Here is a 207,387-nt window from a genome sequence, read left to right as displayed (position 1 = left end):
CCACACCATGCCACACCCAGACCCTCCCCTCTTTCCACACCCTGCCTTGAACCCGGCTGTGGCCCTGTCACCCCTCCAAGACTGTTGATTGGCTGTGAACTGGAAAGAGGCAGATCAGGTGGAGGCCAGACATACTAGTCACTGGCCTCATTGCCCTCAAGGGAGGCCCTGGGATCTGTCGCTCCAAATCCTTTCCTCAAACATGACCAGCTTGGAACAACCAAAGCCGGAGTCCCGCCGGGACACCCCCTCCCCACCGCCCCGCACCGTCAGGGCTCTGCAAAGGGCACGGTCATCATCACTGGTGGCCATGTCTGTGAGAGGCGGAGTGTTGCCAGTAATTCAGGGTCGCCATGGGATCAGGAAGATTCAGGTTTCCTCCCCTGCAACCCCTGTTCAGAGCGTCCTTGTGTTGGCTTCTGGGGCCTCACTTTCCAGAAGAGATCCTTTCCTAGAGAAGCCACAAGGAGGCGCCAAAGAGCTTGCTTCAGGCCTCTGCGGGCCTGGACTCAGAGGGGCTGGATTTACAATAAGGCAACTACCCAAAGACACAAGTGAGGCTGGTGGGCTTCCCCTGAGAAAGTGCTCGGCTGAGTGCAGAGAGCAAGCGTGGCAAAGGTAGGGGAAAGAGACAAGGGATTTCTGACTCACCTTGCACATCTCGATCCTGCAGACAACTCCTGGTAAAGCTGGAGTCCTTTCCCGCAGTGGGAGAGGAGCACCCCTGCAGGGTCCTGAGCTCTGCAGTTTGGAGATCTTTCCTTGCAAATGATTCTTCAGGCAACTGTTTGTTAGGAACTCTGCCGGGAGGCCCTTCGCATAGACTTCCTCAAGCCTGCGAGGCGTCCGCCTTCATTCATTCATTCATTCATTCAACAGATAACCTATTGGCCACTTACTACTGGGCATGGTTCTAGGCATGAAAGATATAGTTCTGAAGAAAATAGGTTTTTTTTTTTTTTTAAGATTTTATTTATTTATCAGAGAGAGAGAGGGGGAGAGACTGAGCACAGGCAGACAGAATGGCAGGCAGAGGGAGAAGCAGGCTCCCCGCCGAGCAAGGAGCCCGATGTGGGACTCGATCCCAGGATGCTGGGATCATGACCTGAGCCGAAGGCAGTTGCTCAACCAACTGAGCCACCCAGGCGTCCCGAAAATTGGTTTTTTTTTTTTTAAAGATTTTATTTATTTATTTGACAGAGAGAAATCACAAGTAGATGGAGAGGCAGGCAGAGAGAGAGAGGGAAGCAGGCTCCCTGCTGAGCAGAGAGCCCGATGTGGGGCTCGATCCCAGGACCCTGGGATCACGACCCGAGCCGAAGGCAGCAGCTTAACCCACTGAGCCACCCAGGCGCCCCCCGAAAATAGGTTTTTTTAAGTGCTTTCATGGAGTCCACATTCCTTTGAGGGGAAAAAGACAAGAAATGAAAAATGAATACAATACACTGGATTTTAGAGGGTAAAAGATACCATGGAGAAACATGCGTTTCAAGAGGGTACGGCACCAGAATAAAGGGGTTACTGTTTAAAATAGGTCACATCAGGCCTCACTGAGGTGACAGTGGAGTAGTCTTGAGGTGAGATGCGAGCCGTGGGGTAAGACAGCATGCTGGGCAAGGGAACAGCCAAGGTGGGAGCATGCCTGCCAAACTCAGGTTCCAGCAAGTCTCCAGTGTGGCTGGTACCAGGTGAAGGAAGGGGATAGAAGGAGTGATGAGGGAGAGGTGAGGGGGAGAGATCAGCGCCCTGCAGGCCACTGGAAGGACTTCTTTTTCACGCTGAAGGAACAGCAGCCATGTTTATTTTTTTTATTTTTTAAAGATTTTATTTATTTATTTGACAGAGGTCACAAGTAGGCAGAGAGGCAGGCAGAGAGAGAGGAAGGGAAGCAGGCTCCCTGCTGAGCAGAGAGCCCGATGCGGGGCTCCATCCCAGGACCCTGGGATCATGACCTGAGCCGAAGGCAGTGGCTTAACCCACTGAGCCACCCAGGTGCCCCAGCCATGTTTATTTTGAATGAAATGGGAACCACTGCAGAATTGGGAGCAAACGAGTGACATGATCTGAGCCACACTTCAAGGGCATTGCTCTGGTACACCTGAAACTCATATAACATTGTGCATCCACTATACTTCATTTCGGGGAAAAAAAGCAGACGGGGCGGGGTGACAAAAGCATCGCTCTGGTTACCAGGACAAGAACAGTGATGGAGGCTGGGAGGGGGAAGTAGGGAGACCAGCTGGAAGCTATTACAATTCCCACCCCATTCCAGAAAGCTTAGTAAGGGAGCTCAAGTGCCCTCCCCTCAGTAAGCCCCTCCTCATCCTCCCTAAGACCCCCTTTATTTGGGCAGTTGCCTTCACAGAGCTTGCTCTCCCAGCACAGAGGGCTGTGGACACAGAAACCATGTGAGACCCTCCCTGAGGAATGAGTGATCCCGCTCCTCTACAGTTGTTCGGCCTTCTCTTACCTCAGAGGCTTCTTCTGGGCTGTGGTTCTGCCCGGAGAGCCACAGCTTTGTGTTAAATGCTTTACCACTATAACAGCCCTAATCCGGTGTGTCCGCCACACTTCACAGTCCCTTAGTAGTGCCATGCTTCCAAGACACATTTGTCACTGCCCTGCTAAGGCGGGCTCTCAGAACTGGCAGGAAACACATACAAAACATTGTTTGCCAAAGCCATTGGCCTCTCTGGAGGCTTCTGGGAGCAAATTAAATGAGTAATTATTTATTGAGTCCTTACACATTTATCGAGCAGCTACTGTGGGGCTGTGCTCTACACTAGGCAGTGAGAGTATCAAAGTGAATAAAACAAGCTTCCAAGGATCTTACTAAGAACACAGGGTACAGACCATATGCAAAGCACTGGCATGCTCAAATAAATAGGATTAAGTCCTTGTACTGCACCAGGGATTTGCCGTCCACTCATCTGTCTGTCACTCATTCAGCAATCACTCAGGGTACTGCCCGGAGTCCCGATGTGTGATGATGACCTCGAGACAAAATCCCTCTTCACACTCCAGAGTGGAGACAGAGGAGTAAATAGTGAGGAGCTGGCAGATAGAACAAACACAATTCGGGGCAAGTGATCCAGTAGTACAGGTACAGAGTAAAATGGAGAACAGGGGAAGGAGATGTTCTTTGCAGTGAAGGTCTGGAAAGGCCTTCAGGGCTAAGAGGGATTTCAAAAGAACATTGAAGGATAGGTAGAACTACCACGGCGGGGGTGGGGGGGGCAGGAGTAGGGGAACCAAGGAGAATCCAAGGGAACAGAACACTGTAAGCCTCCTTAGACCATGTTTATGGGCCTGAAAGTGGTCCCTGGGGCTGTGGTTCACTGGGTAGAAGCCAGGTGTTATAGGAGCTAAGCTAGCCTGGGATTGAGATTGGATGGGCTTGATGATTTTCAAGGCAAGGAGTGGTAGTTCCAGATCTGTGCTTTTGAGAGGCAGCCGCAGCAATGTGGAGACATTACACAGTGGCTGCAGGGAAACCCAATTAGGGGAGCAGCTACGAAGGTTTCAACCCAAGTGGTATAAAAACCAGCTTTGATTGGATTTACTCATTTGTGCCCTTAATTATTCACAGATATATCTATTATGTGCAAGACCTTGTATTGATTGAAGATAGGGATGGAGCAGACAGAGAGGAAACAAAGAAAACTAAAACCAAGTTTATGTCAAGGATATTATAATGAAGTAAGAGGCACCATGAAAATGCTTCCACATTCTTCCCTTGAATTCTGTTCTGTGATATTTGGTTTCTCTCCCATGTTCCTTATACTCCTGTGGCTCCTCTAGAAGCTCACTGTCTTCTGTTGCCATAGCTGTGGGTTGCTCCAGTACCTGGACTCTCTCCTTTCCTCATGCCATAGGATGTCCCCAAATGACTTCATCTTCCCTATGGCTTTGAACATCAGGTATATGATCATGATTCCCAAATTATCCATAATTCCAGTCTCTCTCCTGAGTCCTAGAGCTGTGTATCCAAACACCCACCTGAATGTGTCAACTGGTTGCCCGCTAGCACCTCTAGCTCAAGTCATCCAAATAAAACTCATTTTTCCTTCCCACTCAGACCAACTTCTCCACTGGCACACCCTATCTCAAAGTATAACCACCACTCTCCATCTACCACCAAAGCTGAAGACCGGCCTATCATCAGGGGCTCATCTCCTGCGCCTCTACACCCAGTCCATCCCCAAGCTCTATCCAGTCTATATTTTATGTCTTGTCTTTGGTGACCACCCTAGTTAAGGCCACTGGCTGACCTCCCTGTCTGTAGTTCTACTCTTAAATCTATGTTCCATACTAGGCCAGAGAGATCTTTCTCAAATCCAGAATATAATACCCCTGCATAGAAATTCTTTAATGGCTTTTCATGAGTTTAATCATGGCCTACAAAGATGTTTGTGACAGCTCTTCAGCCTGGTTCTAAGATACACCATTGTATGGATGGGCCATAACTTTGTTGTTGTTGTTGAAGATTTTATTTATTTGACAGAGAGTACAAGTGGGTAGGCAGAGGGAGAGTAGTAGGCAGAGGGAGAGGGAGAAGCAGCCCCCCCACCACCACCACCAAGCAGAGTGCCCAACGTGGGACTCAATCCCAGGACCCTGGGATCATGACCTGAGCAAAGTCAGAGCTTAACCCACTGAGCCACCCAGGTGCCTCAAGGCCATCCTTATTTAACTAGCCTTCTAGTGATAGATGTTTGAGTTGTTTGTAAACTTTCGCTACTCTAAACAATGCTATAGTTGATTAACTTTGTACATACTTCATCTTGTATGTGTGCAAATATAGTGGATCAGAAATTTTATGCATTTTTAATTTTGACAAGTATCAACAACTTACAGTTACACCTAAGAGGGCCTATTTCCCCACAACCATGCCAGAGATGTATAATTAAATGTTTGGATTCTTTGCCAGTCTGTAGCTTAAAAATGATATCTAAATGTAGTTTCAATTTTCTTGTGAGGTTGACTATTTTTTCATATGTCTAAGAGCCATTTATCTTTCCTTTTATGTTAACCATCTGATTTTCTTATTGGATTTTTGTTCTTTTCATATCGATTTGCAGAGATTTTGAATATATAAAGCAAATGATTCCCTTTGTCTGTGATAGGATTTGCAGATACTTCCCCTGCATACCATTTATCTTTGTTTATGGTGGTTTTTGCTCTGCAGAAATTATGGATTTTCATGTTGACAGAATTTGTCTTTTTTCTTATGCTTTGGGAAATTTTGTGCTATTCTGACAAATGCTTTCTTCACTGTATTATACATCTATGGTTGTATCCTTTTCCATTTATTTAAACACAATTGATTCATATGGATTTATTTTAGTGTAAAAACCAAGGCAAAGATACATTATTTTGGTTTCAGGCAGTTACATAATTGTTTCAATACCACTTATTGTATAATCTATTTTTCCCTGCCGATAGACAATGCCATCTTTATCAGACACTAACATTTTAAATGTCTTGAGTCTATTTCTGGATTCTCTGTTTGGTTCTCTGGATCAAATTGCCCACATATGTGCTGGTGTCCTGTGGATTTTACTATTTTAATTATTGTAGCTTTTAATAGTTTTATATCTGATAGAACTATTTCTCTCACTAACCTTCTTTTTCAGAATGTTCATAGCTACTCATGATGCAGAAATTTCCTTGTGAACTTTATATTCAGATTATGTAGTCTGTTGGTATTTTTATTAGATTGTGTTAAATTTATAGATTAATTTATAGAGAGTTGACATCTTTATGGTAGTGAGTCTTTCCACCCCAAAATAGAATATGCCTTTCCATTTATTCAAGCCTTCTTTTGTGTTCTTTGTTAGCATTTTAGTATTGGGGAAGGATCTAGCACCTTTATTAAGATTACTCTTGGTTAGTTTACTTTATTGCTGCTACTGTAAAGGATATATTTTATTCCCCTATATTTTCTTTTCTTTTTTTTTTTTTTTTTTTTTACAGATTTTATTTATTTATTTGACAGACAGAGATCACAAGTAGGCAGAGAGGCAGGCAGAGAGAGAGAGAGGAGGAAGCAGGCTCCCCGCTGAGCAGAGAGCCCGATGCGGGACTCGATCCCAGGACCCTGAGATCATGACCTGAGCCGAAGGCAGAGGCTCAACCCACTGAGCCATCCAGGCGCCCCCCCCCTATATTTTCTAATTGGCTATTGTTCACTGGATTTTTGTATATTAACTTGTACCTACTTTGCTAAAATGTCTTATTTGTATCAGTTTTGCAGTTGATGTCCTTGGATTTTCCAGGTAGGCTATTATTTCATAAATAAATAATATTTTTTACCTCTTTTCCATTTTTTTTTACCTCATTCCTTTTTCTTCTGTAATTAAGTTGGCTAGTACTTCCAAAGCAATATTAAATAAAAATCGTCACAGGGGCTCTCCTTGTGGCCTATCTAACTTTAATGGGAATAATTTAGGTACTCATTAAGTGTGACTCTGGCTTTTGGACTGTGATGGGTAAACCCTGTCATGTTCGAGAAGCTGGGTATTTCACAGTGTCTGTGGTTCTCTGCCCTGGGAACTGCTGTTTCAGGAGGTATGTGTGTAAGGTTTTTTGTTGGCAGATGGTTTCTCTTCCCTTGGGGAAAAAAGAGTGTACAGATATCAAGTATATGTTGACTTATTATGAATCCAAAGGTAACTTTTTGCTAGTCAACAGTTTTATTAAACTTGACTTCCTAAGACTGTATAGTTGAGCCAACAGCAGATCCTTTGGTCCTCTGAGTGCTCAAGAGGTAGTGGCTTCAGATGAGAGGGAAACTGGACCTTCTCTAGTGGACAGAACGGGGACAGGCTATGCTATCACAATTTGGGTCCTATACTGATGACCTGGCAGGTGACAGTAAGACCTAAGCCCTAAGAACAGTACCAACCACTAACATTTTCAAACATTTGCTATATGCTGCTTGTTTAAATAGTAATTTACTCCTCAGAACCCTCCTATGAAGTGGGGACTATCATTTCCCCAGAAATGATGAAACTGAGACAAAGAGATGTAACTTGTTCAAGGTCACAAGCCGGCAGATGATAAAACCACCAGGTTTTAATGAGATTTAAAATGAAGTTTAAAATAGACAGTTTGAGGGACGCCTGGGTGGCTCAGTTGGTTAAGCGGCTGCCTTCGGCTCAGGTCATGATCCCAGCGTCCTGGGATCGAGTCCCACATCGGGCTCCTTGCTCTGCAGGGAGCCTGCTTCTCCCTCTGACTCTTCCTTCCACTCTGTCTGCCTGTGCTTGCTCTCATTCACTCTCTCTCTGACAAATAAATAAATAAAATCTTTAAAAAAAAAAAAAATAAATAAATAAATAAAATAAAATAAAATAAAATAAAATAAAATAGACAGTTTGACTCCAGGGCCTGTGTTCTTAGCCACCATTTTCTAATCCCCAGGGGGAGCAAGCAGCTTGGGGCCCTGAGTGGCTGAACAAAGATCCAGGGGAAATTAGGAAATCTCTGCAGTGTATTCAATCAACTTTTATCTCTTCTGTTCTGCCTTGGGTGAATCCCTTTCTCCACCTGTGCCACCCTCTGGCTTCCACTTGATGGGTTGCCCCAAATTCATGGGGTAGGGAAGAGCCATCTGATTGGAGAGACAACACACTCCTTGTAAAGGTCAAGAAGTTAACGATTTCTTTGGAGTCTTCTAGCACAATAGATAACATCTAGGGAGTGACTGGGCGGGATGTCATGAACACTTTGGAAGACCACTGACTGACTCATTAAAACCCCTAGCTCCAGGGCATAAGCAACTTTTGGAAGACACCTAAACACTTGGCTTTGTTCCTGGATGCAGGAATACCAGACCACCACCCCTAATAAAAATCCCAAACCCCAAGTAAGAAGATTCACTCTTTGCTGACTCCCCTGGATGCTATGTCCATATCTACACTATATATCTTTAATAAACCGCTCTCACGTCCTCTCTGCTGTGTTTGATTTCACCCAAGGATCCTCTTGGCTCGTCCTGCCAAGAGATCCTCTGGGTCTTCAGGCCCAGCCATCCGGCCTCAAGAGGTCTTGGGTCAGGAGAGAGTGGACCAATGAGATAGGGCCAGATTCTGGATTCTGAATGTAAGACCTAGGTCCTATCCTTGGAAGGGAAGGGAGGGAGAATCCCCTTCCCTCATATCCCATATCCACTCCATCAGCAAGTCCTTGTGGTTCTAGCTCCAAAAAATAATCAAAGCCACTATTTCTGTCCATCTCCCCTGCCCCCACAACCCAGCGGGACCTACCTCTCACCTGGATTGCTACAAGGTAGCCTCTTATCTGATCTTCCTCTTTTACAATTCTTCCCCCAAAACAGCCAGAGGGATCATCTTAAAAATTAAATCATATCACAGCAAGGATGCCTTCACTTGTTATCCTTTAAGAGCTTTCTAAAACATTAGAAAGAAAGGTCCAAATCCATAGCATGAACTACAAGGGCTAATATGATCTGGCCCTGATGACCTCTGTTCTCATCTCCTTCCCTCTTTTTCTTTTCCTTTTTTTTTTCTTTTATGATTTTATTTATTTATTTGACAGACAGAGATCACAAGTAGGCAGAGAGGCTTTAACCCTCTTAGCCACCCAGGCGCCCCACTTCCCTCTTTTTCTTGATCATCCTTCTCCAGCCGTACTGGGCTCCTTCCTGTTCCTCAAACTCACCAAAGTCATTTCTGCTTTGCAACTATCTTGTTCCCCCTTACTAGTTCATCATAACCAAGCTCTTTGCATGACTGACTGCCTATCAATTGTCAAATCTCAGCTCAACTGTCCTCTTCTTAGAAATTTCCATGGTAACTCTCATCTGGGATAGATACCATATGATATCTTGAAGTCTCCCATAGTCTACACACCTCTTATCAGAAAACAGTCTTTCAGGTTAGACAAAATAGGTTATTACTCATTAAGTAAGATCACAGGCCAGTAAATGAGGTGGGTACTTTTGAAGCAGAGAGCTATCATACACTGTCAGAGCCAGAAGGGCTGGCCTCCCCTCTGACACTAGCATCCACTGGCAATGTCCCCGTGACATGTGGTTGACACCTACACTGAAAGCGCCACTAACTCCTGGACAGCTTTGGAATTGGGATTTTCCCTATTCTGAGCTGCGATATGATTCCCTGAAGCTACTAAACTTCTGTGCCCTTCCAAGGAGAGGTAAAACAAATAGGAACCCTCTTGAGAGGTCTGTTTGGTTTCTTATCCCCAGACTTTGCCTGTAGGCTTGTCCTCCCACCCCAAGCTTCCCTCCAGGGCAATCTCCTCTGCACTTACCCACCGGGATCCACAACTGCCTCCAGTAGTCCTTGTGGGATCTGGCTGACCCTGGCCTTCCTCAGGGCCTCTACCCTCTAGGAACCAGGCCCACGACCCTCCATCCGTTCCTGAGACATCAACCTCCCCGACTTGGGTACGCCAAACCTCTTGGCTGGAGCGAGTTCCACATCGTCTCTCTCCTTGTGTTGTGCCTAGCACAGAGCCCCACACAGAGTAGTTTCGCTAAAATCGCTGGGCGCAGCAAACAATGCACAATCGCCCCCAAACTAACAGATTCTTACATCCTGTGGGAATTCAGAAGCCGAAATAGAGTTCCCGGCCCAGCCCTACCCCAGACCCGCCCCTCGCCTATCCCGCCCCGTCTCGGCTTTCCCTTTAATCTCTCTCTCCAAGCGAGTGATCTTTCTGGGACCCGGAATCCCTAACGCTTCCTCCTATGTTGTCCCAACTGGGAAAACCTTTAATTTCGATTATAAGCAAAACTGTGACTCAGTCCCCGCTGTGACCACGCCCCCTTCGTCACGTTCCCGGAGAGAACCGGAAGGGATCGCGCCGCCCCTAGTTCTCAGACCCGGAAGTAGATGTGACTCACGGAAGCCGGGTTTGGCCCTGCGGCTGCTGCCGTCGCCGCGGAGAAATTGTTGGAGCTGGCAGCCTAGGAATGGTGAGACTTCGCGGTTCGCTTCCGAGGGTTCTGAACAGAGTTTGGGCGAAATGGAGTTTTCCAGAGTGCTCCGGGGAAAGACCCCCCACAATGTTTGGGGCCCCGCCCCAGTAGCGCCCCGAAAATCTGCGCATGCGTGGGCCGGACCGGACCAGAATCTGGTCCGAGATGTTACGCATGCGCAAAGGTGGCAAGCCGAAGGTGGGGTGAGACTTGGCCTGGGAGTTACTCTCCCTCCCTCGCCACCAGCCCGTGGGGCTTAAACCACGGCTGCGAAAGCATCGGGGTGCACTCGGTGCTTTGCTTTTGAGTTGCAGGGCTGACTTCACCTCTGTCGTCCCGAGCTCTAAAAACAGACCTGCACTAATCCCCCACCTTGGGTGTGCACTCGGTGGAGAACGGGGGCGGAAGAAAATAGGGGGTGGAGACCTAGCCTCAGTCAGCCCGTGGAATCAGTTCCTTCACCTGCTCCCCAGGTGTCAAGATATCAGCGGTATTCTGCTGAGCGGAGCGATTCGACTAACGCACCTGGGGGCAGGGCGGGAAAGCTGTGCGGAGTGCCGCCAGGGTCTGAAGGGGCGGGGCCCGCAAGCGCCACGCCCCAGAGAGTCCCCAGTACCAGAGTTCTCCCGGGGTTAGGACCAGGCGCCCCAGGGCGGTTGATAACTTAATCAGTTCCCAAACCGCGTTTTTTAGCTTCCACGCGGTACCACCCACTGAATCTTCAGCCAGAGCTGTGGGGGATGGGGGGCGAAAAGAGCGAGATGAGCTAATCGGAGTTCTATCTCCGTTTCCCTGCTTTGGCTTGGGAGGGTAAGGGGGTGCTGCTGAACTGAGTGGGCAGCGACAATGAGAAGTGAACCAGTAATCCCTTGTTTCGTGTTGGTTTATAGTCGAGGCCCTTTACCTTGCAACTCTGAGTAGAATCATAGAGGTCCATGGACCCACTAACATGCTATGTGTACATTTTTTTGGGAGGGCGTAGCTTTTATATTCTCAGAGATGCTGGTGACTCTTAGAAAGCTGTTGGTTTATCAGCATCATACTGGCGAAATAGAGCCTCGTGTCTCTTCTTGTGTCTTCCCTAGCTTGTGGGATCCTGGGGGAGCCTTTCCAGTATAAGGAGGTGAGGCTGGCCCATTGGAAACCTGTGCCTCAGGGAGCCTCATTTCTCCTTTGCAGAATCTCCTCTCAGCCTCTAAGCTTACCTGGTCAGAATCCTTGGATGAGCCTGTGGGACCCTTCCTCCTAGCCCTGTGGTTTGGAACCAGTGGCTTTGGGACTGTAAGAGGATGGACAAAGGTAGTATGAGGCCAGGCCAGCTCCCCAAACGCTCAGGCGCCAAGCATCTGCTGATTCTACCCCGTGCCTGGCACGTATGTCTTTTCATCCTGGCTGGGCATTGCCACCTCCCCCTGGGCCAGCACCACCCACGTACCTCTCGGCAGAGGCCGCAGTTGACTGACTTGCTGTTGAGCTGCCGCTCTTTGGCCTGGCTGCATTTTGATGGCAGAGGGAGCAGTTATGCCCAGAGCCCGGTGTGTCGGCATCACCAGTCTGACCTGAGCACCATGTGCTGCACGACATGACACGTGGCACCGGGAGAACTGCCCAGCGAGGAAGGTCTGGGCCAGGTCTGAGCCCAGATGGGATCTGGATGGCCAACGAACTCCCATCAGAAAACTTCAAATGTCAAGAAAGCAGGGGAAGGGTCAGGAGGGCTGGTAGAGGGTCGGGGGAAGAGGGGCAGAGGAGGGGTCCCGTGTTCGGAGGCTAAGGGCTCTGCTAGGCACTTAGGAGACCTGAATTCACCGCTTCTTGTTTTCTAGATTCTCAGGGTCTGCTAGATTCATCTCTGATGGCATCAGGCACTGCCAGCCGCTCAGAGGATGAGGAGTCGCTGGCAGGGCAGAAGCGGGCTTCCTCTCAGGCCTTGGGCACCATCCCAAAACGGAGGAGCTCCTCCAGGTAGTAAGGGTTCAGAGGGCCAGGGTCTGGGCAAGGGCATTAGGTGCTGTGTGCCTTTACCTCTGTTGGGAATGGTTGCTTGAGCCCCTATGGGGCCTGGGTATTGGCAGAGCTTTGTGCTTTTCCTGCCAGGTCCCTCTCTGTGGGATGTGGGCAAGGGAGGGAGATCTTAGGTCTTTGACGTGAAATCTGTGGTGCGGTACCCTGTCATCTCAGCGGCAAGGAATAGAGCAGTTCTGTGCCCCGTCCAGGGCGCTAGAGCAGTTCGCACCCAGCCGGGACCCGCGCCGTTTCAGGGGCTGGGTGTGTGTGAATGGGTACAAGGGGAAGGGGTAAGGGGTGCTCAGAGGAGGACCCTCCACAGGTTCATCAAGAGGAAGAAGTTTGATGATGAGCTGGTGGAGAGCAGCTTGGCCAAGTCCTCTACCCGGGCAAAGGGGGCCAGTGGTGTGGAACCAGGCCGCTGTTCAGGGAGTGAACCTTCCTCCAGCGAGAAGAAGAAGGTGAGAGATTGTGAGATGCGGGGGCAGGAGCCAGATTTTGTGTTTCCCTATCACCTTTGCCAGCGGGCAGGAGCCGTGCAGAGGAGACTTGGGAGAAAATCTGGTGGCCCCAGCCCCAACCTCAGCTGCCTCCCTTCTGGGAGCCCTCACTTCTCCCTATTCCCCCTTTCTTCCCGCACCCGCCCCCCCCTACACACACACACACACACACTCACACGCTGTCAGTGCGTCCTGTATCACATTCTGTGTGGGAGGCATAGAGCATGCATCTATTCTGGGAGCAGACAGCCTGTTCCCAGCATTGCTGGGTGTAAAAATAACCCCCAGGTGGCATCGCTCTGGCCCTAGACACCGTACCAGGCAGAGTGGGTTCCTGGTATGCTCCCCGGCCGCCCTCCACTCTGGGGTTGAGGGTGCCACCAGCAAAGAGAAGACCCCGTAAGCTTAAGGACCATGTGGAAGTATTTCGGGCATGGAGGGAGCTAGAAGGCTGAGCTCCTGCCTGTGGTGCTTATGGTCGGGTGGGACTGGGGCTGCCATGCACAGTACAGGAAGCTCAAGGCCTGAAGCCCGAGCTGCCCCGATGCTGGCTTTGAGCTTGTTCTCTTCCCGTTCCCTGCCCAGGTGTCCAAGGCCCCTAGCACTCCTGTGCCGCCCAGCCCCGCCCCAGCCCCTGGGCTCACCAAGCGTGTGAAGAAGAGCAAACAGCCACTTCAGGTGACCAAGGATTTGGGCCGCTGGAAGCCTGCGGACGATCTCCTGCTCATCAACGCTGTGCTACAGGTAGTGCTTCCCACCGTGGGTTGCACGGTCGACCCTCCTTCCCCCAGCCTGCAGTCCCCAGGCCCCACACTAGCCCAGCAGCACCCTAGGGGTGGCAAGTGAAGGGTTCTTGCCAGCTCTCAGGCTGAGGCGAACCCATCTGGGGCATTGCAGACCAATGACCTGACATCGGTCCACCTGGGCGTGAAGTTCAGCTGCCGCTTCACCCTTCGGGAGGTCCAGGAGCGCTGGTACGCCCTGCTCTACGATCCTGTCATCTCCAAGTGAGTGAGGCTGGCTCCAGCAGCAGGGAGGTACAGGGAGCACCAGAATTTGGCAATTGGAACAGACAGAATTATACAAGGGCCCAAGGGAGGGGTCCAAGAGGCAGGGCTCTTGGGACCTTGCATCCCCTGGGATGATATTGAAACCAGCCAGGCTTGGGAGGGAAACTTCTTCCTGCTACCGACCCTACTGGTCCTGGCTTGATGCCAGCAGCAAGGGCATCTGGAAGCTGAAAAGGCAGCATGGTAGGAAACACCACAATGAACACAAGGAGCCCTGGTTCCACCACTGTGTGCATTGTGGTTTAGGGCAGGTCACTTCCCAACCTTTCCACACTGACCTCCCATAATTTCTTTTTCCATAAAAGGGAACTGGAACAAAAGAACACAAAGGCCCCTAAAAGTCTTAAGTTCCAAGTAAACCCGGATGCCCATGTAGCGCGCGCTCTTCCTCCTCACCCACGTCGCTTATTGTTATCAGAGGTGGTCGGGTCCTTAGCACCCATCTTCTGCTCCACCATCCCTGTACACCTTAAGCTGTAGCCTGGGCCTTGATAGGCCAGGAAGTGGACGGGGCTCAGTTTTGGGAAGAGGATGTGCTGGGCAGTGGGTGGCAGCTTTGTCCATGTAAAGAGGAAGGTCTTGGGGCAGGAGCAGCAGCTGGGGCAGGAGCAGCAGCCCTCATCTGGCCTCTGGGGGCTGTGCCTTTGAGTCTCTTGAAGGGGTAAACACCGGAAACTCGGTTGACTGAGTAGCCTGGGTTATGCTCTCAGTAAACCCATGAAGCCCCAGGTGCTGTGCTAAGCCTTGGGCTCTTCCTGTTGAGGGCCTGGCCTCTAGTTCTGGATATCAAAGGTCTCCAGGAACCCCAGATTGCTTGACACCCGCCCTTCACCCTGCCTTCTTTCTTACCCCCGCACTCCTTAGGCTGGCCTGCCAAGCCATGAGACAGCTGCACCCAGAAGCCATTGCTGCCATCCAGAGCAAGGCCTTGTTTAGCAAGGCTGAGGAACAGCTGCTGAGCAAAGTGGGATCGGTGAGGCTGAGGGGTAGGGTGGAGGCCTGCCCACGGGGGAAACTACTGATACGGGAGGCCCCTTTGCCTGAGAACTTTCCCTGCTGGTGCTTGTGTACCTGCGGGGGCTTTTGTGGTTGGGGTCTCAGAAAGAGAGTCAACACTGGCTCCCTCTTCTGGCTCCTGATGGGGACCAGGGGTGTGGTTGGCAGACACAAGAATGAGAAAACCTAGGTGCTGAGAACAGGCTCTTACCCTCCAGACCAGTCAGCCCACCTTGGAGACGTTCCAGGACCTGCTGCACAGACACCCTGATGCCTTCTACCTGGCCCGTACGGCCAAGGCTCTGCAGGCCCACTGGCAGCTCATGAAGCAGTATTACCTGCTGGAGGACCAGACAGGTAACTGGCTCCGGGAGCTGACAGGGTGGGTGAATGAGCCGGTCTGGGCACAGCTGCTCGCAGGTGCCCAGAAACAGATCCCTTAGTGGCCACTGGTGTCTTGCACCTCTCTTTGCAGCAAAACCACTGCCTTCCAGAAGGAAGGAAAGTGGTTAGAATGATATTCAGGAGCATGGTAAGGGTATCTTTCCCTGGAATCCTGAATGGGATTCCCAGTGGCAGAGTTGTATCCCACTTCTTGTTTTGTCATTTTTGACATAGTTTACATTACGTAAATAATGTATTTTTCATGAGTGACATTGAAACATGAGTAAAATGTGAAAGTTCCCTTCTTGGCTTACCCTGCCTCATTTTCCTCCCTAGAGATGCTATTGTCCTAGAGATGGTACTTTTTCTAAGTCTTTCTGCCTCTTCCCTCTGTGCACATTCCTTCTTGTTTCCTTTGGCTGCTTTGGAGCCATTCAGAAATCCCCACTGGGCCTTCATATCCAGGCCCTCTGCCTTCCTCCTCTCCCATGGGCACAAAGGCCCTCTGCTTCCCCTCCCTCACCCGCAGGCTCTCACTCCAAATGACAGGTACTGGCAAGGTTAGCTGACTAAACTGCAGGCTATTCATCAGTTCTGCTTGGGCCCTGGGGTCAGCCTTTCATTGTACATCATGGTACAGACACTCTCTGCTCTCACTTCTGGACAGTATTGCCCATCAGCATCTTCTCCAGAGTTGTTCATACTGTTCTGGAAACTAGGCTGTGCCTGTGCCCTCCACCTACTCCCAGGGTCCTACTGCTTCCGGTTATTAAGAGATACTCCTGCAGGAGTATTTTAGGAAATCTTGTCAGGGAGAGCTGTGTCTTCTCTTCCTGAGGTTCTCTGCATTTAGTGGGCATCTCTCTTTATTCTTGCAACTTTCATATCTCTGCTTCTGCCTCAGGCTCAGGTGTCATTGAATTCCTACAGAGATTGGACACTGGGTAGATTCTATTTTTGCTGCTAGAGCTAACTTCTTTGAAAGTTAATTTGTGTAACTTTGGGATTTAATTTTTCTCTTCATGAGTCTTGGCTGTGGGGATTTGATTTCTCCTTGGCTGGCTAGTGCTGGGAGGTCCTGAGAACAGGGCTATGCGCTGCTTAGCTCTCGAGTCGGCTGACTTTAGGTTAGTGAGATTGTAGGCCGCTGTGGCGGGGGGGCGGGGGGGAGGGGAGCTGGTGGGGGTGAACACCCCAGTCCCTTGTCTCCCACATGGTCTGACCTCAGGGAGTTGGGGGGGGCTGGAGAATTTGTGGCTCCTGTGTAGACCCCCCTCGCTTCCCTGGTGGGCAGCGATGACTCCCCCTACCCCCGGGTTTGACAAACTCCTCAACCAGCAATATCCTGGCCACTAGGTTGCTGCCACTGAATGACACACAGTCATGGAAGCAGCTGGCAGTAGTTGTCAGAGTTTGAGGCCGCGGTCCCTTTGTAGTTTGATCAGAGAAAAACCTGAAAAACTTTTATGAAACTATTCTCAGTATATGTGATGGACTCTTAATATTCTATTCCGTTTCACATTTTTGCAAAAAATGAGAACTTATCTTGTGACCCGTAAGACGTCCTGGCAGCAGTTTGAAAGTGCCCTGCAGGGGGCGTGGCGGCTCTTCTGGCACCTCTGTGGAGTTGGGGGAGCAAGCTGTACCCCTGCCTCCAGCCCAGTGTGGCAGAAACTGTCCCGGGGAGCGGGTGATGTGGTAGAGGAACAGTTTGGATTTGGAATCAGGAGAGCAGAGCTTGAATCCTGGGTCTGTCCTAAATCCGAGTCCCGTCACGAGCCCTCATTATGGAGGCCTCTTGTCACATGTGCAGGGGAGCTAACAGCAGCGCCTTCCCCCCTTTTTTTCATGCCTATGGGAGAGCCTTTGCGCTCTGAAAAACCCACCCAGGAGGTCAACTTTAATTCTCTGCCCTTAGTTCATGTCAGGAATCCTTTGTGCCAAGCTAGCTGGCGGCCTAATCTGGCTTGTGCTCTGTTACCTGTTGCTCTCCCTGCAGAACTGTCTCCACAGGCTCCGCCTTCCCAGTTGGTCCCCTTAGTTTAGTCATTGTCCACAGCATAATGTGGAGGAGGAGCAGCGGCGCTGACCTTCTCTCCGTGCTTTGTTCAGTGCAGCCGCTGCCCAAGGGGGACCAAGTGCTCAACTTTTCCGACGCAGAGGACCTGATTGATGACAGTAAGCTCAAGTGAGTGGCTAGGGCCCCAAGCAGGTTATAGAGTGGGGTGTCTCCCAGGGACAGAGCACTCCGGGCTACCTGGCCCTGCCTCCTGCCTGCAGAGAACTGAGGCCAGCCCACACTGAGTTTGTTGCTTGGTCTCCTTGCTGAGCTGCCCTGTCCCTGCCCCACCCTAGGGGGTGGAGGTTAGTCCAAGGCCAGAGGAGCAGCCTCCTGGGTTCCTCAGCTGAGGGACTGAGGGCTCCCAAATGAACTGAGTAGCCCCTACTGGTAATGGCAGGTGAGCCGGAGGTGGATCCTGATTTGTCCTTCTCCTCCCACAGGGACATGCGAGATGAGGTCCTAGAACATGGTGAGTGTACCCCAGGGGGGAACAGTTAGGGGATAGAAGCTCATGCCGGCACAGAGGACCAGTACAGGGTGCTGTTGGCCGCAGAGTGTCCCTCCTTGCCGCCCCCCTCACCCCAGAGCTGACCGTGGCTGACCGGCGCCAGAAGCGAGAGATCCGCCAGCTGGAGCAGGAGCTGCATAAGTGGCAGGTGCTGGTTGACAGCATCACAGGTGAGGAAGCCGGGGCCAGCAGGGCTGTGCCTCTGCTCTCTCCGCTCCTGTGGCCCCATCCTGAGCCCCTGTGCTTCTGGGGTGGGGACCCCCCTCCTTTCCCCAGCCCCTGGATCCTTGCCCTCTGCCCCGTGTCCCTGAGGGGTGGGCTCTGCCTGATTCAGTGCCTTCCTCCGTCACAGGCATGAGCTCTCCGGACTTCGACAGCCAGACACTGGCGGTGCTGCGGGGCCGGATGGTGCGGTACCTGATGCGTTCTCGGGAGGTAAGGCGGCCCAGCCCATCAACTCCCCTCCCGCAGGCGGCTCCCCTCCCGAAAGCAGCCCTCCGCCGCCAGCCCTGTGCCCACTGACCTTTCCGTGTCTGGTCCCTGATGTTTCATCTTTCCCTTGGCTTGCGTAGACCCATTCCTCAGGTCCCAGCCCTCACCTGCCCCATTTCCGCAGATCACCCTGGGCAGAGCCACCAAGGATAACCAGATTGACGTGGACCTGTCTCTGGAGGGGCCGGCCTGGAAGATCTCCCGGAAGCAAGGTACTGGCAGGAAGCGATGCGAGGATGTCCCTCCCAGCCTCAGGCCACGCTCTGGCCCTGTGGCTTGGTCTCCCTGGGAACCCTCCTGGAGCAGCTGGGGCAGAGCAGCTGGCATTTCAGGATCTCCAGATTGAGAGTCAAGGGTGCCTGCAGGCCCTCTTCTGGCCTTCCCTGTCTCCTCATCTGCCTTCATGTCTCCATCCCCACAGGTGTCATCAAGCTGAAAAATAACGGTGACTTCTTCATTGCCAATGAGGGCCGGCGGCCCATCTACATCGATGGACGGCCTGTGCTGTGTGGCTCCAAATGGCGCCTCAGCAACAACTCCGTGGTGGAGGTGAGCTGGGAGGGAGGCGGAGGGAGGTGGAGGGGATGGGATGAGAGCAGGGGCATGGGGAGCCGTGAGGGGGGCCTGGCCCCCAATCCCACCTGTCCTCAAGCCACTCTTCTCTCCTGCCCATAGATTGCCAGCCTGAGATTCGTCTTCCTCATCAACCAGGACCTCATTGCTCTTATTCGGGCCGAGGCTGCCAAGATCACACCACAGTGAGGAGTGGTGGCAGAACCCATGTGCTCTCTCTGGCCTCAGTTTCCCCTGCCATTCCAGCCCCTCGGAGCTGGGAACTCAGGCTCCTGGAAAAACCATAGTGGGCAGGAGGAGACCCAACTGCTGGCCCATTGATCGGAGCCTCTCTGGGAAAGTAGGGCTGATCCTTGGGAAGCCCCTCGAGGCTGGGACCCTCCGGCTTCCTTGGAGCCAGAGCCCCTCCCCTTCTCTCTCTGCAGGCCGCCATTCTCTTCCCCTCAGATTCCCACCTTTGTCCCTTTGTCTCCAGCAGATTAGCTCCAGACTTTTCCTTTATTATTTTTCTTTTGTAAATAAAAAGCACCAAGTTCCAAAGTAGCTCTTTTTATTTTATTATTATTTTTTTTAATATAAAAAATGGGACTGGTGAGGCAGGGACACATGCAAGGGATGGATAACCAAATCCCTCTCTGGCCTCAGGCCTCTGTCTCCCATCCTGCAGAGGGAAACAGGAGTAGGCTGAGGAGGGGCCCAGAGAGTCCCAGCCTGGGGCCTGCCCCTTAGGCTCCAGCCCACTGAAAGTCGGGCTGGGCCCTGAGCCAGTGGGCAGCACAGAGTCCAGGGGTGGCTGCCACCCTCCCTCTGCCCCGAGGCCAGGCAGGGCAGTAGATGGCAGCATGTCTGGCAACACTGAGTTCCTGGGCCAGCAGTCAGACCCCTGTGCCCTCTTCTTGGGTCCACTGGACTGTGCCAGAGCCATGACAGCCGATAAGCACCATCTCCAGGCTATGGGGTTCCCAAGGCAAGGCCAGGCCCCCGGACCCTGGCGGGGGCTCTCCAGTGCTAGCAGCCTCGGCCTGGTGCGTGGGCTCTGGGGGCCCAGTCCTAGCCCCTTCCTCAGCAGGTGGGGAGCCAGGGGTGCTAGGCTCGGGGCAGAGTTCTCCTGAGCCCGGGGGCTCTGAGTCGGAGGTGGAGGTCCAGAAAGCTGTGGCCCGAGGCCAAGGGGAGCTCTGAGATGCCGGGGGGCCCCAGGGCCAGGCAGCCACAAGGGGCGGGGGCCCTGGGCGAGGGTGAGGCCAGGTCCCACTCAAGACAGAGCTAGCTGGGGGCTGCAGGCAGTAGGAGGATGTCCCGGTGTCCACACACAGAGGCTGCAAGAGCCCAGAGGCACTGGACAGGCATGGCCCCTCTCCCGAAGCCCGAGGGCAAGGGCCCTCCCCATGGGGCGCCAGGACCTGCTGCACAGCCTGTCGAAGGGACTGCAGGCCCTCCCGCATCTGCAGCACCTGCTCAGACAGCTCTGTCACCTTTGGGGGTTGAGGGAGGAAGAAAGCACATACAGTTAAAGGAGATTGGCCCTCCCACAGCCTGCAGTGCCCACCCCTCTCCACTCCTGCCCCCAGCTCGCCCCTCACCCACCGCTTGCCGCAGCTTATCCAGCGTGTCTGTGTTCCTTGCCTCACCGGGTCCCAGGGGGACAGCGAGCAGGCCATTCTCTGCAAACAGGAGGACGGGGTTACTAGCCGGCGCTGGGAGGAGGAGATGGTATGGGGTCCAGGCCTCGGCCCCAGTTAGTACAGACCTCACTGGCCTGGCAGGACTGGCCTGGCCTTCCAGCCTTGCCCCATTTGGGGAATTCTGCCCAAACTGCCAGGGGATGCAGGGCATGCTGCCCTGCGCTTCCCCCAACAGGAAGCTGCTCTTGGTGCCTGTCCAGCCACGCGACCACTCCGGGGAGCTCATTCCTTGGTCCACTCTCAGGGCTGCAGGGCCTGGCTGGGGGCCACTTCCACAACCCTGCTTTCCCCACAGCCCTCTGTCCTCCCCAGGGTCCCAGCAGCAGCATCTGATTCAACACACACATCCACCATATTACAGGCTGGAAGCTGGGCAAGAACCAAGATCCCGCTGCCGGAGAGCCGGCCGCTGGGATCCAAATCCCGTCTCCGTCCACCTTCCGACAGCAAGGTGTGGGTCTTCACCCCCAAACTGTCCCTGCCAACCATGTAGATTGAGAAGGGCAAGAGGGCAAGAAGTCTGGACCCTGCTGCCTTCTTAGAGGTTCACAGGGCCAAGAGGCAGCCCTGCCGACCTCCCCCTGCCCCCTCTGGGACCCGGTCCCCAGTACCTGGCCCCGGGGAGGGGCTACTGCTGCACTCTGGACCCGACTGCCCCACACGGAAGGAGAACTTGGGCTGGTCAGAGCCACAGCCGTCCTCAATGCCATCTACTACCCTGCGGACACGGGGGCCAGGGCAACAGATCAGTCCACAGGCAGCCACTGCAGGGCCCAGCAGCCACACACACATGCTGCAGGAGCCTGGCGCTCAGGGCCTGGGACAGGTAACATAGTTGGGCCCTTTCCCTAGGGGCTTGCAGTTTCACTAGGGATTTAAACTTGAGCAAGTGACACAGCGGGAACTCTAGGCAGTGAATGGCCAGGCACCAAATGGTGGGGTGAGGGGTCACAGGAAGGTGGGGCCCAAGACGGTTTCCTGGAGGAGGCAGGGATGGGTTAGGATAGAAGGATGGGCACCTGAGGGAGGAATGTGTCCGGTCGGGGCCCCAGCCCCATCCCCACCATCTCTGCCAGAGTACATCGGCCCAGGGCCTGCTTACCTGGGGCTCAGATCCGGGGGCATGTTCCATGGCACAGAGGGCAGCTGCAGACCCTCTAAGCTTCGAGGGTGGACAGAGGGGCCAGCCTCAGCCTGTGAAGCCCCTGCCCTGCCCGGCCGTCCTCTGCCCCGCAGCCTGGGCCGGGGCGCCGTTCGACGCGGGGACAGCAGCTTAGCCGCTGAGGAGGAGGAAGTGCAGCCAGGGGACAGCAAGGGGCTGGAAGGCTCATCAGCCGGGGCTGGGGAGACTGTGGGGCCCTGCTCCCCGTCCGTCTCTTTCTCCTCCAGCGTGGACATAAGGGTGTTGTCGCCACTCAGGGAGCTGGTGTCTGCCTGCGGATCATGGGGGACAGGGAAACGGTATGGATAGCCCCTCCTGTGCCCCCCTCACCTGCCCCACCCCAACCTCATCTCTCTATAAGGAACCATCTTTGTTAAGCTGGATGCCTGCTATCTCCCACCCGCAGAGGCTCAGAGGCTCAGGTGTGTATGTGTGTTGGGGGTGGGGGACAGCTTTTCTGCCACCACGAAGCCACCGAGCCTTGAAGGAATTTGCTGCCCAGCCAAGTGTGGATACACCACATATCGACTCAGTCCCTCAGGCTCACCTACCTATCCAGGAGAACACCATACTAAAGACAAGTTTGGAATTAGTGGATAGAAGCCAGGAAAATTCAAAGCCCCTCAGAGCAGTTCTCCCTCATGGGGAAGAAGCAGGGGAGCCACAGGGCTCTTCAGAGGCAGCCTGGAGGACTAGTGCCTGGACCTGCTCAGGCGTCCCATCCTTCATGTGTGGCCCTCAGTCTCTACCACTGAAGACTTCACTGTGGACCAGGCCAGGCCGTCTCAGATGGGCCAGGGAGAGCACAGCAGGGCTGGGAGCTAAAGGACAGTGTGGGTGTGAAGGGACAGGAGATGGGAGAGTGTAGACCCACACACACACAAAGTGTAGGGGTGGTAGCACCAGGCCGGATGTCGCCGCCTCAGGCCCCTGGTGCCCCAGCCCCTTGCACACATTCCCAGCGCCCTCACCTCTGCAGGGCCTCCACCGGCACCCAGGTTGTAGCTGAGCTCCCCTCGAAGGCCCCGGCTGAAGCGTGGGGCAAACTCGGGGTACAGTGCAAGGCTCTCGTGCAGCCCAGCAAGCTGTAGACACTGTAGGACGCAGTAGGTCAGCCCCTTTACATCAGCATTGGCCTTGACCACCTGCTCCCGCCGAGGCAGCTCGCAGCCAATCAGATCACCCTTCCCTGGGAAGTGGAAGCACAAGTCAGCGAGCCCTGCCCCTCAGCCTGTGGACATGGGAGTCGAGCAGAGGCAGCTGAGCTTTCCCTGCGAGTTCAGTGGGGCCTTGAGAGCCAGCAGAGAGGAGCAGAGGGGCTCAGGCCCCAGCAGACCCATGCTGCCTGCCTCCGGCTCCTCAGTGAAATGCACGGACACCCCGGGACTCAATGCACATCTGGGATCAAAGCCACCATGCTGGACCCATTTGAATTTTAGCCCTGAGACAACTGGGCAGTCACCAGTTCTCATGGTTCCCCAGTTGTCCATAGCTCCAAAACCCTTACAAATGTTAAGCCAATCATTCCTAAGCCCCATCTCTACCTACGGAATCATAGTACCTATAGGAGACCCCACAGTCTGACACTTCGAGCCTCACAGGTGATTCAGGTGCGGCTTGTCCAGAAACCCGGAGGTTAGGGCCCTGTGGGGCATAGTGATATCCAACAGCCGCATGACTTCATCTCCTGGAGCCCAGGTGCTTGCAGGACAGATTTTGTGTTGAACTGAGTCGTGGTGCTTTCTGGATCTTACCAGAAGGTGTCAATGGAGGGTTTTCCCACCAGCCAGCTGAGGCTGCCACCTGGCTGACAGCATTGTAAAGTGGCATCAGAGTCTGCGTCCTAATCTCAGAGATGTTAAATTGTAGGGGGAAAATGTGCATCTTAGAATCAATGAACTAGGGTGTCTCCAATAAGGGACACGTGAAGATTCAATGAGTTCATGTAGGTAAAGTGCCTGACCCAGAGACAAGCAATCAAAGCTCATTTCCTTCCTCACCCTCTGGACTAGAGTTCCCTGTAGATGACTCCCAGCTGGTGCGCTGTGGGCGCTGCAGCAGCGCTCACCACCCTCACAACACAGCTCAGTCCACAGTCAGAGTTCACAAGACTGGAAAGCCTTTCCTCACGGATCACGGCCACCAACCCCCACCCACCCCATCCCCACCCCCAGCCACGGGCTGCCTCCTGCCGCCAACATAACTGAGCTTAGCTGCCTCTTGTAAATGTTCGTGGACTTTTGCTCAGACTTAAGTGTAGAAGGCACTGCTGTTAGATCATATTTTGGTTTGGGGCCATCCTTCTGGTTCCTTCTGAGAGCTGTTTGGATCTTAGTGTGCTCCTCTGATGAATGAGCGCTCTCTCCTCGTGTGTGTCATCTGGAAATAGGAGAAGTGTGTATTTTTGGTCTTCATCCAAAAGGTGAGACAGAATCGAAAAACATGACAGGACCGATGACAGAGCTCCATGCCACTGGTCTTAGACCAGAGCCCGCTCTCCAGGCTGGCCTCCTGGCTGGGACCTCTAGCTCAGCTCTCCAGCCCCCTCGGGTCTTCCTGGCGTGGGCCACCAATCTGCCTCTCTTCTCTTGCCTCCTGCCCCGACAGCCAACTGTGTGTGCCGAGCTGTCAGTCCATACACGGAGGTCAGGGCGAAAGTAGACACTGCTCAAGGCACCATGAGCCTCTGTGGCCGCAACAGGCGAGAAGCTGTCCCCCACCCCGCCCCGCCCAAAGTTCAGATAAGGAGGCAGGTGGGGGTGGTCTGAAGGCAGAGCATGAAACCAGCGGGTGGGGAACCAGGCTTTCACCAGTGTCCAGACCCATCAAGTCCACAGCTGAAAGTTCATCTGGAACATATGGACAGGGACAGGATGGATCCAAAGGGGCAAAATCCTGGTGCCAGGTAAATAGGCAGTGAGGCAAAGGCCTGGGAGGCAGGTGGTGGACACTCTCGGGACTCTGTCTTCATAGTGAACAGGATTCTTCTGCAACCTGGAGCCTGGCATCCATGAAGAGCCACTCTTGCAGGAAGAACGCCAGCTCCCAGCCTCACTGCTGCCTCAGCTCTGAGCTGAAAACCATCTGTTTAATAGTCTGGTCGACAGTCTTGACCAGTCTGCGATTGTCAAAATCTGTTTGCTCTTCTGAATCTCTCCAGTTCTCCATCACTTCTTAAGGCCTGCCAGCCCTGTGTGAGTGGCCGCAATTTCACCTGCTCAGAGTCCTGGCATAAGAGGCATCTAAGTCCAGAAGCCAAAGTCACAAAAGACTCAAAGTGAAAGGTGGGACAGCCTCTGGCCTCTCTTACCTCTAAGACCCTCTTGAGGGTATTTTTCCTGTCAGAAGATCACCCTCCTCAAGACAGAGAGGAGGAACACCCAGTAGCTACTGGGTGTCTGGTCTTAATTCTCCAGGTGAGTGACGAACTTCAGGCCCCCCGGGACTCAGTCATCTCCACAGTGAGTCTCTGAGCCCTTGGCTGAGGATTCACCTCCCTTTCATCCCCCAGGAGAGGTCCTCCAGGACCCAAGCAGATCAGAGAGTTCCAACCTGCTGGGGCCACTGTTGGGAGCCCATGCAGCCCTGTCTCCCAAGCATTGCGTATTCATTTCTAGAGCCTAGAGTGTGCATCCGGCCACCCTGAAATCATGCCCTTTCTTTGGGACACAGCTCTCCCTCGAGCAAAGCACCTGAGAGCACAGTGAATGAAGCCCGAGGTTGATGGCCTAGGTTCTAATTCCTCCTGCCCATTCATAAACCTCTCCAAGCCTCCCACTCCTTCCACACAAAACAGGCACAACACCAGTGCCTCTGCGGTGGGTTTTGTGAGGTCTGTATGTGCCGAAGCACCCAAGGGCCAGGTCAGCTGTGAGACTCAGTATCAGCACTGTTTGGATGTCCATTCCACAACTGCGACCTCTAATTCCTTGTCCAGGGACTTGACCCATCTCGGCCTCCTTTTGCCACGAAGGAAGTACACAGGCAGAGCCTGAGCCCTGCTGTCATGCATTGGAGCCCTGGGCCTGCTCTGTGACAGGCCCTCTGGCCTGAGCTGGTTGGTGCACGAGCCACCAGGAGAGCGCTCACGGCCCCCTCCCTCACAGTAGTCACTTTCACCAGCGCTGCCGTCCCACTTGAGGGGTAAATGCTGATCCCCACTCAGGGAGCCTTGCACACCTGCAGGCTAATTTCCTCCTCCTTGTGTTGCCACCTGGTGGTCACTGGGCATGCTATGCGCTCTGCCTGGGGCTCCAGGGCTCCGAGGCTCCTCCCGACCCCATCCCCCGCTGTCTCTCAAGACGTTCCTTGGGTGGCCTTGCCTGCGTCCTCTTTCCGTGTTTCTGCTGAGGGGCCCCCTGGTCCCACCCGCCTCCCACAAAGGCCTGCTTCCCCTCCTGCCCACACACACCTAGGATTGCCAGCACAGTGCCGCCCTTGAGCACCTCCATGGAGCCGGAGCAGACAAAGTAGAGGGCCTGGAGAGCGTCCCCTTGGTGGATGAGGTACTCGCCGGGCGTGCAGAAGGCAGGCCTCAGGGCCAGGGACAGTGCTCGCAGGCAGCCACGGCTCGCTGCCTCAAATAGGGGCAGCTGCAGAACCTCCTTGTGCAGGTGCATGGCGATGTCTGCACGGAGCTCGTCGGGGAGGCTCTGCAGCAGCTGGGGGGTAGGGGACGTGGGGAGGTCAGTGGTGGCAGAATGGACCGCAAGCCTTGGGAGCAAAGCGAAGGTTCGGGAGGGATCTGAGGCTTCACAAAGGGGACAATCAGTGAGAGGGACTGTCTCTGCCTTTTTCCCAATCACTTCAACCCGGGGCCAGCAGCTCTGCTTTCCTCCTGCAGGCCTCCAGCTGGAGGTCCGTGAGCAGAGCCTGCGGGCCTAACAAGGGTGCAGAAAGGCCTCCAAGTCTTCTTGAGAGCCCTCTGCCCCAAACTACGGTCCCCCCAGTGGAGCACGGAAGCCAGAATTCCGCATTCCTTGCCCCCCAGCCCCCTGCTGGGGGTTTGAGGCCAAGCACGCACTCCTCCAGGGAGCCAAGTCCGGAAGGGCCCCGCCCAGAGACCCGCGCGCGCACCTCGGTGGTGTCGATGCCGTTGTTCACAGCCCAGGTGGCCTGGAAGTACTCGAGCATGCGCTGCTTGAGCGGCTTGGGGATGCGGTGGATGCGGATGTAGTCGCGCAGGTCACGGGTGCGGCTGTGGTACAGAAAGCGGCGGGCGTACATGCGCTGGATGATGGCCGTCACGTTCCCAAACACCACCGCGTGCATCAGGGCTGGGGAGGGCGGCGAGACGGGGTCACTCCAGGCCGGCCTGACGCCGCGCTGGGCGCATGGGTCCTCTGTCCCCGCCCCCACAGGTGTCTGGGCCGGGCACGGAGTCCTGCAGCCACGTGGGCTCCCCTGGCCCTAGTTCTGTGTTCCTCCAGCCGCGTCCCCCAAAGCACAAGAAACTCTAGGAAGGACTTTGGGCCCCTGGGGCAGGCGGGGAGCCAGGCCTGCCTGGGGCCAGAGGGGAGCGGGCCTCACCGCCAATGAGCATGGTGCAGATGGAGAAGATCTTCTCCGTGTCTGTGTTGGCGGACACATTGCCAAAGCCCACGCTGGTTAGGCTGCTGAGCGCGAAGTAGAGGGAGGTGATGTAGGCGCTTCGAAGAGAGGGGCCGCCCAGGAGCTCCAGTCCAGTCCCATTGGCCTCCCCGCTGATGCTGCTACAGTTGTCACTGCGGCCCGAGCTGTTCCTCGCAGCTGGGCTCTGGCCCACTAGGTAGTAGGGCGTCTCCAGGCGGCGGGCCAGCTCCTGCAGCCAGCCTGGGGGTAGGGATGGGCGCACCTAAGCGGGGGCGCAAGGCCTACCCTGTAGGCCCAGGTGGGGGCCCCCTCCGGCCTCTGTGGGGGACACGTGGATGCAGATCCACCCCCCAGGTTTCTCTGCCACTTGCCTCCACTGCTGTCCAGCACAACCCAGTCTACACCCCTGCCCCTGACCAGGACAAGCACGGGAGGACGAGGCTATCCTCTCCCCAGCTGGGGTCTGGTGGTGCCAAGCAAGGAGCACCAGCCCCTCTTCCCTGTGGCTGCCACAACTCCCAGGAAGCAGGCTCAGCTGGAGGCTGCCTCCTCTACCCTATACCCCCAGACTCCTCTCCTCCTGCTCTCTCTCAGCTCACCTGCTCTGAAAGCCGCTTCACCCTCACCTATCCTCACAACCACACAGACCACGCAGCCCCACGTACGCGTTCTCAGGCATGCTGACGTGGACGCGTGCATATGCACTATTAAGGCCACAGTCAGGCTCCGCCCAGGCAAGAGGATGAGGACACACACGTGTGAGCACACTCACAGATGCACAGCCGCAGCCACTCATACGGAAAAAGCCTGCGCACACTTGGGAGAGACAAGGGCACACAGGGGCTGGCACTCGGACACCTGGGTAGGAGAGGCGACCACAAGCACACAGGTGAGCACACTCAAAGGCCACAGGGAGGCAGGCCCCTGGACATACACTGAGGCTCTTGAGCACATGTGTGGACACGGGCCAGCCTGGGACACTGGCAGAAGCTGGACACTGCTCCAGTCTCCATCAACCCCACGTTCTCTGTCTGGCCTGGGCAGGAAGTGGGCCTGTGTACTGGTCTCTCAGGAGCTTTGGCTACTCCAAGTGACTCGGGAGCCTAGATGGAAGGTTGTGGGAGTTGTTGGGTATTGGACGGGGATTCCTGGGGTCCACGGGGGCCTCAGGGGTCCTGGCAGAGCTGGGAGTCAGAGGAGCAGGGGAGGGAGGGCAGATCTAGAGCAGAGACACGGAGGGCAAGTGCAGAGGAGGCTAGGGAGCTTGCCTCTGCCTCTCTGTGTGCACTCAGCCCCTTCCTCCTGGACATACTCAGCCTCCCTGAACCACAATCTCCCTAACCCCTTACACACGCTGCTCCCGGAGATTGCCACATCTCCCCCTCATGCTGGGAGCCGTTCATTCAGCAGTTGCACAGACATGGGCCTCCTGCACAACACCCGCAGGCCACGTGCTGGGGCTCAAGCCAACACACAGTGGGTTAGGGCCAGAGGCTTTCCTGAAAGAGGTGATACTGGTGTTTGGTCTCAGCGGATTATTAGTGTTTTTGAATCAAAGAAGCTGAGAAAAGGTTGTTCCTGATCTAGGGAAAGGCCATAGTGAGTCAATGCTAGAGATGGAGACAAGTGCAAGCAAATAGCTGGAAATTAGCTAGAACGTGGGGTCTGCACTGGGGGTGTCAAATTCTTGCCTAAGGAATTTGGGAAGATATGTTAAGGCCTGAGCCAAGGCGAGGACTCGCCCTCCTGCTCAAAACTCCTCAGCTGCTATTCAGTTGGGCCTCTGCCCTGAAGCCAGTTGTCAGGTAAGGAGGGTGGGGGTCAAGGGTGAGAAGCAGAAGGATGAGGGAAGGCGGCTGGGGGGCCTGTCCTCTGTTCTGGCTATGGGGCCCCGGCAGCTGCCGGAGCTGGTGATGTGGGCAGGCTGCTCTGGAGGCTGGTGGAGGAATGCCCTGAGTGATCTCCCTCAGTATCTCACACCATCTTTTGAAAATTGGGCCCATTGCTACTGGGCTGATGGGAATCAGAGGAAGGGACTCTGTGTCTACACCATGCCCACAGGAGCCCCAGAACCAAGGCAGGGAAGCCAGACAAGGCACCTCCCACCAGAGCTGGACCAGGAGGGGGCGCCACTCCCCCCCTCCAGACATCTCTTCTGAGGCTGGGCTCTGGGAGGTCCCGGGTGTGGCTCTGACCCATCTGGGGAGTCCTTTCTCTGCAGAAAGGAGGAGCGGATGATGTGAAGGACTTGGAAACTCCCCTAATGTGAGCTAGAACCAGCCCACAATAGAAGGAAATTACTTGAAAGCTTGGGGTCAAGGGTGCTAGATTTAACAGGCAGGCAAAACAGCCTGCCTCCCACTTGCCCGTGTTCTTCACGGTGAGATCCCAGCCCCTCCTGGAGCCAAAGATACTCTTCATGTCAGCTGAGCGCCCCCTGTCAGGGTGTCAGAACAAAGGAGCCATTTGATGCATGACTTGGAGCATCTGGGTCCTGTGTGGGAGTGAACTGACCCAGGGACTGGGTGTCTGAGCCCACCTCGGGATCAGGGTTATCTACCTTCCAGCCCACTGACTATGTTTGCTGGGTGGCCGTCTGGCCCCCGGAGCCGCCTCCACCACAGCCTCCCTCTGGGAAGGGCAGGTGCCAAGGAGCCGACACTGCCTGGAGTATCCCGGTTCCATGTCCTCGGCAACTAGAGCTTTGGGGAATACCCGCGTGGGCCTCTGGGCCACGCACCAGTCTCCATGGGTTTGGCAGTGGAGAGAGGGTTTGCAGGAGCCTCCTCGTCCCTGGGAACCGATCAGAGCATGTTTCTAAGGCCCACCTGCCCTCCTGCTGATCCCACCAAGGAGCAGATGGCCAGGCCAGGTGAGCCCCTGGCCTGTTGCCCACTGACTAGAACAGGCACTACAGGCCAGTTCCTGGGAAGCCACCAGAAGGCTGGAGAGCATGGGAGGAAGGAGGTGTGTTCGGTTTGGGGGCCTCAGGGTATGAAGAATTAGAACAGGTGGGCACGGAATGGTTTGGAGTTAGGGGAAGGAGAGAAGTTGAGATGGTGTTGTGGCGCCCATGGGATCACACAGCATGAGGTGAGAGGAAGAGATAGGCCAGCCCAAAGGAGGCTGGTGAGGACCGTGTTGCTCAGGGCGGAGAGGCAGAGCGGTTCAAAGGAGTGTGGTCAGCAGGGTTGGGTGCCAAGGGACACCAAGGAGATTTGGCCCCAGAAGGTCCCGGTGACCTGCCAGCTGTCATTCTGGGTGGAGAGGTGGGGGTGGGAGCCTTGCTGGCAGAAGTGAAGATGTGAGTGGGAGGTGAAGAGGGGGAGGAGTGGAAATGGAGGTGAAGTGAAGGAGAGTGAAGGCACCCGCCGCGCAGAGAAAGGCTGCATTTTAGGCCTGGGGGAGGGAGGAGCCGCAGCTGAGAGAGCCGGGGCAAGAGGTAACTGGAGTGGGGAAGGGCTCGGCAGGCCAGGTACTTGGGGAGATTTCGAGAGGGCGATGGGATGGCACCAGGCCTCAGAGGTACCCAGGAGGGCAGCGGCTCCCTGCAAATCTTCTCCTGAGAGGGGTGTGGTTCTCGGCTGAGCAAGGGCCTGGAGAAGGTGACAAAAGCTAAGGCCACAAGGAGGTTGTGACGGGTGAAGAGGACTCCCCTGGGCAGCCCATGGAGCTCTCACAGCTGTGCCTGACTGCTAAAGAGCAGGCCTGCCTCAGAGTGGTGGCTCTGTCACACTCCTCCATGCACACACTCATGCCAGCACCCACATTCTCCTCACACACACACACACCCACTTGCCCAAACCCCCCAAATACCCTTGCCGAGGCCGACTTGCACGCACATCCCTAACTCCTCATGTCAGCTCAGAAACACACACCGGGACTCCCGTTTCCCTGATACACACACACACACACACACACACACACACACACACGTAGACACGCTCCTCTGGCACACACAGGGACACTCGCCCCCGCCCTCCAGGAGCCTCCAGTACCAATCTCTGGCAGCTCTGAGGCACTGCTCTCGATCTCCCGCTGGCCGATGTAGAACCAGACGCAGGCCACCCAGTGGGCGAGCAGAGCGAACACGGCCATGAGCAGGGTGAGCACCACGGCGCTGTACTGGGAGTAGCGGTCTAGCCGCGGGAGCAGCCGCAGCAGCCGCAGCAGCCGCACGGTCTTCAGCAGGTGGGCCCCAAAGTACTGGGGGATGGGGAGAGACAGGGAGGTCATCCTGGGCCCAGGCCTACCCACCCGGTCCCAAAGCCCACCCAGCCCGGCTGCACTGACCACATTGACCTTGAAGGCATGTAGCAGGTCGAAGGGCAGCGCAGCGATGACATCCAGCAGGAACCAGGTGGTGACGTAGTGGAGGCAGATGGACTTTGGGGCAAACACCACCTGGCCCGACTTGGACACGAACGTGGTACGGAAGTTCAGCACGATGTCTGCAGGAAGTCCGGGTGGGACTCAGCGCCAGGTTCCAGAGGACACCCTGCTTCCTGGGCTCCTGCTCAGTATCTGACAGTGGCCTGGGCCCCCGACCATCTTACTTTGCACAGAACTCTAAAGGGTGGACACTGTTGTGCATCTTTGATGGAGGGAAAAACTGAGGCGCGGAGAGGCAACGATTGGCTCAGGGTCCCATAACCCATTAGCAGTAGAGGCATGTTTGGAATCTAGGTTTGCTTTCAAAGCCCACAGGTCACAAACAGGGGGGCGGCATGGGGGACATTTGTCAGCAGGCACAGAAGTCACACAGACTTTCCCCATCAGACCCTGAGGGGTGCCCGGCAAAGGTTGGGTGGGAAGCACAGGGCACACGTACCAAGAATGAAGAGGACCTCCACAGCCAGATCACAGATGCTGGGGGCACTGCGGGCAGCACTGGGCTCCCGGGCTGTGCTCACACACACGCTGTAGGGCACGGTGACAGCCACGTAGAGGGTCGCAAGCAGGATGAAGCCGTCCCAAGTGGCCCTCAGTGCCCCACAGTGCAGCAGGATGAAAGGCGACTTTCGGATGGCGGCTACTTTGTACTCGGGCAAGTTTGGCTTCTCCCCGAATACCCCCTGAGTGCGGCAGGTCAGGTCAGGCCAGAAGGACAGGAAATTGGCAGAGGCTGAGTTTGGATGGGGTGTGGGGCAGGCATGAACCTCCTTTCTCTCCCTGCATACTCAAAGCTACCCCGACACAGGCATTGGAGTCCCCATGTTACAGATCAGAACACTGAGGATCAGAGAGGCCACTGACTTAGCTGAGGTCACACCACTGCTTGGGAGAGGAGCCAATATTGATCTTGGCCCTGAGGAGCCAGGGCCAAGATTGTATCTTTGATGTATCAGATATCTGACATTCCTTCCCTCCCTCTGCCCCCACCCCCAAAGTGCTGTTGGGGCCTGGGTCATCCCCTGGACATCCTCTCTCTGGTGGGCTTAGTTCCTCTCCTCCATCTCCTCAGCTTGCCCCTACCCTGCCCCCCAAACACACACCCTTGTGCACAATCCACCTTATTGAGCTTGTGCTTGCCCTTGGGCTGTTTCTGCAGGTGCCCGGACAGGTGGTAGAGCACAGCTCGGCTCCGCCGCCGGTTGGCATTGAAGCCTTTGGCTCTTCCCCGGCCATATCGGCGCCGGCCACCACCTGCGAAAGAGGAACCCATGAGGCTGATGGGGGGAGTGCCTGCACACCCCAGCCAGGGTTTTGAGTGTAGGACACCGGTTGCTGGCCCACGAGCTGGACTGACTCAGGGACCAGTTAGTCTGTTTAGAGCTGGAGGGCTCCAGCTTCCTCATCTCAAGGGGCACTCGCCAGTGCCAGCAATGGGCAGTCCTGTGGGTGCTTCTAGACATGGCTCCCCATGCCTGCTTCCAGCAGAAGGAGGTCTGGATCAAGGAACAGGCAGGAGAGGATCTCCATAGGGAAAGGCCTGAGAAAGGAGTATGGAGGTGCATCCCAGGGCTGGGTGGGGGGAGTGGGGAATGGACAGTACCCCCGGCATCCCCAGGGGTAAAGCCAGCTTCTGATGACAGCTTTCTGAGCTGGTCAAAGGCCTCCATCAGCTCTTGGGCTCCCAGTCAGGTCAGTGGGAGGGAGAGGAACCAGGTGGGTCTGTGCTCAGCCTCACTAATTGGTCAGGAAATGGTACTTCACCAGCACTAGGGGCATCTGCTTGCTTTCAATTTCTTAGTAAAGTGGACTTTAAATCTTCAACTTTGTCTCAAGGCGTCTGTTTAGAAACAAGCTTTCCATACCTGGGCATGTGGAAATGAGAGCAGCACAGGCCTCTCACCCAGCAAAGGAGTTAATGAATGCAAGAGGGTGGGGGGACCCACGAATGCAAGCTGAGTGCGAACACCCCTGCCCAGGCCTGAGGTATCCAATACACCAGCCAGCTGTGGCTACTAAATCAGCAGCCCCACAGGCACCCACCTCTCTCCTTCCAGTTGTCAGGACCCCCTCGGTTCTTGGTGTCGCTGATATCCTTGTGAGAGACCAGGAAGAGGGCCACCTCCCCTTTCTCATTCTTTATGGGTATGACATCCAGGAGACACCAGAACGGGAGCCCTGGGCACAAAGACAGACTCAGCCCAGCTCCTATTCGCCACCTTGCCCGAGGTGACAGAGGTCCTACTGCCAGCCCTGGCCAAGACACAGGCAGGATCAGGGCTTTCCTGGGAGGGGAGGGGCAGCCTGGCTCCATTCAGGACAGGGCTTGACGGACAGGGTCGGGGAAGGCAAGGGAGAGCAGAGATGGCCATCAGACATATGTGCTCATAGCTCTGTCCTGCTGAGATGGGGACATTTTTCTGCTCGGGTGAAAAACCAAAGATTAGAAATTGAGGAGAGGCTGAGGTGAGGAAGGAAGAGAGAAGCCAGGCGCTGTGGATGGGGTGGAGAAGGAAGCGGGTAAGTGGGAAGATGGGGCGAGATGGGGAGATGGAGATGATGGGGATGGAACACTGGGACAGTAGATGGAGTGGGTGCCAGGCTGGGTGAGACCTCCAGAGTGAGGCGGGCTGGCCAGGCGGGCCCTCACCGCTCTTCCGGTACAGGATCAGCTCAGCCTTGAACTCCTTGTGCTCATCCAGGGCCTTGCGGATCTGTTGGCGGACAAGCTCACTGGTGTCTGGCCCATAGAGGAAGGAGCAGGCGCAGCCCCGCTGCATGACCTCGGCCCGGGAGAAACCCGTGAGGTCGCAGAAGCCATCAGAGCAGTAGACCACGGGGAAGAGCCCCGTCACCTGGGCATTGCCCAGCACGAAGTTACTGTCTGCAAGAGAGCACCTCTCAGAGGAAGCATGCTGTGAAGGGGCCCAGGGACTGCCAACCCCCTTTCCTAAATGCCTGCAACCAAAGGGTGGGTGTCACAAAGCCCAAGACCCGTGTGTGTGTGTGTGTGTGTGTGTCCAGGGGTTAGGGCAGGCACTGTTTATAAACAGGAGTCAGTGTGTCACTTACGGACAGAGATCACTCCTAGCAGTGGAATCAACCCATGTGAACACAGTGTTGGTGAATGAAGCCCTGTGTGGGAACTGTGTCCTCTGCACTGTGTCCTAAGCAGCTTGGGGTAAGGCTAGGGTTGGGGATGTCCAAGGGGGGACTGCACAACCAGCTCTAGGCAGCCTCAGCCCTACTCCTACCTCTGCCAGGTTCACTCACCAGCTAGGTACCCAGGGTGGCTATGGGGCTCCTCTCACGGGGACTCACCTGGATGGGAGGCAGTCCAGGCCACCACCCATTCTGCTCTCCCTGTGTGAGTCCCAGCTGCTGGACCTGGCTCAGGAATTAGTGAGTGTGATCGAGAATGGGGGTGTAAGGATGGTAGCTGAACAGCACAGCCTGGAGCCAGGAACGTATTGGGGAGTGGGGGGCACTGAATCAGCAGGCTGCGGGAGCCAAGAGCAGGGCAAAGCAGATGGAGAAGCCAGTGTGTGTGTGTGTGTGTGTGCGCGCGCGCACACGTGTGTGTAGGGGGGTGCTCAGTGATGGGTTCCCACCCCCTATAAGGAACTGCAAGACCGTGGAGGATGATAGGCAGAGAGCTGGTAAGCCCCACTGGGTGTGAGTGTGAAGGAGGAGAAGGAGGGAGGGGGTTTGCATCACTTTCCCTGTGTTCAGAGCCCTGGGAACCCAGGATCCAGAAGCTCTGGTCACCTACTGCAAACTTCCGCAGTCTTGGTAGGAGTATCCAAACCTAGCTTTTTGGGTCTAGAGGGGCTCTGCAGGTTTAGGCTGAGGAGTTTAGGCGATGAGGTGAGCTTGGACTAACAGTGCAATCCTAATCCCACATACTCTATCTCCTTTTGCAAACCTCTTTTCTAAATCGGGCTTTTGAACCCTCTGGGTTCCCTGAGCACTGCTCCTCTGCCTCACCCCCCACTGGCCACTTCCATGGTAGTAGGTAGGACAGCGCCAGACACAGGGATGGGGTGAGTTTGACTAGGTCGGGGTGCACGCCCTCGCCAACAAATGGCATCCTGGGCCCTAAACCTGGAGACTTTTGGCCGTTTAGCCCAACCTGGGCAGACTGCACCCTGAACCTTTGAGCAACGGCGTCTGGAAGGAGATGGTGGTCCAGGCTGAAAGCCGGCGTTGGGGAGGGAAGTTGAGAACAGAGAGGGCACCAAGCCGAGATGCCGGGGTGCGGGACCTGCGGGAACCCTGGCAGGAATTGGCTTCCCTGGGAGCCAGTGGGGCGGAGGTCAGACTCACGCGTGCCGTCGAAGCGCGTGGCGATGGTGTCCAGGAAGGTGTTCTGCGGCGCCAGGAGTCCCCGCATGGCCGGCATCTTAGGCGGCTGTAGCCGCCCGCCCCATCCCTCCGGGGCGCGGGGGCTCAGCACCGGGGGAGGGCGCCCAGCTCGGCCGCCCCCCGCCGGGCCCCGCGCCCCCTAGCGCAGCCGTCGGAGGCCGAAGCCCACCCCGGGTTGGCAGGCCCGGCCAGCAGCCGGTGCGCGAGGGGGCGTCCCCGCCGTCGGGGCCCGGAGCATGGCGCGCGGCCTCTCGCGTCCTGGCCGCCCACGAATCCCGGGCCCCCGGCTCGGCGCCTGCTGCGCTCTCCGCACCTTCCGCTCGCGGCGGCGGCTGCGGCGGCAGCAGTGTCTCCCGTTTCGGCCGCGGGTCGGCTCCCGCTCGGGCTCCGTTTGGCGCCGGGTTCCCGCAGCTCCCTCCGTCTGTCGGGGAGAGGCGGCAGCCTCCCTCCCTCCGGCGCCCGCCGCCTGCACCGGGGTAACCATGGAGACGGGCACACCCAGGCAGGGCCGCCTCCTTAAAGGGACAGGCCTCCCGCCTAGGGATCCCCTCCCCTCGGGACCTCGGTGGGGGCAGGGGGAGGCGGTGGCCCCTCTATCCCCCGCCGCGGCGGCCGCCCGAGCCGCCCCAAGCCGCCCCGCCCGCCCCTCGGAGGAGACCGGCGAGCGCCTGGTCCCGCTAGGGCTGAGTCAGCGCAGGGGCGAGGCGTCTTTCTCTGCAGCATGGGGGTTCGCACAGAGCCTCGCAGACTCTCCTCCCCCGGAGGGACCAGAGGAGAGCTCCGGCGGGGGGTGAGCGGCGGGGCGGGGGCTGTTTTAGAAGACGTTTTCCCCGAGGAAAAATGTAGTGGGAAAGGGGACTGGGCATCTGGGCGGAGGTGGGGGAAGGCCGGGAGTTGGTGGAGGTCGCGGGCCCTAGAGGGACCCCGACTGTACAGGAAAGTCTAAAAGGAGATGGGGAGGGTGGTGTCTAAACACAGCCTCTGGGCATCCAGGCCTTTCTCTGCCTCAACTTGACCCTCATCCCTGAGAGGTGCAGCTGCTGGCGGGAGCTGTCAGGAAACTGGAGGGTGGGTAGCCCTGGAAGTAAGGGTGAGAAACTCTCGGCGAGTACCAGTGTGTGTGTGTGTGTGTGTGTGTGTGTGTAAAGGGTGTCCGAGGGAGGGGAGTAACCCTAGGTCCTTCTTCCCGCCCCTATATTTCTATTATTTGTCGCCTTCGGCCCCTCAGGCTGCCCCAGAGGGTCAGGTTGCAAATTCAGCGGACGGGTAGGACGTCAGACACTGGGAGAACTTCCAAACCCGGTGCGTGTAGGTCCTTGCGAGCGGGGAAGGAGTAGGACCCAGCCTCCGGGCGGCAGCACCATCTCCAGTCCCGGGGAACTGGTCTCCGCGCTGTCGGTGGCCGCAGGGACCCCCTCCCGTGAGGGGGTGGGGGGGCGGGGGCCCGGGCGGGGCGGAGTGGATTGGGGCCGGGGCTGCAGTCTGTAGCTTGTCTTCGCGCTGCCTCGGTCCCCCCAGGCTCGCTCTGCCAGCGCCGCTCCTCCTCCCTCCCACGATTTGCCAGCGAGCGCGGCTACCGCCCGCGCCCACAGGAGCCGCCGGGGCCAAAACAGCAATTTGTTCCCCGAGTGAAGCGGGAGGCCCAGCACCTCCACCACTCTAAGAGACATATCCACAGCCGCGGGCGTCGGAAAGAAAGGAGTGTCGCCTGCCCCACCCACCCCTCCGTCAGCAACAAGATCCAAAGCCCCAGACACCTGTATTTAAATGAGCTGGTGCTTTGGGAGAAAAGGGAGGAAGGGCCCTTCTCCGCCAAGTCCTCTGAATCCTGGAATCCCGCTCCCAGAACGAATGACCCCAAGGAACCTGCAGATCATGCTCCCCACGCCCACCTCCACAAGCAAAGTCAGCCCTCCCCCAAGCCCATGAACGTGCCCTCCACTCTACTCAAACATTCTGCTAGGACAGGGTGCAGTTCAGCAGTCAGCATCCTTGGAGACAAGACTGTGGTTGAAACCCTGCACTTGGTCTGACAATAGTCCAGCCACTTGCTGTCTGTGTGATTTTCCTTCTGGGACCCCATCTTCTCCTTCCTGAAATGGGGATGATAATACATGCTAACTACCCCAGAGGCTTGTCAGGAAGATTACATGAGCAAAGGAGTTAGAACAACGTGTGGCATTTGCATCATGTAAATGTTTGCCATCTGACTTTGAAATTCATAGGGTTCCTGGGAAACAAGCAAGGTAGATACTATTTACACTTCATTCACAAATGAAGAAACAGAGGCAGAGGCAGAGGCAGAGAGAGAGAGAGAGAGAGAGAGAATGGGCAAGGGGGAGGGACTTGCTCAAGGTAATCAGGTTGGTAATTGGCAGAACCAGGGTTCCAAGCCTGACAGCCGGTCCAGAGTCGCCCCTCCCCACTTCCTCACCCTTGGCCCAACCCTTAGCCCAGCCATCTCCCAGCAGGGGCCCAGAAAGCAGCTCAGACTAGCTGTGTGGACACTCACAAGGACTGGTTACCCAGGACTGTGTAAGCAGATCCTGGTGACCCTCCTGTCACCCATTTAAGCCCCAAGTGTTCAGATTTTCAGGCTTCCAGCTCATCAGCCTAGGCTGATTTGGCTTATTAAAGACACTGGTTTAGATATTAAGACAAACCCAAAGCAGATATCTCGGGTCAGGGTGAGCAGGGGGTAGATGGAATGCAGGGTGCTACAAAGAATTATAGGTTACGTTTCCGGAGCATTAACTTTGTGCCAAGCAGGAGGAGTGGGGTTGGGGACACTGCCCAAGTCCTTCAGTCTGATTTATGGCGCCCTTTCGGCCCAGAAGCAAGTAAGTGTTCAGGCATAGGGTCTCCTGCTCTCTTCCCTCTTCCACCTTACCTAGTCTCTCAGGTCTTCCTGCCAGACTTGGCCTATAGGCCCCCTTGGCTAACAGTAAGAGATTCCTTGCCTCCTCCTTCCATGCCTCCCCTCCCCCACCATATAATTATGTGGGGGTGGAGACAGATGGGGTGGGGGAGGAGCTGAGAAGGAGGTCAGGGAGCACAGTAAGCCCCTTTCCTCTTCCATCCCTCCAACTCTTAAGTCATTGGGTCATGGTGGGGAGTCACAGGGAGGGGAAGGTCGAGGGAGCCCTGTTCAGAGACAGCTCAAAGCCATTATCAAGAAGAAGAAACTCAGGAGGCTGCATTTTGGAGCTGCCGTGGGAGGCCCGTGGGAGTATTATCTACAAAAGGAACTAGGAGAGAGAGAAGGGAAGAGCAAAGCAAGGGAAAAACCGCTCAAGACACAAAAGATGGAAGAAGCACCCCACCCCCCAAAGCGTAGGCGGAGTCAGTCACTGTGTGCAGGGGGTAAGAGCAGGTGGCTGTCGAGGAACAGAGCCCAGGGGCCCTCCCGTCTCCTCCCCTCTTCCCACCCTCTCCCTCCTTCCTGTAGGTCCCCAGGTCTGTTTCCAGCCCCGCTCTCTCAGCCTGTGGCCAGGCTCTGCTTCCAAGCCTGTGCTGAGTGGTGGGAAAATCTCAGGTTTCCAAGTCAGGGGAGTCTGGATTTGAATTGTAGCTCTGCCACTGATGACCTTGGTGGGGTTGGGGGGAAGGAGTGAGGTGGGTGTGAATCTCCAAGAGCATCAGTTCCTTCATTTGTGAATTGATCTTTCTTCAAAGGACTGTTGAGATGAGCTTAGTAGGTGGTTGGGATTGTTATCAAAGTCCCCGTAAGTGCTTGTCCTCGCCATGGGGTCTGGGAACACAGAAATGAGCTGAGGAGCAAGCCTCCCAGAAGGCTCCCCAACTCCACCAAAACAAACATTTGGGGGAAATTTTTGAGGCCTCCAGTACTTGGCCACTCCTTGGCTATCTCATTCTAAGTGATTCCTTTTCTGTTTGTGGAGGATCCCAACTAGTGTGAGTAAATCATCATACATTTTCAAAGGAGGGAATCCTGGAAGATGGATGGTTTTATGTACAGATGTGGAAAATGCTGTGTATTATATGGCTAGTAAGTGGAGGAACCAGGCCTGAATCGAGATTTGACTAGGCTGACAGTTTGTGACGCGCCATCGTGCTGGTGTGCTTTCTCCTACCCTTTGGTTAACAGCCTATTCAAAGGGGACAGCACGGCCCTTTTGATGAGTATGCAGATAGTGACCTGTCCTGAGTGCCCAGCAACCCAGCCCCCAAACTATGGGGAGCTACTATAGGGGACTGCTGGCTCCCTAGCCCCGTGGGGAGGGGACTCTACCGGGGTCCGGCCTGTGGCAGCAAGGGAGTGAGTCTGAGCGATTTCAATGTCAATCTGTGTGTTCTAGCAACACCAGAAAATGGATTTGTTTGAAAGTAAGGTATAGAGAAAGCCTAACTGGGTTAAGTTGAAGAGAGACATAAAAAGGAGACCTGACTTTTTCCTTGAGGAATCAGAGTGGGTGGTATTTGTTCCTGCTGTTTTGACGGCAGTGAAGGGGCGGGCGGGCTGGGGAACAGTTGTGCTGGTGGTAGTGATGGTGGGTGGGTTTCCTTACCCAGGAACATCTGTCATATAGCGTCTCCCCCTGGGTGAGGAGCAGGGCAGGTAACAAAGCAGCCTCGGCACCTGGACTGAAGGAACGTTCCCCCGCTTTCCCCTGGGTACGCTGCTGTGCAACTGTTCACCCAGGCCAGCCCCATCAGCCTCTGGCCTGCCCCCTGCCCACACCCCCCGTCCCCACCAAGAGCTCAGAAATGGGGGGTGGCAGTGGGCTTCTCAGACAGTGTGTCAGACAGACAAGAGAGGTCCAGAGCGCACTGTGCTGGGGGGATAGGCATGCTGGAGAAAAACTACAGAAGGGACAGGATAATGAAGTCATTCTTTTTTTAACCTTTTTTAACAGGTCGGTCTGGCTGGAGATAGGGGAAGTCTTTCAGACACTTTTGAACAGGGCAAGAGAGAGAGAAGCAAAGACGTTCTGGTGAGTAAATGTTCAGTTTGTCACTGGTTAGCTCAGACACCAGGGTCTGAGTTAGCAGCTCCTGGTTAGCTATCCACCCCCTACCCCGTCTGGGAAATAGTTACCATTGGGTCCACTTACAGTTCAGGAAGAGGCTCACAGATGGGACGTAATTTGCCCAAGGCTAGTCGGTCACAGAGCTAGCAGGCTGGGAAACCAGAATTAAAATCCAAGTAGGTGTCTCCAAAGTCCTGGGTCTTCCCACTCCGCTGCATAGCCACCAGACACGGCTTCCAAGAGTTTAAAGAGCTAAGAGCTCTGTTTCCCTCCACCTGCAAAGTGGCTGAGGAAAGAGCTGGAACGATTTATCTTTGCCTCAAAACTCAACATGGTGGCCAGCACACAGTAGGTGCCTGTGTTTGAAGGAATATGCTCCCATGGCTACCAGAAGTGGAGTTTGACCGATGGAAGGGTTCTGGCTATGAGGATTTGCTCTGCTACTCTGAACTGGCCGAAACAGTGACAAAACAGCTTCTTGGTGGGTGACCTCCGATTATGTGATCTGAACAACTGTTTCTTCCATGAAGTGTGCTACTTTGTGGATCTAATCCCCACCAGGTGGGACAAGAAGGTGGGTTGAACCGTATGCATCAGGCAAACCAGATCCTCATTTTGTTAGGTGAGGTGGCAGAATTTCTAGGGGGCAACATAACATTACTTCGCTGATCTCCAAAAGTACAGGTTCATTCCTGGACTGGAGAGGATGACTGCTGGCTGGCTTTTCCAGGTCACGCCCAATCCAAAAGAGCTTGTTTTGCTTTTCCTCATACATGCTTTGAACGCTCATGAGTGTACCCTGGCTGGGGATTCTGAAATAGGAAGGCACTGTTTCTATAAGCCACTGAACAAAGGCCTGAGCATTCCTTGGTGTAGTCCTATTGTAAGCGCATGTCCCAGCCCTCAGTGTGGTATGTCCTCTGCTGTCCTCACACCAGATTGAGGGGGGGGGGTTCTTTCATGTAATGCTACCACCTCCTAGCATTTTATTCATTGTGTCAGTTCCCCCAACTAGGGTATCAGCCCCTTGAGGGTCTGTAGTTCACTTACCTTCACCTCTCTTAGCTTCTAGCTTAGCAACTGTACAAAGCACCCCCAAAGGTTGTTGATGAGAGTGTGAATCCATGTATCTTTAAGAGGGCTTTTTCTTTTTCCTTTTTCTTGCTTTTTTTTTTTTTTTTTTAAGATTTTAAAAAATTTATTTGACAGAGAGAGACACAGCGGAGAGGGAACGCAAGCAGGGGGAGTGGGAGAAGGAGGAGGAGGCTTCCTGTGGAGCAGGAAGTCCGATGTGGGCTCGATCCCAGGACCCAGAGATCATGACCCGAGCAGAAGGCAGATGCTTAACTGACTGAGCCACTCAGGCGCCCCTAAAAGGGCTTTTTAAATCACTATGTGGCCCAGCAATTCCATCCTAGGAATCTGCCCTGCAGATACACGCTCACAAGTAAAAATTATATATGTATTACAAGATGTTCATTTCAGCAATACTTACAACAAAAAACTGAAAACCATCATTAGCATTAGGAACTGGTTGATTATGTTCAGTTTATATAATGTGATATTATGCAGCCATAGAAAGAACAAGGTATACTTAGGCATACTGACATGGAAAGAGATCTAAGTTGTATACTTTTTTTTTTTTTAAAGATTTACTTACTTTTTTGAGGGAGAGAGAGAGAGAGAGAGTGGGGGGAGGCGCCGAGGGAGAGAATGCCCAAGCAGACTACCCGCTGAGGAGCCCAAATCAGGCCTGATCCCACAACCGATGAGATCATGACCTGACCTTCAGTGAAACCGAGTCAGAGGAGGCCCAACCAACTTAGCCATGCAGGCCCCACAACCCTGAGATTGAGTTACACACTCTACTGACTGAGCCAGCTCGGCACTCTCTTCAAAGTGGTTTTGACAAACATGTGGCCTCCCATTTGCCTAGGAGGTTAAATACAGTCTCACCAGGATACAGGGATAGACCTCATAATCCTTCAAGGTCACTTCAGTCTCTGGATTTTCTATCAAGTATAGGGGAGCAGTTAATCAGAAAAGGAGGGCTTCTCCCTGACCCCCAGCAGGCTGGTGGTGGTGTTGGATAAATGCCCCGAAATGAGGTGATCAGCCCTTTAGAAAATGGCTTCCCAATATTCCTTGACTACTGTTTTCTTTACTGAAAGACACACACACACACACATGCTCGCTCCCTCTCTCTTTCTCCCTCTCTCAATCTGTTCATCCAACCTGAACCCCGGCAGCCAAGCTGCAGCCGAAGAGCCAAGGGAAGCCCCAAGGCGGCTAAGTTCTGCACCACTGCCGCTCATGGTTCGGCCTGCAGACTCTGGAGGAGAAAGCTCTGCTGTCATTCGATCACAGATGCTGGGGGTGGTGTAGGGTGGAGGGGCCTGGCCCCTGAGCCACCTGCTACACGCAGGTGCTCAATTACACTGTCACATTCACCATGCCTGTCAAGGGACAGGGAGCGGAGGGGAGGGCTTGCCCGGGAGAGCTGCTGGCAGCTGTGGTTTTTCTCAACTGGTGAGCTCCCTTTGGAAAGTCACCGTTCCCTGTACTACGAATCTGCTCCCACAAGGAACAGCTGCATTTGCTCATGCTGGCCTTCCTGTTTTCACCGGGTGCCGCTTGGCCGACAGATGACTTAGGAATCAGCTACCCTCATTTAAGCCCCGAACAAGCTGCCCGACTGACTCCCACCCCATGAGGCCCAAACAAAACCGGATAATGAAATGAAGGCATTTGTTGCCTTGAAACAAAGGTGGGAACATTCACGCAGTTGTTTTTATTTATTCAACTATAAAGACCGCGGCAATTTTTTGATGGGTAACACCTTAGATCAACACTAATTATATTGCTATAAATGTGGTTGAGGATCAGAAGAGGATTCGGGGGAAAAAAGGGAGAACAGTAACAACAAAAGTCTTCAAACACTGAAACAAAGAAATACTTTTTTTCCCCTTTAATTAAACGCTACTCTCCTGTAGGCTTCTCTAGACTGCTCTGCAGTCTAAAAAGAGAGGAAAACAAGACTCTGGGCATTCTGAAGCGACCACAGGTTAAGCTACGATGCCAAGCAGGAGACTGAAACCCTGATCTGGGGGTCTATCTCAGGCACGCTCTGGGAGCACAGGCAGATTCTCATGTTTTCTAGTGTTCCTTCCTTTTTGCCAATTCAATATCCCCTTCTCTGGCTAATTCAGAGAATTAATATCCCCTCCCTGCCTTTCCTGGTTATACTGTCGTGTAGAGGGCACCTGATAGCAATGTGCAGCTTCTGCTGAGCCTGGAGAAGCAGCCGGACTAGCTCTGACCCACCTCCTCCTCCTCCTCCTGAGAGCCTGAATGGGAGGGTGGTGCTGAGGAAGGCCTCCTGGGCAATTGAAAGGTCTGGTGCACCAGGAAGGGCACTGCTGACCCTGGGGAAACCTGGGCATCAGTGGCCTGTGAGTCCCGGTGGAAATGACCAATCAGAATCAATCCATATCATTGGGAAAGGTCAAGGGGGAAAAAACAGCTTCCCCTTCAAAAACAGTAAAGGGGAAATGAGGAGAGAAGAAACCAAAAATATTTAGAATGGCATAAAAAGTGATATGCATAAACTTCTTTTTGTTATTACATCTAACTATAAGTTTCCTAATAAGTCCAGTTACCAAGTTGAATTGTGTGGAATAGAGGAGAGAGGCCAAGCAGAACTGCCCTCAAGAGTTCACAGCCCCAAGCTGAGAGGTCCTAGGTTTGCGCTGGGGGAGCCCCTTCTTGAATGAGGGCTTGGGTGGGCTGGGCTCCATGCTGGCTCCAGTTCCATTGGTCCCTGCAGAGGGGGCCTGGCTCCGTTCGCTAACGTTTCCTGATGCCTGGGATGTAGCACTCTGGTACCTGGAACCAGATGAATACCAGGAACTATTTCTGTAATGACCCACACTGTCATGTCGCCCTTGGTTCATGGCATCATTGGACTTTTGGCCTTGTGGCCTGTAGCCTTGTCCTCCTCGTCTGTTCCCCGGCAATACCTGAGGATAAAAGAATACAATGTTTAAAGCACTGTGGCATTATGGCACCCTGTTCCAGTTCAGCTTACAGGAATATTCTGAAAGCCTAAATTGTGGTATCCCACGCTCGGGACTCCGTTATCTCTCAAGACTCCCAGAATTGTGTCAGCCGATCCGACCTAGTGCCTACCCCAGAATTAAGAAGTCCTTCGCTACTTCTGTCCCACCTTCCACCCCTAGGCTCTCCACTGGAGAGGAGTTCACTTTTCTTTAGCTAGGCACAAGAAGAAAGCTAAGAAGGAGGAAAGAACATTCTCTGGGCTGTTCCAACCCTCAATTGGGCAAGCATCTTATCACATGACTGAACTTTGTGGATCACAAGCCATTTGTAAAGATAACAAACATCTGGAAAAATAAAATAAACATCACTGTAATCTGCTTTGCTATGTATCATCAGCCATAGATTAAATCCCGCCGCTGTGACATTCAGGCCATCTTTCACGTTACAACCCAGAAGGCTTGCGGCATGGGGTTTTATTTTTGTCCTCCTCTTCCAACATAATCCCAGTTCTGCACAGCACTGTCTTGGATGGCTCTGGTGTACATTCTTCAAACCAGGAAAAGACACTACGGATCACGCTTCAGCTTCCTGGTGCTGGGCCCCTATGCCACCAGGTTCATGCCATCTCCCCAAGCTACTCCACACGGGGGCTTCTAGAAAGCTGCAAAAGGCGCCCTCCGCTGAGCCTGCCACTATGCCGTGCCTCCACCTCGAGATGGGGGCATGGGTCCCAGTGACTAATTACCAGGCAATCCTACCTACAAAAGCTAGGACGGCCGCCAACTTCCGAAAGTCAGCTATCTTGGCAACAGGAGATCTAAGCTAGCTGGTGGTTTGGAACAGACGTACCAAATGCTTTCTCTGGAACTAAATGGGGCTGGAGGGATTCAAAATAGGTGTGGAATGGGCATCAAGAGAGGAAGGTAATGGACTGAGCTATCAGCATTCGAACGGCGGCAATCCGGTAATGTTGAATGAGGACTTGGGTGGGCTGGGCTCTGCGGGGCTGCTGGGTTACCTCTCTATGAGGCTGGTAGGGCCGGCCGCCGGAGCTGACGGGGGCTGCGGGAGTCTCTCCTGGTGCCGAGTTTTTCTTGTTAGCGCTTGTAAGGCTGGAAGCAGAGGCACAGGTGGAAGAGGAAGCAGCAGAGGCATCACACGGGCCACTCAAGGACACAGATGTCACTGAGCTACACCGGGATCTGGTTGAATAGCTGTTCTTTGGGTGGGACACTGAATGAAAACACGAGAAGTATGTCGTCATATGACGGAAGAGCATGATGGGTAAGGTTTTCCCTATTTCACAATAAGCAACTTAAGATAAAGAACTGTCTACCTGAGCAGTTGTAAAGGTAAGCTTATAAAATCGGTAACAGGAAGCAAAATGTCCCTTCTGCTCTCTTCTTCCACTCCTTCCAAATCCCCATTGCTTTGGTTTTTTTTTTTTTTTTTTCAAGTTTTTATTTAAATTCCAGTTAGTGAATACCCACTGCTTTGTAAAGGAACTCGCAGAGACAAGAGAACAGTGTAAAAGCAGAGTAATCGTTCCCCCACCAACTAATGACTTCTCAGCGTTTCCTACAAAACTCCTGGCTACGGCTCCAGCAGCTGACTAAGCCCAGGAACAATAGTATGGGCCATATGTTCAGTTTCCTATGCAGGAACATTCTCAAGTACTGACTTCATAAAGAAAGAAAAAAGGTAAATAGAAAGCTAAATCCTTTTTTAAAAAAATTTTGTATGATGCAAGATATAATCAAGATTAGTTAAACATGAACAGAACTAGTCTTTATAACAAAAATGTATCATCCCAAGGTTCTTTCTACAAAAATAACCCCAAATTCAAAATACCAATGTATCTGAGATATATGAACATTTTCACTTCAAATTCTGTCAGAATTCAATGACTTAAATCTACCTCTTACATTTTTTTGTCTTGGTTTTTATCCCAGATTGATGCTTAGTTCACAATCACAGCTCTAGGTTCAACCTTTCACTTTATTCTGACGCAGAAAGAACAAAGCAGCTGAGTTCAGTGTTTGACTGATGTGTCCCTATAAGCTCTCAAGTTAGGGGAGGGCACCCCATCCCCTTACAGCCATTATTTAAGCACCTATTATCTCCATTTGGGAGAGGAGTGAAATGATGCCTTAGAGGTTAATGTAAAGGCAATGATTCAAATTTGGTCTGACTCCAGAGCCCGAAAACACTGCAAATTTAGGGAGCTGGAAAACACCCATCTTCTGAGTCAAAGACTCTGCATCTGGTGATTTCAGAATTACTTTTCCCAAAAACAAGCAAACAAAAACACAAGAGGCACTAAAGACGAATCAGTGGAGAAGCCACAACTTCAGTCTCCATTGCCAGCGCCCAGAATCCCGCACCCTCTTACCTTGTCCAAATGACTCAATGTCCTTCTTTAGGGTCTCTACATCACAGGTGAACCGGGCTACTCGTCCCAGATCCTCATCGTATTTGCGCTCACTGACAAAGTGCTGGAGAAAGGACAAAGGAAAGCCTCCAGGTGAGACAAGCGGAAACCGCAGCTTGTCATATAGAGATGAAACAGAATTATTTCCCGCTGCCTTCTTTTTACTGCTTCAAATTTTTGCAAAATGGCCATCATGTTACCTATGCTGGGTGACTGATGAAATCCAGTCACTTTCTTAAGGTCCAAAGAGAAATCTATTCTTTATGAAATGCTCTGTGATGGCCAAAGCCCATTAGATATAATCAAGAGAAATAAATTGTAAAGCTAGAAGAAAAAGTTCATAGTGGAGAGGGCCATCTTTCCACTGCTGGCTACTCTCCACACTGTTCCATTTTATACAGAAGTGGAGACAGCAGATATACTCCTAAGTTACAACAGGGATCCCCGTGTAAATAGATGGCTTGGTATTCTGTAATAGGAACTTCCTTAGGAAACCCACCTCAGCCCTTTATGAAGTAGAATTTGTTATAGTCCTCAAAATGGGGACAACTTCCTGAGACAGAAAATCACTCATGTAAAAAGACAACCCTGCAAATGAGAAGGGTTTGTGCTGCAAGTAATTTAATCCTTTAAAGCAGTCGAAGCTGAGAAGTAACCAAGCCCTTGGATCAAAACTAACCAGAGACTGTGCGACTAGAAACATGTCAGGAGTAAAGTGCTTCCAGGGTTACCCTTCAGTAAATAATCTCCAAAGTAGCCTGGGATCTTCCCCGCTCCCCCAGATGAAAAGAAAGCCAAAAAGACAAGTTAAGGGCCTAGATATAATTTACAAGAACTGAACTCCTCAGAGCAGCCCTCTAGCAGGTGGTCTAATTCAATTTTGGAAAGAAGACATCAAAATTCCCTCTGAGCCTTGAAGTCCTCAGGCTTCAGAGGACACTGTGGCTTAGAAAAAAACCATGAACCTCTGACATAAAGCCTTCAGACATGTAATATCAGTCGGAGAGTAATTTCTGAAACAAATTCTAGGGTTTGTTGAGCCAGAGACATAACAGGAATGACGGAAATAAAATGATCTGGAAATAAGACATTTAAATTGCACAGCACCCACTTCGGTACACTGAAAACGTGGAGTGAAACAGATCCTTAGTCAGCCTGCAGAAATATTTCTAGCAGCTTTTTAACCACGTGGGAAGGAGAACAGATGAAGCCTGTGAGAGCCAGAACTCTCATCTAATTCCAAAGGGGTTTCCGGCTTCTCCCAGATAGTTGAATGAGACTGACTGGCATCAATGTGAAGATGACTTTTTATAATTTTTAGTAATATAGTTCTAGTTAATCAGAAACGGTAATTTCATCTGGGTATCGTTTTGTTATTTTACCCCAATAGAGTCTAAGGGGGAAGGAGTGAAAGACTGGGTCAGGGTGGTGACAAGGACACCTGGAAGGACTTAGAGGATCTTCCACCTGTTATTACTTTACAAAGAAGTGAAACAGCCTCTGCAGCAAGTCCTCCTTGTAAAGATGGCAGGAAATCTCATGGGTTCCGAGCAGAGGTGAAGGGCTCAGGAGGAGGGATAGCCAATTCCCTTTGTTCCCACAGCTCACAGGTTATGAGCAATCATTTAGAATGCCAGTGTCTACGACTCCCCACGAACACCTCAACCTCTTGCAGGTTTCTACCCTTAGTCTCAGAAACACTGTTCTTTGTATAAGAATTTAAAATGTATGATTGCTGAACCTAGGTCATTGTTCTAAACAGATTACAATAAAAGCAACATCTCAAACTGCTCACTTTGCTCTTATAAAATCAGAATTAACCAACCATTTAAATATTTATTGAATACCTACTATGTGCCAATGCACTATGCTAGGCACTAGAGACGCGCCAGTTCCTGCCATTGTAAAGTTTGCCATTTGGCTGCGGAGACAGATCAGTCAAATGAACACTAAATGGTAACTACGCTAGGATGACACAAAAGAGGGGATATGACAGGGAAGTCAGGAAGCATGAGTGGGTCATGAGTTATCTGTGTGCTGGGAGTGGGTAGGGTGTGTGTCTTGTACAGGTCAAAAAGCACATGCAGTAGTCCTCTAGCAGGAGGAAACGGAGTATGTTTGTGGGAAGGAGAAGCTAAGATGGCCAGAGTATAGAGAACAAGGCAGGGTATGGTGTGAAATGAGATGGTGCAGAGCCAGACCCTGCAGAGCCCAATGGCCATGTTAAGGATTACAGTCTCTATCCTAAAAGCAATGGAAGGTTTGAAGCAGGTTACTAAGGTGCAGGAGGGCTGGGGAAGGTGGGGGGCAGTGGCAAAGTGAAGGGTGAATCAGTTAAGAGGCCATGACAGAAGTCCAAATGAGAGATAACAGTGGCTTGACCATGAAGGTGGTGGTGGAGATGAGGAGAAAAGGTCAGAGCTGAGATTTAGTAGGAGGTCAAACGGACAGCGTCTGTTGATAGATTTAATGTGGGAAAGGAGAAATATCCTAAGGTTTTCAGCTTGGACATCTAGATAGATGACAGAACCGCTTTCAGAGAAAGGGAACATGGAAGAGGGCCAGGTTTGAGAAGGGAAGATCTTGAGTTCAATAGATTAGATATGGCCATGAATTATGGAGATCTGCTGCTTCAGTCCCTGAGGGTAAGAAGAAAGGCAGAAAAGAGAAGGAAGTTTTACCTTGATATCAGCTCTGAGCTCAACCAATTGCTCCTCTGACATTCGAACAGCCACATCAGTCATCTTCTTTAGAAGTTCGGCTTTCTTTTGTCGGCTGAGCAAAATTTCCACTGTGGAGAAGAAGAGAGTAGGACTCTTATGTTCTGCTAAATAGGATAAAGAAGAATTGGAAATATGGGCCTTGCAGTATGTATTTGGACAGCCAAAGGCTTAGCTGCCCACCCATCCAGAAAATGAAAATACCAAAGGTCCAGTTCCCACCTTCTTGAGAGACTCTGAAGGCAGTTAAATGGTAAACACTTTTTATGAATCATAAAGACTCATAAATCATTTGTCATTTCTCTTTCTCTTCTTCCCAGTTGAAAAAATATTCTTTTTATCAAGAAACGTATGAATTAAAACAGAAATATGTACCCAGAGTAAAAAATTTCACTAGAATAAATGGGTACAAGATGAAAAGTAAAAAGGTCCTTCCTATTTCTGACTTTGTAGTTCCCTCCCCAATAGAAAGCAGTGTTAACAATCTCTTGGCATCTTTCCAAAGGTATTCTGTGCACACACAGCAAATCTCTCTCCCTTTCTCCTCTCTTCACTAATGGGAGTACACATACACATGACCCTCTCCTCTACCTTAGCTATTTTTACTTAACGTATCGCAAAGTTCATTAGCTATTAATACACTGGATCTCCATCCCTGGTTACCAGCCACACTGCAGTCTCCTCTGTGGCTACCCTATCATTATTGTTTTTTAAAGATTTTATTTATATATTTGACAGAGATCACAAGTAGGCAAAGAGAGGAGGAAGCAGGCTCCCTGATGAGCAGAGAGCCCAATGTGGGCTCTCTGGGATCACTGGGATCCCAGTGTGGGACCCTGGGATCACTACCTGAGCCGAAGGCAGAGGCTTTAACCCACTGAGCCACTCAGGCGCCCTTACACTATCATTATTCACCAAGTCCCCTGATGGTGGATATTTGGATTGTCTACAGCCTTTTAAGAAGTATATTCTTCGGCATGATCCCAGATATAGAACTCAGATATGGCCATGGAAGATGAGAGACAATATGGGTGAAAATCTCTCAGAATAGAGAACCAGGGGCTACAGAGGACGTGAGCCAAAGAAATCCTCCAAGGAAGCAGAAGTAGGTGCTGCCATATGAACCAAGGAACTTTCCCTGTTAGAAGGGCAGGCGCTCTACTATTCCTGCCTGGTAAGATTAGATCACTGCTTTATCAGGTGGGAATGTTCTACTATAATTATCCTCTTTTTTCTCTATCTGTAGAACATTGGAGGAGGGGGCATTTAACTTCTAACTTATGGGACCCCAGACCACAGCATGCCATATCCAGACCAGCTGAAAGTCCAGCAGTTCTGGACTTTCAACTGAATATATGAACTAGATGAATCTTTGGATGTGTTGCCATTGAGGATGAAGGGAGGGTGTTCCAATTTTTTAAAAAGAAGGATGTCAGGCTGCTGAGGGGTGGACTGTAGCAAAGACTGTTAGCCACTGCACTCTCCTCTTCTTCCTACAGGAAGTCCGGTGTTTGGGGTACCTATCTGCTTAAGTAAAAATCTACCTTTCTTGGCTTTGCTACAGGTAAGATAGTCATGTTATCCCATGACTCGGTTATGCTATCACACGGTTTGGTCACTGAGCTCTAAGCGGAAGTCACAGGGCGGGGTTTATAGGACAGCTCTTTGAAGGAGTCTTAGCCAGCAGGTAACATTTGGCCTCTCCTCAGCTAGAGCCTTAGGAGGTATCTCGAAAGATGATTGGGTACAAAGACAAAGAAGCCTGGGTCCCTTGTGTCATTTTGAAAATGTCCTGCCAGCCCTGATCCCTTACCTCCGGACCTTTCATTTCATGAAAGAAAAATAAACTCACATTTATTTAGGCCACTTTGTTGCGTGCTGTCAAACTCAGTTCCTAACTGTTAAACATAGAATCCTGCAACCTACTTAGAAATTAGTCAGATTTGCGTTAGAAAGTAAACAGAATTTTCCAAGAGCTACACCAGGTATTCCAGAGAGCTAAATGTCTTTTTTTTTTTTTTTTAAAGATTTTATTTATTTATTTGACAGAAAGAGATCACAGTAGAAGAGAGGCAGGCAGAGAGAGAGGGAAGCAGGCTCCCTGCCGAGCAGAGAGCCCGATGTGGGACTCGATCCCAGGACTCCGAGATTATGACCCGAGCCGAAGGCAGCAGCTTAACCCACTGAGCCACCCAGGCGCCCCAGAGAGCTGAATGTCTTGAGCAATTTTACTGAGTCTAACTGCCGCTGTATGCCACCCACGGGGCGCCCCTATCCACTGCAGGTGAACCAAGAACATACTTTCCCAGGAAGTGAGGAATGTGCCTATAAGAGTTTCTTGACACCAAGGCCCAACAGTTACAAATGATCTACTTGATCTGGCTTCCAAGATAAAACCCCTCTGCCAGATTCACTTGCTTCTCAGGTCCCGGCACTCTAGGATTCTAAGACAAAAGCACAGATCTCAACATGAAGGAAATGTGTCAAGTCAAGATCTCCACATATATCAGAGGACCCAGCTACATAACTCAGGACCAGTCAGTTTTTCCAAAGGACTAGTTTCTTTATTTACTAAATGAAAACAAAAATAGGAAAACCTAATTACCTCATAAGGTTAATGTGAAGATCATAGATGAATGAGAGAAAATCTCTAAACTGTGAAGTACTGTGAACATGCAAATTAATAAAACTATTATATGTAAAAAAGAAAATGAAGCACCTCCTTGATAGTATCAGTAAATAATTACATTTAGTGACACTGAGAACCAGGGTTTTCAGCATGAGAGAAAGGAGATATAAATGTACAACCAATGAAATTAAGTAAAACTCTGTAGCTCTTAATTTGATAAGATTGGTCAAGAATTGATGATAACAGGGGCACCTGTGTGGCTCAATGGGTTGGGTGGCTGCCTTTGGCTCGGGTCATGATCCTGGGGTCCTGGAATCAAGCCCCGCATTGGGCTCCCCTCTTAGTAGGGAGCCTGCTTCTCCCTCTTCCTCTGCTGCTCCCCCTGCTTGTGTTCCCTTTCTTGCTGTGTCTCTTCAAATAAATAAATAAAATCTTAAAAAAAAAAAAAGAGAGAGAGAGAGAGAGAGAGAATTGATGATAATTACTTGAAACTGGATGATGGCAGTTAATTAGCCTATTTGAAATATGTTTGGAATTTTCTATAAAAGTTCTGTTTTTAAAAAGCACCTTCTCAAAAGTAAGGACTATGTCCTTTTTCTAGTTTTATTTTATCTGAAACTTCATCTTCAAAATAGAACACCTAGGTACATGAATGGACCAAAATGGTCACATTTAGACATTTCAGGATATACCATTCAATTTAAATGAAATCTCACCTTGAAAAACAGTGGAGAGTACCTGTTCAACATTTCAGGTCAAAATGGAACTCAGCTCCATGCCTCCCCTGGCCCATGATCATAAACACAAATGGTTTAATTGTGAGTCATCATCTCAACCTATTTCCATTCTTACCAGTTTGAGAGCAGGTTAAAAGAAACAACCCTGCTAATTACAAATCTAGCATTCAACCCATGAAGATAAAACCGGCTGCTGAAAAGCCTGGAATCAATGCCATTATAGAAGCTGAAATTGACATTCCTTTCTTTCTATACAGCTGTGTATCTTTTACCTAACCTTTCAGAAATGACAAAAAAAAAACCAGGTCACCTGGTTCTTTGCTACAACCCCCCCACAAATTACCCAAGTTAGACTCCACTCTTCCAGAATCTTTTAGTAGGCTTTCAAGGAACCCTAGTCATGGTATCCTACAACCTCCTTCCATTGAATTCCCTGACCTAGTGACCACAGACGCTGAGTGAAGACTGTTCGAAAACTGAGAAAACAAATTTCAGAGATCAGCAACCACACTAACATGTAGGGAACCTCTGATGATGCCAAACATTTTTTGCCAAGTAGAAAAAAACCCCATAATCACTGGAAGCTAAAAACAAAATAAAACAAAGCCCAGGCACCTGCGAGGATACTTTTATTTTCCAAACTGAGGCTGTGGTGGCAAAACTATGAAGCAGTCCCCCAAACACTGCGGTTTACATTAAAATGCTGACATTCAAAAATATTAAAAAACAGTTTCTTGTAAAGTTGTTTCACCTGAAAGGATTGACATGACAGGGCAGTACAAGTGCTCGAGATAGTTTAAATACATACATAAACTCTTCTAGTGGCAATTAGATCGAGCTTTTATTAAGAGAGTTGAAAGGCAGATGCCTACTAACTGGTAACAGCTTAAACTACAGATCAGTCTTACTTGCTTCGGCTTTCACTTTGTCCATTTCAGCAAGCAATGCCACTTCTCGATCCATTAAACTAGGAAAAGATGACAAAGGGAAAAAATGTTGGTCAGAAACTCAAACAGAAGCAGCACACTGTTAACAGTGGAGTGAGACTTAAGACTTTGTTCACTAAAAGCATACGACAAAGTAAACCCTGTGTGGACCGCATAAAAATTCTGTCTCACCCTCAGCAAAGAATATTTTAAGGATTCCAATAAACAGACCTAATTTCCTTTTATTTCTATGGATTACAGTAAACCAGGAGGTAAAGGCCAAGAACGGAGAACCAGTAGGTGGCAGTAGCAAGCTACAGAACAATTCCCACTAAATTTGTGCTAGGCAGAAGTCCTTATGGAAGGAAGTTCCGTATTTCCACATTCATGCTCAAATCTTTCTTATTTTGGTCTGTAAAATTGGACAGTTTTGCTTCTAATACATTTTACAAGGAAATACCCCTTAGAGGGCATAGTAAATTTATTCACAATAAGGATCTGCATATTCCAACATTCTACCACCATCAAGTCACTGGCACTTTCGTCTTTTTTTTTTTTTTTTTAAGTTTTTATTTAAATTCTAGTGAGTTAACCTATAGTGCAATATTTTTTTTAAACTCAATTTTTTTTAAAATTTTATTTATTTATTTGATAGAGAGAGTTCACAGGCAGGCAGAGAGATAGACAGAGAGTCAGGCAGACGGGGAGGGGGAAGCAGGCTCCCTGTTGAGCAGAGAGCCCAATGTGGGGCTCGATCCCAGGACCCTGAGATCATGACCTGAGCCAAAGGCAGAGGCTTTAACCCACTGAGCCACCCAGGCGCCCCCATACAGTGTAATATTAATTGCAGGTGTACAATATAGTGATTCACACTTCCATACATTGGCATGCACTCACCACAAGTACTCTCCTTCATCCCCATCACCCACTGAGCTCCCTCCTCCCCCCACCTCCCCTCTGGTAACCATCAGTTTGTCCTCTAACAGTTAACAGTCTGTCTTTTGGTTTGCCTCTTTCTTGCTCTATTTTTTCCCTCTGCTCAGTTGTTTTGTTTCTGGCGCTTTAGTCGTCAGAAGACAAAGTAATTAAAAGATCATATATAGGGGCGCCTGGCTGGCTCAGTGGGTTAAGCCTCTGACTTCGGCTCGGGTCATGATCTCAGGGTCCTGGGATCGGGCCCCGCATCAGGCTCTTTGCTCCACTGGGAGCCTGCTTCCTCCTCTCTCTCTGCCTGCCTCTCTGCCTACCTGTGATCTCTGTCAAAAAAATAAATAAAATCTTAAAAAAAAAAAAAAAAGATCATATATATATGTTGTTGGCATCAGGTAAACATTTAAGAGTAATCCAGAAGAGAGGAAATTAAAAGTTTCTGGTAGGCTTTTTACAGAAAAAGAATATTAAATGGGTAATTTGTATCTTCTCCATTGCAAATATAAATGGTCTGCAGGCACATAAAGCTTCCTGTGTCCTTATAAAAGAGCCAACCACTTTCAACGTACAGAGAGGCAACAGGTCTGCCCTAGTCTTCAACCTCCTGATACCAAGTAATTTCTCTTACCATATTGGTTTATCAGTGGTGAAAATAAAATCTAAAATTTTAATATCTATGTAGACATGAAATTTTCCAACTCTCTTTAAATTTGGTATTCATACTGATTTCCCCTTTTGGTGGTTTTTAAAAAATATTTATTTATTTATTTATTTATTTATTTGACAGACAGAGATCACAAGTAGGCAGAGAGGCAGGCAGAGAGAGAGAGAGGAGGAGACAGGCTCCTTGCTGAGCAGAGCGCCCCAATATTCGGGGCTTGGGATGTGACCTGAACCAAATGCAGAGGCTTTAACCCACTGAGCCACCCAGGAGCCCCTGATTTCCCCTTTTGAATAGGACTGTATCTATAGGGTTAATAAAAGTCGTACTCTTCTGATTGTGAAATTAATCACATACATACATAAACACATACACATATAAACGTATACATATATATGAATACTGATTCAATTTAGTTCAGTATGTAGTGACATTAGCACAAAGTAGTTAATACAGAGACTACAGTGTGAGGAATCCAAAAAAGGACAAGGTGCCGCCATCCCTCAAGGAGCAAAATCCTTTATAGTGAAGTGCCAGAGAATGTAGGTCTGATCACCATTACATGTGATGTTAATAAACAGACTTGTAATGAAATAAATTTGGTTGGCATATTAATCCAAAAGCCCCAGACTGGAGAGTAGATGCAACCATTGTAGGGCAGCAGTACTCTGCTAAGAAAGCATTTCCCACACCTTGGCGGTGTCTTGCTCCAAGAGCCCTAGCAGCATTGGGAATACCTAAAAGCAAAACAAAAGCACCACGGACAGGAGCTGCCAGGCCTCAGTTTTGATACCACCTCTTTTCTGTTGCTGAATCACCTTAAGATGCAGACACTGTGTCCACCAGATGACAAATCTGTCTCTGGCAAAGCTTGTAAAATATTTATTAAAAGACTTCAGCAAACAAGTAAGCTTTTTGCAGCTTACAATCGTTATTATGAAAAAGCAGAATATCATGTGATGCGTTTAGCAGGAAAAAAGTTCTGCACCGTAACAGTCAGAATTTCTGTGGTAGTAGGAGCTAGGAAGTACATTGTGTGGGCTTTCTTTTTTTCCCTTGCAGGAATGACGAGTATCCATTTAAATAAACTCTGTTTTCCAACTGACTCACTGATGATTGTAAGAAATTCAGAGGCAGTTGCATGGACAGCCATCCAAACTCATCATTAAAAAAAAAGTTTAACTTTTTCATGCCAGAAGCCCCCCTCACTGAAAAGCAGTGGGCGCTGCTATTCCTTGTTTGTCGTTTGTAGTGTCTCGCCATCTACTGATCACATGTACTGAGAGGTCCTGCGATGGCAGCCGAGAATCAGACAGAGGAATCTATTCATTCATTGAAGCTGCTGGGACCCTGTCTCAGAAAAAAGCCTGATACAAATTCCAAGTTTCCTTACATTTTCCACTAGTCTTTAAGATATAAAAATGAACAGGGGCGCCTGGGTTGCTCAGTGGGTTAAGCCGCTGCCTTCGGCTCAGGTCATGATCTCAGGGTCCTGAGATCGAGTACCACGTCGGGCTCTCTGCTTGGCGGGGAGCCTGCTTCCCTCTCTCTCTCTCTGCCTGCCTCTCTGCCTACTTGTGATCTCTGTCTGTCAAATAAACAAATAAAATCTTAAAAAAAAAAAGATATAAAAATGAACAAATGTGAAAATATAAATGCCCGACAGTTAGCTTTTCTGATTATAACGTAAGTGCCTGAACTTAAGCTTTTGAGACTCCATGGCAAAGACATCTCAAATAAACAAGACTGCCAGCTACATACAACATCCAGGCTGCCCCACACAGGAAGTCTCTCTTTTAGAAAGCCCCGAGGGACCCTACTTTTCCCTTCCCACCCTTTAATTCTTGCTCTTACGTTTTCAGTTCACCAAGAGTGAACCCACAAAAACCTTAGGCAGCCTACTGTTAACCCCAATCTGTGCCCTGTTGAAGCACCCCTTGTTGTGGCCTGGGGCGTGTTGTGTACCCTCTAGGGCATGTAAGTGATAAACCTTGGGTTTTTTCAAAGTTCCCTGATGGCTGTTGCTGAGGTGTGTCTTGCGATCATAACCACCAGGGCTGATCCAGTCACAGTATGAGCTCAAATACAGGCTCATCACAAGTAATGTGGGACCGAGGTGAGTGCACCCCCCCAGGCGCTCCCAGCTGATAGCATCACCACAGACAGACTGAGACGGATACAAGACAACATAATAACATCTTTCTTGTTAAAAGGACATCCACATGATGTACTGCAGTACTGTACTGTAGAATGACCACGTGTTTAGGTCACCTATGCTAAAGCATTTAGAGGTGACATGTCATGATGCCTGCAACTTCCAGGAGTTTCCACCAAAACACAACACACACACACACACACACACGCAGTACTATCCTTTTATCTTTTTTGTATCTTTGAAAGTTTTCATAATAAAAAGTTGGGGAGGGGGTGCCTGGGTGGCTCAGTTGGGTAGGCAGCTGCCTTCGACTTAGGTCATGATCCCAGGGTCCTGGGATTGAGCCCCTGTAGACAACCTGCTCTATGGGAAGCCTGCTTCTCTCTCTGCCTCTGTGGCTCCCCCTGCTTGTGCTTTCTCACTTGCACTCTCTTTCAAATAAATAAATAAAATCTTTTTTTTTTTAAGATTTTTATTTATTTATTTGACAGAGAGAGATCACAAGTAGGCAGAGATGCAGGCAGAGAGAGAGGAGGAAGCAGGCTCCCTGCTGAACAGAGAGAGCCCAATGCGGGACTCGATCCCAGGACCCTGGGATCATAACCTGAGCCAAAGGGAGAGGCTTAACCCACTGAGCCACCCAGGTGCCCCAAATAAAATCTTAAAAAAAAAAAAAAAATGTTGGAGAAATATGTGTATCACCAAACAGAGAAGGTGGGAAGAGCCCAAAAGTGGAAAGTATGTTAAGCATAAAGATAAATGGCAGAGGCTTTTTTTTTTTTTTACAATTAACTATACAGCTTCCTAACAATGTGAAAACTTAACCTCAAGCTTTTCATCTGTTCTTAAGCTAAACGGTAGTCCCTGGATAGCTCTGTAGCCAAGAATTCAAAAGTCCCTGTGGTTTGAGGGAATAGTTTAGAGGCCTTACTGCAAGCGATGAGTCCTCTCAGAGACTGCTGAAAGGCTCATCCAGAAGGCCAGACTTTGTTACCTTGCTCCTGCCAATACAGGAGGGCACTGAGTTTGCAACTGTTCTCTCAAGGTTCTCTTGAATGTTAACACCCCAAAATAAGCATCAGATACACTCGATTCTGAAAATGCTAACAAAACTCAGCTGAATACGGCTGGAACTTTGTTTAGAAAGACAGTAGGTCTTATTAAGCCTGAGCCTCCTAACAGTGTAGAGAGCTTCCATGTCTTCTTCAATCACGAAAAATGGTTTTAGATGACTTGTCACTGTCACTAAAGGAAAAGACTGGTGAATGTCTGAAGTTCTGTATCTCCTTCCCTCCTTAGCAAGACTTTCACTATCTTCCCATTTGCTCAATTTATTCTAAATATTCTAAGGCTTTTATGTAATTTCTTTAGTTGCTCAGAATAGTTTTTCCTGTAGTATTGCCATTCATACCTCTCACATATATTGTATGCCCATCATCTGAAGCAAGCTCTTTGGTTAATATATCTAACATGTAGATTACTGATTCTAGCTACTGCCTTTGATATTCCTTGGTACTAAAAAAATGTTAAATATCATTTGCTTATGGTTGTTACGTTAGAAAACAATGTTATAACGAAACACATTTCTGGCAATTCCATAGCTAATCATTTTAAGGAACAATACTCTAAACCACTCAGTAATGTTAGAAAATATTTGTACTTGACTACATTTGCTGAAAACCTAGAACTTGTTTATTCTCACTCCACCAGCCAATCAAGGCAGAAACCTAAGCAAAGTCAAAGCAAACATCTTTATTTCTCCAAAGACACTTCCTTCTCATAAAAACAATCAAGAGAGTTTTTATTAGCAGAAAATCAATTATGTTTCATAGGTTTTGGAGAGCCCCATATTCCCAAGCACCATATGTGAGCTCAGAACGAAACAAAAAGCCCCAGTTAGGTAGCCAGGTCATCCCACTGGGTTGAATGAAAGAGGTTAAAATTAATTGAAAGAACTAGCTTACTAAATCAAATTTGGTGTGTTCCTCTTTGCCAGGAGTCCTTTACAAAGCAAGTAGACATGAGATTTCATATTTCAACAGTCTGAAGTGGCTTTTAAGAAGTCAGGATATGGGGCGCCTGGGTGGCTCAGTGGGTTAAAGCCTCTGCCTTTGGCTCAGGTCAAGATCTCAGGGTCCTGGGATGGAGCCCCACATCTGGCTCTCTGCTCAGCAGGGAGCCTGCTTCCTCCTCTCTCTCTGCCTACTTGTGATTTCTGTCAAATAAATAAATAAAATCTTAAAAAAAAAAAAAAAAGAAGTCAGGATGTGAATATAAGCTGTTTGTCTGTAACAGGATCTCAAAGGGTAATTTTTCTTCCTGCTCCTTTCCAGTGGTAAAAAGTATCTCAATTCTAAAGTAGTAAGTACAGACCATATAACTCGATGATACTCTACAATATATTTAGGAAAAAAGAACCAGTAGCAAACTAGATTAGTGACTACTAGTTTACTGTTCATGTTTCTGGTTGGTAAGGAAGAATGTTAGGGTGTTAAGCCATCTAGCTAGTAGCTGACTAAATCCTCATGTGAAACAGTATGGTTGTCGTTTTTTTTTTTAAATCCTCTCTCTCAAATTATGATAGCAATGTCTAAAGGGAGACAGGTATAGCCTAGGACAGCAAAGGCTGAAAAATAAAAGCAAACAGAGAAACCTGGTGAGACACAGAATAAGGAAGCAGGGTATAGTAGAAAAGTGTCACTTAGGGTGCCTGGGTGGCTCAGTGGTTGAGCCGCTGCCTTCGGCTCAGGTCATGATCTCAGGGTCCTGGGATCGAGTCCCGCATCGGGCTCTCTGCTCGGCAGGGAGCCTGCTTCCCTCTCTCTCTCTCTCTGCCTGCCTCTCCGTCTACTTGTGATTTCTCTCTGTCAAATAAATAAATAAATAAAATCTTAAAAAAAAAAAAAAAGTGTCACTTAATACCAAGTATGACTTCGGGCAGATTATATTTTTCTGTGCCCAACCTTTCTCATCTATAAAATGTGCATAATACTCCAAGTGATATTATTATACAGATTAGGGATATATGCATAAAAGCTTCTGACATACAATAACGGCTCAATAAATGGCAGCAGCAATTATTATTCTAATTTCTGTACTCATCTTGATTCCTTGGTTTCAGCAGAATATCTCCCCCCTTAGCAAAATGCTTTCATATTAACTTTGGTAGATCCCTATTCTTTCCAGATCCATTGTTCGAAATTCTTAAATGAACACACGTATACACTAGCATAGCGTAGGCAGTTATAGAGATGTGAATCAAAGATAACTTTAAGTGAAAAGAATGTTACAAAATTATGCTCACATGATTACAATTATTAAGATTATGTATACGTGTAAATGGGCAACACAAGGGAACACAGAAAATAAATTAATTATGTCTTAAGTTGGTAGAGTTATAGGACTTTTACTTCTATTTTTAAAAACTGTTATAATGATGGGATATACAGTAAACTAAGAAAGAATCACGGAAGGGGCGCCTGGGTGGCTCAGTGGGTTAAGCCTCTGCCTTTGGCTCAGGTCACGATCTCAAGGTCCTGGGGTCAAGCCCCGCATTGGGCTCTTTGTTCCGCAGGGAACCTGCTTCCCCCTCTCCCTCTGCCTGCCTCTCTGCCTACTTCTGATCTCTATCCGTCAAAAAAATAAGTAAGATCTTAAAAAAGAAAAAAAAAAGGAATCATGGAAGTTTAAAGAAAAAAAAGAAACACAAAATTCAGATTCCTTCATCAAATGCTCTCATTTTACCTTGGTCTCTGAATTCATCCCTTATTACTTTCAACTACTGCCCCCTGAGCTGTAGCTACAAGATAGTCTCTACATGTCCCTTCTGTGCCTCTGCTTAGATCAGGCTTCCTAAATGCAGTGTTCTAGTCCCTTCCTTTCTGCCAGTCTAAATCCTATCTGAGGGCGCCTGGGTGGCTCAGTAAGTTAAGCATCTGCCTTCAGCTCAGGTCATGATCCCAGGGTCCTGGGATTGAGCCCCACCCCACATCAGGCTGCCTGCTCAATGAGCAGTCTGCTTCTCCCTCTCCCTCTGCTCCCCCGACACGTACTCTCTCTCAAATAAATAAAATCTTAAAAAAAAACCCTATCTGTCATTCAAAGCTTGATAATGATTCACTTCCTTTTAGAAATCTTTTCTAATTAACCCTACTCCATAGTTACCTTTCCTTGAATCTTCATATTTTCCCCACAACTAGGATCCGAACTGAAGGATATGTGAATCACAAGTCATTCCATTTGGTGACTTAAGAAGAGTGATTTAGGACTTCTGAATTACAAAGTAATATTTGGATGGAATATTCTCATAGATTTATTTTATTTAACTGAAAAAATACTTAAAAAGGCTTTAACAGGCTCAGTCAAAATCTTGGTCTTCCTCATTCGAACCCTATTCCATAATGACGGAATTTCTTAGTCCCTAAGTTTCCTCTATCACATAGTCTTTATAAAAGCTGAGAAGGGCGGGCGCCTGGGTGGCTCAGCGGGTTAAAGCCTCTGCCTTTGGCTCAGGTCATGATCTCAAGGTCCTGGGATCGAGCCCCACATCGGGTTCTCTGCTCAGAGCCTGCTTCCTCCTCTGTCTCTGCCTGCCTCTCTGCCCACTTGGGATCTGTCTATCAAATAAATAAATAAAATCTTAAAAAAAAAAGCTGAGAAGGAAATAATATATGTGATAAGTATCAAGTCTCTAGCATTCTTCCCAAGCTTTAGTGAGAAGTGGACTATCAGTGGTAGATGGGATGATAATCACAGGTTACTGGGAGTCAGAATACAGAGATCCGAACACTGAGTCTGCAACTTATGATGTCAAGTTAGACAAACTGCTTAACCTAAGATTCAAATCCCTTATAAACAGCAGGTTGAATTTAAAATTTCTACTTTGCAGGATAGAAATCCAGATAAATAAATCATATATGACTGAATATGTTTGGTAAACTATAATTTTCATATGTGACTAGTTATTTTCACAGATGGTTAAAGAGTTAAAATTTTAAATTAAAGAACATCGAAAACCATGCAGGCCAAGTACTCGTAGAAATAAGCTACCAATGTACTAAACATGCAAAAACTGAAGAATAATTTAAACTTATGGAGTGGTATGGACATCTTTTTGGTAACACATTATTACATTAGCCCATTCCTTTATTTCTATGCTTTTTAGACATTTTTGAAAATGGTTTGGTTCATAAAATGATACCTAAGTTTCCACCATCTTAAATGGACTTTAGATTTAAGCATCTAAAAGCCTTAGGTAAGACTACTGGAAGATTAATATGAGAGGAGAAAGGAAGTTCAAATAAAAGCAAGTAATTTTTCTAAGATGAATGAGGAATCAGCTAGTCCCATCTTAAGCAAAAACTTACAATGACTTGAGGAGTTATAAAATTTTAAATTTCTTATGCATTTTCTCCTTTTAGATGAGTATGTTTTGATTTTTAATAAAATAGAAGTTTTCATTTAAAAGACAAGTTGAGTGGGTCTCCTGTTGGCATTTTCACCTACACATTATATGACAACTGTCCAAAAGAATTTATCCACTTTAGCTTCATGTTCCATTCCATATCCTATTCCTAAATAGCCATAAACTTAAGTCAACTATCAGCTCCAACAATGTAAGTCAGACATATTTTATGAATGAACAAGAAAAGTAAACTTGAGTCTAGAGATGATTTTAAGTTTTACATACTAGAAAGCCTCTGACTTTACCTTCCTACAGGTATGTGTCAGCTTTCATTTGGCCCCAAAATGAAAGCAGTTATCTATATAATTCCCTCAGTGTCCCTTCAGGGGTAATGTAATCTTACTGTTGCAAATTTGCTAAAATACTTTGCTTTTCTTTTATACTATAACCAACACACAAAAAAATGACTCTTCCTAAGTGACATTAACTCCAAGCTCTGGTTTGGTGCCAAATGGAGTTAGCTCACCTGCCAATTATGTCTTGAAGTCATAACTACAAGGGGCACTGAAATAAGGTAGTACTATAAAACCCAATCAGCCAGAGAGAAGGGCACCAGCAGGAAAGGGCAGATAAATCTCTTTCCTCAAGTTAAATTGACCTGGTTGCCACGTCTGCTAATCAATCCTAAATACACAGTTCCCAGGCAGGAAACCATTTCATTTGTCACTTATTGAAGGAGGCTCCCCCTGGCTGGGTTCCAAGTCAACAGGAACTCACAAATCTCTCTCCCGGAACTGTGTTTCCTGGTTCAGGCTGTTCCTGAATAGAATCAGATCCTGTGGCTAAGCAATCAGTAAGCTAACAATCATGGAGACCAGAATCTTATCAAGGCAAAGTTGTGATGACCTACTCTTAGTTCTTTATTCATTTCAAAATGAGTCAATAAAATCCGATATGATAATAATCCAGGGCAAAGGACATGATGCTTCCTCCCAGAAGGATCAGAAAGAGTAGAAACCAATTACCTAGAAATATTTCCAGAAGAAGTTAGAGCTAAATTTAAGTTTGAGAGAACTGGTTAGATTGAGAGAAGTATGAAGATATAGAAGAACATATTAGGATAGAAAAGTGGCATTAACAATTATACGGAAGAGGAAATGTGAATGTTAAGTCTTGAGACAAGTAATTTGGCTGAAATAAACATGTACGTAAAAAGAAAAACAGAAGATATGGCATTAAGTTTCTAGCTATAAAGCCTGAAAGGGAAAACTCAGGATTCGGGACAAAGGATGGGTAGACTAGCAGATGAATTATCTATCTTGAAGGACTTTATGATGATTTATTTAGTGGACCATTCTACATTTTTCATATGATAAAAGTAGGTGTCAGCAACTTTACGGAGGCTTATCTTCATTAATTCACCCCCTCTTCAATCCCACAGGAGGACTGAGGCTAGCTCCACTCCACCTATCTCTTGTTTCCTGTGGCACGAAACTAAGTTTATGAACAGAGACATGGCTGACTACTACCACAGAAAAAGAAAAAATGGAGGGTTGGGAGGAAGAGGGGGGTAGGTTCTCTGTACTCACGAACCCTTCCTCTCACATTTCAGATCTAGGTGGGTTTTACAAAGCAGCAGAGCAGACAGTCTTAAAACTCCAAACATCAACCTAGCTGCTTGTCTTTCCACTGCTTTACTGAATTTGGTCCTCAGGGCTTTTCTATTTTCTCTTTCTTTCTTTCTTTCTTTCTTTCTTTCTTTCTTTCTTTCTTTCTTTCTTTTAAGAGATTTCACTTAACCTATTTGACAGAGAGAGAAATCACAAGTAGGCAGAGAGAGGAGGAAGCAGGCTCCCCACTGAGCAGAGAGCCCGACGTGGGACTTGATCCCAGGACCCTGAGATCACGATCTGAGCCAAAGGCAGAGGTTCAACTTACTGAGCCATGCAGGCATCCCAGGGCTTTTCTATTTTCAAAAAAGTTCCTTATAAAATACAAATACTGGGAAGGAGTTAGGGTTTCAGTATTAGTTAACACCTTACTATATGATAGTTAAAACAGCTTCAGTATTCAAAAACATTAGAATACACTTCTACCCCTCAAAGATTCTATACGCAAATACACTTGGGAAACGGCACGATATATAGCTTCCTCTTGTAGATTTGCAGTGCACATCAGCATTGGAAAAGCACTGAAGAAGTCCATTAGTCAGGGGCGCCTGGGTGGCTCAGTGGGTTAAGCCTCTACCTTCAGCTCAGGTCATGATCTCAGGGTCCTGGAATCAAGCCCCACATCAGGTTCTCAGGGGGGGAGCCTGCTTCCCACCCCCCACCCCCGCCTGCCTCTCTGCCTACTTGTGGTCTCTGTCTGTCAAATAAATAAATAAAATCTTAAAAAGAAAGAAAGAAAGAAAGGGGCGCCTGGGTGGCTCAGTGGGTTAAAGCCTCTGCCTTTGGCTCAGGTCATGATCCCAGGGGACTGGGATGGAGCCCCGCATCAGGCTTTCTGCTCAGCAGGGGCCCTGCTTCCTTCTCTTCCTCTCCTTCTGCTTACCTCTCTGCCTATCAAATGAATAAAATTAAAAAAACAAACAAACAAACAAACAAACAAACAAACAAAAAAAGTCCAGAGTCAAATGTTTTAAAAAGTACTTTAAAATCTCTTTAGCTACCAAACCCTATTTCCCCTACAAAAGCATATTAATATATTTTAAGATATGACTATTTTTTAGAACACAGCTTGAAAAGCACAAAATTAAAACAAGTCAATGACTAGTAATAAGGCACGGAAGAGACAATTTGGACAGGCTGCATTAGGAAGGATGACAGGAGGAAGGAAAGCAAAAACAGATCTTCTCTACTTTGTAACTTTGTTCAAAAACATCATGTCATTGGGGCGCCTCGGTGGCTCAGTGGGTTAGGCCTCTGCCTTCAGCTCAGGTTATGATCTCAGAGTCCTGGGATTGAGCCCCGCATCAGGCTCTCTATTCAGTGGGGAGCCTGCTTCCCTCTCTCTCTGCCTGCCTCTCTGCCTACTTGTGATCTCTCTGTTGTATAAATGAGTAAAATCTTTAAAAACCCAAAACCAAAAAACAAATAAACAAACAAGAAAAAACATCATGCCATTTGTTGCAGGTTCCTGCAACAAGAGACAGACCCTAAAGTTAGGACACATGATCTATTCTATAACTATTTGTCCCTTTCTGAACACTATCAACCTCAGGTCCATTCCTAGAACATGAGTTCTCTGTACCACCCATTCTCGCACTGTGACCCAAAGGAGCTGAATGAAGCCCAAAGCTAAATATACCACAGGACTTCTAAGTTCCTCCCTACTATCTAGAACAGTTAAGAGTCAGGAATTAAAGAACCTGGCGAGTGGCTGAGCATCTTCATAAGTGACCTTTTTTGTGCCATTGTGATCAAAGGCAACTTAACTTACCAGCTCTGCAACTCGGCAAAAGCTTGTTTCATTTTCTTAATGGAAGCATCCATTTCTTCTTTAACTACAACTCGATACCGTGCAAGAGATACTGTGCAGCGCTGGAGGTCTTTCACAGATTTTTCAATATTGGAACCTTGGGGAAAAAACCCCCAAGAATTAATACAAAAAAGGAGCACAGGTAACTTGAAAGATGAATATGGACACCCATGCATGTAACATAGCAAATGTCGGTGGACTAAGAATATTCCCTAAGGGGCCACACTCCTCGACAAAAAAATTGATGTTTTCATAGATTAAAAACAAAAAACCAAAAAAAAAAGACCAAAACAGTATCCTGGCCAAGATGGAGTAATAGGAGTTGGGTTTATCCTCCTGTCTTAAACAACTAAACATATACACACAGTAAAAAACATATGAAACTTGGTTCTCATAAAACAGACATTAGGAAGTACTTTTTCCCTGAGAAAACAGAAACGTGAGGACTCTGGTTGCCCCAGCTTACTGCCACAAGAGTTTCCAGGCTGCAGCGCAAGGAGGAGAAATCCTAATACTGAATTGAGGGGGGAGAGTGGAGAACTGGGGAGGCCAAGGTGGGGAGAATTTCTAAGGGCAGAATACTGGGGAGGAGAAAGGTACACAAAGATGAGAAAACTGTAGAGATCTACAGAGGATTCTGAATGCATCAGTGTGAGAAAACTACTGAGACAGGAAAAAGAACCAAAGGAAAGGAATAGGTAGAACAATCCCCAGACCTTGCCCAGATCACAAATAGTTCTTGTTTACACCCACCAGAATGGGGGACCAGTCGAGCACTTGGAAGGCTACTGCCTTTGTAATGAGGAAAAATTATCTCTAAAGGCTACTCTAGTTCTACCTAACAAAGCTTAAAAGCAAGCCTCAGACTGTTACCAAATAATAGTCTCAAAACAAATCATAAGAATAATTAAATAGGGCTCCTGGCTGGCTCTGCCTGCTAAACGTCTGACTTCGGTTCAGGTCATGATCCCAGGGTCCTGGGATGGAGCCTGAAGTCCGGCTCCCTGCTCAGTGGGGAACGTGCTTCTCCTTCTCTCTTTGCCTCCTCCCCCTACTTGTGCTCTCTCTCTTAAATAAATAAAATCTTAAAAAAAAAAAAAAAGAATACTTAGATAAAACACAAAAATATCTAGCAATCAAAAAGAAAAATTCACATGTCTGGCATCCAAGAAAAGGTTACTAGGCATACAAAGAGGGGGACAAATATGACCCAGAGCGAAGAGAAAAATCAAAGAACAGAAGCATATGCAGAGATGTCACAGATATAGAATCAAGTAAATATGGACATCGAAACAGCTAATGTAATCAGATACCATACAGTGGAGAAGATAGAGGAAAACATAAACATGTTAAGGAGAGACACGGATGATACTTTAAAAAACCCCAATTTGAATCTTTAGAGATGAAGAAAAGACAATGTCCAAGATGAAAAATACACTGGATGGAACTAACAGCAGATTAGAAACTGTTAAAAAAAAAAAAAGATTAATGGATTTGAAGATAGCAACTTCAAAAACTATCCAAAATGAAATCAAACAAAGTAAGAAAAAACGCTAAAAAAAATTTGTATTTGAATATGTACCAAAGTTTCAAAACTAAGTGACAGGACTCAGTAGAATATAATTCACCATGTAGACACTGTAGAATTAATAAAATTCTCTCTGTGTAGTACAATTTGAAACATTATATGTAGATAAGCCGACTTTGTAGATAAAGATGAAATATATTTACCTACTCAACACATTCCAACCAGTTTCTAAGAGTTCTACTGACCTTTCTACATTCACCAATGTCAAAGTTATGTGTATAATTGATAGGTGGAATCATGGATCTAAGTTTTTAATGTGCCAAGATACAGATTTTCCATTTTGTATTTAAATTCCTCTTGATTTCTTTCCAAATCTACTTAAAAGCTTTCAAGCCTCATCCTTTTCTTTTTGTTTGACTGAATACTTTTTGATGTGCTTTTTCTGCACCAAGCTGAAGGTTATACTAGATTCAAAAAGAAAGCTTCACTAATTAAATTTAGCTCATGTGGAATAAATAATTCAATGAACAGCTACAGGTTACAAGTGTCTTTTACATTTCTGTTTCTTTGTGGAGTAGACCACCTTCCTTGCTTAGATGTGTGACACTCAGAGAGGCTGTCATCTCTACCTGTTTAATTAACTGCCTGATTATTTAAATGATTATTACAGTTAAAAAAAGAAAAAAAGCAAAGAGCTACCACCAGTCAATGCTGAGTACTTACTTAAGAGAAAATGATCTTGTTTAAAGCTTGAGTCTGACAGATATTACCAAGAGTGCGAAGTTGTGAAGAGAAATGAAAATATATTTTTAAAATGTCATATCAGAGATGGCAGAGCTTTTTACTGTTAAGTCAACCAGGAGATAAAAAAGAAGGAAACAGTACAAAAATGCTGCAGTAAAGCAAATAAACAAGTTAATGTTACCAGAAAAGTCATTCCTGACCAGTAGAGTTTGACTTTCATTCACTAAAAGGATCCCCATCATTGTAACAAGACTGCACAACATCTAAAATACTATCAAACTCCAACTGTGCACACAGAGTTAGACAGGGGTAGTTACTGCCTAAAAAACAGAAAACGTATTACCTGCTACCATTTTGAGACCTTATCTGTGGGAAGAAGGAGATGATCTGCCCTCACTAGCCAAAACTAGATTTTTTTGTTTTGTTTTTTCTCAAAGGTAGGCTTCTGATTTACCTAGCTTTTTGTTGGTGGAGGAGAGCGGAACATCTTCCATCCCCAGATTTGCAAACTGAGGTGTTGTGGTTAGTCGTGAAAGAGTTCTGGCAGCATTCTTATTTTGAGAATTCTGGGTAGACTGCATAGCCAAAGACTTGGGCTCAAAATCAGAGATGCCATTCTCCAGCATGGACCCTGTCAAAGAAAGAGGCCAGTAGTTTAGAGTAAAATTTAGGGGTATATCAATCAAGCAGTCTTAAGTATAAACAAACAAGAAAGGTAAAAATGTTCCAGGCAGAACTATGCCTCTTAAAGGCCGTGAATGAAAACGACTGACAAAATAGAACAAAGAGCAGAAGCAGTTGGAGCGTCTGGCTCAGCCCTAAGCTGTGTCCTGAATGAAGACAAGTCTGTGTTAACCCATTGCGAGATAAGCTAGCTTGTTCCCTGTATCTTGGTAGCTCTGGGCACAAGGAAGTGCAGAGAGTCAATAGCACTAATAATTTCTGATAGCTTCTGTAAGTTATGTTAAGGAAAAAAGAGTTTTACACTGTTCCAGGGAACAAAGAATTTTAAAAGTTTTAGGAATAGGACAAAGAGGAAATAAGAGAAGAGCCAGCTCAGGAAAAAAAAAAGGAAGCCACTGACTGTTTTTGCTTTGTTTGACGTCAGCATAGGTGCTATATCTTTCTCTAAGTCTCTGTGCGTGAGCAAACTCCTCAATAAAAGAACATCAAAGAAGTACAGGATAATTCTTAAATCGTCATTACATTAATAAGGTTAGCAGCAACAGAGCAAGGGGAAATGGATTAACAAACAAGTAATTAAAAAACCAATTTTAAAAGAGATTTTCTTGGGCACTTGGGTGGCGCAGTTAGTTAAGCATCTGGCTCTAGGTTTCGGCTCAGAGCCTGATATCAGGGTGAGGAGCTTGAGCCCCATGTTGGGCTCCACGCGCAGCACAGAGTCTGCTTAGCTGTCTCTTTCCCGCTCCCTCTGCCCCTCTTCTAAGTGTGCATTCCCTCTCTCTCTCAAATAAATAAATCTTTAAAAAAAAATTTAAAAAGATATTCCCAATATCTTCCCAATATTCATCAAAATGGTTAATAAAATATGTGCAAGATATGTGAATTTACAATACTAATCTTAAATCTTTACTAGAAAACAAATGTGGGGCTATAAAAGCCGACAGTCTACTTTTCATGAAAGCCATTGGATTACAGTTATTATTATATATTCCTCACTGTGTTGTCTTAGAATAACACCACTGACATCAACTCATCATTTTCTTAGTAACTACACAATTAAAAAAAATCAAGGTCACCTTTTGTAATCTCTAATTACTAAGGGATTATTATATTGGAAGTCTTCCACAAGACTGACTTAAACTGGGGGCACCTGGGTGGCTCAGTGGGTTAAGCCTCTGCCTTCGGCTCAGGTCATGATCCCAGGGTCCTGGGATCGAGCCCCACATCGGGCTTTCTGCTCTGCAGGGAGCCTGCTTCCTCCTCTCTCTCTGCCTGCCTCTCTGCCTACTTGTGATCTGTCAGATAAATTAAAAAAAAAAAAAAAAAAAAAAAAAAAAAAAAGACTGACTTAAACTGGGCACCTGGGTGGTAGCTCAGTTGGTTAAGCGACTGCCTTTGGCTCAGGTCATGATCCTGGAATCCCGGGATCAAGTCCAGCATCAGGTCCCCTGCTTGGCAGGAAGTCTGCTTCTCCCTCTGACCTTTCCCCCTCTCATGCTTTCTCTCTCTTCCAGATGGACGAATAAAATCTTAAAAAAAAAAAAAAAAAGGCGGGGGGGTGGCGCATGGGTGGCTCAGTGGGTTGGAGCCTCTGCCTTTGGCTCAGGTCATGGTCCCAGGGTCCTAGGATCGAGCCCAGCATCGGGCTCTCTGCTCAGCAGGGAGCCTGCTTCCCTTTCTCTCTCTCTGCCTGTCTCTCTGCCTACTTGTGATCTCTGTCTGTCAAATAAATAAAATAGAAGTCTTAAAAAAAAAAAGACTGACTTAAACTAAAATTAAAATACGAGACAATGGAATAAAAATTGTATTTTTCTTTGCCTTTGATAATTACAGTTGACCCTTAAACAATGTGGGCATTGAGGTACTAACCCCCACCATTCCCTGCAGTTGAAAATCTTTAAAACTTCAACTTTCTCAAAACTTAATGGACTACTGATGTTGACCAGAAGCCTTACCAATAACATAAACAGTTGATAAACACATATTTTATGCTTTATATGTATTATATCCTGTATTCTTAAAATAAAGTAAGCTAGAGAAAAGAAGATGTTATTAAGAAAATCATTAGGGCACATACTACATGGAGCACTGGGTGTGGTGCAAAAACAATGAATTCTGGTACACCGAAAAGAAATTTAAAAAATTAAAAATTTTTTAAAAAAAGGAAAAATCATTAGGAAGAGAAAATATATTTACAGTACTGTATTGTATTTTTTTGAAAAAAAAATCCACATATAAGTGAACTCACACACCCATGTTGTTCAACAATCAGCTGTACAAAATGTGACTCTTTCATATAAAAGGCAACAAAAACTAAATAGTAAAAAGCTAAAATTGAATGTAATTTGACTGCTTTCTCAACCAGGAAGCCCTTGTATTTTTCAACAGAATGTAACTTTTCAAAGACCTGTTAATAAACTCACCTGTTCTATCCAGCATATCTGGTGTGGCAGACTCAGGATCTTCCAATTCTCTGGCATCTATTGAAAGTATCTCCATACCCTCACTGAGAGAGTCCACAGACTCAGTATCATTGATGGCACCGTTGACATGGTAACCATTAATACCACCTTTCTCTGAAGAAGCCACAGACTGTTCCTCTTGAATGGAAACCGATTTACTGGAATCTGGGATACTGTTACTTGGTTCTGCTGAAGGCTTGGGTTTGCTTTTCTTCTTTTTGTTCTAATGATTATTAAAAATTTGGAAAAAAGAAAAGAAAAAGAAGACACCCCCCCCAACAATCCAGAGTGGTAACTCTAGTTACCAAAGATAGCCAATGTTACCAAATTCTCATATGCTCTTCCAGAAACTGAACATATTTTTGTCTATCTTGAGCTACTGACTAAAATAACTATGTAAAATGCCTTGGATGAACTCAAACACATAAATATAAAAAATTTATGTATGGTAAAACCTACCATAAGTAAAATCAAAACATAAATTTAAAAATGTGAAGTCCATGTCCAATGTATATACAAAACATTAAATGTACACAGAGGTCTAACAAAAACCAAAGAAAACAATAACCCAATAGAAAAAACTGGTATAGGACAGAAACTTACGTAATGAAGTGGAACCTCAGTCTAATAAGAGACAGAAATTAAAACTGCACTGGAGAGGACTCTGGGAAGATGACAGAGGAGGAAGCACCAGTGATCTGTCTTGTTAGACAACAATTATACGGTAGAATCTGTCTGATATAACTATTTTGGAACTCTGGAGTCTATTGAAGGCTTGCAATTTGCAGGTGAAGACCTGGACAGTAAATTGTGGTTAATTTCAGTTAGTGTCGGCTCCTACTATAGAAGCAGTTCCCCTAGGGGACAGGCAGCTGTGCACCTGTTCTTGGAGCAGCTTGCACAAATTATGGGAGCCAGGGTAGACAAAGAGAACCCTGTCCTCCAAATACTGGGGATCTGTGCTCTAATCACTGATTGCTGCTTTTGATCACAGAAGTGCAGACAAAGAGGCAGGCATCATTGCTGTCGCACCTCCTCCCATTGTTCCAAGCCCCACCCTCTTTGGCTGAGTGACTTCCAGGGCAATAGAAAGAGCAGTGCCCCAGGAAACTAACAATAACAAAAAATAAGCAAACCCTGAGGAAGGGGGAGAATCTGATTTCCAAAGTTACCACACTGTTAGATTCAAAGGTCCAGTTTTCAAAAAAAAATCCCAAGGCACAAAAACCACACAAAAAACAAGTATGGTCTATTTAAAGGAAAAACCAAAACCAAAACCAAAAAACAATCAACAGAAACTGCCCCCTGAAAAAGATCTCTTGGCAGATACTTTAAAGACTAAAATAACTGTCTTCCTCTTAACTATAGAGAACAAACTGCTGGTCACCAGCAGGGAGGGGGGAGGGGGATGGGTGAAATGGGTGATGTGGATGAAGGAGGGCCCTTGTGATGAGCATGAGTGTTGTATGGAGTGTTGCATCACTATATGTACACCTGAAAATAATATTACACTGCATGTTAACTAACTGGAATTTAAATAAAAACTTAAAATAAAAATGAAATAATTCTCTTAAAGTTGCTAAAAAAAACTATAAGATGTAGAGAAAAATCAAGAAAACAAAGTATGAACAAAATGAAGAATCAATAAAGAGATAGGAAACCTAAAAGAAATTAATGAAGAAATACTGGAGCTGAAAAGTAGAGTAACTGAAATCTTAAAATTCACTAAAAAGAGTCAAAGGCAGATTTCAGCAGACACAAGAAAAAAAACCGGTGAACCTGAAAATGGGAGAATGGAAATTGTTGAGTCTGAGGAACAGAAAGAAAAAATACTGAAGAAAAGTGAACAGAGGGACGCCTGGCTGGCTCAGTCTTCAGAGCATGTGACTCTATCTCAGGGTCATGAGTTCAAGCCTTAAATCATGTGGAAGAGACTGTGTGGTACTCTACATACACAACTGTGTTTCAGTGTCACCCAAGACTTTTTAAACCAGAGGAAGTGAAGTTGCATATGTAAATCTTTTCTTTCAAATATTTTTGCAGGGCCTAAATTTTTTTAATAATACAAGTGCCAATATTAAGGTCTTAAATTTAATTCATTTTTACCTTTTTCTTGCCTGTTACTGTCCATTCTTTGAGTACTTCACTGGCACTACCTGTAAAAGAAACCAATTAACAGATTTTTCTCTCCTACCACATGCCTGGTCAACCAGGAATTAGTGTCCCTGCATTTTGTAATTGCTGGACAATTTCCAAAGTTCCTAATAGGGAAAGGTTAAGGTTCAAGTCTCTGAGCTAATGTAGTAAGACTATCACATTATACTTATGTAATATCTCTTCATTTAGATCCCCCTTCTCCACGTAATTTCCTTAGTAAGTTCTTCTAAGAAGGTAGTAATGTAGCCTGAACATTTTGAAGATACTTTTATTTATAAAGTGTAGACCAAACACAAAGATAACTGGTTTTAGCCCAAATATGCTATGCCCTCCCCTCTAGAAGATCATGTACCACCTTGGCTATGTTGTTTTATTTTAGTTTTACTATTATCTTTTATTTATTAAGATTTTATTTATTTATTTGACGGAAAGAGACACAGCGAGAGAGGGAACACAAATAGGAGGAGTGGGAGAGGGAGAAGCAGGTTTCCCGCTGAGCAGAAAGCCTGGTGGGGCTCCATCCCAGGACCCTGGGACCACGACCCAAGCTCAAGGCAGATGCCTAAAGACTGAGCCACCCAGGCACACCAAGGCTATGTTGTTTTAGACAGAGCTATACACCACCCTAGACCCAAATACCAACAATATAATGAAAACAGATGATGATAAAGAAAAACCTTACTGTATTTGGGTCTGTTTCTTATACACTGAAAAATCCAGAAGAATATAAACGGGAAGACCTAACTTGGCCCTGCTGTTCAATGAAGCAATAGTTGCAGGCCAAGTTTTTCTCAAACAAGTCATGTAGAAAGTTTATAAAACACTCGTCAACTCTGTAAACTGAAAGCTGAGCTAAACACACCATTCTTCTGTATGTTCGATAAGGAAACTGGGGCTCCTGGGTGGCTCAGTCGGTTAAGCACCTGCCTTCGGCTCAGGTCGACATCCCAGGGTGCTGGGACTGAGCCCCGCGTCAGGCTCTCTGCTGGTCAGGAGCCTGCTTCTCCCTCTCCCTGCCCCTCCCCTGCTACTTATACTCTCTCTGTCAAATAAATAAATAAAATCTTGAACACACACACACACACACACACACACACACACACACCTCTTCAGATAAGAAAACTGAAACCCTTATATTTGAATCACTTGCAGGAACCAAACTAAACAGTCTAGAAACCTGGAAGAGAATGTCGAATCCCTGAATTTTTCATCTGTCGCTGGACTGCTGAGTCACTGGTTTGTCACTAGGAGTTTCTTAAATTCGTATTCAACCCAGTTCCAGTCAAGTCTCTTATACCACTAGCCACACAATTTGTTCTTAAAATTAACAGAAAACATTTTGAGTAAAATGAGCTTTCTTAGCTTGTGTCCTATTCTAAGATATCATACAGCTTATGAATGAATTACTTCTAGGGCTGAAAGAGGTATCTTCAAGAGGTATCTTTAAATATTATCGTGGGGTCTGCTGTATCAACTATGAAACACCAGACTGCCGAATGAATGTTACAGAAGTCTGAAGCAACTTCTATTTGAACAAATATAAACTGAGTTAAAAACTGAACAAGGATTACCTTCCATGAACGCTTGCACTGTTTTGTCCACACAATTATCAAAGTGCTGCAAAACCAGGATGATTTCATTATTGCTCTTATTGGGAACTATTGCACGCACTGCATTTATCTGGAAAAGACAACAGGATCATTTAATTCTAGCATCAGTTCATCAGTTGGCAACTGACGCCTATTACAGAGAGTAATGGAAAAAATGGTATGTATTGCTCTTTAATGTCAGTGAGAGTACATACAACCATCTCACTGGAAATGACTAATAGATGAGTGATAACAGCTATAAGAAGTTAATCTCAAAACTCAGAAAAGAAGAACATTTCTAGAAATAGAAGATATGTGCTAGATTTTATTTCAAGAAAGGGTGGTTTAATTGGATACCAGGTATTAACTTAGCATCAATATTTCCTCATCTTAGCCTACCACGGAGAAAGGTAGAAAGCTGAATGTAAGTAACAACTTACATTTTTCAGTAGTATTTTTAAAAAAAAATTACTTCAAAAAAGAATTTTTTTACTTCATAACACTGCATTGTATAGTAACACTATAATTTATTATAAACTGTTTCAGGCATACAAAATATAATGAACACTCACTACATGACAGTTTGTTTAATACAGTAAAGCAGATGGGCATTGAAGTCCCCATGAAGTCCCACATAAAACTTATCCCCCTCCTCTTCACAGAGATCTCTGCCTTGAATTTGGTATTATCTTGATACAGGTTTTTGCACTATTATGATGTATATATCCATAGGTAATATATACTATCGTTTTGCCTGACATAAATATATCGTACATTTCTATCTTCAATTTGCTTTTTTCACATAACATTTTTTTTAGATTGTTTTGTGTGTAGATAAATGCATTTCTTATTTAACTGCTACATAACATTTCTGTTGTATGAATATAGCCAGTTTATTCATTCTCCTGTTGATGGCCACTTACATTGTTTCCAATGTTTGGCTATTATGAAAAAATGCTGGAATGAACATTCCTTTGCTTATTTGCTGCTGAATCTTCAGTGCTTTTAACAATGTTTATCACATTGTAAGCAATTAAAGAAGAAAAAAAATCACATCGGTGAAGAGTGCGAGAATGTCTCTATTGTGTATAATCACTAGAATTCTTGATTAGGGCATCTACAGATTCGTTATATAACACCAAGTTGTTCTCTAAAATAGATATGCCAAGGAGCGCCTGGATGGCTCAGTTGGTTGAGTTGGAGGACTCCTGATTTCAGCTGGGGCTATGGTCTCAGGTCATGGGATCTAGCCCCTCCCAGTAGGCTTCTTGCTCAGTGGGGAGACTGCTGGAGGTTCTCTTTCTCCCTCTCACTATATCCTTCCAACTGTTTGTGCATGCTCTCTCTAAAACAAAATAAATCTTTAAAAAATTTTTTTAAATAAAATAAAAAAGAAATGCCAATTTTGTTGATTTATTCCTAAGGCTTTCTTTTTAACTCAAGTATAATTAACATACAGTGTTGTATTAGTTACAATATAATGATTCAACAATTCTATACATTTCTTTATTTTTTAAGATTTTATTTATTTATTTGTTGGCAGAGATCACAAGTAAGCAGAGAGGCAGGCAGAGAGGAGTGGGCGGGGTGGGGGAGGAAGCAGGCTCCATGCCTAGCAGAGAGCTAGGTCCCAGCACCCTTGGATCATGACCTGAGCTGAAGGCAAAGGCTTTAACCCACTGAGCCACCCAGGCGCCCCTCTATACATTTCTTAGTGCTCATCAAGATAAGTGTACTCTTAATACCTTTTATCTATTTCACCCATTCTCTCCCCCTGCCACCTCTGTTCTGGGAGCTTTGAGAATAACTGCATATTTTTTTCATTTTTGTGTATCAATTTTATTTATTTATTTATTTATTTATTTATTTATTTAAGAGAGACACAGTAAGAGAGGGAACACAAGCAGGGGGAGTTGGAGAGGGAGAAGCAGGTTTCCTGCTGAGCAGGGAGCCTGATGTGGGGCTCAATCCCAGGACCCTGGGATCATGACCTAAGCCAAAGGCAGGCGCTTAAAGACTGAGCCACCCAGGCACCCTTGTATATCAATTTAATATCCAGCAACTTTGATGAATTCTTGTAATGGCTCTTTTTGGTTGGGAATAGTACTTAGAAACAAGATCTAAGAGCTGGGTATGTCCATTGTTACTGGGGAGTCATTATTTCTAGGTTTTTTTCAGAGGACAGAACTAGGAGATGTTGTTTTTTACAACAAGAGTTCATAATAACATCTTCAATTCAAATATGAGTTCATAAAAACATCTTCAATGCAAATATAACATTAAAGGGCTTTTTCTTACATAATTTTTTCTTATATAATTTTATATATGCATCTCTTTTCTATCCACTAAATGTTTTTACTCATTTGCTTTATTCTATAATATTCAAAAAATATTACTAATAAACTACAACATAATATTACTAATGCTAAAACACTGAATACAATTAAAGATCTGCAATTCTTTTTGTCTTTTAAAATATCCCTCTAAATACATACAGATGAATACTGTGTTCACAAGTCAGTTGGAAGATTTGTTCTAGTTCACCCTTTCCCTGAAGGTGAAATATTTTTAGGATCTCAACTTTATATAAGACCTTAGCCCCAAATCCTAACCCAGGACAACCCTTGGGCTTCAGGGCCCTGTGTGGTAAAATCCAATTTTTACTGAGTTTGCCAACAGTGGCCTAAAGGACAAGGCACTGGCCTCCTATTGAGACTGGCAAAACACATCAGAGTTACCTAGCTCAGGCTTACCACTCTGGTTTTTAGTGTCCTCTATATCTTTGGTCCCTAGGGATATCCTTTATTTTTTGTGTTATGGTATACATTTTAAATGATGAACGTTATTTTTCATTCTGCATTTCTAGGTATTTTATAATAGGAATGTTTCTAGGTTCTTTAGTCAGCCATACTGCTTAAAAAGGAAGTACTTTTATATATGAAGAGAAATAAAGTATCTTGTCTAATTAATAATCAGAGTCTGCACTAGAACCTAAGTCTTCTTTAGTATAATTGCTTTTATATCATTCTACCCTTTTTTTGTTTCAGGCTTACCTGAACAATGATAAGGTTTAAAACCACACAAAGTAGGAAGGTATATAACGTATAATCCAAAGAGCGCTAATATACATTTTTAAAAAGATTTTATTTATTTATTTGCCAGAGAGAGAGAGAGAGAGAGCGAGAACAGGCAGGCAGGGTGGCAGCAGAGACAGAGAGAGAAGCAGGCTCCCTGCCGAGCAAGGAGCCCAGTGTGGAACTGGATCCCAGGATGCTGGGATCATGACCTGAGCAGAAGGCAGCCGCTTAACCAACTGAGCCACACAGGTGTCCCTGTAATATACATTTTTGAGACGAGCAAAAAACTTAGTACTGATCACTACAAAATGGACTGTAGGCAAAACTTACAGATTCAGTGATAAAAGATCCTGTTAACTTAAAATGTGAAAGTGTTTATATTAGTCAACCAATATAGTATATCTGTAACTCCATAATCAATAATATACCTTTTTTTTTTTAAAGATTTTATTTATTTATTTGACAGACAGAGATCACAAGTAGGCAGAGAGGCAGGCAGAGAGAGGGAGGAAGCAGGCTTCCTGCTGAGCAGAGAGCCCGCCGATGCGGCGCTCGATCCCAAGACCCTGAGATCATGACCTCAGCCAAAGGCAGAGGCTCAGCCTACTGAGCCACCCAGGCGCCCCAACAATATACTTTTTTTAATAAAATAGAGAAAGCACATAGAGCGTTTATGTTTTTCTCAATAAAACTCATTAAGGGTTATATTACTAAAATCACCTGTTTTTCTTCCAGAGGATTACTACTTGGAAGGTCTATTTCTCTTCTTGTTCTGAACTCTCCAAATGTATGGAAAGATCCTACTCAGGTTATTCCTTAAAGAACACTGCCAAATGAGATACATACTTAGCCATCTATTATATATTATGTTATAATATTAACTAATATTTATCATATTAATCATACAAAATCATACTTTACTTTTTAATTTTATTTATTTATTTGACAGAGAGAGATCACAAGTAGGCAGAGAGGCAGGCAGAGAGAGAGAGAGGAGGAAGCAGGCTCCCTGCTGAGCAGAGATGCGGGACTCGATCCTAGGACCCTGAGCCGAAGGCAGCGGCTTAACCCACTGAGCCACCCAGGCGCCCCCATACCTTACTTTCTTAATGAGTTTGTGTAGGCACTGATTGTATTAGCATCTAAATTTTACTGACATTCAAGTTTATTATCCATAGTAACTAGTCATACCTTCTCTTTCATGTTCTCAAAAGCTCCTCCCTGGGCCAATACAGTATTGGACTGCAAATCAAAAATGAATCCTGATGTATCTGCAAGAATAAGAATGAAAAAATATATTCAACAAGATCCAAAACTAACATGTGATCCATCCCCCAAATGGAAGGGCCATTCCAGCTGCTTTCCTCTCATTAACAGTTAACAATTTAGTTGCTATTTTGTACATTCTATTCTATATATAACTGATAACTACACTGGAGTTAAAATTACAACATTTGACTTTAATAGAAACTGTCAAGAGCTACAAAAAGACACTAAATACATCAACTATATAAGACTGTCCAGCAAACCTTGACATCTTTGTTAACTTCCTAAATATAAAAGGCCCTTTAGAAATGTTGCAAGTGAATAGTTCCCAAGGTGAAATTTAACACAAATGAATCTGAGAATGTGAATATGAGAGCTTCTATACCATTATTAACAACACAAGAAACTAATTTCCATCTTCTGGACTGCACCACACACTTTTTTTTGACTAAAAAATCCCTCAATACATTCATGTTTGTATCCCCAACATATTGCTTAACAAAGCAATGTACCTGAGCTTACACTATGAGCACAAAATGGAAAAACAGTGCAATGTGACTGATTACAAAAAGTTTGGCTTCCTTGCGCTTATAAAGAAAAGGTTATCTGCAAATTTAATCAATTTCTTTACCTTGGCTATGTGATCCATAAATTACCTCAGCTTTAACACTTGGCAACCTTGTTTTAATCTAATGAGATGCAATGGCGGGACATGGTTAGAGTACTTCTCAAGTTCTGATGTGGATACTTATCATCTGGGGAATCTCAGGTTAAAATGCAGGTTCTGATTTGGTAGTTTGGCTTGTGGCCTAAGATTAGTACTTGGCAGTATCAACACTGCCGATCCATGCGCCGTACTTGGGAATAGCTTGGGAGTTAGAATTTCAACAAAGTAAGCAAAAGGAGAAATTTTAAGAAAAGAGGTTGCTGTGGTTTAAGTGTTTGTGTGCCCACCCCCTACTCCCAGCTGCTACCACCCAGCACTAAATTCGTATGTTGAAATCCTTAAGTGTTAGTGTTATATAACGGTATTAGCAGTAGGACCTTTGAGAGATGAATAGGTCCTGAGATGGAGTCCTCATAATGGGATTAGTGCTTTTATGAAAGAGACCCCACAGAGCTCTCCAGCCCTGAGCCCTGTGGTGGAAGCTCGCAATGAGAAGCCGGCTGCAGCCCAGAAGAGGACCCTCACCCTACTATGATCTTAGACTTCCAGCCTTGCAAACTGTGAGAAATAAATTTCTGTTGTTTCTAAGCTACCCAGTCGGTTATGGCAGCTAGAACAAAATAAAAAGAGGGGTATAAAAAAGAGGGGTATAAAAAATATAGTAATATTCTAGTACAGTTTCCAAGTTCTTTTGCTATCATTATAAATGTGTTTTAATTAAAGCCTCTTTTCAGGGATGAAAGGCACAGCATAGGGAATACAGTCAGTGGTACTGTAATAACGTTGCATGGTGACAGGAGCTACACTTGTGGTGAGCACAGCATAATGTATGAACTTGTCAAATCACGATGTTATATACCTGAAACTAATGTAACACTGTGTGTCAGCGATACTTCAATTAAAAATAATAAATATTCATTTACAATTTAATCCTGGTTTTCAAATACTTCCTGGTTCCTATGAAGACTGGTAATTCATAAGTTAGAAATGTAACAGCATCTTGGTACTAAAAGTGGAAAAGAGGACATGAATAGAGTCGATGTTATTCCAAGAAAAACTATGACTGCCAATTGCCAATATAACAGTGAATTATTTTTTTTAAAGATTTTATTTATTTTCGAGAAAGCACAGATTGAGAGAGATCACAAGCAGGGGGAGGGGCAGAGGGAAAAGCAGACTCCACAATGAGCGAGAAGCCGGTTACAGGACTCAATAGAATACCTGGACTCTGGGATCATGACCTGAACCAAAGGCAGACACTTAACTGACAGAGCCACCCAGGTGTCCCAAAACCATGAGTTAATTTATATTTAACATCTGTAATACTGGCAGTTTTCAGACTGTTGCCTAAATTAAAAATTAGGTTGTACTTCAGGCAAACTCAGTATTTAAGTCTGAGTTTTCCAGATGACTATATAACATGGTTAACTCTCAATTATCTTTATTAACTGAGAAAAGTTTTTGAAAATCCTGTATCGTCAAAATACTATCCAGTAACCTACTCAATTGCTACAGGTTAGCCAAATGATTTAACTTGGATGTTATAAGTTCTCTCCCCTAAAGACAAATTAATGAGCAATGAGATGATTCAAAGAATGTCAACAATCTTATTAAAGAATCAAACCATCAAACTCTTTTAAGGTGGAAGCAAAAGAGCATTTTGGCGCCTGTATTTAAATGAACTATTAGTATTACTAGCTTCTTACACATCATCTAACACTTTATTTTTATCCTTTAACAACACATTAGATTAGACAAAGTACAAAATTAGCATAAGTATTATTAGGGTTTATCTGGCATACATACCGGTTAAGGGTAACGATTAAAAATACATAAAGCGGTCAGGATCGCAGTAGGAAACAAATGGCACACTCAACTTGGGAAATCTGAGCAGAGTTTAATAAAGGGAAAAAATTTTTTTTAATTTTATTTATTTATTTGACAGAGATCACAAGTAGGCAGAGAGGCAGGCAGAGAGAGAGGAGGAAGCAGGCTCCCCGAGGAGCAGAGAGGAGCCCGATGTAGGGCTCGATCCCAGCACTCCGGGATCATGACCTGAGCCGAAGGCAGAGGCTTTAACCCACTGAGCCACCCAGGCGCCCCAAAGGGAACATTTTCAAAGGTGCTAGTAAGGAAGAGGGAAAGCAAAAGATACAGTGCAGTATCCTTGGCTAGTAATAGCAATGTGCCTGGCTACCCTGAAGTTATAAAGAGATGTGGGAAACAAGCAATTCCTGGAACCCAGAGACTCAGGCTCTTTCATCTGTTTCATCCGGTATGGAGAGGGCCACAGGCCCATAGCTATGACCTTTGGTCAAAGGACAGTGACCTCCCTCAGGGAAAGACTGGGAAATAAAACCACCACCTCACTCTCCTCCCTGTCTCTGATCTCCTGCCTCAGGTGCCTGCCTAATGGCCAAACCCAACTAGAAGTCAAGAGCAAGAAAGCCACTGAGATAGTGCATACAGATCAGCCTCTCACGGCACAAATGCGAATTTCATATTTATACTCTGAATCAGAAGTTCACCAAAAAGGTAAAGCAGTAATTCAACATCTTAACTTGCCTACTCACCTGCTAACACTGCCTCATTTAACTTAAACCAACAACTCAAGTAGATTAAAAACCTTGCTTCGGGGGTCCCTTGGTGGCTCAGTGGGTTAAAGCCTCTGCCTTCGGCTCAGGTCATAATCCCAGGGTCCCAGGATAGAGCCCCACATTGGGCTCTCTGCTCACCAGGGAGCCTGCTTCCCTCCCCCCCCCTCTGCCTGCTTCTCTGCCCACTTGTGATCTCTCTCTCTGTCAAATAAATAAATAAAATCTTAAAATAAATTAAAAAAAAAAAACACCTTGCTTCAATGAACTGGTTTTCAAGTGCCTCTCAGTATTATAGATAAAGTCATTTTTTGTTCCCATCACTAATATTTAGTAACTTAACAATTTTCTTATTTTTTCAAGCAAAGACAGCCTAAGATTTACTTAATTCCAATGGTAGGAAATGAGGATCTCAACCTTCGATATCTATCCTATGATAGAGAATGTGTGTACTCTGCAAGAAATAAATCTTTTTAATAGATTTTATTTGTCAGAATGAGACAGCAGGAGTGCACAAAATAGAGTGGCAGGCAGAGGGAGAAGCAGGCTCTGCGCTGAGCAAGGAGCCCATATGGGGCTCAATCCCAGTACCCTGGTATCATGACGTAAGCTGAAGGCAGATGTTTAACTGACTGAGCCACACAGGTGTCCCAAGAACTAAATCTTAAAGAACAGTTCAGTTTGGGGCACCTGGGTGGCTCAGTGGGTTAAGCCTCTGCCTTCGGCTCGGGTCATGATCCCAGAGTCCTGGGGTTGAGCCCCGCATGGGGCTCTCTGCTCAGCGGGGAGCTTGCTTCCACCCCCGCCCCCCGCCCCCAGCCTACTTTCGATCTGTCAAATAAATAAGTGAAATTTAAAAAGAAAACAGAAAGAACAGTTCATTAAATACTACTCTCACATAAGACATAAAGGATACCAGGAAATCTGAACTTTTTACCACTTATTTCACTCAATTAGGAACCACCTCAGAAGTTTCTTGGAATTATTTCAAATAGCACAATTATTTCAAATAGAACATTTTGGGAAAAGTATGTTATTTACAGTATCACTGACATATTTGCAAATACTGCAGACTTTGTTTTTATTGTTTTTGCTGGCTTCAAAAATCAGACAAAAGTTGTTTTAGGCACTGAGGATGACACAGAAATATCTGAGTCTGATAATACCATGTGTCAAACCAAACCTGAACAAGTTTTTTTTTTTTTTTTTAACTGAGGTATAATTGACATATATATAAAACACTACATTAGTTTCAGGTGTACGACGTAATGGTTCACAATTTATATGTATTATGAAATGATCGTAATAACTGTAGTTAACATCTGTCACTATACATAGCTACGAAATTTTTTTTCTTGTGACAAGCTCTTAAGATCCACTCTTTCAGCAACCTGCAAACACGCAACGTAAATGAACTAGGGTTACCATGCCGTATATTACATTCCCATGACTTCTTATTTTTACAACTGGAAGTTACTTTTTGACACCCTTACCCATTTTCACTCCCCGTGCTCTCTGGTAACCACAAATCTATTCTCTGTATCTACAAGCTGGTTTTTGTTTTTTAATATTTCATGTATAAATGAGATCATTGGATATTTGTCTTTCTCTGACATTCACCTGGCATAAGGTCCACATTGTCACAAATGGGAAGATTCCCTTCTTTTTACGACTAAATGATATTCCATTGTGTGGGAAGTTCCTTTTTTTTTTTTAAAGGTTTTATTTTTATTTATTTGAAAGAGAGAGAAAGAGATCACAAGTATGCAGAGAGGCAGGCACAGAGAAAGAGAGGAGAAAGCAGGCTCCCCGTTGAGCAGAGAGCCCGATGCGGGACTCCATCCCAGGACCCTGAGATCATGACCTGAGCTGAAGGCAGAGGCTTAACCCACTGAGCCACCCAGGTGCCCAGTTCCTTTGTTTTTAACGCTGAATAACATTCCTGTGTGTGTGTGTGTGTGTGTGTGTGTGTGTGTGTACACACATTTTCTTCATCCATCCATCTACTGCCACTGAACGGTTGTTTTGTTATCTTGGCTATTGTAAATAACAATGCAATAAACATGGAAGCGCATATATCTTTCTAAGTTAGTGTTTTTGTGGGATAAATACCCAAAAGTAGAATTGGTAGATCCTGTGATAGGTCTATTTTTAACTTCTTGAGGACCTTCCACACTGTTTTCCATAGTTGCTATACCAATTTACATTCCCACAAAAAGTATGCAAGGGTTTCCTTCTCTCCACATCCTAGCCAAAACTGTTTTTTTTTTTTTTTTTTAAGATTCTATTTATTTATTTGAGAGAGAGAGAGAGAGCAAGGGGAGGGGACGGGGCAGAAGGACATGACCTGAGTCGAAGGCAGATGCTTAACTGACTGAGCCACCCACTTGCCCCAACACTTGTTATTTCTTGTCTTTTTGATAATAGCCATTCTAATAGCTGTGAGGTGTTATTTCATTGTAGTTTTGATTTCATTTCCTTGGTGATTAGTAATGTTGAGCACCTTTTCTTTTTTTCCCAATAAAATTTTAATTTAAATTCAGTTAGTTAACATAGAATGTATTATTAGTTTCAGAGGTAGAGTTCAGTGACTCATCAGTCTTATATAAAATCCAGCACTCATTACATCATGTGCCCTCTTGAATGTCCATCACCCAATTACCCCATCCCTTCATCTCCCTCCCCACCAGCAGCCCTCAGTTTATTTCCTATGGTTGAGAAACTCTTATGGCTTGTCTCCCTCTCTGATTTCATCTTGTTTTATCTTTCTCTTCCCCTATGATCCTCTGTTTAGTTTCTATGAATTCTACAAATGAGTGAGATCACACAATAATTTTCTTTCTGATTGACTTATTTCGCTTAGCCTAATACCCTAGTTCCATCCACATCGTTGCAAATGGCAAGACTGCAATTTTTGGTGGCTGAATAGTATCCCATTGTATAAATATATCACATCTTCTTTATCCATTCATCTGTCGATGTACATCTGGGCTATTTCCATGGTTTGGCTATTGTGGACATTGCCGTTATAAACATTGGGATGCAGGTGCCCCTTTGGATCACTACATTTGTATCTTTTGGGGTAGATACCTAGTGGTTGAGTGCCTTTTTATGTACCTGTTGACCATCTACCTGTAAGTCTTCTCTGGAACTGAACCTGTATATCTTTTTTAATACATATATCTTAACAAACTTTGAAACAGTCTAAATCTGTTGATAATCTATAATTTCACCTGAAGACCATACTGTATTGAATGTTTTAAAACTCATTTTATTAAAAGTTCTGATTATATTCATACCTATCAGAATGACCATCAAAAAAAGAGAGAGAGAGAGAGAGAGAGAGAGGGAGAGAAAAAGAACAAGTGTTGACAAGCACGTAGAGAAATTGGAATCCTCATACACTGCTGATGGGAATGTCAAATGGTATAGCTGCTGTGGAAAGCTATATGATGGTTCCTTAAGTAATTAAATGTAAAATTATTATGACCAAGCAATTCCACTTCTGAGTATATACATAAGAGAACTGAAAGCAGCAACTTAAACAAATATTTCTGTATCTATGTTTATAGCAGAATTATTCACAATAGCCAAGATATAGGAACAACTCTTAAGTGTCCATCAATACATGAATGGATAAAGAAAAAATACTGTGTGTTTATGTGTACACACACACACACCATGGAATATTATTCAGCATTAAAAAAGAAAGGAAATTCTAACATATACTATAATATGGATGAACTTTGACAACGTCATGCTAAGTAAAAAAAAGCCAGTCATAAAATGAAAAATGCTATATGATTCATGAGAAAAAAACAATTTCAAGAGACCGGTTATTTTCTTTTAGGAAGTTGAATATTGACTGGCTATGTTCAGGCTAAAGGAAAACTTTAGGTTATTCAGCTGCTCATGAGATACATTTCTGTAAGAACTAGCACTTAACCTCTTCTCTTGAGTCTACCTTTTAATTTTTAAGAGGAAGTTGATACAATTTGAGAAAATATGACAAGTGATTGTCACCCTTCTTGGGTTATCTGTACATTTAGGTTTTTTACCTGTAGGCTTACTTGCATTTAACTGGAGGATGGCCTCTCTTTGACCATGGTGAAATATGAATAATTTTGTTACCCAGCTTGTTTTATGTATGTGTAAGGAATATCAGTGCGTAATAACAAGAATCTGAGATCCTTAGAAGAAAGGTGATATACAGGTACTGTTAAAATAATGGCAACTTGAGAACTAATGTCTGGTGAGTTCAGCACTAAGGTTGTACAGCATTAAGCCTGGACTCTGTCCTTGATTCTGCTATAGGTTTTTTATTGTGTGACTTTGGGTAAGAAATGGTACAAGGACTGATTTTTCTCATCAATGTAAAATTAAGTTAAAGTATTTTGGAAGAGATTATAATTCCATCTTTTTCTTCACTTGTCAGAAGGGATAGTACAGTAATTTGCCGTCATCTATGTTAATGGAAAAACATGTAAACAATCAAGAATCCTAAATTTTTAGTTGTTATATTCAAAGATACAAATTCAGTAGCTCCTATAAGAATCCATGCCCGGGTCTGAGTCCCCTCTATACTTCTCTCTACTGTAAGCAGCCCAGAATGTGGGAGATAGGCTTTTCCAACAATGTAGACAACCTGCTCATAATCACATTGAATTCACTTCAGTACTTTTCACCTTTTTTTTTAAAAGATTATTTATTTATTTATTTGACAAGCAAGTGAGATCACAAGTAGGCAGAGAGGCAGAGAGAGAGAAGAAAGGAGGCTCCCTGCTGAGCAGAGAGCCCAATGTGGGGCTTAATCCCTGGACCCTGGGATCATGACCTGAGCCGAAGGCAGAAGCCCCAACCCACTGGGCCACCCAGGAGCCCCACTTCAGTACTTTTCAAAGAGACTTAGTGAGGGACGCCTGGGTGGCTCAGTTGGTTAAGCCGCTGCTTTCGGCTCAGGTCCTGATCCTCGGGTCCTGGGATCAAGTCCCGCATCGGGCTCCTTGCTCAGCCGGAAGCCTACTTCTCTCACTGCCTCTGCCTGCCCCTCTGCCTGTGTGTACTCTCTCTCTCTCTGGCACATAAATAAAATCTTAAAAAAAAAACAAAACCCTTTAAAAAAAAAGAGTCTTACTGTGTGTTCATAATATCAGCTAGGCTAAACCTTTTTAGGACCCTAACTAGTAGAGCTTTTAATAATCTCCACCTCATAGTAGTTTATTGCGGAGGACTATTATATGTATTTCGTACTGTGTAGTTTCATAAACTAATGCACTGTTGCTATCCTATTGAGATGATTTTTATTTTTTTACTGGTCTCTTGCACTAGACTATAAAACTCTAAGGGAACAGAAACCATCTATGTCTTGGCTCATGGTAGGTGTTTACCAAATATTTATTGCAGGAATTTGGAATCTCAGTAAGGGATCCCTACATTTTAAATTTACATTAGAAAAAATACTATTTTCTTAACACCTTTTTTAATCAGAATTTTTTTTAAGATTATTTATTTATTTATTTGACAGACAGAGATCACAAATAGGCAGAGAGGCAGGCAGAGAGGGAGGGGGAGGCAGGCGACAGGCTCCCCGCTGAGCAGAGAGCCCAATGCGGGGCTCAATCTCAGGACCCTGGGATCATGACCTGAGCTGAAGGCAGAGGCTTAACCCACTGAGCCACCCAGGCGCCCCTTTAATCAGAAATTTTTTAAATTAATTTTATTTATTTGTCAGAGAGAAGAGACAGAGAGAGAGAGAACACAAGCAGGGGAGAGGCAGGCAGAGGGTGAAGCAGGCTCCCCACCAGACAGCCCGACATGGGGCTCGGTCCCAGGACCCTGGGATCATGACTGAGACAAAGGCAGACGCTTAACCAACTGAGCCACCCAGGCATCCCTAATCAGAAATACTCAAAAAATTTATTTGTGCAGAGCATCTGGGTGGCTTAGTCAGTTAAGCATCTGCCTTCAACTCAGGCCACCATCCCAGCATCGTGGGATCAAGTCTTGTGTCAGGCTCCCCGCTCAGCTAGGAGTCTGCTTCTCCCTCTCCCTCTGCCCCTCTCTATGCTTGTGTGTGTGTGCATGTGTGTTCTCTCTCTCTCTTTCTCACGCTCAAATAAATAAATAAATAAGTCTTAAAAAAAAAAAAATCCATCTTGGTTGCTGATGGCCAAACACAAAAATCTTCTCAGTATATTGCAAGGATACAGACAGTTTTATCAACTGGCCTTCCTATGCATTTCAGATGACTACTGTTATGTTTTACGTGTTCAGAAAAATCCACACTTCCGCTATCAATCTGCTAAGTGGGTCTTCAATGAAAGGAAGTAGGCTTTTATTTTCCTGCTTCATTTTCTTTCATCTGTCATAGTCTTAACAGCTGGTTAAGATTTTTTTTTTCTTTACTTTGCCCCTTTGAGTGCTTCTCCAACTACATTCTGAAGGATGGTGTGCCTCTTCTTCTAAGACAAAGCAATTACATGGGGAAATTTCCAAACTTCTAGAATGAGTTTTGACATTTCCAGGTAGAGCTTGCTGGAAAGTCAGGGTTTTTATTAAAGACAGAAACAAGCAACTGAAACCTACCTCACTCTTACCAACAGATTTTCCTAGGTTCCCATCAAGTGCAACAGAATAGGCTTTTTTCTTTTTTTTTAAGTTCCAAGAATTCTTGAGGGTCTTGTTTAAAAGGTTTACTGGTTCAAATGATAAATTCCTCCATGAATGGCGATTGGATAGGAAATTCTATCCACCTTTCAGAAACCTTCTTAGTAATGTACTCTAGAGAATTGCCAGGAGGCAATGATATTGATTTTAATGCCCAACCTCTTCTGTCTCAATGCCATCTTCCATTAGTTTGGAATTAGTTCTCCCACATATGAAAGTAAATGCACAGCTTAAAACAAATTCTTTCCTACTCCTTCCTGTCCTTCAGATTCACAGGAATTCTACCAGCTTTTCCAGGAAAAAACCCTCAATTTCATAAATTAAAAAAATAAAAGCATTTGAGAACTATAATTTTGTTTAAGATTTTATTTATTTATTTGACAGACAGGGACCACAAGTAGGCAGAAAGGCAGAGAGAGAGAGAGAGAGAGAAGGAAGCAGGCTCCTTGCTGAGCAGAGAGCCCAATGCGGGGCTTGATCCCAGGACCTTGGGATCATGACCTGAGCTGAAAGCAAAGGCCTTAACCCACTGAGCCACCCAGGCGCCCCCAAAACTATGATTTTTTTTTAAAAGAACACAAATCTTCAATTACTAAGAGCACTACATATTCTTTGCTGATTCTAGATCATCTCTGCACAAATATCTTAGTCATAATATCTTATCTATAGTTCCAGAAATTAAATGAATTCAGTTACTTAAAAAATTATGAAGCCACATGATGATTATTTTTATATCTATTTACAGCCAACTTGCAAACTTTTTAATGGAATGGGGCACTAAAATAGAATAAAAATTAAAATATAGTTAAGTCTTTATTTCCAAGTAGCAAGAAAGGCTGTCATGAGTTTTATGTTTCTACTTGTTAATCTCTCCCTGCTTTTGGGGAAAGGAAAGATAAGTTGTGGAGCACCTGGGTGACACAGTTGATTGGGAGCTGACTCTTGGTTCTGGCTTAGGTCATGATCTCATGGTCCTGGGATTGAGCCCAACATTGGGCTCTGCATTTATCCTGGAGCCTGCTTAAGATTCTCTTCCTCCCCACCTACCCCTCCCACTCATGCTGTGTCTTTCTCTCTCTCTAAAATAAATAAATAAGGGCACCTGGGTGGCTCAGTGGGTTGGGCCACTGCCTTTGGCTCGGGTCATGATCTCAGGGTCCTGGGATCGAGTCCCGAATCGGGCTCTCTGCTCAGCAGGGAGCCTGCTTCTCCCCCCTCTCTGCCTGCCTCTCTGTCTACTTGTGATCTCTGTCTGTCAAATAAACAAATAAAATCTTTAAAAATAAATAAATAAATAAATAAAATCCTTAAAGAAAAAAATAAATTGCGATGTGGTTAAAAGATGAATAGCCAGTAAAAATAGGAGAAAAAAGAGAAAGCATGGATTCTGGATAATCTAAAAACCAGAAAATCAGTCTGCAAATGAATCAACTCTTATAAAATGCCTCTGGTGAGTTGGTCACTTAAGTCTGAAGTAAAAAAGATTTTTAGCTACCAATGGCCTATTTTTTCTCTTACAAGTCAAACCCTCATTTTTAGATTTCAATAAAATTTATCTAATTAATGAGATTGTTAATTCCTGTTTATTATATAATACATGCCATAGTTCTGGGCTTAAGATGGATTGGGTGAACTGAATGTACCATTAAAAAAATAAATTAGTGGGGCATCTGGATGGCTCAGTGGGTTGAAGCCTCTGCCTTCGGCTCAGGTCATAATCCCAGGGTCCTGGGATCAAGCCCCACATGGGGCTCTCTGCTCAGTGGGGAACCTGCTTCCCCCTCTCTCTGCCTGCCTCTCTGCCTAATTGTGATCTGTCAAATAAATAAATATTAAAAAAAAAAGAAATTAGCTCCTACTGCTCACTGTCCTTCAGATTCTCAAGAATTCTACCAGTTTGGGGTGCCTGGGTGGCTGAATTGGTTAATCATCTGCCTTGGGCTCAGGTCATGATCCCAGAGTTCTGGGATGGAGCCCCACATTAGGATCCCTGCTCAGCAGGGAGTCTGCTGCTCCCTCTCCCTGACATTCCCCTTGCTTGTGCTCTCTGTCAAACAAATAAATAAAATCTTAAAAAACAAAACAAAACAAAACAAAACTCTACCAGCTATCTTAGGAAAGAAACTCAATTCTGGTAAATCAATAAAATTAAAATATTTAAGAACTATGATATTTAAATGTCAAAGAAATCTTTAATTCCTAAGCTCAGTACAGACTAGATGATAGAATTCCTGAGAATCTGAAGGAAAGTGAGGAGAAATAATTTTTTAAACAGTGTGTTTCATTTCATATGTAGGAGAACTAATTTCAGTTAGATCTGAGAGGTATTCTTTTGTCATTGTAAAAGACCTTGCTTAGGATGTTCCTTCTAGCACTGTAAAACAATGAACATCTTCCCCTTCCAGCCCATCCCAATCCCTGTGCTTCAAATGAACAAGTAATCGTAACTGCATAATCTATCTCTAACAAAACAGCCTTGTCTCATAAAATCACAGCACTGCAAAATCTGTCACTCCTTACTCATTAGCCTTCATGCAAGTAAGAATTAAATCTGTCTGCTTCTTCTTTCTTAAACTGGAAAAATCATGTATCAGTTATCTACTTTGATTATAAATATTTCTATTTCCAAACAATTGTTACAATTACCACAAGGCAGATACTAGCTTTTAACTGTTATACTCATGAAGGTAAGAAACATGTTACCTAAATAACACATTTAAGCTCATTCTGTCCTAATAGAACATCTTTTTTAAAAAGTTTTTTTACTCTGGGGGTGCCTTGGTGGCTCAGTCAATTAAGCACCCAACTCTTGATTGCAGCTTGGGTCATGATCTCAGGGTTGTAAGATCAAGCCCCGCATCAGGCTCCACATTCAGGAGAGAGTTAGCTTGAGATTCTCTCTCCTCTCCCTATGCCTTCTCCCCTACTCACACTTGCTCTCTCTCTCTAAAATAAGTAAATAAATCTTAAAAAAAAAAAAAGTAAAAATTTTTATTGTGAAATATAACACATTTATAGTGCACACACACAAATAAAGTATCACAGTTTAATAATTTATCACAGAACAAACACTCAAATACTACTACCCAGGTTAAGAAATAAAACTGAGCCAACTGAGCCACCCAGGTGTCCCTAGTTATTATTTTTAATGTAATACTGCATTGATATTAATTCTTCTCCTTTATGATTAGTACTTCTTAAGTCTATTTAAAAACTCCCTGGGTTGCCTGGATGGCTCAGTCGGTTAAGCACATGTCTTCGTCTCAGGTCAGATCCTAGGGTCCTGGGATCAAGTCCCACATATCAGGCTCCTTGCTCGTGGGGAGCCTGCTTCTCCCTCAACCTGCTGCTCCCCCTGTTTGTGAGCTCTCTTTCTTTCTCTCTGACAAATAAATAAAATCTTAAAAACAAAACTCTTGGGCACCTGGGAGGCTCAGTTGGTTAAGCAACGGTCTTTGGCTCAGGTCATAAATCTGGAGTCCCGGGATCGAGTCCCGCATTGGGCTCCCAGCTCCACGGGGAGTCTGCTTCTCCCTCTGACTTTCTCCCCTCTCATGCTCTCTTTCTCTCATATAAATAAATAAAAATATTAAAAAAAAATCTTTTCCTGAGATGATTTCAGAAACTTGCTACAAAATAATCCACTGCAATTGGATAAAAGTATAGACAGTTGTTAATTACTGGACCTGAGTTATGAGTATTTGGGAGTCCATTGTATTATTTTCTTTTTTTATAAGCTTAAAAATTTCACTAACAAATTTTAAAAAGTGTTATTAAAAACTCCTGGAACTTTTAAGTGATTATAGCAAGGTTGCAGGACACAAGACTAATATACAAAGTCAACCACTTTCCCATATAAAAACAAAGAAGAAGTATTTTGAATTTGAAATGAAAAACAAAATACCATTTACATTAGCATCCCCCAAAATAAAATACTTACATATAAATCTAACAAAATACGCTTAAGATCTATGAGGAAAACTATAAAACTGAGGAGAAAAAGGAAAGCACTAAATAAATAGGAGACATTCTATGTTTGCAGATAGACTCAAAAAATTTGTCAAGATGTCAGTTTCTAACAACTTTTTTTTTTTTAAGATTTTTATTTATTTATTTGACAGAGAGAGATCACAAGTATGCAGAACTGCAGGCAGAGAGAGAGGGGTAAGCGGGCTCCCTGCTGAGCAGAGAGTCCCATGTGGGATTCCATCCCAGGACCCTGAGATCATGACTTGAGCCGAAGGCAGATGCTTAAATGACTGAGCCACCCAGGCGCCCCACTTCCTAACAACTTGGTCTATAGAGTAAATGCAATCCCAAACAAAATTCCACCAACTTATTTTTGGATATTGACAAAATGATTTGAAAATGTATATGGTGAGACAACAGACACCAAATAGCCAATACAATATTGAAGGAGAACAATGATGAAGACCTGACACTACACTTATTCAAGACATATTATAAAACTACAGTCCTCTCTCTCTTTCTGTCAAATAAATAAATAAAATCTTAAAAAGGGGGGGGGGGCTGGGTGGCTCAGTGGGTTAAGCGTGTGCCTTCAGCTCTGGTCATGATCTCAGGGTCCTGGGATCAAGCCCCACAATGGGCTCTCTGTTCAGCGGGGAGCCTGCTTCCCCCTGCGTCTCTGCCTACTTTTGATCTCTCTCCCTGTCAAATAAATAAAGAAAATCTTTTTATAAATAAATAAACAAACAAACAAATAAATAAATAATAAAACTACAGTACTCAAGGCAGTGTAGTATTGGTGGAAAAAATAGACAAAAAAAAAAAAAAAGAATCAATGGAATACAATAGAGAGCTAAGAAATAGACTGACATAGATTTAAGGCAACTGATCTTAGAAAAGGAACAAAGGCAATATAATGGATGTAAATCTTTACAACAGTGCTGCTAGAACAACCAGAAATCCACATTCAAAAAATGAATCGAGATAAAGACTTTACATCCTTCTCAGAAATTAATACCAAATGGATCACAGAACTAAGTGTTAATTGCAAAACTATAGAACTCTTGGAAGATAACAGAATAAGATCTAAATATCCTTGGGTTTTGGAGTGACTTTTTAGATGCAGCACAAAGCACAATCCATGAAAGGAAGAATTGATAAGCTGGATTTCATTAAAATTAAAACTTCCTGCTCTGCAAAAGATACCAACAAGAGAATAAAAAGACAAGCCACAGACTAGGAGAAAATATCTGCAAAAAAACATCTGATAAAGGACTGTTACTCAAAATATAAAAAGAATTCTTAAAATTCAACAATTAAGAAACAACACAATTTGGGGCGCCTGGGTGGCTCAGTGGGTTGAAGCCTCCGCTTTCAGCTCAGGTCATGATCCCAGGGTCCTGGAATCAAGCCCTGAATCGGGCTCTCTGCTCAGCAGGGAGCCTGCTTCCCTCCTCTCTGTCTACTTGTGAGCTCTCTCTGTCAAATAAATAAATAAAATCTTAAAAAAAAAAAAAAAGAAACAACACAATTTAAAAATAGGTCCAAGACTTTAACAGACACCCAAAGAAGAATACAGAGATGGCAAACAAGCATATGAGATGATGTTTCACACCATATGTCATGAAGTAAATGTAAATTAAAACAATGAGATACCACTACACATCTCTTAGAACGGCCCACATCCAGAACACTGACAACACTAAATGCTAGCAAGGATGTGGAACAACAGGAACTCTCATTCACTGCTGGTAAAAAAGCAAAATGGTATAAGCACTTTGGAAAACAGTTTGACAGTTTCTTACAAAACTTACCATGCGCTCCAGCAATCACTCTTTTTGGTATTTACCCAAATGAGCTGAAAACTTATGCCCAAACAAAAACCTGCATAGGGATCGACCGATCTATTTATGTATCTTTATTATTATGTTCAGTTAGCAAACACATAGTACATCAGTAGTTTTTGATGTAGTGTTCAGCAATTCATTAGTTGCGTATAACAACCCAGTGCTCATCACAACACATGCCCTCCTTAATACCCATATCAACTCGATTTATAATTGCCAAAAATTTTTAAAAATTGCCCCAAAATGGAAGCAACCAAAATGTCCTTCAGTAGGTAAATGGATAAAATGTGGTACATCCATACAATGGAATGCTATTTAGTGCTAAGAAATTACCTAACGAGTAGAGGATACATGTCATAAAACATTTGTCCAAATCCAAAACATGTACAACACTAAGAGAGAATCCTAATATAAACTATAGACTTTGGGTGATAACACTGTGACAGTGCAGGTTTACCTATTGTACAATGTGTCACTCTGGTGTAGGATATGGATAATGGGGGAAGGCACCACCCAGGCGCCCCAAGGTAGAAGGTATACAGGAAATCTGTACCTTCTCCTCAACTTTGCTGTAAACCCAAAACTGCTCCAAAAAACAAATTCCATTAAAACACTAAAAATGCTACTACGGAAGAAAGTTTAAAAACGAAAGAATACTTCCTTCTCTGGGGTTTTGAAGATATTTTTCTAAATTATCCTTTATAAATGTTAATTGTTTTACCTCTCACATTTAGGTCTATAATCTAAACCTTAAATTGCTTTATGGGTATGAAGTAAAGGAAAAGAGTTATGTTTTTTTTTTCCATATGGATTTCTAAGGGAAAAAAGACCACCTTTTCCTCAAAGCTCTGCAGTACTACCTTTTCAGTAAATAAAATCTCCATATACAAATAGCTCTGTTTCTGGCCTCTATGTTTCATTTGTCTATATTTCCATCTTATGGTAATAACATATTGTCTTAATTACTGTAGCTTTATGATGTCTTGGTATCGAATTCAACAAGTTTTCGGTCCATGCTGTTAAGAATTCTTCAGCTAGGGGCACCTGGGTGGCTCAGTGGGTTAAGCCTCTGCCTTCGGCTCAGGTCATGATCCCAGGGTCCTGGGATCGAGCCCCACATCGGGCTCTCTGCTCAGCCAGGAGCCTGCTTCCCCACTCTCTCTGCCTGCCTCTCTGCCTACTTGTGATCTCAATCTCTCTCTCTCTATCTCTGTTAAATAAATAAATAAAATCTTTAAAAAAAAAAAAGAATTCTTCAGCTATTCTTGGCCCTTTGCATTATCATATGATTATCAATGATTTCAGAATCATTTTGTCAAATTTCACAAGAAAATAACATTAGTGGTGGTGGGGGGGGGGTGCCTGGCTGTTCAGTCAGAAGAGCATGCAACTCTTGATCTTGGGGTTGATTTTATAAGGATTGCATTAAATCTATAAATCCATTTCAAGAACAGTTATTTTCAAAATATTGGGTCTTTTGATCCATGAATATGGTATACCCTTTAAGTGTTCTTTCATTTCTTCCAATGCTGCTTTGTCATTTTTAATAGTGTTTTTACATACCTTTCATTTAATTTATTTCTTATATTATACTTTCGGTACAATTGTAAATGGCTTGTGCTTTTAAATTTCATTTCCTAATGACTTATGCTTGAATAAGTAGGTGTGATTGATTGTTGTAGAGTGATTTTAGTGACATTGTTAAAATCACTAATTCTAATAGTTTACATTTTGGGGGCTTCCTAAGTAGGGTACCTACAAAAATCATAGAGCAAACATCAGTATAATGGTGAATGCTAAGACCTTTTCCTTTAGGACGAGAAAACAAGACCAAAATGTTTGCTTCATTACTTTTTTTCCTCCCAAACTTACTGAGAAATAATTGACAAATATAATTATATAAATTTAAAATGTACAATGTAATGAGCTCATATACATATCTACTGTTGGAATAAAGACCAAGACTAAAACAATTAACACATTCATCACCTCACATAGTTAATTCTCCTGCTTCATTACTTCTAGACAACTGATCTAACAACTACAATAAAGCAAGGAAAAGGGAAGAATATCATAAATATTGGAATCCCACTACTCAAAAATCATTTTATTTCCTCTCTTCTACATTTTTTGGGGGATTTAATTTTCTGGGTTTTTTTGCCCTAACTTCCTTAGAACTTCGCTCACTGGTTCGTAACCTATCTTCTTTTTCTCTATATACATTTAAAGCTTAAGAGCTTTAAAAACCCCTCTAAACATGGTTTCAGCTGCACATCGTAAGTTCTTATGTATAAATTTCTATTATTGTTCTATTTAAAATATTTTCTAATTGACATTTTGATTTTTTTAATCCAACTGTTAGTTAGACATATATTCTTAATACCCCAATATTTGGAGTTTTTCTAATTGACTTTTGGATAACTAGCTAAATGCACTGCAGTCAAATAATAATCTATATGATTTTAATTCTCTAAAAATGGTGGAAATTTGCTTTATGGCCCAGCAAATGGTTAATTTTTGAAAATGTTCTAGATGTACTTAAGTAATAAACAAGAGGCACCTGGGTGGCTCAGTGGGTTAAAGCCTCTGACTTCAGTTTGGGTCGTGATCCCAGGGTCCTGGGATCGAGCCCCACGTCGAGCTCTCTGCTCAGGGGGAAGCCTGCTTCCCCTTCCCTCTCTCTCTGCCTGCCTCTCTGCCTACTTGTGATCTCTGTCTGTCAAATAAATAAATAAATGAATCTTAAAAAAAAGAAGAAGAAGTAATAAACAGGTGTCTGGGTGGCTCAGTCAGTTGGGTGTCCAACTCGATCTCAGTTCAGGTCTTGATCTCAGAGTCCTGAGTTCAAGGCCTACACTGGGTGGCTGGGCACGGATCTACTTAAAAAAAAAAAAAAAGAAGTAATAAACATATATATACTTAATTGTTAGATATACTGTTCTAATTATGACAATTATATCACACTTGCTAGTCACGTCATTCAAATATCTTATATCTTTATTAATTCATCTGATTCTTTTACCAGTTATGGAGAGACCTGTATTAAAATCTCCTACTATAGGGGCACCTGGGTGGCCCAGTGGGTTAAAGCCTCTGGGTTAAAGCCTGAGCCGAAGCCTTTGCCTTCAGCTCAGGTCATGATCCCAGGGTCCTTGGATCGAGCCCCACATCAGGCTCTCTGCTTAGCAGGGAGCCTGCTTCCTCTTCTCTCTCTGCCTGCCTCTCTACCAAGTTGTGATCTCTATGTGTCAAATAAATAAAACCTTAAAAAAAAATCTCCTACTATAATTATGTATTTCTCTCCCTTTAATTCTGTAAATCTTTGTTTTAAATCTGCTATTAGAGGGGTACTTGGGTTGCTCAGTCAGTTTAGTGTCTGCCTTTGGCTAGGGTCTTGATCCCAGAGTCCTGGGATCAAGCCCCGCTTTGCACTCCCTGCTCCACAGTGTTCACTTCTCCCTCCCCCTCTGCCCCTACCCCAACTTATGCACTCCCTCTCTCTCAAATAAACAATTTTTAAAAATCTAAATGTCATTAAAATTTTTTGCTAAATTAAATGGTTTATCATTTTGAAATGCCCCTCTTTTATCCCTAATCATGTTTGTTTTTTTTTAAGATTTTATTTATTTATTTGACAGAGAGAGAGATCACAAGTAGGCAGAGAGGGAGAGACAGAGAAGCAGGCTCCCCACTGAGCAGAAAGCCCGATGTGGGGCTCGATCCCAGGACCCCGAGATCATGACCTGAGCTGAAGGCAGAGGCTTAACCCACTGAGCCACCCAGGGGCCCCCCTAAATCATGCTTTTTTGCTTAAAGTCTACTTTGGCTGAATATTAATATATCCACATTCAGAACAGTTTTCTTTTGTTTAGTCTCTAATTTTTTTTTTTCTGGTAAAAAAAAAAAGCAAATTACAGCATAAAACTTACCATCTTAACTATTTCTAAGTGTATGTAGTTCAACAGTGTTAAATATGTTCATATTATTATAAAACTACTCTCCAGAACTTTTTCATCTTACAAAACTAAAAATCTGTATCTATTAAACTCCCCATATCCCATTATACCCCATAACCCCCAACTCCTAACAATCACCATTCTACTTTCTGTGACTTGGACTACTGAAGATACTTTCTATAAGTGGAATCATGTATTTGTATTTTTATGACTGGCTTATTTCACTTAGTATAATGGTTCTTAAGGTTTATCAATGTTGCAGCACATAGTGACTATTCTTTTTTTTTTTTTAGATTTTATTTATTTATTTGACAGGCATAGATCACAAGTAGGCAGAGAGGCTGGCAGAGAGAGAGGAGAAAGCAGGCTCCCCACTGAGCAGATCACCTGATGCAGGGCTCAATCCCAGGACCCTGGGTTCATGACCTGAGCTGAAGGCAGAGGCTTTAACCCACTGAGCCACCCAGGCACCCTCATAGTGACTATTCTTTTAACACCTTCCCTGGAGATTATGACATCTATTTTTGACTTGCAAAATTCTAGTATTAATTGGCAGTTTTACCCCTCTTCCTTGATAAAGCAAGGGAGTTTATGCCCCTCCTAATTTTTATTTAAGATATTATTTATTTATTTGCCAGAGAGAGAGAGCAAGAGAGCATGAGAGAGTACAAGCAGGGAGAGTGGCAGACAGAGGGAGAAGCAGGCTCCTTGCTGAGCAAGGAGCCCAATGTGGGATTGAGTCCCAGGACACTGGAATCATGACCTAAGCTGAAGACAGCTGCTTAACCAACTGAGCCACGCAGGTGTCCCTGCCCCTCCTAATTTATAGGCCATGACTACCATGTATATTAATTCTCTATGTGTTTTTTAAAAGTCATTTATTTGAAAAATAATGAGTCGGGGGAGGGGCAGAGGGAGAGAATCTTCAAGTAGACTTGCCACTCAGCAGGGAGCCCCATAGGACATGGGGCTTGATCTCACAGACCATCAGATCACGACCTGAGCTGAAACCAAGAGTTGGACACTCACTCAACTAAGCTACCCAGGTGCCCCGATCATTCTCTATGTGTGTGTATGTGTGTGTTTATGAAACATGTATTTTAAATTATTTGTGTATTTTTACAAGAAAGAGAGCACACAAAAGCAAGAGAAGGGACAGAGGGAGAAGGAGACTCCTTTTGAGCAGGGGGTCCTACGCAGGACTTGATCCCAGGACCCTGGGATCATGACCTGAGCCGAAAGCAGATGTTTAACTGACTGAGGCACCCAGGCTTAGTTTAAAAACTCTCCCTGTGTTTCTAAATCCTAATAAAACATTCTTGGGGTGCCTGGGTGGCTCAGACGGTTGGGCATCTGCCTTTGGCTGGGGTTATGATCTCCAGGTCCTGGGATCGAGCCCCACATCGGGCTCCTGGCTGGCTCATCGGGGAGCCTGTTTCTCCCTCTCCCTCTCTCTGTCTCTCTCTCAAATGAATAAATAAAACCTTTTTTAAAAGGTTTTTTGTTTTATACAGTCAATATTCATTGAGACCTGACTATGTATTTGTGGTTTGCACTGTTATTCATGCATTCTTGCATCTCCAATCTTCCAACTGGGTCATCTTTCTTCCATATTCAGAATACCTTTAGGATTTTTTCAGTGGGGTTCCAATGGTGATGACTTCTTTTTGGTTTTGTTTTTGTGTTTTGCTGTTTTTTAAAACTGTGCTTATTTTGCTTCATTCTAGAATGATATTTTCACTGTATATGATGCGTGTAGAATTGCAAACTGACAGTTATTTTTATTCAGACCTTTAAAGATATCCTCCCAATGTCCTTTGACTTCTATTGTTTCTGTAGAGAAGTTAGCTCTAGGTCTGACTTAGATCCTTTCAAAATTGTTTGTAAAGATTTTATTTAGTTACCTGACAGAGAGAGCACAAACAGGGGGAAGGGCAGAAGGAGAGGGAGAGGTCGGCTCTCCTCTGACCAGGAAGTCCAATGCGAGGCTCCATCTCAGGCCCCAGGATCATGACCTGAGCCAAAGGCAGACGCTTAACCAACTGAGCCACCCAGAAACCCTCAAAATTGTATATTTTCCTCCTCTGCCTGCTTTTAAGATTTTCTGTCTTTGTTTCCTAGAAATTTTACTATGATGTTCCTAAGTGTGTATTTCTTTATATTTATTCTGCTTGTGATTTGTAGCACTTTTTGAATCTGTGGCTTGACAGTTTTCATGAATTTTGGAAAGTTATCAATAATATTTCCTCAAATACTCTTCCTTATTCTTTTTCCTCTGGAGTTCCCATTACACATATGACATACCTAATCTCTGTTGCCTCTAAGTCTTTCACCTCCTCTTCTATGTTTCCTAATCTTTTGAATTTCCATGCATGACTTAGGTCCTTCTAACTTATAATGCAGTTCAGATTGTTCTCAGATACAATCAGTTTTCATTTTATTTTCTTTAAAAATTTTATTTTATCTTATTTAAAAGATTTTATTTATTTGACAGAGACCACAAGTAGGCAGAGAGGCAGGCAGAGAGAGGAAGGGGAGCAGGCTCCCTGCCGAGCAGAGAGCACGATGTGGGGCTCGATCCCAGGACCCCAAGATCATGACCTGAGCTGAAGGCAGAGGTTTTAACCCACTGAGCCACCCAGATGCCCCTAAAATTTTTATTTTTTTATTTGAAAGAGAGCGAGAGAGCACAGGCAGGGGGAGCAGCAGGCAGAGGGAGAGGGAGAAACAGACCCCCAGCTGAGCAGGGAGACCAATGTGAGAGTCCATTTCAGGACCCCAGGATCACTGCCCAAGCCAAAGGCAGATACTTAACCAACTGAGCCACCTAGGCACCCCCTGTTTTTAAAACCATACACTGTGGGGTGCCTGGGTAGCTTAGTCGGTTAAGCAGCTGCCTTCGGCTCAGGTCATGATCACAGAGTCCTGGGATTGAGCCCCACATTGGGCTCCCTGCTCAGGAGAGAGTCTGCTTCTCCCTCACCCTCTGTCTACACTCTGCCTACTTATGCTATCTGTCAAATAAATAAATAAAATCTTAAAAAAAAAAAAAAACCCCATACATTGAGTTCATAGTTTCAAATACTGTATTTTTCAGGTCTAAAATATGCATTACAAAATAGTTTGCCAGTTATCTGTTGAATTTCCCCAAGTTGTCTTTATTTCCTTGAATCTCTTAAGAATAGTTATTTTATTTTTGTATTTTTATTTTTTGAAGAATAGTTATTTTAAATCTGATAACTCTAATATTTAGATCTCCTGTGTATTTGTTCTATTGTCTAATGGTTCTTGTTCCATATTCTTACTGTTTCATCCCCTCATGTTTCTGATTTTTTTGTGTGCGTGTGTACTAAACGACCCATTTAAAAAACTGATAATGAAAGTAATCTGTGAGGATTTTCAGAGAGGATCTGTTTACTTGTACCAGGGTATCTATATTACCTCAAAACAATTTCAGGTGTTGAAATAATTTGAAACTAAGTTGCAATTCCTACAAAGGTAAGTCTATTTCCACTCATCTTTACTACTAGGACTCAGTCTCTCTTGGGGTCCTATGCCAGAGTAAGGGGGTGGTTACTAGTCCCCCCTCACACCCCAGAAGGCCCTGAACATCAATCACTGTTCTCTTGGCTCCAGGAATTTGTCACCATTCAGCTTTTCAACTGCTCTATCCCATATGTTTCACCCAAGTAATTGCCTGTCTATGTTATTCTCCCTTCAAAATGTTTACTTTCCCTATCTTTGGTCTAATGGATTCTTGCATGCACCAAATAAACCCTTCTGGACTAATTTTGGAAAATACATGTTTGAAAAATGTGTTTTTTGTTTTTGTTTTTGTAGTAAGCTCATAAATGAGCAATGTTAAGAAACAACTTAAATTGCTTCTAAGAATAACCTATTTTTTTTAGTTGCCCAGGGTAGAAAGATAAGCCACATTTAGTTACTTGTTTCCCACCTTTATATTAGATATTTTAGATATATTAGATATTTTACTCTTAAAAGGATAGAAAAAAGAGAGAAATGTGGCCAATTACTCCCAGTTACGTTTTGTAGAACAGTCAGCTAGAGCCTAAAATAAAATGTTCTTTTCGTTGAATTTCTAAAAAGAGATGACATTAAAAAAGTATATTAAGAGTAAATGACTTTCAACAAAAAGAATGTGGCTGAGAACAATGAACCTTTTAGGGCCAAAGACTCGCTTTGGTTCTGTATTAGTTTCCCATGGCTGTTATAACAAATGAATCCAAACTTCGTGGCTCAAACAATAGAAATGTTTTCTGTCATAGTTCTAAAGCTTAGAAGGCCAAACCAGTTTCACTGGGCTGAAATCAAGGTAAAGGCAAGGCCACACACCCTCTGAAAGCTCTAGAGGAGAATGTGTTCCTTGCCTTTTCCAATTGCTGGCAGGTGTCGGCATTCCTTGGCTTGCCCTATCACCCCAGCCTCTGCCCTCATAGTTGTAATGCCCTCTCTTCTATCTGAAATCTCCTTCGGCCTCCCCCATGTAAGGATACGTGTGACTGCCATTTAGGACTCACCTGGATTATCCAGGATAAGCTCCCCATCTGAAGATTGTGACAGATGTAGCTACACCTGCGGTGAACATATAGCATTATATATAGTTTTCTAATCACTATGTTGTACACCTGAAACTAATGTAACAATGTGTATCAACTATACTTCAATTTAAAAAATTAATTAAAAAACAACTGAGGGGCACCTGGGTGGCTCGGTGGGTTAAAGCCTCTGCCTTCGCTTCAGGTCATGATCCCAGGGTCTTGGGATCGAGCCCCACATCAAGCTCTCTGCTCAGCAGGAGCCGGCTTCCTCCGCTCTCTCTGCCTGCCTCTCTGCCTACTGTGATTTCTGTCTGTCAAATAAATAAAATCTTTTTAAAAAAATGAAATATTTTTAAAACTATAAACTAACATAATTTGTTTCTAGACAATCTACAGTGTATCAAAGTGACAAGCTAGTTGTTAGAAAGACACACAAGAATAAAACTCAGTTCTTATAACAGACTCAAGAGTCTAATAGGCCAAGAGAAACAGGCATACAGTGCATGTTTATAGGTATCACAGATGAGGCGGGAGGCACAAAGAATAGAGGTCAGTTCTAACAGTTATCAACGTTCCTTTAAATTTAAAAATTCTATGATTTTATAAAAACAGTTTGTAGGAGCGCCTGGGTGGCTCAGTGGGCTAAGCCTCTGCCTTCAGCTCAGGTCATGATCTCAGGGTCCTGGGATGGAGCCCCTCACCAGGCTCTCTGCTCACCAGGGAGCCTGCTTCTTCCCCTCCCCCGCCCCACCCCACCTCTCTGCCTACTTGTGATCTCTTTCTCTGTCAAATAAATAAATAAAATCTTTAAAAAAATTTTTAAATAGGGGCGCCTAGGTGGCTCAGTCGGTTATGTGGCTGCCTTCGGCTCAGGTCATGATCCCAGGATTCTGGGATCAAGCCCCACATCGGGCTCTCTGTTCAGCAGGGAGCTTGCTTCCTTCCCCACCTCTCTCTCTCTCTCTGCCTGCCTCTCTGCCTACTTGTGTTCTTTATCTGCTTTTTAAAAATTTAAAAATAAAAACAGGTTGTAGCTCTTTAAAAGGAAGTCCTCATATCCATTAGGATAGCTATTTAAAAAAGCAAACAAACAGAAAACAAGTGTTGGAGAAGATGTAAACAAACTAGAACCCTGTGTACTGCTGGTGGTAATACAAAATGGTACACCTGCTACCAAAAACAAAATGGCAGTTCCTCACGAAATCAAACAGAATCACCATTAATCCAGAAATTCCACTTCTGGCTCTAAACCCAAAAGAAGCGAGAGCAGGGATTTTAAAAGCTATCTGTACAGCCATGTTCACAGCTGTATTATTTACAATAGTCAGAGAATGGAAACAGCCCAAGTGTCCAAGATAAATAAATAAAATGTGGTAATATATACAATGGAATATTATTCAGCTTTAAAAAGGAAGGAAATTCTGACACATGCTAACAACACGGATTAACTCTGAACACATTATCCTTAGTACAATAAGCCAGTCATAAAAGGACAAATATTGTATGATTCCACTTGTATGAGTTATCAAGAGTAGTCAAATTCACAGAAACAGAAAACAGGAAGTAGGATGGTAGTTCCCAGGGATTAGGATAAGGGAGAGTGGGGAGTTACTGTATAGAGGTTTTCAGTTTTGTGAAATAAAAAAAAAAGTTGGGGAGGACAGAGGAAAGGAAGAGAGAAACATTTAGGTAGAGCTACATAAAGCAAAAAGCAGTGAAGCAATGAAGCTGTAGCACAGTACTGAGATAGAGAAACTGTTCATGCATGATCAACTATAAAATTTCAGACAGCTGTTTTAATGTTTCAGAGGTTTAAATATCAAATGTGAAAGTATTTTGTAGCTGAATAGTTTCACAAGTGGGTAAAGAGGAAGAGAAAGAACTAAAGCGCAAAATGAAGTCAACAAAATAAGTACAATACTTGTAAACTTGCTCTTATCATTGTAACTTGATAAATATGGTTAGACACTGACAGGCAAACACAGTTTTTATATCTAGAAAAATATTAGCTAACCTGACTGTTGAAAAGAGTCTTTAAGTACCATCTCCAGAGATAGATTAAAACAAAAAAAAGATTTTTTTAAAATTTCCACAGTGATTCTGAGATATAGTCAAGTTTGAGAGAAGGAGATTACCTGACCAAAATCAGGGCTCCTAAAATTTTAAAAATTACATTCATTTGGTCTCATCCTTCTCTAGTCTCCAAAGACTTTGTAGGGAGAAAATCAGATCATTACTAATCTGTGAGAATCAGAACTAAACCTATTCCTAACCTTGGATTACTCCCAGAGTTGGTTTTCTTTTATCTAGTGTTGAATTCAGACATCAGTTAGGAAAAGGTAAAAAGTTATATGTAATTATGCCACTATAAATTCGTATCATGAAACTAACAGGTTCCCAGATATCTGCTCTGGGTTCGTTAAAAAGTTCTCTTATTTGGGGCGCCTGGGTGGCTCAGTGGGTTAAGCTGCTGCCTTCGGCTCAGGTCATGATCTCAGGGTCCTGGGATCGAGTCCCGCATAGGGCTCTCTGCTTGGCAGGGAGCCTGCTTCTCTCTCTCTCTCTCTGCCTCTCTGCCTGCTTGTGGTCTTTCTCTGTCAAACAAATAAATAAAATCTAAAAAAAATAGTAATAAAAAGTTCTCTTATTTGATTTTCAACATTTGGGTGCCCAACAAACAATTCAAGTAATCCAAGGGTAAGGCCCACAAAAGATTTTTGTCAGAAGCATTTCTTACATAATTAACTAGTAAGCCACATGAACCAGTAGGCTACTTAATGTCTAAAGACCTGTCTCCTGTTGCCACTATTTAATTCAGAGCTATTCAAACCACCAGGTATAAAGAACTAGTTGTTGATCTTACTGTTTTAATTTCTAATCTTTGAGGACTAGTGCTTTTATAAAATAATAAAACTAGGCTTAAGGTGGGAAGAGGTTGAGCAAGTCCTCTCCTTAAAACACAAATATTAAACTGAATAAAATTGTGGAAAACAGCTGTTTCAGGGCTCTGGAAATCAATCAAAGGCCACAACAAACTACTGAGAAACTGCTAGAGCCTTAAGTAAAAACAATGCAGTCTCTACCCTTCTAGACTAGGACTGCTCCCACTCATATCTCCAGCTCTGTGGAGGATAACAGCTTTACCAGGGCGGGGATTGCCAAAGCAGGCTAACTCGAGAGGACGAAGTTTTGCCCTAAAGTAGGCTAAAGTAGAGAACTCAGAAATCTTTTTTTTAAAAACCTGCTGCTTTGCCAGTCTGAAGTTGGAGTCTTGGTTCAGTGTGGTAAACAAACAGGAAATTTAACAGGGAAATCCTGGAAATGAAAGAACCATATAGAAAAGTAGATTAGTTCTCTACACATCCCTAGCTAAATGAGAAACCATGCCCATGCAGAGGGCAACCCAGGAAGCCAGTGGAAATTAAAAGTGAAAACAAAGTTAAGAACTGCCTGAAAGTATAGATTGCTCTAGGCAGTACTGACATTTTAAAAATGTTTATTCTTCTGATCCATAAGCATGGAATGCTCTTCCATCTTTTTGTGTCTTCTTCAGTTTCTTTCATAAGTGTTCTGTGGTTCCTCGAGTACAGATCCTTTACCTCTTTGGTTAGGCTTATTCCCAGGTATCTTATGGTTCTTGGTGTTATAGTAAGTGGAAGCAATTCTCTAATTTCCCTTTCTGTATTTTCACTGTTAGTGTGTAAGAAAACAACTGATTTCTGTGCATTGATTTTGTATCCTGCCACATTACTGAATTGCTGTATGAGTTCTAGTAGTTTGGGGGTGGAGTCTTTTGGGTTTTCCATATAAAGTATCATGTCATCTGTAAAGAAAGAGAGTTTTGACTTCTTCTTTGACAATCTGAAATGCCATCCCGGTCAAAATTCCACTGGCATCTTTCAAAGAGCTGGAACAAACAATCCTAAAATTTGTATGGGACGAGAAGAGACCCAAATTGCTAAGGAAATGTTGAAAAAGAAAAACAAAACTGGAGGTATCATGTTGCCTGATTTCAAGCTTTACTACAAAGCTGTGATCACCAAGACAGCATGGTACTGGCACAAAAACAGACACACAGACCAGTGGAACAGAGTAGAGAGCCCAGATATGGACCTTCAACTCTATGGTCAACTAATCTTCAACAAAGCAGGAAAAAAGACAGTCTCTTAATAAATGGTGCTGGGAAAATTGGACAGCCATGTGTAGAAGAATGAAACTTGGCCATTCTCTTACACCATACACAAAGATAAACTCGAAGTGGATAAAAGACCTTCAACGTGAGGCAGGAATCTATCAAAATCCTAGGGGAGAACGTAGGCAGTAACCTCTTCAACATCAGCCACAACCACTTCTTTCAAGATATGTCTTCAAAAGCAAAGGAAACAAAAGCAAAAATGAACTTTTGGGACTTCATCAAGATCAAAAGCTTCTGCACAGCAAAGGAAACAGTTAACAAAACAAAGAGGCAACCACAGAATGGGAGAAGATATTCGCAAATGACAGTACAGACAAAGGGCTGATATCCAAGATCTATAAAGACCTCCTCAAACTCAACACACACAAAACAGATAATCACATCAAAAAAATGGGCAGAAGACATCAACAGACATTTCTCCAAAGAAGACATACAAAGAGCTAATGGACACATGAAAAATATTCATCATCATTAGCCATCAGGAAAATTCAAATCAAAACCACATTGAGAAATCACCTTACACCAGTTAGAATGGCCAAAATTAACAAGACAGTAAACAAAAAGTGTTGGAAAGGATGTGAAGAAAGGGAAACCCTAATACATTGTTGGTGGGAATGCAAGTTGGTACAGTCACTTTGGAAAAGTGTGGAGATTCCTTAAGAAATTAAAAATAGAGCTACCCTATGACCTTGCAATTGCACTACAGGGTATTTACCCCAAAGATACAAATGTAGTGAAAAGAAGGGCCATATGTACCCCAAAGTTCATATCAGCAATGGCCACAGTCACCAAACTATGGAAAGAGCCAAGATGCTCTTCAACAGATGAATGGATAAGAAGATATGGTCCACATATACAATGGAGTATTATGCCTCCATCAGAAAGGATGAATACCCAACTTTATATCAACATGGATGGGACTGGAAGAGATTATGCTGAGTGAAATAAGTCAATCAAGAGAGTCCATTATCATATGGTTTCACTTACTTGTGGAGCATAAGGAATAACACAGAGTACATTGGGAGATGGAGAGGAGAAAAGAGTTGGGGGAAATTGGAGGGGGAGACAAACCATGAGAGAGTGTGGACCCTGAGAAACAAACTGAGGGTTTTGGAGGGAAGGGGGTGGGGGGTACATGCCTGGTGGTGAGTATTATGGAGGGCACATATTGCATGGAGCCCAGGGTGTGATGTGTAAACAATGAATTTTGGAACACTGAAAAAAAATTAAATTAAATTAAATTTTTAAAAAAGAAAGAAAGAAAAGAACTGCCTGAACTTTGAATGTCCTCCTCAACCCACATGGTTCAATCAGCAGAGGATAAATGCTTATGCATTTGAGATATTTAGCAAAAGCTCAGTCCAAATCATTGGCTGACTAATAAACATTGCAGACACAGGGACAATCCCTAAAAGCAAAAATAAAAAATTAAGATTAAAATTAAAAAACTGTGCAGATATATTTGTGATGTACACATGGGACAGGTAGAGTGGCAGATGCCTCAGTTTATGTCCAGGCTAATTATTATTTTTTTAATTAACATATAATGTATTATTTGCCCCAGGGATACAGGTCTGTGAATCATCACGCTTCCACATTTCACAGCACTCACCATAGCACATACCCTCCAACAATGTCCATCACCCAACCACCCTATCCCTACCCTCCCCAACCCCCAGCAGTTTTGTGAGATTAAGAGTCTCTTATGGTTTGTCTTCCTCCTGATCCCATCTTGTTTCATTTTTTCCTTCCCCCTTCCCCCACAATCCCCAGCCCTGCCTTCTCAAATTCCTCATATCAGAGATCATTGATAATTGTCTTTCTCTGACTGACTTATTTCACTTAGCATAATACCCTCTAGTTCCATCCATGGTTGCAAATGCAAGATTTCATTTCTTTTGATGGCTGATTATTTTTAAAATACCCTCAAGAAGATAAATTAAGAATGAGGAGTTAATATATTACCTTAATTATCCACTTAGAAAAAAAGCCAAGAAAGAAAGATTCATACATAGGAAAACCACCAATCAATAGAAACTGATACTGAAAGGGTCCACAAGTTGGTGGACTTAACCAACAAAAACTTCAAAACAACTAATAAAAATATATTCAAGGAATTTAAGGAAAACATAGTCATACTGACTTGACAAATACACAATCTCAACAGAGAAACAGAAACTATAAGATAAAACTAAAAAGAAATTCTAATTAAAAATATAATACCCAAATGAAAAATTCACCAGTTAGACTTAATAGCAAATTTGAGATAGCAGAAGAAAAAAAATCAGTGAACTTGAAAATCAATCAAGAGGAATTAGACAACCTAAATAAAGGAAGAACACTATGAAAAAACAGTTTGCAGAAAAAAGAAAAATGGGGTGCCTGAGTGGCTCAGTCATTGAGCGTCTGCCTTCAGCCCAGGTCATGATCCCAGGGTCCTGGAATGGAGCCCCGAATCAGGCTCCCTGCTCAATGCAAACCCTGCTTCTCCATCTCCCTCTTCCTCTGCCCCTGCTCTCCCTGTTTGTGTTCCCTTTTTCATTGTGTCTTTCTCTGTCAAATAAATAAAATCTTGAAAAAATGAGAGAGAGGCGCCCCTCTTATAGGTATTAAGTCAGTAGCTTGTGCCGAGTTAAAGATGCATACTGCAATCCTAGAGCAACCACTAATAAAATAACTATTTAAGAAACAGCTTTGGGGCGCCTGGGTGGCTCAGAGGGTTAAGCTTCTGCCTTCAGCTTGGGTCATGATTTCAGGGTCCTGGGATCGAGCCCTGCATCAGGCTCTCTGCTCAGCGGGGAGCCTGCTTCTCCCTCTCTCTGCCTACTTGTGATTTCTGTCAAATAAATAAATAAAATCTTAAAAAAAAAAAAAAGAAATAGCTATAAAAGGAAGGAAGGGAGGAAGGAAGGAAGGGCAGGCTTTAAAAAAAATTAGAGGAATAGGGGCGCCTATTCAGTGGCTCAGTCAGTTAAACATCCACCTTTGGCTCAGGTCATGATCCCAGAGTCCTGGGATCAAGCCCTGTATCAGGCTCCTTGCTCAGCGGGGATCCTGCTTCTCCCTCTCCCTCTGCCCTTCCTCCCTCCCCGGCCTGTGCTTTCTCTCTCTCTCAAATGAATAAAAAAAAATCTTTTTTAAAAATCAGAGGAATTAATACACTAAGAAGAATAAAATTATATAAATGTAAGTATATACTAAAAATACATTAAAAAGAAGGCAATAAAACAGTAGCAGAGGAACAAAAAATAAGATGTAGAGAACAGCAAATAGCAGGGATAAACCCAATCATGCTAATAAATACATTAAATGTTGAATGGAAAGGGTATAAAAACGATAATTTCTGAAAATAGTAAGTATAAGAGTTAGAACTACTATATTAATATCAGAAAAATTAAAATTTCAAAGATATATTTCCAGAGACAAGGAATATTTCATAAGAAAATCAATCTATCAAGATAAAAATTATAAATGTATATACTTAATAAGAGTACCCAAATATGTAAATTAAAAACTGACAAAACAGAAACGAAAAATACATAATTCAACAATTGTAGCTGAATATTCAATACTTTTCTCTTAGTAAAGGACAAAACAATTAAACAGAAAGTTAGGATATAGATGACTTACATCATGATCACCCAGCTTGATCTAACATATATAGAACACTCTCCCAACAATAGATCAATACACATTCTTTTCAAGCATACATGTAACCTTCCAGGATAAATCATATACCAGAAAAATACATCACAAGAACAGAAAACTACAGACTGATATCCCTCATGAATGTAAGTTTTAAAATTTTGTACCAAAATATTAGCAATGACCAAATAGGATTTACTTATTTTATTCATAAGAGACAGAAAGAGAGAGAAAGAGAGAGGCAGAGGCAGAGGGAGAAGAAGGCTCCCCGCAGAGCAAGGAGCCCAATGTGGGACTTGATCCCAGGACCCTGGGATCAGGACCTGAACCAAAGGCAAACACTTAACCGCCTGAGCCACCCATGTGCCCCCCAAATGGGATTTATCCCAGGAATGCAGAATTGTTTATCCCCTTTAAAATTAATTTTCTATATTAATAAAGGACAAAATCACATGATTATATTAATAGACCAGGGTTTCCTCAGCAGTATTGACTTTTGGATCAGGCAATTCTTTGCTGTGGAGGGCTGTCGTGTGCACTGCAGATGTGTAGAGCACCTGGGGCTAGACCCACTAGACACCAGTAGCACCTTGCCCCACCAAGTTGGGACCTCCACAAATGTCTCCAGACATTGGCAAATATTCCCAAAGGGGCAAAATCATCCCTGTTTGAGGAGGACTGAAATAAATGCAGAAAAAACATGTGACAAAAATCCCAACACCCCAGTCATGTAAAAATTCAGCAAAACAGGAATAGAAAGGAACTTCCTCAAACTGATAAAGGGCATCTATGAAAACCCTACAACGAACATCGTACTTAACAGTGAGAGACTAAATGCTTCTCTCCACACTTTTATAAGTACTTTGTACTTTTTTTGTTCAACTACATTATACATATAGCTTTATCTCAGCGAAAGTCCTAACAACAAATAAACTTTCTTTTGTTTCCAACTACATGTAAATCCAGACTATGTTCAATCAAAATTTGTTAGCACTTAATGCCTATGATATGGTCAAAATTTCAAATTCATTTTATATAAAGTAATTAAATACCAATTACAAAAAGCAAAGAATCCTTCTTACAGCTCTGGCAATACAGACACAAAGACTCTAGTTTTAACAAGGTTGAAGCATTCTGCTGAAGTCAACCTTTTAATGAAAAATTAAGTGCTAAACTTCTTAGATGAAATTGTTTTATCTTAAAGTCTGGAGTCCTATTTTTACTATAGTATTTCTCATTTCTGGAGGAAAACAGATAATGTTTCGAATGTAACTGGGAAGAAAGCAAACTGAATCACGAGGATTAAGAAAAAACAAACTTTGGTTATAAAAACTTTTTAGTTGATAATCTCATTCTATAAAATAGTTCTTTAGTAATAATAATCACTCCTTAGAACTCAGATTCCGTTTATACATATTTAAGATACAATGAGTACAGTAACTACATACTTTCAAAACCACAAGCAGCTCTGTCTGGTATGTTATTTTCTTAAAATGGGGTTTGTGAGTTACCAAGTCACAATTAAGTTTAAAAGCATTTCCCTTCATATTAACACATGACACCTGGATCTACACCAGGGTTTTGAATTAAAGAACATTAACTTTAAATTGAAAACTAAATTCAATGAAGGGGAAAAAAAGCCAGGATAGCTCTGGTCATTCTTTTTTTTTTTTTTTTAAAGATTTTATTTATTTATTTGACAGACAAATCACAAGGAAGCAGAGAGGCAGGCAGAGAGAGAGACAGGGAAGCAGGCTCCCTGCTGAGCAGAGAGCCCGATGTGGGGCTCTATTTCAGGACCCTGAGATAATGACCTGAGCTGAAGGCAGAGGCTTAACCCACTGAGCCACCCAGGTGCCCCGCTCTGGTCATTCTTTTAACAAATATATTCCAGTTATGTATAATAGTTCAAGTGCTACTGCTTAATTTGTCCCTTTGCATTTTTGCAGCTATCTAAAAAAGGTGAAAAAGTGATTTTATAATCTTTATTGTCTTTGCCCTTCTTGAAACTATTCTTGGTATTTCTTAATTCCTTGTATCTTATATTTCACTTTAGACAAGAAGCTAGAGTAATAATCCCGGAAGGAAAGCTAAAGAAGGAATTGAAAACTGGAAACATTTACTCTTACTTCATTTCCTGTCTCCAATGAAAAAAACATCAACTCACAGGCTATAAAATATCCTGCAGTAAGTTATCTCCCACCATGCCCCCAACATATGTTCACACCCCAGAGAGTGTATTTTCTGGATGCAGTTGGCTTTCCTGTAAATATATTGTAATTTAGTACGTTTATAAAAGGAGAAAAGCAACTGTTATATGAATTAGCTCCCAAAGTAGTAACACACAAAACTACAATCTAATATCCACAACATAGATAAAGTTGTGAATGTTCTAAAATTAACTGCAGTCGAGACAAAGAGATAAATTATACCTATCAGTAGTACCACACTGGGTAAGGGAAAATGTAACTGTTCAAAACACATTAAAGAGAACCTTTTAAAAATATACAGATCATTATTTCACAACTATGCTTTTAACAATTTATGCCCACATGTAATCTTACCCTTCTGGTTTTGTTTCCTAGACATTGTGGTTTCTTTCTTTGATCTCAAAAACTACAGATGGAAGTATCCTTGTGCCTTGTCTGGGTTCTGACTGTAGTTATCTCTGATTTAAAAGTAGGCAACGGAAGTCTGCAGTTGGAGGTGATCGATACCAAATCGTGGTTATCGGAGATTCTGCTCACTAGCTGTTGATCTCCTTTCCTTCTCTTCTATGAAATTCTTGTCAGGAAATATCATTGCAGATATTCATGTCGCTTTCCCCAGGGAGATTCTGGAGGGAAAACACACAAATACATTCACTATTATAGTAACAGCTATCTGGATAAAATTCCTAACAGATACCCACAGGTTTTACTTTGTGTTTTTTCTAAACAAAACTAGCTCTTAAAACAAAAGTTCTCTAGAAAGAATGTAGTCATAAAAAACAATATTTTGCTCCATAAGAAACTTTAATCTTAGGGAAAGAGACCTAACCAAGAAAACTCTGAACTATGCAGAACAAACGGCCAGTTACCAGAGGGGAGGTTGGTGGGAGATGGATGAAATAGAGGATGGGGATTAAGGAGGGCACTTGTGATCAGCACCGTGTGTGGTATGAAACTGCTGCGTCACTCTATCATACATCTGAAACTAATGTGACAGGGTATGTTAACTATACTGTAGTTAAAAGAAAAAGAAACTTTATGGGCGCCTGGGTGGCTCAGTGGGTTAAGCCTCTGCCTTCGGCTCAGGTCATGGTCTCAGGGTCCTGGGATCAAGGCCACAACCAGCTCTGTGCTCAGTGGGGAGCTTGCTTCCCCCCCACTCTCTGCCTGTGTCTCTGCCTACTTGTGATCCTCTCTGTTAAATAAATAAATGAAATGTTAAAAAAAAAAAAAGAAACTTTAATCTTAAAATCAGACCATCTTCTTAGTGCAGAAAGAAGTTGTCTTACTCTTATCTTTTGTATCTATCTCAAAAATCTTACTACCGCTTATCACTCCCTAATAAGATCTTTCTTACCACCTGCCCTTCCTGCCCAAATCAAGGGTCTTTTTTCTGCCTCTAGGATTTCCTGTATCTAACCTCGCTTCATGTTTTCCAGCTCAAATACACTGCAAGAAAACTAGGGAAGGGGGGTGGGTGAATGGGGAAAGCACAAAGGAATTTTAATAAGAAAAACTGGAAACAGCAAAATTTCAATTAGTCAATAGTGCAGGAAGCAAGTTGTAAAGATACAAATGCCATTTTTTCCTATATATTACTGAACTTTAAAAAATACATGACCAAGATTTCTAGGTAAAGAAAGAATGATCAAAGGACTCATATCTGGACACCTGATAGAAAAAACATTTTACAAGCTGCAACCCAAGAAGGAAATGAGAGCAACCTTATGTAAAATACTTTCCAATACGAATGGAGGAGAATAAAGGAATAAATAGACAGTCCTGGTAAAGTTAAAAAAAAAAAATCCACCAAGAATAAGAGCCTCCGTGGATATATAGAATAGATTGGTGGTTATCTGAGGCAGGGGTAGTAGAAAAAATGGGTAAAAGGGGTCAAACAATTCTAATTTCCAGTTATAAATGAATAAGTCACATGGATGTCACATACAGCAAGGCGACTAGTTCATACCATATTCCATATTTAAAAGTAGCTAGGAAAGTGGATCTTGAAAGTTCTCAACACAATAAAAAAAATTTGTATAGTGAGAAATTTTAACTGGACTGTGGTAATAATTTTGCAATATATACAAATATTGAGTTATTAGATTTTACATCTGAAACTAATATGTTATCAATCATATTCCAAGAGTAAGATCCTCTACAAACCACTATGGGACTTGAGGAAAGACTGGCTGAACCTCTGCGGCTATCTTTTGGAGAACTAAGCCAAATTGGGAGAATCAGCCAAAGCCTATGGAATTAGATGGAATTTACCACTGGATGGAGTGGATCTGATAGAAAATACTTTATGAAATTTTATTTAATTTAAGGTTTTATTTATTTATTTGAGAAAGGGAGAAAGAGAGACAGAGAACAAGTGGGCGGAGGGGCAGAAGAAAAAGAAGAAGCCTGCTAGGCCAGGCTCCATCCCAGGACCCTGAGAGATCATAACCCGAACTGAAGGCAGACGCTTCACCAAATGAGCCACCCAGGTACCCCAACACTTTATGAGATTTTAGAAGAAAGAACAGAATTTAGATAGATCTATCACAAAGGATTAAATTCCTCAATGGCAAGCTCCTCTCTACTCTCATGTCCTCAGCTTAAAGAAAAGAGAATGAAGGGCACCTGGGTGGCTCAGTCGGTTAAGTGTTCGACTCTTGACCTCAGTTCAGGCCTTGATCTTAGGATTGTGAGTTCAAGCCCTGCACTGGGCTGTACGCTGGGCATGGAGCCCCCCCAAAAAAGATAAAAATTGAATGGAGTGGAGGAAAGCCTTCAGAAGAAAAAAAGAGATTGCAATGAGAAAATAATATTAGAGGATTAAAATGATCCAATCTGAGCATAATTAGAATCAATATAAGGAATTCAAAAAATATAGAACTCAATAAAAGGAACAAAAAAAGCATTCACAGATACGACGCAGGAAAATTCCCTTGAAATAAGCAATCTGAATCTGTTCACTAGCCCCCCTCCAATCTACCAGAAGGAACTGGACCACTTCTCACTACCTCTCCTGCTACTACCCTCATCTAAGCCACAATCATTTCTCCCTTGCATTGCTATAATCAGGACTATAATGGTCTCTTAACTAGCATCCTGAGTCTTCTATTCTGCCATGCTTCAGCTTCCATTTCACTAAAGCTGCTTTTATTTATTTATTTATTTATTTTTAAAGATTTTATTTATTTATTTGACAGAGAGAGAGATCACAAATAGGCAGAGACAGACAGAGAGAGAGATGAAGAGAAGCAGGCTCCCTGCTGAGTAGAGAGCCCTATGGGGGACTCGATCCCAGGCCCCTGGGATCATGACCTGAGCCGAAGGCAGAGGCTTAACCCACTGAGCCACCCAGGCGCCCCCTAAAGCTGCTTTTAAAATGATAAGACGAGGGACGCCTGGGTGGCTCGGTTGGTTGAGCCGCTGCCTTCGGCTCAGGTCATGATTCCAGGGTCCTGGGATCGAGTCCCGCATCGGGCTCCTTGCTCGGCGGGGAGCCTGCTTCTCTTGCTGCCTCTGCCTGCCTCTCTGCCTGCTTGTGTGTACTCTTTCTCTCTATCTCTGGCAAATAAATAAAATCTTAAAAAAAAAAAAATAAAATGATAAGACGAACTGTCTCAACTCTGCTACTCAAAGCAGATCTGCTCAGCAGCTCATTTCATTCAGAGTAAAAGCCAGTGGCCTAAAAGGGCTTATCTGCCTCTCTTTACCTGTCTGACGTAATTTCCCACTACTCTCCCCCTCAGGTACTCCATTCTAGCCATACTGGCCTCTTCACTGTCCCTTTTATACCCTAAATATACTCTCACCTTCAGTCCCTTAAAGTGTTCCCTCTGCCAGGAATGTTCATCTTTAGATAACTACATGAAATAATTCCTCACCTCTTTCATGTCTTTTCTCAAAGCTACTTTCTCTGTGGCTATTCATGAAAACCTACTGAATTTGGGGTAAGAAGAGCAGGACTCTCTGGCATTATTGCCCAAGGCTGTTCCCATCACCCCCAAGTCAGTGGGAAAGGTAGTTCTACAAAGTAGCGAAAGCCATAAAAACCAGCCGCCTCAGTCACAGAGAGGGCTGACTTGCCTTGAAGCAAAGCACAGAAAGCCATACCCATCATCATGATCAGTAACAACGTGTCTTCTTGGTGGCAAATGAACAAGCAAGACAAGGGACCTGAGGATGCTGTCATAGTTGCAGACTAGACAGCAGACTAGACAGAATTGAAAGGGAAATCTGGAAAAGGGCTATAAAGGATAAGTGCTCACCATCCATACTATAGAGACCAGAGAGGATCCACAAAGAGCCTGCAAAAAGATGAAGAAAAAACATGAGAGGGCCCAGTGGAAAGTACAAGTTTGAGCAGACTTTTAAATAAATGTCTGAATTTTGAAGGAACTCCCCTTCACACTCAAAGATCTACTGGCAGAAAGTGGAAACCCTACTAGCTCAATGTGCTTAACACAATCTTTGAGAAGTGGCTAACTGACCATTAAGCTATACAGATACAGGTGTGATTCCAGGAAGACAGACTTAAAAATAAAAACAAATTAAAAAGCCACAAAACACTAAGCAGGTATTAGCAGCCACACACTCTGGAAAAACATTCCACAGATTTAGTCCAGGCAACAAAACAAAACAAACCTTCAAAGGAAAAGCAAATCAAAATCCAAAGTCGCTACAACATATTATGTAAAAGGTCTAGTTTCGGGGCGCCTGGGTGGCTCAGTGGGTTAAAGCCTCTGCCTTCGGCTCAGGTCGTGATCCCAGGGTCCTGGGATCGAGCCCCACATCAGGCTCTCTGCTCTGCAGGGGGCCTGCTTCCTCCTCTTTCTCTGCCTGCCTCTCTGCCTACTTGTGATCTCTGTCAAATAAATAAATAAAATCTTAAAAAAAAAAAAAAGGTCTAGTTTCAACAAAAACTTATGAGACATGTAAAGATGCAGGAAAGTATGGCCCAAACTCAAGAGGGGAAAAAAAACAGTCATGGAATTGAAAAGGCCTCTGAGTAGGTCCAAATGCCAAACTAAACAAACAACCAACCAGCTTTAAAGGACTAAAGAAAAATATAAAGACAATGCCTCAAACAAACCAAAAATGTCAACAAGAAGATAGAAATCAGGGGCACTTGGGTGGCTCAGTGGGTTAAAGCCTTTGCCTTCGGCTCAGGTCATGATCCCAGGGTCCTGGGATAGAGCCCCACGTCTGGATCCCTGCTCAGTGGGAAGCCTGCTTCTCCCTCTTCCACTCCCCCCTGCTTGTGTTCCCTCTCTCACTGTCTCTCTCTCTCTGTCAATTAAATAAATAAATAAAATCTTTTAAAAGGGGGGGGTTCTTTGGCTGGAGTTCAGAAAGATGTATCTGAGAAGGGCGCCTGGGTGGCTTAGTCAGTTAAGCCTTGGACTCTTGATTTTGGCTCATGTCATGATCTTAGAATGGTGAGACTGGGCCCCATATCGGGCTCTGCACTCGCTGGGAGTCGGCTTGAGATTCTCTCCTCCTCTTTCCATTCCTCCCCGGCTCCCATGCACTCTCTCTCAAATAAATAAATAAGATCTTTAAGAATAAAAAAGAGAAAGATAACATCTGAAAAATGTGAAAGAAGGAAACTTCAGAGAGATCTTAAGTATAAAAGGAATCTGACCTATCATTTCTGGCTTTGAAAGGGGCCATGAGGCTTGAAGTGCGGATGGCCCCTAGAGCTCTTCAGCAGATGAATGGATAAGGAAGATGTGGTTCATACATACAATGGACTATTACTCAGTCATCAGAAAGGATGAATACCTACACGGCTAGAACTGGAGGGTATCATGCTAAATGAAATCAATCAGAGAAAGAGAGTTAGCATATGCTTTCACTAATATATGGAATATAAGGAATAGCACAAAGGACCACAGGGGAAGGGAGGAAAACTGAAGGGGAAGAGATCTGCGAGGGAGACAAGCCATGAGAGACTCTTGACTCCAGGAAACAAACTGAGGGTTACTGAAGGGAGGTGGCTGGGGGAATGGGGTACCTGGGTGATGGACATTAAGGAGGGCACATGATCTGACAAGCACTGGGTGTTATGCAACTAATGAATCATCAAACACCAATTATGTACTATACATTGGCTATTTGAATTTAAATTTAAAAGGGGGGGGTGTTAAGTGGAAAAAAAAAAAAAAAAAAGGAATGACACTGGGGCCAAGAGCCAGCAGGGAAACAGTACTACAACCTCAGCCCTACAACCATATGAAACTGAATTCTGCCAACAGCCTGAATAAACCTGTGGGGTTGGGGGGGCACCATCTCTTCAGAAAAGCCTTCTCTGACTATCCTAACTAGAACAATAGTTCCTGACACTCCCATTCCCTTACCCTGTCCTATTTTTTCTATACCTTATTACTACCTAGCATATAAATTATTTCTTTATTGTCCTTCTTCCCCAATAGAATGTAAACTTCTTGATGACTACAACTCTTACTATCTTGATCATTCTTTTTTTTTTTTAACGATTTTATTATTAATTTGTCAGAGAGCGAGAACAAAAGCAGGGGGAGTGGCAGGCAGAGGGAGAAGCAGGCTCCCTGCTGAGCAAGCAGCCTGATATGGGACCCAAGCCCAGTCATGAGCCAAAGGCAGATGCTTAACCAAATGAAATACAGATTGTTACAAAAATCTGTCAACAAAACCAGGAGAAAAGGGAGGACAAGCACCCCTGAAAAGACTAAAAAGTCAGTATAACCATGTTATTCAGAAATATGGAGGTTAATACCAAAAGAAATGCTAATGAATATCCATGGAAAGCTAGAAATGGGAATGGGCTGGAGAGAGAGGTAGGGACTGTCTTTTAAAATTATTATTATTGGGGCGCCTGAGTGGCTCAGTGGGTTAAGCCTCTACCTTCGGCCCAGGTCATGATCCCAGGGGCCTGGGATCGAGTCCCCCATAGGGCTCTCTGCTCAGCAGGGAGCCTGCTTCTCCTCATCTCTCTCTCTGTCTCTCTGCCTATTTGTGATCTCTCTCTCTGTCAAATAAATAAATAAAATCTTTAAAAAAATAAAATAAAATTATTATTATTGTTATACTAAAATATATTGTTAAATGAATGTGATGGAGAAAACTATATTTAAACTGTGTTGCATATAAATAAATATTGTATATCTGAAAGGATAAAAAGAAAGTTGCAACAGTGATGAACCACTGAAGAATGGAAACTGAAAAAAATAGGAAACTAAGAATTTTCAAATATACTTTTTAATATTTTGACACTGTAACAGTATAAACAGATCTCTTTTAAAATTTTTAATCCCTTTTTTTAATGACCCCTTTCCAAGAAATTAAATCAAAGCTGAAAACTCTCAGTTTTAAATATTTATTTCAAATCAGTAACCCCATAAACAGGTTCAAGAAAAAAATGTCAAGGAGCACCTTGGTGGTGTAGTTGGTTAAGCAGCAGACTCTTGATTTTACCTCAAGTCATTATCTCAGGGTCATGGGATCAAGTCCTGAATTTGGCTCTCCGCTCAGCATGGAGTCCACTTGGGATACTCTCTCTCCCCCTCTCCCTCTACTCTTTTCCCCACTTTCATGCTCTCTTTCTCTCTCTAAAAAATAAACAAATAAAATCTAAAAAAAGAAAAAGAAAAGTGAAATGTGTCAAAAAAGAACCTACAAACAGGGACACCTGGGTGGCTCAGTTGGCCTTTTACTCAGGTCATGATCCTAGCATCCTGGGATTGAGTCCCACATCGGGCTCCTTGCTCAGCAGGGAGCCTGCTTCTCCCTCTGCCACTTTGTCTGCCTGTGCACTCTCTCTGTCTCTGACAAATAAATAAATAAAATCTTTAAAAAAAAAAAAAAAGAACCTACAAACACTAACTCTCTAGAGCTGCATAATGATAATGAACCAAAAACAAGAAAATGGGAAGTTTCAAACAAAAACATTTTTTCTGATTTTTAAAGGGTTTTGGATGCAAGAAAGTAACCTTTTCCACAATGTCATGAGTTTGCCAATGAATGTCATTCCCATTAGCTTTATAAATGAATACGAAAAAGGAGACCCAAAATAATACACTAATACATTCTAAAAAATAATTAAAAACAAAGATGATATCTTCAGGTCAAAAATGTGAATGTAAGACCTCTCTGTAAGTCTGTTTTCTTAACAAATGTCTATTCATTGGCACTAACTTTCTAATCAATATGCCACTCTAATCTAAAAACTCTCCCATAATTATAAGGCCTGATCACCATAAATTTTACTTTGGAAAATGAACTTTTCATTTAGAAAAACAGGTAAATTCTTAAAAAAAAAATTAAAACCTCGATTTGGAATAACACAAAATTGGATACTGGAATAAAACAGAATTTCTGGAAGTTTATTTTAAATTTATTTATTTAAGTAATCTCTATACCCAATGTGGGGCTCAAACACATGACCCTGAGATCAAGAGCTGCATGCTCTTCCAACTAGCAGGCATCTCAAGTTTTTGGAAATGCAAAATACATTCTGAGTGGAAAATCAGAAACCATGTGATACCACAACTCCTCTTTACTACTATTAAAAGACACAGGACCCTCCAAATTGCATAACATTAGTCATCGGTGGCAGCTGTTTAAGTGTGGGAGTAGACAGGACTTGAAAGGAGTAGAGTAAGAATACATATCTGTTTATCTCTTCCCATTTCACTGCTAGCTGGGTGGTTAAGAGTTGTCTGTACTCTCCTCCTCATGCAGGTGGCTGTAACCCAAACTCAATCAAGCCAAATTATTCTCAGCTGTATAAATTCTTCAGTAATGGTTTTAAACAATACTGATCATTTCATCTGCACCCCACCTCCAACACAGAAACTCCATTTCTCCCATCTCCCCAAAGCACAGATGTGCAAGTAGCTCAAGGGAACAGAGGCAGCTATTAAGCAAAAACAAAACAAGGCAATTAAGGGCAACTTTATTCACTGATTCTAATCCATAAAAGGAGATTCCATGCATATAGAAAAAGTAATTTCTAACACCCTTGCTAACTTAAAAAATACATTAACTGACCAATTAATAAGTATTTAACATGAATTACTATGTGCTCATACTTGAAATAAAAAATTCTGAAATACGGACTATTATTCAGGAAATTTGACACATGCTACAACATGAATGAACCTTGAGGGCTTTATAGTAAGTGAAATAAGTCAATCACAAAAAAACAAATACTGTGTGACTCTACATATATAAGATACTTAGACTAGTCAAATTCATAGGGAGAAAGTAGAATGATAGTTACCAGGGCTGTATGAGTGGAATGGTTGTTTGGTGTTTAATGGGTACAAACTTTCAGTTTGGGAAGATGAAAAAGTTCTGGAGATGGACACTGGTGATGGTTGCATAACAGTGTAAATGTACTTAATGCCACTGAAACTGTACATATTAAAATAGTTAAAATGGTCAATTTTATGTTATGTGTATGTTACCATAATTTTTAAAAGTCTTAGCGCAATAAAAAAAATTATGAGGAAAAAAATGATTTACTGACCCAGCAAAAAACCTCCAGAAATACTGGTCAAGGAAAAAAACTAAAGCATAAATACTACTATCAGGAATTTTTAAAAATAATCAGCATAGATCTCACAGATATTAAAAATGTAAGACAAAAATACACAAAACCTCATATCAATACATTTGAAAATTCAGGTAACAAAAACTTTTTTAAGATTTTATTTTTAAGAGCCTAAACCCACAGGAGAAGAGAAAATAGTAAAGATTAGAGCAGAAATCAATGATATAGAAATTAAAAAAAAAAAAAAGAACAGATCATTGAAACTAAGAGGTGGTTCTTTGAAAGAATCAAGATTGATAAGCCCCTAGCCAGACTTACCAAAAGGAAAAGAGAAAGAACCCAAATAAATAAAATCATGAATAAAAGAGAAGAGATCACAACCAACACAAAATTAAGAGAGAATACTAGAGCAATTATATGCCAACAAATTAGGCAACCCGGAAGAAGTAAATGCATTCTTAGAAACATATGAACTACCAAAACTGAAACAGGAAGAAATAGAAAACCTGAACACATCCATAACCATCAAAGAAACTGAATCAGTAGTCAAAAATCTCCCAAAAACCAATATGGTCTACCAGCAGAATTCTACCAAACATTTTTTTTTCTACCAAACATTTAAAGAAGAATAAACACCTATTCTTCTGAAACTGTTTCAAAAAATAGAGATTGAAGGAAAACTTTCAAACTCATTCTATAAGGCCAGCATTACCTTGATCCCAAAACCAGATAAGGACCCCACCAAAAAGAATTACAGACCAATATCCCTAATGAACATGGATGCAAAAATTCATGCCAAGATACTAACTTAAAAGGATCCAACAGTACATAAAAGGATTATTCACCTCTGACCAAGTGGGATTTATTCCTGGGCTGCAAGAGTGGTTCAACATCCACAAATCAATCAGCATGATAGACCACATTAGTAAAAGAAAGAATAGGAAGACGAGAATCATATGGTCCTCTCAAATGATGCAAAACAAGCAGTTGACAAAGGACAGTATCCTTTTTTTTTTTTTAAGAATTTATTTATTTATCTGACAGAGAGAGAGAGCACAAGCAGGTGGAGCAACAGGCAGAGGGAGAGGGAAAAGCAGATTCCCTGCTGAGCAGACAACCTGATGTGGGGCTCAATTCCCAGGACCCTGGAATCATGAGCATTAGGCATTAAGCATCAAAGGCAGACGCTTAATCAACTGAGCCACCCAGGTGCCCCTATAGCATCCTTTCTTGATAAAAACTCTCTGAGTGTAGAGATAGAAGGAACATACCTCAATATCATAAAAGCCATATATGAAAAACCCACAGCAAGTATCAACCTCAATGGGGAAAAACTGAGAGCTTTTTCTCCTAAGGTCAGGAACACCACAGGGAAGTCCACTCTCACCACTGGTATTCAACATAGTACACTTAAATCCTGTAGCTTCAGCAGTCAGACAATAAAAAGCAATAAAAGGCATTCAAATAAGCAAAGAAGTCAGACTCTCTTCACAGACAACATAATACTCTTAGGTAGAAAACCCAAAAGACTCCACCCAAAAACTGCTAGAACTGATACAGGAGATCAGCAAAGTCACAACAAAATCAACAACAGAAGTCAGCTGCATTTCCATACACCAACAAGGGAGAAGAAAGAGAAATCAAGGAACTGATCACATTTATAATGGCACTAAAAACTGTAAGATACCTAGGAATAAACCTAACCAAAGAGGTGAAGGATCTGTACTATGAAAACTACAGAACACTTATGAGAGAAATGGAGGAAGAAGTAAAGAAATGGAAAAACTTTCCGTGCTCATGGATTAGGAGAACAGATACTGTTAAAACGTCTATGCTACCCAAAGAAATCTATGCATTCAAAGTAATCACTACCAAAATACCATCAGCATTTTTCATAGAGCTGGAAAAACAATTCTAAAATTTGTATGGAACCAGAAAAGACTCTGAGTAGCCAAAGGAATGCTGAAAAAAGAAACCAAAGCTGGAGGCATCACAATTCCAGATTTCAAGCTCTACTACAAAGCTGCAATCGTCAAGACAGTATGGTACTGGCACAAAAACAGACACATAGATCAATGGAACAGAATAGAGACTCTAGAGATGGACTCTCAACCCTATGGTCAAGTAATCATCAACACAGCTGGAAAGAATATCCAATAGATAAAAGAGAGTATCTTCAACAAATGGTGTTGGGAAAATTGGACAGCCATGTGCAGAAGAATGAAACTGGACCACTTTCTTTCACCATACACAAAAATTAACTCAAAATGGACAAAAAAAACGTAAATGTGAGACAGGAATCCATCAAAATCCTAGAGGAGAATACAGGCAGTAACCTCTTTGACCTTGGCTGCCAGACATGTCTCCAAAGGGAAGGGAAACAAAAGCAAAAATGAACTATTAGGACTTCATCAAGATTCCTTTTGCAAGCAAAGGAAATAGTCAAGAAAACTAAAAGGCAACTATACAATGGGAAAAGATATTATCAAATGTCTTATCAGATAAAGGGCTAGTATCCAAAATCTATAAAGAACTCATCAAACTCAACACCTAAAAAACAAATAATCCAGTCAAGAATTGGGGAGAAACACAAACAGAAATTTTTCCAAAGACATCCAAATGGCCAAGAGACACATGAAAAAATGTTCTACACCACTCAGCATCAAAGAAATACAAATCAAAACCACAACAAGATTTCACCTCACACCAGTCAGGGTGGCTAAAATTAACAACTCAGGAAATGACAGACGTTGGCAAGGAAATGGAGAAAAGTGGAACACTCTTACTCTGTTGGTGGGAATGCAAACTCGTGCAACCACTCTGGAAAACAGTATAGAGGTTCCTCAGAAAGTTAAAAACAGATCTCAGCAATTACATTACTAGGTATTTATCCAAAGAATGCAAACATAGTGATTCAAAGGGGAACATGCACCCCAATGTTTATAGCAGCAATGTCCACAACAGTCAAAATTTGGCAAGAGCCCAGGTGTCTATTAACAGATAAAGAGATAAAGAAGATGTGGGGTGTGTGTGTGTGTGTGTGTGTGTGTATAATGGAATGTTACTCAGCCATCAAAAAGAATGAAATCTTGCCACTGGCAACCACGTGGGTGAAACTAAAGGATATTGTGTTAAGCGAAGTTAAGTCAGAGAAAGACAAATACCATATGATTTCACTCATACGTGGAATTTAAGAAACAAAACAGATGAATGGGGGAAGGAAAGGAAAGGAAAGACAAAACATGATGAAAACTGAGAGAGAGGCAAACCAGAAGAGACACTAAACTCCAGAAAATAAACTGAGGGTTACTAGAGGGTAGGTTGGTAAGGGGAAGGGATAACTGGGTGACAGAGACTAGGGAGGGGACTTGATGTAATGAACACTCGGTGTTATATGCACCTGAACAAAATGAATCACTAAACTCGACCTCTGAAACTAATATTATACTACATGTTAATTAATTTATTTTAAATAAAACAAAATTAAAATAAAAAAGTAAACAATAGGGGAGCGTGGGTGGCTCAGTGGGTTAAAGCCTCTGTCTTCGGTTCGGGTCATGATCCCAGGGTCCTGGGATCAAGTCCCACATCAGGCTCTCTGCTCAGCGGGGAGACTGCTTCCCACTCTCTCTCTGCCTGCCTCTCTGCCTACTTGTGATTTCCCTCTCTTTGTCAAATAAATAATTAAAATCTTAAAACAAACAAAAATTGTAATATTGTAAAGAATAAACATTGTAAAGAATAAACATTCGGGGCGCCTGGGTGGCTCAGCGGGTTAAAGCCTCTGCCTTCGGCTCAGGTCATGATCTCAGGGTCCTGGGATTGAGCCCCGCATCAGGCTCTCTGCTCCTCAGAGAGCCTGCTTCCTCCTCTCTCTCTGCCTGCCTCTCTGCCTACTTGTACTCTCTGTCAAATAAATAAATAAAATCTTAAAAAAAAAAAGAATAAACATTCAATGCCTTCAGATTATATAAGTTACTGTATAAAAATATGCCTCTGAGCATCATTCCATGTTCTGATCTGAGTGCTCCCAGTTTGCAAACTGTCTTTTTAGTATGTGCACAATAAACTTTTACTACTACTTCAGGGATTTGTTGCTTTTAATTTTTTTTTTTTTAATGAACTCTGACTGTTAACGGTGTCAAAAGTGGGATCTTAAGCCAACAGACCCACTGCCCTGAGGCTGGTGAGCAAACCACACGTGGTACCCACAGAGCACTGTGCACTCACTGAATTCTCTCAGACTATAGACTTCTTGGTTAAGTCTCTCTAGCATTTGAGCTCTACTCTCTGAGTTACAAGCTCTCCAACTTTATTGTGCACATTTGCTTTCTGTCTCTCTTGAAATTTCTTGGTAAGCTACCCTCCTGTCTGTAAGAGGAAAAGTGCATGATTCCTTGGGTTTCAGGCAATGACAAAATTACCAAGATCCTATAGATTATTTGTTTCCAGTGCCCTAAAGGCTGAGATAGTTCCAACTAGTCTAAATCCTCTTTTTCTCTTCTCTTAAAAAAACTCCTCCTTCTTCATTTATTACCACTATAGAAAGAGCTTTGAGCCTTTCTGAAAAAATGGGATGTTACAAAGGATAATTTTGAATTGTAATGACCATTTTGGGAAGCCTACCATTTTAAAAAAGGATCCATCTTAGGGATACCTATGAGAAAAAAGCAGATCCCAAATCTCCCTAAAACAATGAAATGCACTCTTTGATTGGTTTATAGAGGACTTGAGAAGGCAGAATGACTCAAAATAGTCTAAAAGATTCATTACAATAAGACAGTGAAAAACTTATGACCAAAGCCCTGAGTCTAAAGACCTGAGTGACCCTCCAAATAACCCCTCTGTACCTATCCTCATTCTAACAACTTGTTTGATCTTTTACTCTTTGCCTCAAACCTCCTAGGCTCATCATGCCCTTGAGAGTAAGATCTTACCATGAACCAGAGGCCCCATCCACAGCAGAGTTTAAACCCTGGTTTGAAGCTGAGCTCTAAACCATTATAAACAATTTTCCAGACCCAAAGAAGAATCAAACTAAATTTACAGAAGAATTTAAGATAATTCTTGGGGCTCATGACCCAGGCTCCTGGATTTGCCCAACTCATTGGTGCTAAGTCCAGGAGACGCTCAAAGGTAGTCCCATGCAGCAGACTGGAAAGACACTTTCGAAGTCTTTGAGGACAAAAAAAAAAAAAAAAAAAAGACTCTGAAGACCCTACCAAGTATGTCTGAAAAGATAGAATAAAAAGAGAGAGAAAAGTAGGTCAATTGCTCCTTGAAGCTACACCCAGTATTTTTCCTGTGAGAACAGATTGAGCCTTAATATACTCCTGTATATAGAAAAGAAATAAGATAATTGCAGACCTCTGAATTCACTTAGGAGAAATATTTAGACAGCATGCTGGTCTTAGGGACTCTGAAGCTAACATCACCTTTTCTGCTTATTTTGTTAATGGGCTTCTCCCTGAGCTTAATTGATTTAATAAAGAAACATAAATTAGAATGGGAGATTTCTCTCCTTTAGGAGCGCCAACATTTTGCTGAGCATTTCAAAAGAATTTTAGAACAGAAAAAGGGTTATCAAGCAAATATACTCATGAACTTACAATTTCAACAACTATAGAACTTAAACTTATGACTAAAGCCCTGAGTCTAAAGACCTGAGTGACCCTCCAAATAACCCCTCTGTGCCTATCCTAATTCTAACAACTTGTTTGATCTTTTATTCTTTCCCTCAAACCTCCTAGGCTCATAATGCCCTTGAGAGTAAGATCTTACCATGAACCAGAGGTTCCATCCACAGCAGAATTTTGCCCCAGTTGACAAGCACACTTGTCAATACTGTAAACAGAAGGGACACTGATAAAGGGACTGTCCCCTCACATACCTAATTATCCACAGAAAGAGAACACTTAACCTTTAAATTCTCAAGAGTAATAATCAACACTGATGGGGCTCTAAGGTACTGCCCAGGAAGCTACTCCCAGTAATTCTTATGAACCATCTGGGTGAAATGAAATCTGAAATAAATGGAGAAAACTATACTGTGCCAGCACACTCTTTCCACTTTAAACTTCACCATGACACATCAAGAACTTCCTCAAAGTAGTAAAATTGTTTTGGTGGTGGCAGTGGCCAATCAAGTTCAAACGGTTCTTTTATCAGAGCCCACAACTTTACCCTTGGTCCCTTCTCTGCACAGCATCCCCTTCTTATGTGACAGTGCTCCTCAAATCTCCTGGGAAGAGATTTACTTTCTAAATAAAGAGACAAAATATATTTATTTTGGAATTTTCAGACTCACCAGACTCCAAAACATTATGTGTTCTATAAGCCCAAATTAATGGTCCTGAAGAAGCCAACAAACTCCATGATGAAGCAAGTATTGTAGACCTCCCTGAAGCCCTTAACATCCTATGGGCTTCTTCTTCCACAGATCCGGGAAAATTTAAGAGTGCCTTCCCTATTAAAATTCAGGTTGATCCTTCGAAAATCTTCCAAAACTGCCTTCAATATCCCTTAAAACCCTAAGCCATACAAGGGCTCATCCCCATTACAGATGATTCAATAAATCAAGGACTAATAAAAAATTAAAAATTAAAAAAAAATAATTCAATCAAAGACGATTCCCTGCACCAGTTCTTTCCAGCACTCCTATCCTACCCATAAAAAAGCCCCAGGGCCAAGGATGGAGGTTTGCACAAGATCTTCAAACTATAAATAAAACCGTTAATTCTAAGACTTCCTGTAGTAACCAACCAAATACTCTACTGTCAACACTTCAACCTATTCTGAATGGTTTATGGTTGCAGATCTATGCCCTGCCTTCTTTAGCATTCCGGTAGATAGGAAAGTCAATCTTTGTTTGGAAAAATTTACCATATAGACAATTATGCCCCAAGGAATTACATTTCTCACAAGTTCTACATCAAGATTTAAGTATGCTACAATTTCCTCCAATTTTCTACCCTGAATTCAGTATGTAAATGATTTACTTCTTTGCTCTTCATCCAGAGAGAACTGAAATCCACTCAACTGCAACAGCTAGCTACATTACAAGGGCCATATGACCTCTCAAGTTAAACCGCAGTTTTCATGAGAAAAGGCAAATTACCTTGGTCATGATTTATTAGGAAAAGGACTCTTTCTATTTCCAGAGAGAGTAAGTGCCATCCCAAATCACTCCAGACCTACAACTAAAAGACTACTCCAAGGCCTCCTTGGACTTGCAAGATATTAGTGATCTTGGGTCACTAGTTTTTCCTTATTGGTCTCTCCACTCTATGAACTAAAAGTAATACTCAGGAACAGCTTCCTTAGGAAACAAAAGATGAGGAAGCCTTTACTGAAATGAAACAGTCCTTAAAAGCTTGCTTTGGCTTCCCTAACTATACCAAATATTTTACATTATTCATAAATGTTGACACTGGGAATCCTTACACAAGAACATGGAAGAAAAAACACACCTGTAACTTATGGTTTACAACTGGGTGCCTTAGCCAGGGCACAGCCAAATCACTCACAGGCAGTTGCTGCATCTGCTAAAATTGTAGAATCCTCTTTAGAACTTGTTCAAAGAAATATTTTAAATCTACCAGTTCTTCTGATATACAAAATTTAACTGAGCAAACTCAGCATTTCTTAGCTAGTAGACTAACATGTTATAAGATTCTAGGGGCGCCTGGGTGGCTTAGTTGGTAGGGCATCTGCCTTCAGCTCAGGTCATGGTCCCAGGGTCCTGGGATCAAGCCCTGCCTCAGGCCCCCTGCACAGTGGGACGCCTGCTTCTTCCTCTCCCTCTGCCTGCAGCTCCCCCTGCTTATGTGCTCTCTCTCTCTTGCTCTCTGTCAAATAAATAAATAAACAAACATCTTAAAAAAAAAAAAAAGATGATTCTATTCCTGTGTCCTTCTCATTGCAACTCCTTAAATCCTGCTACCCTTCTACCCTTACCTAATAAAGAAGAAACTAGTAATTGCATTGATCTGGTCTCTTAAAACCTGACTCCTAGACCAAATTTATAAGAAACTCCATTAGCCAATCCAGATTTAGTACACTATGTTGATGGCTCTTATGCCAAAAAATTCTAAAGGGAAATATCAAGCTGGATATACTGCAACCACTCGATATGAATTAACAGAAAGAGAAGTCCTTCCTCGGTTTAACTCAGCCCAATCTGCAGAATTATATGTCCTCACTTGAGCATGTACATTAGCAAAAAGAAAAACTGCAAATATTTACAATGACAGTAGGTGTGCTTTTGGAGTGGTCCATGATGCTGGCATGCTCTGAAAACAGAGGATTTTTAACATCAAATGATACACCTATTAAAAAAAAAAAAAAAAAAAGACCTCACATTGCTGATTTCTTTTCTGCGCTGTTATTACCTTCACAAGTTGCTATTATCAAAACTGAGGCTCAGACCCACCAATCACACCCCGAATATCAGGGAAATGTTATGATTAACTTTCATGCTAAGGCTGTTAATTCAAGAAATTCCTAATATACCAAAACTCTGTAATTTAAATACACTTTCTAAGATAGATCCAAATCACATTACTTGTGACAACTTGTGTAACAGACAGAAAGTTGTGTCAAATAAGAGAAAATAAAAATGGCACCATAAAGGATATGAGTTTCATGAAAAAAAAAAGAGAACCCTGGAAGGCCCAAATGGCTGGCTGGTGCTTTCTGAATTTCTCAAACTGCCACTCTTATGAGCACTGCATCTGACTATCAACCAAGAATCAACAAAATGACCCAAATTGTGAAAAAATATTGGTGGTGTGATTGTTCTAAATTGGCATAATGGGTTTATAATCAATGCTTAATCTGTTAATCAGATAACCCAACTAAAACTACTAAAGTAGCTTTGGGGGTTGCTCCCCTGCCATCCAAACCATTAGAAAATTTACAAATGGACTTCACTGAATTATCTCTTTCTATGGGTTATCAGTATGTACCTGTTACGATATATCTATTTTCTAGATGGATTGACTTTATCCCCTGTCAGAAAGCTAATGCTGCTACTGGAGCAAATAAATCATTACAAAATGTTTTCCCAGGAGCACCTGGGTGGCTCAGGTGGTTCAGCTTCCAACTCTTGATTTCAACTCAGGTCATGATCTCTGGGTAGTGAGAGAGAGCCCTGTGTTGGGCTTTGCACTTCACAAGGAGTCTAACTGAGATTCTCTCCCTCTCCCCTACCCCTCACCCTGCTCATGTGCAGGCATGCTCTTGGTCTCTCTTTCTTAAATAAATAAGTTATTGTACTTTATTTTTTTTTAAAAGAAGGGTGCCTGGGTGGCTCAGTTAGCTAAGCCTCTGTCTTCTCCTCAGGTCATGATCCCAGGGTCCTGGGATGGAGCCCCACATCAGGCTCTCTGTTCAGCAGGGAGCCTGCTCCTATCTCTGCCTGCTGCTCCCCCTGCTTGTGCTCTCTCTCTCAAATAAATAAATAAATACATAATATCTTTTAAAAATTAAGAAAAAATGTTTTCCCACTATGGGGAATTCTAAGCAAACTTTCAAGTGATCAAGGCACTCACTTCACTGGACAAATTATAAAACAGTTTAACAAGGTTATTCAGAGATTGTGACACTATCATGTCCATACCATCCTCAGGCTTCAGGGAAAGCTGAACATACCAAAGGCATTCTGAAAAGCAAACTGGCAAGACTGACTGAAACCACAGGATTATCATGGCCTAAAGTGTTACTCTTGGCCGTTCCAACTTTAAGGTCAACCTTTTGGGGAACCAAATGGATACCTTATAAATTCATCACTGGACACCCCATGCTCATGATGATAGGACCCCATGCACATCCCACCCATGTAAATTCTAATGTGACCCAAAACTGTAAAGCACTAATATAGTATTCTGAAGCTTATTTTCAATAGGTCAAGGAGGCTTCCAGAGACCCTCCGCCAAATGAGGACTTCGTATCCCTACACTTTGGAACCCAGAACAGGTGTTTTGGAAGAGACATCAATGAAAAATAGCAACTGAATTTCAATGGAAAGGGCCCAACCACAGTCCTTCACTTCTCAAATAGCAGTTAAATTACAGGGTATTGAACATGGGTCCATGACTCTCAATTAGATGGAGTTCCCCCAACTCTTGAACTTGTCAGCCTACAGCTGACTAAAAATGAAGGATTTCCAGGAGTAAGTCTTCCCCTGAAGCAAACAACAGCATGGCATAGATAGCCTCTGCCCAAAATCACAGAATAAGATACAACAGAATTCTCATTTATTTCTAGAACTTAAATATGTAACAATTGTTCTACATTACTACCTTGTAAATTAACTCAGAATGTTTAAACTTAAGTTTCTCTTTGCGTTGGAAATTTTCCCCTCCCACACTAAACACCTACTAAAGTCCACCATCCAACAAACACTTTCTTTTACGAATCGAAATTATCATTGATTATGCAGCCATTTAAGTACTCAGGAAGGGGGCACCTGCGTGGCTATTCAGTTAAGCAACTGCCGTTGGCTCAAGCCCTGCATTGGGCTCCCTGCTCAGTGAGGAATTGGCTTCTCTCTCTGCCCTTTGCACCACTCTCGTGCTCTCTCACTTTCTCTCTAATAAAATCTTTAAATAAATAAACAAATAAACATAAATAAATACATGTTCAGAAAGACTGCCAACTAATATTAGAACCAGCTTCTATATACACCTGAATGACTAATTCAAGATATGGCCTTATGGAAAGGTCTGATATCCTTCCCTTGGCCATTCAACTAATACTTATGACCATTAATCTGACACTGGGAAGAAGCATTAGAAGCCAAAGTCTGGCCCATAACCCCTGTCAATTTCATTGCTGGTAACCTGTTCTTACGCATAGAGAACCTTAATGGTACTGGACCTGATCTGGGGCATGTTCCAGACTCACTCTGTAATCAAATTCTTTAGTTTCACTCAGATGAAGAAGACTAGACTCCTAAATATAATGACCCAGATTTAAAATTAGAGAATGATGATACCTTTGATTATTTTTTTATACCTTTAATTATTTCACCAAAGAAATTACTGAAGCTATACACCAGTTCAATTAAAAAAAATTTGTAGGCAAACGGAATGCTTCCATAATCCCATTATATAAAATAACAGTTTCACCTACTGGATAAATCAATATTTTAGGCACCACCGGACAGGAAATCAATCCTTTATCAACAAAAACATGATACATGGACGGCAAAGACAAATCCATAGGAATGTTTTTTGTTCCGATCTAAATTTAAGCCACAGCCATTAAAGATGGGAGTGCGCTAAGGCCTACAATGACAAAGAATAACCATGACGTCCACATTGCCCCTGATTGGGGGTCATGGGATCTACCCTAACTCTCTCTCTCTTAATAATACTGAGTGATTCACCCTCTATGGTAATAACACAACACACAAAGGTTTCCCACCCAAATGCTCTGGATGATATGGGATGGCATATGTTATACCCCAAATGACTAAATATGATTCTCTGAATGCTAGCCAGATTATAAACTTAGGATGGTCTGTACATAAAGTAACTCCTCATAAGTGAGCTTCCCATGTACTTTTGAATCCTATTATTCAAAAAAATTCTTGTTTTTATGTTTGTCAGAATATTTTTTCCCCAGTCGAGAGTTAATGAATTAGAAAAAATCACTTTTTAGTATTTCTGCAACCATTTTTTTAAAAAAAGCTTTAACAGTACCCTAACTGCTCTTAAAGCAGTACAATCTGAAATAAATGGTTTGTCTCCAGTGGTACTCCAAAACAGGATCATTCCTGATGCTCTCACTGCTCAACAAGGAAGTGCATGTGCTAGAACTGGTAAAAAATGTTGTTTCTATATTGACAAATCAGGAATTATTATCCAAAATGTAAAGGATCTTAAATACCTGATAAAAATTTTTCACCAAATAAGTGACACCTTCTCCACAGACCTGTTCTACTGTTAAACCCTGGCTCCTGGGAATTTTTCAATCCTTGGCTATTTTTCTTTTTATAGTCATTATGTTAAACCTTCCTTGTGTGTTGCATGTTCTCCAGATCAAATGCCTGTCAGCAGCCACTTGTACACAAATAGTATCCAGAAGGATAAAGCAACTGGATGAAATCAGCAGTAACTATAAATGATGAAGATGGTGACTACGTGGCCCTCTGGCCTGACAACTCATTTAATGGAAACAGTGAATATGTGATTCTTCAGCCTGACTACATCTACACTGGTAACTGAGACTAACACTACAGGTTGGTCCTGCTCTTAGCCTGCTGAGAGAATAACCAAAAGGGTGGGAATTATTAAAATCAAACACACATGGAGACCAGACTTGAAAATGCCCTGAGCAGACAAAACCAGTTAGTCATAGAAGCAAAGCTTAATTTAGCTTATTTTGCAAGACAAGCAAGGTTAATTTGACCTGGATCATTTCTTGATTATGACTCCATAAATCAAAAGCAAAACTTAAATGTTCCCCCAAATTGATATGAGGTAACCACTAACCAATTTTCTTTCATTTGAGAAAATTCTAATACTAGGACCAGTCACTATAAAGAATATTCATTGCCTTAATACTATATGAGCTGCTTTATAACCATATATCTCTGAGCTTCAATTCCATGTTTTGGTTTGAGCGCTCCCAGTTTGCAAACTGTCTTTTTGGTGTGTGCACAGTAAATTTTTACTAATTGCTACTTCAATGAATTGCTAATTTTACTGTTTCTTATGAACTTTTGACAGTTAAACTTTCTCTAAAACACAGTATTTAGGGACACCTGGGTGGCTCAGTTGGTTAAGCAGCTGCCTTCGGCTCAGGTCATGATCCCAGCGTCCTGGGATCGAGTCCCACATCAGGCTCCTTGCCCCGCAGGGAGCCTGCCTCTCCCTCTGACTCTGCCTGCCACTCTGCCTGTGCTCTCTCTCTCTCTCTCTGACAAATAAATAAATAAAATCTTTAAAAAAAAAAAAAAAAAAAAACAGTATTTAAAATTTCTTTCCAAATCTGATACAAAGCCATGGGGTCTTGGAAAAACAATAAAATGCACACTATACACAGGCATCCAGTTAAACTCAATTTAGGTATAATAGTTTCTTACCAGATTTCCTTAAAACCCATGATTGAAAGTATTAGAGAACTCTCAGTGTTAGTACTCTAAAGCTTCTCATTTCATTCATTATCCAACTAATATTCATTGAATGCCTACTACATTTAAGCCTTGTGGGAGCCTGAGTGGGAGGGTGCTGTTTCAGATGCAGGAGAAAATTATGGTATATCAGAATGCAGAGGTTTAATGGTGAGAGCGGGTGGTGGGAAAGTGGAGGCCAAACCCCTTATCTATTCAGCTGAGAAGTGTGACAATAAAGGAATAAAAGAAATAGGGTATTATAACAAGACCAGGCAAAAGAGGTCCCCCCCCCCCGCCGCAAAATAGGGAATACTTTTTGAAAGAAAGGCTAATCACACATACTAGGGAGAAGAGTAATACTTGCAGAAATAAAAAATATCAGAAGTAAAATTAACCTTACATTCAGATTCAATTAATTTATGTAATGCCTAATATGTTCTAGGAAATCATTGAACAATTTCATACACATTATCTTTTTTAATCCTCACAACATCCTTGTGAGATAAACAAACTTCTAAAACAGAGGACAAAAAGAAATACAGAGATACAAGGAAGATGAGGAAAGTCACACCAAATGACTCCAATTATTTTAGTAATGGAAAGAGATGAGAAAGCAGGAGGGCTTGACATGAATAGATAAGAAAACTAACATTTATTGCCTGCCAGTGCCAAGCACAGTTACATCCTTTATACATAAATTCCATATAATCCTGTTTAGTATTTATTATTCATTTAATTGAAGAATTCATTTAACTGAAGAATTTGAAGAATTGTGAGTTTCCCAAGATCTAACAGCTAGTGAATAATGAGGTAGTGATCAAACCTAGGCCTATGAAACTACAAAAGCTATTTCTTTCCACTATACCACACTGCTGCTTCAAAATCAGGAATGTGCAAGGGAATAAAAAGTCATGAGGCTGTAAAGGTCCAGTTAAACTAGACAGCACGAATTTGGAGTAGATACTGACAACTCCATGCCCTCCTCTCTGTGGGGTCAACTACCCAAGCAAAAAAGCATTTAGAATGGGACAAACCATAAGAGATTCTTAATCTCACAAAACAAACTGAGGGTTGCCAGGGGGAGGGGGTTAGGGAGAGGGTGGTTGGGTTATGGTCATTGAGGAAGGTACGTGCTATATTGAGTGCTGTGAAGTGTGCAACCCTGATGATTTATAGACCTGTACCCCTGGGGCTAATAATACATTATATGTTAATTAAAAATTAAAAAAAAATTTTTAAAGATTTTATTTATTTATTTGACAGAGAGAAATCACAAGTAGATGGAGAGGCAGGCAGAGAGAGAGAGAGGGAAGCAGGCTCCCTGCCGAGCAGAGAGCCCGATGCGGGACTCGATCCCAGGACCCTGAGATCATGACCTGAGCCGAAGGCAGCGGCCCAACCCACTGAGCCACCCAGGCGCCCCCCAAAATTAAAAAATTTTAAAAAAGTATTTAAAATGGGAAGTTGCTGGAGCTGCAGTAAATTAATATGCACTTTTAAGAGTTGTAATACGGGGGTGCCTGGGTGGCTCACTCAGTTAAGTGTCTGCATTTGGCTCAAGTCATGATCTCAGTGTCCTGGGATGGAGTCCCGCCTACTTCACCTCCCCACCCCCTCAGGCACGTAAGCACACACACTCTCTCTCTCAAACAAATAAATAATTTAAAAAAAAAAAAAAAAAACTAAACTAAAAACTAGGGGCTTCTGGTTGGTTCAGTGGTTTAAGCCTCTGTCTTCATCTCAAGTCATGACCTCAGGGTCCTGAGATCAAGCCCTGCATCAGGCTCTCTGCTCAGCAGGGAGCCTGCTTCCCCCTCCCCCACTCCCTGTCTACTTGTGATCTCTGTCAAATAAATAAATAAAATCTTAAAAAAATAAATAAAAAGCGGGATGCCTGGGTGGCTCAGTTGGTTGGACGACTGCCTTCGGCTCAGGTCATGATCCCGGAGTCCCGGGATCGAGTCCCACATCAGGCTCCCAGCTCCATGGGGAGTCTGCTTCGCTCTCTGACCTTCTCCTCGCTCATGCTCTCTCTCACTGTCTCTCTCTCAAACAAACAAATAAATAAATAAAAATAAATAAATAAATAAATAAATAAATAAATAAAAAGAAAAATAAAACTAAAAACTAGGGGCGCCTGGATGGCTCAGTCATTTAAGCGTCTGCCTTCTGCTCAAGGTCATGATCCTGGGGTCCTGGGATCAGACCCCACATCGGGCTCCCGGCCCAGTGGGGAGTCTGCTTCTTCCTCTACACTTCCCCCCTGCTCTTGATCTCATTCTTTCTCTCTCACTCAAATAAATAAATAAATTTTTAAAAAAATAAAGAAATAAATAAGAAATAAATAAAATGATAATAGGGCAGGTGAATTCTACCTCCCTTCAAATTATTACTAATTTCTTTATTTATTGAATATCTACAAAATATTAAGCACTGAGTAGTCATAGGACTTGTTATCTAACCACCTGAAACCACAATTTAAATATCTATAAATAGTTCAAAATTCACTATAGTCCAAATATTGTAGCACATATTTGAAACTTACTAAGAGAACAAATCTTTAAAATCCTCATCACAGGAAAAAAATTTTTTTTTTACTTTGTATGGTGACAGTGGGTAACTAGACTTATTGTAGTGATCATTCTGCAGCATGTACATATACATATATATGTACGTATACATATATATACACATACATATCAAATCATGTTGTACACTCAAAACTAATATAATGTTACATGTCAATTATACTTCAATTTTTAAGTCTAAAATTCAACACTAACCTAAGGAAGTACTCTAATGTTGATCAAAATATGAGAAAATGACAACGTAAGAATAACTTAATTTTCTCTCATTTTGAAAACTGACTTTATTTACAAGGAATAACAGTAAGGCCCTAACAAACAATAAGGCCCTACTAACAGACATAGAATTGTTGTCAAAAACTAGAATACAGACCCATTTATTTTTGTTCTTTTATGACAACTGCAAAAGACTGAAATGGATCAAAAAGATCACTAGGTATCTTCCATGGAAAACTAGGCATTAATGTGCACCTTTCCTAGATAACCGATTCTAACATATTTGCATCCTACATGATCTCTGAGCTATCACAGAACTGTAAGCTGTAAATAACTGATAGCAATGCCAAGGATTCTTGTCCATGCACATGCAAATAAATACTGTCTAGTGGAGGGAGGTATGATTTCCCTCACGTTCCTGTAAAATAAAGCCAGTTTTGCGTCAATCTGTAAATTCATTTCAGCATTCTTGATCCTATGAATCTGTGGTACATGAATTCTTCTTTGAGCCACTTTTAGCATCTTACAGGCTCTCCAATTAATTAACGTGTACATTTTATATTTGTGTGAAATCATGATTTGCCTAATTTTTAGTCCCTTAATAATGAATTTCATACAATATGTAGTAAATACCATGGAAAATCAACATTTTAATGCGAAAGCTCAAGGAAGGGAAATATCCTTTTTACTATATATATATTTAAGAAAGGCCAGACAAAACATGCCTTGTCGTTTCTCAGTTCTGAAATTTTAACTCTAAGAACCAGTCATTGTTATTGGTCATTCTTGAAAAACCCTATAACTGACAAAAAAAATTATCTGAATGATATTCTTGACTTTTTCCCCTGATGCATAGTGTAAATACAGCACTGTCTGAAAAACAGAAGCTTCATCATTTCAGAAATACTTAGATCTTCTGTGTGAACTACTTTTGTTAATTATAGTCACCAATGAAATAAATGGTACATTTTCACACTGAACTAAAAATCTACATTTGACAATGTTTTTTCTTACCTAAAATAATTTTTCTGCCAGTCAACATCTGTACAATCATAAGAAAATAAACTACATCTGTTGTTTTCAAAATAATAGTTGTCTTGTATTGGTGTGTGTCGCATTAAAGGACAGAATGATTAAATTAAAAACTAACTTGATCCAAATATACACATGCAGCTTTAAAAAGACAAAGCCAGAAAGCAATACCCAAATGAAACATTAAATCAACAACATGTTTTGAACTCATTAATACATTGGGAAAAGGTGTATTAATGCTCAGATCTTCTGGCTTCCTAAGACCCAAATTAAAAACATCTCTAATACTACCAGTCTCTATGGAATTACGGATTTCACAAAGCAGCTTTTTTCCTCACACAGGATCAAACTAATCCCCTGACACTCCGAGGAAAGAAAGAGTAAAATCAAGTTGTACCAGAAATCTTTATACTCGGCATTCATTCAGAGCCTTCCAAACTACTCTTCTGGCCTATAACATGCCAGAAAAATATTGCTCTAGCAAGTAATTATTTTGTCCAAAAAACGAACAGGGCAATTTAGGTTGGAAGTAATTTGCTGTCCATGTCATTCATAAATCCATGCTCCTATATTATAATTCTCAAAATTAATGCATAATTCATGCAGCGTATCATGCATTAAATATTTTAAAAGATAAGGTTTCATCAAGTTGAAATTAGTTAAGTCATACTAGCGGATTTAAAAGCATGAAAAATTAACTCTTCCTTCTCCTCACCTCTACTCCCTCCAAACCAACAGGTACCCTTCATTCGGTAATATGTGCCAAATAGGGGAAAAAAGGGAATGCAGACAAACAAAACAAGTGAAAGTTATAGAAGGCTAATCCCAAAAGGAGACTTGCCTCTTCCGAATTGTAACTGAAGTTAAAAGACTGTATAGTGAGAAGTCTTTACATTTTCAGGAGTTCAAGATAGGTATGTACCGTGCTCCTTCTTGGGAATGTAACTTGGGAATGTTCTTTCCAGACTCTTCAGAAGGTTCTTATACCACCACCAACTGGCATGTGTTTAGAGGATTTTATTAAAGCTTCATAAAAGCATCTTTCAAGTTCCAAGTAAAAAAATAACTGAATCATTTAAAATAAAAGCTTTTTCTCTCTACCCTCAATTCAACAACGTATATAAATCTGGAAACCAAGAAAAATAAAACAGGTAAGTGATTAAATACAAGCACTTGTTCTGTAGAAATGGGAAGAATACGGCAGGCAGTTAATTCTATAACAACTTCCTATTCCCTAAGCTATCTTCTCTTTTTGGATCATCAGAGAATTTGGGTGAATCTCACATGATGTACAAATCCAGAAAGAAAGATGAATAAAGAAGCAAAAGGGGAAGAAAAAACAAAAAGGAAAGAAGAGAAAAATGCAATATTCACATTGGTTCTTCAACCATAAATAAATACAGCAAAACATACTCACTGCCACCCGCCTTTCATCTAGTGAGAAAAGGCGGGATGGGGGGGTAGGGGTAGGGATAACACAATAGCCTCTATAAACACGAACCATAAAATACCCAACTTCTCTGAATGTTTTAACTCCAGAGCCAGCTCACTATATGAGGTGAGCAAAATCTCTTCAGATGGGATCAGGCAGTAGACAGTTCTAGAGACCATACCTTAATGCTATTTGAAGTCTCTTATAACCTGCTTTACCACTTGCTCTGGAGTCCTCAAATTTAAAATCATTTCTATCATCTACCCACTTTTCAAATTTTCCCTTAGAAGTATCCCTGCCAGCATTAAGAGAGCTAGCTAAACTAATCCAAATGAAATTGAAAATGACAAATGGGCACACCTACTCTTTATCCCTTATAAAAATGTTACTCAGAGAGTCAAACAAATCTGTAAATGGTAGAATTTTCTACAATTTGATAGTTTTTCTTCTTTGTTTCTTTTGTTTTCTCTTTTGGGATGGAAGCACCATTACGCCTACTCTCATACAAAAGGAAAAAGAATGCATAGTCCAAAGCTTCCAGGATTTATCTCTAGAAGAAAAGAGTTATTTGTTTCTTTCTTTAAAGAGGTGTTTGTTGCTGTGAAGTCTCCTTCCACAGCTCTCCCACACCTCCATTCTTTTTTTTTTTTTTAAAGATTTTATTTATTTATTTGACAGACAGAGATCACAAGTAGGCAGAGAGGCAGGCAGAGAGAGAGGGGGAAGCAGGCTCCCTGAGGAGCAGAGAGCCCAATATGGGGCTCTATCCCATCATGACCTGAGCTGAAGGCAGAGGCTCAACCCACTGAGCCACCCAGGCACCCCCCAACTTTTTTTTTTTTTTTTTAAGATTTCCTTCCTTCCTTTGTCAGAGAAAGAGAAAGCACAAGCAGGGGAGCAACAGGCAGGGGGAGAAGCAGGCTCCCCACTGAGCAGGGAGGTAGATGCAGGATTCCATTCCAGGATCCTGGGATCATCACCTGAGCCAAAGGCAGAGGTTTAACGGACTGAGCCACCCAGGCATCCCACAGCCGTCCATTCTTGAACATTAAATGAAGGGACGTGTTCCCCTACCTACCTCCATGAATAGGGAAAAGAAAGCCTGTTCTAACAAAGTATAACCTTCTATATTCTAGCTTCCAAAACTTTTTGATAGGTGTATGTGTGGAACATTTTGTGTGTGTTTTTTTTTAAAGATTTTATTTATTTATTTGACAGAGAGAAATCACAAGTAGATGGAGAGGCAGGCAGAGAGAGAGAGAGGGAAGCAGGCTCCCCGCTGAGCAGAGAGCCCGATGTGGGACTCGATCCCAGGACCCTGAGATCATGACCTGAGCTGAAGGCAGCGGCTTAACCCACTGAGCCACCCAGGCGCCCAACATTTTGTGTTTTAAAACAAGTTTATACATTCTTCGATCCTACCCCCATCAAACTTAGAGTCTAATTCTCCTCCCCATGAAGAGAATGAAGCAGAAGTGATACTAAGTAAGGTCATAAAAGGTAATTTTAGGTTATAAAAGGTGATAAAACTTCTGCCTGACACTCACTGAGGACAGGCAACTTTAGACTCCGGAATCCCCAACTAAGATATCCAACTACCCTAAAGCCCTCATGCTGGCCTGGGTATGAGACAAGATGTCACAATTATAGAGATGTCCAAGAAGTGCTGGCTGCTTGAGTCTTTCCAGCCCAGCTGCCTGATCTGTGGATGAGGAATCCCAGAAGATGACTCCAGGCCCAAGTACCAACTGCCTCCAACTGTGTAAGAGAGGAAGCCTTTTAAAATTCCAACCCAGCTATCATCTGATTGCTTCCTCATTAAAAACACTGAGAAGAAACTGCCTAGCCAGGTTCAAACATCAGAACCATAATAGATTGAAAAAAAAAAAAAAAAAAAAAGACGTTGTTTTATACCACTAGGTTTGCGATGATATATTACACAGCAGTAGACAACCAAAGCAGATTTTGGTTATAGAGTTGCTTCCAAAAAATGTAAACATTTGGCTTCCAGATTAGAGGGCTGTATAAAGTCAGAAGTAGCGGGAAGTGTTAGTGAGAGCCTAAAAGGGTCTTAATGTCACTGTTAGGAAAAGCCTCAAGGAAGCTGTCAATAGACTTAAAACAGGGGTCAGCAAACTACACTCTACCAGCAAAATACAAACTGCTACCTGCTTTGGTAAATAGTTTTTCTGAAACACAGCCCCACCTGTTCATTTACATATTGTCTACGGGTGCCTTCTCACTAGACAGCAAAGTTAAACAGGGCCCCAAAGCCTAAAATATGTATTGTCTGGCCCTTGACAGAATAAAGTTGCTGATCCTTGGCTTAAAAGAAAGTGAGAAAAGTGTTACTGAAAGCTGAAGGAAAGAAAATTCTATTAGATAAGTGGAAAGTTTAGCAAAGCTGTCACCTGAAATAATGTTGAAAACAGAAAATATAACCAATGAACTGATGAATATGGGTAAGGAAATTTCCAGGCAGAATATCAAAAGTGGGGGCAGCTGGGTGGCTCAGCCATTGGGCATCTGCCTTCCGCTCAGGTCATGGTCCCACAGTGCTGAGATCCAGCCCCACATCAGGCTCCCTGCTTGGCTGGGAAGCCTGCTTCTCTCTCTCCCACTCCTCCTGGCTTGTGCTCCCTCTCTCGCTGTCTCTCTCTGTCAAATAATAAATAAAATCTTAAAAAAAAAAAAAAGAATATCAAAGTGTCAACTGGTGTTTTTCAGCTAAGTATCATAAAGTACAGGTACAGAGATGAGAAGAATTATTTAATTTTCAAAATACAGAGGAAATATAAGGGACTTGGTAGGTCCAAAAATAAAACTGTTTCTTACTCCCATATAGCAAACATTTCTCAAATTAAGAAATGCCGAGGGGCGCCTCAGTGGTTTAGTCGCTTAAGCGTCTGCCTTCGGCTCACATCATGGTATGGAGCCCCACATCATCCAGCTCCTTCTCCCTCTGCCTGCTACTCTCCCTGCTTGGGCTCTCTTGCTATCTCTCTCTCTCTAATAAATAAATAAATAAAATCTTTTTTAAAAAAACTAAGACATACCTTCTGGAGAAAGATCAAACCCAAGGCAGTATCAGGGACACATGGCCTAAAGATTAAACATTTGTTTAGACCAAGGATTGGCATTTTCCATAAAAGGGAAAATAAATGTTGTAGACTTTGAGGGCCATATACAGTCTCTGTTGAACATTCTTCTTCTTCTTCTTTTTTTACAACTCTTTAAAAATGTAAAAGCAAATCTTAGCTCACTGGCAATAGCTGACCAACCCTAGTGTAGACTTCAAAAGATTTAATATAAGGTGGTACCTCACCATTCCTTTCAAACAAAAAGACTTCTAAGAATCTTAAAGGTGTTGTCCCACAAAAACTTTAAATGGAGCTGAGAGGGTTCAGGACATGCTGCCCTAAAATAAGGTATATTGACATACTGAATATTTTAAGCTGAAGGTGCTTGAGAAAATGGCAGAAGCAGGAAGGTCATTCTGACCTTTCCCCTGCTCTTCTGCCCTGAAGCAGGTCATAAAACTCTCATATGAGAGGTGCCCTCTCTACACGTGGAATACGGGAGCATTCTTACCTCCAAAAGCACAGGGACATAGAGAAGAATCCTAGCAAACAGGCCTTGCTAAATTTCCCCCAGTTCACTACACTTTCTTCATACTCTTTGTCTTACATTTCTCCACAATAGCCCACACTTAATCAAACACAGCATAAAAATACTAAGGCTTAAACATTTCTTCAGGTTAAAAATATAACTACCCTACAACCCAGCAATTGCCCCACTAGGTGTTTACACAAAGAATACAAAAATACCGTGGATGGAACTAGAGGGTACTATGCTAATTGAAACACGTCAATCAGAGAAAGACAATTATCATAAGATCTCACCCATACACGGAATTTAAGAAACAAAACAGAGGATCACCCGGGAAGAGAGGAAAAAATAAAACAGGAGGAAATCAGAGAGGGAGACAAACCATAAGACACTCTTAAAGGAAACAACAGAGGGTTGCTGGAGGGGAGTGGGGTGAGGGGATGGGGGAACTGGGTGATGAGCTTTAAGGAGGGCACGTACTGCAATGAGCACTGGGTGTTATATACAAATGATGAACCACTGACCTCTACCTCTGAACCTAATAATACATTATGTGATAGTTAACTGAATTTAAATTAAAAAATAAAGTCCTAGGAAGCAAGCAAAAAAATAAAAACATAAATAAAATTTTAGAGAAAAAAAATAGAATATGAAATACTAATTCAAAGGGATACATTCACCCCAATGTTTAAAGCAGCATTATCTCCAATAGCCAAACTATGGAAACAGCCCAAGCGTCTATCGATAGATGAATAGATAAAGAAGTTGTAGTACACACATACACACACACACACACACAATGGAGTATTTCTCAGCCATAAAAAAGAATGAAATCTTGCCGTTTGCAACGATGTAGATGGAACTAGACAGCAATAAGCTAAGTGAAATAAGTCACTGGGAGAAAGACAAATATCATATAGCTTCACTCATATGTGGAATTTAAGAAACAAAACAAATGAGCATGGGGGAAAAAACAGAGAGATGCAAACCAGGAAACAGACTCTTAACTACAGAAAACAAACTAATGGTTACCAGAGGGGAGATGGGTGGGGGCAATGAGGAAATGGGAAAATAAATCGGTGATGGGGATGAAGGAAAGCACCTGTGATGAGCACCAGGGGATGTGCATAAATGTTGAATCACTGTATTGTAACCTGAAACTAGTATTATACTGTATGTTAACTGGAATTTTTTAAATTGGAATTAAAATTTTAAATATGAGCTTTTTAAATTTTAAATATGAACTTCAAAAATAAACATTTCTTCAGGTCTTCATTTACTAATAAAAGTAACCCTGCCACATAAAACTTATATTAAATACATGTGTATCCTTTTAATCGGTCTTTGTCAATTTAATTTTCAGACCCAGCCAGGATCTTAAGAGGTCAAGGAAAACTTTTTCCTCTTCTACAGAGCCTAAGGTAGAGAAAGACATATGATTGTGTGAGTGTGGCTTTTGTCTAACAGAGTGAACCCCTCCAAAGGATTCACAGAGAATTCTATGTTGAGAAACACTGTCATCTTGGACTAAAAAAAGACAGACAAAATGAAAAGAGGTTTTTGGGACAAACACCCCCTTCATATTCAAACCCTATGGTTTAGGAAATTACTCAGCTGCAAACAAAGGATACATTTTATGGAAAAGGAAGGTGAATTCAAAGGGCAAAACCAAGAGCTATGAAGGATGGTTCCCCAGCAATACAGCAGAGTTCTAATCACAGAAGTGATGATATGGGTCTGGCCGGATTTCAGATTTGCTGTGGACCAGCAACTATTGTGTTCCTTACATTTTTCTTTTATTTTTTAACAGAAGTGTCCGTAGTGGTTATCTTATGCCTGTCCACTGTTGCATATTGGGTGGCTAAGGAGAGATGACATTTCTCTTTAGCTTATAGGTCCTCAAAGTGAAAGTAATGGTACCCAGGGAGCTACACATGAGGAACACTATCCAAATAGCCTAACCTGCACTGGGATCTGCTTTAGATAAGATCCTAGACCTCAAGCCTGAGCATGATGACACATGAGGTAAGATCCCTCTGTCTGGCAGCACAGATACTAAAATTGGAACAATACAGAAAAGACTAGCATGGCCCCTGCCCAAAGATGACATGCAAATTCTCAAATTTGTGAAGTGTTCCATATTAAAAACAAAAACAAAGACCCATCTGAGAAGGGGTAAGTGTGTTTTGCACTCGGGAGGAATGTAAATTCGTGGCCAGAAGAACAACCAAAGTGGCTTTGAAATATGTCTGCATATTCTTGACAATCTTCCCAGAAAGAGGTGGAGTCTAATTCCCTTCCCTTTGAACATGGGTTGGCCTTAATGACTCATTTCTAATGAATAAAATGCAACAGAAATGACACTTATTCTGAATTTAGGTCATAAAAGACAATACACCACCCTTCTGATTCTCTTACTCAGAACAAGTGCTTTAGGAGCCCTAAGCCTCCATGTAAGAATTCTGGGTGCTATGAAGCCCCTATGCTGGGACTACACAGAAAGAGGTATTTCAGATCCTAGTTATTTGCACTTTCCTGCTCAAGGGCCAGAGCTGTGAGTCTACAAAGAAAGAACGCAAGGCCCATTGGACACAAGTGCATGAAAGAACTTGTACAAGAACCACTTAGATAAGCCTCGTCAACACCCAGAACCTTAAGAGTTCTGCACCAAGTTAGAAGTGGTTTTATCCCTTGGCAATAGATAACTGCAACAGCATGCCTGGGGACACCAGCCTGAAATGCTGGAAGGTCACACTTACTTAGACTGCCTTGCTGTATATACCAACCAAATGACACCAAACAACATTTTAGCTCATCCAGCTCCTACCAAAATATTTGATTTGATCTTTATTTGATCATGCTAAAAGATATTTTATGACTGATCTAACATATAAACAATTACAATGTGACAATTAAGTTTCAAATTGTATGCCAATGCTATTTAAAATCACTTACATTTATACACACAATCCATGTTTCTTATTATTTCAGTTTCATATTATTTAGTTATAATTATTTTTTATATGATTAAGTAATTTGAGACTGCTAGTCATACTACCTCCTCTACAACATAACACTAATTTGTAGTGCCGTCAAATGTGGTTATAGGGGCGCCTGGCTGGCACGGTATTGGGCGTCTGCCTTCGGCTTGGGTCTTGATCCCAGAATCCTGGGATCAAGCCCCTTATTGGGTTCCTGGCTCAGCAGGGAGCCTCCTTCTCTCTCTATAGCTTCCCCATGCTTCTGTTCCCTCTCTCGCTATAACTGTCATAAATAAAATCTTTTTTAAAAAAATGTGGTTATACCTGCAACAGAACTTAGAATAATCATCACTAATATATAATAACCACTGTTTCTACAGTCTCTTCATTTTTTTTTTTTAAAGAGGCATTTTTGCGGGCACCTGAGTGGCTCAGTCCGTTGAGCATCTGCCTTTGGCTCAGATCGTAACTCCAACATCCCAGGATCAAATCCCATGTTGGGCTCCCTGCTCAATGGAGAGTCTGCTTCTCCCTCTCCCTCTGCCCTGTTCATGCTGTCTCTCTCACTCTTTCTCAAATAAATATATTTTCAAAAACAATTTTTTAAGAGGCATTTTTTAAAAGAATTTATTTAATTAATTAATTTCTTTATTGAGCACAAGCACGAGGAGGGGCAGAGGGAGGAAAGGGAATCTCAAGCAGACTCTGTGCTGAGGGTGAAGCCCAATCTCATGACCTAAACCAAATCATGAGTCAGACACTCAACTAACTGAGCCCCCCAGGCTCCCCAGGTCTTTCCATTTTTTTTTTAAGATTTTATTTATTTATTGGATAGACAGAGATCACAAGTAGGCAGAGAGAGGCAGAGAGAGAGGGGGAAGCAGGCTCTCAGAGGAGCAGAGAGCATGATGCGGGGCTCGATCCCAGGACTCTGGGATCATGATCTGAGCTGAAGGCAGAGGCTTTAACCCACTGAGCCACCCAGGCACCCCAGTCATTCCATTTTTAAATGCTATGATCTATATCCTGGGAAAATAAATCATCTGCATTTGAAGATACCCAATTCAATGTGTTTTAGATCACTGACACAGAATTAATGTTCACAGATTATAAACATGGTTAAGCTCACCTTCCACAGAGAAACTAAAACCACTGAGCCAAAACTAATTGGTCCCAGTAGAATGGAAGAAGATACTCTGAAACAGGAAAAGCAAGGAAGCCTGAGGTGAAGACAACTTACTCTGAAAATTCTCCATTGTGAAAGCATTCCCAATTAGACATTTTAAGGAAAAAAGCCTTAATCGTCCATGCCACCAAATAACTAAAACATCCTAAAATTATTTAGCAGCAGTTTAATTAACCTTTTTCACTCTTCCCTAGACTGTCAAATGTTTGATTTTTTTTTTTTTTTAGCAAGCAAGCACTGAGAAGAAAAAGTCAAATATAATCACAATCAGTTTGAGAAGAAATTTTAAAAAATAAAATAGTGTTCTGCCTTAGATGTGGGTTTTTTTTTTTAAAGATTTTATTTATTTATTTGACAGAGAGAGAGACATCACAAGTAGGCGGAGAGGCAGGCAGAGAGAGAGGAAGGGAAGCAGGCTCCCTGCTGAGCAGAGTGCCTGATGTGGGGCTTGATCCCAGGACCCCAGGATCATGACCTGAGCCAAAGGCAGAGGCTTTAACCCACTGAGCCACCCAGGCGCCCCTAGATGTGATTCTTTGACCACTAAATATTATATATACCAAAAGCTTGGGTAACTGAAAGGAAAGAGGTTAGTGTGAAAAGTCTATTTAATCCACAATATGGCTGATTTTTAAAAATCAGCCTGGGTTCTAGGTCCTGATAGCATAGCTACTACAAAGAAAAAAGGTTCTTTCTTACTCATAGGGCAAAGGTTTAGGCCCTATACAAATTTTTTTAAGATTTTTTTTTTAAAGATTTTATTTATTTATTTGAGAGAGAGACAGTGAGAGAGAACATGAGCGAGGAGAAGGTCAGAGAGAGAAGCAGACTCCCCGTGGAGCTGGGAGCCCTATGCGGGACTCGATTCCGGGACTCCGGGATCATGACCTGAGCCGAAGGCAGTGGTCCAACCAACTGAGCCACCCAGGTGTCCCTTTTAAGATTTTTTTTAAAGATTTTTATTTATTTATTTATTTGACAGAGAGTGACACAGGGAGAGAAGGAACACAAGCAGGGGGAGTGGAAGAGGGAGAAGCAGGCTTCCCACTGAGCAGGGAGCCCTATGTAGGGCTCGATCCCAGGACCCTGGGATCATGACCTGAGCCAAAGGCAGATGCTTAACACCTTAGCCACCCAGGTGCCCTACAAATTCTGAAATAAATAAAGGTCACTTCCCACAGAGAATCCATAACTACTTCGTTCTTCCTTCCTCATGAAAAAGTCCCAATCCTTCAATAAAACTGACTTTGGGTGTCAGAAAAACACTAAACTTACTGAACTTAGTCACCCTGAAGAATCAATATTTGAGAGCCCCTAACCTTCCTATGAGATTAAAGACTGTAAATAGTATAATGCAACATAGTGGAAAACATTCTGGATTCCCCCTCAAAAAATTCCTTTTAAGCTCTACATCAAGAAAATGTGCCCTTCAGGGTGCCTGGGTGGTTCAGTGGGTTAAAGCCTCTGCCTTCGGCTCAAGTCATAATCCCAGGGTCCTGGGATCAAGCCCTACATTTGGGCTCTCTGCTTGCCAGGGAGCCTGTTTCCCCATCTCTCTCTCTCTGCCTGCCTCTCTGCCTACTTGTGATCTCTGTCAAACAAATAAATAAAAATCTTAAAAAAAAAAGAAAAGAAAAAAAAATGTGCCCTTCTACTTACCACCCTATCTTCCAGTACTGAATACAGGGATAAACACATTAATGAGCACTCAAAACTGTGCATAAATGAATCGATATTTTGCCTTTATCTCCCATGTAAGAAACTTGCTTCTAGTTCCATTCTACCAGTAATAATCTCCAGAACCCTGGGGAAACTACTTGCTCTCTCAAGCTTTAGATTCCAATATACAACATAAAATGAGGTGAGGTGGAGACTGGGGAGGAGGATTAGACATTAAGTCTCCTGAGGGCAACAACTGTCTTATTCAATACCTCTGTAACCCAGTCTAATAAAGTGGCTATTGTACATTCAAATATGTACTGAATGAAGTTTCTTCCAGCCCTGACTCCGTAATTCTTTATCATTTGCTTAAATTACATTTATTTTCTAAGCATGCAGTATATAGTCCAACATTCCTTCTGTATACTCAGCTCAATTAATAGTAAAGGACTTTTAAAACTAGAATACTGGGACACCTGGGTGGCTCAATCATCAGTTAAGCGTCTGCCTTCAGCTCAGGTCATGATCCCAGGATCCAGGGATCGAGTCCAAAATCAAGCTCCCTGCTCAGCTTCTCCCCCCACCCCCCGCTTGTGCACTCTCCCACTCGCTTGCTCTCTCTCTCTGACAAATGAATAAATAAATCTTTAAAAACTAGGGGCACCTGGGTGTCTCAGTCATTAAGCATCTGCCTTTGGTTCAGGTCATGATCCCAGTGTCCTGGGATTGAGCCCCACATCAGGCTTTCTGCAGAGCAGGAAAAGGAGAGCTTTGCCAATTCCCCCACTCCCCCTCCTTATGTTCCCTCTCTCTCGCTGTCACTGGGTCTTTCTCTGTCAAATAAATAAAATCTTTAAAAAATAAATAAAAATTTTAAAATAATAAATAAATAAATAGATAGATAGATAAATAAATAAAAACTAAAATACTTCCAAAATCTTCTCCACCTCTTCACACAGGTGCTTTGCATGCTGGATATTATTTATCCCCTAGATGTAGTTTTTAAAAAGGTAAGACTGTGGGTCGGGGGAGGAAAGGGGGAAGGCTCCTGGTGGCTCAGTCAGTTAAGCACCCAAGTCTGGATTTCACCTCAGGTCATGATCTCAGGATTGTGAACTTGATCAACGTGTCTGACTCTGCCCCTGCTCTCCCTCTGCCACCCCCATCATGCTCTCTCTCAAAAAAATTAAAATAATAAAAATAAATAAAATAAAAAGGTAAGATGGGGACAAAGACAGGATGCCAGAAGCAATACAATTTTCCAGATTCTTCTGAGCTGGGTTTGACAGTTTAATTTTACTGTGCTACTTAAATACACTATTAGAAGTACCTGGAATAGTGAGGTTAATCCACTGCAATCCAAAATGTATTCCAAAGTCAAACACAATGTTTTATCTATTCTGTATGTCCATCCTTTAGCATAAGTGATTGAGAACCGTACACATTTATTTCGGCTCATGCTTTTCACAGTATACAACCAACAATTCCCACCAACTCATTATCTAGAGTTCTTTCTGTAACACCATATAAAAGCTGGTATTTAAAAGGATCTTGCACCTTTGGAACACTATCATCTCCAATTTAGGTGTAGCGTTCAAAAAGTTGGCCCATCTCTGCTATCGGGTAGTAATGCCTGCAATAAATTCAAGAACTTCAGCTCAAATAAGTTATTACAGTTGACATATTCCCAAATCATCCTAATTATTAAAATCTAGTAACAACTTTTGAAATATTAACCCATATCCTCACTAGTAATTTACAGTTTGTACCCTGCCACTTAGCATTTACTTTATGTTCACTCAGTCACCTACTGTGTGCCAGATATCGTTCTAGTCCAAGGGTCAGCAAACAAAATTTCTCAATAAAGGGCCAGACAGCAAACACTGTAGGCTTTACAGGCCATATGGTCTCTGTCAACAGTACTCAGCTCTGCTGTTGGTGTGTCAGAGCAGCCACAGACAATGCACTGATGTATGAGCGTGGCTGTGTTCTAATTCAAGTGTATTTACAAAAACAGGCAACTGGCCATTTTTTGGCTTACAAGTCCCTATTCTACACCTGTGGGGAGACAACAGTGAAATAAATTTTTAAAATTAAAATTAAGGGTGCCTGGGTGGCTCAGTCATTTGAGCATCTGCCTTCAGCTCAGGTCATGATCTCGGGGTCTAGTCTAGCCCACTTTGGGCTCCCTGCTCAGTGGGGAGTCTGCTTCTCCCTCTCCACTGCTCCTGCCCTTGCTCATGATCTCTCTCACTCTCTATTGCTCTCTCTCAAATAAATAAAATAAAATAATTTCAAAGTTAAAATTAATTAATTAATTACACATGCATAAGCACACAGCCTATTGCATGTTGGTAAATGCTATGGAGAAAAAGAAAGCAGGGTAAGGGAAACAGAGCCAGGGCCTCACTGATATGGTGACATTTGAGCCTTACACCTAAAGAAAGAAAGAGGAAAGGCCATGCTACCAATACAGGAGAAGCATTTCAGGGAGAGGTAATAGGAAGCATAAAGGCTTTAAAGAAGGAACAGCCTGGATCTTAGAAAAAAAGCAACAATGTCACTGTGGCGGAAGGGACATGAAGAGCAAAGAGTCATAGGTAATTAGGCCAGAGAGGTAAAGTGAGAACAGACTCGACAGTCTTTCAGGCCACTGTCAGAACTTGGTCTTTTACTCTGAGATGGAAAACCACTGGAAGGTTTTGAGCAAAATACTGACAATCTAATTTGACTTATTAGAGGATCATTCTGGATGTGTATAGAGATAAGAGCAGAAGCAGGGAATAAGCCAGAAGGCTAAATGTAGTAATAATCCAGGAAAGAGAGAATGGCAGTTTGAATCTTGGTGGTAGCAGCAGAAATGGTGATCAGATTCAGTATGAATCCTGAAGGTAAAACATATCAGATGGGAAATGCTGCAGAGACAGAGGCATCAAGGATGATTCTCAGGTTTTAGGCTCAAGTAACTGGAAGGATAGTCTTTATGTTCTAATAATGGGGATGGCTGTGGGAAGAAGCTGGGCAGAAACATTAAGTTTGAGATGCATATTAGACATCCACATAGAAACATTAAGTAGGCAATGGAGTATACAAGTTTGAAGTTAACATACTTTTACATTATGCCTGTTCCCAGTATGTTCAATCTCTCCAACAGGTACAAAATCCTTAAGAACAAAAACACCTCACTTTTCACTTTACTCACAAGTATTATCCTCAAGACTATCTGCTCCTACTTTATATACAGTTCTAATAAGGTTAGATTTCTAGGTTCTGAATCTATAAAAGACAGCAACAGCAAATTTAAAGAAGGGAGAAGGAGCTATAACTGACAGCTGACAAAGGGATATTACAAAAAGCTGACAGAAACCAGAAATATCTAGCATTCTGAGATGATTTACCATACGATCAAGCGGCTGTATATGTGTCAGTAAGTTAGTAGTCCCTGAAGGTCTTTTGCTATAGCACAAAATATTCCTAATTATCTTTTCTTTTTAAAGATTTTATTTATTTATTTATTTATTTGACAGAGATCATAAGTAGGCAGAGAGGCAGGCAGAAAGAGAGGAAAGGAAGCAGGCTCCCCACTGAGCAGAGAGTCTCATGTGGGACTCGATCCCAGGACCCTGGGATCACAACCTGAGACAAAGGCAGAGGCCTTAGCCCACTGAGCCACACAGGCACCCCCCTAATTATCTTAAATTCAGGTGAAAAATCAACTTTTCAATGACATCATACTTTCTAAAAATATTGCTATTATAAGTGGAAGAAATGGGGATGCCTAAGTGGTTTAGTTGGTTAAGCGCCAATCTTTGGTCCAGGGTCCTCGGAATGAGTCCCGCATTGGACTCCTAGCTCAGCTGGGAGCCTGGTTCTCCCTTTGCCTGCTATTCCCCTTGCTTGTGCTCTCGGGCTCTCTTTCTCTCTGTCAAATAAATAAATAAATAACCTTTAAAAGCAGGGAAGGGCACCTTGGTGGCTCAGGTGGTTAAGCATCCATCTTTGGCTCAGGTCGTGGTCTCAGGGTCCCAGGTCCCTGGGTCTCAGGATCCAAGGTGGTCCTCAAACTCCACCTTGGGTTCTCTGCTCAGTGACAAGTCTGCTTCTCCCTCTCCCTCTGTGATCACTTTCACTCTCTCTTAAATAAAATCTTTAAAAAATAAATGTATAAAAAAAATAAATGAAAGATATGGCTGGCTTAGTCAGTAGAGCATGTGACTCTTGATCATGGAATTGTGGGTCTGAGCACCACACTGACTGTAGAGATTATTTAAAAAAATAAAATAAAATCTTAGGGGCACCTCAGTGGCTCAGTTGGTCAAGCATCTGCCTTCGGCCCAGGTCATGGTCCCAGGGCTGGGATGGAGTGCCGCATTGGGTTCCCTTCCTCTCCCACTCCCCCTGCTTGTGTTCCCTCTCTCACTGTCTCCCTCTGTTAAATTTTTTAAAAATTAATTAAATTTAAAAAATAAAATTAAGGGGAAAAGGGAGGGAGATACCTGGCTGGTTCAGTCAGAGAAGTATACGACTTGATCTTGGGGTCAGGAGTTGGAGCCCTATGCTGGATGTAAAGATTACTCAAATAAATAAACAAACTTAAAAAAAAAAAAAAGCTGGGGGAGGGGAGAAATAGTATGTAAGAGCTAATATCAATTATCTGAAAATTTGATGTATGTGTTATTCTCATACTATTTGTTCCAAGAGAGCAAATGAAATTATTTACATGAACATCACTGAATAAACATTTATTTTGGACTCATCCTGTGCTGGAAATGATGGACATAAGAAAAAGCAACCCACCATTCAAGTTTAAGCCTCTTCTTGAGGGATGGAAATATAAACAACTAATTGCAGTACAATGTAATTGGTAGACTGAAAACAGAATTTGAATTCAGATATCTGGGTTTGAATTTTGCCACTAGACTTGGCTTATGGTTGGAATTGCTAACCATTAATTTGCCAGCCATTCAGAAGAGGTAGCAGGCCACAGCTGACCTATGAGCAGTGTCTTCCACCCCGGGTATACAGGAATATTGGGGGTGTATATGGTGATCAAAACAGATGATTCTATTCCCTATTTCCTGGGTAACAAAGGTTTGGAGAGATTCGAGCTGTGGCTGCTAGACATGTAACTCTCCTTCCCATTCTCTTCGCCTAGCTAACTGCGGCTCGTCTTTCAGGTCTCTGCTTCCAGGTCACTAACCTGTACTCTTCCCCTCCCTACCCTACCTGAGACTAACCCAATGCTTTTACTACAGGCTTCCAAAGAACCCTCGCTATAAAGCCCTCACGTTAAATTATAATTTCTGGTTTAACTGTCTTTCCTGCTAGATTGTAAGTCCATGTAAATGGGAACCTTTCTACATGCTCAACACGATATCCTGAACATCTGTCCCAGTGCTTGGTGCATAGTAAGTGCTGATAAATATCCAATTAAATGAATGAATCGAACACTAGCTGAGTCTCCCGTCCAGCAACAGCTCTTTCAGGAACCTGTCAAAACACAAATCCTTGCAGGCACTTGGATGGTTTAGTTGGTTAAGTGTTCAACTCTTGATTTCACTTCAGGTCACAATCTCAGGTTCGTGAGATCAAGCCCCATGACAGGCTCTCTGCTGAGCACAGAGCCTGCTTAAGATTCTTTCTCTTTCTCTCTCTCTCTCTCTGCCCCTCCCAGCAAGCCCTCCTTGTACTCTCTCAAATAAATCAATAAAACAAAACCAACAAAAAACACAGAGCTTGGGTAGATTCCCTCCTTCCAGACAGAACTTTACTCTTCCCTCCCAGGACATGGGTCAAACTCTTTCCCTCATCTAACTCCGTTTCCTAGGCCCCATTTCAGGAATCTAAAGCGAGGTCTCTCTGAAACTTCTTCCCGCCTCTCCCTTTCCAACCCTGACGGTAAGACTCCCTAATTCCTTATTGTAATTCTGCTGTCATTTCCCCAGCAAACTAGTAACAGCATCATTTATGAGTTTCCAGAATATCTAGGCTACTTAAGAACAGGGTACTGAAAACATCTAGATGTTGTACTCTAAGTGATCAATAAGAAAGGGTAAAAAAAATAGAGGCAGGGCAGGTAAACAACAGGGAAAAGAACAAGAAATTCTGGTTTTTGTTTTTTGTGTTTTTTTTTAAGATTTTTTATTTATTTTACAGAGAGATCACAAGTAGGCAGAGAGGCAGGGGGAAGCAGGCTCCCCGCTGAGCAGAGAGCCCGATGCGGGGCTCGATCCCAGGACCCTGAGATCATGACCTGAGCCGAAGGCAGAGGCTTAACCCACTGAGCCGCCCAGGTGCCCCAAAATTCTGGTTTTTGACTAGCTGCGTTGACAGCTTCTCACTGGACCACCTTAGTCCCAGAAGCAGGGAGCAAGTAATGGAGCCGTAGCCCCTCTGCCCCTCCCTCAGGCTCTACGCCAGCACCAGCACAAGAAGGGAAGGGACCCCTTTACTCTATGGAATATCTTCACACACCTCTATCTCTTATCTGCTTACACTACAATTTGCCTGAGACATCAAGACTAATCTCCTTGCGATCTCTCCCTCTATCACTTACCACAAAAATCCCAGGACTCTGGAGTCATTCCAAATCCCTAAGCTCTCATTCCCATATGGCTAAGTATATCCCCTTTAATGAACTGCTCCCTTCTCCTACTCCTCAGTTTCTGCTCCAGTTGAAATCAAGTTGCTCTGAGGCCACCGCTCTCTCTACAGTCCTATCTGTGGTCGCTCCTCTGCAACCCCCTTACACTACTGGGCCTTGGGCAGAAGAGGTGGGTATTCATGTTGTCCCTCACCTCTGCCTTCCAGATTATTCCCCTTTCTTCCTTCCTAAATAAGCTTCCTGTCAGATGATGCCACCACATCCCACCCCTCTGTTGAATTCATGGAGCTATGCCTGGATCCTTTTTTCTCAAGCCTCCCAGACTTGAGTTCCTATCTCACTGGCCTGTCATGATTCCAAGTGATTCACTCCCTCACCTAGGTGATAGCTGTGATACTAGGCCTCAGTTTCTTGACCTCCTCGTGTGCAAACAATCCTGCCCTCTAACCTACTGTAGCCACTCACTCCCTCAATCAATATCCTGTCCTAGAACTCACGAACACAGTCACGACAGTCCCTCCATAATCTCTACTTCATCTACACCCCACCCATCTATCACCACTCCCTGTCTTTTCAGGTTGCTCCCTCCAGCACCCCAACTCCAAAAATACTTTGACCCCCTCCAGGAATTACAAGCCATTCTGATCTTAATCTCCTGTCTTAGAGTTCAAAGTCCATTATGGCTTGACTGAGGTTCACTCTCCTGCAAGCACTTCAAGTGTCCTGTCCCCTACCTCACTTCATCATACCCGCCTGGCAGAACACCCACCCTGTCAAACAAGTAAACACTTCAGGACATTCCAGAGACAAAAGGAAATTTGAAAACTGCCAGGAAACTGGATATTAAGGAACTCTTAAATTTTCTGGTATGGTAATGGTAATTTTTTGCAAGCATCCATATATCTTAGAAATATGAAATATTTGTGCATAAAACATGATGTCTGGAGTTGTTCCAAAATAATATGGAAGGGTGGAAGTTGGTAAGTGTACAGATAGAACAAGACTGGCCACTAGTTTGTATCTGCTGAAGCTGTGGAAAGAGTACATGATGGCTCTATTTTTATATTTTTTATATTTTATATTTTATATTTTTATATTTGTATTTGTATTTGTATTTTTTTAAAAGATTTTATTTATTTATTAGAGAGAGACAGAGATCATAAGTAGGCAGAGAGGCAGGCAGAGAGAGAGAAAGGGAAGCAGGCTCAAGCAGGGAGCCTGATGCGGGGCTCGATCCCAGGACCCTGAGACCATGACCCGAGCCAAAGGCAGAGGCCCAATCCACTCAGCCACCTGCGCGCCCCTGTACTTGTATTTAAAGTTTTCCCTAATAACATATTAAAAACAAAAAATACAATTGTCTCACTACCTTTGCCTACACCACGGGTTAAATGTGGCTTTGAAATTAAAAAAAAAAAAAAAAAAAAACATGGGGTGCCTGGGTGGCTCAGTGGGTTGAGGCCTCTGCCTTTGGCTCAGGTCATGATCCCGGGGTCCTGAGATCAAGCCCTGCATCGGGCTCTCTGCTCAGCAGGGATCCTGTTTCCTCCTCTCTCTCTCTCTGCCTGCTTCTCTGCCTACTTGTGATCTCTGTCTGTCAAATAAATAAATAAAATTAAAAAAAAAAAAAGAAAAAAAACATGTACCCACAGATCCATATTAAACAATCTCACTTAAAACTCACAATCACTAACTTCAAATGGTGCCTTAGCTCAACCCAACAATCCTATGACTTCTGCCTTATCCATTCATTCTCCCACACCCTCATAGGTCCATTTCATGTCATCTCCTTTCTCCTCAAGCCATCAATACCTGTTCTCCATCTTCATTCCTGGCTGCTGCCCTTCCTTCCATTTTCTCAGTGGAAAAGGAAGTACTCACTACCACTACAAGCATGGGTTCCTGCTTGCCCGGTCTTCCCTCTTATTTACTGTGGATGAACCAACCGCTCCTGTCTATAAGGCCAATGCCTCCACTTGGATACCAGATTCTAAGCCAATTCCCCGTTGCCCAACCTCTTCCAATTCCCACCTCTGTAACAGCACTGTTTCTTTCTCTATGGACCCTCTCCATCAGCATTATATAAACACATTCCTTGGGGGGGCGCCTGGGTGACTCAGTGGGTTAGGCTGCTGCCTTCAGCTTGGGTTGTGATCTTGGGGTCCTGGGGTCAAGTCCCGTGTTGGGCTCTCTGCTCAGCGAGGAGCCTGCTTCCCTCTCTCTCTCTCTCTCTGTCTGCCTCTCTGCCTACTTGTTATCTCTGTCAAATAAATAAATAAATAAATAAAATCTTAAATAAAATTTTAAACACACACACTTATTTCTATTTTATTTTTATTCTTTTTTACTGAGGTATAATTGATACATAACATTATAGCTATTTCAGGTATACAATTATTTCTCCCATTTTAAAAGACAACTCCTTAAGCCCAATTTCCCCTCCAGTTATATATCCATTTCTCTGCTCTCCATGACAGCAAAACTCTTAGAAGAAGATGTCTATGCACACTAAATCCAAATTCCTCTCTTCCCTTTCTCTTTTAAAATCACCCCAATTGCCTTTTATTTCCTGATTATTCCACCAAACCCTCTCCTATCAAGTTCAGCACCAACTTCCAAATTGCTAAATCCAATGGTCATTGTTCAGTTTTCATCTTATTTATATATCCACAACATCTGGCACACCATATTCTTATTTTGTTTAAACGTTACCCTCTCCAGAACGTCAGCTCAATGAGGACAGGGACATTTCTTCTGTTCACAGTAAGCTTTTCCCTCACATTTTAACATCTCTGAAATCCAGACACAACTGATGATATATTTGAATTGTTATATTTCTTCAAAGCACCTATGACATTACCAACCCAAAACAACCTTTATTATTTTTTAAGATTTTATTCGAGAGAGAGAGAAAGAATGAGAGACAGAAAGCACAAGGAGGGAGGGTCAGAGAGAGAAGCAGACTCCCTGCTAAGCAGTGAACCCAAAGTGGAATTCGATCCTGGGAGTCCAGGATCATGATCTGAGCCGAAGGCAGTCACTTAACCAAGTGAACCACCAAGCCACCCCCTAAAACACCTTTAATTAAAAGTTCTGCTTGACTGTTTTATACACGTGAGTATCTAGTGTGAATTCTGACTGAGAACCAGTTCAAATCTCCAAGAAAGTTTTTCCCCTCCTACACAACACCAGGATTGAGACATGCCTTCTGTCACTTTCTGTGTGGTGCGTTTATTTCTCATCTACATTTTCATGTAGTTTCCCAGCTTTATGTAGGGCCTTGTAGAGCCTACCCATCGTGGGCCCATTTTCTTTTTTTAGTAGTACATAAAATAGTGATGTATCTTACAACTGATAGTACCAAAGTAGCAATACAAGCGTATTATTTACAGAAATAGAAATAAATACAAAAAAGTGTTAACTAAAAAAGTTAGAAGTGCCTCTGAGGAAAGCAAAATAAATGAGGAAAGTAGCTTTTTTAAAAAACAAATTTTACAGAACTATTTGATTTTACACACCACATACACATGTAACTTTGATTAAAATGAGCCTTAAAACTTAACAAAAAAAGGGCGGCTGGGTGGCTCAGTGGGTTAATGAGTCTGCCTTCAGCTCAGGTCATGGTCTCAGGGTCCTGGGATGAAGCCCCACATCAGGCTCTCTGCTCAGCAGGGAACCTGCTTCCTCCTCTCTCTGCCTGCCTCTCTGACTACTTGTAATCTCTGTCTATCAAATAAATAAATAAAATCTTTTTTAAAAAATTTTTAATCAAAGGAAAAAATTAAATAATCTTTGTGAAAAACAGAGGAGAGAGGAAAATGTATGTGGACATGGGGGGAAAAAAGCAGAGGTCAGAAGGTAGGAAGCCCATGCCTATCTATCTAGCAAGGGCAGAATAATGAGAAAGGACAAAAACAAAAGGAAGAACAGCTTTGCAAGAAGGACTGGACACAAAGCATTCTGAAACAAACAAACAAAAAAGCCAAACTAGGTTGTTCAATTGAAATTGTAGGGAATGATACAGGAATAGATCTTTTCAACTGAGCTCCGTATTTCCCATATTACCTAATGTCCATCTCCATTTGGATATCCATTTTTCATATCCATTTGAATATACAAGTAGGATTCCATTTATTTAAAATAGAAGATACAGGGGCACCTGGGTGGCTCAGTGGGTTAAGCCTCTGCCTTCAGCTCAGGTCATGATCCCGGGGTCCTGGGATCAAGTCCCGCATCGGGCTCTCTGCTCAGTGGGGAGCCTGCTTCCCTGCCCCCCCCGCCTGCCTCTCTGCCTACTTGTGATCTCTGCCTGCCAAATGAATAAATAAAGTCTTAAAAAAAAAATAGAAGATACAAACTGAACTAGTGACGGAAAGCAAATCTGTGGTGGCCTGTGAGGGGACAAGGGAAGTACAGGAGAGGGCATGACAAAAGAAATGAGGAAGTTTTGGGGGGTTATAGATATGTTTCATTATCTTGACCCCAATGATAGTTTCACAGTACATGTCAGAATTTATCAAATTTGTCCACCCTAAATACATTAGTTTATTCTATCTCAATTATACCTCAAACATAACACCTATTGTTATAAAGTTGGTTTATGAAAAACAAGACAGGGAGAGCCACAGATTAGAAGAATATTTGAAATGCCTACAACTACAAAGGATTAGAATCCAAATGTATTAAGAATAAGTATCAGTTTTCAAAAGAAAAATAAGCCATGGCAATTAACAAATAACACACAAGAGAGGAAACTTAAAAGACAATAAACAAATTGAAATGTGTTCAAACTCACTAACAACGGAGGAAACGCAAATGAAAACATAAAATAGTATGATACTCATAAGATCAGCAAAAGTTATAAAGAACCAATAAAATTCAGGATTGTCATAGAGCAAAATGAATTCTTATATACTATGGATGAGTGTACTGAAACAACCTCTTTGGAAAACATTTTGATGATATCTAGAAAGTTAAACATGGAGCGCCTGAGTGGCTCAGTGGATTAAGCCTCTGCCTTCAGCTCAGGTCATGATCTCAGGGTCCTGAGATTGAGCCCCACATCGAGCTGTCTGTTCAGCAGGGAGCCTGCTTCCCCCCTCTCTGCCTGCCTCTCTGCCTACTTGTGATCTCTCTCTCTGTGTCAAATAAATAAATTTTTTTAAAAATTAAAAAGAAAAGAAAGTTAAACATGCATAAACCTTAAGACCCAGAAACTACTCTCACTCATCAGCACAATGAAACATGTAGAAGGTTCACACTACAACATTGTTTGTGATGGTTAAAAATTGGTTAAAAAGGCGGCGGGGGAGGGGGGGCACCTGGGTGCCTCAGTCTGTTAAGCATCTGACTTTAGCTCAGGTTGTGATCTTGGGGTCCTGGAATTGAGCCCCACGTTGGAGTCCCCAGTCAGTGGGGAATCTGCTTGGCCCTCTCCTTCTCCCTCTGCCCCTTCCTCTGTCATGCTTGCTCTCTCTCAAATAAATGAATTCTTTAAAAAAAAAAAAAGACAAAAAAAAAAAAAAAAAAAAAAACCTTGGGGGCATGTGGGTGGCTCAGTCCATTAAGTGTCTGAGTCTTGATTTTAGCTCAAGTCACTATCTCAGGTTTGTAAGACCAGGGCCCTGTGTAGGGCAGGGCTCCATGCTCAGTGGGGGAGTCTGCTTGGGATTCTCTCTCTCCCTGTCCCTTCCTCCCCCCCAACTTGCACACATATGCCCTCTCCCTCTCAAATAAATCTTAAAAAAAATTTTTTTTTTATTTTATTTACTTTTTTGACAGAGATCACAAGTAGGCAGAGAAGCAGGCAGAGAGAGAGGAAGGGAAGCAGACTCCCCGCTGAACAGAACCCGATGTGGAGCTCGATCTCAGGACCCTGGTATCGTGACCTGAGCCGAAGGCAGAGGCTTTAGCCCACTGAGCCACCCAGGTGCCCCTAAACCTTTTTTTTTTTTTTTTTAAAGATTTTATTTATTTATTTGATAGACAGGGATCACAAGTAGGCAGGGAAGCAGGCAGAAAGAGAGGAGGAAGCAGGGTCCCCACTGAGCAGAGAGCCCGATGTGGGGCTCGATCCCAGGACCCTGGGATCATGACCCGAGCCAAAGGCAGAGGCTTTAACCCACTGAGCCACCCAGGTGCCCTGTCCCTAAACCTTTTAAAAATTTTTTAAAAATTAAATGTAGGGGGGCACCTGGATGGCTTAGTCATTAAATGTCTGCCTTCGGCTCATGATCCCAGGGTCCTGGGATTGAGACGCATGGGTCCTGCTCAACGGGATCCAGTCTGCATGAGTCCTGCTCAATGGGAAGCCTGCTTCTCCATCTCTCACTCCCCCGCTTATAAACCCTCTCTCATGGTCTCTGTCTCTGTCAAATAAATAAATACAATATTTAAAAAAGAATAATAAAATAAAATTAAAATTAAATGTATAGCCACATAACCAAACACCTACAAAAAACTTAAAATAAATTAGAGCTACATTTATTAACAAGAAACAAATCTCAAAAACCATGCTGAGCAACAAAAAACAAACTGCCAAAAGATAAGCACAATATGATGCTGAATTTATAAAATTTAAAAATTAAAATACTATTTTCCTTCTAAGAAGCCATGGATAAGACACATTATCCGACAAACCATAAGAAAAAACTCTCTAGTTAAACTATAATCAGTTGTAAAAATATATCACAAATGCAAAGATTAAATGTGGAGTTGGGGAAATACCCATCTTAGAACCAATGAAATACTCTTCTGTATAGTTTGTGTACATATATACAGTGAAAATTTCAAAAGCATGCAAGAGACTAATTGTCACTGAATATGTTATAGTGGCTACCACTGGGGAAAGGGGGGCAACATAACTGCGATGTTTTCTTTAAATAAAAAAATCTGGGGGCACCTGGGTGGCTCAGTTGGTTAAGCATCTGCCTTCCACTCCGGTCATGATCCCAGGGTCCTGGGATCAAGCCCCACATCAGGCTCCCTGCTGAGAGAACTTCTCCCTCTCCTTCTGCCTGCCACTCCCCTTGCTTGTGTTCTCTCTCTGTTAAATGAATAAATGATATCTTAAAAAAAAAAAATCTAGGGCATCCTGGGTGGCTCAGTTGGTTAAGCATCTGACTCTTGATCCAGTTCAGGTCTTGCTATCATGGTCATGAGTTCAAGCCCCACGCAGGGCTCCAAGCTGGGCATGGAGCATATTAAAACAACAACAACAACAACAAAAACCAACCCTGATGTCCAAATTGTGATCTTTAAATACCATTTCCCAATAAAGAAATTAGGACTTCTAGGAGAAATGGCTGATTCTAGGTTTATAAAAGGAAATAATCAGATGAAACTGGGATATTTTCTTGTGTCTACAAACAGGAAAGCTATCCAATAGCTATTGGGGTCTAATTAAAAGAACACAGGAGTCAACATAAATGGGTCCCAATGTGAACACCAATAAGAATAAAGTCTATAGTGCCTGAAATACATCATATACATAAAAATCCCGACTCATAATCATGCTCTAAAACACAAAAAACTCATTGGTCACTTTGGAAGGTTACTAGGGATTAACTCATTTCCTTATTCTAAATACTGACGAAGAGAACAAATCAGAGCATTTATTCTGCCTCTTCTGTATAAATCGTATTTTACAGTAATCAAAGAGATAATGAAGGAAAATTCCACTTTATAGAAGGATTCCAGCTCATAAACACGGAATAATAACATTAGAAAACTGCCATTTTGCAAGCCTTAATGAAAGAACGGATCTAAGCAACAAAGACCATGGCTGCAAAAACCATTAGATAAAAGACTCATGGAAAACTTTAAGAGGATGGATCATGATGACAGTACCCAAACCCACTGATCAAAAGAAGGGAGTGGAAAAGATAGATGATACCCAAACCCACTGATCAAAAGAAGGGAGTGGAAAAGATAGATGATACTAAGAATGGAAAAAATGTTGATAATTGCTAAAGCCAGATGAGAATATATGGGAGTTCATTATATTCTTTCTACATGTATGGAATGTTGACAATTTCCACAATAAATTAAGCGAATTTGAAAAAAAGATATAAAGCGAATTGGCATAAGATGAGACAAAGCACGGGTGTTTCTGTATTATTCTTTTTTTAAAAAGATTTTATTTATTTATTTGACAGACAGAGATCACAAGTAGCCAGAGAGGCAGGCAGAGGTGGGAAGGGGGAAGCAGGCACCCCACTGAGAAAAGAACCTGATGTGGGGCTCTATCCCAGGACTCTGAGATCATGATCTGAGCCAAAGGCAGAGGCTTTAATCCACTGAGTCACCCAGATGCCCCTCTTTATTTTTAACCTGTGCATTTGAAATGCTTTACAGTAAACAAGATTTAAAGTAAAACTAGGGGCGCCTGGGTGGCTCAGTGGGTTAGGCCGCTGCCTTCGGCTCAGGTCATGATCTCAAGGTCCTGGGATCGAGTCCCGCATCGGGCTCTCTGCTCAGCAGGGAGCCTGCTTCCCTCTCTCTCTCTCTCTGCCTGCCTCTCTGCCTACTTATGATCTCTCTCTCTCTCTCTGTCAAATAAATAAATAAAATCTTTAAAAAATTAAAAATTAAATTAAAAAATAAAAAGAAAGAAAGAAAACTCCTTACTTAATTCTGGAGTGAGACATCCCTCCCTGCCATGCACAGATATTTAAAAAGAGGGTCTAACTACTTGGAACAAAAATGTCCTTCCTGAGATCCTGCCACTTGCATCAACATGGATGAACCTGAAGGACATTACATTAAGTGAAATAAGCCAGAGGCAAACAACAACCTGCACGATCTCACTTACAAATGGAATCTAAAGAAGTCAAATACACAGAAGCAGAGTAGAATGGCGGTTACCAGGGGCAGGAAGGTAGGGGGGAAAGGAGAGATGTTGGTCAAAGGGTTACAAAGTTGCAGTTACATAGGATGAATAAGCCCAGAGATCTAATGTACAGTAAAATGATTAGAGTTAATAACACCATACTGAATACCAGAAATTTGCTAAAAGACAAGATTTCAGGTTTTCACATTACATACACACACAAAAGATAATTACGTGAGAAAATGGTGGTGATTATGGTAATCATTTCACTGTCTATATGTATACCAAAACATCATAATGTACACCTTAAATACTTTAAGGGCCTATTTAGCCAGAGCGATTCCGTCCGGTTAAACAGTGATTTTGTTGTTTATGCAGTAAAACATAAACTGACCCTCCCCTGCCTCAGGGAACTTACTTAAAAGGAAGTGAGAAACCAGTCCCAGGTAACAAAGCCCAAATACAAGGGCAGGTCAGGCCAGGTGGAGACATCCAATCAGTGGGGCAGCATACTGTCTCCCTAGCTACCAAGAAATGTGGGTCCCACCTTTTGGGCGCCAATTCTGATCAAAGTGATAGGCTAGTTCAAATATCTACTAGAGTAAATTGTAATTCAATTGGCCACTCGTGTGTGACCTAGCATGACTGTGCAGCTTTCTCTGTGTGTTACAATCTCATTGGCCACCTGTGTGTGGCCAGGACCAACCACATGGCCTTTGCTCTATAAAGTTAGTCTATAAGGCAGGGAGGGGTCGCCCTCTCTTTAAGAGGAAGCCCTGACCTGTTGGTTTGATTCTCCATGCTTGGCGCAAAATAAAGCTTTCCTTGACCTTCAGTTTCTATCAGTCTCGCTCCTTTGATTACGGACCTAACAATACAATTTCCATTTTAAAAACTAATTAAAATTTAAAATAAGCATGCTCTTTCCTAGCACAAGGACTCCTTGCCTTTTCTTCCCTCCCAACACTCACTGCCTTAGCTCAGAATCTACCTGCTATCAGTCCTAATCTCTTCATGTACTTTATCTCTGTTTCTGTGGTCCATCAAAAGAAGCCCCAGACTTTCAGACCTCTCATCTCCCATATTCTAATCCCCAAACAGTTCTTACACATTCCCTGCTCTGTCCTCATGTGCCACACATCTCTCTCCAAATTCTGAAACCCTTCCACTACATTTTCAACTTCTACTCTCAACGTTTTCTTCAACTTCTTGTTCTAATCTAGTTCTCTTCTGAGGTCCTACTTCCCTCACAGCCCTCAAGTGGTCATACAACTGGACCTGGAGGTCAGGATGCTTCTAAGTCAGTCTCCTTCCCTTTTCCCAAAACAGAAACAAAAACAAAACACCTCCACTTTGAATATCACGAGAGGGGCACCTGGCTGACTCAGTTGGTTAAGCGGCTGTCTTCGCCTCAGGGATCAGCCCTGAATTAGGCTCCCTGCTCAGCAGAGAGCCTGCTTCTCTCTCTCTGCTGCTCCCCCTGCTTGTGTGCTCTCTCTTTCAGTCAAATAAATAAATAAAATTTTTAAACAAACAAACAAACAAACAAACAAGAGAATGTCATGTGAACACTCTATTACCCTCTACCTGGCTGTGATGGTTAATTTTATGTGTTGGCTTGACTGGATCATGGGGTACCAGATATGTGGATACAGACCATAACTGTGTGTGTCTGTTGAGGGTGTTTTAGATGAGATTAGCATATGAAATGGCAGACTGAGTTAAGCAGATGGCCCTTCCCATTGTGGGTGGGTATCATCCAATCCATTGAAGGCCTGAATGGAATAAAAAGGTAGAGGAAAAAAGAATTCCTTTTGTCTCTCCCTGATTGCTGAACTAAACCACCTGTCAGTCTTCTGCTCTTGGACTGGGACTTATACCACTTATACCACTGGTGTTTAAGACCAGGCCTCTGGTCTTACTGGAATTTACACCGCCAACTTTCCTGAGTCCCTAACTTGCAGACATCAGATCATGGACTTCTCAGCCTCCATAACTGCATGATCCGATCCTTATAATAAGTTCCATTCCAGACAGATACAGATATAAATGCAGATATAAAGATACAGATGAGAGAGAGAGAGAGATCCATCCTACGGGTTCTCTTCCTCTGTAGAACCCTAACACTTTCACTCTCCACAACACAGATCCTGTCGTTAAATCTCAGTGATTTAACACACATGATCTAATACCTCATGTCTCTGAATTCCTTGATTCCAATGATTTTGTCCTCACCCATGCAGCCGATGCATGATAATGCCTTCACGATCTCTATTTTTGTAGCCTACTGCCTGACCGTGACTTAAAATCTTTACAGCTGTCTCTCACATACCCAAATTACAACACCTTTTGATCTCAATGGGACCTTCAATTCACTGATTCTACCATCTTTTCACACCTCTTAGCCACTTCATGTCCTCCCTTTATTACTTACTTGGTTTAAATTCCATAATTTAAATCAGCATATTATCATAATCACTCCCTTGCATATATGCTCTAGTCCCTTGACCCTTTCATGTTTTATTCCACTATCATGGTAAAAATCTCTTTCTGGTTAAATCCACTCCAAACATACACCCCTGCAGCTTAATATGGTTGGAAGAAAAAAAAAACATACTAATCTCACTTTAAATTCATGACCACAAGCCTCAAGGGGCCCCTAGTGCCACCTGGAAATCAAACACTACTTCCCTGCTACCATCATTCTCCCACACCTTCCCCTCTCTCCACAAACTTCATCGTTTCCTCCCCACCCTCACTCTCAGTTGAGCACCCCGATTCCTAACTCATTCAGAATATGACAACAATCAGAAGAAAACTTTTGCAAACTTCTACTACCAAATCAATCCACCTACTTGATGGGTGGGTCTGAGATATATTTTGGAGATGTAATCAATAAGATTTGGATATGGATTTGATGTGAGGTATGAGGAAGAGAAAGGAATCAAAGATGACTTTAAAGTCTTTGCTAGGGGCGCCTGGGTGGCTCAGTGGGTTAAGCTGTTGCCTTCAGCTCAGGTCACGATCCCAGAGTCCTGGGATCGAGTCCCGCGTTGGGCTCTCTGCTCAGCAGGGAGCCTGCTTCCCTCTCTCTCTGCCTGCCTCTCTGTCGACTTGTGATTTCTGTCTGTCAAATAAACAAATAAAATCTTTTTAAAAAATAAATAAATAAATAAAGTCTTTGCTAAAATATTACTTTTTCAACAAGGCCTTCCCTACCATCTTCAGTCTCTCTCTCTTTCTCTCTCTCTCTCACACACACACACACACACATACACACAGTTACATGCTTATAGAGTGTCCCTTATCTCTTTTCTTGTTTTTTTTTTTTTTTTTTAATTTGGGGGGTGTTTTTAATACAAATATCACCAATTTAAATACTAAACATTCTAATCCTATGTTTAATATCTGCCTTCCCCAACTACAATATAAGGCAAGGATTTTTATGTTCAGTTCATTCCTGTGTATCAGACAGACATTCATTAAATTTTGTTAAAGAAATGAAATGTCTCTAGCATAAGCAAATAGATAAATGGTGTCATTTGCACAGGAAAAAGAATACCTTTATTTTTTTCTTTTTTAAGTAGGCCCTATGCCCAGCATGGAGACCAACATAGGGCTTGAACTCCCAACCCTGAGATCAAGACCTGAGCTAATGATATCCCAGAGTCAGACATTCAACCAGATGAGCCACCCAGGAGCCCCCAGAAAAATTAAACCTTTAGAGTGGGAAGGACAATGGTCTCTGTACAAAGGTGCTTGTAATCTAGTGAACGACAATGAAACATACATTTCAACACATTAGAATTCCATAATTTGTTAAATGTGTGACAAAAGCAAAACTGAAGAATATTCTATGGTTCTATTTTTATCAGGTGTATGTTTTCTATGCACATACACACTTGTACACGCACACAACACACACATATATGTTTCTGTTCTAAAGAAAAAGTTCTGGAAGGAAAAATACCAAACTGTTACTCCATGAGCTAAGAAAGGTAATATGCATAGGGAATTAGAGTGAAGAGAGAGGGTAAGGAGACTTTTACTATTCACGTACACGTTTTACAATAAACATATTACTTCTGTAATTTAAGAGAGAGAGAAAGAGGGGTACCTGGGTGGCTAGGTCAGTTAAGTTTCTACCTTCAACTTAGGTCATGATCCCAGGGGCCTGGAAGGGAGCCCATATCGGGCTCACTGCTCAGTGGAGCAGGAGAAGCATGCTTTCCCTAAATAAAATCTTTTTAAGAAGAGAAGGAGGGGCACCTGAGTGGCTCAGTGAGGTTAGGCCTCTGCCTTTGGCTTAGGTCATGATCTCAGGGTCCCGGGATCGAGCCCCGCACCGGGCTCCCTGCTTCTCCCTCTCCCTCTGCCTCTACCCACTGCTTGTGCTGTCTCTCAAATAAATAAAATCTTAAGGGGGGAAAAAAGAAGCTAAAAGAATTTAAGAATTTAAAAAAAGAGAGAAAAAGAAGGAAAACAATTTCTTCCCAAAAGGAAAAAAATTATATTTAACAGAGGATTAATAACCACAGTATAAAAAACTTCCATAAAACAAACCAAAAACCCAATTTAAAAATGAACAAAGTACAGAAAGACAATTCACAAAGAAATATAGTTAATAAACATATAAAACATACTAAACCTCATGTTCAATCAGGAAAAAAAATGCTTGCTTTCATTCATCAACCAATGTTGTAAGTGTGTTATCTACAACTATGGGTTGGAGTGTAATTTGGAAGGTTTTTTAAAGTAATTTAGTGAGTGACAAAGTAAATAATGTTACCAAAGAATAAATTCCTGAGCCCATAATGATGCAATTAAGCTACATAAATAAACAGGGGACAAAGCACAAGTTACCTTATGAAAAATTTCTAATTAATAAATGTAGAAGTAATGAGAGAAACAAAACCATTTCAGTATCACAGTAATAGCTGCTTTAGGCAAGATCCACCACAGAATGCTAAAATTAATAGGTAGAACTTTTAAAGAGAAACAGTATATTTGGGACAGTCTCAAAATATCTCCATAAAATATTTATTTATGACTGGGGAGGTTTAAACATGTGTCCAAATTCTTTGATATTTCTCCCTCCAAGAAATGAAACTTAATTCTCTCCCCATGAGTGTGGGCTGGACTTGGTGGTTTGCTTTTTAACAACAGAGCATGCAAAGAGAAAAGCAGAAATTTTCCAGTGAAGAAACCTAGCAGACACCAAATCAACTTATCAAGGTTAACATCATCAATCTATCCTCCCCCCCAATACGATGCAATGAGATGGGCCCATCACCTCTATGGTATTCTTACCCCAAACCTATAACCTTTGTCTGGGTATCAGAAAACATCAGACAAACCTATAGGGATGGCCAACAAAATACCTGATCAGCACTCTTCAAAGTGTCAAGATAGTGAAAAAGACAAGAAAAAACCAGAAACTGTCACAGATTGCAGGACACTAAAGAGACATGCTGGCTAGCTGCAACGTGGGTTCTTGGACTGGATCCTAGAACTTTTTAGGACATTAGTGGAAAAACTGAGAAAATCCAAATTGTTTATGTAATTTAATACTACTGTACCAATGTTAATTTCTTAGTTTTGATAAATGTACTACGATTATGAAAGATGTTAACATTAGGAGAAGCTGGGGGAAGAGTATATGGGAGCTCTCTGTACTATCTTTACTCTTCTGCAAACCTAAAATTATTTCAAACACAAAATTTTTTAAAAAGCAATTTGGCAGGATTCACTAAAATTTTTAGAAGAATATACCCTCTTATACCTTTTCATCCAGCATTTCACTTCCAGCAAACCAGAGAAACACTCACATAGGTCCAAAACGAGTTTATAAACAAGTGTTCATTGATGCATTGTTAGAAAACTGCAAGAGAGGGGTATCTGGGTGGCTCAGTCGGTTAAGCATCAGTCTTTGACTCGGGTCATGATCTCAGGGTATCAAGTCCCATACCCACACCCTGCTCAGTAAAGAGTGCTTCTCCCTCTCGCTCTGCCCCTCCCAACCAGCTTGTGCTCATTCTTGCTCTCTCTCACATAAAATCTTAAAAAAAAAAAAAAAAAAAAGAACTGCAAGGGACACACACACATATATATCCATCAACTGAAAAATGATTACATAAAATGCATATTCATATTATAGAATAAACACTGTACAGAATAGAATGGGTCTGTATATAATGATGTGAAAAAAACCTCCAAGATATATTAAGAATAAAAAAAAATACGTACCTAAAAAAATTTTTATGTAAATACATAGGTGTAAATGGAACAACCTGAAAGAGTACTCGATAGGCTTATGATAGGATTGCCTCTGGAGAGAGGAATGTTCTTGAAGAGGAGAGTTATTCTTTTTTTTTTTTTTTTTAATTTATTTATTTGACAGAGATCACAAGTAGGCAGAGAGGCAGGCAGAGAGAGGAGGAAGCAGGCTTCCTGCTGAGCAGAGAGCCCGATGCGGGGCTCGAACCCAGGACGCTGGGATCATGACCTAAGCCGAAGGCAGAGGCTTTAACCCACTGAGCCACCCAGGCACCCCAAGGAGAGTTATTCTTTAGTAAGAACAAGAGTTAAGGATCAAGATAAAAAGACCATTTTTTGGTCTGTATATTTCTATAATACTTGAATTTTTATCAACATTTCTAAACTACTCTGAAGTAAAAAATAAGGAAGTAAACAAGGATTTCATATACTCTAAAATCTTGTGTCAGCCCAGAAAAACTCTGGAAGGATATATAAAAAAAGGTACTATCAGTGATGGCCTTTGGGGAAGAGAACTGGAAAAACTGTTCTCACCATTTACCTCTGTACTGCTTTATTTTGTTTAAAATTTAACCCATTTTTAAAAATTTAATGTACAGGGGAACCTGGGTGGCTCAGTGGGTTGAGCCGCTGCCTTCGGCTCAGGTCATGATCTCAGGGTCCTGGGATCGAGTCCTGCATCGGGCTCTCTGCTCAGCAGGGAGCCTGCTTCCCTCTCTCTCTCTCTCTGTCTGCCTCTCCATCTACTTGTGATCTCTGTCTGTCAAATAAACAAATAAAATCTTAAAAAAAATTTAATGTACATTTTTTGGGGGATGCCTAGGTGGGTCAGTCAGTTAAGCATCCAACTCTTGATTTTGGCTCAGGTCATGATCTCAGGGTCATGAAACTGAGCCCTGCATCGGGCTCTGCACTGGGCATGGAGCCTGCCTGGGATTCTCTCTTTCCCTCAGCCCCTGTCCCGCATTCCCACTCTTATTCTCTCTAAAAATAATAATAATAGTAATAGTAATAATATGCATTTTTTAAAGTACACTATGACAAGTGTTATTATGAAAGTATGTAATAAATTCCAAAGAAGGGGTGCTTAGTCTGCCTGAGAGACTTAGAGTCAACAACGAATTTATTTAGAAAGCATTCCAGGCAGCGTTTATGGAATGGGCAAAGGCAGAGAGGCAATCGAAAAGATAGGATGGTTCAGAGCTGCAGCAAATAGAACATAAAGCTTGAGAGTATAGGGGGAGAGTGCGTTAGGTTTTTGAATAATCACCAGCCCCTGGAAGCATACACTTCCCCTTGTTACCTTTCCTAAAATAACCAAATTTAGACTTGCATATAGTTTTGGTCTGTTCTGCCTAAAGCTACTGCCCCACTCCAAATCATGGCATATTGAAATAAAATACTATAAACCTGCCAGAATATATTCATCAGTTCAAGACAGTACAATTCTGACAGGAGGGTAATCCTAAATTAATTACTTTGATCTCCTAGTCTCATCAATCTTCTTTTGACCGGCCCATAAAGTCAAGTTGCAATAAACATAAAAACAATGATAGTGCATCAGCTATATACAGGTAATCCCTTGCTTTTCAAAAAAGTTCGCCTTACACCACCTTCTTTTACGAAAGAACTAAGTTAGTACCTGTTTCCACTAATGGAAGGAAATCCAAAGAGGATTTTCACTTTTACAAAAACAGGTGAAATACAAACACAGCATTCGGCCTTTGCTTTGCAGCTGGCTCTTAGAAAAGCCGTGCACAGCCCAGCAGTGAGTGTGGCACCCTTAAGCTCCTTCCCTGGGAACTACGATCAGCATCTCAACGTCAAGCTGCCATAGTTATTAACTGTGTCCGTGAGCATCTGTGCTTTATCTTGATTTATTTTGTGTGTCCATTAGCAAGATATGTCCTAAGGTAGCAGGAAATCCTAAGAGACATTGTTCTGGGGTCCGGAAATGCTCAAAAATTTTTCCATATAAATTAATGGTAAATGCTTCTTCACTTTTTGTCATTTAGACTTGAAAAAAGTTTCATAGGAGGGGCGCCTGGCTGGCTCAGTGGGTTAAAGCCTCTGCCTTCAGCTCAGGTCATGATCCCAGGGTCCTGGGATCAAGCCCCGCATCAGGCTCTCTGCTCTGCGAAGAGAGCCTGCCTCTGCCTCTGCCTGCCTCCCTGCCTACTTGTGATGTCTCTCTCTCTGTCAAATAAATAAATAAAATATTATTTTTAAAAAAGTTTCATAGGAATGCTCCACTTAGAAGGGGAAACCCACAGCAGTAATTATAAAAAGAAGGTTTCCCTGACCCAGTTTTCAAAAAATTTTGATTGCGGCATTCACAACAAATGTTTCATAACACGGTAGAATGAAGAAAGATGATCTAAACCTGATATAACTAGATGGCACTACTGCTTTATAGTTCTTAGGAATACATTAAACACTGATGATACACTGGTTTCTGACAAAGATAAACTGATTTTTGCCTCTAAGTGTTTCTAATTTCTTGATTTGGGGGCATCAATTAAAAGCAAAGCATGAGGGCGCCTGGGTGGCTCAGTGGGCTAAGCTGCTGCCTTCGGCTCAGGTCATGGTCCCAGAGTCCTGGGATGGAGCCCTGCATCTGGCTTTCTGCTCAGCAGGAAGCCTGCATCCCCTCTCTGCCGGTCTCTCAGCCTACTTGTGATCTCTATATGTCAAATAAATAAATAAAATCTTTAAAAAAAAAATTGGGCAGGGCGCCTGGGTGGCTCAGTGGTTAAGCCGCTGCCTTCGGCTCAGGTCATGATCTCAGGGTCCTGGGATCGAGTCCCGCATCGGGCTCTCTGCTCAGCAGGGAGCCTGCTTCCTCCTCTCTCTCTCTCTGCCTGCCTCTCTGCCTACTTGTGATTTCTCTCTGTCAAATAAATAAATAAAATCTTTAAAAAAAAAAAAAAAATTGGGCAAAGACTTCATAGGGATTTCTCCAGAGAAGATACATAAATAATCAGCAAGTGAATATAAAGATGCTCAACATCAGTAGTCACGAAGGAAATGCAAATCAGATTCACAATAAGAGACGACTTCAGGGGCACCTGGGTGGCTCAGTCATTAAGATATCACCTCATAGGTACTAAGATCACTATAAGCAAAAGGAAAAATAAAAGGAAAATTCCAAGTATGGACAAGGATGTGGAGAACTGGATCCCTCAAACGCTGCTGGCAGTTCCTCAGAAAGTTAAACATAAAAATTCTACATTTGGGCATCAATTAAGCATCTGACTCTTGATTTCAGCTCAGGTCATGTCTCAGGGTTATGACATGAAGCCCTGAGACGCTCTCCCTCGCCTTCTGCCCCTGTCCCCATCTCCCTCCCTCTTAAAAAAAAAAAAAAAAAATTCTACATGACCCAACAATTTCATTCACAGCTATAGACCCAAAAGAAATGAAAACAGATATTCAAACACTGGTATATGTGAACGTTCATGGTAACACTATTCACAACAGCCAAAAAGTGAGAATGACACAACTGTCCATCAGCAGACAAAAGCATAAACAAAATGTGATATATCCATACAAGGGAACTGTATTCAGCTATAAAAAGGAAGAGATTCTGGTACATGCTACAACGTGGACAAACCTCAAAAACATTATGCCAAGTGAAAGATGCCAAACACAGAAGATCACATGTTATAGGATTCCATTTATTTGAAATAGCCAGAATAGGTAAAATAGTGACAGGTAAATTCACAGAAACAAAAAGCACATTGGTGGTTACCAAGAAATACGGCAAGAGAAGAATGAAGAGTTACTGCTCAGTGGATATAAGGTCTCCTTTGCGGATGAGGCAAAAGTTCTGGAACTAGATAGAGTGATGTTGTACAACACCGTCGATGTACTGAATACCACTGAACTGTAGAAAGGGTTAATTTTATGTTATGTGAATTTCACCTAAAAATATTCAACAGTCATGACAACTCGGTTGTCATGGGATTACTGCTGCACCAATTTTACAAATTCAGAAACGCAGGCTCAGAGAAATTAAAAGACGACCAAGTCCACAGAGGGTAGAGGAACAGAGATTCAAAGCCAGATCTGTGTGCCAGATTTGTGATTTTTTTTTTTGATGTTGACAGAATATAGCCCCTCTCTCCAACAATTAATTTTATGCTTAGCTATCATTAATCCAACAAATTAGCAACTTCTATGTGACAAGACAGATTTACACTCTTAACAAACATGTTATATAGCTTCCCTATTTTAATAAGAAATTAGAAGAAAAATAACACAACATTAAAATATAATTATCAGTATTAGCCTGATCATAACCAACACTATTCAGTAGATCCACATTTCAGACATCAAAAAGTTCAGCTGCCAAGAAGTTTAATAATATGCTTGAGGGCTGGGCGCCTGGGTGGCTCAGTGGGTTAAGCCGGTGCCTTCGGCTCAGGTCATGATCTCAGGGTCCTGGGATCAAGGCCCGCATCGGGCTCTCTGCTCAGCAGGGAGCCTGCTTCCTCCTCTCTCTCTGCCTGCCTCTATGCCTGCTTGTGATCTCTCTCTCTGTCAAATAAATAAATAAAATCTTTAAAAAAAAAAAGTAATCATGTAAAAACTGAATATAATTATAATCTTACTTAAATATTAAGATTTCAGGTAACAAGTAATCAGGATGAAAGTACGAAATATCCCTCCATTTTCAGGAGCTTTTTCTACTTCTTCGGGTTAGATGCCTAAACAAATTTGGTAATCACTGTCACTGCACTGTTTCCTATACTCCCAAATTACAAGAACATGAAATAATAATATCTTGTAGTCTAACTTACAGGATCATCATAACATTACATATTGGCAGGCAGACAAATAACAAATGTCAAATATTGACTTTTATTTCTTTTATTATATTTTTTTAGAGAGAGAGAACATGTATGAGAGTGGGTGAGGAAGGAGAAGGGGAGGGGGAGCGTGCAGAGGTAAAAGGGGAGAGAATCCCAAGCAGGCTCCAGGCTTAGTGTGGAGCCCCAAAATGGGGCTTGATCTCATGACTGTGAAATCATGACCCAAGCCAAAATCAAGACACTTAACTGACTGAGCCACCCAGGTGTGCCAAATATCAACTTTCAAAAAGACAACATAAAATACAACATTTGCATAGTGACAGAGATGAAAAAGATTACTCAACTAAGCCTTGTTTAAAGCGTTGCCAACAAGGAGTAAGAAAACCATCTCAAGAAACCTAGTGTATACTAACCAGTAAGATATAACACAATACCAAGCTTGCATCTAAGCTATAGCTGATTTAGTCTGTGGTGGTTCTGTATCACTTGCCATTCAGGTACAATACTTTAGCTTCCTGTAATTCCATCTTAGTGATAGACGCATTTCACTGCTTTCATCAAATATGAGAGAGCTTCTGATGATGAGATCCTTATGCTGAGTACTTGTGCAGGATATTCAGGTAAGCAATGAAGGCAATTTACTATAAAAATTGAGATGATGACCAAACAAAGTAAGCAGAAGAGTCACTGCCACTACAAACGAATGCACATCTCAAATCAATGTCAACAGAAGATAACCAGGAAGAGCCAGCCATGAGCTGACCATGGTGACAAGTATCAGAGACCAAGTGAATATTTTTTTTTTAAGATTTATTTATTTATTTGAGAGAGAGAGAGAAAGCAAGCGAGCATGAGTGGGGGGAGAAGAGGGGCAGAAGGAGAGGGAGAAGAAGACTCCCTGCTCGGGAGCCCGATGTGGGGTTTGATCCCAGGATCCTGAGATTATGACCTGAACCAACAGCAGACGCTTAAACGACTGAGTCACCCAGCACCCCCGCAAGAGGATAATTTAAAGACAAATACTGCTCTACTACTGATGGTAGCCTTAAAACAGCAGCAAATAGTTTACTACTGGACATACCATGTGTACTCACGAGAAGAAAGATTTCAAGTTGCACAAATTGGTGTTTCCAATCCTTTCTAAGGTCAGTGGGAAGTAACAGCATTGACAGCGTCTTCACTTACCTATCGTGACTCACCTAAATCATATAATGGCCTCATCACAAATGTTTTCCTCAGGCCCAATATCCTTTAGCCAGTTTTAAAGAAGAACCCACACACTCTACAACTAGTAATCATGTTATATTGCTAATTAAGTAATATTAAAAAATCCTCCTTCTTACCAGTAATCCAATGTTGTTATTTAGGGTTTAAACTAGCAGAAGTCACTAAGTAAGCCCTAACCACAAATTAGTCACAGGGCTGCCTTTACGCTAATGGCTATACCCTCAAACCCTGCAAAATCTGTGTACAAGAGGATGTATATTTCACACAATCCCCCACCCCGAAAGACCACCATGGTAGATTTGAACACCCAGAGCAAAATGCTGGCCTCTGACCAATCCTTAATACCCAGTATTAAATGTAAGGTGTTTACAAACTTTACATCTTTAGAAATACAATGACCCTGAGTGCCCAGGTGGCGCAGTGTTAAGCCTCTGCCTTGGGCTCAGGTCATGGTCTCAGGATCCTGGGATTGAGCCCCATATCAGGCTCTCTGCTTGGCGGGGAGCCTGCTTCCCCTACCCCCACCCCCGCCTGCCTCCCTACCTACTTGTGATCCCACTCTCTGTCAAATAAATAAATACAATCTTTAAAAAAAAAAACATACAATGACCCTTGAACAACATGGGTTTGAACAGCATGTGTCCACTTATACGTGGATTTTTTTTTCAATACAGTACTGTAAACCTATTTCTTCATCCTTACAGCCTTCTTAATATTTTCTTTTCTCCAGATACTTTATTGTAGGAATACGATATACAACACGCAGTTTTAAGTATTTGGAAAGTCCAAAGTTATACACAAATTTTTCACTGCACAGGGATCAGTGCCCCTAATTCCCACATTGTTCAAGGGTCAACCAACAGACCCCTCCAAGGTCAGTGTGGGCTAGTAACTCTTTTATGAAGCTTCCAGGGGTGCCTGGGTGGCTCAATGGGTTAAAGCCTCTGCCTTCGGCTCAAGCCATGATCCCAGGATCCTGGGATCGAGCACCACATCAGGCTCTCTGCTCAGCAGGGAGCCTGCTTCCTCCTCTCTCTCTCTGCCTGCCTCTCAGCCTACTTGTGATTTCTGTCAAATAAATAAATAAAAATCTTAAAAAAAAAAAATTATGAAGCTTCCAGAAAATGGCATGTGAACCTAAAGTCCCTTTGTAACACAATAATCTCAAGAAGCAAGATGCAGAGATAATTGACCTCTTTGTGACATAAAAAAAAAAAAAAAAAAACGAATTGGGAGGTTAGATCTATTCTTAAGAGACAGTCCACTGCCAGTATGCAGCTACAGTAATCGACCTTACTTGGTACTACAGAACTCATTCGTGTGTGTGTGTGTACACAAATAAACACATATATACACACACAAATAGAGGGAAAAATGGAGTCAAATAATGACTTGAGCCAATTTTACTTCCTGCATTACAGCTACCTTCTTAAAATATGTAAAGCACATAGCAGGCACTCAAACTTCTTCCAATAAATGAAAGGATCCGCAAGATAGCAGTAACCAGGAGCTCATACATGTAAAACATTTTTAAATGAAAAAAGTACCCTGGATTTCAAAGGCAACAAAGTGAACTGAAAATGCTCTACACTACTGACACATTCTTCAAATGTACATACAGATAATGTTTTTAAGGTGATTATCCACCTTTACAGGTAGGACTAGAAAGATCTATATATAACAAATGGTTCCTTCCACATTGGATATATTTCACTCTTCAGAACAGATACTCCCATTTTCTTCATCAGCTGAGCTGTCTGAAAGATTTTCAAAAGTACTTTATTGCTAAGTTGAAATGTATTTTAATGTGCTTGCCAGATGTCATGATACATAAATATAAACAGGCAGAAGCTAAGAGAGAGCTGTGAAAACTAGGTAAATCATTTCCTTTTGAATCACTTCCAGTACAAGTGTCCTATGAACAGTACAGAAAGTAGAGGAAACATCATTCTTCAAACATAAGGCCAAGTACTACCTTAAGGTGAACACAAATAAAACCACCATTTAAAAGTTAACAACAGGGACACCTGGGTAGCTCAGTGGGTTAAGCCTCTGCCTTCGGCTCAGGTCACGATCTCAGGGTTGTGAGATGGAGCCCTGAGTCAGGCTCCACACTCTGCAGATGTCTGCTTGAAGAGTCTCTCCCTCTGTCCCTTGCCCCACTTAAGCTCATTCTGTCTCTCTCTCTAAAATAAATAAATAAATATTTAAAAGTAACACTTCCTCAAAAAATTAAACAGAATTATCATATGATCCAGAAATCCCACTTCTCAGTATATATCCAAAATAACTGAAAGCAAGGACTCAAAAGATATATGTACATCTACGTTCCCAGCAGCATTATTCACAACAGCCAAAAGATGGAAATGACCCACGTGTCTCAACAGATACACAAAATGTGGTACAACCTTACAACGGAATATTATGCAGTCCTTATAAAAAAAGGCATGACATTCTGACACAAACGAAAACATTGATGAACCTTGAAGACAACATGCTAAGTGAAATAAGCCAGACACAACAGTCAAATACTATTATTCTACTTACGTGCAATCCCTAGTCATATTCATAAACACAGAAAGGGGAATGGCTGAGGGAAGAGAGGTATGGGGAGTTATTGTTTGACAGTTTCAGTTTGGGAAGACTAAAATGTTCTGGAGATGGATGATGGTGACGGCCGCATAACAATGTTAATGTATTTAACACCACCATACTTAATGGTTTAAATGGTAAATCTTACATTATCTATATTTTACCAAAACTTTTTAAAAATAACCGAGCAAGAATGATGGCCAAACTTTTGTGGCAAAAATCTATCAAGAAAAGTGGTAGGAGTCTGTAACAGACATGCTTCACTGCCATCCTCCACAGCCTAGATGACTTACCTGAAGATCAAGACCTCAGAATAGGAGGGAGGGACATGCCATTTTCATATTGCTACAGATTTACACCAAGCAACTGAAGAAGATGAATTATATTCTACAGGAGATTATTTACTAAATAATGAATGGGCTCCCCTTCCCAACAATTAAATCAGAGAAAACCAAGCTCTTCCTTCCAGTTTCCAATGGAAATAACAAGATTGAAATAATCAGTTGTACTTCTAACAGGAAGCAGAGTGGATCCTAAGAGTGACTTAAACTTCCCAAATTTAATACTGTAGCTCTGCAATGGGAAACAGCAAGCAATAATAATAATAATAATAATAATAATAATATATACAAACTTCCTTCATGGCTCTAAGTGATCTGTACATGTTACCTAACCTTTATGAGCTTCATCTGAAAAATAGGGATAATGCTTACATCTACCTTGTAAAAGTTGTTTGAAGATCTTAAGAAGTGATATATATAAAACACTGAGTTCAGTGCCTAGAATACATAAATGCTCAAGAAATAAATATTCCCTCCCCTCCTGCCAGGCACTAGTATCTGAGGCCCTCTACACCCCTAGATCAACCCCTCAGGGCTATGCTGATGTTTTGGCCAGCAACCTATGGCTCCTCCCTCAGGCCCCAGCTGTTTCTCTCAGTTCTACTTGTTTCACTCCCGGTTTCTAAGAGGATTCTGTCTATATTTAGAGATAATGCCCGTACCAACTGCAGACTCAACAGGTGCTTGGGAGGGCACTTGAGCTCTGAGCAGTTTTCGATTGTTTTCCAGCGTTAATTGGTTCTGACTCCACAACTGGCTGCCTTGACTTCTACAAGGAAAAGCGCCACCTAGGTACAGTACTTAGCAGTACACTAGACTAAACAGGAGTGTGTTCACAGATCAAACCCTTAGCTCTATTATGTGGACCCCAGAAGATTTGTTAAATCCCCAGGAGCAATAAACATTTATAAACTCTACAGAAGTACCCCCATTAACCCAATATTCATCTAAATCACTATTATCAGGGTTCCCGGGTGGCTCAGTGGGTGAAGCGTCTGCCTTTGGCTCAGGTCCTGATCCCAGGGTCCTGGGATCCAGCCCCAAGTCCACTCCAGAATCCCCCACACAGTGGGGAGCCTGCTTCCCCCTCTGCCCCTCTACCTACTCATGCTCCCTCTCTCCCCACCTCAAATAAATTAAATCTTTAAAATAAATAAATAAATCAATATCAGACCTAAGTTTCGACCAATTCATGATGATTATACTACAACGAAGATTAGGAGAAAGGATATGGCTTGTAGAACAATCAGGCAGTGAAGATTTAAAGAAGCCATCCAACAGAGCTGGGTCTGAATGTGGCTTTATTTACCAGCTCTGTGACCATAGTAAATTATTTAGCCTCTTCATTATAAAATAGGAGATAACCCTGAGGATTAAGTTAAATGAGATAATGCATGCAAAACAAACTTAGCACCTTGCCTAGTCCACTGTAAGAGGTCAATAAAGAGCCACATTATCACTAGTGAAGACATTCCTTGCTTTGTTCAGTTTTTTTAAGATATAAGAAAAGTAGGGGCGCCTGGATGGCTCAGTGGGTTAAAGCCTCTGCCTTTGGCTCAGGTCATGATCCCAGGGTCCTGGGACCCAGCCCCACATCGGGCTCTCTGCTCAGCAGGGAGCCTGTTTCCTCCTCTCTCTGCCTACCTCTGCCTAGTTGTGATCTCTGCCTGTCAAATTAAAAAAAAAAAAAAAGATACAAGAAAAGTGACAATTTAGATCATTACTTTTGGATCTTTATAGTCTAATACTGCCATCCAAGACCTAGCCAGAAATATAAATGGATAAATTCCCAGAAACCTTAGGTGAGTCAGCAAAACTTAATACCCAATAAATAAAAAGATTAACACTGACTATTTATGAACACTTAATGGTAACTACAATTTCAAAATCAGCAATCTTATATCTAATACCACTCAATATTTGGTCTGGAAATCCAAGTATCAAGAAGACCAATGCAAAGATCATAACCCCAGAAATACTTTCCTACAGTATTTTCAAGTCACCTTTATTCAAACTGGAAAGTATAAGGCAGCCTGATAATCTGATATCAGCATCAAGAATTTCTTGAGGCAGAACCCAAACTCTCCCAGGAGCATAAAATCAGTAGCAGATGGTACATGAACATTTCTCAGTGAGAAACTGCAATTCTAACAAAGTATAGATAACTTCGATTTTATCAAGGCTTTTCATCACCTTTTAGTCTACATGAAAATAAACTCTTGGTCCTCCCCCCAAACACCCTGAACTCTGCATTATCACTGACCTAACTCATCAAAGCAAGATGCCTCCTGTTGGTGATATGCTCTCCCCTGCTTCATTAACCACAGGTATATTACATACAGTAACCTAATGAACACAGGAGAAATAAATACTACAGGCATGCTTCATCAATGAAACGGACTATAAATGATAGCCGAATTATTAAAAGAACAGCTTGCACTGCTCAGCAGAGGGGCCAGCCTGAGAAAGATCCACCTTCCAAAAGAACCCAATCATCCTGGATAAATTAGAAGAAAGATGCCACTGTAGTCCACCTACCTTGTACTCTCAAACAAGATCTACCCTTCCGCTTTAAGAACAAACCACATCTATTTTATTTCTCTACTACCCTTTCTTTACCTTATTTTCTTTTCCGTCCTCCCCCCATTCCTAAAAATGCCTTTCTCTTTTTTTCAAATCCCACTTTGCCCCCCAAATCCTAAGGACCTCGGACACCCACGCAGATGACCTTATGCATCCCCACTGCATTCCCAATTCATTGTACTTCTCATCCCAAATGACCCATTCTTTCATTCTTTTCGATCTCGTTGTTTCTCAGAATCCAATACCCCACACACGCTCACACCAGAGTCCCCCTTTACTCCATTGTTTCCCCGGCCTGTGCCTCTGGAAACCCCCCAACTCGGACCCGTGTGCTTCGGTCCGCCCCACTGACCCCAGAAGCCTTTCACCATCTGGGTACTCCAGGTCCCAGAAGGCTCAAGTCCCCCTCCTCTCCACACCCCAACCCCCAACAACTACCCCCTCCCCCGTGCCCTCCCTCAAGCCCGCTCTCTTGCACCTCTGTGCCCCCCTCTTATCCCCCACCAACCCCTCCACCCAGTACCATCAGCCTACCTAGCCGGCGCCCCCGCAGTTGCCGCGTCCCCCCAGTTCCGGGCTCTGCGTCCCGGACGCTCCAGGGTTTGAGAAGAGGAAAGGAGCTCCTCCGTCTCCTTCTCCTCCTCTTCTAGAGCGGCCGCCGTCGCCGCCGCGCTCCTCCCCCAGCTCTCCCAGAGCCGGACGCCGCCCCGCCCCCACCGCCCCTTTCTCCGCTTCGCCCGGGCGGCGGGCTAGGGATCGCAGCCGCGGCTAGGGGCCGGAATGCCGGCGGATCCACACCGACCTCGCCGGGGCTCGCGCTGTTCGCCCCGCCCCGGAGCCCGCTCGGGCGCGTGCGCGCCAGCCAGCCAGCGCACAGGGCGCGTGCTCGCGCCGGCGCGAACCCGGCGCGCCGAGCTCGAGGCCGTTGCAGCCAAACCGGCGCGCGAAGGCCCGGGCGCGAGGCGGCCCGCGCGCTGGGGATCTGCGAGTGGAGAGGCGCGGGTCAGAAGGCGGGCTCTAGTCCGTCGGGTTACCGCTCCTCTCGTGACCCAGTCCCTCGCGCCTCGCACCGCCCGCCGGGTTGGGCGCCTGAGTTCAGGGAGCTCGGGCGTCGCCGGGAATTGGGGAAAACGAGGAAGAGTAGGGATTGGAGGAGTGGGGTCGGGAACAAACTAGATGGGAGTAGGGACGGCTGAGACCAGAGCTCACGCCCACGTGCACAACAGCCCAGGCCCAGAAAGAGCGGAGCGGCGTCGGGAGGAGGGAACTGCGCGCCCGGAGGGTGGAGGGCCCTGGCTGGAACTGCCGGAAAGAGCCGAAAGTGCCCCGGAGATTGCCGAAGGCGGACGCCTCGAGGGGAACGTTGCGAGGGGCTTTGATCTCTAGGTCCCAGGAAGGACTGGCTGTCTCAAGAGGCCTTTCCGTTAGCGGCTCACGACCGAGCCCCGAGGACTTCCCAGCACTTTCTCCTTTCCCTCCTCCCCAATCCAAGTTTGACTCCAAAAGGCCATTTCGGAAGCTCCTGGACGTCCGGACTTCCCGACCGCTCAGCAACCTGGGAGTCCGTAGAGGCCGGTGCGGGGTCGGGGACAGGACAACCTCTGGAACCACTTGAGGATTCTCTACCTCGTCCGCGGGACACACTGCCCATGCCCATTTCTGAGTTGGTTTTCTAGTCTGCTCAGCTGTCTGCATCCGTCATGCGGTTGTGGGCAGTTGGGCCGCCCATGAATCCTGTTAAATACTCTTAGGGCTTCGTGATCAGATTCCCAACCACCCCAGGACCAGAACCATCTCTAGTATTGGCGCACCTTTTGGGCCTGTGCTGGGCTTGTGTGAAGTACTCACCCCACCGTCAGCTGATCTGTAATCAATTAGGAGTGGCCAGAGGCTGGGGATTTAGATAACAAAGAAAAGATTCATCAGAATCTGCCCCATGTTCTTAGCTTTTGAGGCCAAAGCGTTAAGGGCTCTGGACAGTCCTCAGCGACAAGCCTGAAAGTGTACATGAGTGTATACAGCTAGACACCATAGGCACAAGCTTGTTCACGCTTTCGCTGTTGAAGTCCCAGTACCTGTAATGGAGTAAGATCTCTCTGAAGTTATCTGGTCCTTTGTGTTTAACTTTGCATGGGGCTGGAGAGTCAAAAATACCCTGGAGCCCAGTGACCCCTGGCTAATAATGCCTGATCTAATCCAACCATATTATTTACAGATCTAAAGAAACAAAAGACAAGGTCAACCAGCTAGTTAGGGCATTATGCCCTTTGTTGCTTACTATTGAATCTTTTCTTAAAGATTCAAATACGTACTTACTATTGAATATTTTCTTGAAGATTCAAAAAGCAAACTCTCCAAATATCTGTGCTCTTTTCATTCGTTAGATTCATAACTACCCAATGAGTGGTAGGCATTATTCTAGGTTTTGGGTCACTTACAAATAATTTGAATAAAACATTATCCCCAAGGAGAGTATCCAATTGTAAAGGAGGATAGAAGCTATTAAATAATTAACTAAAATAGCATGTAAATAAGTGTTGAAACAGAAAAGCGCAAAGTGGTGTAGGAACACAGGAATGAATGACTAATTCTTCCACAATTTTCCTTCCTTCCCATACAGAGTAGAAATGGGATGATATGGCCTTGGTTAATGGAGAACTTCATGCTGAAGAATGGGACCTGAACCAATAGGATTTAAGATCTTTTCCATAACGACAGATTTCACCTACCAAAAGTATTTTGGAAAACACCTTCAGTGTAGGGCCTGTTGGTGCTGCAAAACCAATACACTTTCTTTGGGAGGAAAATAAAGTCTATTCTTGGAAATCTTACAGTGTTGGGAAAGACATTCATTCATAAAATGCCTTTCCTAAGAGAGCCCGTGGTCTAATGGGAGACAGTTTTTATATATGGATATCCCATATGTAGATATGTATGTAGAAGGGAGGTGAATTAAGGAGCATACCTAGGCCCAAACTATGAGAGCTGTCAAAACATCACTGGAAATCTAACACTATGGAGAATATCCTATTTAACAAGTCTCTAAGGGAGAGTTCTGAATGTGATTGAAAGGAATATTACGCTAAGTCCCTGGGGAGGCAGTAGGTGCTTTCAAAAAAGAATTTTGTGCGTTTGTTTGGTTTTCCAAGCCACAGTCTTGTTCTTTTCTTTCATTTGGGACACATTCTCTGCAAAAAAGAATTTTACTCAAAAAAAGAAACAGTCCTTCAAGAAGGAGGGTGGGTCACATACATGACTTGCTAAGTGAGGTTTGCAAGAGGGATCCTGCAACTCATGGACTGCCTTCATCCATTCTCCATGCCATACTCTCTCTCCAAAGGCACTGAATAAATGCTTCAGAAATATCTTTTGGACCTGCGTTATAAAGATTAATTTTGTCATTGTTCTTTACATATACATTTTCCATTTTGTATGCCGTACTTCACAATAAAACAGTGATAATTGCCTGCTTTGAAATGATTGCAAATTATTTAAAGTCTATCTACTAATTATACTGGAGGACAAGAAATGCTGTAATAAATTCCATATATAAGACTTGCTACATACTTTGAAGAATATGAAAAAAACAACCAAATTTCTGAAAAGATTAAAGTAACTGCTAAGGATTACAAAAGATCATTTTGAAATAACACTGCTGTGTCTCAGTTCAGCCTTAAGGGAATCAATTTATCCCAGGTGACCTAATGCCTTCGTGGCAAAATTAGAACTAAAGAAAAATCATAACGTAATTTTCACCTTGGCAGATATATTTTGCAAATATTAATAAGACCTAATTTGATGATTGAAATAGATCCTGGAGAGGGGAATTTTTCTCATATTTTTGTTTGAGTTGAATTTTTGGATCTGAAGTGATTGATTGCCAGATTCTCTATTTTTATTAGGAAAAAAAGGCTGAATTTAGACCGAGAGACACGAAAATTTTACTCATTATCCTGAAGATGATAACTAAGGACTGTAATTAAGGAACATGATCTTTTAGAAGTCTCTTGGCCAAATCTGAAGCTCCAAACAACAGGCACAAGGACCACCAAAGAACATCTCATAGGGGTGTACTTGTCCCTCTGATTGCCCCACTTCTTTTTTTTTTTTTTTTTAAAGATTTTATTTATTTATTTGACAGAGAGAGATCACAAGTAGGCAGAGAGGCAGGCAGAGAGAGAGAGAGAGGAGGAAGCCGACTCCCTGCTGAGCAGAGAGCCCGATTCGGGACTCGATCCCAGGACCCTGAGATCATGACCTGAGCCGAAGGCAGCGGCTTAACCCACTGAGCCACCCAGGCGCCCTGATTGCCCCACTTCTAATACCTAAGAATATTCACTTGGGCAGTCCAAACTGTGTGTCTTAGAAAATTAGTTTCATGGAAAGCTAAACAGATCTGAAAAAACTATCCCAGCTCCAAACATATTTGGGAAACACTGGGTAAAATAAAGTGAACCTGGTTTCTTTACTTCCCAGAGCATTTAACATGGTAATGTGCTTTGTTAATAATTAAATGAATGCCCTATATAGCATACAGCTTTCGCCCAAGGAAATAGTTTCTCCCTAAGAGACTTCTGTATGGGATTCATGTTTCTCTGAGCACTCATTTTCTAAAGTTCAGTTAAGGGGCACCTCGGTGGCTCAGTTGGTTAAGCAGCTGCCTTTAGTTTAGGTCATGATCTCAGGGACCTGGGATGGAGCCCCACTCCAGGCTCCGTGCTCAGCAAGGGAGCCTGCTTCTTCCTCTCCCTCTTCCCCTGCTTATGCTTTCTCACTCTCCATCAAATAAATAAATAAAATCTTAAAAAAAATAAAGTTCTATTAAAGGGGTTTGATTAGGTTAGCATTTCTCATTTTAGAAATAACAAAATGGAGGTCCAAAGACATGAGTAACATAGTCAAATTTAGCTGTGTATCAGATGTTTATGGCTAGGGCTGGTCTTAAATTATCAAAGGTTGAATTGTGATACCACAAAATTAGTGGCAATGTCAAAACAAAAACTCATATTTGAAACAGTTCAGCAAAAGTGCCTCATAAGTATGTTAAAAACTTGAATTTGACCTTTTTAAAAAATATTTTATCTTTTTTAAAAAAAAGGGACACCTGGGTGGCTCAGCAAGTTGAGCCTCTGCCTTTGTCTCAGGTCATGATCTCAGGGTCCTGGGATAGAGTCCCGCATCGGGCTCTCTGCTCAGCAGGGAGCCTGCTTTCCCTCTCTCTCTGCCTACTTGTGATCTCTCTCTCTCTCTCTATGTCAAATAAATAATTTTTTTTTAATCTTAAAAATATATATATTTTAAAAAGATGGGGCACCTTATCAGTTCAGTCAGTTGGGCATCCAGCTCTTGATTTCAGCTCAGGCCAGGATTCCAAGGCCTCAAGATGGAGCCCTGTGTCACTTGCTGCACTGAGCAGGGAATCTGCTTGAGATTCTCTCTCTCCCTTTCCCTCTGTCCCTCCCCGCCCCACCATCTCACTCTCTTCCTCTCTCTCTCCAAAATAATAAATAAATCAGGGAGCCTGGATGGCTCAGTCAGTTAGGCACCTGCCTTCAGCTCAGGTCATGATCTCAGAGTCCTAGGATTCAACCCCTCATCAGGCTCTCTGCTCAGCAGGGAGTCTGCTTCTCCCTCTCACTCTCTCCCTGTGCTCTCTCTGTTCCTCTCAAATAAATAAATAAAATCTTTTTCAAAAATAAATAATAAATACATGTTTAAAAAATAAAAGTGAGGGGTGCCTGGGTGGCTCAGTGGGTTAAAGCCTCTGCCTTCGGCTTGGGTCATGATTCCAGGGTCCTGGGATCCAGCCCCGCATCAGGCTCTCTGCTCAGCAGGGAGCCTACTTCCCCCTCTCTCTCTCTGCCTGCCTCTCTGCCTACTAGTGATCTCTGTCAAATAAATAAATATTTTTTTAATAATAAAAGTGAAGATTTTATATTTTTAAGATTTTATTTACTTACTTATTTTGAGAGAGAGAAAGTGAGCAAGCAGCTGGAAGGGCAGAGAGAGAATTCCAAGCAGACTCCACACTGAATCCAGAGCCCCACACAGGGCTCGATCCCATGACCCTGAGAGCATAACCTGAGCTGAAATCAAGAGTTGGTTGCCCAACTGACTGAGCCACCAAGGTGCCCCAAAAGACTGTTTTTTTACGTAATCTCTCCATCCAACAGGACTAGAATTTACAACCCTGAGATCAAGCATCCCATGGATTACCACCTAAGCCAGGGGCCCTGAATTTGATCTTTAGTCACTTTGTATCTATGTGTTAGACCCATAACTAATACTGATTTATTGTAAGTTCATTCATGGAATTTCAGCATGTCCTTTCATTTACATAGTCTTTCATCATTGTTTTAAAAATTGATAATGCTGGGGCACCTGGGTGGCTCAGTGGGTTAAATGTCTGCCTTCAGCTCAGGTCATGATCCCAAGACCTTGGGGCCAAGCCTGCGTTGGGCTCCCCACTCAGTGGGGGGCCTGCTTCTCCCTCTCTCTCTGCCCCTCTCCCTGTTTGTGTGCTCATACTTTCTCCTTCTCATTCTCTCTCTCAAATAAATAAAATCTTTTTTTAAAAAATTGATAATGCCAGGCACCTGGGTGGCTCAGTGGGTTAAGCGTCTGCCTTCAGCTCAGGTCATGATGTCAGGGTCCTGGGATTGAACCCCACATCTGGCTCTCTGCTCTGAGGGGAGCCTACTTCCCCAGCCCTGCCTGCCTCTCTGCCTGCTTGTGACCTCTCTCTCTCTCTGCCAAATAAATAAATAAATATTTTTTAAAAATTGATAATGCCTACCCTCTGTAAAATATTTTATGGTTCATAAAATGTTCTCAACACATTGTCTCATTGATTGTCTCAAAATCCCTGTGATGTACTGGTTATCCCCAGTAACAAATGAGAAAGTGAAGGCTTTAAATTGTTAAATAACACGTTCTGTTGTTTGCACTGTTAAATGTCCTGTTATTTGCATGGTGAGAAAACAGCCCCTGCCTTCAAGGGGCTTTGTTTTGGTTAAGGAGACAAGACTTACAAGCAGGAGACAGAGAATGATTATATGGCAACTTGTAAGAAAATGCTTGATGGAACGACTCAAACTAGACAAGAATGCTGAAGGAACTCAAGGGGGAAAGATTACTGGAGATGGAATTAATCAGCGAGGGCATCGTTTAGGGATAAACCTTAAGCTGGATGAAAAAGCAGTATAAAGATTTGGATTAGCCCCGAGAGGGGGAAAAATTGCAGGAAAGAAGAGTGACATTACCAAAGGCATGAACACGAGAAAAGGAACGCACTGATGGAAAAGAATTAGAGTTGGAAAGGAGGTAGGTCTAAAATGATCAGTCTCTTAGCTATGCAAGAAAAGTACACTGCTGAGAGGCAATGAATTCCCAATCATTGAATATGAATAATATGGTACCATGTGGCCAGAAATAGCAGCTATTTGCTTTCCTATCCAAATTATGCAGAAAAGCAGTAAATTTACGCTCTCTGCTATGGGCCCCATGAGTGAAAAGGAGAAAGTATCAAGAGAAGCCAAGTCCAAACTGGTGGTTATGGGTATAGAGGGAGAGGTAAAGGAGTAATAATGAGCCTCACTGGCCCTCAGATCTGTGCCTTGGAAACATACGAATAGAAGACATTTATTTCCCCCATATCCTGCCTGTTTCTTTCTTTACATTAATTCATCTGAAAGGTGCCTGACTTATTGGTGCTAGGAAAAGTGTCCCTTCAGGTGGCGCTTGCTAGCCAGGCTCTTGTGCTAACTCAGTCACCACCCAGATGACAATGTTCCCCAAAACCTTTCCCACCCCAAAAAAGGGACTAAGGTAGGGCACAGAATGGATTTAAAATGATTCCCTTCCAACTTTCCCACACAGAGCACTGTTGAAACTTGTCAGTGAGGTTTAAATCCAGAAAAATCAAAGGGGACACTAGAGTTATAATAGTTAAAATAGGGGTACCTGGGTGGCTCAGGTTATGTATGGTCTCAGGGTCCTGGGATTGAGCCAGATCCGACTCTCTCCTCAGCAGGGAGCCTGCTTCCCTCTTTCTCTGCCTGCCTCTTTGCTTACTTGTGATCTCTCTCTGTGGAATAAATAATAAAATCTTTTTTAAAAATAGTTAAAATAGTTGGCAAATAAGCAAATATGGGCTATGGAAAGGGTGGATGAGAAGTGACGAGAAAGAAGAGAATTGGGAAGGAAAGGAAAATGAAAATAAAGGGAGCAACAAATTACTGAAATGAAATCCCTTTCAGCAGGACCCTATGAAAAATTTTCACTGTTGTGGTTCCAAACCCACAAATGAACAAAATCAGGCAGTTGAACATGTTTTAATCTTTCACAGTGACCAAGAGAAAGATGGCAAGGAACACAAAGAGAAACCAACAAAATCAGCTTCTTGGGATGTACATTTCAAAAGCCAAAAGCTCAGTGGCATTAAAGTGTGTTCAAGCAAACCTCTCACATGAGACAGACTGCCCCAGAATCCCCCGGGGAGATCAAATGACATTTAGGAAACATGCTTCCTTTGGAGCTTGCCCTGAATAACACCCAAATCCAACTTCACAGCTGTTCTTTCCTTCCCAACAAAAGGGGAGGACTGAATTATGGTAATGAACCTGCTAAAGAGGTACCATTACCAGATCCTTAGAAAAAGGGAAGGGACCTATTTGACCCTTGCGACAGCCTTAAGGCGCCATCTGCAGTTCTTAGATAAAACTGCAATAAACCCAAAGCTCCCGCTTCTTGTTCCGACCACAAAACAAGAGAAAACAAAGACATACTAAATTCAAGTCAGGGAGTCCTGGAAAGCCGCCTGGGTCCTAGAGTAGATACAAGCGTAGCTTTAAGACACAGTGCCTAGGAAAAGATCTAAGGGCCTTAGTTGGCGAGAAGCTCAATGAGCAACCAAAAAAAGCTAATAAATTCTTAGACTGCTTGATTTAAAGGATGATATATTGTCCAGACCTTGAGAACTTAATAGCCCCACAGTACCCCGTTCTGTCTGAACACATCTGAGAATTGCATTTAGTTCTGGGCACAATTTAAGAGCAATATTGACAAGAGCCATAAAAATGTTCATACCCTTTGACCCAGTAATCCCACCCATGGGAATTTATTCTGAAAAAATTCAAGAGAATAGATGAATTAGAAACATGAAGATATTGATGCAGCATTCTTTATAACAACATATATATATCTTAAATGTATCCCAAAAAGGGAATATTATACAGCATTAAAATATAATGACAAGCTATTTGAAAAAATAAAACAAGAAACATAGAATGCTAATGCATGCTACAACATGGATGAATCTTGAAAACACTAGGCTAAGTGAAAAAAAAAAGCCAGACACAAAAGGAGACATTGTATGATTCTATTTGTATAATGTGTCCAGGATAGGCAAATCTGCAGAGACATAAAGTATTAGTGGTTGCTAGCGGCTGGGGAAGGGGAGAACAGAGAATGATCACTAATGGGTACGGCGTTTGTTTTGAGGGAGGCATAAAATGTCTGGAATTAGATAGTGGTGATGGTTGCACAACCTTATGAATATACTAAAAACCACTAAACTGTATACATTAAAAGGATGAATTTTTGCCAACAATGAATCAGGGAACACCTAACACAATACAAAAAAAAAAAAAAAAAGAATGAATTTTATGGTATGTGAATTACGTCTCAATTAAATACTTGTATGTCTTCATAGAAATATATATATACACACACATACATATGTCTTCATAATAATATATAAAATGCATATGATTCAGTGAGGGGGAAAGCCATACCAGATTGTGTCCTTGATATGATTCAATCATGTAAAAATTAATTATGTACATTTATGGATGGGGACTACATGGGAACATGAAAACACGAAAACAGTTTAATGTAGGTGAATTTTTTGTGTGGGCAGGGAGAGGTGGGGGCCATTATATGGTCTCTCAAGCAATTGAATATTTTATTTTCTTCCCCGGGACAGTGTCCACAAGAGGGCAGACAGAAGATGACAAAACAGAACTATTTAGAAAAAGCCTTAGCTGAAAAGTTAAGAACCCAGCATCCAGTATGGAAAGCAATCTCAAAGGTCATCTAAGTCTGGCTTCCTCATATCATGAAGAAAAAAGTGAGGCCCGGAGTGGTAAAGCGGCAGGCTGGTCCCACAAGAAGTAGAGGGAGCAGCCCATCTCCTCACTTCTCCATCTGTCTCTTTCTACCAAACTGCAGTGCACTTCCACAAACAAGGCAATGTTTAAGACACAAAAGAGAAGATTTAGAGGGGTAGGAAATGAAGGGCAAGTTCTTATCAAGAAAGGGCTTTTTTGGGGTTTTGTTCTTTGTAACAAGAGATAGCAGATCTAGAAAGAAATTACAGGGAAGCAAATTTCAGTCCAATGAAAGAACTTAACAATTAAGGATGCCCAACGGGTGAAACAGGGAGCAGATTTCCAATTGAGTCAAAAGCTGAAATAGAAATCTTTGAGGAAAGCTGTTCTCAAGATTCTGCACTGAACAAGTACTTGGCATAGAGGTCTTCTCAATTCCCTTCCAACTCTTTAAAGGGTCTATACATTTTTTTAATTTGTGGAAATGGGAGAATATGAAATCACTGGATTTTATTAAATCTACACAGGTAGAGAATAAGGAAGACCTCACACTTCCTAATGTCTTAGGTTTATATAAATATATAATTATTTTACAATGGATTACTGCTTTCAGCTGATTTTTGCTATGTCAGTGCTTTGGGAAGGAAGATGAAATCCAAATATGGTTTAACCAGTCTTTCCTACTGAGAGGTAAACATTCTTTAGTCTCTTTCTCACTTGTTACTTCTTAGTGCCCCAGCCCATCCCCACAAAAATCTCTCTTGTGCAAAACGAATCCACAGTAACATGACCAATGTGGCTTGGCTAAGAGCTGGGTGTGAGATGGCCAGGCTTTAACACCTGAGAAAGTGTAATACCTCTCTGTTCTTCATAGAAGGACCGAGACTCCAGATGTCAGGGAATAGCATCCCTAATCGAAATGAATGTGCCAAAGGATGACAAGAGATTTCTACAAGAAGAATCTGCAAGTGAAAAGGGCTGTCTTACAAGCAGTTTCCCAGCTCCCTTCCCAAAGATTCATCTCACCCTCAGAGTTGTCTCACTCTGAGGACTTCTACGATCACAACTGGCCCAGATGAGCTCTGCTCCATTTTGAAACTATAGCCCAAGAACAGCCAAACCCAAACCACTTCCCTGGTTCCTGATAAACAGCTAAAAAAGGCTGGAATTTTTCTTAATTATAAAACGAGAGAGAGTCTAGGAAAGAATGGGTGAAGAAGCGGGACTGCTAGGAACCCTACCATCAACAACACAAACCAATCCATCATTCCTATTTACTTCTTTCTAACTGTTATCTGTGAGCATTACAGAGATATGCAGAAAATCAAGAGGAAAACTTTTTAAAAATAGAAAATATACTATATACTCTAAGAAAATTCAGCCTTACAAGTAGAACCTTCATTCCATACCAGTTAACTCCCTAGATACTCAAGCCCTATTTCCTTATGTGGGCTGAAAAGGGGAAAGTATCATACTGAAGTATTTGTCCACTCTACATATGGTAGCTTCTTTATCTCAGCAATCCTCTAAAAGTATATACTATTGTTGGGGTGCCTGGGTGGCTCAGTAGGTTAAAGCCTCCGCTTTTGGCCTCTGCCTATGATCTCTGTCTGTCAAATAAATAAATAAAATCTTGGGGCGCCTGGGTGGCTCAGTGGTTTGGGCTGCTGCCTTCGGCTCGGGTCATGATCTCGGGGTCCTGGGATCGAGCCCTGCATCGGGCTCTCTGCTCTGCAGGAAGCCTGCTTCCCTCTCTCTCTCTCTCTCTCTCTGCCTGCCTCTCTGCCTACTTGTGATCTCTGTCTGTCAAATAAATAAATAAAATCTTTAAAAAATAAATAAATAAAATAAAATCTTTAAAATATATATAAAAAAGTATATAGTGTTGTTTAACTTGAATCTAAATGAAATCTTGGAAGAAAAAAAAAGTACATACTATGGGGGCTCCTGGCTGCCTCAGTTGGTAGAGCCTGAGACTTTTAATCTCAGGGTCATGAGTTCAAGCCCCAACTGGGCTTAGAGCCCAGTTTAAAAAAAAAAAAAAAAAAAAGTATACACTATTATCTCAATTTTTAGAGGAATCTAAGGCTCTCAGAGACCAAAGAAACCCAGGATCACAAACACCTAGAAAATCATGGAACCAAATTCAAATCCTAATACTAATCCTTCTGATTCTAAAAACCTATGGTTAAAGTCAAAAGACAAATCATAGACTGGAAAAAAATATAACACCTATGACAAAGGGTTAAAGTTGCTAACAAATAAGGATACCAACAAAATAGATTTCATAAAGACAAGTAGGAAAATAAGTTTGTTTTTGCTTTTTTTAATTTTTTAAAAAGATTTTATTTATTTATTTGACAGAGAGAGAGATCACCAGTAGGCAGAGAGGCAGAGAGGCAGGCAGAGAGTGGGGGGGAAGCAGGCTCCCTGCCAAGCAGAGAGCCCAATGCAAGGCTCAATCCCAGGACCCTGAGATCATGACCTGAGCTGAAGGCAGAGGCTTAACCTCTGAGCCACCCAGGCACCCCAGGAATGTAAGTTTTTTTAAGGGAGATAAGACTTTCAGGCATTCACTGAAGAAGAAATGCAACAACCCCAAAAAAAACTTGAAAAGATGCTGAACTTTAGTATGAGTCAGGGAAAGGCAAATTAAAGTAATCAAATACTATTTCTCACCTATCATCTTGGCAAAAGTTTAAGAGCGGTAACAGTCCATTTCAGTTACAAGGAATGGGCCAGTTTCTTACACTGTTGGTAGACGTGTAAACTGCTATAATCTTTTCCACAAGTAACCTGATACAGTATCAATGAAAATTTAAAATATACATTCTGGGGGTGCCTGGGTGGCTGAGTTGGTTGAGCATCTGACTGGCTTAGGTCTTGATCTCAGAGTTCTGGGACTGAGCCCCAAGTCAGGCTCAGCTCTCAGCGGGAGTCTGCTTGTCCCTCTCCCTCTGCCCCTCCCCCTGCTCAGATTCTCTCTCTCTCTCTCAAATGAATAAATAAAAGTTTAAAAATAAAAATAAAATAAAATAGGGGCGCCTGGGTGGCTCAGTGGGTTAAGCCTCTGCCTTCAGCTCTGGTCATGGTCTCAGGGTCCTGGGATTGAGCCCCGCATTGGGCTCTCTGCTCAGCGGGGAGCCTACTTCCCCCTTTCTCTCTGCATGCCTCTTTGTCTACCTGTGATCTCTCTGTCAAATAAATAAATAAAATCTTTAAAAAATATATATAAAATATACATTCTGATTGACCCTACATTATCACTTATCAGACTCTACTATCAAAAAAACCAGGGGCGCCTGGGTGGCTCAGTGGTTTGGGCTGCTGCCTTTGGCTCGGGTCATGATCTCAGGGTCCTGGGATCGAGCCCCGCATCGGGCTCCCTGCTCCGCAGGAAGCCTGCTTCCCTCTCTCTCTCTCTCTGCCTGCCTCTCTGCCTACTTGTGATCTCCGTCTTTCAAATAAATAAATAAAATCTTAAAAAAAAAAAAAAAAAACCCAAAAGCACCAATACACACATTTAAAGATATTTATTGTAGCATTGCTCATGTTGAAACAACAGAAACTGCTCATTGATAGTTCCTATTTGAGTAAATTAAAATATAGCCATATTTTTCTAACAAAGCTCATAACAAAATTTGAGAACAGTAAAATTATTTTCCAAATAATAAAGTAAAGCCCTTAATCATTCTTTTGTTTCTTCTTTATAGACTATTTTTAATATGTTTACATTTTGCAGAAATAGTACTACATATCATGTTAGTAAGTTACTAATCAATACCCTATGAAAATGCCTCATTAAAATTCCATGTGATAATCTGACAAATTGTGTTTTTCAGAAGAAGTGTATCAATTTTTGGCAACTTTAAAAAGATGTAAAAGTTAATTTGGTCTTAAAATCATGGCATATAAATTCATTGACAAAATTATTTTTATTTTTTTAATATATGAATACAAAGAAAAAATCTACAAATTTCATTCTTCTCCATTGATCAGACCATATTTTGTTTTAGTCTGCAAGAAATACTAGCCAAAATAATTCTACTTTTAAAAAATATATATATACCCTACTCAGCATTAATTTCCAGGAAAAAAATAAAAAGCTTGAGGCATGTACACAAACACAAAAGAAGAGCAAGAAAGCTAGAGTAAAGGTTTAGAATTTTAACATCACATTCCTGTTCTCCAGTGTCCCTGTGTATCCTAGACTATTTCTTCCACACTTGGCTGGTTATATAGGAATGAAATAAGACCCTGTTGACATGCTCCTGGTTCCCTAGGGTTTCCCCAAAGTCCCCATAAAGGCATATGAGATATAAAATCATGAATTTTGGAGTGCCTGGGTGGCTCAGTGGTTTAAGTCTCTGCCTTCAGCTCCGATCATGGTCTTGGGGTCCTGGGATCAAGCCCCAAATCAGGATCTCTGCTCAATGGGAGCCCGCTTCCCCCTCTCTCTGCCTGCCTCTCCACCTACTTGTGATTGCACTCTGTCAAATAAATAAATAAAATCTTAAAAAAAATTTTTTTAAATCATGAATTTTCCCATGAGTCCCCATAAAACAATGTCATCTGTCCCTTCTCCAATGTTCCAGTGCACTCTATTTATGCTTCTTATGACACTTAGTTCAAAACACTGAAGGAGGCGAACTTTGAAATCTGTGTCTGTTGTATATGCTATATCTCTCACCAGACTGTAGGCTCCTAGGCAGCGGAGCATGTAGTTCAGAGTCATACCCCGAGTCTGGGGTACACCTGAGAACTCAGCCAGTCCAACCACCCACGTAAAATCTGAGGGCTCTCTACAATACTTCATTAAGCAGAGAAGTTTGCGATGGGGGTGTATCCCCATCCCATGGCAGCTTGTTCCTTCTTGGGAAAAGTGTAGCTCCTAGTAAAGCTCTCCTCTAAATGGAATTAAGATATTTTTCTGAAATTTTTAAATTTAACCCCTCTCTTACCCATTGGTAATCTGTAGAATAAATCAAACCCCTTCTGCACAGGACAGCTTGTGAAATGGTAGAACCTTCATATTTTTCCTTCAGATCTCCTAACTTTGGGAAAAAAAAGAGAGAAGGAAAGAGAGAAGAGAGAGAGAGAGAGAATGAAAGAAAGAAAGAAAGAAAGAGAGGAGGGGAGAGGAGGGGAGGGAAGGGGAGGGAAGGGAAGGGAAGAAATTGATAAAACAACCTTCCTCCATCACTCATCAGCATACCAGGGCAGAGCATGGTAGTATATTCTCTAAAAGATATTTTACTGGTTTTATAATATGCCTTTCATTTCACTATCTGATTTTAAGAAGAAATTGTCAGGAATACAATAATGAGAATTCAGAAATTTGCAACATAAATACATTCTTCTACACAAAAGCTTTCTTACCCCTTTAAGTTGTTGTCACCCCCACTGCAAGCAGACAGTTTCTTTAATGCTACTGGGATGACCCAAGTAGGCAAATCTGGGCTGGGACAAGCTGCTTCGTTCTGCCAGAAAGAGTCCATCCACAAGGGGAAATTTCTTCTCACCTCCAGGATCCCCTGGGCTTTCTTGGCTGACTTAAGACTTCATACGCAGCCTGAATCTCCAGGAAATGCCTCTCAGCCTCCTCGGTCCGGTGCCTGTTGTGGTCAGGGTGCCAGATCTTTACTAGCTCCCGGTATCTTTGATGTATTTCTTCATTTGTTGCCCCCTCTGAGAGACTCAAAACCTTAGGGAAACAGAAGCTGACAGATTAGAATTCCATAAGTTTCAGAGTACCTGAGCCTCTCCTGCTTCTTTGCTAAATCAGGCTGCGCTATCTCTGGAGTTGGCTTCTACTGGCCTGAGAGAAAGGCCCAGAGCCTCAGATTAGAATTCCAGCATGGGCTAGCCTGGATCTCATGGCAAGAACCAAGATTTGCCTTGAATCACAGCAGCCCATTTTCTAACCTGGGACTTCACATCCCTGACAAAGCTCTCCTCCTTGCAAGAGAAATAAGCATATGTATCCACCAAAGACACATACGAGAATGTTCACAGCAATTTGATTAGAATGGTCCCAAACTGGAACTAATCCAAATGTCCACGGAAAATGGAGTGGATAGATAATGTGTAGTATATTCATACAATGGGATACTATGAAACAATGGAAACAATTTATCTGCATGCAATAAAATGAATAAATCCCACAAACATAGTGTTGAATGAAAGAATTCAGACATGGTGTGTCTAGCTGGCTAAGTTGGTAGAGCATGTGACTTTTAATCTCAGGGTTGTGAGTTCAAGCCCCATGTTGGGAATGGAGCCTACTTGAAAAAAATAAAATTATATATATATATAAAAGATAAATAAAACAAAAATAAGTTAATTTTAAAAAGAAAAAAGTCAGACATAAAAGAGTACATATTGAATGATTCCATTTATCTGAAATTCAAGAATGGCCAAAACTAATCTATGGTAACAGAAGTTACAGAATAGAGGTTCCCTCTGAGGGATGCAAGGGAAATTTCTTAGTGCTGGATATGTCCTATACCTTGATTTGAGTGATGGTTACATAGATGTATAAGTATATAAACTTTATATACTTTATATATATCTCAATAAAAGTTAAACAATATAAATGTAACCTTTCCCCACTCACTGTTAGAGCCTCTGAACCTTCACCCATTGCACACATAAGCCCAAAGAAACCAGGACAGCCTTCTAGGGCCCGACCCAGCAGACATGAAAATAGTACTTCCACATAAGGCTGCATCATTTCCAATAAAGCTTAGCTGAACCCCCAGAGCTGTCCCAGCCAGGAAAGAGAGGGAACAAGGCCTTACCTGGTAAGCCAGCTGGCGCTTCTCATCCTGAAAACTGCTAACAAACTTATAGAGCTTCTCCCATTCCTGGAAGTTGCTGCTGCTGAAGCGAGGATCCCCCGTCAACAGCCTCCAGCCCCGGTAAGGCAGAAGGAGGACAGACTCCATGAGGGGACCAATGAGGGGAAAGAAGCTGAACCAACTCAAGAAGGAGCCAAGGGTTTCTGCTACATAGCTGAGGGTGGCAGCTGTGTTGCAAAAGGCACTGTAGGCTAGTGGACCTGTGAAAGCCAGGTAAGCCAAGCCCAGACGATAGAGCCGAACGCTGAGCGTCTCTGACCCAATGGAAGCTTTATAGCGGCGATGCTTCTGGGCTGTAATGCTGGCAGACAAGCTAATAGGCAGAATGGCTATGGGGCGGCCATAGAAGAGAGGGGAAGTAAGAAATGCTGCCCCTAGAGTATTCTTAAAGTCTGTGGTCTGGTTGCCAACAGCAGCCACCAGCAAGACCCCTAAGCCAACTGCCAGTGGGAGGCCCACAATATAGAAGTTGGCCATGAAAGAAAGGCTAATGAGAGCTACCAGGCCAAAATAGATGCCCACTATCATCTGGGCAACAAAGCGAGTAAGACTCAGAGGGGGTGTCCTCCCTTCCGATCTCTGCCTCTGCCCCTGGGTTCTGTTGGCCTGAGCTACAAAGCTTGGGAGCTTCCAGAATTCCCAGAGCCAGCCCAGCCCACCACCCCCCAGGGTAAGCATCCAGAGCAGTGCATGACTGTCCCGCCCCAGGTACAGGTGGTGGAGCCCAGCAGGGCCCCCTACAGCCCAGAGGGCATAGGTCACCAAGAGCCCCTTGGCCATCCTCTAGGGAAAGGATGTCAGATCAAGTTCAGTGGCACCTCACGTTGCCCAGAATGCAGAAATCTGGGGTCATCTGTGAGAGTCATGGCTGTCAGGGTCCCAGAGTTATCCTTAGACCCTAAGAGATGGGAAAAAGCAGTGGTAAGACTATATCCAGATCCCAACCCAGTAAACCATTTCTCCTTCCAATGAGAATCAAGTGCAGATCTTCCTGAGTGTGCCTGAAATGCTGATTCTCCCATACCTTTTGGTCTGGCCCATCATTTCTGTCTTCTTTACAAGCATAGCAACTCCAAATTTAGGAGTAAAAATGTTTTTAGATGCTTTCAGTTGTGTAACTCAGCACATGGACAAAATAGCTGCAGCTTAAGTTTCAGACCACCGATGGCTGGAATGGCTTATGGGGAGTGGAGTGAACAGGAGTGAATAGAACGCCCTTCTAAAGTTCCTACACATTTTGAAAGTCCTCTGCCCCTCCCAGCGCTCCTCGGCGTCACACTACGGCTGCCCTCAGACACATGGCCAAGGTTTCAGCCCCTCTCCAGCCTTCCCATCACTCCAAGCCATGCAATCTTCCCACAAGTCACACCTGAAAGAGGTCCTGAGGTCCCTCCACTTAACAGCTCTGGAAAACTAACATATTTTGACCTAGACCCTGGCACCCCGCAAAGGCGGACTTCAGTCTCTGCAAAGAGGTCTGATGAACACCAAACCAGACGCCAACATGTGCCTGCCAGTGTTTCCCCGCTACGCAGAGCGGGCCTCAAGACCACCAGCCAGTTACCCGCTAGTCCCAGGGTGGACGGCCCTACCTGGGTACTCCGGCTCCCAGACCCCGTCAGACCAGTCATTTCCTTTAACTAGAAAGTCAAAATGGCCCCTCTCACTCCGTTCCCACTCGCATCCAAATGAACTTTGTCTTTCTGCGTTTGCTGTGTCACGGAAGTGGGACTGTCCGGGTCAGGCCCCTCCCTAAACACCCTTATCCACCCCGCCCCAGACTCTGCCGGATCACCTTTCGGCCTCTGGGCTCCTCTCGCCCGCCCTTTGGGGAGAACTAGGTGTAAGCCTTTCACCGCCTCATGCAGCCTCCCGCGGCTCAAAGGGCTGGCGCAGCGCGGCACTCCAGGCCCTGCGCGCCCGCACCGCGGTACAGCCACCACGAGGTGGCGCTGCCGCCTACGGAAGGGCGGGGTCGGGCGGGTCTCCACACTCACCTTGTCCAGTTACCCGGGCAAAGCCTCCCAGAGCGGTTCACTATATACGCAGAAATGGGCCTCGACGCCCCTTTCCACCCCTACAGATGAGAGGGTGACTTGTCTTTCACCTCAAGGTGCGCTCTCTTCCTACTCAGTTGTCTTTCAAGACCGCCTTGCGTAGCTCCACTTCCAATTCCTCTAAGGCTGACTCCAGCCCCCAGAGTTTGCCTCATCTGTCCCACCTCCAGGCCTGCCAGTAAGGCGAATTACATCTAGACCTGAGCCTGAGACCTGAGGGGCCTCCAGATCTTGCGGGAGCCCCAATTCCGCTGTATCCTGAGGCCTATGGGCAAGAGGCAGAAACAGTAGCAAAAACGGATATGGGGTGAGGGGCGTCCCAGCAGAAGAGCAGAGCGAGAGCGAGGCCGCCGCACCAGAGCAGTCTGCCTTCCTCCCACCTCGATGCTGGGAAGGAGCAGGGATGCAAGATGCCTTCGCTTCACTGCCCTGGGCTCCAATCCCTGTTCTGCCCAATGACCTTGGCCAAGTCACGCCGCTTCTGGGGCCTGTAAGGGGAGGGAAAAGCTTGGATCTCCAAGGTCCCCCAGCCTTAACTCCAGGGCAGGGTGGGCCTGGTGGCCCCCACGGCCGTCTCCTCCGCGTACCGGACCGAGTGGTTCTGTTCCTCCACACCGCCAGCCCCCCAGCCCTTATCCCGGCCCGGGGCAGAGACCGCGGCTCGCCTAAGGCGCCTTAGGGCTCACTGAGGGGCCAGGGCTGGGAGGGGCCCCAAAGCGACGCTTGAGCCGCCCGCTGGGGGGCGGGGGCGGAAAGCCGCTGAATAATGAATGAGACTTAATTGGGCCCGCTCTGCGAGGCGGCGCGCTAAGCTGGGCAAACAGCTCGGGCGGCGGCGGCCGCCGCTGGACAAACAAACTCGCTCCCGGCGCTGGAAGCGGAGTGGGGGAGACGGCGGCGGAACGGGGAGGGAAGGGGTAGGCCGGCTGGCCCCTGGGCCGCAGCGCGCCGCCAGCTCTGAGGCGGGAGGAATCCAAGACTGCCGGGCGGCGCTGGCCTCCCAGAGAGTGGTGGTCAGGGACCCGGCTCAGGGTTCGTTTTTAGGCAGCGCGGGCTGGGTGGGGAGAGAAGCGCATTGTGCGGTGGGAGCCAGGGGCCCAAGGGCTACAGGAGTGCGCGGAAAAGATGGAGAAACGAATGCAGGCGGAGGAGAGAGGGAGAAGTGAGGGAAGAAAAAGCGCACCGGGGAGGGGCGGCCGGGGTAGAGACGGGAGAAGAGCCGTTACCGAGAGGAAAGGGAAGAGCGATGGAGGAACAAGCGAAGGGAGGCGCGAGGGGCCGGGAGAAGAAGAATTGGAGAAGAGTCAAGGAGAGGGATGGGAGGTGACCGGAATGAGAACGAGAGGGCGGCGGGGCGGGCAGGAGGCGCCCCTGCCGCCGCCTCGCCCCGCCGCTCTCCCGCCCTAGCGCTCTCTCCAGCCGCCCGCACTCACTTTGTCACAATTACGGGGCCGTCACTCGGCCCGGATTGTTTTCCCCAAATTGTTGTTCTATAAACTGGCGAGAGGTGGGGAGTGTGGGGATCTGACAAGCTGAAGCGGGAGGGGAGGGCCTGAACGGCGGTGGGGGACGCCGCAGAGTATCAACCCACAAGCGGACCGGGGCGGGCAGGTGAATCCAGAGACCCACGCGGGAACTCTGGTCGGTGCCTCAGCCTCGCTGTCCATCCCACTTTTAACCTTCCTGGACCTTCCCAGCCTTGGCTGCCTCGGTCCCCCCAACAGAGAACTGGGAGGACTGGAGGGCAGGGGCTACCGAGGCGGTTGTAGGTGGGGCCCAAACTTCCCCGCTCTCCCATTCTCTTTTGTTCTCGATACCCGGGTCACAGCGGAAGGGGGTCTATCCCAGCTCGGCAGTCCCCAGAGTGCCCCTCGGGTGTCTGCTCAGTCCCTCTGGATGACCGGACTCCTACCCGCCACGGGGTTAGGCCATCCTTTGCCCCGCCCGCGCCCTCCAGCCGCTCGGTGCCCCCACGCCACCTTGTCCCTCAACTGCGCAAACATCTGTTGCGCGCCCACTGTGAGCCGGAGCCGCGCCAGCCTTCCTCCCCCCGCACCTCTCCCCCGCCGCCCTCCCCTGCCGGCCCGCCTGGCCTGTCGGCTTCGTGACAGCCGCAGCCGAAGCCCAGGCCCCGCGGGAGCGGCCTGAGAGGAGCCGCCGCATGGCTGGCTCCGACACCGGCCTCCCCGGCGGCTCCAGGGGCAACGGAGGGTGGCGGCCGCTGAAGCGAGACCGGAGCCGGCCCGCAGACTTGGCAGAGCTGGGCCGGGGAGGGGGGAGAACCCCTGGGCGGCCTTGTCTCCCCGTCTCTGAGGCCTGTCGGTCTCCTCATTCTATTGCCCTGGGGTCGGCCCTGGACAGGAGACCGCCTGGCTCCGCGCTCCTGGGACGCGTTGGCTCCGGTGCCCCCTCCCCCAGTCCGGGTGATTTACACGCGGGCTCCGCGCAGCGGCCGCTTCCCAATCAGGAATATCGACCCCGGGCGGGGCCCCCGGGCCGCATCGATCCCTCTAAGGCTCCGGATTTAAAAATGTCAAATTTGCCTTTTCCAGGCGGGCGGAGGGGTTGGGGGGGGGTGCTGAAGGAGGGCGACTGCGGGGGTGGGGGTGGACAGCGGGGCATCGACCAGGTGCTTGTGCCCAGAATGAGAAGCGACCCGGTCTTGGCCATCCTAGGGTTGCAGTTGCCTCTAGACGGGGGCAGGAAGGAAGCTCTGATCCCTTTCCCATTTCCATGGACCTCACCGTTGCATTGGCGAAACGGAGAAGCCACAGAGGAACAAAGACATACCCCAAAATGTAGGGAGACAAAACTGGAGGCGATCCCTAAACATGGACACAAGAAGAAGTACAGAAACAAAGATATAGAGGCTCAAAGAGATACCCTAGCTATGAGGAAGAGCAAGGCAAAGGGAAGGTGGTTGAAAGACACAGCGAACAAAACGGGAGATCAGAGATCCAGAATCATCCCCAACTCTGCCCTATAGACCCAGGAGATTACGGACTGGAAAAGAAGTCAGGCTTAACCTTTTGGTGTGTTTGAGAGTGGGGGAGGACAAAGCCAGGTGAAGAAA

General features: G+C 43.5%; 4 protein-coding genes and 1 long non-coding RNA gene across 16 annotated transcripts; 2 read left to right on the top strand and 3 right to left on the bottom strand.

Moving 5' to 3' along the window:
• Positions 1 to 9,818: 9,818 nt before the first annotated feature.
• On the top strand, positions 9,819 to 19,099 carry MCRS1 (microspherule protein 1). Of its 5 annotated transcripts, none has more exons than XM_082741207.1 (15): positions 9,819 to 9,964; positions 11,147 to 11,266; positions 11,794 to 11,932; positions 12,297 to 12,435; positions 13,060 to 13,218; positions 13,372 to 13,481; positions 14,409 to 14,517; positions 14,759 to 14,897; positions 17,037 to 17,112; positions 17,427 to 17,455; positions 17,572 to 17,664; positions 17,847 to 17,929; positions 18,111 to 18,198; positions 18,408 to 18,535; positions 18,662 to 19,099. In XM_082741207.1, the coding sequence occupies exons 2-15, from the start codon at positions 11,257 to 11,259 to the stop codon at positions 18,746 to 18,748; spliced, it is 1,389 nt and encodes a 462-aa protein (XP_082597333.1). In that variant the 5' UTR covers positions 9,819 to 9,964; positions 11,147 to 11,256; the 3' UTR covers positions 18,749 to 19,099. The 5 variants fall into 5 exon arrangements, with proteins under 5 accessions (XP_082597333.1, XP_082597334.1, XP_082597330.1 ...); XM_082741208.1 differs by having other exon boundaries at positions 9,855 to 9,964; positions 11,147 to 11,340; XM_082741206.1 differs by having other exon boundaries at positions 9,861 to 9,964; positions 11,147 to 11,675.
• KCNH3 (potassium voltage-gated channel subfamily H member 3) lies at positions 19,093 to 35,894 on the bottom strand. Its single transcript, XM_082741193.1, has 15 exons — positions 35,693 to 35,894; positions 34,017 to 34,250; positions 33,410 to 33,544; positions 32,487 to 32,620; positions 31,806 to 32,049; positions 31,268 to 31,425; positions 30,973 to 31,180; positions 26,933 to 27,214; positions 26,480 to 26,679; positions 25,815 to 26,064; positions 22,375 to 22,592; positions 21,344 to 21,675; positions 20,853 to 20,959; positions 20,144 to 20,220; positions 19,093 to 20,031 (listed from the first exon to the last, which is right to left on the bottom strand). Exons 1-15 carry the CDS (start codon positions 35,766 to 35,768, stop codon positions 19,435 to 19,437), a joined length of 3,252 nt encoding a protein of 1,083 aa, XP_082597319.1. The 5' UTR covers positions 35,769 to 35,894; the 3' UTR covers positions 19,093 to 19,434.
• On the top strand, positions 33,552 to 136,440 carry LOC309869704. 5 transcript variants are annotated; one of them, XR_014314326.1, is made up of 5 exons: positions 33,552 to 33,886; positions 40,609 to 40,686; positions 47,205 to 47,305; positions 51,432 to 51,496; positions 136,245 to 136,440. It is a non-coding gene; the product is annotated as an uncharacterized lncRNA (long non-coding RNA). The 5 variants fall into 5 exon arrangements; XR_014314327.1 differs by lacking the exon at positions 136,245 to 136,440 and adding an exon at positions 114,516 to 114,641; XR_014314328.1 differs by lacking the exon at positions 136,245 to 136,440 and adding an exon at positions 83,430 to 83,544.
• On the bottom strand, positions 43,495 to 186,534 carry SPATS2 (spermatogenesis associated serine rich 2). 2 transcript variants are annotated; one of them, XM_082741196.1, is made up of 13 exons: positions 185,823 to 186,534; positions 115,024 to 115,295; positions 80,287 to 80,366; positions 76,001 to 76,109; positions 74,379 to 74,428; positions 72,234 to 72,495; positions 69,581 to 69,757; positions 66,816 to 66,951; positions 54,207 to 54,265; positions 49,894 to 50,003; positions 47,174 to 47,276; positions 45,800 to 46,014; positions 43,495 to 44,741 (listed from the first exon to the last, which is right to left on the bottom strand). In XM_082741196.1, the coding sequence occupies exons 2-13, from the start codon at positions 115,046 to 115,048 to the stop codon at positions 44,430 to 44,432; spliced, it is 1,638 nt and encodes a 545-aa protein (XP_082597322.1). In that variant the 5' UTR covers positions 115,049 to 115,295; positions 185,823 to 186,534; the 3' UTR covers positions 43,495 to 44,429. The 2 variants fall into 2 exon arrangements, with proteins under 2 accessions (XP_082597322.1, XP_082597323.1); XM_082741197.1 differs by lacking the exon at positions 80,287 to 80,366 and having other exon boundaries at positions 185,823 to 186,154.
• A 12,381-nt stretch (positions 186,535 to 198,915) lies between these two features.
• DNAJC22 (DnaJ heat shock protein family (Hsp40) member C22) lies at positions 198,916 to 204,138 on the bottom strand. Of its 3 annotated transcripts, none has more exons than XM_082738229.1 (3): positions 204,053 to 204,138; positions 202,198 to 203,155; positions 198,916 to 201,101 (listed from the first exon to the last, which is right to left on the bottom strand). In XM_082738229.1, the coding sequence occupies exons 2-3, from the start codon at positions 203,035 to 203,037 to the stop codon at positions 200,916 to 200,918; spliced, it is 1,026 nt and encodes a 341-aa protein (XP_082594355.1). In that variant the 5' UTR covers positions 203,038 to 203,155; positions 204,053 to 204,138; the 3' UTR covers positions 198,916 to 200,915. The 3 variants fall into 3 exon arrangements, with proteins under 3 accessions (XP_082594355.1, XP_082594354.1, XP_082594356.1); XM_082738228.1 differs by lacking the exon at positions 204,053 to 204,138 and adding an exon at positions 203,850 to 203,953; XM_082738230.1 differs by lacking the exon at positions 204,053 to 204,138 and adding an exon at positions 203,850 to 203,953 and having other exon boundaries at positions 201,021 to 201,117.
• Between the last annotated feature and the right edge of the window lie 3,249 nt (positions 204,139 to 207,387).

The sequence above is a fragment of the Mustela nivalis genome, assembly GCF_964662115.1.
Source record: "Mustela nivalis genome assembly, chromosome: 7".
In the NCBI taxonomy this organism is placed as follows: domain Eukaryota; kingdom Metazoa; phylum Chordata; class Mammalia; order Carnivora; family Mustelidae; genus Mustela; species Mustela nivalis.
The sequence above is the reverse complement of the archived record's forward strand: the minus strand, read 5'-3'. Positions and strand labels throughout refer to the sequence as shown.

Bases quoted from the DNA above. Each gene is read 5' to 3' on its own strand.
- MCRS1 (XM_082741205.1), top strand. From the start codon at position 11,550: ATGACACGTGGCACCGGGAGAACTGCCCAGCGAGGAAGGTCTGGGCCA. The intron at 11,599-11,793 runs GTCTGAGCCCAG...CTTGTTTTCTAG, and splicing joins GCGAGGAAGGTCTGGGCCAG to ATTCTCAGGGTCTGCTAGAT. The intron at 11,933-12,296 runs GTAGTAAGGGTT...GACCCTCCACAG, and splicing joins AAACGGAGGAGCTCCTCCAG to GTTCATCAAGAGGAAGAAGT.
- KCNH3 (XM_082741193.1), bottom strand. From the start codon at position 35,768: ATGCCGGCCATGCGGGGACTCCTGGCGCCGCAGAACACCTTCCTGGAC. The intron at 21,676-22,374 runs GTGAGGGCGCTG...CATGATCCGCAG, and splicing joins CCGGTGGAGGCCCTGCAGAG to GCAGACACCAGCTCCCTGAG. The intron at 20,032-20,143 runs GTGGGTGAGGGG...CAACCCCCAAAG, and splicing joins TGGATAAGCTGCGGCAAGCG to GTGACAGAGCTGTCTGAGCA.
- SPATS2 (XM_082741196.1), bottom strand. From the start codon at position 115,048: ATGTCTAGGAAACAAAACCAGAAGG. The intron at 72,496-74,378 runs GTAAAAATGAAT...AATAATCATTAG, and splicing joins CAGTAACAGGCAAGAAAAAG to AACAAAAAGAAGAAAAGCAA. The intron at 47,277-49,893 runs GTAAAACTTCCT...TCCTTTCTCCAG, and splicing joins AGCTCAGAGCTGATATCAAG to CACTTTGTCAGTGAGCGCAA.
- DNAJC22 (XM_082738229.1), bottom strand. From the start codon at position 203,037: ATGGCCAAGGGGCTCTTGGTGACCTATGCCCTCTGGGCTGTAGGGGGC. The intron at 201,102-202,197 runs GTAAGGCCTTGT...TGTTTCCCTAAG, and splicing joins AGCGCCAGCTGGCTTACCAG to GTTTTGAGTCTCTCAGAGGG.